Genomic DNA, 258,841 nt, shown 5'->3' with positions numbered 1-258,841 from the left:
TTTGGGTAAAGGAGGGGACTCTCTCAATCTCTCCTCTTGAAGCTGCTTTACTTTGTATACATAAATATTCACTGGGCCAGAGAGAGAGACTGACGTGTTAACCCACTGGTTAGGGCACTTCTCCTGGGCTGCGGGAAGAGTCAAGTTCAAGTCATGGCACCAATGAATACAACTAGAAAATCATGTCAGAGCAGAGTTTTAAAGTTCTTTTTGTTAGCATATTACAGTAAATCATTACAAGAGCAATACTCACAATAAAACCTTTCAGTATATTCTTACCTTCTGAAGGCTCTGCTTCAGAACTCTCTTGTTGTTCCTCTTCAGCTTTTTTGATAGAGAGCAATTTCACTACAAGTTTAAATAACAAATAGGTTTGAGTACAATAAGCTCTTTTAAAGGTATGAAGTTACTATAGGAATGGACACTTGAAAAAATTCCAACATCTAACTATAGGTTTTTGCCAACCTATTCTTACTGATTCTTTATTCCCATTTGTAGTTTTGGCAGCCACGTAACAGAAGACAGTGTTACTCATGCCCCTGGTCTGAATGGGGTGGGACGGAGGGACAACGTGGCTTTTAGTTGAGATCATCTTTAATGTTTCCCCAGTATCAGCTGGTGGGGATGCTGATTTGTTTGTTTGTTTGTTTGTTTGTTTGTTTGTTTTTGGGGGGGGGCGGTGTATATCACTGGTCCATCACCCTTTGCATGAAGTAGCTCAGGCTGCAGAAGCACTGTGTCACTACAGGCCAGCACAAATTCTCATTAACTTCAGTGGTTCATGATTAGATTGTAAAAGAATGTACTAAAGAAACAATTTGGTTACAAAATCTTTCCAATTTTGATAGTGTGCACATACTGTCTTGTGTGTTGACAAGAAATTATTGTACAAATAAATGAGAACATTACATGTAACATAAAACAGAGAGTAGTTTCCTAGCAGCAATGTTTGTTTTGTGAGACATGAATAAAGAAAGTTTGAAATAAAGTTTAGTTTGAAACTAGCACTATTCCAACTTTTTATCCCAAAAATAAAATGTAAAAGTAACAACATGTTCTGGCTCCACAAAGTTCTCTTACAGTCCTATAATTAAATATTGATCAAGCGTGTGGATTCCGAAAGGTAAATGTACTGGATTTAAATTCCTTTTAAGCATCAGCCACCAACAGCGCTGATCTCCAGATTAGCAGGAAAGAGGAATCTTCTGAATTTCCCAGTTAAATGAATGGGAAACCTGTGAGATCCCATTGCTTTTCTCTTCTCTCCACAAGTCACACTGTACCACAAATGATTTCTGTATTCTTGCCTTTGAAACAAAATATTGTACTAAAAAACAGAATGGCAATAGAATCCCTTCCCTTCCATCCACACAGCCCAAGAATACGTTAATAGTTTGAGGCTACATTAGGATTTCTTGCTTTAACATCCATCCATCCATCTATCAGGTACATACATCACTGTCATGTCAGTGGTATCTGAGTGTCATGCAAGGAAATAAACTTTTTTTTCATTACTGCATGGTTCTATCATCCCTCCTGCCCCATTACTCCTAAAGTGCTTAAAAATTATTCAAGTCCCTGCATGTAGGGTTCTTAAATGGTGACTTCGGCTACTTACAGTACTCCCGTAAATTCTGCATACTGTTCTTCAGCATTAACACATCTTTGGACACAGGCGGATTTGTAGAAATGTCTAAATAAATTTTTAAAAATCAGTTAAATTCTTATTTTTGACATATAAGGCCACATTTTCAAAGGACAGCATAATGCATGTAACTCTGAAAAACACAACCTCCCACTTGCGAATTTGGTTAATGTATATCTAGCTACCAAGTTGTGCATGCAACTATCTGATTTATGGATGCAAGTGTGCATTTGTTGAGGCACAATAGGTGTATCGTTTTTGGGTGCAGCCACGGTACTTTCTTTTGGAAATTTGGTTTTTACTGTTTTTTAACAGCCTACAGTACAATTAAATTGTATGTTTTAAAGATTCAAATTTATAATTCTCCTTCTTTGCTTAGCCTTCTTTAGCCTTTGTAATCAGTTTTGTTCCATTCTATGGTACAGATATTAATTTAATAGCAGAGATTTTAATTATGGTAGTTTTGCTGAGAGACCTATTAAGTGCTGCATGATTTATTTAAAAAAATTACAGGAAGAACTAGTTTAAAGGAAATTTATATACATCTATACAGTTCTTTGTCCACTGCATTACAAATTCATGTATTTAAAATGTTTTTAGGGTTAGAGCAATGCTACCTTATCTAAGCCACGATAGTACTAATTTAGTCAATGCTTAAATTTTACTAGCAGTAGGACAGGTACCCCAGGGATAAGGAAAAGACTGGAGAACTGATGTAGAAGGCTTATTTCCCCCTCTGTTGGGTGTTTACTAGTTCTTTGAAAGCCTGACAAATGAGAGAGACTCTCGGGATCTCCCTGAGGGAAAGTGAGTCTATGAGCATCCTAGAGTGGAGTGTGTTTGGTTCCTTTGGAAGCGACTTCAGTTCATTCCGGATTGAAATGTTGGCCATTTGTTGTCTGTCTGCATTATCATTTTGATTAAAGGTAGTTTTTCCCCTGACCGTGCTTTGCTGCACATCTTCTCTTCAGCTAGTGTTGTGGCCACTCTCCTGCCATGATTCACGCACATAATGACTGATTGTTTGGTACCTCAGGCTGAGACGTAATGTGTTGCATTCTTTCATGTATCTTTCGTATAATAGTGATGCAAACATTCTATTTCCATCCTATGCATAAGAACTAGGAATACTGCACCACCGTGGAACTACAGATTTCTGTTGCTAGAATATAACTCATAATATATGTATTTTTATATAGTCCTAATTTGCAAAGGGATCCACAGTGAAGACTTCTATGCCTATATAGCATCCCATTCAGCAGGACTCTGAGGGTGAGTTCTTTTGCATGCTAGAAGATTATAGAGAACAAAGGGTTATTGATTATGAACATAAATTTACTTGGAACAATTCATATGATATAAAAAAAGGGAGAATTTCACTATAGGAGAACATTTTTAAAGCTGCAATTTGTGGATGATTGTACTGACATTGCTGGTATATTTCTGCTGTTAGATCTATATTTTGGGGTCTTAAAACTTTACTTCACCTGTTTCTAAAAAGATCTCATGGTCCTCAGGACTTTGTGCAACGTAGTTATTATCAACTTTCTCCTCCTCCTCCTCCTCCAAGTCATTGACAGGTAAGTTATGGTAGTCTAGAAAAATGGGGCAAATTAGTTGTCAAAACTGTGATTATTTTTCTCACTATATTTGCTGACAATTAGAGACATGCTGTGAATTTTATTTGCAGCGACAAATGGATCTAAAAACAATACAATTCCATGGGCTCTAAAAATGCTGACAGTCTTTCTTTGGCAAAGATTGATGGTCAGAACATAAATTGTATATATTTTAAATCCTGCATATTTTTCTGCACCCAGGGTGTAAAATATTGATACTTAGAAATTGCATCCTGTAGTCCAGAGAAACTCAGGTGCAAGCTTCCTACTTCATTGGCAACTCCTCTGGGCACAACATGCTGCTCAGAGCATTTCTCAGTTTGATCAAGGAGTGGCTTTCATGCTGCTTGGCACAAGGAATGCTGTATAGAAAGTACAGAATAATCTGTACCCCTTTCAATCTTTCCAAGTAGGAGGGAGAGGGATAGGGATCATAGAGGGAAAATCTCTCAACCATCCTCTTACCTACCAGAAGCCATTTATTTTTACTGGTATAAACTAGTCTTGTCCCAGCATTTCTAAAGGACTTCTTACCATATGGTATTTAGGTGCAGAAGAGCTTGTAAATCGTATTACTTGTGGCCTCCACTTTGCGCCAGCCCCGCCCCCCAGGTAAATCATTTAATGGTACAGAACTGTCATCATGGTTCCTACTCAACCCCCCTCCTTCCAGCTGCTCCAGCAGGAGACATGTCCAAGGCATACCTACACCATAGCAATCCATGGCTGCTTGAAATGGTCCTTAGGGACTCTTGACAGCTAGTGCAGTATAGAACAGCCAGATTCATAGAATATCAGGGCTGGAAGGGACCTCAGGAGCTCATCTAGTCCAACCCCCTGCTCTAAGCAGGACCAATCCCCAGACAGATTTTTGCCCCAGATTCCTAAATGGCCCTCTCAAGAATTGAACTCACAAGCCTGGGTTTAGCAGGCCAATGTTCAAACCACTGAGCTATCCCTCTGATCTGCACTGGAAAAATAGCCAACCCAGTAGCAGAGGACTGCAAAGGTAACCTAAACCCACCTTTTGCTCCCTCCACTTTGGTGATGAACTGAGCATAATTTGGGAAAACTAGAGAATTGACCTGTGTCACATTTGCATCCTGCTACCCTAACTATGTTGAAATTTGCCTTGAGCACAGGAAGGACTTGAATCAATACATAGCACACATACAAAACACTCTACATAGAGACATTAAACTTGCAAGAGCATTTGAAGGATGTTTCAGCTGACAAATTGCAGGCTGGATGACACAGTCATAGTGCCAGTGGAAACCCAGCTTGAAAACAGAAGCCTGGAACCACACAAGAACAAAATCAAGAAATGATGCAGAGAAGCTAGGTAACCTTTCTATGACTTACCTAATATGACTGATTCCATATGTTAAGCCCAGAACAAGAAGTAACATCTGAAAATGACAGGTGGAATGCAATTCTGAGGTTCTTCCTTCACTTTTAGGTTTAAAATATAAGAACCAGATTTTTTACCCTCAAGAATCTATGGTTTTGAATGAGATTGTGTAACAATCATGTAACATCAAAATTATAGGAAATTGTGAAAGTAAATTCATGGAAGTCAAGACAGCTGAATTATCAATTTTGTCAATTTTTTAAAAGACCTGCAGCTCTGACCTGTCAGCTCAGTGTCTGTTTGGTTTTAGCACATTCTGATTGGTTAAGTGCTGAAGAAGCAAACAAGTTGGTAAAAGTACACCGGACCCTCGCTAGAATGCAGGATTTGGGATCCATGCACGGGACCGCGTTAAAATGAAGTGTAATTAAAGTAATTAAATTTGGGATCCATGGCCGTGACCACATTATATGCGAATCTGTGCTAGATAGACACGCATTCTAGCGAGGGTCTGGTGTATATCAGTATCTAAGGGCAGATACAAAAGGCCTACTGTAGGGCCAACGATTTAGTAGATTAGGGACTCAATTATTTTCTTTATATTTTACTTATAGAATTGCATGCTTTTCAGATTGGACAATGTGTATATCTTGTGAAGTGAATAATATGATATGGGTTTAGTATTTCCTTTAGTAAATCGTACGTCAGATTTTTGGATAGTTTCAGAGTTTTGTTTTATTTTTCTGGGACAAGTTATTTTTTCAGGCTGGGGAAAATCACACCAACCTTGCCATCCAATAGTGCAGGAAAAGTGGTCGTACATTGATATTACAGTTAACATAGAGCAAACAAAAGAAAATATTACTTCATGCAGTGTGTAGTCAGCCAATGGAAATGACTGCTCCAGGGGATTATCAGGTCAATTACTGTGTCTGGATTTTTAAAAAGTTGGATAACTTTATGTTAAAGAATAATTCTTATAATTATGCATGGTCAGAGAAGGGTCTTCCAACCTCATGCTTCAGAGCATAAGAGAATTGTTGCCAGGGTCACGAAGAAATTATTCCCTTGTGTTCAGCGTTACATGGCAGATTAAGTGCAATAAAAATTCAATCACCTTCCTCTGAAGCAGCAGGGATTGGCATCACCCCAGCAAAGTACTGATAGATGCTTATTCAGTATGGCAGATCCAAAGTTCCTAAGGACCAAATTCTGTTGTTTGTGTCATGAAAAGAGTAGTGGAGTGGAGAGCAGGGAGGTTCAGGGGCAGGCCTTGTACCATACATATCAACTCAACAGACCCTTTGTGGTCTGCTCAGCATAGTCTGCCCTTTCTTATCCCATGACTGAGCTTTAGCAGCAGCATTCTGACTAGGTTCTGCAGAGGTGCAAAAGTGGGATGTTGGAGATGCTCTGCACACTTCCTTTCTACCCTCCAGCAACCCAAGGGATCACTAAGCAGAATTGAGTTGTATATTTTCAAGCAGACACTCTAAAAGTGCCACCGAGGGGAACAGATTCCTTAAGATTTCTGGAGGAAAAAAAAACTATAGTAGTTTAAACAAAAACAACAAACAATCAGCTCCTGCCCCCCCAACAGGTTAAGGGAAAAATGCATTCAGTCTATTCCTAGAAGTAACAATAGACTTCCTTAACTATTCTCACCATATAGAGGTTTTGATGAGATCATACCTTTAGAAGAGGAAATTAGCTTTTTGGTAGTCCCTGCAGAAATAAGCAGAGATAAAAAAAGGAAAAGTATGGGATTCATAGGGAAAACTATCGTGCGTCTAAAGTCATTAGCCTGGATCTGTCTCACAGTTTCCTCTTACAGTCATCAGTGTCACATTCCAAAGTAGATCATTGTGATGTCACCATCGCTTTTAGAACCAGCACAGACCAATCAGAGAAGAATATGCATCTGAATTTCTGGAAAGAGATATCACAGATAACTTTTGAGATTTTTAAAATGACACTTAATCTTTGAATAATGTGTTTGTTTTTTAATGTTAGAAATGGAACTGTCTTTGGGCAGATAAGAAGAAATAAACTTTTCTCTGAAAAAGTTTCCTCAGTGATTAATTACATTACAGCTTCTTTTATTTTAAAAAAGCCCTGTGGGGCAGAGACCCAGCTAGTGCACATTTTCATACCTCTTTAGGCCATGAGAAGATGTGTCCCCATCTTACAATCAATGCAAATTTAAATATTAAATATATTTCACTAGACTGCATGCTTTATAGTGATACAGGTTCAAAAAACACAGCATCTGAATGAAAACAAAGATGACTCAAACTTATTAGTCTCTGATGCATCAGAATGTAACCCTCTTAGTTAAAAAAAAAGTTTCTATACAAGGTGTATTAAATATCAACATGGGCCAATTGTTACTACAGGTCTATTTTATTCTAAGGTAAAACACTGCTATCTCAGATACCAATGTATAATAATTGTTGGCCCAAAGTGCCCATTTAATGGTCAGCACTGTAGATCCTCTTTAATTTTAAAATATCTCTTAAAGACTAAGAAAACCTAGAGTGTGAGAAGTATAACAGATAGAGAACAGAGATAAAAAAGGAGAAATTAGAGGGTGGAAGATGTGTCACTGAATCTTAGGAACCAAAGGAAACACAAATGCACAATATATTTGATTGTAGTGCTTTTCCTCTGTGCTTATCACATTGCAACTGCTGATCTCCATTATCATAATGATATTGTTATTTACAATACACAGACCAGTACTGTATTACAAATAAATTGTAAAGAAATGAAAGGGCCCCCTCGTATGGATATGATGGGAAACAGTAATTTTGCCTTTAGTTAAAGTAAAATAGTAAGTATGAGTTGAGTACTGGTGGTTGAATGTCTTTGAGTGCACCAAAGGTATCCATTGTTAGCTTACTAATTCCCGCTCTGTTGTGGGTTATTGCTATGCTAATGCACACCTTGAAGTGACTTATTGCTATGTTAAAGGACACTCAGTGGTGGGTTATTGCTACATTAATGCACACTGTGGAGTGGCTTTTTAGTATGCTAGTTTTGTATGTCTAAGTATGGGATCTATATAAATTCTGTTTCAAAATTAGTTTATTAAACAAGAGATATGCACCCATGGGAGTCTCTTCTCCCAGTGAAATATATTTCGTAGGGTGGATAGACATGTAGATCTGACTCATGGAGCTATGCCTGCATATGAGGAGAGGTACAAAAAACAAACCCTGCACAAACAAAACAGGATTCTGATGACATGGTAACTACATTAATGGCATTCTGTTGATTTGTGATGTCATTAGAATTTGTAAACAGAACCTTATTCACAGGGTGTTTTTCAGTCTTTGCCTGTTACACGATTTAGTTAAAAAAAACAAGATTCTTTTTTTAACATAGAAAAATGTCTTTTTTTTTTTGTCTGTTTAAGTTTTGGAAAAAAAAATGTTTTGGAAATAAAATCATACCAGAAGACATTTATTTACAGTTTCATTCAAGAGAGTTCTAGAACTCTTTTGATGGTGGAATTATGACATCTATGGTTATTCAGCCAATCTTCATAGGAGTTAGCTTTAATTCATTTGCATGCTATAAAATGTAAAGCTTATATTGACCTTTAAACAGAAGAGAAGATTGTGCCAGGAATCTCAGCCCAATACCTGCACCTGGTTCCTAGGGAGCGATTCTGTTTCAGGAACTGACTCTAATCAGACACCAAGGCAAAAGGCCAACTCTCTAGCTGCTCACAGAGCTCCACATCAAGGACCCATGCCTCTACACAGAAAGTAACATATCAAAATACCTATGTAACCCTTCTGCCCCTCTGAGTTGGCAGCAACAAGGGCCGGGTTCAGTATCCAGGGGTTCCGTTTCAATAACACAATGCATAACCGGCTCGAGCCCCCACCCAGTGACCTGGGAAAATCTTACACACACCCCTAGGTGCCTCAAAGAGGCGATGCTTCCCCTCTCGCAAGCACAGAGTCTCAGTGTAGCAGAAAAGGTTTAATTACATGAGATAAACAACAAGCACTAAATTGGGAAAACACCTCAACTAGAGTTCCTAGACCAAACCGTGAGCAAAGACCCACCCCAGGGAATTGGGCTGTGTCCTTTTCCCCGGGCTCTTGAGTCCAGCAACCCCCAAATCACCCACAGTCTCAAAAGTCCCACAATCCAAAAGTCTCTGTCCTGGGTCAGTGCAGCCCCAAAGTTCGAGAGTCTATCTGCAGAGGTCCCTCCCCACAGCCTGGATAGAAAGGGGCACCTTACGTGGTCTGGGGCCAACTGCCCTGCCTCTCCGTGGGTTCTGCTTCTGCCTTCTCCACGAACTGCTCCGCTTTACCAGCCACTCCACTCTGCTCCTCCAGCCATCCTCACAAACTGCTCCGCTCCACCAGCTGCTCTGCTCCACCAGCTGTCCCGTGAGCTGCTCCAGTTGTCCCTGAAAACTGCTCGGCTCCACTCACTCTGTGGGCCGCTCCACCCCGTCCCACAGCTACTCTGCTCTGCTCCACCAGCTGTCCCGTGATCCGCTCCAGCCGTCCCCACAAACTGCTCCATTCCGCCAGCTGCTCTGTTCTGCAGTATAGCTTCAGGCTCCCCCACTAGTTAGCACAGTACTTAGTGCTCTCAGCTCAGTAATTTCATCTCTTTAGTGATTTCAACTCTTAGTGATCTCAGCTCATAGTAGGGAAGCCCCAATGCTAGTGCACCATTAGCCCAAAGTGAGTTCAGCTCAGTAACCTGTATCAAGATTCTTAAGGGAATAAAAAATCAACTCTGACATTCCACACTGGAGAGAGGAGTGGGTGGAACTGGTGCTTCTGGCTCCACAAGGAGACTGCACCACCAGGCACAGATACCTGTCCCCAGCCTCTCTCAATTCACTGGGTTTTGGAACCCATGTCCCTTGTCTAGCAAGTACCACCCAACTGAGGTTGAGTCATTTCTGTCACATAGCAGTCCCACAGCTCGGCAGCCTGGGATGGGGTAGGCATGCCTATGCAAATACACTCTCTGAAATTCTTTCCACCAGATGTCAGGGTAGAGCTCATCCTGACTCTGCTTACATCTAACACCACCACAGCATCTTCCCAAGACTGAATATTTGCTTTCACGTTAAAAGGAACTCTGTAACAGTGACACATAGTGACACCTGCCTAATATTATTGAATATGGACATTGCCATAGTCCCTAAAGATCAACCAGGATGGAGCCCCATCCGGAAATGTAGTAAATAGCAGTGATTTTCTGATTGTATTGCTTATATAGGGCCAGATTGTGGCCTGGCTTGCTTACCCATGGATGGGACAAAAGGAGTGTAGGTTGTTTCCTTGTTCCTTGCACCAGCTGCCAGGATCATGGGTATTAGCACAGGAAGGAGAGCAACTTACACACGAAGAACACCATAGACCATGTGCAGGGTATTTGTCCCTCAGAGCAAGGGGATACTCAGAAGGCAGACTGTGATTCTCAGTGTCAGATGCAGGCTCAGAGTCACAATCAGTCTTTACATCTGCTCCAGGGGCAGTACAACAATGTGTAGCAGCTGAGTCCAGAGATGGGTCAAAAACCTGGATGTAAACAGCCATTGTGTTTGAAATACAAATCGGGATCTAATTCTGGCAAATGGCCCTTAGCTTTTTAATGGACTAAACCAAACCCCAGATTAGAACAGCTCTAACTTCAGAGTATTTGAAACTGGGTTTGAGTTTTGCAGCTTGAAAATACATTTCTCTATCTAAATAGTCTACTTATTTCTGCTTTCCTGAACCTCATCTATAGCAGGTTTATCATCTCATAGCATATTCATTAACTATCTTGCAATGTATCTGCAGTGGACTTATTTTAATTGTCTTGTCATTAATTATGTGTCTCATTTTGCCATAAATCATTGATCTCCCCCGCCCCCACCCCCTTTTCAGGAAATAATTAGTTTGCCCGCTCTTCTAATGAATAGGCATCCATGAAAGATGGACCCTAATGAGATCTATCATGCTCATTTTTCTGTTATGGAATTTGGACATTCTGCATATTACAATTATTCTACATTTATTTTATTTAGGGCTAACTCTTCTCCCCTGGACCAAGCCCCTGAGTGAATGGGTTTGCATAGCAGTATTCCATGGGAATAGCATTCTCCCTCAATCCAGATCATTCTGGATGGCAGCCTCAAAGCTGCAGTACCTACCACATTTGCTGTTCCTCTCCCCGGGGTGTGTCTTTGACAAGAAGATCTGTGTGGTTGTAGAGCTACCAATCACACCCACAGCCCTCTCCTAACCTGTTCTACAGCACCTCTCCATTCTGCAGCAAATGGAGCCCTTGGGGTGCCCAGGTGATATGGAATAATGAAGTTTGTTTTAGGGTGGTAACAATGAATATAGATGGAAAATGACAACCAGTCTGAAAGGGAGAAATAACCCAAGGAATCTCATAGAGTAAATGTAGACATTTCTCCCCAGAAACCTTTGTCGCTGGCTCACTTTTCCTGTCAAGCAGGAAAATGTGCACATATATTTAATCTACCAGCCACAATTCACTCGTACTAGGAAACAAGCATATTGTGGAAGAGTGACTGCCAAACATCTTCACAACCAGTCTTGCCAACTCAGACCATTTAATAAGGATTCTCATGATAGTCTGATGTTTTTGTAAAGCTCCAGCTCTTGGAATTGTGTGATTCTTTGAGATTCTTACCTTTACTTAAAAAAATGGAACTTTCTCGCCCTCGTGCTTGCAGAGAGACCTAAAGGCTCAACAAACAAACCAACCAACCCCAGAATGTATTACTTTTTAATAATCTCATGATTTTTAAGCCAATATAATGATTTTGGTTGACATGCCTCAAGATATTTGAATATTTGGGTTTGGCAATATTGAGCAACTCACCTTAGAGACTGCACAGATGGGGAAATGTGCAGGAAACCTGAAGACTACTAAGAAAGTGTTGTAAGCCAGTCTTAGTGCCCAGAAAATACTCAATAATTCCCAGAGGGGGCAATGAGACAATAGATTGCAGTCCCTATCCGGTCCATCCTTTGTCCCAACTCCAATGGAGAAACCAAAGCTGCACTGGAAGTTCCAAAGGACAGTCAGTATCAGTGCCCAAGCAAATGTACCAATGACCTTAAGAATTACCAATATTGATGTGTTAGATGTAAACATTAAAATAAAAGTCACAAACAAAAAAATTTACTATTTGCTATTAAAGGAGCACTAAGACGCTGCAATACAGTTTCAGTTTGATTGATGGCTTTCACCTGCCACCTTTCATCAATGTTAACAGGAATAAACCTGAAACTTTGAACGCCAATATAATATTTTTGCCTTGAAACTGGAAAGATAGACAGCAATTCCTTAGCACATTTTCCAAAAAGTCCATCCAGTGAGATTTGTAGTTGGCTGTTCAGCGTAGGTTTACTTTAAAATGAAAGCAGATCAGTTTGGGTTTTGCTAACTAGGAAATGGTTCATTAACTTCTGAGCTAGTAAATTTACACTCAGATCATATTGACATCTACCCTGACTTAACAAAAAGCGAGCGAGGGCTCAGGAAGGCCTACCTAATTTTCTTTCCATGTCATCAGAGCAGATTGTTAACCAGCGGTTGCAAAGTGCTGTGGCTAACCAAAATAAAAGCGTAGTTTAAGTTATGTTTCTATTGTAATCATTTCTACTGTAAAAATATCAAGTTATTTTGATAGCATTTTCACTGCTAACACCACAAATGTTTGCAAAATATTTCAAAGTTGTTTCCATTTTGCAGCTTTCAAACTGGGGCCTATCTTCAAACTTATGTGGAAATTTTCTGTCTACATTTTTATCAAAATGTCATCAAAATAGTTAATGATTTATGAAAATTAATAACATTTTGAAAACAGCTGATCTATTTTGAACCCTAGAAAACTACAATCTACCTCAAAATTTCATTTTTTAGGGTGATTTTTAATTTGTTTTGACCAACTCCACTTGAATCTGTATGTGAATGAGCTGATGCTATTGACATTTACAAAAGCAATAAGAAGAGTGGAAAAAACTTCCACAGATATGAATTTGAATTCAAAAGTGAGTTTTGAGTCAACCATGATAACAATACTACAGTGTCACCAGACATATCCTTGACCTACAAAGGATCAATTTTTAAGACTGGTAATTGAGTCTCTGTACAATTTCTTCCTCAAACAACAATGTTAACTCATTTCTTCCCATGACATCACTGGAAATGGCTCACCTGCATGCTAATTTTTTTAATTTTAGAAAAAGGAAGCATCAATTATCTTATCACTCTATTAAAAAGAGAGTAAATATCAGAAACTGGGCTGGATCTGGTCATGCCTAATGGTCAGAGCCAGAATCAGGAGTCCAGGGTGGGATTGGAGTGAGACTGGAGCAGGACTAGGAGCAGGGCAGGGGCAAGAACAAGGCAGGAGCAGGCTAAGACCTGGGGAGTCTGTTGCCCCCATGAGGCAGGAGAGAGTTCCAAGCCCTGGAGCGACACTGAACAGACTGAGCTACTCGTCCCCTTGTGGGGCTTATATACCCGGATTGCGAATCACATGACCGGTTCCTGCCTTGTGGATTGGCAGGTGCCTAGCACAGGAGTCACTCACCACCAAACCAATGATACACTTTTGGTGGAGGGTTGTGGGAACTAATTGTATGAGCTCCCTAGCTCCTCATAAGCAGGTCGTTTGGGACCTGACCACATGGAACTGCCACTGAGTTGTTCTGTGGCCCATAATGCATCATCCTTGTGGAGTTCCTGCCTGACTGTTCCATCTGAATGCCAAGGTTTGCTTCCATCTGGAATGAGCCCCCTAGAAGATGCCATGGGGTCCCTGTGGATCCCTTAGGAATGTTTAGGAAGGCAGGGTCCTGTTCCCCCAGAGCACCACTCAGGCAGCACAGAGCCAGTAAAGCACATTGTCATGAACTCCTCTGGCTTCAGCTATGTTGGGACCACCCCACTAAAGGGATATTCCGTACTAGAGGGGCTTTGTGAAACTTTTGTGGGTAGGCTGTATGGCCCAGATCCTCTATTTCCATTGAAATAGAGTCCCCCTCCCTCTCCGATCCTAACCCCACTTATGGAATTTTCCTCTCTTAGCTATTTCCTGTGGAAGAAAGAGATCCAACCCAATGCATTACTTTTTTTCCAATCTCTGTTTACTTGGCTTTACATTTGGATATACATAGCAGGGATCATGGGTTTATCAGATGACATTTGTTTTCACTGCAATAAGTTTCCAGCATGTGCTTTTGTTTTATGTATCTCATACTCGTAAATGCTTTAGCATGACACAACAGTAACAGCTTTTACAATGAAAGAGCGATTTTCATTATGACTATTACATTCATGATGTGATATCCAGAGCTGCCTCTCTGTTGTCTGCAGGTTCATTCATTCCCGGAGGAATCTACATTTCATAGCCTGCCTATTTGGGCTCAGCCCAGGTTTTGGCTCACAATGAAGCTTTCCTTATAAGAGACTTCTTCTGGAAGGGCCCCAGTCAAAAGACTAGCATGCACCCTGTTGTGGATTTGACCGTAATCACAGTTAAATGGGCAGGCATTGCTGTGCAATCTGTAAAATAAATACACATAAACTGGCTACTGTGCACACAGTGGCAGCAGCTAATTTTGTAAGGACTTACAGTGTGTACCAGCAAATCTGTAGCAGAGCGCTTTTGGCAAAAAGCAGTCAGCTTGGCTCTTGATCTTTAGACATTCTGTACAATCAACTAAGGGTTCAATCATGTAAGGCACTGAGCACCCTCAATGGGAGTTGAGGATGCTCAGCTCCACACAGATGAACTTGTTTGAACTTGTCGCATCAGAGTCTATACAGGGGCTGGGCTTGCGCACATCAAGGAAATGTATTTCACTTCTTTCAGCTTTAAGTTGCCATTGTGACCTTGTCAGTAGTGTTGTTGTGCGTTGAACCCAGGATATTGGAGAGACATGGTGGGTCAGATAATATCTTTTATTGGACCAACTTCTGCTGGTTAGAGAGACAAGCTTTCGATCTACACAGAGCTCTTCTTCAGGTTTGGGAAAGATATTCAGAGTGTCACAACTAAAAACAAGTAGATAACATACATTGTAAGAAATTATTCAAGGTGAAGTGGGAAGTTAACATGTCTGCTGTCATAGGACAAAAATGTGGGATTAGCGGGTTACAGATTGTTGTAATAAAACATAAATCCAGTGCCTTTTAGAAATTCACTTTATTAGAGACCTTGATCAGCTATAACTCTTTCAGTCCTTACTGCATCCTTCACTTTCCCTGTAGACATCTGTACAAGTTTTAAAGCTGAAAAGCAAACTTGCTTAAATTAAATGTCTAAAATAAAATTTAGTATTACTAGCTTGAGGTCCAGGAAATGAGATACAGTCCATGTCTTCCAGAACACAGGGTCTTCTTCGAGATGTGTTGCTCATATTGATTCCAATTAGGTGTGTGCGTGCCATGTGCACGATCATGGGAAGATTTTTCCCCTAGCAACACTCGGTGGGTCGGCTGAGGCGCCCCCTGGAGTGGCGCCCTTATGGCTCCAGATATATGTCCCAGCTGACCCAGCGCCCTCTCAGTTCCTTCTTACCACCCATGACGGTCGTTGGAACTGTGGAGCGCGGCTTAGCTGATCTCCACTTCTCTAGCTTCTAGCTCATTTATAGTTGTAGATAGTTTTTATAGAGTAGTTGTTATTAGTTTCTAGTTGAAGTTAATAGTTGTTATTAGTGCTGTAATAGTAAATAGTAATAGTAATTGGGGGGTAAGGGGCTTCTCCCCTTCCCTCCCTCCCGGTACTTGGGCTCATGTCTAGGTCTCCGGGTTTCAAACCGTGCTCGGCCTGCCTTAAGCCGATGCCTACGGGAGACTCCCACGACTCTTGTTTGAAGTGCTAACTCAGTCTGAGTTACGTTGCTCTCACTTGGTGCAGTAGGTACTTTTGGGTAGCAGAAAGCCCTCTACTAGGTCCACGTATTTGGCCAAGTGGAAGCGTTTCTCCTGCTGGTGTGCTCTGAGCAATGCTGCCCCTCTGGAGGCGCCAGTACCTACCATTTTAGACTATTTCTTGCCCTTGAAACAGCAGGGCCTAGCAGTTTCATCCATCAGAGTACACCTAGCAGCAATTTTGACCTTCCTCCTGGGCACTCGGTCTTCTCCAATCCCATGGTCAGCAGGTTACTCAAGGGATTGGAACATCTTTACCCCCAAATTCAGCATCCGACCCCTATGTGGGACTTCCACTTGGTCCTATCGAGACTCATGGGTGTCCCGTTCAAGCTGATGGCCACTTGCTCGCTCCTGTACCTTTCCTGGAAAACAGATTTCCTAATCGCTATCACCTTGGCGAGATGTGTGTCAGAGCTTAGAGCCCTTACATCGGACCCACTGTATACGGTGTTTCATAAGGACAAGGTACAGCTGCGACCGCACTCTGCCTTCCTTCCTAAGGGGTGTCTGCCTTCCATGTCAACCAAGACATCTTCCTTCCGGTCTTCTATCCGAAGCCACATACTTCTCAACGAGAACAACAGCTGCACTCCCTAGATGTTCACAGGGCCCTCACCTTTCACATCGAACAAACGAAACCTTTTAGAATGACAATCCAGCTGTTCGTAGCTGTGGCAGACCGGATGAAGGGCCTCCTGGTTTCCACACAGTGCATCTTGTCCTGGATCACATCTTGCATTCACGCATGCTATGACTTGGCTGGTGTGCCAACTACGCACCTTACTGCCCACTCCACCCAGGCTCAAGCTTCCTCCTCCGCCTTCCTGGCTTATATACTCATACAGGAGATATGTAAGGCAGCAACCTGGTCATCGGTGCATACCTTTGCTTCTCACTACGCGATTGTCCAACAGTCAAAGGGTGGAGTGGCATTTGGCTCAGTGGTTCTCCACTCTGCAACGTCTCACTCCGACCCACCTAGGTAAGGGTTGGGAGTCACCTAATTGGAATGGATATGAGCAAGCACTTGAAGAAGAAAAAACAGTTACTCACCTTTGTAACTGTTGTTCTTTGAGATGTGTTGCTCATATCCATTCCAAATCTGTCCTCCTTCCCCACTGTCGGAGTAGCCAGCAAGAAGGAACTGAGGGGGCACGGGGTTGATTGGGGTATAAATCCGGTGCCTCAGCCGACCTGATTGTTGCTAGGGTAAAAATCTTCTGATGATCGTGCACGTGGCACGCATACACCTAATTGGAATGGATATGAGCAACACATCTTGAAGAACAACAGTTACAAAGGTGAGTAACTGTCTTTTTGCTGCAAACAAAGGAAAAATTAAGGACCTGATTCACCATTGCCTTGCATCCTGTGCAATCTTTCACATCAGTGCAAAGCTGGTGTAAAATGATCCTATAGCTGACTAGTAGTATCTCACACTCAGTTTTTAGTAGTATAAAGGACTCTGCAAGGGGAGAGAGAGTAGAGAATCAAACTCACTCCTACCTCAAATTTCACCAAGTGCTATTGCTGTACCTGATGTCCCCATTCTTTTGCTTCTCTGGACTTTAAGATGAGCCACAGTAATGACTCAAGTGTTCAACCCTGCAGGTTCATGTCAAATGGTCTCATGCACCACAAATGATGTTGATTTTTCTCAATGTTTGCAGATAAAGCATATTGAAAAGCCACAGTTCTTGGACTAGCTGTCTCATTGCTCTTCCCTGCTGGAATGAGATGTGCTGTGGGGGGAATCCCTGGATGAAGAGACCTATAGGTTGTGCTGCCTCTCTCTCCTGTGTGATCCTGTTCACGGGTGTGGGCTGAGCTCCGAGGCAGTCTCTTGGTGCACCTCCAGGATGCAGACTTCATAGATGCGGAAGGAGGTGAAGGCAGCAGCGACAATGGAAGAAGCGCCAACGATGTACCACCAGGTGAAGAGCCCAAAGGAGATCCCCTTCAGAATGCAGAGAAGGCCAAAAGAGAGCATGGCAATGAGGGACACAATATGTACACAAACAGAAGGGTCACCTGCTTTCTTGTGCATATCGATGGAGACAGTTCAGCTGGTCCCGAGAAGAAAGTCTGAATGAATCTGAAACCCAAAAGTGAGTCTGTCCTCTTTCCCTCACTTGTGTCTGCCATCAATAGACACACACAGCAATAGATACACTTTACTTTGTATAGAAATATAAAGTGAAAGAGGATGGTTCTTTGTAAACAGCTTGCTTGCTATTCTGGCACACACGTAGTTCTAGCTATATATAATAGCACACGGCTAAAGAGAATAAGATTAGATGGATTTTTAATCACTACTTGCAATTACAGTAAGTGGATGATAAACCTTAGCTTTTTATCCAGTTTCCCCACCCCCCGCTGCAGATTTACAGTTAATTCCCCCTGCCCCGTGCGTTTGCTGAGTGTCATTCGTGCACCGGGGCTTAGAAAGCACAAATCTTTTATTTGTAAAAGAACTAAGATCCCAAAGCTTTAGCAGAATATGGGCTCAATCCTGTACAGCAATTAAACATGGCCTGCAAATCTTTCACTTGAAGAGTGGGTGAAAGAAGAGCCTACTCCTCCCCACTAGTGGAAATGGTGCAGTTCCTCTTACAGAGCACCCTGGTCATTAGTGCACAGGTGAAAGCTGGAATAGAGGGTAGGGCCAAATCCTACAATAATCCACACTTATTGCAGGGTTGGGGAATATTCTTTCCCTCCATCTCTGCTGCCTGGCCACTTGTGCTGGCAGGGAGATAATAATTAGTATTTTTGGACCAGCTCTATTCATTCATCAGTTCCCAAAGGCTCAAGTCCTAAGAACCTTCACTTATAACACCCATTCTTTTGATTAACACTTGCCCTCGACCCCCCGATATTTCATTTAGAGCAGAAGAAACATGTTTAGTAGGGGTTAGGAAACACTTAAATATTAATTAGGCCAGAGAAAGCGTTAGACTGACTATAGCATAGTGATTAGGACACTTACCTGAGGGGTGGTTGATCCTCCTGAGGACAGAGGAGGGATTTGAAGATGGAAGGGCCAACTGAACCATTTGTCTCCCATATCCGTGGCTGAGTAACCTATCCACTTGACCTGAGATTCCCAAACTTTTTTTTTTTTTTTTTTGCTCAGTTGCCCTTCGGAGAGTCATGTCACATGCATGCCAGCTTCATAGGATCTGGGGTGCCAAGTACGCATCAGGGCCAAGAGGGGCTGTGCAGTACCCATGGGGAGTGTGGGGGGAACTCACCATGTGGCAGTTGAGGAAGCCTTCTGCTCCCTGCAGCGGTCGGGCAGTCTCGACTGCCTGTGCAGGAGAAGCAAACAGAGTGGTGCTGAAGGAGCGGGGTCAGGAGAGGAGCAGAAAGCTGCACCCCATAAGTATCGGACCCCTGCCAGACACAGCCCCTTCCCAACCCCGGCCCTTCGGCACAGTCCCATTTTCTTCCCCTCCATGAGCTGTCTGGCAAGGGCAGTGACTGGGGCTCCATGCCCTAAGGCGCTGAAGGGCTGGAATTAGGTGGGGACTCTGGAGATGTGGTCAGTACTCACAGGGTGCAGCCTCTAACTCCACTCGCAGAGTTCCCAAGAATATCCTCCCTAGGGAGGCGGGTAACTGCTCAGTGGTAGCTGTGGCTAGGAGGGGGGAGAGTAAGGTTGGGAGCCTGATCCCTACACCAAGACTGCCTGCACAGAGCCCTATCCACTTCCCCTGCTGGACAGCGCCTGCTCCTTACCCCAGCCATTCAGTAGGGCCCTGTCAGATTCTTGCACTCCCCTCCAACAACCTCCTTGTGGGGATACACCTCAGTGTGGAAACCTCTGCACTAGGATAAAGATTATAAGGGAGGTCCTCCCACCCTTGTTTTGTGTGAACTTGCCTGAGGGCCCCAAGCTGGTAATTGTGGCCGGAGCCCACCTGCTGGACCGGGTCCCTGCCCCTGCACACAGCTTGGCTGTGCACCTATCTTTCCTGGTTTGTGAATTATTCTGGGGATTAGGCAAGAGACAGGCATCCAGACACCTAGCAACGCGCATTCTCAGACAGGAGATAGGCACCTGCAGCGTGCATGCCGAGGGAAAACAGTGGTGTCAAAGTGAGCTTAGGAACCTATCACGTTAGGTGACAGTCGAGCAGGAGTTTTGTAGCTCACAATGGTACCTAAAAATGGGACTTAAGCACCAGTGCACCTTTGTGGATTCCATCCTAGGCCTGTGCATCACTGAAATCCCACTTCAGGATTTCACTGTTCGGAACCACAGGAGCAGATCCTCAGCTGGTGTTAACTATCACAGCTCCATTTGCAGCTGTGACCATTTACCTCAGCTGAGACTTTGCCCCAAGTGAGTAAGGTTTCTATTCAGGTGCAAAACCTATGATTCCCTTTTCTTAAAAATTTCAAGATCAAATAATTTAAATAGAGACGATTTTCTAAAGGAAGCACAAAGCACAGACTCCTCTCCACTACGAATCAAAAAAGGAAATGCACTTTTACGCAAGCCAGCAATCCAAACATTTCAGTTTATTTCTAAGCCCCGTACATTACTGCAGGAAGTTTGGAAGTGTATAATAACCTGCTTCATTAATTCAGCTCTTGGGAGACAGCATTTGATTTTCCCTAATCATGTGAAAACCCAGGATGTATTCTCTTGCTCTCAAACCAGATTGCTCCAGTTTGCTATGCCCACTTTCTACATCGGATTGTGCAGTATAAGTGATGCAGAGGGTACCTAATATTGATATACAAAGGGATTTTCCTCCATTTGTATTGATAAATACAGTGCAGAGAATTTCCACTGCAATGTAAGTCACCCATGAAATGTACCTATGTTTACAGGGTGTAAATCTCAACTGTGGACATGGCTCCATTTGCAGCAGCTAAGGACCTGTTCCTTGATGTTTATCCTTCGTGGTACCATACTCCTCTAACATATCTACCTCCATTTGTTGCTCTGGATTGACTGCGTGCTTGTCTAGTGGTTATGTGCAGAATTGCTTTTTGTGGCTCCAGTATTGAGCAGGTTTCCTTCTGCTACGGACATTGCTACAATGGAATCTTTAGACGCAGAAGTATAATTTACCTTTTCAAACTGTATCCGTCGGCAGCAGTTCTCAACCTTTTTCTTTCTGAGGCCCGTGCAACAGGCTATAATAATTCCACAGCCCACCTGTGCCACAACAATTGTTTTTCTATATATCCTGTAGATTAAAAGCTGGGGCTGGTATTAGGGGGTGGCAAGCAGGGGGCCCTGTGAAGGTAAATTGTTCAGGCTTCGGCTTCAGTCCTGGGCAGCGGGGCCCAGGCTTCGGTTTTCTGCCCTGTGCTTCAGCGAGTTTAACAATGGCCCTGCTCTGTGGATTATTTTGGCAGACAACCTGAAACTTGTTCATGACTATTCTTCACTATCCATTCAGCTAATGGTCCTTAATCAAAGTACAATATAAGGGCTAATGTTATAGAGGGAAACTTCTGTTACAATGGTTTGGTTTGGTTTTCAGAATCAATCTTGTCTATATTTCTTAACATGCAAGTAGCTGTTTCCCCCACCCCTCTACATCTTTCTGTCTTTTTTCATTCAAATCCAGGGTCAATCTTTTTCATTTTACTCAAATGATGAGTCCCACCCAAGTCAATGCTTGAGTGACTAAAGCGAGCAGGATTTGCAGCCTGATCTTGTAAAACTGTAGTCACACAAGGCAAAATGGCCCAGCTCACGTTAACAGAAGGGAGCAAATAAGTATAAGCCATCTGCTTATCTGGCTACCCAAACCATGAGTAGCTGTGAGCAATGCGGGAACTGGGCACAGCCTGCGCAGTATCGCCCAACGCACCAGCAGGCATAGCTTTTCTGGCACTTCAAGGGAAGTATGATGGGTGCGGTATAAAAAAAAAAGCCTAGGAGACTTCTCCAAAGCAGCAGGGAGACTGAGGCACAATCCTCAAAGATACTTATTTAGGTGCCTAACTCTCATTGAAATCAATGGGAATTAAGTACCTAACTACTTTTGAGGATCTGGTCCCCTTCCACTGGGCAGATCACAAAGTGACAATACAATCCATAATCCTGTGGGACTACTTGCTTGAGTAAGGCCTACTGTTCAGCTCCTACTGCAGTCAATGAGAGGATGGCTATTGCTTTCAGTGGGAGAAGAATCCAACCCACTGTTGCAAGTGTTGTGTCAGTTCTCAGGGGCCTATATGCAGCGGGACTGACACTGTTATCTAACAGGTCTTTTCCATCTCTCATTCCTGTGATCCTGATGGATTGTATCTTGCAGTATGAAAATGATGTGTGCATTTCTTGCCAAAAAGAGTTACATACAAAACAATTATAGGCCACGTAAGCAGGGTTACGTATCTTTTATTTGTGATGTTTGAATTCCTCAGGTTCACAAACTAGGATTGATTTGACAAGTAGTCTTCCATTTTATCCTGTTTTTTGTTATATGACTTTAACAGTTAGTGTCTGTCTCGCTTTTCATACAGCTGAACCCTTCATTTAATCACAGACAGAACTAAAATAGTCTAAAAATTTCTTGGACATTGCTAAAAAAATTAACATGTTGAACAGTACTGGTGCATGGAAGGAAAAAAGGAAAAGTATATTCAAATAATTTGTTAGAAAAAAGCATTTCCCCTAAAAATTATGAAACAAAAAATTCTCTGTATCTATTTAGTGTGTGTGGGTTGGTCTATGCCGGGGGCGGGAGGGAATTGATCTAAGATATGCAACTTCAGCTACATGAACAGTGTAGCTGAAGTCGAAGTATCTTAGATCGATTTACCTCTCGTCTTCATGGCGCGGGATCGACGTCCGCGGCTCCTCCTGTCGATTCCGCTACTGCCGTTCGCGCTGGTGGAGTTCCGGAGTCGACAGGAGTGCGTTCGGGATCGATATATCACGTCTAGATGAGACGCGATATATCGATCCCCGAGAAATTGATCGCTACCCGCCAATACGGTGGGTAGTCTAAACGTACCCTGTGTGTGTGTGGTTGAACTACAAATGCACACACAGGCACACACACAAGCTCAGATAACAAATGTATTTCTTTCCAGGGAGAATATTCTGTTATAAAACTTTATTATAATATATCCATTTAAAAACAGGAAAATCTGTTACACAGAAAAGAAACAAATAATCTCCCCATTTCAAAGCTCTAACTTTGTTTGGCTAACTTCCAAATTCCATTGCCTGCCTCTCTCTTTCTCTCTCTCATTAAGAAACATAAAGATAAATTGGATCACGCTAAATTTACATTAATAAAACTACAAGGTATCATTAGTGATTCAGAGGCCAATCTTGGTTTATTTTGCCTTTGGAACCAGTAGGAAAATCCCATTCTTCCTTCTGATATATGCACTGCCCCATTACTGACAGCTTGCTAGTGCTGTGTGATACCTGCTCCATAATCCCATTCCTAAAGCACTGTATGTGGCAGCAGACATAGTCCTATGTTATACACATTAGATCCAATTCTGTAGTTCTTACTCACAGCCTTCACCTTCTTTTCCTTTATTGAGCGAATGAAAAGAACAAAAACCAAGCTCTTGGAGCTAAATGTTGTCAAACGGCAGGAATGGAGGCTGTTTGGTTTGGGGAGACATAGCTTGGAGGAGCTGGGGAAGAAATCCATGGCAGCAGCATCCTCCAAACCCAGAGGAATTTCCCCATATAGGATAATCATGACAATATGTGGGCACTGGGCCTTTGCATGAAGGTACTAGCTCTTTGTAAATCTCCGTGGGCTTACCCCACAGATCTTAAGGTATCCCCGGGTCAGGGCAGCCGCACGTCCCACATCGTGCAAGGCTTCCTGCCTACCGTGGGATAACTTGGAAGGAAACTCAGTTTCCCATATGCAGTTTCTTAGCCTTCCCATGGGAGCACATGATTTGGCTCTTAGCTGTCACTAAGGCAAAACTCTCACTGAAGGTCAATAGGACTTTTCCCGGAGTAAGAACCAAGGGAGGACCCTTTGCATTTGGCCCCATTGTCATTATATGTGTCAAAAAAGTAGTGCATGTATTACACCTAAAAGAAAAGCCCTTCCCAAAATTCCTCATCACTGTGTGTTTTGGGGTGTTTTGGTAACACAGCAGCATCCCAAATCCTGGCATAAAGCTAGCAATACGCTTGACCAACAAAAGCCGGTTTCTCTTGTTGGATTCCCCTGAAACTGTCTGTTATCTTTAGCGTTAAGATAAGGTAAACACTGGAATAAAGGTTGATCCTTTTTTAGAAGGCAAGAAACAGAAGACACAACAGCTAAAACCTGGTTCAAGTATTTAGGGAGTTAATGGCAAAAGAACAGAAGCACACATATTTGAAGTTGAGCCCAGAAGACCGTTAAGAATTCTGCCGATCAGTGAAGTCTAGTGGGTGGACTTCCCCCTTAGGTTAAGTGGATTAGTTAGATTTACATCCACTGAAGTTTTAGCTACTCTCTTGTTAAGTATGCCGATAAGTCTGTGTAAAACAGGGCCTGTGATTAACAACTGAAATAAGATTATATTTATCTCTGACACTGGGTGGATTATCAAGGGTGAAATTAGAATCTCCTGGACTAATGTTTACAGCACCCTGACTCTGCTCTCTAATGCAGGGATTAATTTAAAACTCGTAAGTCTGACAATACTCCACACTCCACCCTTTGCTACTGTTGGGCTGTTAAACGTCACAACAGAGATGAGGAGGGAGGAAAATGAGCCATGCCACATTGTTTGAGGTACCCAGGCTAGTGCTGAATTAAACACTTATACTATCTGCAGAAAGATATAAAGGACTTTTGCTGGGAAATAATCCGCCAAGTCAAACCTCAGAAATGACAGGTACACCTCTACCCTGATATAACGTGACCTGATGTAACACAAATTTGGATATAATGTGGTTAAAGCAGTGCTCTGGGGGGCAAGGGGAAGGGCTGAGCACTCTGGCGGATCAAAGGAAGTTCAAAATAACAATTTCACCTATAATGCGGTAAGAGTTTTCGGCTCCCGAGGACAGCGTTACATCGGGTTAGAGGTGTACATCCAAAATGGTTGTGCAGTAACATACATTTCATTATTTCCTAGCATTGTTAGCTTTAGAGATGAAGATTTGAATGGATTTTTTGTAATAACAAACTTACTTGGGCTGCTGTGAGATGCCCATTTCATAATTGCGCTTTGGGCCAAAATGTGCTTAGCTTTGCGCATGAGAACAAAGAGAAGGGAACTGAAAGAGCCGTTCCTTACCTCTTGTATCCCTGTACAGGGGTCAGGCACGATCCGGTCCTGGTGTTCCCTCAGCACAAGGATAAGATTAAGGATAGTATAAGCAGCAGCAGAACTGTGCCCAAACAGAATGGGCCAAGTGTGGGTCTATGTCTGCATCCCTTTTCTACATGGGCCAGTGTAGGCGGCAAGCACGCACTACATCTTTCAATGGCTGGTGCTGCTCCTGTTTTGCAATGGACTCTCCTAGTGCCACCCAATAGGAATTCTGGCTGAGACAGCCATGATGTCTCTAGGGTCTCTCTCTGCTGCAGAATCTATAACAGTCATTAGGGAGAGCACAATAGTTATTAAACTGAACTGGGACCTAATTTAAAAACAAAACAAAACAAAATTAAAAAACAGTTTTTCAAATTCAGTGACATTATCACAATCACAAAAAAAGTTAATCAAAACAACAGGGAACAAATTCCTGCACATTTTAGAATTGCACTATGTTAATTAGACCCAGACAGTATATAGTAAGTGGCTTTAGTGAAAGGTAGAATAAAAATGACTTTGTAGATTAAATATTAGGCTTTTCAATATTATCTAGTCACGGTTTGATTTTTTACCTAAAGATTCCACAGATTCACATCTTCTTTATATAAACTTTCATTGCATATGGCAAAGCTGTGGAATATTGGTAGGGAACCGTCATTTGTCTTAACCCTTCGAAATGCTAGAAATTAACAATACAGGATATGCCACACCAGACCAGTAGTTCTGTCTCTGACAGTGGCTAGAATTAGATGCCTCAGAGGAAGGTACAAGAAATCATGTGATGGATAATTATTAATATTCTCTCTAAACATATAACTATTTTTTTAAACAATCCTCCTAAGCTCTTGGCCTCAGTGATATCTTGTGGCAATGAGTTCCACAATTATGCAGTGGGTAAGCACCAGCCAAATGAATGTCAAGAAGATCACGTGTAACATAGTCCCTGTAGTGCATTCAAAAGGTAGCTTGATTGCAAAAGAGCAGTGAAAGAGGAAACAGTACTTTAGTTCAATTTAACAAACTGAAAGTTGAACATTTCTTGAAGGCAAAGGTTAACGCTATTTGCATAATTCTAAAGATATGGAAAACCTTCCAACGTAGCAACACTGAATTGTCATAGATCAAACCCTTTGTCCCTGCATAGGATCATTGACTTCTGCACCTCTGCTGCAGAGCCTATTAAATCAAGCAGGGGAATAAGATATTATCATTATGTGCAACAATATGAGCTCAGATGTTTGTTGTTATTCTTTAGTGTCTGCTACGTTTCAGTCTATCATATATCATCACTAGTACTCCATCACTGGATACTCTATGAAGTTTGCTTCCAATACTACCTCAGAAGAAGCAGAGACTGTTAAAATCACTTTGGTAAAAATAGATGCTTAGGGGCAGCAGGAATCAGCACATGATCTGAAAGAATCATCTTCATTATTGAACAAAAGGTCCATGCTCAATTCCTCAGAAGGCACAGAATATATGGGACTATTCTGTATATTTTCAACTTGTTAAAATGTGTCTCTAGAGACCTTCTCTCAGTAAATACTATTACAAATATTTCCAATGGGCTCATCACCCTGGCACCAGGCACACTGTACAGAAGTTAATGAGTTTACGATGAATACCTTAGGCCAGATGTTGAGATCACTGATTTAAATTAGACTGTATACTGGGAACTTGACTATATCTTTGTAGTGTGGAAGACAGCCCGTCTTACTAGACACTATTTACAGACAATGCAGTCATGCATTATGGTTTTGACCTCACCTTCTCCCTAATAGTCTTCGTTAATTTACAACCCCTTTCCCCCGCAAACGGAATATCCTCACCTTGGAAAGAACAAGGTGGAGAAGAAAAAGAAATAGGACAGAGATAAAATTACATGCAAGCACCAAACCTCTGTGGTCACCAGTACATAGGGCATTTCATTCAACTCTAATTACCACCACCCTTCTTTGTACATATTCCGGGGCAGACTGTGCAGTCAGTCACACTGGTGTAAGACCCAAGGCGACGCCACTGAAATCACTGACATTACTCTGGGTTTACACTGATGTAGCTGAGATCAGAATCTGGCCCATCGTCACCTGACTGAGAGTTGAACCAAGACAACAAGCAATGTACACACTGCCAAATCTGCTGAGGAAATCAGCTGTGTTCCTATGGACGTTGAGGCTCAGTGGCATTTTGGAATATTTACCCACAAACCTTAGGTGGCATCTAAAGTCCTATGCAGATACGGAAGGCTCCATCTGAAAATCTTGCTGAAGTTCCAGAATTCTTAATATTGTGCTGAACTTGGAAAACAAAAAACACAAAATCAAAGTATACAAAATCTTTTCAACTAACAATACAGGTTCATTTCAAAATTACAAATACGCAGGCCAGCCTAAAAACCTGAGTTCCAGTAAAGCCTGAACAGCAGGAACATGGAATGTCATTGTGACTGAAGAATTCCTCCTCAATAATTCAGGAACCAGAAAAAAATTCCAAGACAATTCTTTCTCACTTGGTAATCCACATCATTCAGAGGAGGCTCCTAGCAGCATCTTCAGGGTTAAGAGCACATATAATGTTGAGAAGCATCTGTGAACATAACCATCTGTCCTTGACTTTCCCACCCCTGGGAATTAACAGGCAGGTTCAGCCCAGGAGGTCTCTCATGACCTCTAGCTTTGCAATAAGGAGGAAACTGGATTTCTCTTCTGTTCAACAGGTGGCTCTTTAGTGACACATTCTGGTTGTCATCTCTTTCTGTAAAACAAAAGAAGGAATTAAAAATCAAAAGGTCGCTGGTTTTACGATATGCTCACAGCTTCTGCACATTTATTATATGCACATTTCACCACACCAGAAACAGCCATGTAGCTTCATATGTCACGTGTCTGTGCTATTCTTTGTTATCTTCAAGGACAGTGCACGTAATTGGCTATTAGCATAAAATATTTTATCATTTCTGACATCTTTAATACTATCTTAATTCCCTAACTATGCCAGCTAAATGGCACTATGTCCTACATAAAGAAGATAAATCACCTGCAAAAGTCCTCTTCAGCTATCACGCTGGAAGCATTTTAAATTAATGTAAGAAATGGGATTCCAATTTGTCACTGAATTTGAAGGCAAGAGGAATAGTTTGGATTCAGAACTGGATCTGGGAAATTTCCCAAACTCCAGCAGTGTTCTGATGAGGGATTTGGTTCAGTCCATTATAGAGGTGGATCCAAGCCATGAAGTTTGGATCTGGACTTTAATGGTATTCTGGTACATGGCTGTGGTGTGGAAATACCTCTAATTATATTCCATATATCAGAAGAAGAATATTTTACATTTAGATGGCACCTTTCCTCCTGAAGGACCACAGAGCATCAGTCCTATCCTGCAAACTCTTGTTACCAGGTATAGCTATTACTTCTACGAATAGTCTCATTGATTTCAACATACTAACATCTATGCAGTGTGCTGCAAGGACACTGATTATAGTGGGGTTACTACTCAGGACAGTAAGTACTAAGTAATGTTTGCAAGGTGCGGCTCTACCTAGTGAAATGCAGCCAGGTGGAGGATGGCAGTCAACTGATATAACAAAGTACAGTGAGAGGAAAATTATGGTGAAAGAGGAACTATTACCCACTAAATTTGCTGCAGGATCTTCAGCGTCAATACAGAGCACACAGGATCTCAGATTATAAGGTTGCATCCAAAAAAAATTCCACATGTAATCACAGATATTTTTTATACAGCTAAATCATAGTACATACATTAATAAACGAACTGTATGGTCCTCAACTAATCTACCTCTGAAATATCCAGGACTGAGCTAACACTACTTAGATTTGAACTCGAATGGCCAGAGAAGTGGCCAGTGCTCCAAAGCTGAGGCTCATATCACTAGCTATCCACACTGGCCAGCAGTTTTTAATGACTCACAATATGATTGGATTATACATATGTAACCAGGGATCTAAGTGTTCATGTGTGCTAAAGTATGCTGATTACTTCCCAAAATAAAGGGTTTCTTGGCAATCCTGTAACTGAAAATTCGTCTTGTACTTTATAGCTCATTCCTTCAGGATGCTTCTTTGTTCTGTAGCACTGCACAGATTTTATGCCTTCTACATCTGTAATCGGCTTCTACATCAGCTTGTTTTGGAATTTCTATAATATCCGATATGTTGCTCTGAATCAAAATGTTGGATGATAAAAGTAACAGTACAGAAGCTGGTCCAATAAAAGATATTACCTCACCCATCTTTTGTCTCTAATATCCTTGGACTGACACAGCTACAACTACACTGCATAAAATATGGAATGCTGTCATTCAAGGCTGCTTAAAAGCAAATCGTAACAAGCAGAGAGTAAGAATGGAGTCAGCTGTTTTGCTATCGATATTAGAGGTGGTTAAAAAAACAGGATGCATGATTCATGAGTATCTTAATGAAAAAAACTGCAATTTTTCAACTCTCTCTAATCCACGGGTTTTTCCTCCAGAACAATGAAAACTAAGAAGCCACATTCAATACAATTCACTACACAGCTGTTTGCTTTCTCACACACAAGTGTGATCCCTGTAATCTTACTACCTTGGAAGGTCAACAGAAATTTCTACCAGCAAACACACAAACAATCATAAGTAATTTACAGCATATTAATATTATGCTCTCCTGCTGCACATTGTTTCCTGAAAGAACAGATTTTAGGGCCTGAGGGGAATTCTGCAACATCAGGATTTTTTTTATTTATTTATTTTAAGGGATCACAAAGCACCAATTTTTGGTGGGGACAGTCAAAAGTCGTTGAAAATACAGATCAGCTTTGCTAACTCTCAGAAGTCTACTAGAAAGAGCCATCAGTTCACAAAACTTGATTTTTCCAGACAACGCTGTTAAAATAATGAATGGACATTCAAGTGGCTCAGTGCTGCTACAGGCCCTTCCAGGCCACTTTGCATTCTGAGTCATCTCCACTGAGTGGAGCCAAACACACTGATATTAAACTAGCAGAGTAAATTCTAGAACTTAGTTTTTCCAATTGTACATCATCCTCCTTTGAAAATCTTTCACATTCAGAAATTCACCCACATGCACTGAGTCAAAACAGACCAACGAACAACTTCTTAGCATCTTACTGCTGCAACATCAATGTCTTCATGCTGGCTTCAGCCAGCCCTGCTGGTGTTTCCCCCGTTAGCAAACTGTTGATGCTTCTTGAAGCAGTGTTAATAGCTGCAGATGCTTAATTTATGTATTTGGAGCCTAGATACCATAGCGATGGGCTCTCTGTAAGCCTGATACATGGACAGGCAGACAGACACCCCTCCTTCTGCCACTACTTCCACACAGCTACTAGAAGAGTCAGCCAACAGTCTACCTTTTTTAGGAAGACAAGAAAGTAGTTTTGCAGAAGCAGAGAAGTGGTGTCAGTAAATCTGCCAATTTTGCAGGATCAGAGGGCGGCAAACTCTTCCCGCCCAGCTCAGTAATGAGCAGAAAGAGCAACAATTTGAAACACAAACTTCCTGTTCCCTACTCAAGAAAAACCAGAGCTCAGATACCATAGCGAGAGGATCATTAGGAACAGCTCAACAGGCAGCAAGGGGACCCTATGAGATATGGAATTTATGCACAGTGCATCTACTGAAGGTTTTTAAAACACTCTCCATAGTAATGCCTGAAATGTAGCATTTGCAAAGCACAACTGTGAATGCGTCATCTCTAAAGTATTCATGGAGTGTAAGCCTGCATTACGAGGTCTCAGGTTTTTGCTGAGGCAGAATTTTTTCTCTATGTTAATGAAAAAAATATCTCATCTTGTATCATAAAATATGTAGGGTTTTGTCTGGCTGCATAATTCGTTTCATGGTCCCATCCATCCTGTGCCTTTCCTCCATCCTCCACTTGGCTGTGTTGCTGCAAGCTGCTCTGCAGTTCCATCCTTGCTTCACACTCCTATTTAAATGGTCTCTTGTTCCAACACCTGTTTGGCTTTGGTGTTGGAAATGTTTGTGGGAGTCAGAGATTCAGAAAACGACACTCAGGCTGACAATATCACCATTGCTGAAGCAGAGAAGAAGCTGTTTCTAAATGGATACACACTGTTCCCAGGAAGTTAACAACAGAGAAATGTTCAAAGAGACAAGCAGGGCTAAATTCCATCCTATGCATAGGTACAGGTTCTATTGACTTCAACTGACCTCGGAGTGATAGCAACAAATTGAAAATACAAATTATTTTCTTTAGATGGGGTGAGTGTGAACTTTTGTGTGTCTGTCTGTCTGTCTGCACGTGAGAAAAAGGAGGAACCTTATTTCCTATTTCTAGTTGTTTCCCTTAAGGGAAATTTACAATAGGGAAGAAAAATAACCAGGAAATGGTTTCTACAATAGCAATAGAAATTATTCTGAAGGTGGCAAAATATGTTCTCCTCAGTCACGTTTTTGATGGGGGTGTTTTTTGGGAGGAAGGGCTGCACAAAAGGAATGTGACTAGAGATGACTTCTTGTAGGAGCAATGTGGAGTATTCCATTATAAAATGTGGAAACAATTAAAGCCTTTTGTTTTTCGTGCTTTCCACAGTAGTCAGCTTTTTCTTGTCAAATTCACAGCACTGTCTTCAAAAAAGCAAAATGATTATCCTTCCTTCAACTATTTTAACACAGTGGTTTTAAATCTTTATTCATTTATGGACACCTACAAAATTTCAAATGGCAGTGCAGATGCCTTCGGAAATCTTAGACAGAGTGTGCGAACCACAGGCTGAAAGCCACAGTCCTATGAAAATGACAACCTTTTGCAGACTCCTTAGACATAGATTGTGGATTCCCAGGGGTCCATGGACCACAGATTAAAAACCACCATTTTAACACAACAAACTGTCTCATCAACTCTGGTAGGCACTAAGAAATATAAAGCCAAAGCCCGGTTCCATTTAGGTCAATGCAAAAATCCCATCTAAGTGCACGAGATTATGCCTCTGTAATCTCAATGATGCATGGAAAATTTACAAAATGATAATTGAGATTTTAGCTCAATCTGGATACTTGATGGAGGCATAGATCTATGTTTCTGTCTTAGAACGAAGCTAACGGGAAACTAGGCTAAGTGTCAGGGATGATTAAAAAAAGATGGCAAATGCTATAAAATCTCACAGGAAAAACAATTAAAAAATAATCCCCTTCAGAAACACTGGGAATCCTGCAGAGATTCAAATCCTCATTCACTCCCCCTGTAATTTCACAATCATGTCAGACCCAGGGTGTCTACTGACAAGCACCAGCACAGAGGTGGCTTGGCCACGTTTTCCCCTTACATGATGCTACAGCTGCTGGTTAAATCATGGGGGCAAACTGCTCCTCTTCACAATCCTTTGATAACTGCCCTGGCTCTGGAAAGGACAGTAAGAGACAACTATGGCTCCCCCAACTATAGGAGTGCTACTGAGGGAAGGGAGGAAAGGGCACAGGAAAAAATGGTGACTCACTTCATAACTGTTGTTCTTTGAGATGTGTTCTTCATGTCCATTCCAATCAGGCGTGTGCGCATGTATGTGTACGGTAGCCAGATTTTCCCATAGCAGTGTCCGTTGGGTCAGTCTGGGTGCCTGGAGTCGTGCTCAATATGGAGCTCTGTCAACCCACCACCCACTCAGATCCTTCTTGCTGGCTACTCCGACTGGAATGGATATGAATAACATCTTGAAGAACAGTTACAAGATGGCGAGTAACCGTTTTTCTTCTTCGAGTGATTGTTCATGTCCATTCCAATCAGGTGACTCACAAGCCCAAGTTCAGGAGGTGGGGTTGGAGTCATCCACTGATTGGAGCATCGCTTTGGCTTGCTAGGTGATTGCATAGTGCATTGCAAAAGTGTGGATGGAGGACCATGTTGCCACCCTGCAGTTTTCCTGGGTGAGAACCTGAGTCAGAGACGCTGTTGATGAAGCCTGTGCCTGGTGGCATGCGCAGTGATCAAAGGAACAGGCACCTCTGCCAGGTTGTAGCACTCCTGGATGCAGCACGTGATCCACAACGAAATCCATTGAGAAGAGACAGGAAGACCTTTCATTCTGTCTGCTACGAATAACTGGACTGAGTTTCAGAATGGTTTCATTCTCTTGACGTAGAAGGTTAGCACGCTGCAGACATCCAGAGAGTGCAGCCTCTACTCCCTGCCGCTGGAGTGTTGGCGAACAGGTCTGTCTGGGAAAAAACCCACTAATGGAAGACTGAGTTTATGACATCCAGGTGACGGAACCACTTGGCGCCGTGGTACGACCTGCTAAGATGGTCCGCCAACTTGTTCTGCATCCCAGGGAGGTATGATGCTTGCAGGTGTATTGCGTGCTCTTCACAGAAGTCCCATAGCATGAGGGCTTCCTAACACAGGGGAGAGGAGCGTGCACCCCTGTTTGTTGATATACAACATCGCCTTGGTGTTGTCTGTCAGGACTGATACACATCTCTCTGCTAGGTGGGCTTGGAAAGTTTGGCATGCCAAGCGCACCGCTCTCAGTTCTTTGACATTGATGTGTAGAGCGAGATCCACCTGAGGCCTTGTGTTCTGAGGTCTCCCAAATGTGGCCCCCCAGTCCAAGTCTGACGCGTCTGTCACTAGTGAGAGGGATGACTGGGGGCTGGTGAAAGGGACCATTGCACATAATACCTGTGGGTCAAGCCTCCACAGAAGGGAGTTGAGTATCAGGTGAGGCAGGATTACAATCCTGTGCAAACTGTCCTCGGCTGGCCGATATACTGATGCCAGCCACACTGACACCAGCCATGACTGAAGAGGTCAAAGTCTGTACCACATAGGTTCGAGCTACCACGTGTCCTAGAAGTTTCAGGTAGTTCCATGCTGAGGTGGTGGGGAACTGTCAGAGACCTCAAATAATGTTGCCCAGGGCGCGAAATCTCGCTTCAGGAAGGAATGCCCTGGTCTGTGTTGAGTACAGTACCGCCCCTAAAAATTCTATCCTCTGAGCCAGGGACAGCGTTGATTTCCCCTCATTCAGTAGCAGGCCCAGTTCGCCGAAAGAAGCTCTTATGAAGGCAACCTGCATCTTTATTTCAGTCCTGGACTGGCCCTTCATCAGCCAGTCATCAAGGTACGGGAACACCTGTACCTGCTCTTGCGCAGGACTGCGGCCATGACTGCCATGCACTTCGTGAATACTTGAGGTGCCAGTGACAGGCTGAACAGGAGGACTGCGAACTGGCAGTGGGTGTTGTTTACCACAAACCTGAGGTAGTATCTATGGAACTGAGTTATTATGTGAAAGTATGCGTCCTTCAAGTCGAGGACGGCATACGAATCTCCTGGATCCACTGAAGGGATCATGGAGGCTAAAGAGACCACACGGAAACTGAGCTTCTTCATGAACTTGTTGAGTTCTTGCAGGTCCAGGATGGGCCTTAGCTCACCTTTGGCTTTTGGTAATAGGAAAAGCAAGAATAAACACCATTGCCCTTCTGCTCCTAAGGAACATCTTCCACTGCCCCTAGCGAAAGGGGTGAGTACACCTCCTGAATAAGGAGTTTCTTGTGAGAGGGGTCCCTGAAGAGCGACAGAGAAAGGGGGTGGAAGGGCGGGAAGGCACATAATTGGACAATTATTCCCTCTCTATCGCACAGCGCACCCAGTGATCCGAAGTAATATGGGACCAAGCACGGTAGAAAAGGGACAGTTGGGACAAAAAGGTTAAGGCAGGATAGATCCAGTTTTTGTTCTGCTGCGCCATCCTCAACTGCACCTTCAAAAGGCCTGTTTTGGGCCAAAAGGTGGCCTGGATTGGCCAGAGCCCTGGTCTGATGATGGGTATGACCTTTTCCTGCCACTCCTGTTCCTTCTCTGGGAACCATCCTGACAGTTCTGCTGGTAGAAGCGCAGGGGAGGTTATGGTCTAAAATGCTTCCACCACGTAGCGGGAATATAGGGCCCAATGATTTGACAGTGGCTTTTGAGTCCTCTAGGCTATGCAGCCTTTTGTCTGTTTTCTCAGAAAAGAGAGCCCAACCCTCGAATGAGAGATTCAGAATAGTCTGTTGGACTTCACACAGCAGGCCTGAGACCTGGAGCCAGGGCTATGCCCATATTATCATGAAGGTAGCCGCATCCACTCCATCCAGTGTGGCTTGTAGCAAAGCTCACAAAATGAGGTTCCTCTCCTTCACCAGAGCCAAAAACTCATTGCGGGAGTCCTGAGGCATCAGCACCGCAAAATTCACCACTGCACCGCATATGTTGTAGCAGTACCTGCTGATTAGAGATGTGGAGCTGCAATCCGCCAGTTGAATCAAGGCCGGCTCCGGGTTTTTTGCTGCCCCAGAGGTGCTATTTTTAATATGACTGTGCCCTTTTAAAGCTCCTCAGCATTTCATGTATTTGGAGGAATAAAATCCCTGCAGATTTGTCTAAAGTTTCCCACTGATTCCTACTGCCTCTAGTTTATCTTTATTAGACTGGGAAATTGTAACTCTCGCTTTTATCATGTCTTAATGATTGCCTTTGAAGCAGATGTATTTATTTTTTAACGATTTGTGAAACGTGGATTCATTTTAAAGGACAAGTTCCACAGCAGTCTGCTATTCAAATGTTAATGAAGCAAGCTTTAAGGCAGGACCTATTTAGTATGCTCCCCACAAGAAACTGAAACATACATTTATGCACCCACAAGAAAGAGACAAATTGCGTCACAGCTTAATACAATTTAGCTCAGCAGTTTGTCCAAAACATTATCAAAATCACAACCTGTACCACCCAAAACCTGGCCTGGTTTAATTAGACAAAGGAGATCATCAACAGGAACATTCTTGATGTTTCCTGTCCTTACCATTACATATTTGGACACTGAGCAATCTAATCATCTGATGCGCTAACAACAATCAATAAAATATGTAAGCAGAAGATGACAATTTTGAAAACTCTGGCACCATTCTGTGGCTCGGGCCTGGCCTTTTCTGTTCATCACAGCTGAGAGTAAAATTTGTCAGCCACACAAGTCCTAGAATGCTAATTTTTCTTTATTTTTTACATGAGATGGAGAAAATTTGTAACTGTTAAATTCTCTGGTCACTTTGACAACATGTAAAATAAAATACTGGTCAATATGACTAGTGCTCACAAAAGATGAGCTCTATCTGAAAAAGATTTTTAAGGAGATTCTTCCAAAAAGAAGAACAGCGGAGTAAACAGCAAGGAGTCTGGTACTAGAACATACATGAATGAAAAAGCAAAATTTACACATAAAAACACCTAGTCATTTATATTCTCTTGGGTTGTATTTCAGACTAACAATATTCTATTCTTCCACTTCTGTATTATATTAGGACTTATATCCATTATATGCAACAGGCATTAAGAGGAACACTTTTGAGAGGTCAGTATTGTAAGCTTGCATAGTAACATTATAGCATATGGGCCTGACTCTTAACAAATTACAAGTGCAAAAGTGGACGTCTAATTTATATGCCCAATTGCAGTCAAATAACCATTATTAGCCAGTTGCACACACAATTAAAATATTTGCATGCCAGAGTACTATGATTATGTATGCAAATTAGGTGTGTAATAGTACATTCAAATACATAGCAAATTTGTTCTAAAAAGAAGTGATAGGTCTTTAGTGGACCAATCTGAAATGATCAGCCTGTGAATGGTGCATTCCATCCAGCAGAGGTACCCAATTTTGTGGGAGGGTAGACAAAGATATATTAGAGAAGGGCCAAGGAATCAAGATTTCAGTTTTTCAAAAATAACTAGCAGGGTGTTGGGTTGGCATACCCCTAACTAGGGCACTTCAGATTCTGTTTCCTTTTTATCTGAATGACCAAAATTTGATTCATTAGGGAAGGAGGTAGAGAAAAGTTTCCAGTTTCTTGAACAGATTTTAGAGTTTGAAGTTGTTGACTGTAAATTATTGGTCATCATTCATCACCATCATCATGTTCCCATTACATCTGTGGCAGCTAGGGCAGTGATGAAGCTCCTCCACTCCTGTCTGTTTCTACCAAATCTTTCAATGGTTCCTCAACTGTGCCCCTGGTTTTTCAGCTCGACTTCCACAGCTCTTTGCCATGTTGTTTTTGGGTGGCCTTGTTTTCGCTTGCCTTCAGGGGTCCAACTTATTGCTACTCTGGTGATGGAATCAATTTCCATCTGAAGCACATGGCCAATCCATCGCCAATGCCTCCTAGCAATGATGGTGCTCATATCCTCTTGGCTGACTGTGTCAACAGATCTTGGTTTGAGATTGTTCTGGGCCAAAAGGTACAGAGGATATTTCTGAGGCAGGTTATGGAATGAAGACAGTTTGTACATATCATTTATCATCATTAAGCACCAACGATGTACTTGGACCCATACAACCCCAAAATACAGGCTGTCTCTCCCCAAACAGCTTACAGGCTAAACAAAGCAGAGAGAGTACAGGACACAGTGGAAAGTCCAGAAGAGGGAATGAAGAGGATGTTTTAAAACCAGTATGTTAATGTTATTGTTGACTCACTTCTTGTGGGCAGAGCAGGAGGAATGAGTGAGGGAGGATCTAAGTGAGGACATGGAGATACCATGGTGATGGTTTTATAAAATCAAAATATACAGAGAGAGGGGATAGGATAGATAAAAAGAATTTGGATAATGAGAACATGGTGGCTTGAGTGAAATGAAGTGGTTTTCTCGTCCTGCAGGCCAGATTCTCCTACTGCTGCACTGGCAGTGCAATAATATTTCAGTTTTTTTGATCTCTCAGTCTATTGTTCTTGAGATGACCATCCCTGGTATATATGCAGTACCATTACTTCACAGTGGGATGCAGTACAATAAAAGAGAAACAATGGACTGGGGAAGGTACAAATTCTTGTTTCAGCACAAACTTCAATAAGAATGCCAAAGATGATCAAAAAAGCTATGCATTATAAATGGATTTATATTTTAAGCTAAGTTCTAAAATTCCCCAGGATGACAATCTCGTTTAATCATTGGTTTTAACCAATATACCTTTCAGTTCAATGTAGCTGGACAAATGTAACTAACTTCACTGGCTGGGACTGCTCTTTTTTTAAAACAAAAACAAAACATCCCCAAAAAGCTTGCTGGTGCAAATTTCAGATGGGACTAATAACAGATCAACGGAGGAGATATATTTTTAGGATTTCTGAATAGGAGCAGTCTGTCAGTAAGCTGCATGATGAATAAACATTTTCTGTTACATAGATAAACACAGAGCAAAACGGCCAATTGTTCTGTGAAAGGATGAACTGTTTGCTGTAAACTGGATAGTAACAGTAGCTGCCTGTCGCTCAGGCTCAGCGACAACAATGTTGTGTGATATAAAAGCAGAGTGGTTCTTGCTATGCACTGCTGCAGTCTGGGGATCACGCTTGTCATGCCATGGGTAAGCCAACAATGGGCGAAGAGATATCCTAGTGTTTAATGTGCATTGTTTGCCCAGAATACCTCTCTAATTAATACTCCCTAACAAACAGGGGCTGGCATCAAAAGTGCAGCTGAACAGACAAAGACACATGGAGAAATACTGACTCAGTATCATGAATCCTGATCATGACTTCACTGGGCTGCCGGTTCCCTCAATACATTGTTTAACTGGCATATGCAAAACCTGCAAATACAAACATAAAACCCAATGCGAACACAGACGTCCATTTCTACAGCGTTTGGGGAAAGAACTACACTTTATGTGGGGTTGGGTTTTTTAGTGTAAGGAAGATGTTGGCCTGACAGCACTGGAAACTGAAATACTCTGCCCACAGAACAAGTTATGGCATGAACAGCAGCAACTCCTGTTTCCTGTCTAGGAGCTGCAACCGCTCTGGAGGACTTGGAGAGAATATCTCTTCAGTTCCCCTGCCTGTTCAAATCTCTGGTTGCTCCTCCGAAAAGTCTACCAATTAATGCTAATTAACATGCATCAGACAAAGCGCCCTTTACAAAGGAATACACAATAGTGCATGATGTTATATTAGCGTTATTTGAGAAATGATCATGTACTTCAAAAACAGTGAGGCTAGACTTCACTCTAAGTTATACCTGTGTAAATCTAAAAGTAATGACATTGACTACAAAAGAAATACTCTGCATTCACATCAGTGGAAATATGAATAAAATCTGGCCCTGTATCATCACACACAAGGGACGGAGATAAGGCCAAGTTACTCAGTCTGAACTGTGGAACTTCCTGACATAAAAATGCGCAACTATAGGTGCTGGGTGTGCTACTGCACCCCTGGCTTGAAGTGGTTTCCATTATATAGATGGTTTACACTTTGGTTCAGTGGCTCTCAGCACCCCCACTATAAAAATTGTTCCAGCACCCTATGTGCAACTGTGGAACGTTAATGCTGCAAGTTTTTTGATGTAATATATAGCATTGCTTACTGTAAATCAACAGGACATACAGATATTCTGATTAGGTTAATGTAATAAAAAGCCATCACCTTACTCTTTGGTTTGTCTACTCAAATGCTTAGACTTGTATTCAGTAAATAGAATTTTCTATAGAAAAATGTAAAACCATTCTCTTTCAGCAATTTTAGATGCTTATTTTTAATTGCATCAACAGTTAAGTGAAAACTTATTGGAGCCCCTGTCTGTTTTGAAATCAATGGTAGTTTTAATACTGAATATAATGGAGAAGATAAGGACATTTTATATTTGATCACTGGGGGACAAATTTAGTCCTGGCATGAGATGGTACCAACGCCATTGGATTCATTCCATTAATACAATTCCACTGATTCTATGGAGTAGCAATCGCTGACACTAAGGCTGAATGTGTCGCTGTATCTTTTAATGAGAAACTGTTTTTAATACATATGGTAAGCAGACATTTAGAAACTATCATGCGTTAATTTGCTTCATCTATGTCCCATTTTATTACTTTTTGTTCTCATAAAACAAAATACTTGTAAGAAATGACTTCTGGGAGAAAGCACTGATTTCCTGAGGGAGGAGGAGAAGCAGAAGCCACATCAGGAGGAAAAGTCAAGCAGAGAGCCAAAGTCTGTTATCACTTACACCAATGCAAATCAAGAGTAACTCCAATGATGCCAGTGAAGTTACATCAGTGTAAGAGATCAGAATCAGACCCATAGTTTGTAAGGCACTTTAGGATCTTTCATGGGCTAGACTACCCTAAAAAGACATTGTTGCTATAGTTATATTGGCACAGTTACACTGGTAGAGCCCCCTATCCTGCAGCTTATGTCGGCATAAAGAGATCTTTTGCCTGCTTAGTTAAAGCAATTCCCTGAACAACATAAGCTCAAGGACACTTTTGCCAATATACCTCTAGAGGGTTTTGCTGGTATAGCTATGTTGGATAAAGGGTGCAGTTTTTTTTCACACCCGAGTGACACAGTCATGTCACCAAACATTGTAGCATAGTCCTGTCCTGTATGAAAAGCATTATGTCAAACATTGCTATGCTTATTAAAACACAAGAATACGCACATTGAAATATACTGCTACCTATGGCCAATAGGTTGCCAGCACCAGTATAGGTATGTTTACATTTCAATATAATTTTATCTAGATTTGAATATAAGCTCATGTGTGTGCTGGGATTTCCCAGCTCCTAGCACATGATGGGAGAATCAGAGATAGCAAGAGAGGAAAAATCACTTTGTTCATCGCCATCCATCACTCCCATGAACCTCTAATGCAGGGATCAGCAACCTTTGGCACGTGGCCCCCCAGGGTAAGCCCCCTGGCAGGCCAGGCCGGTTTGTTTACCTGCCGCTTCCACAGGTTTGGCCGATCACGGCTCCCACTGGCCAGGGTTTGAAGCTCCAGGCCAATGGGGCCTGTAGGAAGCCGCAGCCAGCACATCCCTCGGCCCGTGCCGCTTCCCACAGCCCCCATTGGCCTGGAGCTGCAAACCCTGGCCAGTGGGAGCTGTGATCAGCTGACCCTGCAGACACCGCAGGTAAACAAACCGGCCTGGCCCGCCAGGGAGCTTACCCTCACGGGCCACGTGCCAAAGGTTGCCGATCCCTGCTCTAGTGTAACTTGTAATGCAGGAACTCAAGGGAGAGCTGGATCTGCACACAGCTCTATGACATTGTGCCAATGGAAAGCCTGAGTAGTTTTGCTCAGGTAACCTGAACCTTTAGATTAAAACGCTGGTTTCAAAGTACACTGGGTACCCAATCCAAGCATATTTTCTCACCCTCTCTGTGACCTTGCACAGGGTTCCACAGCAAGGAGACTGGATATATTTCTTCATTAATCTCTCCTCTTAATGAGATATAATGTAACTGCATGTTAATCAGTAATGTTCAGTAACCAGAAAGTGTACTTTTAAAAACCCTTCTGCCTTTGTGATCCTTGTTCCTTCAGATGAACTCCACCATATTCTGAAGCTAAATTTAGCCTTAAACTCCCACCATATAAAACAAATTCCTTTAAAAATGCTCATAAGTCTAAGGAGCAGGAGACAGCCCTGCCTGTAAGTTGCAGGCCAGCTCAATGCACTGAGTTAAAAAAAACAAGAACACTGCAGTGCATCAAGGACTGTGCTCAGAAGTCACGGTTTTTCAGGAACAGATTGTATTGCAATCCCAAGTCACTGTTATCCAACAAAACGCAACGTACTGGGAACAGACTTTCAAAGCTCACAGCATCTACATCTGACAGCTAGAAAGTGACTGAACTGACACTCTTACTATAGCTCACCATTTTAAGGTGTACTTACCACGTGCAACTCCCACTGTCCTCCAAGGGAAAAAATCTTGAGATACAAGGCTGCCATTAGATATAATTCTTGTAGGCAGCCATCTAGAGCACTCTTTTTTTTTCAGGAGACCCTGCTCCAGCCACACCAATCCCCAGACAGGAGAGTTTTCAGGAGCACAAGTGAGAAGCTCTCCAGCCAACACAGCGCTGTCCACACTGACGCTTATATCCGTGTACCTTATGTCGCTCGGGGGATGATTTATACACACCCGAGTGACAAAAGTTTTGCCAACATAAGCTGTAGTATAGACGTAGTCTAAGATGTTTATACATTTCAATTTGATACTGGTGGGAAGCACCTAAACTGGCTAGAAAGCAAATCCAAAAAGGCCTTGCTAAAAGGCCAATAGTTCTTTGTATTTTTTTTGGATGTCAACAGAGCTAACTTAAGCTGAAGGCTCAAGTGCAGTGTGCCCGTTTCAGGGTCTCCTCTGTGGAGGAAGAGGGGATAACCATCGCACAACCACCACTACGGAATTTTGCACTTTTACAGTACCTTCCATTCAAGGATCACAAAACATTTTGCAAGTATACATGAATTTAGCCTCATAACCCACCCCCCCCCCCGAAAAGCTGGTATTATTATATTGGTTTTATAGATGAGGAACTGATGATAGAGATGTTAATTGGCTTCCCCAATGTCACACAGGAAATCTGTGGCAACAGAGTGCAATTCATTCAACAAGATTGGGCTTGAACTACAAGACCATGAATGACTCAAATTAACGTCGGTAAGTCACTCTAAAGATGTAACACACTATACAGTTACCTATTGGTTATTACGAATGGCTGCAGGAAAAGAGAACAAGCATCAGGAATGAGGCATTAGACATGCAGCAGGGCTGCTCAGTACATCGCAATCTCTCTGGAGACCCGTTAGAATTTATTCCAAGAATCAAATTTAAATTTCAAAATATTTACAGCAACGTCTCAGGGCGTCCTGCTTATCAGCTGTTCTGAAGGGCACGTTTTCAAAGACTTTCTCTATGATCCGCCCTTGCCTGCAGTTCTAGCAAGTGAGTCAGCTCTCCCTTTTGCCACATGGGACAAAGGACTTTCTTCAAAGAACTTTTAGAACTCTGTCAAAATAACCAGGTGTCAGGGGTGGAGGGGAATGAGCCACTAATCAGCAGGGCTTAAAAATACAGCCCCCATATTTTGGTTGATTCAAGGAGCTAATCAGGTAACTGCCTAAAGGAAATCATCTATGTACAATCCCAGTGTGCTCTTTGATTTTACAACTGCTGTACTGGGATTTAAAAGTCAGATAAGCCCCATTTAAAAAGCCAGCATCCTGCCTCCAGGCTAGTCTTCGTCAGCTTTATTATTATTAATCCAGTACCAGCATTTGGAGTTGTTTCCCTTTTTCAAAAATACTTTGATTCATCGGCCAGCTTTTGGTTTATAGAGCGCATGGCAATCAGTTTATTTAATCAGAGCTTGGCCCATTTTCTAATTTAGTGGGATAATTTTGGCTCATTTCCTGCAACGGTGAACTTGCTGGGGCACAGCTCATCATTAGCGGTTGCATTAATGTTTGAGATGATTTGTCATGTCTGTGTTCACTTTGGCAATCAGTTCCCTCCTCTCTGCCCAGAAGAAGAGGAAGATACAGACATATGTTTTTATGCATTTCCATGCTGTGGTCTAGGCTGACGGTTGCCAAGAAGATTCTGGAAGCAAGGCGGCGAGAGCAGGTGGGGCTCCGTCAGCCTGCTGACATGGTACTTCCTGATGCAGGTCAGGGACATAACCTCTTTGAAGCTGCTGAATTCCATCAGAATTCTAAACAGAATTTCCATTCCCAGGAACAGATTGCTGGAATGCAAGAGGATTCGCACACAATGGACATATCACCAGCTGGATTACGTTCCTCGCTCTGCAACTGACTCACTCTGGACTTGGGCAAGCTCCTTCGTCACTCTGGCCAAATTCAGGAATAAGGGGGTTAACAACTGAAACCATCTTTACTCTTTCTGTATTCTGGGGCCAGCACAGACCTCAAGGCTGCTCTAATTTGTGGAGCAGTGCTCTCCAAACACGCTCTGGTCTACTTCTCATATCTCCTGCCTCTGACATGTCCCCCATGCTGGGCACAGAGATGGGGGGTGAGGTAGAGCTGCTTTAGCATCTCTATGCCAGTGGGAAAGCCTCTTTTCTGTAGCCGTATCCTCAAGGGCCTCTCTTCATCCCTTTAAGGCCCCTTTATGCTGCCAGTGTGGTGTAAAGGGGCTACAGTGCAACAGAGAATCATCTCCTCTGTGCTTAAGTTTTCCCATCTGTAACATTGGCATAACAGGTACCTACAACAAAGGGATATTGTGGATTAATTAATATCAAAAAAGGAAATTTCTTAACTGGTCATTCCTTTCTGGGGACCATTGGGAAACTCTCGTCTCCTTTGTCTCACTCCACATTTCCTGCTCCAGTCAAGATAAACACATCACCCTTCCTCCACACACACACAGAGGCATCTGCTTTACACACAAATACACACAAAGGCGTCTACTTTTTGCACATGTGCATGCAGGCACACAGAGAGAAAGACACCGAGGCAAACGTCTGCCTTTTTCACACACAGGGATGCATTTCTGGTCAGCCTTGCTCATAATGTGCATTTAACCATTAAAAAAGCAGAACAGTGCCAAGACTTCATTAATAACTTGTAGGATACAGAATTGCAACTTCAGACTTGTGGAGAACCCTGGCTCCATCCATTCTAAACGTGCCCCTGGGCCCAGTGCTAACGTTTGCACAGAGAACCTTTTCCAAATTGAACCTTCCCTCTCCTCTCTAAGATGTTTTTAAACCTTTAGGAAACAGTGAAAGTATTTCCCATTTTTGGAATCTAATCTTTGGAGACAATAAGTTAAACATTGATCTATCTAAAGCCAAGTTTCCTAAGTCAAGGGAAGTGTCTGGTTTTGTTGCGCTATTAATTGTCTGAATCTCTGACTGAAAGTGAAAAAATCCAAGTGCAGCACACTCACTACTTTCACCAACACCTACATCATTATTACAAAGGAAATCCTAGTTTACTGTTATACAGGTCACCTCCACCTCTCCTCCCTCACACTGCACTCTATTCTTACTACCTCCCCAATTGTAAATGCTGCAGTAGAGGGAATTGGCCTATTGACACAGGCACGAGTTCATTTATTTAAATGGTCTGTCTTGAAACACAGATATTTCATTTCTAGCAGAAATCAGCTGTGACAGGTTTGGAAAAGGCTCAGTTAAGGGAAAGAAAAAGGAGAATTCTCCACAGCGTTAGGCTGTAGATTCCCACTTACCAAAGGCTCTAGCTCCTTGCGGTCTATCAGGTTGAGCTCTGTTACAAAATAATAAAAGTGCTTGTAACAGGTATTGACGTGGGCCTCAGCTCCCATGATGATGATGCGGTCGAAGTGATGAATGTAGACGTGAACGAATACCCGGAACAGCCTGCACAGGATCTTCTTGCAGATCTGAAGGAAGTTCTTTGGAAAGGGAACACCTGTGAACACAGAAGGGAGGATAATTGCTTTAGATTAGATCACTGCTTTCTGAAAGGGAGTTCTGCAGATTCAGACATAGGCTCCAATCCAGCAAAGCCCTTATGCCTAGAGAACTGTGCACACACAAAATTTGTATCCGCATCCGATCCGCAAACATGGTCTGTGGATATACAGCGGATATCCGCAGATTTGCAGGGCTCTAGATATAAAATTTGGATCCTCATCCATCCGCGATTCGCAAACATGGTCCATGGATATCTGCATCTGCGGATCCAGAGTGGTTATCTGCAGATTTGCAGGGCTCTATTTATGCCTTTGCTTATCTTTTTACCTACGGTACTGTGATTACTCACTGTAGCGGGGTGGCCCCCCGCTCCTGCCCAGAGGGGTTAAAACAGACCTGGAGAGGGCTACAGCTGGGAAAAGAAAGGCTGATCGGGGAAGCAGCCACGGGTGAGGCCACACCCCAATTAGGCCACTGCTAGCCCTAAAAGAGGGCTGAGGGCCAGAGGCTGAGAAGATTCTCTCTCTAACCTTTTGAGAGAGAATGACCTGGCTGCCTGGGAAGCTGAGAAGGTCATCTAGGGTGGAACAGTGCTGAGGAAGGGCAGAGGGAGCTGGGGAGCTCCAGCCTAGCAAAGCCCCAGGATGCAGGCAGAGTTAAGGGCCCACAACAGTACTAGGGCAGCCCAGATATAGGCAGAGGCAGCTGGTCCAACCCCCCTTGCCGATGATGAGTGGTCTACAGACTGCCGTCTGCCCCAGGGAGTGGGGGCTAAATGGAGACGGGCAGTAGCCACTGAGGCAAGGTGGGGAAAGGGGGTTCCCCTGGGAAGGGAGACCCAGACAGAGGGGGTACTGCAGCGGGCAGAACCCCTGGGCAAAGGGTACTGTGGTCTGGGGGAGACATGGGGGCCAGCGGCAGTCGAGACATCAGCCGGCAGAGGGTGCTCCGGAGCTGGAAAAGAGTTAATTCCCTGGACAACCAGAAGGAGGCGTGTGCCGGTGAGTCATCATCCTGCCACACTCATGTTTAAAAGTGATCATGAGCTTAAGTGCTTTGCTGGATCAAGATCATAGGCACTGGTACTGGTCCCACAGACAAAAATGAGGGCTTGGCCATTTACTTTAAGGGGGGCAGAGCCAGACTCCTAACATCCACAAGTATGAATCTGATTCCCAAGTGTACCATCTTGCTTAGGGCTTGGCTACACTTGCGAGTTACAGTGCAATGAAGGAGCCCTGGGCGCACTAGCTCACTCTCCGTCCACACTGGCGATGCACACAGAGCACTCTGACTCCACGGCTACAGTGCTGCTGGTATTCCACGTTGGCGAGTAGAACAATATTTGCTGCGCCCCAGCATCAGTGTGAACGAGGCGTTGCATTACTGTGTTCGGATCAGCCTCTGGAAACGTCCCATAATCCCCGTAAGTCAAGTGGCCACTCTTGTCATTGTTTTGGATATACCTTTTGAAAGCTCCATTTCTGACAGCTGGCTGCTTATCTGCTCTGAGACAAAGCAACCATTACAGTGCAATGCTGAAAGAGAGAAAGAGAGAGAGAGAGAGAGAGAGGGGCGGGGGGGGGGACAGGAGGAGTCTGCTGCTATCTGAACTTACAAGACAGCACGCTGACAGGCTCTCAGCTCCCCAAAAACCCACTCTCCCTCCCCCCACATACACACAACACACTCCCTATCACACTTCACTCCACCCCCATTTGAAAAGCACGTTGCAGCCACTTGCATGCTGGGATAGCTACCACAATGCACTGCTCCACGTGGCCATTGCAAGAGCTGCTAATGTGGCCACACCAGTGCGCTGTCAGCTGTCAGTGTGGACAGATTGCAGCGCTTTCCCTGCTGTGCGCTACGAAGGCTGGTTTAACTCAAAGCGCTCTACATCTGCAAGTGTAGCCATGCCCTTACATAAATCACTTTCACCTCCAGGACTATGGTTCCTTGTGCTACGAGATACACATGATGAGGTTGGTTCCCGGGGATGGATCTTATTGACTGTGTTACCACCTTTATACAAGTCTAAGGTGGAAGAGACTGCTCCAGTCACTTTTTAACCTTCATCCCTATTCTATGCACCTTTTACAATTGTTATTTTAATAGAATGTCTCCTACAAATTTGGGGCCGCTATCCCAGCGTCCCATGCACCATAATGAATAGGTGCACTCTCCAAAGTAAGCATTGCTGCTGCTGCTACTGGCAAGGGAACTGCCACACATCCACAACACAGCACTGAAGAGCACTTCAAAATTCTCTTAAACGAAACCTGATCTTGCAAAGTGCTCTGTATCTTCAATTGTCATTGGACTTCTGTAAAAGTTGAAGGCCTTCAGCTCTTCACAGGATCAGATCTTTAATGAGCAGATGTAGAGATAATACAATATATCAGCACCCCATCTAAAATTCTGACCTAGAGCCAGCTTTGCGAAGTGTTTTAGTGTGACCTTTATCACACAGTCACTTTGCATGGCTTTGTGCGCCCTCCTGATTTTTGCTTGGATAATGGGGTTTGATCAGATTCAACAGCAAAAGTTACATTCACCGTGTTTTGCAGAGATATCACCCACTGTCCAGGTTCAATCCAAACTTGGCCTGGGCTCATTTGAAATTTGATACAGGTTCCCTCTAAAGGTTCACAAATGCCTGACCAAGTTTCAAGTTCAGAATGAAAGTCAACACCAGGTGAACGGTCACCTGGGCTTGTCTTACCAACAACACTATTTACCTCCCTCTCCTCCACAATCCTCTATCTGACACACAGCCCAAATTCAATCCTTCCTTTTCTGGCATTTTGTAGTAAAAAATAAAATAAAATAATTTATTTAAACAGTTGGACACTGGAGAAGATTACTTTCTTAATGCAAGTGAAAGGATATTGGAGGCAAAGGAAGCACAAAGGCATTGGATTAAATTGTTGAACTATGGATATTAAAAAGCAGAACAAAAAGATGACAGTGGAACTTCTGAGCTAGCTACTACTTGCTGAAGAAAATGAAAAAAGGGGGATTTTTGGATGAGCTAACTGGCCTCAATTCAACTCCAAACTGAGCCAGGGCTCAGTGCTGTGTGAGAATGGGAGTGCCAGAAAGATTCTTTCTGTTAACCTGGAGTTCAGAGTCCCAGGGCTCCCGATTATGTCCCAAAAATATGCCAAGTTATGCAAACGGCTCTCAAGCATTCCAGCCATGCAGTTCAAGCTCCTTTGGTTCTATCCTTGCACGGATACACACAAAACCCATAAACAATTATCTGGGGATATAAAGGTCAAGTATATCAGAGGCTCTCGGATACCACGGTGATGGGTGCAGCATAAAAATCAAGATAGTTTTATTTTATACCTCCTCTCACTTGTCCATACTCCCTCATTTTTCTGTTGCTGTTTGCTGGCACTGAGAAAGGCTTGATCTGAAAAGCTCCCACTAACTTCAGAGAGGCTTTGTAAGAACTTCAGAGCCTGATTTACTGAAATATAGAGTAAGAGCACTGCTTCTTTCTTTCTTTTTACTTTGAAAAGAGTTATTTTCTTCTTTGCAAAAACAGCCTCATCTCTCCTTATCTCTACAGGTTTTATCCGAAACAGGACACGACTTCACATTTTGCACAAAGTTATTTTTATCTTGTAGCCAGGCTGGGTGAGTGCACCCACACCTGACCCTTAGATTATTTAATAAAGTAAAGGGAGTGATACCCCCCCTTTCTAGTGGCTGGTCTTCAGGCTTTTCCAAATTGTGACCTAATGTTACAACAACAAAAATTTCAGTACACTTTGCCCATCTAATCATAAAGACTACAGGATAACAGCCTAGTTCTACTACCAGCTAATGAGATAAGTGGTACCTCAGATTAGTGTGTGACACATCCTTTACCAATGGGTGGTCAGCTAGAGGATAGCAGCCTATTACTCCCACCAACGAATGGTCTGTTAGTTCACATGGCAGAGGTATGTGCTGTTGTGAGGAAAAGCCTGGGTTCAAACATTGCTGGTGTCACCCAAGGGGGGTTGTAATACAATTTCTCTTCACAAGACCAAATGTAGCCAGAGTGAGAGAGGGTGAATAGACGTCCTGAGCTGAACGGGAAGGGGTTCAGTTTTAAAAATGCAGAGACTAGACCTTCTGACTCTTCTCCCTGTTTCAACATATGCAGAACTCCCAAAGGGCCTGCAGAATGTCAACTCTAAAAGTCTACACAGTCCTATGTCTACATAGGGAAAAGAGCCACCCTCAATACGGTCTGAAATTTTTGTTTTTGAGGAAGCCAGCAGTACATTTCAGACTTGTTACATCGATGTGTAAGGTTCCTTAATGATTAACACCTGCCACATGACATGGAATGAAAATAAATCCCCATTCCAGTGAAGGCTTCTGGGATCCTAATGGTATGTTCGCAATTATCAAAAATGTCTGTTTCTGGGTTTGTTGTTTTGTTTTCATTCTAGTTCTATCTGGGAGAGTTTGGCGAGTCCCTTGGTGATTGTGCACAGAAATAACACTGGATATGTGAAAATTCTTCCACAAGTCGTGGAAATCATTCATTCATTCTCAATACTTCACTTAAAAAGTACATATGGGAAAAGAAAACAGACGCCCCTTGGCAAAGAGACTGAGAACATGCCATTTCAAAACTAAAGCTCAGCTTTGTAATAAGGAGCAAGGAATAATATTCCCCTTCCCCTCCTTCCCTCTCCTCAGCCCTAAACAAGAGTCTTGTGAAAGATGCCCTAAGCTATTGCTCCTGGAAACTCTTCTGCAAAGCATCAATCCTTCCAAGCAAATGTTTCACGTTAACCGTGTGTTACTCAAGGAAGCGTCTGCCCCAAGTGCCAAGGAAAACAACCCCAGTGTTGCAGGACTTTGTTCCTCCCCAAAATAAGCTGACAGCTGCAAGTGGTTAGAGATAAACCAGGCTACTATGTACTTGAATCCTTCTGGATGTTGCCCTCCTGCCTGTTATCACTGCAGCTGGGCCAGAACAAAGAAAAACAGACTAATCTGTGATCAATAATTATAATTTATTATTATTTTTACAGGAATGCCATTAGCAGGCAGATGAAAATGCTGCTGCTCTCAAGTTACATCTGATATGCCTTCAATGAATGAAATGACTAGTTGGGCTACTGTGTACTCCTGTACTCTAATGATGCTCAGATACCACACTGATGGGCTACACAAACAAAAGTACATTAGACAGATGGATTTTGTTCTCCTGTCTCAGATAGAACAAAAAGACCAGAACTCCATTAAATGAAACCTGTCTATATCCAACCAGCCAGCATCTTCCCTATATAGCTACCTTGTTTGGTTTTACAGTAGATTTGAAGGCTACTCTGCCACCACAAGTCAGGAAGAGGATGATGTACTTTTCTTTCACTTGTTCAACTAGCTTAACAACAATCTAGCCAGAGGAGGTGTCTTCTGGGTAAGACCTAAAAACACAAATCCCACTGAGGTCAGTGGAATCAGGCCTTAAATCCTCTCGGCTGTGTGCGCGCTCTGAAGATTCCCTGGCTGTTTTCCTAAGCAAATTTAACCTGGTGTCCTTGGCCAAGATTTCACCTTCTCCCAGTTGTGCTCTGTGCCAGTTGGTTGCTGCCCTCTCAAATGAGAGCTGGCCACATTTCAATGATACTGTATGTATATAGGGAGGGATCTTCAAAAGCTTGCAGCAAGGGAAGGCAGGGTCGTAGATGAGCCTATAGCCACTGTGGAAGCAGAAAAACTGAAGAGAACTTGAGAAGGAAGGAGTACTTGTGGCACCTTAGGCCTGGTCTACACTACGCTCTTAAACCGATTTTAACAGTGTTAAATCGATTTAACACTGCACCCGTCCACACTACACTGCTCTTTATATCGATTTAAAGGGCTCTTTAAATCGATTTCTGTACTCCTACAAAACGAGAGGAGTAACGCTAAAATCGATATTACTATATCAGATTAGGGTTAGTATGGACGCAAATCGACGTTATTGGCCTCATTATTTTACAGTAGCTACCCACAGTGCACTGCTCCAGAAATCGGCGCTAGCCTCGGACCATGGACGCACACCACCGAATTAATGTGCCTAGTGTGGACGCGCACAATCGACTTTATAATATCTGTTTTATAAAATCAGTTTAAGCTAATTCGAATTTATCCTGTAGTGTAGACGTAGCCTTAGAGACTAACAAATTTATTTGGGCATAAGCTTTCGCAGGCTACAGCCCACTTCATCGGATGCATGTATGCATGGCATGCATCCAATGAAGTGGGCTGTAGCCCACGAAAGCTTATGCTCAAATAAATTTGTTAGTCTCTAAGGTGCCACAAGTACTCCTGTTATTTTTGTGGATATAGACTAACACAACTGCTACTCTGAAACTTGAGAAGGAAGAGCATTTCCAGGCTACCAGTGACTGACAGGTCTGGTTCTGTCCCCAAGCTGTAAACAGGCTTAAGTACCCATTGTAATGGATCTGTGGACCTTGGCATGGTGAAGGCACTGGGTGTGATGAAAAGGAAGGACAGAGCCATGTATCCAGGACACTGAAAATCATAACACTTTAGCCCCCACAAGCAGCCTCTGGATGCATATTAACTAAGCAGGGTGACATGATGGAATTCTGTGGCACTCTGCATTTGAGGCCTTTACATAGCATTAATATATTATCCCTCTTATTCCCAAAATATTTCTCTCTCTCTCTCTCTCTCTCTCTCTCTCTCTCTCACACACACACACACACCCCTCTACACCTGAATCACTCACTACTGAAATGCAGCTACCTTGGGGGAGGAATGCAGCAACCATTTAGCAGCACCCAACTTAAGAGTTTAGCGCATGAAGAGAACACCATCTTCAGATGAACCTGCAGAGGGAATTTAGGTAAGCAGAAAGTAACTGCCTCACGGAGGTCTTTGGGCAAGACATCAAGATTAACGTCCCCCACTGCATGAGGAGTCATAGGTTCATTAAATAACTTTGTCCTCAAAATGCTTGTCCTGGCACTGCCTCGACGTTCCTCTGTGTTTGTATCCTTCGTCAGCAGAGTCTTTATTTCTGTTAGTAACACTCAGTATATTTAGAAACACACATTGTGGTTTTCTGTTTATTGCATATGCAGACTAGAAAATGAAGCCATTTCAACAGCCCTTTTTTACAATTAAAAAAAAAGCATATCATAATTTTAAAATGACAGATGTTTCTTTTCATAAACCTGTCTCTTCCCTGGTACTACACTGAGATTTGTGATGGCACAACTGTCAGTATGAATTCGAATGCTCCAGACTGGGAGAGTGATACAAGGTAAAAGCTCAGAAGTAGCAGTCTGTGGGGGGAGGGAGTAGGGAAGGCTTACCTCGGGCCCTGTCGTGATACCAGATTGTGCTAACTACTCTGGGACAGCATACTGTTGAAACAATGGATGGAGGGATATGTCTTTGGGAAGCCATTCCCCTCCTCTCATTTTTATCTGTCAGAAACAGTCCCTGAAGAATTCACCACTCTGATACACACTGTCAAAGACAGCTGGTGGATATAAAATGTGTCCAACACAGAAACCTCTAGTGTTTATAAGACAGTCATAACAGGGAGTGAATCTATAATCTTCATCCACAGGGTGGCTGGGGCCAGTGCCCAAACATGAATTCACTCAGTCAGCAGCCTCTTGGAACTGGTCTCATTTTGGGAAAAGTAAAGGGAGGGGAAATGATCAGACAGAAGACACAAGTCTCACGTGCCCTCTTGAACTGTCCTGTCTCGCTCCCAACATGTGACTGGAGAAGTACACTCACACAAGAGGCTTTGTGTTTGGGGACACTTCAGAGTGCAGAATTTTCACCACAGAACTCGAGCTACTAAGGCAGGGGTACCCAAACTTCCATGACATCAAGAGATGCTGTGGGAACTCACCTGTTAGTACTCGGATACCATAGTGACGAGCACAATGCAGACAAACCACATAAGGAGGGAAAGGGCTACACTTCTGCATATATATATTTTAAAAAGCTGCACACACGCACGTACGTAGTCTTAACATTTGTTTGTACTTATATCTGCCTTAAAGGAAGAAAAGAAATTGCTTGAGTTTCCCAGTGTTAAAAACACACTGTTGATCAGCTATTTTCATCCTGCAGTTGGAGGAAAGGGGCCCGTGAGCCACATCTGGCCTCTGAGTGGCGCTTTCAGAAGGCAAATCTATTGTGATGCCAACTTATTTGAATGTAAAAAAACCAAACACTTTAAAATGCATACAGAGAAGAGCAAACCTCAGCGGGCCAGGATGGATTTGCAGTAAAAGGGGATTAACCCTCTTAAAGATACAGTAGACTAATATTTAGCCTTTTAATGTGTTTACATCATTTATCTAGCCTGGGTGTTTCTAGGGCAGCCATCACCACAATATTTACATACCAAACAGAAAATTAAGGGTATACCTATAGTACAAAGAAAAAACAACCACACCAAGTCTCAGAACCCAAGTCAGCTGACTTGAGCTCTGCACTGCAGGGCTAAAAAAAATAGATGTTTCCACTCGGGTTCCGAGACCTGTCGCCCTTGCTGGGTTTCACGGCATGGGCTCCAGCCCAAACGTCTTCTGCACTGCTGTTTTTAGCCTCGTAATCCGAGCCCTGCAAGCCCGACTCAGTTATCCCTGGCTCTGAGACTTGATGCTGTGGGTTGTTCTTTGCAGTGTAGATATACCTGAAGAGTCACTTTAGTAATATTTGTTAAGCCAGGGGGTCTCAACCTTTTTCTTTCAGAGCCCCTCCCCCCGCAAATGCTATAAAAACCCCCTGGTCCACCTGCGTCACCACAATTGGTTTTCTGCATATAAAAGCCAGGGCCGGCATTAGGGGGTAGAAAGCAGGGCAATTGCCTGGGGGCCCCATGCCACAGTGGGCCCCTGCAAAGCTACGTTGTTCAGGCTTCAATTTCAGCCCCAGGTGGCAGAGTTTGGGGCCCCAGCTTCAACTCTGCACAGTGGAGTTCTGACTTTCTGCTCTGGGCTCCAGTGAGTCTAACACTGGCCCTGCTTGGTGGATCCCCTTGCAAACCTGCTCACAGCCCCCTCAAGAAGCCCCGGACCCCTGGTTGAGAACTGCTGTGTTAAGTGATGACAATGTGTTTGGCCATGTACAAGACAGAGGACAGTCTGTTCACCTATAATCTAAAGAAGACACACTGTTGCCATAGCACTTGGAAGCCAAGAGAAGGGAATAATTAAGATTTTTTTTCACCAATATTATTATTCTATTAACTATCTGCTTGTGAGTATCAAAGATGAAAGGGCCAGCTGGTCAGCACAGCACTACTGAAATCTACAGGCATGAGGTGAGGATCTGGCTCTTTGTCTTCGGGGAGAGGGTTGGGCCAAAACTGGGAACCAACAGTCAAGAAAGAATCCTGCACTGTCCATATGTTGTTTCTTTCTCTCCCACGAAGGCCAGAAAGGGACCATTCTGTTCATCTAGTCCAACCTCCTCCATAATTCAAAGTATTGCATTTCACCCAAGGATTTCTGCATCAAGCACATAACTTGAGACAATAAACATGTGCCACAGGTCCAGCACTGACAGGCCTAGGGCTAGATGAGTTACATCAGTCATTAAACCCCTAAGTATTGCTGGGTGGACAGCCTTAGGCTAAATCACACCGCCTGCCTAAGATCAGCTACTGTTACTTGTTTCCATCCAGTGTCCCCACTCTTCAGTCTTCCTCACTGCACACAGGTTTTGCTTCTATTTTTCTGTTTGCATTCTTGTCTCCCCCAGGAAAGAGTTCCACCCTCCAAGCAGAATGCTTTGGGTCCCTTCCCCTCTGAGATTTTCACCGTGGGCACCACCACTAGACATTACATCATTAGTCCTGTTACATCATTAGATGTAAACATCCTAGGCTTTGCTAATTAGAGCACCATACATACTAAAACTACATGCCATATGAACCTATACTGAGCCTATTAAGTGGGCATAAACAAGCTCCACATCGGAGAATGGTGAGATCTTCTCATGTTTGGTATGAATCATCACTTTGCACAGTGGGACATTTTCCACATGTAGAAGGACTTTTTGTTTTGTATATAGGCTTTTTAAAAAAATGACAATTATGTAACTTTTTTATGGTGCCCTGAGCAGTTTCTCTTCATCTGATCTGTGCAGGTCACGTTCAACTCAGTCAAACCCCAGGTCCCCTAAAGGCAGCAGAATATATCCTGTTATATCGATCCCGGCCTTAAAGCACACAACCCCAGCCAACTACTCTAGCCATCATCTTTCATTTTATTTTCTGCCAATATTCCTACATTTAAGCAGAATTCTCTCAGTTCAGTTCATTTCTATCCTTGTTTACACAGATCTGTCTTATCCCTTAGGGTCCTGCTTGACATCTGTGACTGAGTAAGAACACTAGATGTCTAGCGGCTTGTTCTATCTACTTCACAGTACAGTATAGCACCACCACCGCGGAAACGTGGTAATAGCTATACAAAGAAAGCTGGCCACTTATATAGATGGGGTCCATATGTGAAACCCTCCTATATCAGAGGGATATTAAACCCCCAAGTCTCCAAGGCCATATATAGAACGACAAGCCAAATGTAAACACTGGCACGACTCAACAGGTCCACATTTTGTATTTATTACCCATTAAAGTACTAGATCCACGTGGCAAAAGGCAGCTCCAGTGCTGTTCTGCTTGTCAGATTATGCTGCGCTTGCACTGCTAATGACCCACTGGAATAATGATTTCTAAAGAGCAGCACTAAACGTCAATAATGCATGTGGGCTGTGTTATTTTTCATATCACAGAAAGGATTAAAATATGCTCCTGCTATAGGATTATTTTTGCTTTGCTCAGTTACATTCTATCTATCCACCCATTATCATCCCCCAAGAGTGGAAATAGCGAACGTTTTTATTAAGGCAGTTGAAAAAAGTTGTCTAGTTTCCTCCTAAATTGTGCGTGAACCTGTGTAGCCTTGGCTGCATTGATGAGCTTACTGTTCACTGGTCTCCGTCTCGTTCCCAGGGGACCTGGGTTCACAGCAGGAAAATCTACTATCACAAGTGGCAGTCTAAGCAGAGGCCAGAGAACGAATGAGCATGGAGACTGATCTTCCCTCTCATTTCTGGAGGTGTTCTCTCCAGACGAGGAGTAAGGCAGGTGCAGTGGGGAGACAGTTTCAGGGCTATACGGCCAATTCCTTTCACCAGCACTAAATTTGTACACAGTTTGTTTGCAAAATTAACTGCCCCTGGACATACTTCTCATGGCATCACAAGAGACATGCCTATGTCTCCGACAGCAATAGCATGCCAGTGGGACTCCACTGCCTATCAGGTGATGGAGAATGCTGCTATCACAAGCATAGGTGTGTTACTGAATATCAAGGTCTGGCCTGTTCTCTGAATATACCAATATGTCCTGCTTTTCAAAGGGTAGATCTAGAAGAGATTCTCTGTCTGATGACACTGGGAGAAATTCCCACCACACACTGATACTAGAAAATTATTTCTGAATTTCTGAAATTTCAAAATAATTACTAGACAGAGCTAAAAACTCCTAAAACAATAAAAATCTCTACATATTTGGCAAAAGATATTTGATAAAAAAACAATGTATCCTTTGAAAGTTTCCACTATTTGTAAAACAAGCTAAATAATTTTTTTAAATATAATTAACATTAATTATTACAGTTTCCAAAAGCCAGTGATGTACCGCTGGGACATACAGGCTTTTCTTGTTAGGCTACTACAGCTGATACAAAATGGGTGAAAAGTAAGCAGGACAAAGTTATAGACCATCTTGCTCACGAAGGGTGCACTACAACTTCCTGAGAGAAAAGGGCGGAGCTCTTGGGATTTACAGGAGTTTGGGAAGCATTTTCCTTTATTTAAATTAAGGAAACATCTGGTATAATGCAGATGCTATTGCCATCGATTTCAAAGGGAACCACACCAGAGCAGTATTGTCTGCATTATTTTATCAATTAAGGGTATGTCTACACTGCAATAAAAGACCACAGCATTGAGTCTCAGAGCCCGGGTCAACTGAGTCAGCTTGCGGGGCTTGGGCTGTGGGACAAAACATAGCAGTGTAGACATGCGGGCTCAGGCTGGAGGCTGGGCTCTGAAACCCAGTAAGGACGGGGAGGGGGCTGTCTTAGAGCCTGGGTTCCAGTCCAAGCCTAAACATTTACACCGCAACTTTATAGCCCCCGAGCCTGAGCCCTGGGAGCTCAAGTCAGCTGACCCAGGCTCTGAGACTCTGTGCTTTATCATCCCCCGGTAGACACACTCAATGTGTCATCTCTAACAGAGGTGGAGGGGGACATATGACAAATCAGAGGAAGTAGCAGAGTACGCGCATGGAAGGAGAACTACTCACTACACAAGCTCCAAGGCATCTGCATGTTATTTTAGGCTTCTTTTTTGTAGCTACTCTGCAATTCTTGTAGCTGTGAGAGTTGGGAGGTAACAACTGTAATCAGTTTGTCAGAATCTGCTATGTGTATTATGGGGGTATTATGCATTAGCTATTAGCTGCAGGATATTGCCTTTAATGAACCAATGATCTGATCTAGTAAATCCTTTGTTCATATGTAACTTATTCAGGGAGAGATCAACTAAAGCAAACCATAAGTTAAAGACTGCACAGAAAAGTTAATGATTCATACAAATCTTTTCCCCTGTCCCCTCCCGTCCCATTCTCCCCTGGACAGTTTGCTGCAAAAGCAAATATTCTTAACAGTTTATTTGGGATTACTTCTCACTGCAGTTATGCAGGAGGTACAGATCTGTCATTGGAAACAGTGTTTCATTTATTTTTCTAAAGCCATCTCAGGCCTAGGGGTTGACAGTGACCTCTGCCATTGTTTTTACAATGTATCAGATGCTCTCTGACATCTTTTATCAGCTCTTTGTGGTACCTAATGAAGTCTTAAAAAGCTGTTTGTCATGATAGACTAAAGGAACTTCCAGAATGATCACTCACCATGGATGTAGCAGCCATGGGACCTTCAGAGAGAAAGCCAAATTGGACTGTGGCGATCACCTTAGAAAAGTCATGCTAGGTTTGAATTCGACCCAACCAATGTTCTCTGATGCTTTCCTCTATCAAACCCACGTGAGTGCATGCCTCCAGTATGCAGAAAGTAAGAAAAGGGAGGTGATGTACTGATGTATTGTGTTGAAGAGGTCCCTAATTTTGAATCCATCGTCCTATTGCAGTGCAAATGGCAATATTTAGATACATGAAAAAGGGAAGACAAGAGGCCATGTGTTATCAAATTTTCACTGTGGACTAATGCACAGGAGAAATTTCTAGTATGCGTAAACAGTATATTGGATATTCGAGTGTTTGGCTTATCTTGACTTCTATGTGGAGTATTCTGATCAATTTCATTTTCCAAAGCAGTGGCATCTTTGGCTACTACTAATGGGACAGAAAGCACCTTTAATTTTGATATACTGTGTGCAGTATTTGCTACATGCAGATTTTTAATTATGGTCATAAAAGACAATGAAGACATTTCATTGCAGGGTAATGGAGATGCTTTTAGATACATTCTGTCGGGAAGCAACTCTACCAACTTTCACATGAAATATTTTTCTTGCATTTTACGGCAGCAATACGAAAGAATCAGACAAGCTGTATGCAGAGGTTTTCTCCTCCAGAAATATCCATATGGTGATTATTTTATTTATGGGCATGCTGTAAGAGTGGATTCATCAGTCTTCTACAATGCTCTGTGTTGCAGATAGAATTCATAAGGAATGCTGTATTTACTTTCACGGGATATTTTCTTTTTTGCCCTCCAAGGCTGATCCTACTTATAGGTGCTGCTGTCACAGGGTGCTGTAATATTAAGGATAAACTGTAATTAATGAGAATTAATTAAGTAGCATGAGCTCTCCACTCCCTCATGGAGCAATGTGGCTCAAAGCCATAAATCAGCAGGAGAAGAATTACTACTGCAGCCCAGCTCAATTACACCTAAATACATTAGATGGCCATGGAGCTATGATCAGTCACCTTTCCCTCTGACTCAGTTCTATGAATTATTACATTATGTTACTTACTCACGTCTCATCTTTGCTGCATAGTAAATTTTATGATCTGCCATATTACTCTCTACATAGATATGATTTTTCTCATAGATTTTTTCCAGGTCTCTGGTTTACCATGGAAAAAGTAGAAAACCCTTAGCAACAAATTGCTATTTACTAATGAGATTTTTAAAAAAAAAAAAAAAGATGTACTTATCTTGCCAATGTAACTTCATAGAATGACATGTTATAGCCCATCATAGCCTGGCGGTGTGCACATACACAATCAAACCTTGCTTATCAGAAGACAACTATAAAAATAATTTGAGGTCTGGAAAATATGAGAGACTTAAGGAGCTCAACCAATTTAGCCTATGAAAGAGAAGATGCGGCAGGGAGCGGAGCTGCAGTTGGGGCCAGGAGCAGAGCCATGGCAGAGCGGGCTGGGGCTGCAGCTGGGGGGGGCTGTGGCTGGGTGGGGGGCTGAGCGGAGCTGGGGGCTGGGTGGCACTCCGCTCCCCACCCTCCCGTGGAGGTGGGCCAGGGCTCCACCCAACCCTGACCATTCCTCTATGCCCCACTATGGGGGCATGCCCCACAGTTTGGGGATCACTAATCTGTAATAGATACATAGGAAGAAGATATTTTACATTCTTGGATCCTTTAATCTAGGCTGCATCTAATACAAGAGCCATAACCCAGTTGGAAATAAGATGAAAATTCTTGCCAGTTAGGGTAATGCATCGCTGGAAAAAGCTTATCAAGGAAAGTGGTAAACTCATCATCACTTGGTATCTTTTCAAATTGCTGTTGGATGCCTTTCTGGAAGATCTGCTCGAGTTCAGCCCTACATTACTAAACTTGATAGTGGTCACTTACATGGCAAGGAAAAACACTCCAGACACACTGGGCAAGAGTCTCTAGCCTGTGCCATGCAGGAGGTTGGACTGGAGTGGTCCTTTTAGGCGTAAAAATGTAAGAATTGTTGTTATCCCATTAGCTCTTGAGATATTGTAGAACACACATAACCTGTGATTAAGAAGGAGTTGTAAGATGGGTGAAAACAGCTCTCTTTACCTTACCTGCAGAGACAGGAAGAAAATGGGTGAGAGAAAATGATGATCGTGGCATCTTCTGGCTTCTGAGCTTATCCCAGATCCCATTTATCTGAATTACTTTCACATTCCCTATCACAATCACATGAACAAACTTTGACTTATATGTGAGGTGTGTATTCAATTTTACAGTCTGAAGTGTGTCTCAATGTTTTAGGGGGAAAAGGCTGGAGGAGGGGAGAGGAATCAGGTGCAAAAGGGTATATATACATAGCTTGTCATACAGGAGTTGAAAATCAATCAAGACGACGCCTTAGCTGACGGGGAGCTGACTGGACAATCGTGTTCTACTTTATTTACTTCATTAACAAGGTTTACTTCCAACAATCTTATGCTCAAAATAGAGCGTGTCTGAGTGATTTCCTTTGAGGGCCTTGTTAAAACTCTGCCACCAAACTGAAGGGACGGTTGAGGTGACCTTCGCAACTTTAGTCTTTTCCCTACCTTTGTAGATACGGCTCAATCATCTCTACCCCCAGGGCCCATCAAAACGCTTCCTGAGAGGATTGGATTGCATCCAACCACTGCTGTACCAAAAAACAGAAAATTCTTGTTCTGTCTATGAGGTCTTTACTCTTGTTTAAAATTACAGAAATGGAGTACTGCACCATACTGTCAATATGCTCAGAAACCAAAGTAAACTTCTCTGGCAGACACACAGTTTAATAACTATTATCCTCTTGCTTGGTTATGAGGAAGAGGTTTCATTTAAATAGTTCCCCACTCTTCCAGACATTCATGCCCCTAGAATGTGGGGTTTAATCAGACATTAAAGGAAAATGATTTTGCTGGGAACCCCTTGTTAAATAGGTGAACATTGCTTCCCCAAAGTGAACGGCAGGGCAAGAATAAAGGGAAGATGGCAAAGTCCTGATCCTAAGTCCACTGAAATAATTGGAAAGATTCCCATTGACTTCAACATGCTTCAGATCAAGCTCTTGCATGTTTTCATGACACTTTACCAGAAATCCATTATTTGTGGGGAAAAGGCCAAAGAATCGTTTGAGCAGTTGAGAAGCGTCACCGCTTTCCAAATTATCTTCCCAAATAATGGGTGACATTAATAGACTTTCACAGTCTCAGTGTCTCTTGGGCCTGTCCCAGATGGAGAGAAACAATAATATCAGAGGAAACAAGTAGGTACCTGCACCATTACATGACTGCAGATGTGCTCAAAGCCAGGCAAAACATTCTGCTCTCTCTGAGATGCACTTAGCTGGTAATTAACAATTAGTACCTAGATTCTTACACCAGCCAAAATCCATTCTGTGACACTAATACTGGCAATTTCATTTAGATTCGTAATTTCACAAAAGCAATTAAAAATACAGGTCACAGAACAGGAAAAAGGAGATATCACTACAGATGAAATTAAATGTTCCCAACATTTGATTTTTACTCTTAGGATAGGTTGATTTTCAGTGAGCAATTATGAAATATGTCCGAATAGTTTTAGTAACTGATTCAGTATCATAGATCAGGTGTCCCCCTTGTGGTGGGTCTAGCTCCAATAACTCCTTTAGTTTCTCTGTTGAGTTGGATAGAATCTTACTTGTGCAAACATAACATCTTAGATCTACCTGGGCAGTTTCTCAGGAACGATCAAAAGGCATGTTGCAAATGACAGAGGAATCAATTCACTCTCCCCTGAAATGCAACCACTTCTTGAAGTGGAAGAGACAGCTTGTAAGCCGGTCGTGTCGGGGCTCGCCCCTCTCAGGCACGGCGGGGAGCCAGGGCGCCTCCTAGCACACTGCAGTCCGGGTAGGCTTAGCCCCTCCGCAGGTGTTGAGGGGGTACAGGATCTGCAAACAAGGTAGAGCCCCGGCCCTGTAGCCGGGGTCGGGGCTCTCAAAGTAAATAAGCCCCAGCCCTTGGACAGGGCGGGGCAGTAACAGTTCAAGCTCAGGCCTCTAGCAGGAGCTGAGCAAACACAGTATCAGCCCAGGCCCTTGGACAGGCCGGGCAGTAATAGTTCAAGCTCAGACCTCTAGCCGGGGCTGAGCAAACACAGTATCAGCCCAGGCCCTTGGCAGGGCGGGGCAGTAGCAGTTCAAGCTCAGACCTCTAGCGGGGCTGAGCAAACACAGTATCAGCCCAGGCCCTTGGCAGGGCGGGGCACCAAACACAAGTCTAGTTCGCTCTGGCCCTCTGGATCAGGGCAGAGAAGTGGCAATAGGCGGGAAGAGGGGGAGTCTGCCACCCAGTTACGGGTGGCAGGGGGAACGCAGGCCCTTCCACTCCACTGCGTTCCAGCCCGGGGCCCTAGCAGCGGTCAAGACCCGCTGCGGTCAGTGGGGATCCTGGCTGCAATACACTGACATGGGTTCGGGCTCTTCCGGAGCCAAACCAGGGTCGGCTACCCCCGGGCCACTTTCAACCTCCCCCTCTCTGGGTACCTGGTCCTTGCCAGCGTCGTCTGGGGGGTCCCAGACAATAGGTTCCTCCGGGTACTGGTCGTGGGGAAGCTCAGGCCACTCCTCGGGGCATTGGGTACACGGCAGGTCAGGCCGACGTTCCTCCGGGTACAGGATCTGAGGCAAGTCCAGCCAGCGCTCCTCTGGGTAGTGGGCGCGGGGCAGGTCCGGCCCGGCGGGAGCCCGGGTACCAGCGTCTGTCCTCTCCGGCAGCCTGCGCCCAACTGAGCGCTGGGGCCGGGCTTTTATACTTCCTGTTCCGCCCCTTGACTTCTGGGGGGCGGGGACAGGTAGTGTTGGCTCAGACATTTCTAGCACCATCCACAACATTGAGAAAACACCATTGCAAACGTACAGGGGTTTCCAAGTGGACCTACTTAAACCTCAAGAACTAAGGGCCTGATCCAAAGCACAGTGAAGTCAATGGAAAGACTTTGGATCGTGCTAAAATACTAAGAGACAAAACGTAGGAGCTAAATAAGGTGATGGACTAGCAGGTGAAAAATGATCTGAAGTGTGAAGTGCGTATTTCTTGCTGAGATCACTCAGTTCTGTTTTCAGTTCTGATAGCTATCGAAAATCACCTTCAGATTTGTAAGCTTTCCCTACTGACGCCTTACCATCTTAGGCTAAGTCAATATAGGGCACTGAAAGCGATGTAAGAGTGCCCACTCAAAGGTGTGGTGACAATTTTGATACATTGGTGTGATATATGTCTAGAAGGAAAGCCTCTAACTTGCATTACTAAAGGCTCCTGAAAGTCAACAAAAGCTTTGAAATGGATTTAATTGGAAGCCGGCCCTGAAAGTCATCAAGCAACAGAGCATCATCTTTATTGTCATGGGTTAAAATATAATGGCTCTGAGTGGAATTTCTTTATTTTAAAATCTCAAGAAAAAGGACAATTGCAACTAATTTTCAATGTTGTATTAGCCTGACCTTAACCAATGATTTTTACCAGATAAATAACCCTACACTATATTTAAGGATCGCTCAAGGAAGGGGTAGCCCAGCTGAGTTAGGTGATCCACAGGTCAAGTGAATTTCAAAAACAGCAAACAATATATGTAAATAAATACAATTATAATTATCAAAACCAAGTTACCTGCCTGTAGCACCCAATTAGCATGGAATTTTGAGCCCTAGAGCCGAATCAAGCCCTGAAAGAAATGGAGAGGTCCCTGCTCAACCCAAGGTAAAAAAATTCATCCTTAAACTACTTTTAATACTAGATGTGAAAATGGAAATGCTTCTTTTCTGCCTTTCCTTCAGCTCCCTACCCAGCAACAAGCAAAAGACTTTTGAAGTATCACCTGGATTATCTAACAAAGGCACAAAATGTCTACAGTATGTGGAATGCGCCTGGTGCTGAAAAGTCATCAATAGCACATCTCAGTGGAAAATTCCTCCATAATAATAAGCAGAATAATTTCTGGCTTCCACAAAAACATAAATACCATTTAATTGCCTGGGGACCTTCGAATTCCTGAGAGCCTTGATTGCTGCTTTCAAGTAGAAATTTCTTGGCCTGTGCTAAATGGAGGTAGCTCAGCAGCATCCAAACCCAGGTCATGTCATCACAAGTTATTTTAATTATTAAGAAAAAAATATTTCTGTATGGCAACAGTTATGTAAGAGATTCAGTTGCTTGATGCCTCTCCACTCAAGTTCTCACAAAACCCTCTTAGAAACCTGTATTGTAATTCCTATCAAACATGGCAGATCTCAAGGGAAAAGAAAGGCAGGGAGGTGCTTTTAAACTTAGTCTTAATCTAAAAGCTATCATGAGTCTACAAGTGATTGGTTTTTTCTAAAAGCCCCAGCTCCTGGAGCCATGAGATTAAAGGAAAAACTCAGTTTTCATTAAAAATAAAAAACGAAGTGAAGTTTCTAGCCCTCATGGCTGCAGGTGTAACCCACACACCTCCCGGGTGTGGTGCTACATCCCATCTAGGGGCACTGAGACCACTTAGAGAGATTAATGAGTCTACTATCAGCTATATGGCTTTTGGCTCATGCACTCAGCTCCAGAAGCCCCAGATTCGATCCCAACAACCGGTGACCGGGGTCTGTTGGTGTTACAGACAGATAAGCTTGAAAATGTGAACTCCACGGACTCAAAGAGCAGAAGACAAGTAAAAAGAGCCCAGCGTTTAAAAAAAAAAAATCTCACAGTTTTGGGGGCCCGACTCACAGTTTTTGAAAGGTGACAGTACTGTAAACCCTCACTATAACGCAGTGGGCAAAGAACAACCGTTTAAAACGTAAACCAATTCTAAAGAGAGAAACCTGCTCTCACTTGGTGACTGGAGTCAGAGGTGACTAGACCCAACCAGGTGTCCCCCCAAATCCTTAATGGTGGGAGGCAGTACTGGAGTAGCTTGGATTTTTCCCCTTACCCTCACAACCACATGCATTCACTAGGCTGGCAGCTTTTTTTCTTCACTTTTAACTAACATTGGTATCATGTCAAAAAGAGCAGGGCAGGTTGAAAAGTTCCCTTTGAAACTTCTCAATGGAAAATTAGGTTTTTGACTAAACAGAAATTTTGAGGTAAAATGTCTGATTTTCCTCAGGATACTTTTGGTCAGCATAATCAAAGGGTTGTTTTGTTGTTGTTTGGTGTTTTGGTTTGGTTTTTGCTTTTTCAGCACAATTGTTTTTGATGAACCTTCAAAATTTGAGGCTGAAAATCTGATTTAATATTTGCCATAATTTTCTGGGGGGGGTGGGGTGGAAATCCAGTAAGCTCTAGATAGACAAAGTACACCTCTACCCTGATATAACGCTGTCCTCGGGAGCCAAAACATCTTACTGTGTTATAGCTGAAACCGCATTATATTGAACTTGCTTTGATCCTCCGGAGTGCGCAGTCTTCTCAGAGCGCTGTTTACCGCGTTATATCTGAATTCGTGTTATATCGGATCACGTTATATCGGGGTAGGGGTGCAGCTGTATTTTTTTCTTTATGTTTCTATTATGTAACACAAGTTGAAGATAGAAACATTCAGAGTAGAAAATAAGATGTACATTTCTAACAGTGAGGGTGACTAACCACTGGAACCATTTAGCAAAGGTTGTTGTGGATTCTCCATCAGCAACAATTTTTAAGTCAAGATTGGATGTTTTGCTAAAAGATCTGCTGTAGGAATTATTGGGGAGAAGCCTGTGTTAGACAGGAGGTCAGACTAGATGATCACAGTGGTCCCTTTGGGCCTTGGAACGTAAGAATCGATGAATTTTTGTTATACAATACAGGCAAGTCTGATCTTAGGTGGGTTATCACGTAAAGCAAAAACCGCATATAGTTGAAATTATATCCCCAAGCCCTTTAAACACCACCCGCAGCCCTGGCAGCCAGGCGGGGGGGTGTGTGCATTTAAAGGGCTCCACCGGGCTCCCTGCTTCCCTTTAAATGCCGCCCCCTGGCCCGGACGCTGGAGCCACGGGCAGGGTTTAAAGGGCTCCACCGGGCTTCTCGCCATGGCAGGAAGACTGGCGGAGCCCTTTAAATGCCCCTCCCCCCCTGGCCCCACTGCTGGAGCTGCGGGCGGGATTTAAAGGGCTCTGCCGGGCTTCCCACCACAGCAGGGAGCCCGGTGGAGCCCTTTAAATGCCCCCCCGGCCCGGCCGCCGGAGCTGCAGGCAGGATTTAAAGGGCTCCACTGGGCTCCCCACCTCCCTTTAAATGCCCTCCCAGCCCGGTCGCTGGAGCTGCGGGCAGGATTTAAAGGGCTCCGCCGGGCTTCTCGCCACGGTGGGAAACCCGGAGGAGCCCTTTAAATCTCGCCCGCAGCTTTGGCAGCTGGGCTGGGGCTGGCATTTAAAGGGCCCGGAGCTCCACGGTGGCTGGAGCCTCGGGCCCTTTAGTTCGCCACAGGGGCTACTAGCCACCTCTGCAGCTGGGAGCCTCCTGGGTGATTTAAAGGCCCTGGGACTCCCAGTCACCTTTAAATCTTGAGGCCTCCCGCCCCCCCACTCCGGCCACACGCGTAAAGTTAAAATTATGCATGTTAAATGCGTGTAAGTTGCGAGAGACCTGTACAAATAGAAGGATTTGAGTAACTAAAATCACTGCTAGAAAAGAAATGTCAATTTAGTGCCAAAGTTTCAAAAGGCTACCCACACGTAGGGGACAGGTTTTCAGGGGCGTCCATTTCCTACTTTTCAAAGGTAGGACGCTGTTGAAAACCTGACCCTTCATTCCCAAGAGCAAGCAAATATAAGAAAATCCTCATAAAGATTACTTTGCCACAACAAGACAAGATGCCTTTCTGCACAAACCACAGCCTCCCCCTGCTCATTTCCAGATATAACTTGCTAAAATCTTCATTACAGGATAACTACAAACTAGGGGCTTTTACCCTATTTCTCTTCGAAATGTTCTCAGTTTAACCTGCCAGAATACATTAGATCTCCTGGACAATAAAGACCCCAACCTGACACACATTTCCTCTAGCCAAACACCATGGAAATAATGCCTAATGAGGTGTAATGTGCTACAAATGTGTTTTCAAAGGAGAACTCTACCGAAGATGCAAGATGTAGAAAGACTCCACAACACACACGCCCATGATATGCTCTCGTCTTCCTGTTTGAGAGCTATAAGCAACAGCAGCTGTAGTTCTGTTTGCAAAAGTAAAGGACAAAGCGGGGCTGTTCGAAAAGAGTGATTTCAATAATCATTTAGATTTTTGCATCAAGAAATTTCATCAAGTCATTCGCCCTCTGATCAAAAGCCTATCTCCCTTTGTAACAAGGTTGAAAAATAACCCACTATTACAACACTCTAGCAGTAACACATCTACGTGAATAATACAGTCTCATCAGACAGGTAAATGTCCTCCAGACATTCTAGTTGAAGAAAGTGAGCTGAATTCAGCCTACGTTAACTCTATTGCCTTCAATGGACTTGTGACCGCTTACCACCTCAGGGCTAAAATCAGGCTAGTGTTTTTCTCTTTGAATAAAATAACAATGGTTCTATTCTGTAACCCTTACTCATGATGGTGAGCACTTATTCACACAAAGGTCACAACTACTCATGTATGTGCTCACCTTTAACACTTGTGCAAGCTTTCACTAGCAGTGTAAAGTCTGCACAAACATTTCACAATAACTGAATCTTCGCAAAACTGCCATGCGATAGTTAAATAGGTGTTATTATATCCATCTTAAAGATGAAGAAGTTGAAGTAGAGGTGAAAAAACCTGTGCAGAGATATAGAACAGAGGTTGAATTAGAAATTGGGTAGTGGGGGGATGGAGCAGGGGTGCATATTGGGCCATGATGTTTCAGTGCCCATCCAGTATTTCCAACTCTCACAATTTTATCTGGAATCTTGTGATATTTGGTGTTTTTCTTGAAAAGCCCCAGCCTCGGGAGTCATGTGATTCTGAAAATTTCAGCTTTTTTTTTAAAGTAAGGTTCTAAATCTCATAATTGTAGATCAGAGCTTGAAAACGTGAACCAGAAACCAGAAGACCCCAGAAAGAACCCAAATGTCAGTTTTTAAAAGCTAATTATTTTTAAGCCAATCTCATGATTTTGAACAGTTAGAGCAGGGGTAGACAACCTATGACACAGGTGCCGAAGGCGGCATGCGAGCTGATTTTCAGTGGCACTCACACTGCCTGGGTCCTGGCCACCGGTCTGAGGGGCTTTGCACTTTAATTTAATTTTAAATGAAGCTTCTTAAACATTTTAAAAACCTTATTTACTTTACATACAACAATAATTTAGTTCTATATTATAGACTTAGAGAAAGAGACCTTCTAAAAATGTTAAAATGTATTACTGGCACGCGAAACCTTCAATCAAAGTGAATAAATGAAGATTTGGCACACAATTTTGAAAGGTTGTCCACTCCTGAGTTAGAGAGTACTGCCATATTGCCAATTCTCTTGCTGTTGGTAGCACACATTTTGGGGGTTGTTCCTATTACAGATTTATGGTGACTGAAGACACTTTTTATGCTGTGCTTCCAGGTGCATATAAAGTGCAAAATCATTGTAAGGTATCAGTCCTCCTATGTTGTGTTTATTCCTCTGTGGAATCTTTGGGATCATCCATTTTCAAAAAATTTGCTACATTTTTACCGAGAGAGCCTGCAGGTCATCCGTAATCCTCACTGAAGTGTTCACAATGCTCCAAGCTCAGAAGCGTGGCTTTTGCTGTGAGGGATGTCTCTTCACACCCAGTAAAAGAGAAGAACGAATGTAAAAAAGCCCATGCTGTTGGAGATGATGAACCGTGTGTATAGTCTGCAACACTTTCTCTTCCTTCCTAGCAGGAAACTTTGGATTAAAATGAAAACTGCACCAATCCCTGAACCGTGAGACATCCATGGCACCTTGCCAATCTCACGGATCTGTCTACAGCACAGATGTTTTTCAGGCTGTCCTGCTCCTGTCCGTCACTACACTGCCCTGTTCAAAGGGTTAGTCCTGTTATCACCTCGTTGAGCCTGGGCTTGGTGTAGGGTAGGCAATGTCCAGAGCTGCAAGACCTAATGTGTTTTTAAGATCCTGGGCATGAGTCATAGGCCTCATGTGCTCTTGAGTCACCTATTGCACAGGACTATGTCCAGGCATGTCTCTGGGCTTACCTTCAGTTTTTTCCCTGTGCCCCCTCCCCTGTGACAGAGGGAGCCTATCAGGATTACTGGCGGGAAACTGCCCAAGTTTGCCTTTAAAACCAGACATTTTTGAAACACACCTCAGAAAGGTTCCTGCATTGCTGCCTGGTCTGATCAGCCAGGGGTTCTGGGGGGTCCTTTCTCCGCTCTCGTTTTATTTTTGAGCGTACCCCTGTTTTTTGAATGCCCCCCCCCCCCACGAAGAACAAATTGCTACCTGAGAGATCTCCTGATTATTGAGACTGTACCAAGCCCTCCTTGCCTCTTCTGATGTTGCTGCTGCTTCTGCCTTTGCTGCTGCCTTGGGGACTGGTAAGAATCCCTCTGTAAAACTTTCTATACTTTTATTTTATTATTTTAGCTGCTGGCTCTATTTCCCCAGCACACAGACTCAAGCTAAATCTTGGTCTGTGTCTTAAAACCTCTCAAACTCCAGGGCTCTTTGCCGCTAAAAATAAGTTTGTGCCACTGCTAAGCTCTGCTCCTGTGGGCTTTGCCTTGGGGCTCTCTGCTTTCAGCTGTATCCACCGCTGTAGCCACCATCCCTTGGCTTCCTTGGGAGCTGGGTCCTGGACACATACCACTCTGCCCTCTGTAACCTCCCCATAGCATAAGGTGCGCCATAGGTCTTGTTTTTTTCAGTTTAATAAGTCATAGTTTGTTAAGATTGTAGAGCTTGTAAGTTTCAACTGCCTTGTTATAGTTTACTGTTTTGTTGCTCCGTATAGTTGCTTGTTATAGCTTTGCTTAGAATTGTGATATTTGTTGTTTTGCCTAGTCGTTGGTTAAGATAGATAAGGTTTTTTGCTGCTTAAATTCGCCTTCCTGCTGTCCCGATCTCTCCCTGAACTTTCCCGTGTCTGTTTTTCCCCCGCTCCAATCTCCCCCTCTGTGTGCTCCTCCGTGTCTCCCTGTTATAACCCTTTGCTGCTTTTCCCCCGCATCTGCACTCTCTCCGAACTTCCCAAACCCCTTGCTGCTCCCCCCCCCGCGTCTGCATCACCCTCCGAACTCCCCAAACCCCTTGCTGCTTCTCCCCCTGTGAAACTTCCCAAACCCTTTGCTGTTTTTTTTACCTTTGTTTTTGGTGTCCGCTTGTTGCTTAAACCTCTCTCTAGCCCTTCTTTACACTTCTCTGCTGCCCCTCCCCTACCGAAGATCACCATCACACTGCTCCGTTGTCCTTGCCCTGCAGGGCTTGAGTCTCTCGCTGCTTCCAGCCGCTCGTCTGCATACCACTAATCACTCACTCCCCCCGCTCCTGTTTCTTGACCCAGCCTTTATATTGATATTGTATTGTTGTACTGTAACTCACATTTTACTTGTAATTATAACACCCCATTGGTTGCCTCCACTTTTCTGATATACTTTGTATTTACATTGATGCCACTGTGTTACATTGTGTATCTAGCTATTAACTCATATAGAAGCTACCATTTTATTTTGCATTTCTTTTGGGTACGCTTTGCATTTCCACACTGTATCTAGAGTTGCTTATTGACTGTACTGTATCTCATTGTGATGAACCCCACTTGCTGTAGCCCACTATTAGAACTCCCTACACTGTTCAATAAGAAGAACCCCCCCATCGTTGTCTATTGTAAACACCCTATACACCCCATCCCATCGTATTTCATTATTAAATTCCCACCACTTCCTTTTTTTTCCTTTAATAAAGAAATTAATTGGAACCCCAGCTGTGTGGTAATTGCTCCCCAAGATCCCATATACCTGCAGGCAGGGACATGGCGTCACGAGCAGGATCTTGGGGTAACAATTACTGCCCTCCCTGTCCCTGGAAAGAGGCCAAGACCTCTGGGACAGAGGAAGATCAGACCAACCACCTACAATACCACTTGCTGCAAAGTAAACAGCAGCCTGAGGCCCTAGAATGGGTCTGTACTATTGGCAAAGGCCAGAGCTCCAGGGTGTATACCACCCACCTGGGGCTCACTGATGTGGGGTGCCTCTTAACCTGCCACCCCACATTCAGGGCCAGCCCTGCTGATTCCAGCCTCCGGCCAGTCTGCACTAAGGCAGGAGAGCCAGCCGCAGATTCAGATCCCACCCGCCTCTGGAGAGAGGTGGGAAGGGTTGTGAAAGCCTGCAGGGGGGCTCCATCTAAGCTCGCCCCTGAACCTCGAATTTTGCAGGGGTCCCCCACCCACCAGATATTAACAGAACTGGTGCAGAAGCTGGATGAAATTCGAAAGCCCAAGAAACTGTGGCATGACATATATAAGCCCCAAAAGGTAGCCACAGTTACCTATGAGATCCTGGCTCAGGCCCTTGATAAACTTACTGTTTTCCATGGGGCCCTAATGACCTCGGCCAAGGAGGCCACTAGCCAGCCTAGCCAGGAGGGACCACCACTGACCCCCTAGCCTGCTCAGTCCCAATAATCCCCTGAAAAACCACCCCCATATACCCACCCAGAGGCCTCATCTCCCCTCAAGAAAACCCCACTATACCCAGCCCTACCTTCAGCCCCTCTAGAGGCCCAAGCCCATGAACCTGCACCCACTGTCACCTCTGGTGAAGCCCTGCCGGTATCCATCAGTCGTATAAAGATTGATAACCAGGGCAACACCACACAGGTGATAGAACTCCGACCCCGCTCAAAAGCAGAGATGAAGGAGTTCATCTCGGACACCGCTAGGGGGGCCAATGAGCCACCACTACTGTGGCTAGGCCGCCTGGCTCTGGAAAACGGACAAGAGCTAGTGGATAGAGAAGAGGGCATAGTATTAGCCAGGACCAGTAGCTGGTCCAGGGGTCTCTCAGGGAGCCTGGTAATATCTAACACTGCATGGCCCCTGACCACCCCAGCACTGGCCTTCCTCCATTTACAGCACTCCCTTCAAGGGATCCAAGTCCCCAGAGGAAGCGTCAAGGACATCTCTTCCCTCAGATGTGCCATCGCAGGGGGGTCCATCATGCTGTGGTCCCCTACCCAACACCCTCTTGGGCTTACTCAGGCCCAGATTAACCAGGTCAATGCCTTCAGACATGTTATTGACCCCACCGAGATACCCATAGACGAAGCTGCCATTGACTTAGCCATGGATAGCAGTACCACCCCTGACACTGGGGCAGTTCTGTGGCTAAGGGGGTATGCTAGGCGCCCCATTGGGCGACTCTATGAAGCCCTCGAGAAAATAAGATGGCCTCAGCCCAAGCTCTACCCATCAGTCCACCCCCACACATCAGTCCACCCCCACCACATGCCAGTCCACACCCCCCACATGCCAGTTCACAACCCAGGCCCCAGTACTCACAGCATTCATTTACAGAACGCAAAATTTTTGGGTTCTTATTGTACAAGGGCCTCACTAAGGAGGTTGTACGTAAGCTCAATAGTGAGCAGCAAAGAGCCTTGGCCATAGCTCTGGGATGGGAAGAGAGCCCAGAACCTTCCCAGCCAAAAAACGGGTAATGGCCGGGTGCTTGGCGGCGGCCAGCACCCGGCAAGAGGACCCCCGCCCCTATTATCCGCTAGTTTTTTACAAGGGTCTCGTCATCCCCTTTTTGCTGGACACGGGGGCACAGGTGTCCATTGTTCCTCCTCACGTCCCTCACACCCCCACAGGACACACCATTTATGTGCAAGGCCTCAACAGCACAGAACCCCATGCAGAAGTAAAGCCACACACCAGTAACATTTTGGGCCCTAGTGCGACCCATGCCACTCCTTGGGGTTCAGGAGCTACGGCGTTTTAAACTGGCCGAAGCCGTGCTCGATGCACTACCAGTCACCCTATCGGGTGCCAGTGCCCCCCATGAACCTGAACTTCTCAACCCCACACCCTGGAAATACAGACCCATACCCACAGCCCCAGAAGGTCAACCACACATTGCCCAGCTCATTGAAACACTGCTTAATGACAACAAGATTCGGCATGTGTCAGCGAGCAAATACTTGTCCAGTGCATGGGGAATCCCAAAACCACACAAAACCAATGAGTATAGGATGGTTATAGATTATCGCGCCGCTAACGAACACATACGATCAGTAGCATTCGCCGCCAAATGGGATATCCCCACTATAGAACGCATCCTACTGGACGACACTAACCAATGGGCCTGTACAATAGACCTAAAAGATATGTTTTATCAGATCCCCCTCTATGACCCCAAGGGATTGTTAAACTTCGCTTACCAGGGAGCCCAGTACCAATGGCAAGCGTGTTCCAAGGGTACAAAAACTCACCTGCCTGTGCCAGTGAGGCCCTAACCCGCACATTAGAGAAGGTACCATCCCTCCCCAACATTCATGTTGTCTATTACGTGGACGACATTCTTATAACTGGCACCACACCAACTGAAGTACAAAAGGTCACTGAACAGGTTTAGGCCGCTTTATCCACCGATGGGTGGAACCTCAGTTTGCCTAAAAGTGTCCTCACTGCTACTTCTACCTTTCAGTTTTTAGGTTTTACTGTAGAAAAGGAACAGCTACGCCACTTAACTTACCACCCACTCAGCAATTCTTTCCCCTTGGGGGTAGCTCCCCCCAGACGTGAAGTGCAGCATGTGTTAGGTGTAATTAACTATCACAGACAGTTTCTCCCTGCTGCTTTGTTGCCACAACTATCTGTTTTGCAGTGATATGCCAGGAACATTAAAACCCCTTGGACACCAGAGGCCGAGCAGGCGGCGTCTTCCCTGGCTGCCTGTTTGGGCTCTGGGCCCACCTTGGCTTGATGGAATCCCACCAACCCTACTGAGATTACCCTCGCTGTGTCCTCAGACCATGTGGCCGTAACTGTGTCCCAAGAGGACCTCCCCGTCCACAATCAGGCCCGGAAGCTGTCAGGACCCGAATATCGTTATGGGCCTGTGGGCATTGCCATGCTTGCTGTCCAGTGTGCTCTCCCATGGGGTAAATCTGCCAGAGGCACTCTAAAGGGGCTTCATGTGGAGCTTCTCCCATACCTCACCTTCACCCCAGCTCCCCAGTTCCAGGAAGCCCCTGCTACCTGGGAGCGACTCGTTTACCAGGCCCAAGAGGTATTTGGACATTGGGCCCTCAAGTCCTCCTCCACTGCAGCTCCCACTGAGCCGGGGGCTATTGCCCAACTGAGTGCCTATGCCCCTTGGAATGTATCTGATGGGGGCACATCGCCTTCTCCCCGAGCAGGAATGCTGTGTGCTACCTGTAACACCCTCAAAGTTAAACCCTTAGATTTTTCCAGCTCAGCTCAGAAGGCCGAAGCAGAAGGCGTCCTGTTGGCAGCCTCTCACATTGTGGCAGCCCACCCGAAAACATGCATGGTCCTGGGAGTGGACTCAAGCTACCGCGTGTCCATCCTGATGGGAGAAGGACGGCCCACCGCTCATGAAGAAATATGGGCACAGATTACTCAACTGGCAGCACAGTCCAAGCTGCCATGGTTTGTTACTCATTGTCCTTCACACAGGTCTGACAGTAACCCTCTTCATTCCAGCCTGGATCTACAACTCCGAGAATATAAGTGTAACACATCCCAGGATAACATTATCTCTTGCAGTGGTCCCTTCATCACCTGGCTTCATAAAGAGTGGGGGCACCTGCCTGCCCGTGCCCTACATCAGCTGTTGACTAACCGAGGGAGACGAACATCGAGCAGTGCACCCAAGCTGTCCAAGGGTGTCTGAGCTGCCAACAGGCACGAGTCACTAAGAAGCCTGTCTATGCTCATGGTGCTTATAGCCCTGAGCACTTTAGCCCAGGTAAAACCTGGCAGATGGACCTCATTGGCCCCCTCCCGGGGGCCAAACAGTATCCAAAGGGACTTGTAATAGTTGACCTAGGGTCTCGTCAGTTAATGTGTTCTCCCCTCAGGCGATCTACTGCACCAGCTGTTTCTGTAGCCCTTATCCAGGTAATTGCTGCTTGGGGGGCACCCGAAGAGATCCAGACCGATGGAGGGCCACCGTTCACCAGTAAAGCTATAGACCAGATGGTGTCCCAGTGGGGGGTGCGTCTTCACACCCACCTGCCATATCACCCCCAAAGCAATGAAGTAATGGAGAGACGGATCGGAATGCTGAAGACCCAAATTCGGGCCATACTTGGCACCCCTGATTACAAGGGGTGGGACCAGGTGCTGCCTCAAGCCCTCATTTCCCTTAATACAGCATACAGCCGATGGCCAGAGATCGCTCCTAAACCGCGGGAACCTTGGAAACCTGCCTATAGTATTTCTCAGCCAGTGTGGGTCTCTATTCCCAATGCCCAGGGAACCTGCACTCCACTAGCAGCCACCATCATCACACCTGGCCGGTTCCCTAACACCTATCATATTCAAATAGATGGACGGGGCAAGCCTGACCTGGTCCACCACAACTGGCTTAGTGTTCGGTCATAACAGGCCCTAGATGGGCCACTTTTCTTTTATGTCTCCATAGGAATCAGTCGCCATGATTGCCGCCCCGCCTCGAGAAAACCCCCTGGTTGCCTGGTTGAGAGCCTACGCCCTACAGGAGGTCCTCATCGGGAACCTGTCAGATGTCCCCCCATCACACGATTGCGTTGCCTTTACAAGACCAAAGGCCTCAGACTGGGTTCATCGGCCTCTGTTCACGTGCAACACCACCAGCGACGACCGAAGACCCTATTCATTTGCCCCTGTTGCGGTGACAGGACCACTCCCAGCAGCCCCCTGCATCGTGTTCTTTGGCTTCTCCAATCCCACTCCGTTGGGGCAGTATCCCAATTGCACCCAATGGTTCATAGGACCTCGGCCTAACTCCAACCCCAAGAAAGGAAGCTCAAGATACCGCAATGAGTTCACCAGGTTTATTAATCATCTTTCAACAAGTAGAGTGTTTAACCCCACCCAATACTTATCCACAGCTCAGACCCATGTAGAACTGAGACAGGTCAGAGCTGCCCACCTACTATGGATGGAGGTCGATACACCACCCGGCCAGAAATCCCCCCAGCGAAGCTCCATCCATGACCAGTTTTTACCCTCTTCCCCAGGACAAGTGTGGCTCTGTGGGAACAACATTGCCCGGACTGCTCTACCCGCATTCCCAAAGGGGGTATGTGCCATCGGGCAACTCGTCATAAAGGGAGGAGGGCTCTTTCACCACCGTCGCCCCTTCTTCTCCTCACCACGCAAACGACGAACAGCCACCGCATGGGAGCGAGTCAAGTCAGCCACCGAGATGGTCATAGGAGGGTACATACAGTTTAACTTTACAGCAAATCCGTGGACTGTCGCTTGGTCTGGAGGCCCTCACCAACATCACAGCAGAAGGACTTTGTCGAACCAGCGACGCCCTCACTATCCTAGCCAACTACGCCGAGCAGAACCGTCTTCTGATCCAAACCATCCTACAGAAGGACTTTTGTGTCGCCTTGGAGGACCTCGATCCTCGCTGTAAAGGACAATGTTGCCTGCGCCTTCAGCCTGGGTGGAACAACGTCTCAGCCGTGGCTGACCAACTATCCTCCCTCGCCGTCCAGATGCGTGAAGAACGTAAGCAGTGGGATTGGTGGCAAGCTCAGTGGTCCAGCTGGGGGCTGGGGACCTGGGCTCAGTCCCTCAAGCAGTGGCTTATTACTGTGGCTATTGTTCTTGTGGCCTTTCTGTTGGGGATAGCAGTGGTCAAGCAGCTAATTCATAAGGTTGTGTCAGCCCTGCCTTTGCAGGTGAGGTATTCCTCCATCCCCTTGGACAGCAGCAAACCACCACCTCCATACTATGAAGACGACAACTTGTAAAACCTTTTTTTTCCTTTTTTTTTTTTTTTGGTCTTTGCATGGGACATCCCCCTCACAGCCCGTTCAGGTAGGCCAGGGGGGCATGTCTGTTACAGCTATCCCCTATTCCATTTTGTTTCTTACAGCTGTCCCCAGACTCCATTTTGTTTTCTGTTCTCCTGTGGCCGCCCTTCCCTGGCTGTTAAGTTGTTTACCAGGGCCACTGCCCTTCTCAAAGGGAGGGCCCCTTAAGTTGTTTAACAAGAGCCGTTGCCCTTCTCAAAGGGATGGCCAATTGTGCTGCGTGCTAAGTGGGACCACTGCCCTGTTCAAAGGGTTAGTCCTGTTATCACCTCGTTGAGCCTGGGCTTGGTGTAGGGTAGGCAATGTCCAGAGCTGCAAGACCTAATGTGTTTTTAAGATCCTGGGCATAAGTCATAGGCCTCATGTGCTCTTGAGTCACCTATTGCACAGGACTATGTCCAGGCATTTCTCTGGGCTTACCTTCAGTTTTTTCCCTGTGCCCCCTCCCCTGTGACAGAGGGAGCCTATCAGGATTACTGGCGGGAACCTGCCCAAGTTTGCCTTTAAAACCAGACATTTTTGAAACACACCTCAGAAAGGTTCCTGCATTGCTGCGTGGTCTAATCAGTCAGGGGTTCTGGGGGGTCCTTTCTCCGCTCTCATTTTTGAGCGTACCCCCGTTTTTTGAACGCCCCCCCCCCACGAAGAACGAATTGCTACCTGAGAGATCTCCTGATTATTGAGACTGTACTGAGCCCTCCTTGCCTCTTCTGATGTTGCTGCTGCTTCTGCCTTTGCTGCTGCCTTGGGGACTGGTAAGAATCCCTCTGTAAAACTTTCTATACTTTTATTTTATTATTTTAGCTGCTGGCTCTGTTTCCCCAGCACACAGACTCAAGCTAAACCTTGGTCTGTGTCTTAAAACCTCTCAAACTCCAGGGGTCTTTGCCGCTAAAAATAAGTTTGTGCTGCTGCTAAGCTCTGCTCCTGTGGGCTTTGCCTTGGGGCTCTCTGCTTTCAGCTGTATCCACCGCTGTAGCCACCATCTTCCTTGGGAGCTGGGTCCTGGACAAATACCACTCTGCCCTCTGTAACCTCCCCATAGCATAAGGTGCACCATAGGTCTTGTTTTTTTTCAGTTTAATAAGTCATAGTTTGTTAAGATTGTAGAGCTTGTAAGTTTCAACTGCCTTGTTATAGTTTACTGTTTTGTTGCTCCGTATAGTTGCTTGTTATAGCTTTGCTTAGAATTGTGATATTTGTTGTTTTGCCTAGTCGTTGGTTAAGATAGATAAGGTTTTTTGCTGCTTAAATTCGCCTTCCTGCTGTCCCGATCTCTCCCTGAACTTTCCCGTGTCTGTTTTTTCCCCCGCTCCAATCTCCCCCTCTGTGTGCTCCTCCGTGTCTCCCTGTTATAACCCTTTGCTGCTTTTCCCCCGCATCTGCACTCCCTCCGAACTTCCCGACTCCTTGCTGCCCCCCCCCCCCCGGCGTCTGCATCACCCTCCGAACTTCCCAAACCCCTTGCTGCTTCTCCCCCTGTGAAACTTCCCAAACCCTTTGCTGTTTTTTTTAACCTTTGTTTTTGGTGTCCGCTTGTTGCTTAAACCTCTCTCTAGCCCTTCTTTACACTTCTCTGCTGCCCCTCCCCTACCGAAGATCACCATCACACTGCTCCGTTGTCCTTGCCCTGCAGGGCTTCAGAGTCTCTCGCTGCTTCCAGCCGCTCGTCTGCATACCACTAATCACTCACTCCCCCCCTCCTGTTTCTTGACCCAGCCTTTATATTGATATTGTATTGTTGTACTGTAACTCACATTTTACCTGTAATTATAACACCCCATTGGTTGCCTCCACTTTTCTGATATACTTTGTATTTACATTGATGCCACTGTGTTACATTGTGTATCTAGCTATTAACTCATATAGAAGTTACCATTTTATTTTGCATTTCTTTTGGGTACGCTTTGCATTTCCACACTGTATCTAGAGTTGCTTATTGACTGTACTGTATCCCATTGTGCTGAACCCCACTTGCTATAGCCCACTATTAGAACTCCCTACACTGTTCAATAAGAAGAACCCCCCCATCGTTGTCTATTGTAAACACCCTATACACCCCATCCCATCGTATTTCATTATTAAATTCCCACCACTTCCTTTTTTTTCCTTTAATAAAGAAATTAATTGGAACAGGCAGGGACATACATGAGGCACCTCCAAACGCAGGTTAGAATTATATATATATATATATATATATATATGTTTAAAAAAAACCCCACAATAACAACTGAGGGCAAATGCACAGCCTGGTTATTCAATACACAAATCTTCCCTTGCCAAAACACATAACCAAACACAAGCTTACAAAAGCAGTTGTCCTTTCTGAACAGCTCAAGTAATAATCACCTTCTACTATTCTTGAGGTGTCCTAGTTGAAGTCATACACCTAAAAGATTTTCCTTAATTTTACTGACAAAAAAATTCTGCATTTCAGGAAAGGTTTAATATCTTACCTATTAATTGAGTTTTTCTGCCATTCTGAGCTAAATTTTGAACCTTAAGTTGCTCTGGCCATACCGTAATTCCACGCCCTTACCCATAAGAACCTACTCAGCTTAGGTCCCCATTCAGCAAAGCACTTAAACATGTGCTTAACTCCACTCATTTCGGGCAAAACATTTAAGCATGTCCTTAAGTCCCACTGACATTAATAGAATGCTTAAAGGCCTGATTAAAATCTCTCTGAAGTCAACAGAGAAATTTCCACTGACTTCAGTGGGTTTTGATTTGGATCTTGTTCTGAACAGGGATGGATTTCAGCATATGCTTAACTTCAAGCACATGCTTCTGTGCTTTGCAGAATCAGAGGTTTAGCTCCTGCTTACCTCTCTGCTTTTGCTTTTCATTTTCCTCCTCAATGTTTTTTGCTCTGCTCTCTTTGATTCCTTCTCATGCTCTCACTTCCAGACCTTATGTCACATGGCCCTGGCACCTGGAACTCCCTTACTGACCTGCTCTGCCATTCTGTCTTCTTTCAAGTTGGCCCTTCTCCCATGAAGCCCACTCCTCCATTTTTCTTAAAGAAGAACGTTAGGGGCACTTTGTCACTAAAATGTCATTTTGTTTGATGTTGGACCGACAGTATTGACAGGTCTCATAATTTTATCATAAGTCATGCAATATTTGATGTTTTTGAGAATCTCTGCTTTCTTCTCTTTTTTTTTTTAAAGTAATTTTTTTGCCTTTTATAGTTAATAAGCAAAGCCTACAAATGTGAACACTAAAGGATCAAAAACCAGAAGGCAAATAAAAACATCCCATTTCTTGTTTCTCACAGTTCTGGGGCCCGACTCATGCTTTCTGAATGCTTGGAATTGGCAATACTGCTAACTAACTTAATAAAACTAACCCTAGAATCTTCCTGACCTGCAAGGGCCCTGAATCAAACTGTTATCGCTACACATCTTGAATTTGTTAATGCTGTCTAAAGCATGAATATTTTTTAATTTCTATTAAAGTCAAGTGACCACAGAAAGTCTCTGTTTTTAGGGCAACCTGCTTAAATGAATGAACACTGCTCCAGACTGGAAGTAGGAAAATGAGGTGGCTCTAATAAAGCATTCGGGAAAAGAACAATGGAATTCTGGTTCAGAACTTGCCTAAGACAAACAGACTGAACATCCTGCTAGATTGTCTAACGGCCTAGCTAGAGATTGATCTGGGTGGCATTCAATCTGCGAGGAGGCTGCATCCATTTGGGATGTGTCATGAGGAGGAGGAGGAGGAAGAGCTAGGAATGGGATAAGCAGTTTCAAAAAATTAAGACTCATTGAGAGATTTTGTTTAAAAAGCTTCCACCAAGCCATTGTAGAATGTTGGTTCCAGTACTCCAGAAAGCACCTGTGGGAAACCTCTTTCTCCTACCCTAGAAAGATGAAGCCAGAGTTTCTCTAGTGATTACATTACAATGTAATAAGAGGAGGAAAAAGGTTGCATCACACACCATGGCTGCAGACCAGACTGCCTAGCACCTCCTCAGGGTGTCCCGGAAAGTGTCTGAACATCAAAAGAGAACGACCTTGCTCTCTTCATCAGTCAAAAATAGTCTAATAAAACCCAACACCTGGTTTAATACTTCCAGTGAGGCAAGTGACTCAAAAAGTTTTCAGAGTAAAGCTTCAATGCTTCTCTTCTGTGGTTGTCAGATTGCCTCCTGCAGAACAGGCGGAACAACTAGCCATGCAATGTCTGTCATATAGCTACCTCCCTTATCTACTGCAGAACTATGAAGTATCTTAAAAGATCTCAGTGCACAACAACTGGAGACCAGCATAAGCCAAGCAGGACCTGGTCCAGTGTTGCTGACATATCTCACCAGGGTGTTGTAGGGAACTGTTAGCTGTCTGGGCAATTCTTTGCAGATATAAAATAAGCACTAACTACTGTCATCACCTACATTAGAGAGAGAGAGAGAGAAAATGGCCAATATATGGTCAGGATTAGTCATTACACCAATCCCTTGAGAGGTATAATAATAGGTTTCCTAACACAGTGGAGAGCTCTCAGCTTGAAGCTCATGACCAAAATTCTCTTCTCTGAATCTTTTCTAGAAATGAGACACATCCTGTCCTCAGGACTTGCTGAGAGATTTAAGAGATTTTCTTAGCCTGCATCTCTTTGGTTCCATAGCTTTGCAACACTAGCCTTTGAATTTGCTTGACTGCATCCATCTGACTCCACAGAGGTTGAAAATCAAGAGGACAATTTTATAGGAGGGATCCTTCACCGTCAGGGGCAAGAGGTGTAAGGGTGAAAGCACTATGCTTTGGAATACGATTCATTTGCTCTGGACTCCTCAATGGTCCTATTAAAAAAGGGGACTATAAATTCAGGAGGTAAATCAATACAATGAGTTCAAGGCCAGGAAAGAGAGGCATGACATCAAATATCCCTCAGGCAAACCTTCCAGAGAAAGAGGGGTGAATGTGCAGCAGGAGCAAAATGACCCCAAGAGGGACTAGGCACAATCTGGCTATTTTCTGCCCTTCCAAACCCCCTCTATTGGCCATAAAAATAACCATGTCATCAGGAAAAATTATTCTGGAGATGGTCAGATGGCAATCAGATGTCTGAGTTGGGAGACAAAAAGAGTTGGAGACAAAGCATGAAAAAATTCAGTTAATACAGTATCTGTATTCAGAAAATTCAGTATCTGCATAGCTACAAGAGCAGTACAGGAGAGAATATGGGCCTGATTTTCCATTGCAATGCACCATGTGCAGTCATTTGTACCTGTGCAAATATATAAAAATCAGGGCCCTTTAAAAAGTTGTCACAACTGGGCACCCAAAAACTGTAGCACCCAAATCACGAATCACTTTGAAAATCTTGGCCCAAATGATTACAGTACAGAGATTTTAAAAGCTACAATAGATACAATACAATACAAAAGTTAAGCCCTTGATTTTCTCTGAGGTTAAAGCTAAAGACAATTTCTCAATGTTTGTGTCTTTGCACTCTAATTTACTTAGGAGGAAAAAATCAAAAATACTAAAACAAACAAAAAGATATGCACTGTTCAAGACAAAGTAGACACCTGGAAACGAGAATTTGGAACTCTTTATGCTTGTCTCTCTGGTGGTAATAATCCTGTTGGTATGTGGCAGTAAACTGATTTCAAATGTGGTAAGCAGATGGAAAGCTTTAAAGGTATCTTTAAATATCTTCAGATGATTTTACAGTTGATGTTTGTCCCTGGTAGGGGAGGGGAAGTAGCTCATTAAAGACCCAGCGCTAAAAAGAAGAAACATCTGCTGAAGCCAACAGAGGTCTGTAGGCAAGAGTTCAGCAGCTGGAGTCTGCAGCTAATAATCTTTACGTTCTTAGTCTGTCTTCAGTCACTGGGAATCACTACGGAGAGTTTAAAAGAAAGCAGTGCCCCTTGGCTTAGCAGAGTATCCTGGAAAATCATATGGAAAGATCAACTTGCCTCTCAGTGCATATAAACTGACAAATAAGTTACAAATAAAATATTTCAGTCAGAGAATGGGATTTGTAACAGGATATAGAGCACTGTGCCTCTGATTTGCTGGTTTAAAACTGCTCCAGGTGAACGTGAATGCTTGTCAACTCTCAAAAACAAAAATGTGTGCAAGACAGAGCCCTAAGAGAATTTGGAGCTGATCAAGAAAAGAGCTGACTCCACAGCCAAAAGCTGGAAACATTTTTCCATTTAACTTTTAAGGATAAAATACCATTGAACTAAAAATACTTGCTGTAGACTAATTTTCAACATATCTATCTCTATGAAAAAAAATCAGCAAAAAATAATCAGTGGACTTGATCTCCATTGCCCTGCATTTTGTGTAGTCACTTACACCAGTGCAAAGTAATTTAAACTACCATTATTCTGATTAAGCAGCATTTGATACCATTTTCCACTGGTGTAAATGACTACACAGGGCTGCGTGCAACAGAGAAACTGACACATGATTTCTGGCAAAAGGGAAGCAGCAGAACGCCCCAACAGAGGGAGGCTGAGAACATGAAAATAATTTATAGAGCATGTGTAGTTGGCCTCTTTTGTACTAAAATATAAAATGCTACAGAATGAATTTCTGGGTCCTGGACTCTGCTCAAACCCCATCGATTTAAATTAAAATGGACCTTACTGTTGCTGTCAGCTAGTGCTAATGGCGAAGAACTATTGGCTTCAGTGATTTGTGATCTGTTGTCCCTGTTGCATTACATGGTTACTGAGCATTGAACTATCAGGAACTTAGTTACATCAAGATACATTTAATTTGTCTTCATCCTGTCTTTCTCTCTCTCTGTTTGCAAGACATGGGCCTATCAGTTGAGATACATTTCTCTTCCCCTTAAAGAATATGAAAAGGAATAGAACTAATTGTACACTGGAGGGATTTTATAGATCCTTATACTCTTCGCTACATCTTATGTGAGATCCTGGCATCCTAATCTTCACCACTGTCATATAATTAGGATATGTTTGGTACAAAGTATGTCTTGTGAGGTATCATTCTAAAAGCCTTGATCTGCTAGACAGTAATATCTCATTGGATAGTATGTGCTATCGTTGTATGTGACGTTATGAAGTTTGGCTATGTATGTGTTACTGAAACATGTTGTGAGGCTGAAAACACCCACAAGCAGCATTTCAGGTACAACAGTAAAGGCCAAACAATGTTAATGGCTTACTGAGGAAATGCACACAAGTACAAGGATTACCCCAGGGACTGTGTACAATAGAAACCTCTCAGAGATAGCACTACTCAATGGGAATGGATTGACCCAGTTCACAACAAAAGAGCTTTCCTGCAAGTGGGGAGAAAATATAAAAGGGGGACAATGACATCATGATGGTACCTCACTCTCCCTACAACAACACACCTGGAAACACCTGAGGGGCAAGGACTGAACTGGGAGAAGTGATGGTCCTAGGCTAGAGGGATTTTTAGCCTGTGTATGAAAATCTGGGAAAGCCAAGGCAACTTGTGCCTTAAGAATCTGCCAGCCTATATATCTCTCAGGGTGAGAACTTGCTAATTCATATCCTACCATATAGCGTGTTAAGATCAGTTTGCAGTTTTGTTTATTTACTAAGGTAATCTGCTTGGATCTGTTTGCTATCGCTATAATCACTTCAAATCTATCCTTTTGTAGTTAATAAACTTGTTTTTGTTTTGTCTAAAACCAGTGTGGGAATCATACTTGGGGCAGAAAGCTGTTGCATAGCTTCCTCCACATTGAGGAAGTGGGTGAATTTCATGAGCTCATGCTGTACAGTTCTTTGTGCAGTGCAAGATGGTACAATTTTGAGTTTACACTCCAGAGCGGAGCGCGAGCCTTAGCAACTCGGAGGTGCCTTAGCTGAGCCTTCCCATGCAAAGCTGACCTCAGCATGTGTGTGTGAAGCTGCAGCTGGGTCTGTATATATGCTGGTGAAAGAGCAGGCTTGGACAGCTTGGCAACGTATCAGACCACCACAGTGTAAAAGGGAGTCCAGGCTGGTGGGTCCGGTGGACTCAGAGGTACCCCAGTTCCAAATAGTACCCAGGGGGAACCCAGCACAGTACTCTGCCAATGATTCACATGGAAGTGCTTCCTAACAATGCTCATAGCCTTTCTGCTTCACTATCCAGTACATCTCGAATGAAAATTAATAATATTCTAGAAGACTTAATTCCAATACAGCGGTTGTGCCATGTAGCGACCCTGGTTTTTAACTGTACAGTGTCATTAGCAGGCTAGTTTGCCAGGTGAGATTACACTGTTCTACTGGCAAAATAAATCAATAAAGAGAAGTAACTATAATCACAGTAGTGACTATAATACTAGCTTTAAGTGAAGGTATCATAGGACTCAGTCCTGCAAGGTGCAGACTCTGGCCCTGATCCAACAGAACACTTAAGCCTGTGCTTCATTTTGCGCACACAAGTACTTTGCTGGATTAGGGCCAGAATGCTCAACACTTAGCAGGATCAAGCCCATTGCCCCTAATGAAAATGTTTTCACCCTGCCCTGGTGCTGGCAGAAAGGCATTGTCCGCTATCCTTTGTGACACAGAAACCAGTGACCCTGCTACATATTAACTGGGGAGGTTGTTCACCATATCTGCTCAAATGTTTTTAAAAACATATTTCTTTTCTTTTCAGAACTAGACCCTGGAGACAATTCTGGGCATGGGAGCTAGTGCTGGCTCAGCAAAGATGGATACAGGTGCATGAGCAGGCTGAGTGAGAAAACACACACAGTGCACATATTTCTACTGCAGAGACTCAGTCTGTACAGCAGGAATGGAAGCAGGTTCAAGGCATGGGGGGCTGGGCTTATGGCCTACTCTGAAGCAGCAGAGGGAGCTGATTAGAAGAAGGGGTAAAATATCTTCTCATGGGCAAAGATAAGGTGGGAGGTATAGCCTCTCACCCATGCAGGTGCCACCCATCCCAGGGCATGGTAGGAATCATTAGGCTAACACACAGCTAAAATCAGGGGCCTTACCAGAATAAGAGACATAGCCTCAAAAAGAAGCAAGCAAACAAAAGTGTAGACCCAAATGCTAACCTCAGACCTGTGCATAACCCTCACCATGAGCTCAGGGAGAGCTGTGCCTGACCAAGGACATAATTTGACTCTTGGACTGTACAGTTTCTTTAAGGCCGTTACAGCTATCGGAAAATGAAGATGGAAGTCAATTGACACTAGGGACTTTTTGAAAGGCTCAGAAAGTGAGTCCCTACTCAGTCCTCTTAGGCCAACAACATGGCAAGTAGTGGAGACATAGGGGCATTTCCACAATACAGCACAAGATTTTTAGAAATGTAGCTAAGCTAAAGAACCACTTTGAAAGTGTACCCCAAACACCACAATGTGGGACAAGGGAGATCCTACCCTGGGGAAAAAATAACACCACACTGCAATCTCTGATACAGGAATACTAACTAGATCACTAACTGCACAAATAACCTCAACAGCAGCTCCTCTCTCTGGCACTGAGAGCATTACCAAGGAGCCATAAGGTCTATTACAGCGCTTAAAATGGCCCCCAGGGCTGCTCTAATTTATGGCAGCTTCCCCAGGGCTGCCTACAACCCAGAATGCTCAGCAGAGCTGAGTGATGCAGCTAATCTCTCTTCCTCTGACACAGTCTCTCGTAAGACAGAGTCTGCAAGGGGGCAGTGTAGTGCCACTTTTGTCGGCCTTACACAACTCATGCACTGGGGAAATTCTCCCTGGTCTTCTGCATCTCATTGCCCAAGTGTCACAGAGGCGGGGAGTGCGGGGGCACAAGACCAGCCACTCTTTTTGAGCCATATATGTATGCTGTCCTAATTGCTCCTGGCACTTTGCTTCCATATTCTGAGATTCTTGCAAGAACAGAAATCATTATTAGCTCACCCTTCTCTTTCACCTTTCCCCAAATTATGATACATGGAATACTTATTTTTAGGGGAGATTTTTGAAAGTGCCCAAGGGGTTTATGTGCTCTAGCCCCCACAGAAATTCAGTGGGTCCTGCACTCTTAAATTCTCCCCCCTCATATTTCTTTATTCCAACTAAGAAGCCCATGTGACTCTGATAATAAATAGCAAATATAGATGAGAGAAAATACAAGCAACAAAATCCAAATGGAATGAATACCTCTTTTGTAAATAACCCCTGCGGGAACTCTGGGTGTAAATCAAAGACTGCGTAAACACTTGAAAAGAAGTATCATTCTCACCCATGTTAGCTTTGATAATGGAAGGACAGAGATTTTTGTTTTTGTTTTAGAAACAGAACTGGTAAGACACATATTAATAAAAAGGAACGAAGGGAAGTTTTGTCTCTGTTAACAGCTGAGATCCCATAATAGGAGGCATGCTAGGATCAGCTCAGGCAGATGACAGGCGAGATAACAAGTAAATCCTTCATTTCAGCCGAAGGCTACATTCCACAGGAAGATTTTTTCTGCCTGAACATTTATGTCATCACTTATTTCACTGTAAGGGTTCCCAACTCTTGTGCAGGACAGCTGCTTCTTCAAAGCGAAGTCCCAAGCGCTCCGTGACCCAACTGCCTGCACAAGGCATGGAACCTGCAAAGCCAGAGTCTTAAGGTGCTGCTGCTGCCAAATATTTTACTTTACACAAGTGACTGATTTTTTGGTGTCAACAAGCTGCAATTTATTTGTTTTCAGTTCTCCTCTCAGAAAACAATTACATGGGCTGCACAGTTCTCTTCGGGGTTGTCTCCGCCAGAGATTTTGGTCATGCTGAAACTCAGAATGGGGAATGAGTGTGGAACATTTACGTTAGAATTTACAAATGTGTTACTTACCCTGAGTTATGGGCGGTCTATTAGCTTGAGTTACAGCATGACCAAAAACTCTAACGTAGCCTGTTTATTGCAACCCCTCCATGTGTTTCACCCCCTGGAAATGATAGGCGCTGTTACCTTGAGAGCCTTAAAAGCTCCACTAGTCAAAGTGAGCCAATTTATGAAGAACGGAAAGGGCCTGAATCTCCTCTCATTATGCTGGTTTTGCACCCATAACATGCCACTTACGTCAATGAAGTTTGCTTTTTACTTACAGTCCTGTAAAGGAGAGCAGAACTGGGCACAAAGCCTTGAAATTGTTGTCGTTCAGTTGAAGAAGAAAAGAGGAACTGACTTGTCCCAAATAGGAAGCTGTCCATTTCAAATCGGTTCCAGTCTAGTGTGCTATGTCTCACTGCCTCCAACAGCCTCCTTCCTCACAAACATTATTTACAGAGAACCACCTGGGTAGAGACACTCATTGCGAAATAAATAAATAAATCAGATGAAACTAAACCAGCTGAAAACTGAGATTCCTAAAACACTAAGAGCGTTTTGTCAGGGTAAGGAAGCAGCATGCTCTAGCAGAGAGAACATGGGACTACAAGGCAAGAGACCTGAGAGCTATTCTGTATTTCCAACCCCAAAAGCATTCAAAAATCATGAATCTGGCACCAAATGTCGTGAGAAGTATATGAGAGTGTTTGGGGTTTTGTTTTGTTTTGTTTTTAAATAATACACCTGGGGTTCTTTTTATTTATCTTCAGTTTTCTCTCTGCAACCAGGGTTAGAAACTTATAGTTTTATTTTAAATAAAAGTTGAGACCCTCATGTATTCACGCAGCTCCAGGAGCTGGGGCTTTAAAAAAATACCAAACATTACCTGCCCCTGGAAATTTCCACCATATGCATCCGACAAAGTGGGTATTCACCCACAAAAGCTCATGCTCCAAAACATCTGTTAGTCTATAAGGTGCCACAAGACTCTTTGCTGCTTTTACAAACATTATGAGGTTTGGTAACCATTTATTCCTGGCTCTGCCACTGACTTACTGTGTGACTGTGAGCAATGGCTTAGGCCCGTATTTCCAAGGGAGGTTGGATACTCAAAATTAAGGCAGAGAATTTTAGCCTTATAAATTATCTACGTCTCCAATTCCCTATTTGTGACACAAAGATAATCATACTTACCTTCATTTACTTTGAGAATTGCAGTTAAAAAAAACCCCTATATGACTTCAGTTTACGTATAGAGACAGCCTGGTATGTAACTAATTTTAAAGCGTATAAATTTTAAATTGCCTTATTATTCTAATGCCTAAAAATTTGCTGACACTTTGTAAAAGGCCTGACATCATCCAGGCATGTGGTTTGGATCGTCCTCAACTGCTATGCATTATAGCTTCAAGCTTTATAGATTTGCCTATTACTGGGCAAATTTCATTGTGTTAAAGCTTATTAGGATTGACAGTATATGAAAATTATTTCCCATTATTACACTAAACTAACATTGGTATACACGTTTTATGGTAAACTATATATTATAGTATCTGGACTCAGGTGATCATCTGGCTATTGAAAGAGGACATTTTTCCCTTACCGACATTACAGTTTGGCATTTAAAGAAAGTAAGATGCCCTTTTAAAAAAAAACTCATCTATTGTCAAACGTTAGATTTCTCTCATCCTGCGTGTTTCTGACTTCGTATGTCAGTGCATAGGTAGAACGCAGATTCTAGTTCTTGTCTCATATTGTTGCCTGTGCTTCTCCATTGTGTTGGCTGGTGGGTTTCAGTCACAGCTGCCCAAGCACAAAAGCGCTCCCAGGAGTTGTGTCAGTTCAAAGATGCTTACAAACACAACCATGTGCAACCAGAACGCAAGGGAACAGTCAGCCAAATCCCAGCCTTAGTTACACCTGTGCAACTCCATTGCAGTCACTGGGTTTTGCACAGATGTAATCAAGGACAGAACGTGTCACCTCCTGTGCTCTCTCTTTGGGACACAGAGTTGTGAAGGTGAGAAGTAGTTCAAGGGGCTGTGTGTATTTGTCATGGTCATATTTTCTATAGGGCCCAAGTCATACAGTAACAAGAGACACAAAAGGTTTGTGTTCAGCAGTGAACTGAAGAAATATGGCACACAAGCATCAAAGGAAAAACAACCCTTTTGCTTATCACCAGTCATCTATCTCCACGGGGCTGCTCCATATGGTGGACATTTTTAAGAGGCATTTGCATCACTGCTTTCAAAGGCTGACAGCCAGCTGTGCTAAACAGCACCCCATATGAAGACTACGGTGTCGTGAGCTGCAGGACGTTAATGAAGACAGATGGGAGAAGCTTTTCCCAGAGGTTGGCCTTCTTATTCAGCAGACGGTGCTGTCCAGTAAAGACTTCATTCTCATCAAGAGACAGAACAGGAAGGTGGTGAGAGAAAGGAATTAATGGGCAGGGAGTCCCTGAACAGAGGGCTAATGTTTATTTATCGTTGGGTTTTACGCTGCTGCCCAATGGTGAGTGCTGCACAGTACCTGAGCACCTTCTACAAAAAACCAATAGCAGTAGAATTTAGGAAGACAGTCACTTGGACATAACAGTCAGTGATTTACCAGGACGACGGAGTGAATGGGAAGCAGAAGCAGAACTTAGCGAGCATAATGCATATGAGATGGCAAGCCTGATTATACGGCAATATGAAACCACTGAAATCAGTGGAGTCAGCGTTCATGTCGCACTCTCAGTCAGTATGCAGACAGGTCCGGGGCAGCTAATGATCCAACCAGCAGAACAAATTTGGTGATGAATCCTGGTCACGTTCCACCTGAGGCATGTTGCGCATATGCTAAGAAGAATGGAGTCACACCCATTGTAAAACTAGTATAACAGAGAGGAGTATCAGGCTTTAACGTCATAAAAACTTAGGGCCAGCTCCACAACTGGTGTGCATTGATACAGCTCCATTAACTTCGAAGGGGCTACTTACACCCAGGCCTGGTCTACACTACGCGTTTAAACCGACTTTAGCAGCGTTAAACCGATTTAATGCTGCACCCGTCCACACAACAAGGCCCTTTATATTGATATAAAGGGCTCTTTAAACTGGTTTCTGTACTCCTCCCCGACGAGAGGAGTAGCGCTGAAATCGGTATTACCATATCGGATTAGGGTTAGTGTGGCCGCAAATCGACGGTATTGGCCTCCGGGCGGTATCCCACAGTGCACCACTGTGACCGCTCCGGACAGCAATCTGAACTCGGAGGCACTGGCCAGGTAGACAGGAAAAGCCCCGCGAACTTTTGAATTTCATTTCCTGTTTGGCCAGCGTGGAGAGCTCACCAGCACAGGTGACCACGCAGAGCTCAGCAGCACAGGTAACAATGCAGTCTCCTGAGAATCGAAAAAGAGCTCCAGCATGGACCGCACGGGAGGTACTGGATCTGATCGCTATATGGGGAGAGGATTCTGTGCTAACAGAACTCCGTTCCAAAAGACAAAATGAAAAAACATTTGAAAAAATTTCCAAGGCTATGATGGAGAAAGGCCACACTAGGGACTCAGTGCAGTGCAGAGTGAAAGTTAAGGAGCTCAGACAAGCCTACCAGAAAACCAAAGAAGCAAACGGAAGGTCCGGGGCAGGGCCGAAAACATGCCGCTTCTACGCTGAGCTGCATGCAATTCTAGGGGGGTCAGCCACCACTACCCCACCCCGTCAGTGGATTCCGAGGTGGGGGTGGTAATCTCAGCCATGGCTGAGGATTCTGCAGACGGGGAAGATGAGGAGGAGGAAGAGGAGGACGAGCTTGTAGAGAACACACAGCACTCCGTTCTCCCCAACAGCCAGGAGCTTTTTCTCACCCAGACAGAATTACCCTCCCAGCCCTCCCAAGCCAGTAGCCCAGACAATGAAGCCATGGAAGCGACCTCTGGTGAATGTACCTTTGTAAATATAAAACATGGTTTAAAAGCAAGCATTTTTTAAATGATTGATTTGCCCTGAGGACTTGGGATGCATTTGCAGCCAGTACAGTTATTGGAAAAGTTTGTTAACATGTCTGGGGATGGAGCGGAAATCCTCCAGGGACATCTCCATGAAGCTCTCCTGGAGGTACTCCAAAAGCCTTTGCAGAAGGTTTCTGGGCAAGGCAGCCTTATTCCATCCACCATGGTAGGACACTTGACCACGCCACGCATGTAGCAAGTAATCTGGTATCATTGCATGACAAAGCCTAGCTGCGTATGGTCCCGGTGATTGCTGGCATTCAAGCAACACCTGTTCTTTATCTCACTGTGTTATCCTCAGGAGAGTGATATCATTCATGGTAACCTGGTTGAAATTCAGGAATTTAATTAAGGGGACAGAGATGGCCATTCCTACTGGCCTGTTTGCCTGTTGCTTAAAATAAATCCTTCCTTGCAGGTAGCCAAGCAGGGGGAAGGGAGGGGAGGTAATGGCGCTGAGCTTTTTCGCATTTGGCTAGCAGGGATCTTCCCTGCTACCAGCCACGCGGTGGGGGAAGGGGTAAAGCGATCATCCCAGAGGATTGGATGGGGGGGTGGTTTCTGCTGCTGCATGTTAACAGGAAAGAAGCAGCACTGAACGGGCTTTGTTTGGTATTTGGGAAAGGAGGGCACTGTGTATATGAAGGCTGCAGAAGCCGAAAGACAATGGCTTACCATGGCCGCATGCAAGCTGAATTCTGCTGCCTGGACCTGCGTCTGTGAGATCTCTAACACCAGAGCCGCAGGCACTCAATATTAAGATGCAAAATGCGACCTTGTAGTGAAATCACATGTGCTATGTAAGGTGAATAGTGTTGTTCACTATGAAAGAATATAACCATTGTTCTGTAAAATGCATCTTTTTAAATGCTTCTCTCCTTTTTTTACATCCCTCATGCAGCTGCAAATTTTTCAAGCCTCCCTACTCCATTCCAAAGGCTATCTCAGATAAGGAGGAGGAAAAAAAAGATGCGAGATGAAATGTTCTCGGAAATCATGGAAGTAACCCGCAATGAAAGAGCTCATCTGAATGAGTAGAAGTACATGGTATTAAATTACAGGAAAGATGCCAGTGAACGTGAGGACAGGAGAGACCAACGTGAGGATAGGAGGGACCAATGTGAGAAGAGGAGAGACGCTCGAGATGAGAGGTGGCAGCAGGAAGATCAGAGGTGGTGGCAGGAAGATCAGCGGTGGCGGGATGCAACTCTGGGGCTGCTGCGTGATCAAACTGACATCCTCCGACATCTGGTGGAGCTTCAGGAATAGCAGCAGTGTCACAGAGTGCTGCTGCAGCCCCTGTGTAACCACCCTCACCACTCACCATGTTCCATATCTTCCTCAACCAGACGTGTAAGAACGCGTGGGGGAAGGCTTCGTGCACCCGCCCACTCCACCCCCGTGGACAGCCCAACCAAAAGGCTGTCATTACTTTGAAATATTTTTAGTGGCCTTTTCCTTCCCTCCTATCCTCCTCCCAAACCATACCCGGGATACCTTGTCAGTTCTCTCTCTCTTTTTATAATGACTTTTTAATAAAGAATACATGATTTTTAAACGATAGTGACTTTATTTCCTTAAGCAAGCTGTAATTGAAGGGGGAGGGTGGGTTGCTTACAGGGAATGAATCAATCAAGGGGCGCGTTCATCAAGGGGAAACAAACACAACAGTCACACCATACCCTGGCCCGTGATGAAACTTGTTTTCAAAGCTTCTCTGATGCGCACCGCTTCGTGGTGTGCTCTTCTAATTGCCCTGGTGTCTGGCTGCGCGTAATCAGCGGCTGGGTGATTTGCCTCAGCCTCCCACCCCGCCATAAAGGTCTCCCCCTTACTCTCACAGAGATTGTGGAGCACACAGCAAGCAGCAATAACAATGGGGACATTGGTTTGGCTGAGGTCTGAACGAGTCAGTAATGTGCGCCAGCACGCCTTTAAACGGCCAAATGCACATTCTACCACCATTCTGCACTTGCTCAGCCTGTAGTTGAACAGCTGCTGACTACTGTCCAGGCTGCCTGTGTATGGCTTCATGAGCCATGGCATCAAGGGGTAGGCTGGGTCCCCCAGGATAACTACAGGCATTTCAACATCCCCAACTGTTATTTTCTGGTCTGGGAAGTAATCCCCTTGCTGCAGCCATTTAAACAGAGTAGTGTTCCTGAAGACGCGAGCGTCATGAACCCTTCCTGGCCATCCCACGTGGATGTTGGTGAAACGTCCCTTGTGTCATAAATAGATAGCTAAGGGTTAATGTTCTTTTACCTGTAGAGGGGTAACACCAGTAACCTGAAACACCTGAACAGAGGACCAATCAGGAAACAAGACTTTTTCAAATCTGGGTGGAGGGAAGTTTTGGGTGTGAGTTCTTTGTTCTTTGTCTTGTGTCTGTGCCCTCTCGGCTCTGAGGGTGATTTTTCTATCTCCAGGCTTTCTAATCTTCTGTTTCCAAGTTGTAAGTACAAGGATAGTAAGACAATAGGTTTATATTGTTTTTTTGTATTTACATGTTTGTAGTTGCTGGAATGTGTTAAATTGTATTCTTTTGGATAAGGCTGTTTATTCATTTTTTTTTCCTTTAAGCAATTGACTCTGTATATTGTCACCTTAATACAGAGACTATATTTTATGTCCTTTTTCATTCTTTTTATATAAAGCTTTCTTTTTAAGACCTGTTGGAGTTTTTCTTTAGTGAGGACTCCAGGGAATTGAGTCTGCAGCTCACCAGGGAATTGGTGGGAGGAAGAAGTCAGGGGGAAAATCTCTTTGTGTTAGATTTACTAAGCCTGACTTTGCATACCCTCAGGGTAAGGGGGAAGAGAGATTAGCTCTCTCGGTACTTGTGTTTCCAGGACTTGAAACAGGGAGGGTAGAATCCCTTTGTTTAGATTCACAGAGCTTGCTTCTGTATATCTCTCCAGGAACCCAGGGAGGGAACACCTGGAGGGGAGGAGGGGGAAGGGAAATGGTTTATTCCCCTTTGTTGTGAGACTCAAGGAACCTGAGTCTTGGGGTCCCCCAGGGAAGGTTTTGGGCAGTGAGCTAGGCACTGTATAATTCCTGGCTGGTGGCAGCAATTACCAGGTCCAAGCTGGTAACTGAGCTCGGAGGTTTTCATGCTAACACCCATATTTTGGACGCTAAGGTCCAGATCTGGGTAGAAATGTTATGACACCTTGTGATCCACCAGTGCTTGCAGCACCATTGAAAAGTACCCCTTGCGGTTTATGTACTGGGTGCCCTGGTGCTCCGGTGCCAAGATAGGGATATGGGTTCCATCTATTGCCCCCCCCCCCCACAGTTAGGGAATCCCATTGCAGCAAAGCCATTCACTATGACCTGCACGTTTCCCAGTCACAACCTTTCATAGCAGCAGCTTAATAATTGCTTTGGCTGCTGCTACGAAATTGATTCCCGACTGACCGGTAGCTGTCTGGCGTTGCAAGCTTCCAGAGGGCTATTGCCACTCGCTTCTCCACTGTGAGGGCTGCTCTCATCTTGGCATTATGGCGTTTCAGGGCAGGGGTAAGCAAGGTACAAAGTTCCATGAAAATGCCCTTACACATGCGAAAGTTTCGCAGCCACTACGAATCATCCCAAACCTGCAAAACTATGCAGTCCCACCAATCTGTGCTTGTTTCCCGGGCCCAAAATCGGCGTTCAATGGCTAGAACCTGCCCCATTACCAGCAGGATCTGCAAAGCGCAGGGGCCCACGGTTTGAGAGAATTCTGTGTCCATGTCCTCATCACTCTCGTAGCCGCACTGCCGTAGCCGCCTCCTCCTCGCCTCGCTTTGCAGGTCTTGGTTCAGCATAGACTGCACGAGAATGTGCGAGGTGTTTACAATGTCCACAATTGCGGTCTTGATCTGAGCAGGGTCCATGCTTGCTGTGCTATGGCGTTTGCACAGTTCACCCAGGAAAAAAGGCGCGAAACAGTTGTCTGCTGCTTTCACGGAGGGAGGGGTGAGGCTGTACCCAGAACCACCCACGACAATGTTTTTTGCCCCATCAGGCACTGGGATCTCAATCCAGAATTCCAAGGGGCAGGGGAGACTGCGGGAACTATGGGATAGCTACAGGATAGCTATCACAGTGCAACGCTCTGGAAATCGATGCTAGTCTCGGTACATGGACGCACACCGCTGAATTAATGTGCTTAGTGTGGCCACGTGCACTCGACTTTATACAATCTATTTTACAAAACCAGTTTATGTAAAATCGGAATAATCTCGTAGTGTAGACATACCCCCACTGAGGATCTGACGGCTGGATGTTAGAGATGGACTGGACCTAGTAAGGGTTAGTTAGTCCTCCCTGGAAACACAGGCAGGCTCTCTCTCTCTATATATATATAATCTAGTTGCTATGTTAGTTTTAAACACCTTTCAAGATGGTGCTTATACCCTTCCACAGCACAGCCTAATAGGGGGTTGGTTCATCATTAGGAAGTTTTTCCTGATATCTACCCACATTTCCCTCTTTCATCCTATCACAATTCTAATCACCGCAAACAATTAATTTCTCTTTGTGATGTTCAGGCCCTTCAGACAGTGATTCTGTTCCATCCCCATAGCTGTCATTCAGCCACACATGACAATATTTCAGCCATCAAACACTGGCAAAAAGCTAGTGGCCAGCTTTAAAAATGTTTAATTGTTTGGGCTGATATCAAATTGTAAATGTGAGATAACTAATTTCCCCATCTCCCGGCGGCAGCTCAATGTTCCAAAAGTGATCTTGGAAAAAGCCAGGAATGTAATGCTTCTATAACCCATAACCACAATGTTTGCTCCAGGGAGATGAGCAGAGGGCACACTGGCTGCAGGAAGTACAAATGTCTTTTAAAAAGTTTTCTTTTTCCCCTATAAAAGGTCAAAGAAGCCAAGAAATTCCCATTAAATCATACAAAACAACGACAGTCAAGAAACACGAGAACATATGGATGGGAAGGAGATCACTAAACACACAGTCCAACCAACGTCCTTTTCACTCTGTACAGCACACACCATCATCTCGGGTACTCCAATATGATTGTCATGGGCACAAGGAAAGAATCAAAGCAGAACCGAATGGGGGGGTTGCGGGGAGGGTGTCATGTGCTGGATTTCTCTAAGGACAAAAGTAAATATTATTGAAAAGGAATTATGTTGACAAGGAAGAATGATGGTCTTGTGGTCAATGAACTGGGATTCAGGAGAACTGGATCAATTCCTCTACCACAAACTCCCTGTATGATCATGGGTGTCTTAATCTCTTTACCTTGGCTCCCTGTCCGTAAAATGAAGATGACAAAATTTCCTTTATCCTACACTTTTTCTGCCTCATCTGTTTAGATTGTTAGTTCCTCACGTCAGGGATCCTTACTAAGTGTGTGTACATCAACTGGGCCTTGATTTCCATTGTGGCTTCCAGGTCCCCACTGTTATACAAATGATAAATAAATAATCATATACTGAAATCCTCTGAAAAACGGCCAGATCTTATATTTACACTGATGCAGCCCATTGCTTTACCTATTATTCTGACTTGCTATCAAGATATCTGGTGAGAACTCACAGAATATTCAAGTGCCCAGAGCAAGGGCTGTGAAGTTACACCCCATATTCTTCATAGAAATATGGTTTTGATATGAATATGGCATAACTAAGATGTACTTTATGCAAGATGGCTCAGGTAAGGTATCACTGGAAAGGTTGTGATTTACTGAATGTGATTATCCCATTTGTACACATGTATCACTTCTGTATCTGAAGTTAGAAATATTGACTATGTAACAATTACAACTGTGTGTGTATTTGGGAGACACTCACTAGACAAGAGACCATCAGCTTTGATAGGCCATTAGGAAGAAACATTAAGACTTTAAAGATACTAATCTCTCGCCTTCCTGAGAGGGGTCCTGGGACATATCTGTGACACTACTAGGTCAGGTGGTCCTGTCACCTGGTACTCAACACTATCTTGGACTTCTAGTAATTTTCCATTAAAAGGAAGGGGAGGTCAAGACTGGGAAACAAAACATTCCCACCTCATGTAAATCTTATTTAAAGCTGGGGAGTAAGGCAAACAGGACTCTCTCCTCCATTGCCTACCCAAGAAGACAGACTGCTGAAAATACCTGAAGAGACAAAGGAACTAACCTGAGTGGAAAGGCAGGGATGAGTCCAGATTGAGACAGGGGGCCAGTCTGTAAGAAGAGAAAACTGGAACCTTTAGGTACAGAAACTCTGCAACTTGCCTAAAACAACATTTAGGGTGAAAAATTACTTCTTGAAACCAGTCTCTTTAAGGTCTTAAGCTTAGTATGCGTGTTTTGTTTTATTTGTTTAGTGATCTGCTTTGTTCTGTTTGCTATCCCTTATAATCACTTAAAATTTACCTTTTATAGTTGTTAAACTTATTTCTTGTTTATAACATAACCCAGTTTGTGCAATTTAAACTGCGGGGGCAGGAAGGGAAGAAGTTGTGCATATCTCTTCACACTGAGGGAGAGGGCAAATTTTTATGAGCTTGCACTGTGCAGATCTTTCTATCGAGCGCAAGACAATATTATCTTGGATGTATTTTCCAGAGGGAAGCTGCACTTGAGTGCTAGGCAACTTCCTCGCTGAACCTTCCCATAGAGAGCTGTTTGAAGCCTTTGTGTGATTCTACAGGTGGTGCTCCCTACCTGGGTGTGCATGCCGCCAGAGGCCGGAGAGCCCGATTCAGCAAAACAGGGGAATGGAGCCCAGGTTAGTGGAGCAGGCAGGCTCAGTGGAATCCCAGTACATCAGGTGACACCCCCGAAGGTGGGTCCAACCCATCACAGAGACATAGAAATCAATGAGAATTTAAAACAACAGAAGTCAGAGATGTGAAAGACCTAGCAGGTCTAGTCCAGGCAGCTATTCTATCAGGATTGTTCCTGTCAGTATATTTTTTTCATGCTGCTTCGTTCATTCTAGTTTATCGTGGCAAAGGGTGATAAATGGTGTGTATTGAGAGTAACACAAAAAACAAATAACGCCCTCTCTCCCCCACCAAGCTTTATCAAGGGAATGAAAAGCACAAAAATCAAGGGCTTCTCAATTTCTTAGGTTGAGATTATTTCCCCTGGAAACTGAAAATTGACTGACCATGAGACTGGAAGGTGTTAGTCCCCTTTGCACTGCAAAAACGCCATCCAGTCACTCACATTTGGTTGCTGCTGTGTTGGGAAACTGGAAAAGTCAGATTGGAAGAGGTTGGTGAGTGGGTGAGGGGCAGGGGGACAGAAAAGGAGCTAATATCAAGTATTTCACTGCAACATGTGAAAGGCTCCTAAATCCTACCTTTGCCCTCTATTCCATACATGCTGCTTTTTTCTCTAGAGTGGGTGGAAAGGTATTTCATCCTGACAAAACTGAAGACAAAATATCACTACAATGCTCTAGCCTGCCCTAAAGATCTCTGGCGACATTTCAAAATCAAAATAATATGTTTTCCAGCAGAAATGTTTGAGTTTGGGGTAAAAAACTCAAAAGATTTATATTTTACAGTGGTCAGTTTTTCAACAAACAGCAAAATAATGATAATTTCCCACAGAAAGCAGATACTTTTAGTGAAAAAATTAATTCAACCAAAAACCTAATTTTCTATTGAAAAACAGTTTTGATAGACAATTTTCAGCCAGTCCAATAGTACAGTATTATACTTAATGTATATAGTGTTTTCCATGTTTGGAGCTAAGACACATTACAAATATTCATAAATTGAGCATCAGGGGACTCCATGAATTACGTAAGTATAATTATGCCCATTTTACAGATGAGTGCATTTGTGATCTCTGTATAAAGCAACACAAGCTTTCATCTTTATTAGTTTCTGGTTTGTGTGCTGAATTATCCAGTGTTGTCACTGATTTTATCATGAGTTTTACTACATTTGCTATTTTTCTTAATGCCCCAGCTGCTAGAATAAGATTATTCTGCGAAAATCTTAAACTTTCGTTTAAAAGTAAGCTTCTAGCCCTCACAGTTTCAGTGAAAACCATGGACCCTGAAGGAAAATAAAAAGAATCCAGATTTATTATTTATTACATCTCATGGTTTTTAAGCCACTCTTCTGATTTTTTAGGGCCTGACCCATGATTTTTGATTGCTTGCGGTTAGCAATTCTGATTAGCTCATACATAATAACTAGCAATATTTTGCCTGTGTTATGACCTTGGTTATATTGACCAAGAGAGATCTGCTCTGTTTATAGAACGGACAGACATTCAATGGGACCAAGCCTTTGGGGGAAAGTAAACTTTCCAAATCACCAAGATGGAAAGCATCAAACTGTCCATTTAAAGAAAAAAAAAAAACACCTTGCCTTGCCCCTTTCCCACAGGAGAGGAGGTACTACACTACTATACCCTAACAATGGGTTTGAGGCTGGCAACCTACCTACACTGAGGCAGAAGACAGAGCACTCAGGACTCCGTTACTGCCATGGTCCCTCCCTTTCATTCAGGCTTGGACTAGCAGCTAAAACCTGGAATAGGGATCAACTACCACACAGAAGGCAGCATGAATGTCAGAGTGAGGAGAGGGCTGGTGACTGACTGGTTCTCAGTCAGATTTGGGAAGGGGTCTCTCCTAGTATCGGGATGTCATAAGATATTAGAGACATCTTGAGGAGTCTCATCAGGCTCAGGAGAGGAGCTAGGAGCAGGGCTCCTAATGGGATGGGGTAGAAAGCAGTGAATTGAGTCAGCCATATTGACTTGGTTCTCATCCCTAAACGTAGAATCCTAAAAGCTGAATATCTATTCAACTTGAGAACTGTAAGTGTTACGCATTCACGTGGCCAGATGATTTGCAAGCACCAGCATCGTATGGTTTAATGACTAACAACACTCAGGGTATCTCTACATCTAAAATTTTGCAGCGCTGGTTGTTACAGCTGTATTAGTACAGCTGTATAGGGCCAGCGCTGCAGAGTGGCCACACTTACAGCAACCAGCGCTGCAAGTGGTGTTAGATGTGGCCATACTGCAGCGCTGTTGGGCGGCTTCAAGGGGGGTTCGGGGAACGCGAGAGCAAACCGGGGAAGGAGACCAGCTTTGCCGCGGTTTGCTCTCGCGTTCCCCGAACCACCCTGAAAACCGCAGGGAAGGAGACCTGCTTGTTCGGGGAACGCGAGAGCAAACGGGGAAGGAGACCAGCTTCGCCGCGGTTTGCTCTCGCGTTCCCCGAACCACCCTGCAAACCGCAGGGAAGGAGACCTGCTTGTTCGGGGAACGCGAGAGCAAAGCGGGGAAGGAGACCAGCTTTGCCGTGGTTTGCTCTCGCGTTCCCCGAACCACCCTGCAAACCGCAGGGAAGGAGACCTGCTTGCTCGGGGTTCGGGGAACGCGAGAGCAAACCGGGGAAGGAGACCAGCTTGATTACCAGAGGCTTCCTCAGGTATGCTGGAATACCTGCTTATTCCACGGAGGTCAAGAAAAGCGCTGGTAAGTGTCTACACTTGATTACCAGCACTGGATCACCAGCGCTGGATCCTCTACACCCGAGACAAAACGGGAGTACGGCCAGCGCTGCAAACAGGGAGTTGCAGCGCTGGTGATGCCCTGCAGATGTGTACACCTCCTAAGTTGCAGCGCTGTAACCCCCTCACCAGCGCTGCAACTTTGTGATGTAGACAAGCCCTCAGAATCCAAACAGCCACTCAGCTGTAACAGCACTGAAATCCCCCTTTACACTGTTCAGCCATCACAGCACTTTCTTTTCATCAGCCCCAAGGTGTGTAAAGATAAATTCCTTCTCCTTTTCTGGAGTAAACAGCCAAAGCTATATTCAGACAGCAGACACGAGACGGCAGTAACTGGTCTGCTCAGCACTGGAGTACTGGGACCAGTTTTGGGCACCACACTTTAAGAAAGATGTGAACAAATTGGAGAGAATCCAGAAGAGAGCAACAAAAGTAATAATAGGTTTAGAAAACATGACCTCAGAGGAAAGGTTGAAAGAACTGCGCATGTTTAAATACTACAGCATGCAGGGTACTGTGATTGACAAAGCATAACTTTTAAACAGTCATTTTGAGATTTCTGAACTGATTGTTTTACCCTCACTGGCAACATACAATGAAAATGCGTATTTCAATCATTACAGGTGATAAATATTTACACACATGACCCAGCTTATTTAGTGGAGTGTTCCTCACTCTAATGCTGCTTTCTCTGACATGCTGCTGGTGAACACAAGCTGTTTGTTAATTTGACTTCATGAGCAACAAAAACCTGGATTAACTGGGTGACATTTAATGGTCTGTAATATACAGAAGGTCATAGTAGATGATCTAAGGGTCTCTTCTGGCTTTAAACTCGATGTATGAGAAACCAGAAGTCAATCAGCTAGACCCAGACAGGGCAGTTACAGGCAGAAAACCTCATTTTAGGGCTCTATTTGTCTCTCAAGTCCACATCTCTGTATTCCAGCCTATTTTCAGCTATCTGTATGCCCAGTATCAAAGCTCTCAGTGATAAACAGGTCGAGGCTCCAATAAGAAGGGTTGGGATAGTTTCCCCCTTATTTCAGCATTTGCCAGATGGCTCTGTGCTTTGTGTGTTGCTGAACAAGAACAGCAGTGGATGGTCAGTTAAAAGCTAATGAAAATAACTTGTCTGCCACAGAGTTTGTATTGTTTTTGTTCTAACTACTGGCATCTACGAAACCTCCGATATCTGGTTCCCACTTACAATTGGTACTTAGAAACAGCAACTTGTCACTTGAGACAAGTGCCTATTAAAATTACATAGGCATAGGTAAAAGTGATCCCAATGCACAAGGCGACAGCAGGCAATTAGGATCAGCAACAGACCACACACTTTCCTGCCGCCATCTCATGTATCGCATTAGTCTCTCCAAATGTCTTTTCTTCTTAATAAATTTGAGTGCAAGATTGTTCCCCTGCGTACCAGAAACCTGTGGGTCCAAATCTGATCATCTTTTAGGCTTCTGAATGGTGTTTTAATTTTGATCTCCATCAAATAATATCCAACCTGGCACAGCATACCCTAACAAGAGGGAATCTGACATCAACACATGGATATTAGGCCAAAGTCTGTTCTCAGTTACACTGATTTTTTTTAGGAAGTGGCAGTGGCATTACTCTAGATTTATATCTGTGTAACACAGAAGAATCTGATCCACTAATTTTAGGAAGGTTTAATATGTGATATGCTGTTAATTATTATGCCTAATAGTTCATTTATCAGAGTGTCACATCTGAACCCAGAATTTTTGCAGATGAAAGGAGTATTCTCCAATTGATCTGTGGCTGAATTTAGGGTTCCATGCTGAGCATTTAACACATTCTTAATGAAGTCAATGGGAGTTACACATGCTTTCCACTTCCCGGGATCAGGCCTCTCCCATTCATCAGGGGCTGACAAGAAGTGACCTGAGCCCAGTGCAGAGCAGGCAGGCTCTGGTGTGAACTGTCTTAAATGCTGTAGCATTGCCCATGAATTTCAGTTCAGACCTGCAATACCTTTGGCTGTTCCAGTGCTGGGCATCTGTCGAACAGAGACTGCCTTCTGTGATGCACAGTGCTAAGCTGTGCAGTAGTTCTGACACATGAAAACAAGGCACCACACACTCGTTTTCATTTGTGCACCATTCTTCAGGGGCCAAAGGCCGCCTAGGTGTCATTAAATGCAAAAAGTTAGTGCATTCGGCCTCATGCTCTCCACTTTAGTTACTGGCTAATACATCTAGCACGGGAAATACAATCTCATAGAACAGCAACTATAGCTAGAACAACCACTGACCTCTGCAGAGCAGAAGACAACTGATAGTGACAGAGTACATCTCTGGCATACAAGAGTTATTCCTGTGAAATGGCTGTCACAAAGGACATGTTCTTCATTTTTTCTTTTGCTGTGTTCCCCAAACAGTGTTCCCTTAACCTAACTCGTTGTTTAATATAAAACACACAACAAGGTTATGCTTTTACATTTGGGTCTGCAACTCAACTGCGTATCTAGGAGAAAAATGCAGGCAACATGGTTCCTGCAGTACTTCGTACCTACCGGTACATCAGTTAAGCTATTAGACTTGTCACACACACTCGGAAATTTCCAAAGTGGTGTTTCGCAATTGAATTGCACTGGTCCTTATCTTCAAGCCAGGGCGCAGTATATCTAAAAGATCGCCTAAAGCTCTAGGATGAACACTGAAAACAGTAACTCCACTCATCAGGCACAATGGAATTTTCTAGCACTGAGATAAAGCACCAGGATGTGCAGGAGACAGAGCTTTCTTGGCGGGTTAGTCTGAGACTATGGAACTCCCACAGGAACTAAGGACCCACCATCACAAAGCTCACTACCTTCCACTCCAAGTGCAAGACACACTCCTTCAAGCGGTCTTCTCCAATATAAACGCACAGCATCGTACAGGCGAGTCTCATCTTATGCTGGCGTTACGTTCTGCTGTCAGCACATAAAGCAAAAATCACTTATAGTCAAAATTAGATTGAGCGTAATGGCGGGTGGAATCGCCAACACTACAGGTACAGTATTTAAATAGTTATTTTTCTCTTTGTTTTTGCCAACCGCGCAAAGCTGAATTTGCGCACATTAAATGGGCGTAAGATGAGACTTGCCTGTATACAATGAACAACATTCTACCAAACTAAAAGACTACATTGCACACACAATTCTCCCCAAGGGAAGAGGATTAAAGAACAAGCCGCATGTGACAGATGTTAGTCACATCACTCAATGCACTACCAGAAGATGCTCAGATACACTGGGAATTATGATGATATAAGAACCTATACAGGATAATTCTCTGCAGCACCGAGGAATCCAAGAGTAGTGTGAACTAATGTTTTAAACTATCTGAGTATGTGGTCCCTGTTTTTTTTTGTTTCTTTTTTTTTTTTTAAGCATAAGGGATCACACATGGCTTTTATTATCAGAAGTGGTGTTTAACCAGTTATTTTTAAAGCACATACTTGAATTAAGTCCAAAAATGTCTATAAAGACATGAGGGTTGCCTTAAAGTAAGCCAATAATGACTTTTGTCTGTTTGATTTCTAATTCTACCATTTGTTTGCAAACAAATAAAAATAAAAAACCAGGTCCAAGTTCAGACCTGGGGTAGCCGGAGCAACTGCGGTGTAAACAGGTGCAATGAAGTTATATCTACTTACAAAGCTTTGGAATTTCATCTGTAGTGCATATGACAGAGTCAGCCATGCAGCTCCATAGGGAAGACTGTATTGAGATTTGCACCAAACATGGATTAAAATTCCTTTATTCCTTAATGATTAAATTGTATTCTATTATTAATGCATGACTGTAGCATCTGAAGGCCCAGTTATGATCAGGACCCCACTGGGATAGGTTCTGCACAACACACAAAGACATACATGGTCACTGCTCTCAAAAGCATGTATCCTAATGTAACACACTAAATAACTCCTCCGAGCACAACTGAATTTTCCGCAATATTTGTATGGCAAAATATTCACTAACTTTTGCAGAGCAAACATGGGAAAATGAACCCTGGTTGAAAATTTTCTCTGCGAGTTTCACTTTCTTCAGGTCTTTCCTGCTAAACAGCCAGAGACACACCAAATCCAAAATGTCACAGACATTTGAAGTCTCATAACATCTCAGACACAAGCCACTTTTCAAAGGTTTCACACAAAGAGATATTCCCCTGATTCATAATAATGTCATTTAGCCCTGCAGGAGAAAGTCACTCACAGATGCTTCAGCTCACTAGCAAACTTGCTCTCCATTCTAATAGATAACCAACCCCCATGTAAGCATCCAGTTCCTCACACTCAAAACAGACCATGTGAACTCCAGCACCATGTACATACAATACACTGCTGACTTTACCCCTGCTGTACAAATGTCTCAATGCAATAGATCCTAATCTAGGTGAGTTTGGAGTTCAGGTTGTGAGTATGATTGTGAGCCCTCCATATGACCAGTCCTAGTTAATGCAAGAGACATCTGACCTTACATGCTCAGGACCCACTAGAATGGAACAGCTGAACTGGCAAGCTCAAAAGTGAGACCTATGTATGCAGGAGACAAAGCCCACAAATCTGCGTCTCGCTCCCAGGTGAGATCAGAGCACAAGTCTCAGCCCCTTTGGAATGAAATATCAAACCCACTTATTGGCCCTAAACCTGAGCTTTCCTTCATTAACCTCACCCCGATTAACAAAAAATCCCTGTGGCATGGAGAAAAGCTGAAAGCTTTTTAGGTTCATTTTAATAAACTCTCTCAGATACCATGGTGATGGCCATGATATAAAGGAACTAAGCAGATGGGGAGCCAATCTTGTAATATACACTCTCCAGTTGAGAAACAATTCCACCCTCATGATGGTGGAAGGATTCCCTTGTGAAATAAGGTTTAACAGTTGTTTTCTGCTGCAGACTCTTGTCAACAGAGGACTGAGACAAGGTGTAATTTACATGTTTGAACTGGAAGCAGACTTTGTCCTCCGTTAAGCTGCACACATGGCAACAAGCCAGCGGCATTCACTGGGGAAGAGGACTCTGGTGAACCACAAAGCCTTTTGTCAATGCAGAGCTTGCGCTTGGAAAAGGTTCTCCTCATTTAGACCATTAGGTCTTACACACTATACCACTAAAATGTGCTTATTTGAGGTTTACTGCATTTGTACTTATGGCGGGGGTGCGTGGGAACATGAGATCTTTTGATTCCTAATTTTAGGCAACATGGTCGTTTTCCAATCTGCTCTACGCAAGCGGAGGGCGCGGGGGGGGGGGGTGCGGGCCTCAGAGACAGCACAGACAAGGAATTGATCTATACAGAGGTACTATTCCTTCCTTCCTTCCACTTTACTCCAACACACTGCCCCTCAACAATAGCAAATAACTGCCCTTGAGCCCAAATCAGCTCATCCGTGGACTGCAGCAGGCACTGCTGCTGATGGCTTGTTAATGGTCACGATTTAAGAAGTGGGAAGCAGAGTCTGATTTTCAAATTTCAGCTTGAGTGTATAGGGCTGGCAGTTCGAAAACATACCTTAGAAATGGGACAAAGCTGCTATGAATGCCACTGAGAGAGAATAAATCTGGGACTCACAATGCCATTGTGAGAAAGCTCCAATGATGATGATATTGGCACTTTAAAGTATTGAGAGCTCCTCCAAAGGAACGATTGAGCGTCCAAGTGACAATTTCTGTTCTCAGTAACTCCACAGCAGTCCGACTGAAGTCAGAATTACACTGGTCTACATGAGAGCAACAGTTGGCCAAAGCTGTCCTGTTTCTGACCTTGTACCTGTACACTAGCTAGTCGCTTAAAACTCACAATATCCGATTCCTACAGAACATCCAATGTGTTCTGAACTGCACTGTTTCCACACTGGATACTTACAAACTCAAAATTAGCCAGTGTTTTGAGTCTTGGCATTAGCTACTAACTAAAAGAGCAGTGCAATCGCTTGTGATTAAAATGGCATGACAGATGAGATGGGTGATAGTAAGGCGCCGTGGTGATCACTATTACTCCAAAGAAATTAAGAGAGATTGGGCCTGGAGCTCGTCTAGACTACTTCTATGCTTTGGTCCTTATTCTTTCATAGGCACAGAGCCTGAGGTAGTTAATGCATGTTATGTAACACTTAAAAACAAGGACCCAAATTGCTCCCAGGAACAATCAGCTACATAAGATAGGCGCTGAAGTGGTGAAAAGGCCAGGCTTTTAATTATCTTGTCAACTGCATTGTTCATTATCCAGAGGGGGCTAGTGGGATGCTTCTTAGCCCGCTGGAGGAGGTGGCAACTGTCTTTTTTTTTTTTTTTTTTTTTTTTTTAAGTTTGCGAGTTAGCTTATCTTTATGCAGAGACATCTGAACAACAGGAACAAAAAAACGGGTGGTGGAGACTTTGACATGTAACCTAGGTCGGCAGGGCCTCAAAACCTTCCTTGAGAGCAGAAATGTTCTGCAATTGTCACACACACATCCACTTACGAGCGTAGGAACGGAATCCAGTGGACGTTGTGGACCCAGCTTGATGACCTGGACTTTGCTGACGACCTTGCGCTCCTTTCGCACAGTAAACAGCAGATGCAAGAGAAGACCAACGTAGTGGCAGCCACGTCATCACAGGTTGGCCTCAACATTCACAAGGACAAGACCAAGATCCTTAGGATTAACTCCACTAACAATGACCCAGTCACACTGAAAGGAAGCCCCCTGGAAGAAGTGCAGTCCTTCAGCTACCTAGGTAGCATCATCGACCAGCAGGGTGGCACAGACGCAGACATCAAAGTAAGGATTGGTAAGGCAAGAGCAGCCTTCTTACAGCTCAAGAACATCTGGAGCTCCAGAGAGCTGTCTTTGGCAATAAAAATTCGACTGTTGAACTCCAATGTGAAATCAGTCCTACTGCATGGAGCTGAAACCTGGAGGACAACCAAAACAACCATCAGGAAAATCCAGACCTTTATTAATAGCTGCCTCAGAAGGATTCTCCAGATCCGTTGGCCAGACACCATCAGTAACATCCACCTCTTGGAGAGGACCTGTCAACTCCCAGCAGAGGAAGAAATCAGAAGGAGAAGGTGGGGTTGGATAGGACATACACTACGTAAGCAGCCAACTAACATCATCAGACAGGCACTGCGGTGGAACCCTCAAGACAAGCGGAAAAGAGGCCGTCCAAGAAACACCTGGTGACGTGACCTTCAGGCTGATAGCAAAAAAATGGGCTATACCTGGAACCAGTTAGAGCGAATGGCCCAGGATAGAGGACTCTGGAGATCTTTGGTTGGCAGCCCATACCCCAATTGGGGTGACGGGCATGAGTGTGTGAGTGTGTCACACACACACAAACTTGATGTGGTCTGATGACTGGAGAGATGCAATGACCACATACCTGTCCGTGCCCTGTTGATTTAATCACTCATGCAGGGCAAAGAGTGCAGAAGCAATCTCCCTCTTTTAACCTCTCTCACTTCCCAAACAGAGAAGGAGAAACCTATGCTTTCCCAGACCAGAGAGTTAGGATACTCTGCTGCGATATAGAACTGGCTTCCCCTAGCAGTCCACCAAAGTCCAGGGCACAGCTGTTTACTCAGGCCATTAATTAATAACCAGTACCAGGATAGGGTGAGAGCCTACAAGACACGGGCATACAATATGTTTTATGTCTTTCGTTTTAGTTTATCCTTTATAGCCAAATGGAAATTGTTAAATTAATAAATTCTATTATTTAAAGAAGCCAATTCTTCCTTATTGGAAAATCCCATGTAATTTAATAGGGATTAAACCGATAAGGTATTAATGAAATTTAACAGGACTAAAGCTCTTAAAGCTCTCTCACTCAACCCTGAGGCACATGGAAAGAATCCTGGGATAAGCTAACATCTCAAACAAGCAACTGATTGCCAGCCCGACAAAATACCTTTCAGGCTTCAGCCTACCCTGGAAACAATGGTCCATATTGAACCCTTTCAGAACATTGCATGGCAGATGCTGTCATCTCATACACCCCTGGAAGATGAGAGATAACCCACAATATGACTGTGGACACCACCAGGAAACTGTGAACTACACCATAAATGAGTGTTTGCTTTGATTGTTTGCCAGTGGTGTCAGATTTACACCAAGCCTCTTCTGAAGCTATTTATAGGATCACTAATTTGGACTTGGTTATTTGAATGCTGCTAATCCCCTCTCTTGAGATCCTAAAGAAGAAAAGAACTGGGTTCTATAGAAATTACCCTTAAAACCAGTCAAATTTAATCGAGAATTAAATCCTTGGTATTTTGTTTTTGTATGATTCAACAGTAGGGTTACAATTCTCTATTAAACTGTATAGAACAGCCGCAAAACAAAGATTTTTATATTAATTCTATAGGATTTTCCCCAAAAGTTGTTACTGGAGCTGATCATGTGGGTCATTACTCTTTTTAACATTACCCAACAGCCTTAACATCATTGTCACTTCCATAACAACAAATGTGCTGTACCAAAGGCCAAAAAAAGGGTATGTGCAAGTGAGAGTGCAGGGATTATGGTGGGAAGAAGATCAAAGGGTGAGGAGGAAATGGACTATGAAACAAAGTTCTTCTTTAAACCAAATCCAACCTTGGCATAAACAGATGAGGAGCTAAAGCACAAGGGACTTTAACTTATACTCTCTTGTTAACTGCTTTCCTGCTCATTTGGAAAAGACTCATATTGCTACTGAAAAAGTAATCAACAATTGTAACTATTCTACAGACTTTTGGAACCATTCTATGTGACTTAATAGAGAATCACATCCCTGTCTTAAAATGCTCCTCAGCGATCCCTCGAGGTCGAGGACGATTCCTTTCACAGGTTTTATTTTTCATGGGTCCTTTGGTGACGGAGGAGTCCGATCCTTGAGCCACAGGCTCATTGGCACATGCTGCAGGTGGTGGTGGAAGACAGGGTTGGGCTGTGGTTGCTGCGTGACAACGGTCTTTCCTTTCTTTCCTGGCATTTTTCTGCAACCAGGGCAAGGCAATTTTCCTCAATAGTGGTGTCATAAACATATAGTTAAGGGTTAATGTCTCTTTTACCTGTAAAGGGTTAAGAAGCTCAGTAAACCTGGCTGACACCTGACCAGAGGACCAATGGGGGGACAAGATACTTTCAAATCTTGGTGGAGGGAAGTCTTTGTGCTCTTTGTTTTGGGGGTTGTTCGCTCTTGGGACTAAGAGGGACAAGACGTCAATCCAGGTTCTCCAAACCTTTCTGAATCAGTCTCTCATGTTTCAAACTTGTAAGTAATAGCCAGGCAAGGCGTGTTAGTCTTATTCTTGTTTTCTCAACTTGTAAATGTTCCTTTTTGCTGAGAGCATTTTACCTCTGTTTGCTGTAACTTTCAACCTAAGGCTGAATCTGATTACCCTGTAAAGTATTTTCCATCCTGATTTTACAGAGATGATTTTTACCTTTCTTTCTTTAATTAAAAGCTTTCTTTTTAAGAACTTGATTGATTTTTTCCTTGTTTTAGAATCCAAGGGGATTGGATCTGGACTCACCAGGAATTGGGGGGGGAATAGAGGGAGGGGAATGGTTAAATTCTCCTTGTGTTAAGATCCAAGGGGTTGATCGGTGTTCACCAGGAACTTGGTGAAAAAGCCTCTCAAGGCTGCCCAAGGAGGGGAAGGTTTTGAGGGGACAGGAAGTGATCCAGACACTGAAATTTCTGGATGGTGGCAGTGTTACCAGATCTAAGCTAATAATTAAGCTTAGAAGTGTCCATGCAGGTCCCCACATCTGTACCCTAAAGTTCAGAGTGGGAGAGGATCCTTGAGAAGTGGACAAGTCTTCACCAGTTATCCTTATCCTAAGCTGCTGTCTCCCAGTGTCTGGTGTTAATGCCACATCTCTTGATGTTTATCCTGAGAGTGTCTTTAAAGCGTTTCTTTTGGCCTCCCTATTTCCCTTCTCCTTTGGTGAGTTGGGTGCACAGAAGTTGTTTTGGTAGGCGTACATCAGGCATGCACACACAGTGCACGCTCCACCTCAGTTAGTGCTGGATAATCAGGGCCTCAACACTGTAGATGTTGGCCTCTCTAAGGACACTGACACTAGTGCAACAACTCTCCCACTTTATGTTGAGGATCTTCTGAAGAAAGAGCTGATGCTGGCATTCTAGGTTTTTCAGGAGTTTTCTGTGGGTTACTCAAGTCTCACAGCCACAGAGGAGAGTTGGGATTACCACTACTTTATAAACTAAAAGTCTAGTGTGTTCTGATGTTGTGATGGTTGAACACCCACCTGGCGAGACAGTCTGCCAGAAGCAAGGCTGGAACTGCGGATTCTGTGCTGAATCTCAACATCTATGTCTGCCCTCTGTGAGAGACGGCAGCCAAGATAGGCAAAGTATTCTACATTTTCCAGTTCTTCTTTATGAATGTAGATCTTCCTTGCTGGGTCTCATGATTGACCAGGCACAGGCTGGTGGAGAACTTTCGTTTTGCCGATGTTCAGAGTTAGCCCTAGGCTTTCGTAAGCTTCAGAGAAGCAATTAAGGGCTATTTGAAGATGCTCCTTTGAGTGTTCAACTACAGCATTAATCATCTGCATACCAGAGTTCGGTTATTGTTGCCAATATTATTTTAATTCTGGCACGGAGATGAGAAAGGTTGAAGAGGTTGCCATCAATTCGATATTGGATGCCAATGCCCTGTGGTAGAAGGTATTGGGTTAATGTTTTCATAGATGCTAAAAAAATGGACAAAAGGGTGCGTGCCAGTATACAACCTTTTTTTATGCCAGTTCGGATGACAAAGGGCTCAGAGGTAGACACTGTCATAAACAGATAGTTACGGGTTAATGTCTCTTTTACCTGTAAAGGGTTACAGGCAATGAACCTGGACCACCTGACCAGAGGACCAATCAGAAGACAAGATACTTTCAAATCTCGGTGGAGGGAAGTCTTTGTTTGTGCGTTTTCTTTGGCTGTTGTTCTCTCTGGGTTCTGAGAGGAACCAGACACGTAAGCCGAGTCCTCCAATCTTTCTGAAAAAATCTCTTCTGTTCTAATTTTTGTAAGTACCAGGAAAAAGGTGAGTTTAGTCTTTTGATTGTTTTCTGTATTTGCAAATGTGTATTTTGCTGGAAGTATTTTAAATTGTATTTTGCTGGGGGGAGGCTCCTCTCTAGTGTCTATAAGCTGAAAGACCCTATAACATTTACCATCTAAATTACAGTGACAACTTTTACTTTTTTTCTTTCTTTTATTAAAAGTTTTTTCTTTTTAAGACCTGATTGATTTTTCCCCCTTGTTGAGGCTCAAGGGAATTGAGTCTGTACTCACCAGGGAATTGGTGGGAGACAGGGAGAGAGAAGGGAGGGGGGGAGGAAGGTGGAATCCCTTTGTTTTAGATTCACGGAGCTTGAATCTGTATTACCTCTTGGGGAGGGGGAAAGAGGAGGGGGCAAGGTGCACTCCTCTCTGTTTTTAGATTCAAGGAGTTGAATCACAGTGATCTTCCAGGGTAACTAAGGGAGGGAAAGCCTGGAAGAGGCAATGGTGGGGGAAAGGGTTTACTTTCCTTGTGTAAGATCCAGGGGGTCTGGGTCTTGGGGTCCTCTGGGAAGGTTTTGGGGGGACCAGAGTGTACCAGGCACTGTAGGTCTTGGTTGGTGGCAGCGCTACAAGATCTAAGCTGGTAATTAAACTTAGGGGGATTCATGCTGGTACCCCATCTTTTGGACGCTAAGGTTCAGAGTCGGTGATTTATACCATGACATGGTGTGCAGCGTTGGGATCAGAATCCAAAAGCCAGTGAGTTAAAAGCAAAAGCCAGTAAGATTATTATTTTTCTTTTTTCTCTGCTAGCTGCTTATAAACAGAGAGAAGGGGGGGGGGGAGGTTAAAACTACAGCCAGAACAATTTTTTTTTCTTTTCTCCTTTCTGGTTGTGCAGAGAGACTGCCTGAAGGCAAAGACATTAAGTTTAACTAGGGTCTTTTGTTAAACAAAAGAACTCCAACTGTGAGTCAGCTACACCAACAAAACACATTTGCAAATGAAAGGGTTTTTTCTTTTTTTCTAACTCAACGGGAAAAACTAGTTAGGAAGTGTTAAAAAGTCTGTTGCCAAGCAACCCTGAGCTGCAGCATTTCAGGTACTGAGCAGCAGGGAGCAACCAGCACAAGAACAGACACACTGCACAGGATGGAGGCAGTCATCTGGTCCTGGAGGAGTCTTACAATGGTGATAAATTTGCTTGGGCAGCCAAACTTTGACATGATTTTCAACAGAGCCTCACAGCTGACAGAGTTGAGGCTTTGGTAAGATCAAAAGAGGCCATATACAACTCCTGGCGTTGGTTAAAAAGAAACTATACAAACCCTACTGAATGTCTGTTAGGATCCCTGGTTTCACCCATATGACATTCTACAGAACTTTTCCCATAGGATACTATACCACTCCCTCACCTCTCAGGCCTGATTGATGCCAGGATCTGGAAAGTGTTAGCTACCATGCATTAACGCTCTCGTGTACACAGGGTAGTGTACCTTTTAAGATGTGTTAAACTGATCAAGTGAAAGCCTAGGGAGGAGCCTCAGTTTTAACACGGCATTGGCTACAATAGGCTGTTAATATGTGTTAGCTAACACCTTCCAAACTCTAGTTTAGACAAGGCCTCAAGCATAAGTAACTTTGCACTTCCACTGAATGCCAAATTGGTGCTCCTTTAGTTCTTATCCAGTTTCTCATCAATTTATACCCAATGTGTAACTTACAGCACCACTTAAATAACTTATCAGTGCTGGAACTATGATGCAGAAGTTCTTGCCTCCCAGCCCGTGTTCAATCTACCAGAACTTACCGTCTCTCATATGGAATTCTGATTTCAAGTTATGTGCTTGATGCAAAGTCACTTGGTGAAGTTCTCTGGGTTTTGTTATGCAGGAAGTCAGACAAGATGATAACTGTCCCTTCTGGCCTTAAAAATCTATGAAACTGAATATTTTTTTCAGTGACTCTTCGAAGAGAAACATTTCTCCATCAAAATCTAAATGAAAAATAATTATGCCCAATGTAAGGCTCCACCGGGTGGGGGAGAACCACCATTGGTAATTTAATTCAATTTGTGCAGGAGTTGGGGCACACAATGTGCACATCATCAAACTGCTGTTAGATTACCTAGTTTCCCTCCCAGCACTGTCTACACACAGCATATTGTAATTAATTGCTCTCAAAGATGAAAACTGCAACTCACCAAAAACTGCAATTGTTCCCAGGATCTACTATTTCCTGATCCTCAAATATAAAAATGTTCACCATGCCTTTTACCTGCTGACCAAAGATCATACAGAGGGGAGGGGGAAAAAGAAAAAAAACTGGATGGTCCAAGAGATACATAAGAGGGTATGGAGTCTTTGGTTGCTAAGTCATCAATCTGAATCCAGCATGGGTAGACAGTCACTGAAAGTTGGTGCCACACAATGGTTTTTGAGGGCCTACAAGATGAGCTGGTCTCTACTGGAGAGAAGTGCAGTAGTGATAGGCTTCAGCAGCCAAACCTCAGCTGAAAATTATATCCTGGGTTATCTACCAACTAACCTGGGTTTAACTCTCACAAAGACCGGTTCTTCAGGGCTGCAATCAGCCAAGCACGAGTTTACCAAAAGGAAAGAACAGGCTTATGTCCAGAATAGAGCAGCGGTATTCAGACATGTCTGACTTATTGCCATAAAGAGCAATGACACGAAGTCTACAAAACTTAAACCCCATTTCTAGATACAGTTGCATATAAAAAAAATTAATAATAAAAAAGTTGAGATGGTTCAAAACAGCCATTCCACCAAACCTTTTCTCATTTTCCCTCCACCGACTTCCCACCCTCCCTGCCTCTCCCTATTCATGTCCGTAGTCTCCTATTTTATTACTGTTATTCCCCCCCAACATTTTATGTTCATGTTGTCTGGCTTTGTGTTGCTTGGCCTTGCAGCTCTGACAAGTCATAAAATTGCATAATTCTAGAATTCCGCTGGCAGTCCCATGCAACGTGTGGTATTTGGAAACACATACAAGCTGGAAACCATTTAGCTTTTTGTACTTTTCACTGTCTGGTTTTTTTTTTTAAATTAGGAAAATCAAAAAATTACCAAAAAAATAAAAAACACCATCAAAACCAGTGTTGATGACCTTAACACAGTAGCCTTGAGTGGGCCCAGAGACTGAACTCTCTGTCACACTACAGATATAAATCCTATAGGCAAGGATTGAGGCATATGATCAGGGGAATGCAAGGAGCTTGAAATTTGTGGCTATATAATTTCAGTCTCTAGCAAAGCGGGGGAGCTGCAGTGCTTGTAGTCACTCGGCGGCGGTCCGGGTCTTCATCAGCATTTCGGTGGCAGGGGGCCCTTCAGTCGCTCTGCATCTTCAGCAGCACTGAAGGGCCCCCCGCCACCGAAATGCCGCCAAAGACCCGGAGCGACTGAAGGGCCTCTCGCTGCCGAAATGCTGCCAAAGACCCGGAGCGACTGAAGGGCCCCTCAGCGCCGAAATGCCACCGAAGACCCGGATCACCGCCGGGCCAGGGCTCGCGGGGCCCCTGAGGGGCCCAGGGCAAATTGCCTCCCCCCTCCCCCCCCCCCGGGCAACCCTGGGTCTCTAGAACTGTTAGCCTCGGACATGCTATAATCTCACTTCACAAAAATTCAAAAAAACTGAGAACAGGGGGGGAAAATTAAGGAAACTGCTCTTCACAGCAAGAGGCTATCACCACAAGAGACCTTTTAAGGCTTCACACTGTCAGAAGGATGTGTGCCTTATCTTCAGCCAAGTGGTTTTGTTAGCCACTCAGCACTCTGCTATCAGCACCTCCATTCCCATAGCAGGTCCTGCTCTCATCATCCAGTCATTCCTGTGTGTTAGCAACAGCAGATGCTAGCAGGAGGGAGGGAGGGAGAGAGAGAGAGAGAGACTGTGAGATCAGCAAATGAATGGCTAAGAATGACTGCAGAAAGCACAAAAGGAAATGGTCATAGACCACAGGAAACACACAGACTGACCCTAATGGGGGCCCAGGGATGAGAGTAAATATATACAGATGTCTGTGTTATAAATCAGTAACAATCTCATTTTAACTCACCCAGTTCCTAGTTACAGTTTCTTTAACCACAAAGGAAAGGAAAACACCCAAAACCGATACAAAAAGTAATCCAACAGGACAGGCCCTCCTGAAATTATTTTTCAACTCCTTCAAGTAGCTCTTCAGTAAAATCTGTGTTTAATAGCAATTATGGAAATCCTACTCTAAATAGTCTGCATGATGTATATAAAATTAAAGAGGGTGTTATTTAATAGGATTAGTTTTGGAAATGTGTACAGTTTTTATGGATTGCCATTACAAATCCCTCTCTGGATTCCCTTAGGTAAATTCACTTGCTAATGGAAACGGCAGCTCAAATCCTGTACAAAGGACACATGTTTTTTAAAGGAATGGGGGACTGTGCACTGCAGAGATGCACAGCTGTAAATTAATCCCTCCATTAACAGCCAGACTTTTACGATGCAAAGTTTATTTTTGCAGACCCTTTTCTCCCTCCTTTTTATGATCACAGAGGTAGCTGCAGCGTAAAGACAGCTTAAAAAGAAGTATAACAATGCTCGCTGTGCTTTAAAACTACTGCAGTAGCAACAATAGTGCATGGCACAGATAAACCTCTTTTGCTCAGATGTCCATTTGTAATCAATTTCAGTTGCTTCAAGGAATGAGCATTTAGAATTCCACTGTGATTAATTTTTCAGAATGAAAATAAGGAGAATCGAGATAATAGAAAAGAGAACACGCACAGGGGGCTGCGACTCAGACACAGCAACCAGGGCCAGATTTAGGGGCAGGCGATCCGCCTGGAGTGCTGTAAGGTATTCAAAAGTTTAACAAATAGAAGGGGGAGGCGCCAAACACACTCCTTGCCTGGGGCACAATTTGGTCCAGGGCCAGCTCCGGTAGCAACCATGGCACAGCAATGTCCCAAAGATTCTGTCTCATACAGTGAGGACAGTGAAAGGCAGAACATGGATGGAATGTGCCAGCTAAGCACAGCTATTATTCCAAGAGCTTTCCAAGCAATACATTAATTGTTGGGTGGCAATGATCTCCATTTTCCATATGTAGAAACTGAGGCACAGAAAAGTTTCCCAAAGTTTCCCAAGGAGTCACTAACTGATCTTGGAATGGAACCCAAAAGTTCTGATGCCTGAGCATCAGCTCTAACCTCTAAGGCAAAACTGACTCACATGGCAACACTTAGGTCCAAACTTTCACTGGGCTATGAACCTGGGGTCCCTAACTTGGGATGCGTAGGGCCTGATTTGCAGAGGTGGCAAGCATCTGTAACTCTTGTCCAAGTCAACTGATGCTCTGCATTTCTAAATGTCAGCACCTAAGTTCACTCACGTTGGGCATCCAAAATCTAAACCTTAACAACCAATCCAAATCATAAACTACTGCCTGCAGTCAACACTGCATGGTACTTATGTACAGATGTACTCAGAGCAGGAAATATGTCTGGTAAACTAAGAAAAAGGCATTATTATTCAATAATGCTTCAGTAGGGTATCCATAAAATCTCTTCCTGAAGTGCCTATGTCTCAGAGGTGTGTAACCATGTGTAAAAGCAGAAAAGAGTCAATTGTGTGAATGAGTGATGGAAATTAGTCTGTGAATTGGCACTGTGCTCTTTATAACTCACCCCACAAGTGATCTGCCTTCCTGGCCAAATTATCAAGATCCAGGTGGCATGGAGCTGCTCCACCATTACCTGAAATTCCGTGCCCAGTGCTATGGGGCAAGAAGCAGGTCAGGTCCCCCAGCTCACGTTACTGATGAAAGGTCTAGGCTGCACAAGCACAGTGATGTCAGCCTCATTTCACCATCCTTACTTCTGACAAACATCGACCAGTCCTGACCTACCCTCTCTTTCCTCACCTCCCAGTGGTGTGGAAGGGCTACCTACTGCTATCGCTCCCTTCTCCCTCTGATCACCACTGCCTCCTGCCCTCTACCTTTCACACTTGGCCAAAGTGCAGACCCACCAGAGGAGCAGCAGCACGTGTTAAATCCTCATTGAGTTTCACCATCCCACTCTGTCAATAGTGAAGCAAACAGGTCCATTTTGTGCTGTGCTCCCATGATGCCACTAGGACCGAGAGAGAGACTGAGCACTGGCCAATCCCACTTATATCAGAGCTGTGCTCGGCACCTCAGACTTTCAGAGCGATACAACGGGCAGCAGCCTCTTTCCCCTCCCAGATCTCTCTCTTCACCTGATGCAATACACAAACAGGAGACGGCTGCTGGGAGGAGGAAGCTGGCAGAGGGGTATTATGGATCCCCTTGTTTTGTTTGACTTTCATTTCGGAATGGACTGAAAATGACAGGACTTGGCACTTTCCCACAGAGCTCTGAGAGGTTCACTCTGGACTAGGCAGTGGGGAATCCACCTCCTAGACACCAGCTAACTGCTTTTATTAACAAAGAGGCTTTGGGAATTTAACAACAAAGTAGACAAGGATAACAAGATGATTCCTCTCATTGGACTAACAAATAATTCATTATTCACAAGCTTTCAGGACAAAATTTTCCTCCAGTCACCTCTTCCAAAGAAGGAGATTATTAGAGCTGAAAGCTGGGGTATTATAGATTTGTTGTTGGTTCAATAAAGCTGTCAACATGTTATCTGCCTCTCCCAAAGCAACAGAATTGACCATAAATATTTTCTGCACATATAAAAAAATGTCACTGATATTACCAAAGGGAAGTGAAACACTGCGACAGGCCATCACACAACCACAGTACAACAAAGCCCACATACATTTCAGTGACAGTTCAAAGGAGACCTGGAGAAATCAAAACCACTTCCGGCTGCCCATAAAATGAGGCACAGCTTCCTTTGAAACCTGCCTTCTTCCTGCTGTGCGATGAACTCGAGGAGTTTAGGTTACAGCCTGTAACCACCACCTTTCATACTGATGTGCAACGAGAGGAAAGGAATAAGGACAAGTCTCTGGAACACAAACCCACAACAAGTCTGCCCACCCACATGATGATCAGAGCTGGGCAGTAGGCAATCCAAAGGTCAGCAGAGCTTACTGATATTTGCAATCTCGCTGCATGTTCTCACCTCCTAACAAACCCTTCTAAACTATGCCAGCCTGAATAATCTTCTAACCACTTGATGTCAGTATCACCCTCCCGTTGCTACTCTACTTCAATCAAGCCAGATCTTTTCTGAACCTCACGCTGATAAACACAATCTTCCCTCATCCCTTAGGATAATCACACAGCTTTGAGATTTGCAACAAGTTAGAAATAATAAAAAGAAATTGTTAAATCAAAAACTCCTCTAAAGTGCAGTTCTACCTTGAAAAGTGACTAAGGAAAAATGTAGCATCCACAGTGAGCAGCAGCAGTCGCCGTCATAAAGACTTGGGCACAGACACGATTTGGAATTTTTTGCTTCCAGAGAGTAGTTGCTTGCTTTTCCCTCTCTTCTTCTTTTCATGGGGGATAGAAGAGGGGGCAAAGGGACCATGGATAACAGTCCACACTGTGATCCTGATTCTCCACTGTCTTGCACTGTGCACAGCCATTTCCACCTTAGCGAAGTGGATGTAAAATGCCACGATCAGTATTCTGATTAGGTAGCTTTTAATGCTCACTTTGTATAGGTGTCAATGGCTACTTAAGGTGCAAGGGAGGGAAGGTTCAGATAGGTTACTAGGGTATTGCTGCCTTTGCTGTTGCCACCCCTAAATAATTAAGCTAAGTGGCTTACCAGGGATGAGTGGCTAGGCGGAAAAGATTTTAAATATTTTTTTTTTAAAAAGCAAGCTAACTTCATCTTTTGACATGCTACTCCTGTGGAATGCCTGACACCTCCTCAGCAGCACTCCAGTGTCTAACACTCTGAATTCAAGAGCCATTACTATTAGGAAAAGAAATGGAGCATTCCAGGCACACAGAGTGAAATACGGTTTGTGGTTCTAGGCTTTGCTTGGACTCACCCACACTAGTAGGGAATATGTCCTCATTGTTGATTTGCACCTCGATCCAGTCCATGAGAAGGTTCATATACTGGGGTGCTGGCAGTGCAGTGGGCTTCTTGTACTTCAAGTCATCCTGCCACCGGTACTCATACTTAGGGCCCCCAGACATCACCGGGCAGGTCCTCTCTGTGCAGAACTCACAGATAGTTCCATAGATCAGGTTGATCCTGTTGAAAAAGTCAACCACGTGAACTGCCACCCAATCATTTAGGTCTTCTCCATTGGGAAGCTGCACAGCTGCTTTCAGGTCCACTCCTGAGTTCAGCGAGGCCTGTGCTCGTTTATGGAGCTCAAACCTCTGGGTCCCAGGTTCAAATTTGCGTTTGGGACGGAAGGTCTTGTCCTTATTAAAAACTTGCTTGAGGGCTATGGACATGTCTGGTAATTTTCTGCCCTCTAGCAACTGGTGAAGATTTAACGTATATATCCAAAGCGAAGACTTTCCTGTCGCAGGTCCCACTCTCGTCACACAAATTGTTGTTAATGTCTATGCAGTCCACCAGTTCTTCCTCTTGAAAGCCCAGAAGACCTCATGTTCCTAAAGACATGGAAAGGTATGTTAGTGTTAAGCCCAGTTCTGGCCTTATCAATTTGCTACTGTTTTATCATCACACTCACAACCACGAGAAACATATTTTTAGGGAGCTGAAAAGCAAATTTCCAAAAGAGATCACCCAAAATTTTCAAAAGTGACCAGGTATTTTGAGTGCCTCCATTTTTTAGTGCCCATTGTGAGAACCCTTAAAAGGGTCTGATCTTCAGCATGCCCTAAATACCCGGCCACTTTAAAATGTCTCAAGTTGAGCACCCAAATCCTGAGGCCCTCAAAATCACTAGTCACCTGCAAAAGGGGAACAAAACATGTCATTTATAATACATTCTCAGGCTCTTATTGCATCCATAATTTGGGAACATCCCTTTTAGTTGCGCTTAATTTTACAGTGATCAAGTCTCCTTTATTTATAAATGTAACCAAGAGTCATACTGCATCTCAGCTGTGGTGTCTAATTGTTCATAAACAACACACAGTATTGATACAATATCTTAATTATAAATCCACACTCTCCTTTCTGTGTTTATAGATTACAAGTATGTTTTTCCAGTATTTGCTGAACTCTGTATTTTTAATTAGTTAACCTAATCATTGTACATATACTATAGGATTTAATGGGATGAAATCTATACAACTGTATAGAAATAATTCTTAAAATGTGTAGAATAAATAGAGAATAACATCCTTTATATTGCTCCTTTGAACTCTTCTGTGTAACTCTACAGCAGTCTTAATTTTCTATTAAATTCTATAGTGTGGTTTAAAAAAAATAATCTATGAAAAGATTGTCACTTTCTAGAAAATTCTATAGGACTTCTCCACAAGGGAATGCTACACATATTGGTCCCCAACAGTTTGTGGTGTGTTTTCTGAATAGGTCTGACAGGACACCATTTATGGTTTTCATAGTTAGTCTGTCTGAGGGAGAAATTATTCCTTCCATAACTGTGTTCTGTGTATGTGTGCCCAGGGATTATCATCATAAGTAAATGAAGCATACTAACAGCTGATGTGGTGGTTAGTGGCTAGTTTAATGGGAGTTTTTCTTGAGAAACAACTAAGGGCTTTACGACTAAATCTCTAGAGAGGGGGCACTTCATGCAGAGTGTTATTCAAATACAATAAAAGGTTTCAAATATGCATAGAACTATAAAAATCTAGTACCATTAACTTCTATTGAATTTTCTTTAGGGGATTATGCTGCTCCACTGTTTTCCTCAAGACATAGACACAAACACACACAAAAATTCTGCTAGACCACACGTGCAAAGCACTAAATCTACATTCTTCTGAAAATTACCTCCCAGGCTTTTGCCAACTGGGTAGGAGGAGAAAGGAAATACCCTCCCCCAACTTTCTAACAACACAAGATACCAACACAGACCTCGACAGACAGTAACGTGGTATGCGAGGCATCCTCTCCATAATAGAACATTTATACCCATAAAGAAAACAAAAATAGTCAGAGATTGGCATCCTGCCAATTTGTCAGCAAGAGCATCTAAGCAACACTGGCACACCCCTGTGCTGCTGCTGGCACATCCTTGCACTGCAGGGGGACAGGGGACCACAAACAGGGCCGTCTGAGAGGGCGTTTTTGGGAGGGAGTCCTAATATAATCCCTATGGTTAGGAACGGCCACATCGCCAGTGCCAACACTGCTCCTGTCTCCTCCACCTGTATCCAGACAGACAGCCTGACCATGGATGCCTCTACCCAGATCTTGGTGTGGATTTGTGGAGTTTGTGGTCAGGCAGGCTGGGGGGACCATCCAGTGTGAAAGGTGCCTGCTGGTGGAATCTCTCAGGAAGCAGGTGGGAGAGCTACAGGAGGAGGTGGCTAGGCTGAGGAGCATCCGTGCCCACGAGGAATTCCTTGAGAACATTCATATGGAGACATCCAAGGCTGAGGGAGCTATCCAGCTAGAGAGGACTGCTGTTAAACTACTAGGAGAGGAGGATCTCTCTCAGTCACAGGGAGGACACTGGTTGCTGGTTACTCCTGGCAGCAGGCAGTGCTCCACCCCTATTCCCAACCCACCCACCATGGTGATGGAAAACTGATATGTTGCCCTGGCAACGAGCAATGAAGAATTATTCCCAAAAGTGGATGAGGAGAAGCCATGTACCCCCAAGGCTGGGAGGATCACAGCCACCACTCCCACAAGTGACTACAGGGCTCTGGGAGTAAGGGTGAGGGAGCTGGGAGCGCAGGTGGTGTTCTCTTCAATCCTATCAGTCAAGGGTAGAGGCCCAGGCAGAGACAGATGCATCCTGGAGGTGAATGCCTGGCTGCAAAGATGATGTCGCCAGGAGGGTTTCAGCTTCCTTGACCATAGGATGCTGTTTCAGGAAGAAGGACTGCTAAACAGAGATGGTGTCCACCTATTGAGGAAAGGGAAAAGCATATTTGGATATTAACCTAGCGAGGAGGGCTCTAAACCAGGTTTGAAGGGGGCAGGTGACCAAAGCCCACAGATAAGTCAAAAACATGGAGATTTGGGAGAAGGGTTGGAATTTGGGAGGAGCATGGGCTGTTATAGCAGGAATAAAGGAGAGAAGACAGAACTGGGGGAGGAAATCAAATCAGTATCTTGTATACAGTATCACACTGTTGACTCATGGACCACAAGCTTAATATGAGTCAACAGTGTGATACTGTTGCAAAAAAAGCAAACGTGATTCTGGGATGCATTAACAGGTGTGTTGTAAACAAGACACGAGAAGTCATTCTTCCGCTCTACTCTGTGCTGGTTAGGCCTCAACTGGAGTATTGTGTCCAGTTCTGGGCACCGCATTTCAAGAAAGATGTGGAGAAATTGAAGAGGGTCCAGAGAAGAGCAACAAGAATGATTAAAGGTCTTGAGAACATGACCTATGAAGGAAGGCTGAAGGAACTGGGTTTGTTTAGTTTGGAAAAGAGAAGACTGAGAGGGGACATGATAGCAGTTTTCAGGTATCTAAAAGGGTGTCATCAGGAGGAGGGAGAAAACTTGTTCACCTTAGCCTCCAATGATAGAACAAGAAGCAATGGGCTTAAACTGCAGCAAGGGAGATTTAGGTTGGACATTAGGAAAAAGTTCCTAACTGTCAGGGTAGTTAAACACTGGAATAGATTGCCTAGGGAAGTTGTGGAATCTCCATCTCTGGAGATATTTAAGAGTAGGTTAGATAAATGTCTATTAGGGATGGTCTAGACAGTATTTGGTCCTGCCATGAGGGCAGGGGATTGGACTCGATGACCTCTCGAGGTCCCTTCCAGTCCTAGAGTCTATGAGTCTATACAGACATCTTAATGTGAGAAGTATGGGGAATAAGCAGGAAGAACTTGAAATGCTAGTAAATAAACAACTATGGCATAGTTGGCGTCACAGACTTGGTGGGATAATACCCATGACTGGAATATTGATATAGAAGGGTACAGCTTGCTCAGGAAGGCTAGGCAGGGAAAAAAGGGAGTAGGTGTTGCCTTATATATTAAAAATGTATATACTTGGACTGAGGTTAAGATGGAAATAGGAGACAGACTTGTTAAAAGTCTCTGGGTAAGGATAAAAAACAATGGTGATGTCATGGTAGTGGGCTACTGCAGACCACCAACCACGAAGAAGAGGTGGATAAGGCTTTTTTTTTTTTAACAACTAACAAAATCATCCAAAGCACAGGACTTGGTGGTGATGGCAGACTTCAACTACTCAGCCATCTGTTGGGAAAATAACACACCAGCGCACAAATTATCCAACAAGTTCTTGGAATATATTGGAGACAATTTTTTATTTCAGAAGGTGGAGAAAGCTACTAGGGGAGAGGTTGTTCTAGATTTGATTTTGACAAATAGGGAGGAAATGGTTGAGAATTTGAAAGTGGAAGACAGCTTGGGTGAAAGAGATCATGAAATGATACAGTTCACAATTCTAAGGAATGGTAGGAGGGCGAACAGCAAAATAAAGACAATGGATATCAAGAAGGCAGATTTTAGCAAACTCAGGGAGTTGGTAATAAGATCCCATGGGAAGCAAGTCTAGAGGGAAAAACAATTGAAGACAGTTGGCAGTTTTTCAAAGAGACATTATTAAGGACACAAGAGCGAACTATCCCACTGCGTTGGAAAGTCAGGAAGTAAGGCAAGAGGCCACCCTGGCTAAATCAGGAGATCTTCAATAATCTAAAAATCAAAAAAGAGTCCTACAGAAAGTGGAAACTAGATCAAATTACAAAGGATGAATATAAACAAATAACACAACTATGTAGGGACAAAATTAGAAAGGCCAAGGCACAAAACGAGATCAAACTAGCTAGAGATGTAAAGAGTAACAAGAAAACATTCTACAAATATATTAGAAGCATGAGGAAGATCAAGGACAGGGTAGGCCCATTAACTCAATGAGGAGGGAAAAATTACAGAAAATGTGGAAATGGCAGAGGTGTTTAATGACGACTTTGTTTTGGTTTTCACCAAGAAGATTGGTGGTGATTCGACATCTAACATAGTGAAGGCCAGTGAAAATGAGGTAGGATCAGAGGCTAAAATAAGGAAAGAACAAGTTAAAAATTACTTAGACAAATTAGATGTCTTCTGCTGAAATGCATCCTAGAATATTCAAGAAGCTGACCGAGGAGATATCTGAGCCATTAGTGATTATCTCTGAAAAGTCAGGGAAGATGGGAGAGATTCCAGTAGACTGGAAAAGGGCAAATATAGTGCCCATCTATTAAAAGGGAAATAAGGACAATCCGGGGAATTACAGACCAGTCATCTTAACTTCTGTACCCGGAAAGATAATGGAGCAAATTAAGCAATCGATTTGCAAACATCTAGAAGATAATAAGGTGATAAGTAACAATCAGCATGGATTTGTCAAGAACAAATCTTGTCAAACCAACCTGATAGCTTTCTTTGACAAGGTAACAAACCTTGTGGATAAGGGGGACGCGGCAGACGTGGTATATCATATATCTTGACTTTCGTAAAACTTTTGATACTGTCTCGCATGGCCATCTCATAAACAAACTAGGAAAATGCAACCTAGATGGAGCTACTATAAGGTGGATATTAAACTGGTTGGAAACCACTCCCAGAGAGTAGTTATAAATGGTTCACAGTCATGCTGGAAGAGCATAATGAGTGGGGTTCTGTTCAATATCTTCATCAATGATTTAGATAATGGTATAGAGAGTACACTTATAAAGTTTGCAGACGATACCAAGCTTGATGGGGTTGCAAGTGTTTTGGAGCATAGGATTAAAACTCAAAATGATCTGGACAAACTGGAGAAATAGTCTGAAGTAAATAGGATGAAATTCAATAAGGACAAATGCAAAGTGCTCCACTTAGGAAGGAACAATCAGTTGCACGCATACAAAATAGGAAATCACTGCATAGGAAAGAGTACTCTGGAGAGGGATCTGGGGGGGGTCACAGTGGATCACAAGCTAAATATTGCGTAATGCTATTGCAAAAAAAGCAAACATCATTCTGGGATGTATTATCAGGAGTATTGTAAGCAAGACATGAGAAGTAATTCTTCCACTCTACTCCACACTGATTAGGCCTCAACTGGAGTATTGTGTCCAGTTCTGGGAGCCACATTTCAGGAAAGATATGGACAAATTGCAGAAAGTCCAGAGAAGAGCAACAAAAATTACTAAAAGTCTAGAAAACATGAATTATGAGGGAAGATTGAAAAAAGTTTAGTCTGAAAAAGAGAAGACAGAGGGAACATGATAACAGTTTTCAAGTACATAAAAGGTTGTTACAAAGAGGAAGAAGAATAGTTCTTCATAACCTCTGAGGATAGGAGAAGCAGAAATGGGCTTAAACTGCAGCAAGGGTGGTTTAGGTTGGACATTAGGAAAAACTTCCTGTCAGGGTGGTTAAGCACTGGAATAAATTGCCTAGGAAGATCATGGAATCTCCATCACTGGAGATTTTTAAGAGCAGGTTAGACAAACACCTGTCAGGAATAGTCTAGATAATACTTAGTCCTGCAGGGGACTGGACTAGAGGACTTCTGGAGGCCCCTTCCAGTCCTAAGAGCCTATGATACATGGATCATGGGTTGACAGACAGTTTCCCAGTGGCATCCAAGTCAGTGGAGAGTGATGGATAAAACTGTCCAGGTTTCATGCTCAACACACTTCTTGAAGCGATGTTAAATCAAGACCCAGATAAGCCTCCAGGCAGGATAAGGAAAAAAGAAAGCTAAATGCAACTGGCTTTGTAACTCTTTAGCTAAGGACAAAGCTATGGAAGTTTAGAAAACAGCTTCCCAAGAGAGTTTAATGATGCTAAGCCACATCAGCTGCAGCTCACCCATGCTAAGCAGCATTGGGCTGTGTCGATATTTGGATGGGAGACTCTCAAGGAAGAGTCAAGTGCTGTGGGAAGTTGCATTAATAATTCATTTGATGACATGCTCCCCTCTGAGCCAGCACTGAGCCAGTATCCCAGCACAAAGTTAGGGAGTGACGTGCTACCAGATGTGCGCCAACTTTTGGGTGAAAAGCAAAATCAAGGTTACAACCACTTCAAGGAGCCCATTGTGCTTTCTGCAAGAGTAGATGTGCTAAACCCTGGCGTCCTAGCTCATTCCAACTCAGGTTATTATATTACACCCACATAAACGCCCAGGGCATTTCCATTCCAATATTCAGTTTTCCTTTCTGATCTGTTACATACACTACTAAGCAACTACTCATATTTAAAATGCTTTACAAACCTCAGGCCTGGTCCTGATCTCACTCACAGCAATAGGAGTTTGGCCACTGACTTCAACAAGAGCAGGATGAGGCTCTTGATCTATTTAAAATACAGGCTGAAAAAATCAGGCTGGGACATGAGCTGAGATAATTCTCAACGGGCTTATATTTCTATGAGAGACATTAGAGGAATTTTTCTGACGACACCTTTGTATTCCATGTAGTAAAACAGGTGCACAAGTAGCAAAATCAGTGAATTTACATTGGTGTAAAACTGGTGTAGCGGAGTGGAGAAAAAGGTCCAAATTATTCAGCATTGACAGAAAGAAAATTCATCTGTACCTGTCATCTCTGATCTTCGGAAGTCTTCTATATATCAAGAGCTACAGTTAAATTCTGCCCTTGGAAATGCATTTCTGATTCCCACTAAGCCAAACTCCACTCCAACTTACACAACTCCCACTAAACTCAATGGGCCAAACTCTGCCCTCAGATACACGCATGCTGCAGGAGGAAACTGTATATGAATAGCTAAAGGCAGTATTTAAACATGCGAGAGATGCCTGCACATGTCCAAAGCGCAGAATTTAGTGCTCAGTATTATGTGATATAAACCCAGGTGGTTCTTCATTCATCTCCCTGCCCCTTGATTCAATGTTAAAAAGTATAACTATTCACTGCCTTTGCAAGGCCAGACTCCGCATGTCAGATTCGTGGTCCATGTTCAGCGAAAGGTGATTTTGATCTCTGCTAAATGTGACTGAAGCAAGGAATGTGCAAAAGGCAGAAAACGCTATTTTCACTAAAAAGACTCATTTTCTCTCTTTTTTCCTCCCTCATGTGGAAGTGCATGGGAAAGAGCATCATCTGACTTCCACGGGATCTGTGGTGACCCAACTCATCTGAGATAATTCTGTGAGCCCTGCCTGCTGTGGGTTTCTGCCAGCTTATTAAACAGCCTCTTGACCCAAACAGCAGCACAGAAAGGAGAGCGTTTTCCTCTTGTGAAACAGCCAGCTTTCCCAGTTTTGTTACATTCCCTTTCCCCTCGTTAAAGCAACCAACTCCATTCGGTTTCCAGAATTTAACTTTTTTAAACTGAGTGCTCATGAAAGGCAAAACCTTAACAGCCCAGGAGAATGAAGCTTTCATATTGTTTACAGGCAAGGAAGGAGCAGTGTAAGCCACCCCACACTGCTTGCCAGGTTGCCTCAACTCCAGCCTGTAGGGATGGTCCCATGGATGAGTGGATAGTTTAGGCTGGGATTTCCAAAGGAGTCTATGGAGTGAGGCACCCAACTTGCAATGGAAGTCAATGGGATTTATGGAGACGTGCAACACTTTTAGGTTTAATTTGAAAATCCCAGCCAGAGTCTCTAGGCTCAGTCCAAGCCTAAAAACCTCCAGTGTCACTGCTCAGACTGCCATCAAAGGCTGCTAGTAGGGGTGGGGGTTAGGAGTGAGGTACAACATGAAATTGGAGTGAGACCACCAAGCCATTTCACACAGGCTACCCAACAGCCATTAAATGGCAACATATTTCAGCCACTATTGAACTACACTGGTACTTCGTGATGGCAGGTTCAACATCCCCTCTACAGTGTTGGGAATACAAACAAAATAAAAACTTGTTGGTGCTTCAGAATCTGACACTATAAACAAAGGGAAACAAACCCCTCAGTCTAATTTCCGGCAGCTTGAAGCACAAAAAGTAACATTAAAAAAAATTTTAAAGTCCTATTCCCAGCTGGTGTAAATCAGTCTGGCTCTGTTTACTGTTAATAGTGCAAGGCCAGTTTCCATCTGCTGAGGAGGAGTTCTCAGTTTTAATAGTCTGAAGTATTATTGGTAACAGATTACGTAAGCCATTTTGAGCCTGGCTTTCCTCTCGCTTATACCATTGTAACTGCATTGATGTCACTGTTACTCCCAATTTACATTAGTGTCAGCAGCAGCAGAACCGGGTCTATTATTTTTAAGAGCAATATCCTTTGAAAGAGATGCATCTCAGTTACCATCAGCTACCCAAGGGGTAGATTTGGATCTGAGGAATAATTCAGTTCAGTGAACTCCCCTTGCATGTTGACAAAGTGTTATCGGTGATGACACTAACTCTATTAGTGTTTGATAAGCATATGCTGAGATCTCACGAAGAAGAGGTGGGATCCCTACCAGCTTCACCAGTGGCACTATGGAAACAGAGGCTGCTCTCACTGCATCTACCACTCAAATATGGGATTTGGACAAACTCTGAAGCAGCTTTTAGTGAGAATATCAGACGGATAAAGGTCACAAAGGAGTATAAAACACTTCTTAACCACCCAGTCACCACAAAGAAATCCATGTACAAACATATTGTCTGAGTGACTAAGGACAAAAACATATCATGCCATTTGTGTAAACACTGTTAATTAAAATTGTACAATTCGACTGAGTTGTAATTGCAGTCAATAAAAAGAGGATACATTGTGCTTATGAATACACATAGTGTTTATACACATACCTTTCCTACAATGATGTCACAACACACTACAATCATTCACTAAGCCTCATCACGCCCCTGTGAGGCAGCCCAGTATTATCCCCATTTGACTGAGGAAGGAATTAGAGCAGGGCAAAGTGACTTGTCTAGCCTCTGTCACACAGTGAGCCTCCACTGGCACCAGAGTTGGCAATATACTCGAAAATTTCTCATCGCCAGCCCTAACGCTCTCCTCTGCTGTTCCAAACGCCATTCTCTGTCTTGAGTACTCTACTGGCCTGATTCAAAGCCCAAGGAAGCCAACAGAAATACATGTTGACCTTAAGGGGCTTTGGATCAAGTACTTTATACACCTTTCAAGTTCGGCCTCCTGCCTCCCTATCTGTTCAAGGAGCTACATTCATCCCTGGCGTAATTCCAGGATGTAATGGAGTTAAAGCAGGAAAGAATTTGGCCCACGAGTGTGTGTGTAAGTGCACATTTATAGCATCACCAGATTCCTATTTGCAAACCACAAGGTTTCACAAGCTAAAATGCATTCTCTGTTTGAAACATCTAAATGCAGCAAACCTATCAAATAAGAAAAACAAAGCGCTGTCCTGAATACATTTTTCCTGGTTATACAAGGGGGGAGGGGAGGGAGAGGTTGTCTCAGCAGCTAAAGACTAAAACATATCATGCCATTTATTTATATACTTTTAAGTAAAATTGTGCAATTTGAATTACACTCAAAAAACGACACACGTATCTATATCAGTGTAACGACATCACAGGGAACGAGACTCAACACAGGGAAAATTCCTGACTCATCTATAGTGTAGATCAGGCAACAGAGATTCATACAGCAGACATGGTTGTGCCTGTATTAAACTGTGTAGGTAACAAGAATCACAAAGGAAATCCTAATCCATTGGCAAAAGGGCCCTAAAATTGGCACACAAATATGTGTGGAGATCAATCATGCATGCAGGTTCTGACCAGCAACATCCCCTCTCTTCCTCCCCACCCACGTCAGACACACACACCCCTTCCACCCAGATTATTTGAGCTCCTGGCAACAACAGTAAAAGGTACAACATTGCCACTGCCAGACTAGGCATACATACAAATGCACAGACCGCACCTCTGGCCCCTCTACATGTCTTGTGGGGAGAGGGTTTGGGAGCAGGCAGATTCAAATGTTTTTTATTTTATGCTCCTCCACAATTTGTGTGACTACTTGGCAGCCAGTATATGCCTATACATAAAATATAAACACTGGAAGATTAATCCATCCAGTGAAAGAAAGCTGTCTGCGGTTTCAGGGCCAGATTCTGCAGGCATTTCCCATAGTATAAATCCCACTGAAGCCAGCGGAGTTCAGATTTGGTTCAAAGTTATTTTCATTAAGGGATTACAGGGTTTTTTTCACCCTGCATTTTTCCCTTCCTTCATAGCTGTTGGAAGGCTAACTTTAAATCCTTACATGACAACAAAAAAATCAACACTTCATCAAAGTGCTGACTGGAAATAAGCTTTTCCAAATGTTTAGAAGCGTTTGCCATGTAAACCAAAATCAGATTTGGAAGCAATAATGTGCATTCAATTCGATTTGTGCAAGGAAAAAAATGGGAAAATTGACTTTACTGACTTATCCCATTAGTTGCACGTTGTAGAATCATGCCCAGTGTAAGAGACCACAAGAACCCTCCCACAAAAAATATTTGATAATCTGTTGATCTGTGGAGAATTAAATTAATTCATATAAATGACACAAGATTTGAGTCTGCTCTTATTTAGACCAGTATAAAATCAGGAGACCAGTGATAGAAGATCCAAAATAGGGCCACAATATGTAGAACAAAATACTAAGGAATGTACAAGGAACTCCAGTATTTTATCTACTATGGACCCAATCCTGCAAATACCCACATGATTAACTTTACTTATGTGAGTAATCCCATTGACTAAAGTTACTCAAAGGTGTTTGTAAAATCAGGTCCTCAGTCCTGTAGCCCACCAGATCCACTACTAACCCATGCACAATGGGAGCAGCAGGGTTTCAAAAATGACATGCAAAACCCTGATACAAAAGCCTAATTAGCCTACACTCCCTGTGGATTACTGAAGAAACAAGGGGGAAAACACTACATAAATCCAAGGCAAATAATGACCAAATACAAATATACAGTATTAAGAAATTGGATGTGACTGGAGTATAGCTAGAAAACATCAGGTAAGCAAGATACGGCCCAACAAAGAGACAATAAATTCATTTATTCTGACTGTAAACTCTCTAGAGTAGAAGGGGCCATCTTTTTGTTTTGCCTTTGTACAGCACCTAGCACAACAGAGCTGAGGAAGCGTTGTTCTAAGTCCCTGGTGTAGCAGGAAGTTTGCTGCTGTCGTCATCATGAACAGGTTGGATTATGAACAGGAGGCTGCCAGGCAATTCTCCAAAACCAATTCTGCTGGCCACCATCCTCCGATCCTACTGAGGAGAACCAAAAGAAACTACACCATCTGTTCAACAACTCTTCGCTACAGCACAAGAAAAAATCTGCACAGACGCACTCTTAGAGCCCCAATCAGAGGTATTCTGTCTGCTACCCAAGATGCATAAACCTGGAAATCCTGGATGCCCCATCAGCTCAGGCATTGGCACTTTTACAGCAGGATTATCTGGCTATTTGGACTCTCCTCAGACCATATGCTACCAGCGCTCCCAGCTATCTTCGAGACACCACCAACTTCCTGAGGAAACTATAACTCATTGGTGTTCTTCCTGAAAACACCATCCTGGCCACCATGGATGTAGAAGCTCTTTACACCAATATTCCACATGAGGATTGACTACAAACTGTTAGGAACAGTATCTCTGATGAGGCCATGGCACACCTGGTGGCTAAGCTTTGTAACTTTGTCCACACCCACAACCATTTCAGATTAAGGGACAATGTATACCTTCAAGTCAGTGTCACTACTATGGGTACCTGCATGGCCCCACAGTATGCCAACACTTTTATGGCTGACTTAGAACAATGCTTCCTCAGCTTTTGCCCCCTAGCATCCCTTCTCTACTTGCACTATATTCATGATGTCTTCATCATATGGACCCACGGGAAGGAGGCCCTTAAAGAATTCCACTTGGAACTATTTCCACCCCACCAACCACCTCAGCCTGGACCAGTCCGCAAAAAGGATCCACTTCTTGGACACTACAGTGCAAATAAGTGATGGTCACATAACCACTACCCTATACTGGAAACCTCCTGACCACTATAGTTACCCACATGCCTCCAGCTTCCATCTAGGACACATCACACGATTCATTGTCTACAGACAAGCCCTAAGATACAACCGCATTTACTCAGACAGAGACAAACACCTACAAGATCTTTATCAAGCATTCTTAAAACTACAATACCCACCTGGGGAAGTGAGGAAACAGATTGACAGAGTGAGACGGATACCCAGAAATCACCTACTAACAGGACAGGCCCAATGAGGAAAACAACAGAACACCACTGTCCGTCACGTATAGCCCCCACCTAAAACCTCTCCAGCACACCATCAGCGATCTACAACCTATCCTGGAAAACGATCCCTCACTCTCACAGACCTTGGGAGACAGGCCAGTCTTCCCTTACAGACAACCCCCCATCCTGAAGCAAATACTCACCAGCAACTACACACCACACCACAGAAACACTGAGCCAGGAACCAATCCCTGCAACAAAACCCATGCCTACTTTGCCCCATATCTACTCTAGCGACATCGGAGGACCCACCCACTTCAGACACACCATCAAGGGCTCATTCACCTGCACATCTACTAATATGATATATTCCATCATGTGCCAGCAATGCCCCTCTGCTATGTACACTGGCAAACCGGACAGTCTCTACGTAAAAGAATAAATGGACACAAATCAGACATCAGGAACAGTAACATACAAAAGCCAGCAGGAGAACACTTCAATCTCCCTGGATATTCTATAATAGTAGCCATCCTTCAACAAACAAACTTCAAAAATAGACTTCAAAGAGAAACTGCAGAGCTACAATCCATTTGCAAACTTAACACCATTAATTTGGGCTTGAATAGGGACTGGGGGTGGCTGGCTCACTACAAAAGCAATTTTCCCTCTCTTGGTGTTGACACCTTCTCCTCAATTACTGGGAGTGGACCACAGCCACCCTGACTGAATTGGCCTTGTCATCACTGGTTCTCCCTTCTCTTTATGTGCCAGTATATTTATGCCTGTATCTGTAATTTTCACAAAATTAGATAATTCTGACATCTACCATGGAGGAGGCCATATAAATAGATGGGTTAAATTAAAGTTCAGTCCTTGCCCCTATGTGTTTTCACAACCTAATGTCCCGACGCTGCAAAGATTCATACACATGGTTAAATGAATGCATATGAGTAGCACCATTTGAGTTTATTGGGATTACTTGCATAGCTGTGTAGAGACGGTTAACAAATGCTGAATTTTTAATAACACCCACAACAGATCACATCATGAAGCCTATAATTTCTCACTGTCCTATTAAGCATTGCAATTTTGCTATCTATTGTGTCCTTTCCACCTCTCTCTCTCTCCATACTCTCTTTGGGCATTTAATGGTCTCAATTGTAATTAATCCAGTAGCAGCTGCAGTTATTAGAACATGCCCTCATAGTAGAGGAACAGTATACGCTTTCAGTTACCAAGCCCTTGTGACCCGGCACCTCCTTCCACTGCTAATAAAATATGGCTATTATGGTGGCGTGTGCATGGTTTGGGAAGCTGTTCTTATGAACACTGCTTTTATAAGTTGTTAATGTTTTTATACTTGATTTGATGCTTGGGCTTGGTTACTGCGGTATGAATGGAAATGGAACTGACTTGCCATCCCAGAATTCTACCAAGTATCTCTACAGATGTAGTTCTCACTACAATAATTTTTGATTCTCAAGTGTTTACCATTACACAGAATTTGGAATTTGCAGTAACTGTTTAAAAGGAAACATGAAGGGCTGTTATATTCCTGCCTTTCACCCTTTAAACAATGGGAGGGCAGGGCAGGTGAAAGGAGAGAAAGGAAATTCACAAACAGCTTTGAAATTAACAGGTAATAGAATAACTATATACATGGGTTTCCACCAAATATATTTACTTCCTTCAAGTTTGATTTGTTCCCTTCTCAATATAGACTCAAAACTGGCTCTGGATCACGGGTGCAGCTTACTGGGCTGGACTGCATCCTGGGACTGCTGGAAAGTGCACACCAGCATGAACTGCCCCTGCTCCAATGGCCAGCATGGAAGGGGCTGGTGCCACAGCCTGCCTGCCCCATTATAAAGAATGTTGTAATATTTAACACTTGTATAGTGTTTTTCATTAATAGGGGAGCAAGTATCTTTAACCTCATGTCACAGATGGGAAGACTAAGGAACAGATTTCCCTAAAATCACTGAGAGTCAGTAGCAGAGATAACAGAACCCAGGTCTCCTGAGTCCCAGCTTGCAGCCTTATGTGCTCAGTGACAGATGCCCTTCCACTTTGAGATATATAGCACCTATCAGAATTTGACAAGCCCAGTTTGGGAGTGCAGGACCAAGAATGTGGTTTCTACTTACAGAGGTGGGAGATGAGTTCTGCCGGTCCCTATTAAGCACCTATGCAGGGCTTGCCAAATCTAGTGCGAAAATTTCTAGTTCCTTACAAGATTAATAAGTATGAAAGAAAACGAACAATTACCTATAAATATCAGCAATAACACAAGCTAAGTCAAAAACCTTGTGATTTTCCTCTGCTTATGGCTTAAAAATGTTAATTAACCTGGTAACTGAGGTTTCCACATATGTGCATCAGAGATCATAATACTTAACTCTCTTAGTAAAACAGTGCAAAATCCACAGATGCAAGGCGCAATGTAAGTGCAGAGGATAATTACTGTTATTCCAAACTTTCTGATGCTTGCGTATTACTATTCAGTGAAACACAGTGTGGACCACTGCAGGACTCGATGTGGTGACTTTAATTGTAATCTACATCTCCTAATGGATGCCACACTGTCAGTACTGGCAGAAATCTTGTTTCCAAGGGTTTGGACAGAAATATTCAAAATGATACGTGGCAGCATCGGCTGTATCACAAAGAATGTCAGACTCGGACCAAAGAGAACCTACTGCAAGATGCATATGTTTCAGAATTCCAAGGCAGAATTTATCTTTCTAAATGGAATAGCTGTCTGGTATTTAAGGCCCTAGACTAGAACCCAGGATATCTGGGTCCAGATTCTGGATTTGCCAAAGACGCCTCTTATGTCACAATGTCTCCGTGCCTCTTCCCCTCCTGTAAAAATCAGGTAATGTTACTTCCTATGTCCATCCTATTTACATTATAAACTCTTCCCAGAATGGACTGTCTCTTACTATGTTTACGTACAGTGCCTAACACAATGGGCTCGTGATCTTAGTTGGAGCTTCTAAATGTTGCTAAATACAACAAAGTAATATACTTGATCCCTAGAGTGAGCACCCATGCTAATACTGTACTTCATGGCCAGCTGCTTGCTTACAGCTTTTACAGGGACAGCCCCTAGTCAGCGGTGAGGTCAAAGGGACTGACTGGTCATGTGCCCCGTACTTTCAACAATCAGTGAAATGAAGTGCCACAGTGTCTGTGGAAAGAACTCACTTCAGAACTTGCTCTTCCCACGCAGAGCTAAACATTCCAACCTTAGCACCGAAGAGATTTTCCTCCAAAAACCTCTCTGATCACCGCCCTGTAATTTCATCATGTTCAGCCTTATCATTTGGTTGAAATGACCTAGTATTATGCAGCAGGAAAACAGCGAGTAAGTTAAATATATACCCCCTTAAATAAGGATAGCATAGCACCTGAACTTTGTTAGTCACCTACATTCTAAGAGCCTAAAATCAATATACCAAGTCTTGTTGGATCCATCTGCAGGACCACACTTGTTAACACAGCTTTCAAGAGCATTTGCTGTACCTGAAATCTGATCAGAGACTACAGATCCCCATCCCAGCACATGCGCCCACACACCAATAAAACCTACAACCTCTCCCTCCCAACAAAACGTCTACAAATGTCTTCCATTTCCTGCACTTACGTTCCCATCCAATCATACTGAACACAATCACCACAGGAAAAAAGGTGGAAACCCTGGTCAACCCCCTCCCATTCACAATCTCACACAGCCTCACCTTCCCTCCCATTTGGTCACATTACTGTTGTACCTACAATGAATGAATACTTATAGAAGTCACACCGAAAATGTAATAAATATGTTCAGCTGTCCTTTAGAGTAATTTAGCAGCTGGAAAGCAGGAAGATGAGCCAGCACCATTTGACCAGTCAGCTCTCCAGCAGGCTTCCCAGACCATGGTTCTGGGACCTCTGCACTAGAAAATACACTGTGGGAAATAACTCTGCATTGACATTCTTCCCCCTCCAAACTCAAGGGGAAGTCCATAATTCTATTTGATATTTGGATTGAATAATTAAGGTTGCTTAACGAGCTTTCAAAGGCTCTTCTCCAGTTTTGTACATTGTTTAATCACTATACTACTTAACACAGCAAGGGTAAGTAAAGAGGCGCCTTGCCCCACAAGCACCAGCATCAATCTGAGAACAGTTTCATGTGTCTCTGTAAAGCAGTTTGCACAGGTGGCTCCAAACCTTTCTAGCCACTTAGAACAGAGGATTTGCCATACTACAGCCAAAGGGGCAGATGCTTACCTGAGATAAACTGGCACAGCTCCACTGACTTCAAGCTGAGAATCTGCCCCAGCAATGCCCAGTACCTGATGATTCAGAAGGAAGGGAATAAAAAATCCATTACGTACATGACTCTGAAAAACTGATCCAGAAGGAAGGTTAGCTGGGTTCTTTTCTGTCCTTGTGGTAAACAGCTTATGTCTTGAAGCATAATATCTGATTACCTTTTGTGGTCTTTGTGGTCAGAGCTGCCAGCCGCCAGGGTAAGTGCAGATAATAAACACTTAGGAGGGTGCTATTTCACTGAAGCCAGTTTGAACAGCTCCCTCTTAACAGAGGAGATGAATTTAGTCCTTGCTAAAAAGCAGTTGCTTGTTTTAACGTAGAACCTTAACTGTGAATCTGACACAATTTAAGAGTAGGAGTTTTAATGATGGCTAAACCCTCGCCCCACAGAACTAGTTTGTGTTGCAAATTTCCCACACCATAATTTCACTAGCTCCCACACAATCCCTGACCAAGAACAGAAACTCACGGCTTCCTATTTAAGCTCATGTGTATGTGCACATGCAAGTGCTGTATAACTCTACAGGTGGTTTTCTATTTGTTCCAGGATTAATATCTTCCTCCAGAGTAACAGTGACAGACAGGCACAAACGATGATCCGGAAAATGTGAATTCAGTAGCTCTGACAACAGTCCAGTTTGGAAAGTGCATATTGCCTAGTGGAAAAAAGGAGTAACTTCAATTCCAGTAGTTAGGGTTGCCAACCCTCCAAGAGTGGCCTGGAGTCTCCAGGAATTAAAGATTGCTTTTTAATTGAACATTATGTCATGTGATGATACCTTCAGGAATGTGTCTAACTAAAATTGGCAACCCTGCCAGTAGCATCCACATGGGCCCTGATACAGCAAAGTGCTTAAGCACGTGTGTAACTAAGAACATGAGAAGTCTGACTCGACTTTTGGTAGCCAGTGGAACTCCTCATGTGCTTAAAGTAGGGCTATCATGCGAGTTTAAAAAATTGTGATTAATCGTGCTGTTAAACAACAATAGAAAACCATTTATTTTATTCCCTCAGACAGAGACAAACACCTACAAGATCTTTATCAAGCATTCTTAAAACTACAATCCCCACCCGGGGAAGTGAGGAACACATGACAGAGCGAGACGGGTACCCAGAAATCACCTACTACAGGACAGGCCCAAGGAGGAAAATAACAGAACACCACTGGCCATCACATACAGCCCCCACCTAAAACCTCTCCAGCACATTATCAATGATCTACAACCTATCCTGGAATGGAAAATGATCCCCCACTCTCATAGACCTTGGGAGGCAGGCCAGTCCTCGCTTACAGACATACCAGCAACCTGAAGAGAATACTCACCAGCAACTACACCCCACAGAAACACGAACCTAGAAACCAATCCCTGTAGCAAACCTCGTTGCCTATTCTGTCCCCATATCTACTCCAGCAACACCATCAGAAGACCCAACCACTTCAGACACACCATCAAGGGCTCATTCACCTGCACATCTATTAATGTGATATATGCCACCATGTGCCAGCAATGCCCCTCTGCCATATACATTGGCCAAACCGGACAGTCAATATGTAAAAGAATAAATGGACACAAATCGGACATCAGGAATATTTTAAATATTTTTGGATGTTTATTACATTTTCAAATATATTAATTTCAATTACAACACAATGCAAAGTGTACAGTGCTCACTTTATATTTATTTTTATTACAAATATTTGCACTGTAAAAAACAAAAAATTTCTTCAATTCACTGCAAACAAGTACTGTAGTGCAATCGCTTTATGATAAAGTTGAACTTACAAATGTAGAATTATGTAAAAAAAAATCTGCATTTAAAAATAAAACAATGTAAAACTTTAGAGCCTACAAGTCTACTCAGTACTACTTCTTGGTCAGCCAATCACTCAGGCAAACAAGATTGGTTACAATTTTCAGGAGATAATGCTACCTGCTTCTTGTTTACAATGTCACCTGAAAGTGCGAACAAGCGTTCACATGGTACTGTTGTAGCTGGCATTGCAAGATATTTACATGCCAGATGCGCTAAAGATTCATATGTCCCTTCATGCTTCAACCACCAATCCAGAGGACATGCTTTCATGCCGATGATGGATTCTGCTTGATAACAATCCAAAGCAGTGAGGACAGACGCATGTTCATTTTCATTGTCTGAGTCAGATGTCACCAGCAGAGATTGATTTTCTTTTTTGGTGGTTTGGGTTCTGTAGTTTCTGCATCAGAGAGTGTTATTCTTTTAAGATTTCTAGAAGCATGCTCCACACCTTGTCCATCTCAGATTCTGGAAAGCACTTCAGATTCTTAAATCTTGGGTCCAGTGCTGTAGCTATTTTTAAATCTCACATCAGTACCTTCTTTGCGTTTTGTCAAATCTGCTGTGAAAGTGTTCTTAAAATGAACATGCGCTGGGTCATCATCCGAGACTGCTATAACATGAAATATATACAGAAAAAAAGTAAAACAGGGAAGGAGACATACTGTACTAGTTGGGGGAAGAATTATAACAAATTTAATTAACACTTTTTTTTTTAAACGAGCACTATCAGCATGGAAGCATGTTCTCTGGAATGATGGCCAAAGCATGAAGGGGCATACGAATGTTTAGCATATCTGACATATAAATACCTTGCAATGCTGGCTACAAAAGTGCCATGGCCATGCGAATACCTGTTCTTACTTTCAGGTGATATTGTAAATAAGAAGCAGGCAGCATTATCTCCCGTCAATGTAAACAAACTTGTTTGTCTTAGCAATTGGCAGAATAAAAAGTAGGACTGTGTGGACTTGTAGGTGCTAAAGTTTTACACATTTTTTTTGAGTGCAGTTATGTAACCAAAAATATCTGCATTTGTAAGTTATACTTTCACAATAAAAAGAGATTACACTTCAGTACTTGTATAAGGTGAATTGAAAAATACTATTTCTTTTATCATTTTTTACAGTGCAAATATTTGTAATATAAACAATAATATAAAGTGAGCACTGTGCACTTTGCATTCTGTGTTGTAATTGAAATCAATATTGAAAAGATAGGAAAACATCCAAAAATATTTAACAAATTTCAATGGGTATTCTTTTACTATAAGTGCGATTAATCGCAATTAATTTTTTTAATCATGATTAATTTTTTTTTAGTTAATCTTATGAGTTGACTGCAATTAATTGACAGCCCTAGTTTAAAATTTAAAAAGTACTTTGTTAGCTCAAAGCCCTAGGGCTTTTCCATTATGAATCCTATTTTTCAAGAATTCTAACTCTGCCAGGAGGAGTCGCTTCAGGCACGACCTTAACAGAGAAATCTATCTGCTCAGGTTTGTTGTTTTTTGGTTTTTTTTTAAAGAAATCTTTTGGTTACTTTTTATTTTTGTTTTGAATCCTATAAATTAACAGTAGGTCATGGATGCTTGTTTAAACTTCTCTAAACAGCTCTGTTCTCCAAATTTTCAAGGTTATAATTGTCCTTGATATAATAAGCTGCCTCCTTTTGCCATATTAAAAAATAACACTCAAATTGTACTATTTGAAAATCAGACAGTTCAGTGCCTGCAAATGAACTTTAATGTCTTTACCGCTATATATAGGAATATTGCAATGGCTCCATACTACGAGCTGATGCAAAGAAAACCTGACATATTCATGGCCCTGATCCCACAAGCACTGAAACATGGGAATAACGTTATATGCACTAGTAGTAGATAAGTATCTGTTTTACTGTTGGCTTCTTTGTTCTGAAAGTGTCTGACATCCCTAGGGATGTACTTTCATGCTGTCTTCCATACCACTGAGACAAATACTCCATAATGCTCATGTGTCAGAGCAATACTACAGATTATGTCTAATTAATGGCCGTTGACACCATGTGTCACCCTTGGATAAAGTCTCTGCCTGAGAATCTCAACTATGCATCCCATTGAATCTACAATGCAAGGCAAAATTCTGGAACTACGCTGTGCTATATCCCCCTTTTGTTCTGCTCCTTTCTTCATTTCAAATGTTTTATTATCCTTTTTCTTTTCCCTTCCCTATTCACAGACAAAGTCCAGGAGATGGCACAAGTCTTTGTGAAGGCCATGAAAGCAGCAGCCACCTAAGCAAAGGTTTCTGGCTAGATCCTAGGCCTGGTCTACACTATGGCATTAGATCAACATATGCCGCGTTAGGTCGAATTTATAACTGTGCGTATCTACACTGCTGAGCCCTTTCCACCGATTTAAAGGACTTGTAAAATTGACACCTGTATTCCACCTCGGCAAGAGTAGCAGCGTTAGAGTCAACCTTGCCGAGTCAAATTGGGGTAGTGCAGACACAACGCTGTGTAATTCAACGGGTTCGGCCTCTAGAAGGTGTCCCAGAGTGCTCCAATCCAACCGCTCTGGACAGCACTTTTAACCCCACAAGAAAAGTCTCGGGAATTTTTGAGTTTCATTTCCTGTTTGAGCAGTGGGGAGAGCTCACTACGGCTGCTTGTGGAGCATATAGGAGACAGTGGAACTGGCTGCTGTGTGGGGAGACGAGTCTGTGCAGGCAGAGCTCTGAACCAGCAGAAGAAATGCTGACATCTGTGCCAAAATCACACAGGGCACGGGGGACAAAGGCTACACCTCCAGGGACACAAAGCAGTGCCGGGTGAAAATAAAAGAGATCAGACAAGTGTACCAGAAGACAAGGGAGGCAAACAGTCGCTCTGGCTCTGAACTACAAACATGCCACTTCTATGAGCAGCTGCATGCGATTCTAGGCGGGGTCCCTACCAGTACCCTGACACTCTCCATGGGTGCCTCCCAGGGGCCCCAGGTGGCCACGGGCAACAACGAGGAGGACACTGTTGATGAGGAAGAGGAGGAGGAGGAGGAGAATGAACAGCAGAGAACTGGAGGATCCATTCTCCCCAACAGCTAGGACCTTTTCCTAACTCTGAAGCCAATCCCCTCCCAGGACCTACTGTTGCAGGACTGTGATGGCGGGGAAGGCACCTCTGGTGAATGCACACTTGTAATAACACTTGTGGTTAATGTTTAATCTGAGGTAAATAACTAGGATACAGTGGAGGCCAGTCCAGCTACACAAACGGTGCTTCCCGGAAAAGCCTGTTTATGTGGCAAGAGTTTCCTCAGCAAAAAATGTCCCCGGGTGTGCCCTGACATCGCCTACCCTTTCTTGTGTTGCCCAGCGCTCAGCTGTGTGTTGTACCTTACTGGTAGGCGTTTCTTTTAAAAGACAAAATGTGGCCATGTACCTCAGGGAATGTATTTACTGCTGTGAGGCATTTCATTCATTGCAAGAGTTAACCTTTTGTTTTCAACAATGTATATTTATCCCTGCAGCTGCAACCCGGCCTGTGGGTGCTTCCTCCACACCAGCACAAAGGCTGTCCCAGATTAGAAGGCAAAAAAAGTGGACAAGGGAAGACTTGATGCGTTCCCCCGAGACTGACGAGGTCCAGCTGAATGCATGGAGGCTTCCACTGTCGCAGTGCATGCGCACCAAGAGGGCAGGAAAGCATGCAGGGGACAAAAGCATAATACGCAAAAATTGTTGCGGCTTACGGGGGAGCAAACAGACATTTGAGGGGTCTGGCTGAGGTGCAGGAAAGGCAGCTATACCTTAGAGTTCCCCTGCACCCAATAACGAACCAGCTGCCCTCCTCATCAAGTTCCATGTCCTCCTCTCCCAGTTGTCCTAGAATACCGGGGCAGGTGAGGAAGCTCCATTATCCCTTGAACTCGACTCCAGGGGATGCTTCATGGAGCAGAAGGCTCTCATTCCCACAGCTCTGACTGCTAGACAGTGCAACTGTAGTAAGCTGTGTGTCCTTATTTCTTTCCCTCACCCCCCGTGTTATCAGGCCCTTAGACCTGTCTCTGTTCAGCGTTCGTTAGCATAATAGAAATGCATGAATTGAGGACAAGAGGCTCTTTATTCACTGTGCACACTGTGGTTGGTAGGGATTTAGTTTACAGGGCAGTACATGCAAAAAAGGGCCAGCTTGGTAAGGAACAACACACAACTGTCACATCAATGTTGGATCATTCGTGAAACTGGTTTTCAAAGCCTCTCGGAGACGCAGTGCGCCTCGATGTGCTCTTTTTATTGCCCTGGTGTCCAGCTGCTCAAAATGGGCTGCCAAGCAATCTGCCTCAACCCCCTACCCCACCAGAAACTTTCCTCCCTTACTTTCACAGACATTATGGAGCACACAGCAAGCAGCAACAACAAGAATATTTCTTTCACTGAGGTCTAACCTAGTGAGTAAACTGCGCCAGCGCCCCTTTAAACATCCAAAGGCACATTCTAGCACCATTCTGCACTGGCTCAGCCTATGGTTGAACTCTTCTTTACTGCTGTCCAGACTGCCTGTGTACAGCTTCATAAGCCACGGGAGCCAGAGGTAGGCTGGGTCTCCAAGGATAACTATTGGCATTTCAACATCATCAATGGTAATTTTCCAATCTGGGAAGAAAGTTCCTTCTTGCAGCTTTCTGAAGAGACCGGAGTCCCTAAAGATGCAAGCATCATTCACCTTTCCCGACAATCCCATATTGATGTCAGTGAAACGGCCCTTGTGATCCACTAGCACTTGCAACACCATTGAGACATGCCCCTTGCAGTTTATGTACTCTTTGGCAAAGTCATCTGGCGCCAAGATAGGGATGTGCGTTCCGTCTATTGCCCCACCACAGTTAGGGAACCCCATCGCAGCAAAGCCATCCACTATGTCCTGCACGTTTCCCAGAGTCACTACCCTTCTTACTAGAAATGAATAGATTGTCCTGGCTACTTGGATCACAGCAGCCCCCATGGTAGATTTACCCACTCCAAACTGATTCCTGACTGACCGACCGGTAGCAATCTGGCGTTGCAAGCTTCCACAGGGCTATCACCACTTGCTCTTCAACTGTCAGAGCAGGTCTCATTTTAGTACTTATGTGCTTCAGGGCTGGGGAAAGCAATTCGCGAAGTTCCATGAAAGTGGCCTTATGCATTCAAAAGTTATGCAACCACTGCTCCTCATCCCATAACTGCATAACTGTGCGGTCCCACCAGTTTGTATTTGTTTCCTGGGCCCAGAAGTGGCATTCCAGTGTGTCAACAAGCCTAGCTGCCACTGCCAGCATGTACAAATTGCTCCATCCCATGACTTCCAGCATTCCTATTTGTGTGGAATCGCAATCTTCCGCATGGTGGCTCTGGCTAGGCTCTGCAAATTATGCAGGACGATGCGTGAGGTGGTTGTGACACTCACAACAACAGTGTACAGCTGAGCAGGGTCCAGGCTTGCCATGCTATGGCATCCACACGAGTAACCCAGGCTTACGCGCAAAAATGATTGTTTGCCGTTGCTTTCAGGAAGGGACGGTGGAAGGGAGGGAGAAGGCAAGTGCATCATGGGCAGATCTGCAATAAAATGTAACCTGACAACATTCCTTTCTTTCTTATCAGGTGCATGTAGATCCAGTTATTGTGTTTGCATGTATGTGCATGAACATGTGTACGAGAGAGAAAAGTATTCATAGTGAAAATTTGTTACGATAATGGGACAACATATTACCATGCATGTTATATAGTCCTCAAAGGCCAACTTTTACTCCTTTACCCACTTTGGGGCTGATTCTAGGCTCACTTACTCTGGTACAAATCAAGATTAACTTCAGTGAAGTCAACAACGTCACACTAATGTGGATATGCAGTGAAATCAGAAACAAGTCCACTGAGCAAAGCCTTATTCTTTCCATAGCCCCAATGAAAACAATGTTAGTAACGACGGCAGAATCTGGCCCTGACTTACTACCATGAGGAGGTTTCTATATATCTGAATTTAGAGCATATCATGGTACAATGATAGCTAAGAGAAGGAGAAGTAAAAGATCTAAGGGGAAAAACAGCAAGCACAAAGAGATTAAAACCATCTACTCTACAACTATAATTGAATAACCTTATATCTTAATGAAATCAGGAGTTTCCAGACTTTGGAAAGTGTCATTACTGTTCTATTCCTTTCAGTAGCTACTTTTTCTCTCCCAAATGTACTAACTGCTATTTTTTCCTGGGCTGCACACACTGAAAACAGAAGTGACAAACAAATTGACAGCTCTGAAAATCAACCATGAAATGTCAGCACTCTGCCAATGGAAAATATGCAATAACAAATATTCAGATATATTCATATTAAAACTTTTTTTTAATCACTAGATTCGACTTTGGAGGCCAAATTCTGTACATAATTCCCTTAGGGACTAATCCAAAATCCATCAACTTCAATGGGCTTTCAATCAGGCCAATGCTGAAAAGTCTTATAGAATGTAATAAGGATTAAACCTATAGGTTCTATGGAAATGTAACAGCGTTCTACAACATTTACTAAAAGCTACAGAGTTCTCCAGTAAAGAATGAGAGCCTTTCTAAAGTATTTTGAAACAGCCTGTAGAAATCTATAGCAGGGATCTAATTCTCCATTTAGTTCTATGGGCTACTCCAAAAGGCATTTAGAAAAGTGGATCTGCTTCCATTAAATTTTATAAGGCTTTCCCATAAGGGGGTTACACATCTGTGCAATCTCATTGTTTTTAATAGGAGTGTAACTGCGCGCAGAACATGGCTCTCTGTGACTTGTTTACACATATCAATTCAATACTTGCTTCCATGGTACACAACATAGGAAAGATATCAGTGCCAGGTACTAGGGAATAAGGAATAACCCTACCTTGCTTTTTTTATTTATCACGTCCCTTGGCTAGTAGAATTGTTAGCATCACTCCACTTGGAACTTCATTTTTCCATTAGCAAGCAGATGTTATGTTCACCCAAATGGCACAGAAAACTGTGTTTCAAGCATTTAATTTGTCATCTGTTTAAATCTTCACGCAGACTTGGCTACCAGGACACTATCAGATGACAACATCAATACTGAATGAAAGCATTATTCGCTGCAGCTAGTGTTCTCATCAGAAACATCAGGCCTTGCTGAGATAGAGGACACTTCTCTCAAATCATTTGATTACCCTTTCTCTCTCAGTGTCACACTCCGAACTGATCATTGTTATTCTTAGACAGATTCCGATGGCACCCATCACGACAAGAGTATGTGAGGGTCACTTAGCTAAGATCAGACAATACTTTGCAAATTGGGGCTCACTAGGCCTAACGATCAGCAGTGTTGAACACCCACAATCGCAAGGGAAGTCAGTGGGAGCTGTACCGTGCCCCTCCAATTTAGATTGTAAATTCCCGGGGGCAGGGACTTTGTCTAAGTACAATACTGTCTCAGTTATACCTCTCCTGAGGCTAAAACATACGGAAGGGAGGAGGGAGAAATAGAGGCATCTACAACACAACATAATGAAGTCAAGTCAATTAGAAATGCAGGTGTTAGGCATCTCCGAAAACTACGCCCATTGTGTTTCTTACTCAATACTTTGATATCTCTCTCTCACACCCACACGCCCCTTTAAGAATAATTTTGTCAGCTATTGATAGCACAAAGAACCCTACAAATTCACACTCTGGCATTCTCAGCAGAGTCCAAGTGGACTGGTTAGTGCTCTGCCTTCCTTGAGGTGGGTGAGCGATGAAGCACATGGCTAAGGGGAATTAGTTTCCCAGACTTAAGCTTCCATTGCAGTCAAATTAAGACCTTTCATTTTCAAAACCAAAGTAATGATCCCTTTTGCTGTAATAAAATAAGCTTATTTTCACTTACGCCTGAGCTCCAAACAGAGCTCCTATGTCCAAATTCAGAGGTTCAGAATTTGCAGAATGACGAGCAGTCTCCTTCCATTTCATACCTTTATATGTTGTCACAGCTAGGTTCACTCAGGGTACGTCCAGACTACCTGCCAGATCGGCGGGTAGCGATCGATTCCCAAACATGCTCCCGTCGACTCTGGAACTCCACCAGGGCGAGCAGCAGTAGCGGAGTCGACGGGGAAAGCCGCAGCAATCGATCCTGCACCGTGAGGACGGAAGGTAAGTCGAAATAAGATAGCATCAATTTCAGCTACACTATTCTCATAGCTGAAGTTGCATATCTTACATTGACCTCCCCCTGCCCCCAGCATAGACCAGGCCTCAGGTTTACAGAGCTGTAGTCCATGATTGGTAACTGTGCAACAGATATCACTGTTACTCACTAGGTGATAGTGATACCGGTTTTGCTTCTAGTGGAAGGTAAATAGTAGGAACATCTATTTGTATTGCCTTTACCAAGGGGAAAGAGAGGAGTAGGTTCCGCACGATGCCATGCATGAAACACAACGGAACACTAAAGAACTCTTCTGCAGGAGGACAGAAAAGGGTAAATTTTCGAAGGGGCTTCCATTTTTCCAGGACTGTGCTCACAATTCTTCAGCTTCAAGTTTCTGTGCATGTAACTCTCTACACTTAAGTTTTTGTACAACCAAAAACTCAGAATTGGGCATTCAGTAGTTTTTTTGTGCACAGCTCTGAATTTCTCCATACACAGAGACATAGGACCAGACCCTCAGGTTCAGCTGAGCTTTAAGTAGTACTGAAACCCATTGTGTTGGAGGAGGAGAATCAAAGATGGCTTAAAGACACCTTTTTACACCTAACTCTCCTCACCTACCCCAATCCTGGGAGAGCTGGGGATTGGTGTAACCTCCAGAACAATTTAAAGGAGCCTTCAGGATGCTTTAACTTACTCAATCTGCAACTGTCCCCAACAAACCATTACAGAAATAGGGATTGTTGGAGTGCAAAGTCCTACACAAGGAGAATCCTTAGTTGACCTGTTAAGGAAACTCTCTGCCCCTTTTGCATGGCATGGGAATGGCACAAAGGGGAGACCAACGATCTGGCCCTTAGTTAGGAGAAATTGTAGGTGTGATTTTTAATAGGCCTCTGACAAAAATTTGCCTCCAAAAGATAATTTGTTCTGTTTTCCATAAAATACATTAAAAAAAAATAAGATGGTTGACTCTAGACATGAGATGCTTATGAAAGGTAGCTTTCACACTGGATAAATATTCTGAACTATTGCATATTCTTTCAGTTAGTTACACTAATCTAATCAACCAACACTGCCCTGTCTAAGCAGAAGCTTATCTCAGATCATTTAAAATGGTACAGATGGTAGCTGGCTTTAATACTAATGCCTGATAGCATTAGTGCAGTGATATAAACACAGCATTTGTACCATAATTAAAACACACAGCTGTATAAGTGACCAAGTCATTACAAATAACATGACAAATTATAATGCCTATCAACTTAGATTACTGCACTAACTAACGATACAACCTCACACCAATAGTGGCTAATGGCACTATGCTATAAATTCAATAATTACATCAACAAAATTTAAAACTCAGCTACTTCACATTTCTAGATGAATATGGTCAGAATTTAGACCTATAGCAAATATAAAGAATCACACACATAAAACCACACAAATGAACAAGCAAACCTTCTCAGCAGCAATAAACTCTACGTACAGACACTGTAACTGGGTCACACGTTCAGATTTGGATCTTAATGCTAAAGATGGTACAAAGATTTTTTTTCTGCCCTCTTAGCATTGACTATGGAGAGAGACACCTTGGTCAAGATCTTCAAAAGCGAGTAGTGATTTTTGGGTGCTGGGTGGCCCACTTAAGGCACTTTAGAGGTACCTGATTTTCATACATTATTGAGCACCCACTCTATGAAAATCAGGTCCCTTGAAGTTGTTTATTCCGGAACCACTACCTTTTGAAACCTTAGCCCTTGCTGTCAGTCTCACCCAGCAAAATAAGGCTAATCACCACAGTATGCATGTGGATGACCCAAAAAGGTCCCATGCCATAGTCAGGTTCATAAAGATGTGGAACTGATTTTGTTGGGTTCATTCAGTCCCTTTCCTCATCATCAGGATGAAGTGCACTGCAGTGTTAAGAGCCAGGTAGTCAGGACCCTTGGTGTTTATTCCAAGCTCTGCCACTGACTGACTGCGAGACCTTGGGCAAGTCCCTTTGCTGCTCTGTACTTAAGTATTATTATGCTTCATTTAGAGTTGGATAAACTGATTTGCATTTAAGGTGAGGCTTAATTAATTTACCCATGCAAAGTGCTTTGAGATCCTGAGATGCAAGTACTTTTAGAAATGAATATTTACTATATTTTCAAATACTGTATGGAGGGGTGACACATAGGGTTCAATAGAAAATTAATACATTTTCTACAGAAAATACTAAAAACCTACAGAACTGAATAGGAATTATATCATTACTACAGGTTTCATGAACCATTTTATAGGATTATCCAGCAGGCATACAATTCTCTATTAAATTCTATAGAATAGCCCAAAAAGCTTCCAGAAATATTGTCAGTTTCTATTAAATTTCATTGGATGTCTCCATAAAAGGGAGGTCTCATGATGTAAAGAACACCTGTCTGCACTCAGACAGACATATAATGCTGGCATTTGATGTCTTACTCTCCCTTTCTCAGTCATTTAACTCACCATAAGTACACTGCAATTCGGTTGGTTCAACAGAGCAAGATATAAACGAACAACCCACCAGAGAAATGAAGTGCTGGCCTTTGTTAGTGGAGACATTGGCTGTGCAGCAGAATGCTAGGCCCCTGCCAGTATCAGAATACTGATTATTATACTAATTGCCAGAAGCAGCGGTAAGGCCTTTGTAGCAGCCTTAGCATAACAGGAGAAGAGGTGAGTGACCAGTGAGAGGGAGTGACCGGTGAGAGGAGAGTGGACGGAGTGATCAGAGAGGATGGAGTGACCACGAGAATTGAGCATGATGCTGCCACACCCTGTTTTGCTTCTTACAAACTGCTGAAGTTTGCAGTTTTGGAAAAACAGGAAATATATCTATATTTGACTTCTGGTGTGTGTATGTGTGTCGGGGCCCATAGACTGCAGACTCTGCAAAAACACATCTGGATAACTAATGGCATGAAACTTCTTGCTCAACAAACTGGTTGCTCAGCCATTACTGGTGACTGACAAGCTATGTGACATTTTGAGCATAAAAGGGGAAAGAGGTCTGCGTGATTTGGATTTGACCTTCTGGCCATCTCTTGGAATCCCCAGCAACAGGCGGGTAGCTGGCCACTTGCATTTGGCATTTGGCCACTCAAGACCCCTTCAGACTGTGGGTAGCTATGGTTTGGGGGCGCTCTGCATATTTGTGTGTGCTTGAGATCTAATAAAATAGTAAATTTGGATGAAAGCATGTTGGGTTTGTCCCAATATTAAGTCAGACAGATCTGCTGTGTCCCCCTTTGATTTGTTCCTGACACCGCGTTGCAAAGAGTACAGTTACCCCAAGTTTTCGGTTAAGAGAACCCTGGGTAACAGCCAACCCTGGGTAACGGTCTTCAAAATTTTCAAACCCCGATATCTAAAGTTAAGCTCTTAAATCCATATTTTGGTGTCTAAATAAAAGTGGCCTGGCTCTGAACGGTGTGGAATATCCATAACTCCAGTTCAGTTGGAGCTGATAGGTACTTAGCAATTCTGAAAACCAGGCCACTTATATCGAGGTTCCTAAATATGAATCTGGAAACTGAACCTCCGGCACCATGCTATGAAAATGTTGGTGTCACCGAAAGAATTGGACAAACACAACTTTCCTCTGCTCCCCTACACCAGCCATCAACATGGTATGCCCATGCCGCCATTCCTTCCCCAGGAAAACTGCCCACCAAAATAAACTAGTGTATAACACAACTAAGGACTCTGGGTTTGGGCCCTAAGTGTACAATTCTCCATCTTCCCCATCCCACTACAAAGGGCATATTCGTCAGACCTGTATACTCAGCTACTCCAAACCATCCCATCCTATCTTTTTTTTTTTTCTAATTTCATTTTCTGCTCCTGGTCTGGCATGTTGCCAATAGGAAACTTGACCTGGCATTAAAAGGCTGAATTTAATGTCTCTGCCGGGTAGCAGACGAAATTCACATCTGAGTTGTAAAATTCAGACTTCACAGCTGGGATCCTGATCCAAAGACATCTGTTGCCTATTCCCAAACCGGCATATGCAGCCTTTTGTGCTATGTAGTAATTAACACCTATAACATATCCAACTCTTTTCCAGAAACCCTCAAGCCCAGCAAACATGACTGTCACCATCTTTTATCCTAGCCAGACTGCTAAATGGAGAACAAGATTATGCCAGAGTGAGGAAAACAAAAGCTGGATTGGTCTCCTTCCATCACAGAGCACTAGTACTGCTGTCTCTCTAGTCTAGGCCATTATTATGTGGTGAAGTCAGTCCTGTTGCCAAGTGAATTTCCTGTTTCAAGGGATGATCTATTCAGAAGATAATCTTCTTATGACGGCCTTGTTACTGGATATCCTCTTTGCCGAGTAATCTCATCAACAATCCTATGCAGATTTTGCAACCTTTGAGCATGATGCAGCAGAAAACACCCACTGACTTCCAGGCTGCATCAGCCATGGGATGCTTGCTCTGTGCTCGCCAATCTGTTCAGGGAAGGAGAGCCCAGGTATATGAGCATTCAACCTCAAATGCTCCATTTTACTGCTCAGGATTGTATCATTAGTCACAGGCCTAACAATGATTTTGAACTGGCAATTCAGCCAAAAAAACCAGCTGGCACCTGCACTAGGTAGATTAAAATTAAAAAGCAGAACTTCATGACACCCTGAGGAGTGATACTACAGAGTGCCAAAAGTAGCATGTAGGATCTGCTACCAAAAATACTTCCTTGTAATAGGGTGCAGGTTCCCCAGCTGCATGGCCCGGAAGGTCAGCAGAATTCCCATGGAGTTGCAGCTGTAAAGGCTTCTTTCTGCTAATTCCCTCTGCCTTCAGAATCTAGATGGATTTAAATCATAAATCCCATATACAGTCCTCTGTGTACTGCAGTCACATTTTCCAGTGGACCCCCTACTCTTCCTTGTTTCCAGAGGCAACAGGCCTCAGTCGATTTCTCAACCTGACAGTTCCCTCCACGAACCATTAACAATTTACAACAGTCTGGCTCTCTGATAGGTTCAATCTAATAGCAGGTGTCTGATTACAAAAACTTTTGACACTACCCATGACAAAAAATCCTAAATATTCTCCTGGCATTGATAACTAAGGAACCGTTACCCATTTCTGCCCCAATGGATGCATACTGCCTTTGAAATCAAATACAATTAATGATCCTGAAGTAGCCAGTATCTTACCAATACAAAGCACTAGAAGATAACTGATAGAAAACAATCTTGCATTTGCAGGCAGAACAACCTATATGACCTCTCTCTATACCTCTATGATTGCATAAATGCCAGTAAGGAAATCAAGTTTCTTGGGGTGGAGTGGGGGATTTTCATCTTCCTTCCCCTTGGCTTTGATGCTGTAGCAGTTTACAAAGAAAAATCAGACTTAACAGGCATACATATACCAGACAGACACTGTCTAATAATTGCCATGAGATAGGGAGATGGATGGTCAAGAGAGGGAAACCCAAGATTTGAACAGATGGGAGAGGAAAGCTTGGACAAATGGAAGAGAATGAAGGGAAAAGCTTTGCATTGTTTCTAATTTCCCACCCACTTCCGTCTCCCAGCCACCCCTACACACACATTCGCATCCCTTGGCAGCTCTGTGATTAATGCAGAAAATTGTGGTTCTCACTCACTCAGGATGCTGGAGAATAACAGGCTCCTGTTTTTAATATCTGTACCACATATGATTAATAACTGCTTAAGCACTCCAAAAAATTCTTACTGCTTTTCACATCAATCACAGAGCAGTTGTTACTTTCCCCCAACCCAATGTGGTGCAAGAAAATTGTTTGACTGGTTTTCATAATCCTCTCAACAGCGGAGCAGTCAGTGCTCTGTTCTAGTGAGAGATTATCTGGAGCCAAGGTCTCTGGGTCTGGTCATAAAATGCGGCTTCTTATAGTGGAGAGACTACTGAGAGTAAAGCAATGACACCTCTCTTGCTGAGAACACATATGGGAAAGCAGCTCGCTTGCATTTGGCTCAAAGAAGTCAGCTGAAGGGCAGAACCTAAATGAGAAGGAAATTCCCCCAAATTAAAAATTATTTCCAGTCTCTTATTAATAGAAATGTTGTGTATTACTCATATCTCATAGTGATTGTAAGGAATTTAATTGTGCACAGCAAAATATCATAGAGCTACTCTGCTCAAGAGCTGTGGCTCTACTCACATACCCCCACCCCCTTCCAGTACTTCAGAGATTGGATGAAGGACACAATTAAGTCCCAGCCATAATAAGAATGCCATGCATGAGGAACTCAGATCTGGAAGTTGGGAGACACCCCTCCACGCCTACCCAGTGCTAGGGAAGAGCTAGTGTGTCATATAATTATTATTATTTATTTGCTAGGCATCAGCAGTTGCCCTACCCATCCCATAGAACACTCTAATTAAGATGCTGCTTAGACTACAGCAAAAATAACTCATCATACAAATTATGCCCCCAATACAAAGTTCCCGAATAAAAGAAACCAAACATGGAGAGGGAGAGGAGCTAGGAAACCTGCAATGGGATTCTCACTCCACAGATAATGCCAATTATTCTGTAATTACAAGGACACGGCAATAGGAATCAAGCCATGGAGGTACCACTTCAAACACAAGCCTAGCCCTGGAGTGCAACAGAGGTTTAAGCTTAATGTAACTTTAAAAACCAGCTATTGTATTACCTTGCCTGAGAAATGATGGCCTCACAGACCCTGAGCGAGAGGGAGCAGAGTCTGAAAGGGCTGCTGTCAGGCATCAGCAAATCCTTCTCTTTATTCATGGAGGGATGATCAAGTCAGGAGAAGCCCCCGTTTGCTTGTCATGCTTTGCTTAGCAGTTCTCACACTGCCCTGCCCACAGCTAACCTGCGCAAGTTCCCTGGAGACCCAGAAACTGATGTGCACTCCTCAGGGAGAAACCACTTCAGCTCTCAATGGAGAGATTAGTGAGAGATGGTGGGGCAAGATGTGGGTGTGGGGTGTGTGGAGAAATATATACTTTGTCGTCTCTCTCCCATAGATTGGGGTGGGTCTGTCTCCCTGGTCTCAGAGGGTACGTCTGTACTACCCGCCGGATCGGCGGGTAGTGTTTGATGTATCAGGGATCGATTTACCGCGTCTCGTCTGGATGTGATAAATCAATCCGCGAATCAATGCCCGTACTCCACCTTGGCAGGAGGAGTAAGGGGAGTCAACGGGGGAGCTGCGGCAGTTGACTCGCCGCCGTGATGACGGCCAGGTAAGTCGAACTAAGATACTTCGACTTCAGTCCCTTCCCCCCCCCCCAGCTAGTGTAGCCCAGGGCAAAGTGTTGCAGTGCTAGACTGAAGAGGCAATGACACTCCTTAGAGTTAGCCCTATAAATGACAATTTAAGTCCTTATATCTCAAACTGAGAACCAATCAAGAAGATCTGGGAGGACCTGAAAGGATTACGCTACCCCCACACTCATTATATCAAAAGTAAACTCTATTGAAGTTAATGGAGTTACACCAGCATGAAATTAACCTGAGAGGAGAAATGATTATCAGCAGGTAAATATGCCCAGTGGTCTGTGATGGGATGTTAGATGGGATGGGATCTGAGTTACTACAGAGAATTCTTTCTTGGGTGCTGGCTGGTGAGTCTTGCCCACATGCTCAGGGTTTAGCTGATAGCCATATTTGGGATCAGGAAGGTATATTCCCGCAGGGCAGATTGGCAGAGGCCCTGGAACTTTTTTGCCTTCCTCTGCAGCGTGGGGCATGGGTCACTTGCTGGAGGATTCTCTGCAGCTTGAGGTCTTCAAACCACAATTTGAGGACTTCAATAACTCAGACACAGGTTAGGGGGTTTGTTACAGGAGTGGATGGGTGAGATTCTATGACCTGCATTGTGCAGGAGGTCAGACTAGATGATCATAATGGTCCCTTCTGACCTTAAAGTCTATGGATCTATGAGAATCAGGTCCCCAGTCTGCGTGCAAATCTAACAGCAACCTCACTGGCAGTTCTACATCCAGAACAAGGACAGGCTGTGGCTTCAAACACCTTCACTGGCAGCAACAATGGGAAGCTAAAACGTTCTGAAGAGTTGGTGCTGAAACAGATCTGTTCTGATGACGCTGTGGCATTTATTGACCAAACTGCTTTTCCTTTCACTTCATAATTCTCATAAACACAAACAATGCAGTCACCTCCCACTTCGCATGACCCAGACTAACACAGACAGGCTCTCTGTCCCACCCAGTGAGTGACTATACCATGTATAACAGTTTATGAGTCTGCTACTGCCTCCCACAGTTCTGAACTAGTCCTTTAGCTCTGACATGCTTTCAGTTCCAAAGGTGCCAGTTTCAATCTCTGCAGAAGACCCAGCCAGCAATAAAGACATAATAACCAAGTGCACTAGTGTGGACTGATGCTCCTAGGACTTAGTTACTTTTACAAACCAACTACTTGTCTAGCATGAAGCGTGAGAAAAAATAATCAACGCTAACTGCACTTGTCAAAAGAAATGTAAAGGATATACTATAACTAGGGCCCTACTAAATTCATGGTCATGAAAAACGTGTCACGGACCATGAAATCTGGTCTCCTTCCCTGTGAAATCTGGTCTTGTGTGTGCTTTTATCCTATACTACACAGATTTCACAGGGAAGACCAGCGTTTCTCAAATACGGAGTCCTGACCCAAAATGAAGTTGATGGAGGGGTCGCAGAGTTATTTTAGGGGGGGTTGCGGTATTGCCACCCTTACTTCTGTGCTGCCTCCTTCAGAGCTGGGTGACCGGAGAGTGGCAGCTGTTGGCCGGGTAGCGCAGAAGTAAGAGTGGCAATACCATACCATGCCACCCTTACTTCTCACTGCTGCCTTCAGAGCGGGGCGACCGGAGAGTGGCAGCTGTTGACTGAGGGCCCAGCTCTGCAGACAGCAGCGCAGAAGTTAAGATGGCAATACTATATCATGCCATCTTTACTTCTGTGCTGCTACTGGCGGTGGTCTTGCTTTCAGAGCTGGGCTCCCGCCAGCAGACGTCGCTCTCCAACTGCCCCGTTCTGAAGGCAGCACCGCTGCCAGCAGCAGCACAGAAGTAATGGTAGCAGTACTGCAACCCACCCCCCCAAATAACTTTGTGACCCCTCCACAAGTCCTTATTGGGTCAGGACCCCTACAATTACAACACAGTGAAATTTCAGGTTTAAATAACTGAAATCATTAAGTAATATATACTATATACTTTTGCATGGCATCTGTGACAGAAAGGATAATTTTTTTAATTGGCTGATTTAAAAGCAACTGTAATCTGCACTGGATTTCTCATCATTAATTCTAATTAATAAGGTTCTGTTGTAACTCCCTAAAGAAAGCATCAATGACATTCAACAGCATTTTGGGGAACAGCAAGACGTGTAATTATTAGGGTGGGGAAGCAACCGACTTTGATTTTTCTGGGATTTCTGCTTACTGCATTCACTGCTCAACATTCTGAAGAGCAGCCTCTGATATGTATCAGTACGATCGGTGGTGGTTTAAATACTAGATTCACTGAATGTAACTGTCAGGTCATTAGCAAAGCCCATTTTTCTTCCCTGACAGTGCTTGGAGATGCGTCACTGTGGTGTGTCTTCAGAGCTCACACGAGAAGAGCTGTGTTGGCCTTTCCCCACTGGCAATTGTCTCAGCCCGCGGCCCAATCAGCACACAGCTGCGGCCCATGTAGATGTACAGGTATTGTATATCGTGTGTAGACATGGCCCATATAACACAGAGAGCTGCATATGCAGCCCACGGTGGTAAATAGGTTGAGAACCACTGGTCTACTGAGATCAGTCACTGTCTGACTCAGTTGCCTGGGCAGGCAGATGAAAATGAAAACTCTTGGAACTGTGACAGCAGCTTGCTACTTAAATGCCTGAAAAGAATTTCCTTTCCTTGGTGATAATTCAAACCTATTTTCAGTGAGACTGCACCAGCCCTATGTTACGCCCAAGGGCCAAACTTAGAAAGTGCTGCTCATTCCAGGCCTGATCCAAAACTCACAGACATCAGTGGAAAGCCTGTGATTGGAGCACTGGGCTTTGGTTCAGGCTCAGACTCTTTTGCGGAGAATCAAGCACACCAGGATGAAGAAATTTACAGCAGAGCGGCATGTTTTGGCAGCCCACCAATGACGCACCGCAGCCCACTTGTTTGCCTGATGTACAGGTTTCCAGCTACAACAATATTTTGCCATATTTCTTTCTCTACCATGGGATTTAAAGCTGGCAGCATTGTAGGCTTTGAAACAAACTTCATGAAAAGCTGGTCTGCAGCCCTGTTTTGGCACATCCACAGCTACTTGGTTCACTCACAGTACAAAATATTGCTAAGTTGCATGGAAGCCTGCTCTGCTGACTCTGCTACATTAAAAACTGTGATGAGCCATTTCAAAATAAATCCTCAGAGCTGAAAGCTTGGGCTGCTCACTGACTTCACTGCGATGGAAAAGGTACTTGCTCCATGAATTCCTCCCTGTTTCAAAAGAGTTTCCTCTCATGGATTCCAACAAAAACAATTGAGATCCAGCTCCTCAGGAACAAAGATCTACAAATGGCTCAGGAAACACTGGTCTACAATTTTTGAGAAGTCGTCTGCTTCAGAGATAAAATGTGATATTTATTATGTATTTTGATGTGCTGAATTCAAATATGACAATTAAAACAACTGATTGGCTACTGTTTCTAAGATATTTAAGTTTTTACATTTTATGTCTATGGATATTGTGTAGATAGTAGAGTTTTAATTATAAATTGTAAACTTAGGTCTTTTCATGTGTTTATGGTTGCTTTACATGATAATATTTCACCTGTCCTGTTTACGTAACACTTTAAAAATCAGCAAAAGGGTTATATAAATAAAATTTGTTATGAAACAAAAGGCAAAAAACTATTATGTACATAGTTTAGTCCTATTCAGTGTCTACTCGGCGCTTCTTGGCTTGTCTCTTGTATTCATCTCTTGTCACTGTCCAGCAATAGTCTGCAAGCATTGATGGGCTCCATTTGCCCTGATAGCCTGCCAGGAGATTCCACTGCTGTAGTCTGGAGCCCAACACCTCTGCCTTACTCTTGGGTAGCTCCAAATCCCTGACAAGGTCATTCAGTTCACCTTGTCGTATGAAATGTGGTTCAGAGGAGGAGGACGGGAGAAAATGGGGGTCCTGTGACATTGATGGTTCAGGACCAGAAGTTTCATCCTCTTCCTCTTCCGACTCAAGTGAGAATGATTCTGGTGCATCAGGAACCGGTAGTCCTTCTCCGTGGGGTACTGGGCGTATAGCTGATGGAATGTCTGGATCATGCACAGTCCACTTTTTCTTCTTTGACACACCTTTCCCAACTGGAGGCACTATGTGGAAGTAACAATTGCTAGTATGATCTGTTGGATCTCTCCAAATCAGTGGCACTGCAAAAGGCATAGATTTCCTTTTCCTGTTCAACCACTGGCGAAGATTTGTTGCACAAGTGTTGCTGCATATGTGTGGGGCCCACCTCTTGTCCTGATCTCCAATTTTGCAGCCAAAATCAAGCTGATAGGCTTTCTTAACCATAGTGGTTATACTGCACTTTTGTGATGCAAAAGTCACTTTCCCACAAACATAGCAGAAGTTATCTGCACTGTTCACACAAGTACGGGGCATCTCTGCTCACTTTGGCTACACAGAAATGTGTCCCTTTGCAAAATCAAACACTGACAAATAAGAGAGCACGACATCGTATGATTTCTAGAGCTGATATAGGGCAATTTGTTCAGCAGAGTGATGTAAGCTTCGTTATGATTGCATCATCCATGACTTCTAGGAATAACATGATGCAATTCATATCATGTATAACACAATACCAGCTTCAGATTGCATCATTCATTGTTTTGCCTAAAAAGCAAGTACTGTCCAAACCCAGTCATAGATTTATTCCTAGATCCAGTCAAAGATGTATTTTAGTCATTTCTGGTTTAAACTGAGATCCCTTCCCTTTATAACTCACTTATCCTCCGCCATTCCCAAGTCAAGGGTCGTTTATACTGACCCAATAGCATATCTTGAAATCTAGAGCCAATCAACAATTTTAAGCATCATTTTCGTTCTCAGTAACCCAGAATTAGTAAAGTTGGACTACATTTATTTCAGAAGCATTTTGGCTGTAGAGCAGTGAAATCAGAGGGTGGCTAGATTGGTGTCTCTCTAGGATAGCACTGCTCTACCCCCACACAAATGAGTTGCAAAGTGGGGAGGCAAGTCCCAAATCAGCATGCTGGATCCCTGATTCTATTTCTATGCCAATCACATACATCACGTATTGGCCAACAGTGCTAGAATCAAGGCAGGGTTGGGCCCTGTGTACGTGAGCATGAGCCAATTTAGTGCTAGTCCAAGATGCCAGAATGGTAGACTCAGACTGCAGTCCTTTTTTATGCATACAGCAAGCCAGGGCCAGATCCTAATCTGGGGTGAATCACATAAGAATAATAACGTCAATAGAGCTATGTTGATTTGCACCAGGTGAGGATCTGGCCCACAAGATGGACAGCAAAGGGACATGTTATCTCTTGCCACTGTGAATCATCCTTCAGCGTGTGGCACCCCCAAGCAAGAAAGGAATAATGTATCCATGCCCATTCAATCTTTGGCCTTTTAGCCAAAATTATTAACCAAGTTACCTACTAGTAGTGCTGGTGGAAGCTGTTTATGCAATGTGGACACCTGTCCAGTGGAAATTGGCCTGATAAACTTGGAGCCACAGCACCAGATCCTCAGCTGGTATAAATGGGTGTAACTCCATCTAGTGCCTCAAGCTGATGGTACCACCCATAATGATTAAGTCAAACTAAGCAAAAATGGACTCCCTCCTCACCTTATGTCCTATTTGCTCACACATACCTAGCTCTTGCAGCAGTACTGGGACAACAGTATTGTATATTTACTCACTGACAAAGACATCCCATATAGCATTTGCCACTAACTTCTTAGTTATACGTGGAATTAATTACTAGTGACAATTTTTAAATTTAATTTAGCTAGCTGATTCAGACTTGAAGTCATTTCAGCTGAGCAACAACATGTCACTAAACTTAGCAGCCTCCTCCTCTTTCTCCAACCATGATGGCCAACTCTTTTCTAATCCAAACCCATTCTCATATTAAAACTGCAGGGGCTTGTCAGCAGTACACATTTTTTCTCAATAAAACAACCCCACTGCACCACAGAGGTGCTGTACACATATATTTTTGATAACTCAGGACTATATTGAGTATTATACATTACATATTACAAGATAACAATAGTAACAACATAAATTGCTTTAATATTATATATAACATAGGATATAAATATATATTAACCTTATTCTATCTTCTATTATTACAGGACATAATAATATAGGACATAACAATACTAATATTATATTGCTTTGTAGGTAACTGGCCCCCATCTCTGTAAGAGAGGTACTATAGCTCACACTCAACAGGCTGCAATCTCAGCCCCAGCCAGTAAGATTTCTCTAAACATGCAAACAAGGAACGATTCTGTCTTTAAGAGGAAAAGGAGCAGGATTTCTACTTTATTGCTCTTCTTTCTTAAATAAGTTTTGCTCAGTCCTACATTCTGCAGTAAATCAAAAGCCCATCCACTGGCAATTAAGAGCCGTGGTGGAGGATGTACTACCACCACTCTACAATATCTCAAATGTTCTGAAGGTGAGATTCATAGATTCCAAGGCCAGTAGGGACCATCGCAACCATTGAATCTGACCTTTTGTATAACACACCACAGAACCCAAAATACCAAGTTTCCTGCCTCCTGGTTTGGTATCTCCTATGAATGAAGCACACAGGGACGAAGAGACATGTTCAAGGCCAGAGAGTCACTGCTAGAGCTAAGAATGTAAGCCAGGAGGCTCAACTCCCTGCTCTAATCGCTAGTCCATATTTCCCGCACATTAAGGACCCCTATAGGACACCAGCAGGGTTTGAAACTTCGACCTTCAGGCTTTTATCCCTAAATATACAGAAGTTACCAAAGTCCTATTAAAATATTCAACACTTTCGCAAGGGAAGTAGTGGACACCCCATTGTTTGACTGGGCAAAGATCTAAAAAATATAAATTTAGAGAACACTTCTACACTGGCTGGGGATAGATAAGGTTATTGAGTGGTGTTTTCCCTCTCTAGCTTATTTGATCCTGTTATTCAAGTCCACAGGTCTTCCACCCCTTAGAGAAAAAAGACACACAACAAAGTTGCTTGTTTATGGGAACGGAGAGTCACTTGGTATGCAAAGTAATTACAAGAGATTACATTTCTCTTGCAGAATCTATGAGGACATCATGATTTTGCACCTGCTAGGGGATAATTTAACCATATAGGTACACGATGTTAATAAGGCTAGACTCTTCCTACCCCCACTCCCACCAAGGAAAGATCAAAGAAGACTAAAATGAAGATATCACTAATTGGTGCAAATAGGAAAGCATCTGGAACCTTATACTCCCAGTCTAAATCTCCACCACCAACTTTCTGCTGAGTGCTAATTTTACTGGCTGCTAAGATGACCACTTTAAAGACAGAGCAATAATGTTAGCCCAACTATTTATAACAACTGATTTATGACGTGTTTAACAGATATTATGGTAACTGAAACCAACGGCAGTCTAAGGCACAGCAGCAGAGTGGTCCACAGACACGTATATCTGCAAGGAGATTTCTGGGGACCAGCACAATCCTGTTTTTAAGTGCAACCATTTTAATGCCCCAGGTTTCTTGATATCTTGTTATTTTCACAATCATTAATTCTCCTCCTAGTGGAGACTTTGTATCCCCTGTTTCCAGAGAGGCCAATTTCCTGCCAATTTGGAGGCCTACTCTATATTAAGGCCAAGGTAGGTGAGGTCAGAAGCCATGACATCCCTCCAGCACCTGTCAGGCCATCCAAGAGGTCTTCTCTATCCAGATTTTGTTGGCACAAATGCATAAATCTGGCAAGCTGGCATGGACTCTGGCATATGGAGCAGATGGCCTTCTTGCTCAAAGGGTCTGGCCAATATCAATGAATTTGACCCCTGTGCCCACCAGGTCAGTCCTGCTGGCAGGGTGGACCAACATCCACCCACTCCTCATGCACCTACTCAGGGGATTGTGGGAAAGAGAAGGTTGACAGATAAAACACACAAAACAGTTGTTAATAAAACCAAACTGAAATGCTTTTTGGAATTCAAACAAATATCAACAGGGTATTTTGTCTCTTCTTTTTGTGCCGTCTATTGAGACCTTATTATTTCCCCTCTGTAGATACTCCATGCTTTAGATTAAATCTTGATAATCCCTCCAATTTTTTCTTTGACTGAATGGACCCCACTCCCAACAATGCTTATATACAAAGGAGACAGGTGCCTTATAAAATACTTACAGGTTTTATATTGCAACCACTGGCCTTCATCTGAGAGGAAATGAAGAGAACTGCATGCAGAGTCCAACAATGTTACCGCTTAACTAACCACAAGGGGTTCAACCTGTTGAGAGGCACAAGACATTCCAACAATCAAAAGCATTTCTTTTTTGATGAACAGTGTAGAACCAGGCTTGATAAAGTTTATCAGTCCTGAAAGCATTTCAGTCAGACTGCAATATCCAGAATCCTATCATTCTGATTATCCATCTCAAGAAACACTCCACTTCAGAGATGAATGCTCTGTACCATTTGAAAACTGGGATCCCAAGCTTTCAGAAAGTATAAAATCTCATTTTTAGCTCTAATAACTCTTGAGACAGTGGCTACTAAATTCATGTCATAACAGAAACCAGGGAAAGAGTCAAGAATGAGAATGATGTGAATTTATGGGCCAGTATCGGACAGTTTGCCAAGGCTATGAATGACTATGAAAAAAATAGCACTCATCTATCCAAAGATACAGTCTAAAGCATTTATTTGTAGTCCTGGTAATCCATAAAATATCAGATCTTAAAACCATCACTATTTCCCCAAACTAATCACGATTTTTCGGCCACCAGTTCGGGAATTAATATAGCAAATTTCAGCCCTCTGACCAGCATAATTCTAAGACATCACCTCCATCTAACAATATCAAAGTGAAAAACCAGTTGAACTTCATGATATCCTGACCACGTGAGATAGTGATGAAATTATTATTATGCCCATTTTAGAGAAGAGTGACTGAGACAGACAGACATTAAATGGTGTGCCCTTAGTCACCATCAAGATGTCGTCGGCTTTGGGCTTAGAACCCACATTTCGGGACGCCTAGTCCCCAGGTCTAACCACAAGACACCTCTGTCTCCACAGTTTTCAGACCTTGCAGTTTGTCTCCCACTAGTGAAGACTGAACCCTTGACCTATGCAACATTACCACTCCCAGAGACCCTGGGAATAAAACGGCTGGTCCAAGACCAGTTCCTAGACATCCTACATGGAAGCACATACTGCTAGTCCACCGCAACAGCAGAAGGGGATTTGGTATTCCTCCTTCAGTGTGAAACCAACATAATGAGGGGAATAGGTCTTTTTGTTCCTCTATTTGTTGTTTAAAAAGAATCTGATCTAAAATGTGAGATCTTTTTTTTAAAAGTCTCATTCTCTCTCATTTTATGGCAAACAAGTTCTTTTATGGAACATGAGTCACTTGCCAAACTCCAGGGAGCTTTTTCAGAGGTGAAACATTAATGTGGGACTGGATTTATTATTTTTAAAAAGATCACAGAGAGTCACAGTTTCTAATTTGATCAGTGGAGTCTGTGACACTACACCCCATATTTTTCATAGAGAAATTGTTATATGATATGATTATGACAGTTATGATGTACTTTGTGCAAGATAAGGCATGTGAGATGTCATTGAAAAGGTTATAATTTATTGAATATGATTATCCTACTTGTATGCACGTATCATTCTGGTATCTGAAGTTAGGAATATTGTCTATGCATCTATTACAAACGTGTTTACACCTGGGGAATGCCCACTAGCCAGAATGCAATCAGTTTAGATGGCTAACTGGGAAGGGCCATCAGGGAAAACAATACATCTTAGAAGATGCTAATCTCCCATTGAGGCGCCTTCCTGAGGATGCTACAAGCAGTCTTCAAGTCATAGTTGGTATGGCCCTACAGAGACATGTGATCAAGTCACCTGGTACTGGACTCCATCTTAGAATACTACTGTTTTTCCACTGACCGGGCATGGGAATCAAACTGGGAGATAAAGGGTTCCTGCCCTATGCCAAAGCTTTTTAAGGCAGGTGAGTGACATCATCATGGTTCTTCTTCTCTGGCTCCCCGCCCAAGATGACAACTTAAACACATCTGATAAACAAGGACTAAACTGGGGGAGAAGGGTTGAACCTCGGTTAGAGAAATGTCTAGCCTGTAAAAGGAATACTTGGAGTTTTAAGCTTCAAGCAAGGGCAGCTTGCGTTCAAGAATCTCTGCAATCTGCCTAAAACAACAGTTAGGGGGAAAACTTGTTACACATATTCAATTTCTTTAGTATATTAAGCTTAGATTGTGTTTCTGTTGTATTTGCTAGGTAATCTGCTTTGATCTGTTTGCTATCCCTCATAATCACTTAAAATCTCTCTTTGGTAGTTAATAAACTTATTTTGTTTTGTCTAAAATCAGTGTGTGAAAATCATAACTAGGGGGCAACAAGCTGTTGCATCTCCCTCTCCACATTGAGGGAGGAGGCGAATTTCATGAGCTTATGCTGTACAGTTCCCTGTGCAGCACAAGGTGGTATAATTTTGGGTTTACCCTTCAGATGAGGGGTATGCCTGAGAAGCTGGTAAGTACCTTAGCTATTTAGCTTTCCTGGTCAGAAAGCCTGTTTGCATGTTACTACAGCTGGGTGTGTCCCTCCAGTGTGAATGCTGGTGGAAAAACAAACTTGGAAAGCTTAGCAATTTGTCACAGCAGTACAGTGTGAGAAGGAGCCCAGGCTGGTGAGTCAGGTGGGCTTAGGGATACCCCAGTTCCAGGTGGCACCCTGGGAGGAACCCGTCAGAGTCATTTTCCCTCAGTCCCCTGGTGCAAGTACTTACACATATGCAGTCACAGCAGATGTGTAGCTAACACCAGGTTAGTGAAAGGTCAGTGTGTAGAGACTAGCCTCTACCTAGACACTTTACTTTAGAAGAGAAATCACTGAAGGAGAAATGTGTCAGGAAGCGCTCTCTCTTCCTCTGTGTTTTCAAGAGAGGAGAGTTTAAAATCAAAACCATTCTCTTGGGTAAAGTAGATTTCTACGGGTGTGTGCACAATGCCTAGGGACTCAGTGGGGCACTGATCTCAAATCAGAGCAACTGCAACAAATAAATCCAAATACAAATGCAAAAATATGTATTTTAATAAACACTTATGGAAAATTGTAATAGTTCACCTGCTCCTAACAGAGCTAAATATTGTTATTTTTATTATTACTGCTTGTTCCTCACTTGAAATCTTGTGTTGCTCCCCTCTATATATACACACACACACACACACACACCCCACAGTAATTTCTAGATCAACTAGAAGGTCATCATAAACTTTTCAGAACAAAGATTTTGGGCCTGATTCTGTTCTCCAACTGGTATAAATAGATGAGAGGAGACTCAAACCTCAAGGAGATTTTAAAGGAGAAGGGAGAGCATTTGTTCCATGAGCATAATTGAGACAGATTTTCCTCTTACACTTCTTTTACACACGTGAAATTAAACTGAAATCAGTGAATTAATTCCTCATTTACAGACACGAGACAGCAAAATCAGTCTCAATTATTCCTAGCTATAAAGGCCCTGATTTACTACTGCGTGACTCCAGTTTTACACCGTTGTCACCCCACTGAAATCATTGGGGTTGTAGTGGGGTAGAAATGTAGCAACGGCGCTGAATCAGGCCCAAGTTTACCATGGGATGATTCAACTGTTTTGTTTGTTTTTAAAAGATTAAGGAGCTGATCCTCATCTGTTATAAATTGACACAACCACTCCACTAATTGCAATGGAGCTATGCAGATTTACACCAGATGAGAATCTAACCCAGAGAGTTCCATTACAGTTATTGAGCCAAATCAAAGTCCAGATATTAGCAGGCACTTGTTCACTGAACAGCGTTCTACCTGCTTATGCTAGGGCTGAATCTGGTCCCTCTATAGCGTGACTGAAACTTTACAATGAAGTCCTGTAACATTTTGTGTTAAAGCTCTTGCACTAGATTCTGATTTATGTTGCACTGGTGTGAAGTCTGCATACTTCCATGGAGTTACACTGCCTTTACACCAAGGTAACCAAGATTGTACTCACTTCAATACTCTGTACAAATTGAATCAGCCCAGCATACTTAGCTAAACTCTCTCACCATATGCTCCTAGCCATGTATGAAGATCTGAATCAGCTGGTTACTTTATCTGCCCCAATTATAATCTTGTGTCAATGAGAGTCAGAGTTTTCTGCCACTATGCCCCCTCAACTATAACAAGGGGCATGCTACCCCCATTCATATTGCTCCCTTCAAAGGAGAGTAAATAAATATATTTGCTGCTGCTCTGAACTGTGCTTAACTACTGATAAATGTTCAGTGTTTCATCAGATTGGCCCCTGTGACCATTTTGGGAAGGATGCTAGGTCAGTGGACTCAGCTGCTGTCCCTCTAAGATAAACTTCAGTTACTTTTTATTACTTAAAAAGTTCAGATTGACATTCCCATCAGTTTAACACTGCCTAGTCGCCATAGCAATAATAAGGCAGCTTCCTCGCAGTTTGAAGAAAAATTGTAACAAGTCTTTCGAGCTTCAGAGGTGCAGCACGACAGCATGTTTGGCCAGTACCACACTGTCTACTAAGCAGCTTTTGAATAATGGTTACTGTCTTTAGACAATAAAGCTGTCACCATCACCACTGAGGTACTGTAGCCATCAGTAGCCCCTGATTTATGGCTTAGGGTTAGTTGTAATAGGCTGCAATTTGTCTTTGGGGAATTTTAATCTACTAGTGGAGAAAAACACCTAAATCTTTGTTCTCTAGTTTCACTGCGGCATTTTGATTATTCCAGCTTTAAAGACCCTGCATATCTTAACAACAGGTGAGAAAAAGAGAGGGACTAAGGTGAGCCAGTGTCCAAACCTCATCCTTCACCTGCAGGACACTAACAGTGTGCTGCATAATAAATAAGAATGCTCAAAGCCCAGCTCTTAGGCTTTTCATCAGTGGATCTCAAAGCACTTTACAAAGGAGGTCGATATCATTAGTCCCATTTTACAAAGGGAGAAACTGACACACAGAGAGGTGAGGTGTCTTGTAGGCCTGGAGCAGAACCCAGGTCTCTTGAGCCCCAGTCCAATGTGCTGTACACTTTTCCATTGCCTTCATATGACCACCTCCTTATGGAGGAGCACCAGAATCAGCAGCAGCAACAACAGGTAGACCAGATTGGCCACAGGAGCTTTAAGTACTGTAATCATCAGGCTCCTGATAGCTAGATGACTAAGCCAACCCATTGCTACCTGAAGAACAGCCTATTTTCCCCCGCCTAAAACCTTTAGTAAGAATAAACGGCCCTTTCCAAAATTAAACCTACACTTGGTCACTTTTCATTTCCAAGAGTGTTAGTGTGTTTCTTTTGCTGCTTAATTCAAGCAGTTGCTTACCCAAGGATTTTGACATTTCTTTTAAAGTACTTCTGCTGTGAAAGCTGATTTCCCCACACTCCTGTAGCATTCTGTTCTCCAAACCACAATACGACTTATTCTCCAGTTCACCAGCACTGCCAAGAGGAAGATTGTAAAAGCAGCAAAGAGTCCTGAGGCACCTTATAGACTAACAGATGTTTTGGAGCATGAGCTTTCGTGGGTGAATACATCCAACAAAGTGGGTATTCACCCACAAAAGCTCATGCTCCAAAACGTCTGTTAGTCTATAAGGTGCCACAGGATTCTTTGCTGCTTTTACAGATCCAGACTAACACGGCTACCCCTCCGATACAAGATAAAGACTATGGGAGCAAGTGCCAGTTCCACTAGCAAGCGAGGGTTTTGGTTTTGAGTCATGACTTAGTGCATCACAGAATTTTACTGAGATGCAAAAATGGAAAGAATACTGCATGATGCTAGATCTGAGTCTCCATTCAATGGCAGAGAGCTATTTCAGGATAACACAATTCAGAGATTCCTGCAGAGGGCAACTGTCCGGGGGATAACCTGAAACAACTACTACTATAAAAGATGTATCTTTGTGTGTTCTGATTGTTACAAGAACACAAGCTATATTACATAATATATATTTTACTGGAGGAACTAGATGGGAAAGGGAATTGATAATGGGCTACAGAGCCACCATTAAACCACAGATTACCTGTTCAAATTTAACCCAGGTCAGTAGTGGCTGAAAAAGTTATCATAGCATTTCCATGGCATCTTGCCAGGGTTCAGTGACCAACATGCAGCAAGTTGATCGTGATTTTCGTTTAGTTTCTAGCAGATGATCACTAGCACCAGCTACCTTTTTCAGCAGTTTCCGGGCACCTACCAAACATTAGAATCTCGCCCCTTTGAGGCACAGTGACAGTGTAAGAAAACTCACACCAATGCTACCGTGTGTTGAGGATGAAGGATTTCCCCCATTCAAACTACACTTACCAAACAAAACAAAACAAAACAAAACAACCACACAGACAAAAAAAAGAGGAAGGCTGCCTATTATGAGTAACAAATGATAATTGTCTCACTCCTAATCCAGACCACAAAGCTGTCTTCCTTAAACACTAACACTTTTCCCCACAGTTGCCAGAGGCCAGATACTGTAATCAGCACTACACGTCTTGAGTTGCAGTGTCTCATCTGTATCTTCACAATCTCATAACTCTAGTATATTGTTAATCACCTGCCCCATATAAGTTGGCAAAGTGATGGGGAGGGGAAGGGGTGAAATATTAGTGAGGTCATTTATGGCTCATGTCCAATCATAGTAAGTAGGGTTTATGTATAAACACAAAAAGGTTTTCAAACACAGGGAAGTAAAAATTCTATGAAATGGAAAATATTAGTGTTTGTATTTTTATACAGAAATGTAAACAATAATAAACACTTTAAAGTATACAGTCATTCACAATTAGCTCTTTAAGACAGACTCTATCTAACCGTTTCCTTGAGCCAAGTCTGCAACATGAAGTCAAGTTTGGAGAAATCGGGTGCAGCAGTCTTCGCATACATACAATTTCCAGAAAGATTTGCCTAGTACATGCAATTATATGCATCAGATGCAGAAAGCCAAGCATACCCCCAAAATAACACACACTCCTAAATACATGCATCCAATGTGAAACAAATGCAGAAATGGTCAACAACACTGTTAGCAATGAGTAGCTATTCATTTTGCCATGTTGCATTCGATTCTAAAATCTGCTATCACGAGACACTGTCCACAGCTTTTCTTCGGCTTTTTTTAAATAGCCCCAAAATTTTAAATCTGAATATTTGTTAACTAGCAATGTGTTAAGAGATATTCATACCTCTTTTGTACCATGCAGGTCAAGATTTATTTGTTCATGCTAGTATTCTTGTTGTTTATACAAGCTCTGGCAATGTGCTCAGCGTTGTACAATACACTAAAAATAGACAGTTCCTGCCCCAAAGTGCATACAGCCCGCTAAAAGCCAGCCACACAGAGAAAGATAAGATGTACTAGGAAATACAGAGGTGAAGGAACCATCTCTTAAAAGATCAGGACTACTTATGTATAGGCACATACATCATGTTAATACTGATTTACTAACGGCAATTACTTAAGAACTAGTTCCAAGGACAAAATTATAAATGATGCTTTAGTCTGTTCTTAGCCATGATATCTTTTGTAATCAATAGATCTGGAAATGGATGTTAATCACTGAACAGTATGTTGACTGTAACAAAAGTATTTTAAGCAAATCAAACCACTCCATACTCAGACAGAGCTTCCATTGAGATCAGTGGGAGTTTTATCAGAGTAACAAGCATCAGGCCCAGGGCCGATGCAAGGACATTTCACGCCCTAGGCGAAACTTCCACCTTGCGCCCTTCCCCGTCCCTGAGCCCCTGCCCTGAGGAGCACCCCCTCACCCTGCGGCAGCTCCTCACCCTCCGCCCTGAGGCACCCCCGCCGCCCCAGCTCACCGCTGCTCCACCTCCACCCCAAGCATGGCGTTGCTGCTTCACTTCTCTCACCTCCCAGGCTTGCAGCACCAATCAGCTTAGATGCCGCAAGCCTGGGAGTCGGGAGAAGTGAAGCAGCGATGGTATGGTTGGGGAGGAGGCAGGGCAGGGGTGAGGAGTTTCCCTGCGTGCTGCCCCCCTCTCCACTTGCTGCAGGCAGCCCTCCCCGCACTCCCCTGCCCCAGCTCCCTCCGCCTAAATGCCGACAGCGACCAGGGCAGCCGAAGATCCAGCCGCTGCGGTCGCTGCGGAAGAAAATGCTGCCCCCCAAATCCTAGCACCCGAGGCGACCACCTAGGTCACCTAAATGGTTGCACCGGCCCAGATCAGGCCACATGGGCAGAGGCAAGCTAAGATGATATGGTGCAGCAAGTTCTGCTCTACTGCCTTAGTGCCTGGCATTCAGCATCTCTGTGTGTAACAAAGATCCAAGAATAGCTTGAGAATATAGACAAGAAATTATCCCCCTTATCTTTCTCCAAGGTATATAAGGGTTGAGACAGTAGGAGTGTAAGAGAAGCTACAAACCAGTTGTTGAAAACTCCCAGAGCTGGAGCCTTCAGAGACAGAAGTTCAAATATACACCGAGTCTGCCGAGAGGCTAAAGGACCCCACAAGAATCTCCTGAAACTCATGATCATATGCCATCCTACCAAGCAGCTCTGTCATCACTGCTCATCTTTCCAACGGACTGGAATGAAAACAGGGATAGTACCTCAAGCCGTGTTACAAACCAAGCCCTGCCATTACACTCATTACAGGCCCAAACTTGAGACACTGACTTGTCAAAACAAAGCTAGAGAAAGGCAGGTCCTCACCTGGTGTGAATTGGTGGAACTACATGAATGTCCATGAATTGAAAAATCCGGCCCAGAAGATTACTTCCTGCTGTAGTTTTATTTTCTCTTTTGGCACAAGCTCACTCTAATATCATGTACAATCACAATAATCAGTGGTACAGCTGGTCAGAATTTTTTTCACTGAAACACTTTTAAATTATAATTCTTTTGAAAAAATCATTTTTTTTTATTTTTGGTTTTCAGGAAACTGCAATAAATATTTTAGTTTCTATCACAAATTTTCATGGTAAAAAAACCCATGTCCCAATGAGCTTTCATAGGAGCCCAGATATTGGAGAATTAGGTAACTCACATGTAAAATATTTTTATTTTCCTCTTCTCATTTTTTAGTGAAGAAACGACACGACCCCTGGCTGAAATCTATTTGGGGGGGGGGTTGTTTTTTTTACTGGGGGAGTTGTTTGTGTCAAAGGGTTTACAATTTTTTTTTCAAAATTGTATAGTCTTTTTTAATTGAAAATGCTAAAATTATTATTGAAAGTTTATTTACTAAAAACTTGATTTTCAGTAAATACTTAGGTAATATTTTTTTTAAAAAAATCTATTAAAATATTTCCAAATTCCACCCCCAAATGAAAATTGTTGACAAATTTTCATGAATAATTTTGTTTTCAAAAATGGTCCATTTTCAACAAAAAATTATATGTGAAAAATTTTAAACCCACAGGATCCCAACTTGCCTGCTAATACTCATGTTTATTTCCAATTGAAACAAACAGGAGTGGCACATGTACATTTCTGGGCATGAGAACACACACGGTACATTTATTTGATTTGCCCTAAATTGTTAATTACAGGGGAGCATTCCAGGAGCTCAATCTTGGGATGAACTAGACCCTAGGGAACAGACCTGACAGTCAATTAAATGTTCATTTTTCTCCTTGCCCTCCATTCAGTTTCAACAGCATTCAGTTAAATGAGATCCCGGAATGCTCCCCTGTAGCTAACACCTATAAATTCCCATAGCTGGTAATCAAACTTCGTGGAGACTAATCAATAAGCTGCCTCATCTGGTTAACCATCTGTGCTTTACTAAAGTTTCGGTTAACTTCGGCCCAGTGATTTTCGGTGCCAATAAACAGAGACCTGATCAAAAACTTTTAATATGTTTAGTGTAAAAAACAGACAAGTTTGAAAAGGAACAGTTCAGCCCGAGAGCTATAAAAATTTGCTATATTAGAAAGAAAAAGCCATTCACATGGCCAAGTTAAGACAGTGTTAAGTGTAAAAGTCTAATCCAGCCTTCCCTGTGCACCCAGAACACTCACTGATTTCAGCAGTGCAGCATTAGGCACTTGGAACCCATATGAAGAATAATTAAAGCCAGACTCTGTGACCCAAAGAAACTGGCGTAAGGGCTCTGAATGGCAGATTGAAGATTTCTCTCACTTTCAGAACATCAAGGCAGCCCGAAAATTTGTAGTAGGCTGATCCTGCCTCGGTTCATGCCAATGGAGTTTCACCATTAACTGCTATAGAGGAATGTGAGTGTGCAGCAAAGGGAAGAAAAACATTAGATTAATGCTTCAATTACCACTTGGAAGCAAGGTCAAAGTTGAGGGAGGGACAAAAAGAAAAACACAACCACCACTCCGAGCAAGAAACCACTGATGACCTGGGAGCAGACGGTACAGAAAAATGCTTTACTCCAAGCGTCCCAGGGAAAGGAGAAGAGGATGGGACATGTTTGGAATCTGATCAGTCCGTTATAGGATAGTGTCTATTATCTGTCCACAGTATATTACTTAATATCATACTTTTTAACAGGGGGAAAAGGTGGTGATAAAAGTGCCAGACAATTAATTCATTAACCAGAAGCCTCAAAGGCATTAAAAAGTGAGAAAACCACAACTCTCCGAATATGATTAATACAACTGTCTCATGCAGAATAAATAAATTTAGAGTCATGGAAGAGCAACAATGGAGTACACAAAAGACATTTAACAAAACTCTATCCTGGCTTACAGGTTCTGCACAAAGACAAGGAGAGACAGACTGACAACTTCATCGTCATGATCATCTGGGCTCAAAGCCGTTTCTTGCAAATTTCTCTTGTACTGGTGTTTTCTATCAAACTCTTATCCTCCACCAAAATCTCATCTCCAGACTGTCACTTCCTACAAGCCAAAATGAACCAGAGCGACTTATACCTCCTGTGCAGAATGGGTGGGCAATTTCCTCTGCAGTGTCTAAATGAAAGGACAGACTTTAGGTTCCCCATGGCCATTCTCAAACCTAGAGAGAAGGTGAATATCGTGGTGACAATCCATAAGATCTTGCATGAGACTTTCAATTTATTTAGCAAGAATCTTCACGCTGCCTGGAATACTAGATGCACAGAGACATTCCAAAATTGATTTCATTGGCAAATCGAGCAGCTGGACACACGTCTGGGTGCAGAGATGCAGAAGGCAACAGACAACTCAGGAAATGACGTCCTACAGAGCACTCTGAACATGAAGAAATATTTCCAAAGAATCAAAGATTTCCTAAAGAGAAGCACTACACCAACTGTTCCCGGGAAAGAGTTCAAGTGGAAATGAGAAAAGTCTGTTTATTGACCATCTCATTAAAAGAAAAAAAAACCTTAGACATTAAAGGTAATTTCCCCCCCCCTCCCCGCCTTGGATAGAAAGTAGCAATTTCCCGCTTAAAAAAAATATATAAAAGGTTTAGGGGCAGATTTTCAAAAATATCATGCCCCTATACCTGGGGCTAGCTTTCCAAGAGTTCAGCTTCTATTTCAGCAGCTAAAATGAAAAGGCCAGAATTTCAAAAGCACTCAGCATGCAGCAGTTCGTACTGCTCTCAGTGAGAGCTGAGCTCTTTTGAAAATTTGGCCCTAACACATTTATCCTAAAAATAGGTGGAGAGTTTTTAGAGTGCTCCTGTATTCTCTCCCGGAGCTGGGAAAATGTTAGACCCAGTGAAATGGACATAAATCAACTGTTTTATGGCTTTTAGTTAATTATTGTTGCCTTTTATCATTACATTGATTTTGGTCTTTTCAGAAATATAGGGATTTCTTCATTAATAAAAAAAGAAGTCTCGGGGCACACATGCCTGAGTCAAGAAGACAATATACCTTCCTAAAGCTCTGATATCGGTTACCAAGATCTTAGCTATGTCACATAAGATGATCTGACACTGTACCAGAATTTCTTAAAGTGATTGATTAAGAAGGGCACAACATATTCAAATTAAGGGTATATCTTCACTGCCCACCGGATTGGTGGGTAGCAATTGACCCAGCGGGGACCAATTTACCATGTCTAGTCTAGACACGATAAATCAACCCCCAAGCTCTCTCTCATCGACTCCTGTACTCCAGCACTGCGAGAGGCACAAGCAGAGTCGACAGGGGAGTGGCAGCAGTCGACTCATCGCGGTGAAGACACCACGGTAAGTCGATCTAAGTACATCGACTTCAGCTATGTTATTCCTGTGGCTGAAGTTGCATAACGTAGATCGATCCCTCCTTTCTACCCCCACCCCCAGTGTAAACCAGGGCTAAGAAAAGCTCAAGAGCGTTGCCTAGCAGAGGTTTTGACCTAGAAGGTTAGTTTCCAGCTACGATCATCTACTTTCAAATGCACCTGTCACTGTAATCTCTAGGGTTGTTTTTTCCCTATTTACTATGGCACATTCAACAATTGGTACAGATTTTTGGATGCAATGGTTTACACCAATACAGAACATTAAGAAGGAAGTTTTTATTTTTATTGTCAAGTTTACAAATAAAGACAATGGCAGTTTTAAATAGTTCATACATTGGCACTAATGTAATCAAAATTCTCCCACCCCCCCCATTTTTTTTTTTTACATAGATCAAACAAAATGACAGTCTTCAAACATCCATCATCTTATTTACCATTCAAGAGACCTCAGAGCACATCCACTGTATTCAAGTAAGGACTACACATGGCTTTTAGATTTGCTCAATTTTTTCCTCTCTGACTATATAATAAAAGATCTCTAAATATGCACAGATCTGAAAGAAAATTAAAATCAGGACAGAATTTTAGAATTTCCATGAATTTACAGAACCTGGAGGGAAAAAAAATCTAAAATCTTTTGCCAGTCAGGTTCAGAAGTGCTGTTATTATTTCACACCTGTGCAGAGTTATTGAGATTTTCAAAGCAGTGCAGGGGTTTATTCACTCATTTTCCCTTCACCTTAATGAAAAACATGCACTGCTTTGAAAAAAAAATATTTCAATCTTTAATTCTGGATAGAGAATGCCTGTTAAGATGTGTGTCGCTTCTGTGCACTGGATTATGCCTGCCTAGGTGTGACAAAATGGCAGTGAGGAACCACATCTTAAAAGCAGCAAGATCAAAGGAAAATTCAATATTACATGCACTGCAGATTAAAACCTTTCCAGATTAAAATGATTAATTAAAAAGAAAAAACAATTTGACTACTGTTAAACAGCTCTATAGCCTTAAAACAGCAAAGTACTTAAACCCATGAGCAATCTCATGAGACTTACTGAACTGAAACCATGTGCCTGAGGTTTCCCCGTGTGTATTGTACCATACAAGATATATGCAGGTCGTTTCTATATATTTAGATATATGCTGGACATATCTAAACCTCTGTCTTAGACTTTATGCTGGACTCATTATTTTCATACGCTTAGACTTTATGCTGGACATATATCTGTACTTAGACTATGCAGGACATCTGTATTTTTGCCTCAGAAAAGTAGGCAATACGCAAAGGATTTTGTAGAAACGGCAGGGTACAACCCTGCCGAATTTACTTAGGTAGAACCCATACTGAATCAATGGGTACGTTGGCTGCGCATGGACTGCACCACTGGGACCACAGACTCTGGTTAGAGACTGTTAGATTAGATTTACTAATTTGGAGAAATTCTTCTGTGAGATTTAAAGCAGCTCTGCCTGCTAGTCTGTTTTCTCTCCAAGTGTGTCTTGTCTTTGTTGGGTCACTGTACACAAGAACAACAACATCGCTTGCCTCACAACCTAAGTCGTGCAGAACGCAATGCCATCCACAGCCTCAGAAACCACCCTGACATTATCATCAAAGAGGCTGATAAAGGAGGTACCGTTGTCATCATGAACAGGTCTGACTACCAAAAGGAGGCAGCCAGACAACTCTCCAATACCAAATTCTACAGGCCACTTCCCTCAGATCCCACTGAGGAATACACTAAGAAACTACAGCATCTACTCAGGACACTCCCTACACTAACACCAGAAGAAATCAACATACCCCTAGAGCCCCGACCAGGGTTATTCTATCTACTACCCAAGATCCACAAACCCGGAAATCCTGGACGCCCCATCATCTCGGGCATTGGCACTCTCACTGAAGGACTGTCTGGATATATGGACTCTCTACTCAGACCCTATGCCACCAGCACTCCCAGCTATCTCCGTGACACCACTGATTTCCTGAGGAAACTACAATGCATTGGTGACCTCCCAGAAAACATCCATGGTGGCTAGGATGGTGTAGAGGCTCTCTACACAAACGTCCCACACACAGATGGAATACAAGCTGTCAGGAACACTATCCCTGATGATGCCACAGCACAACTGGCTGCTGAGCTCTGTGCCTTTATACTTACACACAACTATTTCAAATTTGATGACAATATATATCTCCAGATCAGTGGCACTGCTATGGGCAGCCGCATGGCCCCACAATATGCCAATATCTTTATGGCCAACCTGGAACAACGCTTCCTCAGCTCTCGTCCACTCACGCCCCTTCTCTTCCTACGCTACATTGATGACATTTTCATCATCTGGATCCATGGGAAGGAGACTCTGGAAAAATTCCACCACGATTTCAACAGCTTCCACCACACCATCAACCTCAGCCTGGATCAATCTACACGGGAGGTACACTTTCTTGACACGGTGCAAATAAGTGATGGTCACATTAACACTACCCTATATCGAAAACCTACCGACCACTATGCCTATCTTCATGCCTCCAGCTTCCATCCCAGGCACATCACACGATCCATTGTCTACAGCCAAGCACTGAGGTACAACCGCATCTGCTCTAACCCCTCAGACAGAGACCAACACCTACAAAATCTTCACCAAGCATTCTCAAAACCACAATACCCGCACGAGGAAATAAGGAAACAGATCAACAGAGCCAGACGTGTACCCAGAAGCCTCCTACTGCAAGACAAACCCAAGAAAGAAACCAACAGGACTCCACTGGCCATCACATACAGTCCCCAGCTGAAACCCCTCCAACGCATCATCAGGGATCTACAACCCATCCTGGACAATGATCCCACACTTTCACAGGCCTTGGGTGGCAGGCCAGTCCTTGCCCACAGACAACCTGCCAACCTGAAACATATTCTCACCAGTAACTGCACACCACACCATAATAACTCTAGCTCAGGAACCAATCCATGCAACAAACCTCGATGCCAACTCTGCCCACATATCTACACCAGCGACACCATCACAGGACCTAACCAGATCAGCCACACCATCACTGGTTCATTCACCTGCACATCCACCAATGTAATATACGCCATCATATGCCAGCAATGCCCCTCTGCTATGTACATCGGCCAAACTGGACAGTCTCTACGGAAAAGGATAAATGGACATAAATCAGACATTAGGAATGGCAATATACAAAAACCTGTAGGAGAGCACTTCAACCTCCCTGGCCACACTATAGCAGACCTTAAGGTGGCCATCCTGCAGCAAAAAAACTTCAGGACCAGACTTCAAAGAGAAACTGCTGAGCTTCAGTTCATCTGCAAATTTGATACCATCAGCTCAGGATTGAACAAAGACGGTGAATGGCTTGCCAATTACAGAACCAGTTTCTCCTCTCTTGGTTTTCACACCTCAACTGCTAGAACAGGGCCTCATCCTCCCTGATTGAACTGACCTAGTTATCTCTAGCTTGCTTGCTAGCATATATATATATACCTGCCCCTGGAAATTTCCATTACATGCTTCTGAGGAAGTGGGTATTCACCCACGAAAGCTCATGCTCCAAAACGTCTGTTAGTCTATAAGGTGCCACAGGATCCTTTGCTGCTTTCACAGATCCAGACTAACACGGCTACCCCTCTGATACTGTACACAAGATATAGCTCTCCTTCTGGCAATGAGACTCAGAAGCCAAGTTAGGTTTACATTGGCACAAGAACTAAGAGTTTAGCAACACTAGAGGTTGTTCCTGTTGAGTTAATGGATTGTCAGGTGTCTTGAGGTAGCTATGAGTTCATAAAGGCTGGCGTGTCCTGAAACAAATGTTTGTGAAATGTCCACGTCAGCCTTTACAAACATGTTGGCTACCTTGAGTTATAAGGTAAAAAAACAATAGTGTAGACAAGACCCATGTTAAAGATCTCCTCTCTGAAACTCAGAGTTCATCCGCAATGGGGGCTTTACAGGCAGCTATCCATTCCTATGGAGAGGGTTTGATTGCCTGAGATAGTGGAGTGTGTGGTGACTTCTCTTATTTGAGGTTACACAATGTAACTCTTCAACTTTTATTTTTAAAGCAGCACTTGCAACTTAAATATCACATACTAGTAAAAGTGTTTAATGCCACTGTTAAAAACAACATCTAAACATTACCATAATCAGAGCCACAAAAATATTTCTGTTTATTAAGGGGTTTGTTTCCTTTGTGTATTTGACAGCTGTGAGTGCTGACCGTTTCATTGATTCCTCCTTCAGTCATTTCCCCTTGTTGCTTGTGTGGCTTTTTCCACCTAGCAACATGAAAAGAACATTTATTTTAAAAAAAGGGAACTTTTGAATTCAAAACCACAATTGGTCAGGGGATTCCAGCAGCTGAAACATCTTTTAACTCATTTTTTCCCCAAAAAACTGACATTTCCAGATGACAGTATCCCTTTGACAATGACATTGCCTGTGCATTTTGCTGGATTATTGGATCAGAAAGACAGAAGGAAAGAATACAACAAGGTATTTTTGTGAGGAAAAAGTTATACATCTGGATTATTCACTATTAACATTTAGACCATTCTGTATCAGGTCAATAATGACAAACGTTAATTTAATTCTTTTGTTATTTCAAAGTGATCCAGGTATTGCATGAGATGGTGCAGATGGACTGCAACTTTCTCAGTATTTAGCGTTCGCGCTACCCTTATATCTGCTTATATTCATTCCAATATGTCACAGACCTCATTAGGACTTGCCTACCTTCACTTGTTTGTGAACACAACAAAACAAGTTAATAAAAGGTTTTACTTTTTTTTAAAAACCTATTACAGCAGAGAGGGACATCTTTTAAGGCAAGAGGGGACCATTATGACCAGCTCATCTAACCTCCTGCTTTAACCAGTCCATAGAATTTCACTCACTGATTCCAGCATTAAGACCAATAACTTGTGGTTGAGCTTGAGCAAATCTTTTAGAAAGGCATCCAGTCCTCATTTTAAAACTTTTAGGTGATGAAGAACCCACTACCTCTCTACGTAAATTATTCCAATAGTTAATTACCCCCGTTAAAAATGTGCAGCTTATTCCTAGTCTGAATTTCAGTTTCTAGCCATTGGATCCTGTTCTTCCTTTGTCTGTTCAATTAAAGTCCTCTGCTACCAAGAGGCCGAGTTCTGCCCTGCGCTATAATTATACTGGTGATTTTTACCAAGGTGTGACTAGGTTAGAGATGTATCTGAGAACTATTTGAAGCATGCTGTTTATTGCTCCCCTTGGCCTGCTTTCATAATCCTGAGCTAAAATGACCCACGTTGTGCACCCTGAGTGTAAAGGACACCTCCCAGCACCAGCTGATTCTTTATGCCCCACTCAGAGGAAAGGCAGGTGGTCACCAGGGATGGGCAGCTGTGAATTGCAGTCAGGACTTCACAGGAGCCATGCCAGCAGAGGCTGCTCGTAGCATGGCAGCTGTCCTATCCCTCTCCCCACCTAGCACTGGTTACTTCTACAGGCTCCTTGTACTGCACATCATCTACACCAGCAGTCTCACTTCAGTCTCTCTGTGCCTGGGGCTCTATTAATACTAATAGATGCTACTACAGGCTTAGTTATTAACCAGAGCAGTGCACAGGAACAGCAGCACCTGTGTTCAAGCGTCATTTAAAAGTGAGTAAAATTACCTTAAAATTCAAGAACCAACTTAAGCAGCATTTGTGAATTATGAATTAAACTGAGAAATTGAAATGACTGTACCGTGCTTTTCACAATGGAGCCCTGATCTTGGGTGCTACCCGAATACAAACAATCATTATCTGATTAGGAACATTTTCCAGTTGGTTTATAATCAAAACTGATGATTGAACCTGCTCTCTGCACTGGGCCACAGAATTTAGGATTAAATGCTGATTATTCCTCTCTCTCAGCTAGCGATCCAGACTCCAAAAGGCCTGCGCCTCTGGCTCGTCACACTAAGATTCATAAGGAAGATTTTAAATCCCTCATTCCATCACTCAGTAAAAATCATTCTTCCTGAGAGATCATTTAAAACATCACTTGGAGAAGGAGTCAGTCTCCAAATGAGTAAGACTTGGCAGGTTGTGTGGACTAAGCTGAAGCAGTAAACTCAGCCCTGGTAGTTAAATATTGTGCAACTTCAAGATGTAAGGAGTTGTGCCTGAAAGCTGCCAAGAAGGGGTGACAAGTAGGTCACAAATCCCCAGGCTTTGGCTCTGGGACTCCCTTCCTCTTAGTCAGTGTCAGCACGAAAGCATCAAGAGCAGCTATAATAGGAGCTCACTCATTTGAGATTCCCGCCTTGCAATTTCAGAGCAATCCATGGAGAGAGGGCTGGGAGAAAACCACCAACCAGTGTGAAGCAGGGAGGGGGAAAAAACCTGATCACTTTGCCAGCTATCCTCCTCCTGGCTCTCTTATTCCACTGCGTCTTCCTGTAAATCTTCCCCTGGAGTGGAACCAGACACTCCCCTTTTTGCACATGGCTGGAACAACAGGATCAGATGCACACACTTGTTGACCAATTTTCAACTTCATTCGCTTTCAGAGGCATCCATCAAACTCACACGAGCAATGTACCCAGTTGATTCCCCAACCCCCAATCTCCTGAAGGCAGTAAAGTGGCAGCCACTTCCCCTAAGGGAAGCCAAGCAAACTCCCCACAGGCGTTGAAGGAAGGAGTCATGATCCTTCACCAACACAAAAGAGCTGCCCTGCTGAGCAGCACAGCAAGAAAAACTCCCGTGGCATCCAGGGAGCAGAAAAACAGCTTTGCCACTGGCTTATCACCCTCAGTATAATTTACTATTATACCTTGGCTTCCAAGGACAGACAATTAGTTATTTCGCTTTTGCTATTTCAAACCTTTTGCTCCCAATCTCCAGCGCAGCCTCCCAGCCTGGCCCTGATTCAAACAATGGGCAAACAAAAGCCCATTCATTGTTTTGTTCTTGTGGGTCCCCCCCCCCTTTTTACTACGAATGCCAGAGACTTTAAAGGACACCCAGACCTTGCTTGGATAAGGGTAAAGATTTGCCGTTTAATAGTTTCGCTAGCTATGGCTGCTGGAGAGAAAGGAAAAAACATCAAAGGAAAGGAGCAAAGCGATTTAAAAAGAAAAATTCTCTTTCGCTGCATTGAAGGGAGGGGCTGCGAATCCAGATGTTTGACAGTTGTTGCCCAGCGGCTGGAGCAGCCTTTCTTGTCACCCCTCACCCCAAGAGAAATCAGGATTTAGTTGGAATGGAGCTGTCGGGGGGGGGGCCTCTTTAAATACAGGGTGGGGCTAAAGAAATCAAGCGAAATCTCCACGTTACTTTTCTCTTTTACACACAAGAAACTCTCCCCCCCTCCCCAAGGCAGCAGGACCAGAAGCCAGTCAGTGCATTACTGCCCACACTTCAGCAGCACGCGGCTTGTATCGCCCACCCCATCCTCAGCTCCGGCCCCGCAGGAACAGCAAAGCAGCTGGGGGCAGCGACGATCCCGGCTTTTCAAGAAAGCGCGTTTCGTCCATCACGCAGCAGGGCCGTTTCGGGAGGGAAGTTAGGAAGGAGGAGAGGGACTAGGAGCCGTAAAGCTGCCCCCGGGACTGGACACCCCATTGCACACTCGGCGGAACTACCTTTGTCAAGTTCTGCCACATTATTGCACAGCAATTCGCTGGGGGTGGGGGGAAGTTACCTTCAAACCCTGAGCCCCGCTGCCTCCTCGCTCTCCAAGGCTTCTTCCTCCTGGGGTGCAGGGAGGGGAGCAGAGATCCCGGCTCCCACCCACGCGCCGCGCCGCGCCGGCCCCCGGGAAAGCCCCACATGCACCGAGCCGCAATATCAACACACGCCCGGGACCTGCGGCGCCTGGGACGGGCAGACACCTCCTGGCGGTCACCGCGGGGCGCTGCAGCCCCTGCACAGCTGGCCCCGGCTCGGGGGACCGTCGCCAAAGTTTTCAGACTGCGCGAAAAGGAAGCGGGGATGAAGAGCGGGAGCGGGGGGCTGGGGCGTGGCTCTCACGCTGACCAGGGGGGCGCTGAAAGCGGAAGCTATGTACTGTACTGGGTGGTTCGAGGTGCTGCAGCACCCTTACTTCCAGCACAGACACCTCTGGGAACAGAGTCACCCTCCTGGCGCCAACCAGGGGTCCAGCTGTTCCAGGGAAAGTGCAAAGAGACACTCCATAAGGCAGTTAGTTAGGGGAGCACCTGACTCACTAGAAAACCTGAATTAGCACAACTGGATCAGTGGAGAGATCACAGCCTCAGAGAGCAGACCCAGACACACAGCAACTCCCTCTCACATGCGCCCCAGTCCTTCTAGTGCCGGAGATTTACAGGGAGGAGGATTGATCCTTCTTGATCAGGGCCAGACCTCAGTGATCTCAATTGCAAGGTTGGCTATTATGCACGTACAGCTCCCCCCTACTTGCACTTCTAACCACGCAGGCATCTGTGATCATCCCAATACCTAGTTGTTGACCAAATGAGTCTTTCTCCTTTCCACAATAATTTCATTAATCTAGAGTTTACGGCCTATCAGCTTTCTTTTACAACTTCTTTCGTTTTTACTTTTTCCACCTTCCTCCTAGCACAAAGAACCGCCCACACTGGGGCATGCAGGGAAGGACTTTTGGCATGGAACAAAGCATTTTCTACTTGGTATCTCACCACTCAGCTGCAATGCAAGCAAGGTCAGTTTTTTGAAAAAAACCTTTATATTAATTAACAAGGCTTACTAAGAAATTTATCTGCAGGGGGAGTCTTAGGTATCAAACACATGACTTCTGTGAAACTGTAATTAAAGATGTAACAGGCAGCAGAAAACCTCTAACCTTGGAAGTCTTCGACAGCAGCCCTTTACAGAGACCAAGCTTTGGGCTCGCTTACATGCACAAATTGTACTATTTTAACCATATTAGATCAACCTCCTCTACTGAGGATGTTTTTATACCAGTATAAAGGTGTTCCAACCACACTAGCTTGTTCCTATCAATCTTATTTCAGTTCTATTTGACTCAAATTAAAACAAGTGGTTCAGTTCAAATCATTTTGTTGGAAACAAAAACCTGGAAAATTCCATACTGTATAGAAAATGGCTTTCAAAAAAAGACCTTTTTTTTTTTTTGGTCAAAAACACTCTTCAACCAGCTCTGGAAGGTGTTAGAGTGACTGCCATTGGGAATGCCTTATTTATGCACAGAACATATGTAGCACAGGCAGGAGCAGACAAGCATCCCTAACTTTTCCTCTGGGGCACTTCATTTCCCCACTTGGGAGAAATCACTGCTGAGAGAGATCGCCATACAGGCTTTGGTTTCCCTGCTAAAGCAACCATCAATAGAACTAATGGTTATTGTAATTTTAGTACTGGGTCACTCGTCCATTAGAAACTGTGCTGAGAGTATTAATTGCTATCCTGTAGGTGTCCAAACAGATGTTAATGGTAAAAACTTCCAATCTCCACCAGCATTATCCTGGTTTAAACCACTAATTTAGGCACCTTTGAAAATTTTAGCTATAGAGACTGTGTATCTCAACATCAATCTCTTGATTCAATCAGCACCTTCTTTTACTCTGGTTATTATATTCTCAGTTCATACAAGGTGTCATCTCTCCATGTGCAGAATTGCCACTAAAGCCAATAGGTGTGCATGCAGCAAGTTGCAGGATCAGGTTCGTTAATCAATACAACAGAAATCATGCATGCACAAAATTTACAAACTAAGAGTTTACTGGAGTTGTTTTGTTTTTGAGAAAACTATTTCCTCAGGTATTTGAAGACAGACAAAGGTTTAAGGAATTATTGGGAGACACCCATGCCAGAAGTCACCTGTATATTGGCTTGCCCAAAATACAGCATTACAAAAATCAGATCCTAGAGTAGTTTTCAACAATCATTATAAAAAAAAATTGAACCCCCTACTCAGGCACCTGCATATTACCCATGTTATCCAAGGCCAGTTCAAAAACCCTTGTCACCTAGACACAACAATGAAGAATGATCTAAAATTCATCAGGTTAGATTGATAGATAGAAACAATCATGAAAACCATGTTATGATCTGAAAATTTGCTAGAGCAGATGGAGCCTTTGAACACAACATTGTCTGCTTTGTACTTCACAGTCATTAAACTATATCAAGAAACTGATATCAATACATTATTTTTGGTATCAGATGGGAGCCCAGAGAACACAGGCTGTAGACACAGTTCATCTCCAAATTCAATCCATGACGACTTTGTTCTTGTGGTAGTAATCACAAATAGCTGCTGGTGGTGAGCATCTCTCCGTTCACTTCACACTCTTTCAAAGTGTCTTACAACACTTCAAGGAGATCTCACTTTCTGAGGTAGAAGGAGTATATGTATCATAGCTTTCTACTGACCATAATAGACCTGCAGATCTTACCTGCTCTGATTTAACAATGCCCTGGACTGTCTGGGCTAATAGAGCTGCTCTTTTAGCTCATGCAAGAGAGGCCAGAGTCAAAGATCACAGTGTCAAGTTCATTTACTTCTGTGAAGTTACATCAGAGATTGCTGTATTATACTCCCTGTTCTGTATGTATGGGGTTAGCTATGACATGTGTCTGTGGTCCAGGGTGTGGGTGTCTCTCTCTCTCCACCTTAAAATTGCATTTTAAAATACGGAGCTGCAATGATTGATTGGAATCTCGTATTGGTGTTTTGTCAATAGTAGTTCATGGGGAAACGGAATGTCGTTCACGGCAGCATTGAATCAATGGAAATCACTGTTCAGTTCCCAGTGGGGAAAGGTACTGCAAGTAATTCCTCCTTTGAAAACCAAATTCTGAGTTTGCTTTTTTTCCAGCTGTCTCCAGTAAATGGCACATCCTGATATGGGAAGGGACTGTGTGAAAGATAATTTTGCAAGATGTGCTAATGATCCTTCCTTGCTTAGGCTGATAGTCTCAGTACCACCACCACCAAAGAGACATAGAACACCATCAGCACCACAAGGATAGCCATGTTTTGTCATGCAGTTCCTTACCCATCACTTGAGGTGCCAAATTAGGGGTGCAAAAGTCTAGGCAAACACGATGTTCTTCCAGACTCTGCCCTCTCCAGTCTGCCTAGGCAGCAACAACACACCACGAAACACCGGGAAACCAAACCTCTGATGGGCTGTACTGACACAGAGCCATTTCCAGCAGGCCATGTGACAAATTGTGGGCATGATCCAGAGCCAACAGAAGTCAATGGAAAGGCTCCCATTAACTTCAGTGGATTTGGGATCAAGGTCCAAGACTGGCTTCCTTTGGTACTATAACCTGTAGTGAAGGACAGGGAAAGGGGTGTTTCTCGGGCTATATATCTGCAGAATGAAACTTACGATTGGAGAGCATAGGGCAAAGTCTACTACAGATAAGCAAAACTGAAAGGAGCTCATTTTAGTCTAATGACAGGACTTAGTGAGTTCAGCTAGCCTTCTCTGGGTGAAATGACATTTTCAGCTAGCTCTCTTTGAACCATATTGTCATGTTTGTTTATTATATTCCATTAATATCTGTTGCTATAAACAACTTGCTAAGGATTAACAACCACACACAGTCCAATATCCCAAGCACACCTATTGTAGTAGGTAGGCTAAAGGAGGAATATGCTTTTGACTTGAGTTGGTGACAATATGGCAATCTAATCTAAGAAGCCTCAGAAACAATGGCTAAACTATGGAGTAGGAAAATCATGCTCATGCATCTTGTAACCTCTGCTGTAGCAAAACTGGGTTTTATTAGCCTTTGACCCACCACTGTGGACAGGGTCCAACGAATTTGTGGTCTAACCTAGGTACAGGAGACTAGGGCATGGTTCTAGTGCCCCATCTTCCAGCAAATCATGCTTTAGCCATAACCAAGTTTAAAAAAAGTACCTAAGTTTTAAAATCTTGACACTTGCTTATGTGCCTAAAATTGCACATACTTGGACAGTCTTTTAAAAAAATGGACTTAAGCCCAGTTTACACAAAATTGCAGTGGTTTAATTAAAATCAGATTATAAATTGATTTAGTTAAATTGGGATAAATCCCTGTGAGTCCCAATTTTTTCAGATCTATGGAAGTCTTGTGGTGTGCCAAGCCCTCTAAATGCTTCACATAGAATTAAGGGGAAAAAAAAAAAAAAAGGAAAAAAGATACATGTATACCTAAAGTCTCAGCTGGGGTGCTACTAATGTGTCTGATTGTATTTAAAAAAAACAAATGGCACACTCCTCAAGCAAACACTACAATGAAATCAACAGAATTTGCTTATAATCTCACTTGGTCTGACCTGGTTTAGATTCACAATGTTAGCAGCTGTTGGCCTGATGTCCTTATATCACCAGCTAGGCTCCTGCTCCTGTGTCTAACTCACACACTGGGATCTCACCACGGTGTAAATCAGGAGCAATTCCACATAAATCAACAGCGTGGTCTATGCCACTATAATTGAAATCATGTTTGGTTCCATTGATTGCTTCATCTTTGCTTTGGGTAATGCAGGCGTTCCTCCCTTACCTCTTTGTACCACTAGGGATAGTATTAATGAAGTGATGCAGGTCAAAAACAACTCCCCAAAATAGAGGGGACATTGCTAATTGCAGTGTCTCTTGCGATGGAGAAGAGACGGGGCTTGAGAGTAGTTAGCACAAGGGGAGTCTGCTGGACATACACAGACCCAGTAGCACCCTGTATTACTCAAGTGGAGGACCACAGCCAACAGTGTTACCACACACAGCCTGCCTAAATCCTGGCCCAGGTGAGCTGTGCACAGAATGGATTGCTGACTACCAATACCAAATTGTTTAAAGAACAGCAGGAAATACTCTCTTGCTGTGAAAGGCCACATTATGGCTGCTCGGCACAGCTGTGCTGGGAAAGGAGAGGTCACAGGGACGCCTTTCCCACTCTGCCTTGGAGCACATATGCCAATGGCAACCATAATTTGGATATCAAAGGTGGGGGAAGGTCAGCCAGTACTGGCAGCACCATTCCACAGCCCAGAGGTGTGGGAGAGGTGGTGAGGGCTCCTCCATCAGTTTGCAGTTCCAGGGCAGCAGTGGGCAGAGTCCAAGTGACACCTACAGAATAGGAATATCAAATGCTGCAGGTAAGCATGCTCCCGCCTCATGACAGGAAGCTTCATGGGCTTGATTCTGTTTTTGCTCAAGAATTAGGCAAGGTATAAGACTTCCACCTTGGAATGATGCCTCCTGAATCTAGTCTCTCTCTAGTATTTCTAATGCCTCTGTCACTTTGGTAGCTAAGCGCCGATATTGTCAACCTCAAGCATTCAAGAATCATGAGATAGGCCCCTCTCTCCCCAAAACATGAGTAATCATAAAAGTGAGATTTTGGGGGCATCTTTTTCTTTGGTTTCTGAACCTCTAGGTCATATTTGCTTCATGTTTTCAAACATTTCTTGGTAGCCAGGAGTGCCAGAAACTTACCTTTTTACAAGTAAAAGCTGTGATTCTCATGCAACGTCTTCCATTCCTCAGCTGGGGTTTTAAGAAAAACACCAACTATCACAGGACTCAGAGTCGGCAATGCTGCAACCCCTTATCCTGGAGCTTCCCTCCCATCAATCCCATCCAATAGCTATTTTTTAAAATAGCCACTTGATCACCCAGGTGGTTCTGGAAAACAGCCATTTTTGCAATGGTGTGAACATGCCTGGTGGAAGGCTGGTTTGTGCTGAAACACCGTCTCTGTGCCCAGTGCTGCTTCCAATCAACGGCCACCAGGTGTTAACAACTTTTGGTCACTCTTGATCTGGGCTGAGCTATGGTGGCTGTTTCCTAACAAGATGCTGTGGCCGTGGCACATGTAATTCAGGTCATTATTCATTAAGCCCAACGCAACACCTAGTAACTGAGTATCTGCATTTAGGTTCTTGAAGAATGTGGTATTTGTAGTCAGGTTCCCAGATATCCAGCAGTAGCCATACATAGCTGCTCCTTCCCGCTGCCACCAGACATTTTATGAGTGCGAACCTGTCTCTCCTTCCCCACCCCCACCAGGCCCAATAATACCTCAGTGTCACAGTTGTATTCCTTCATGCCCCTCCTGTCAGTTCCAAGCCTCATACGCACAAAGGAAAGGGCTTCTCCCCTCCCATCTATCCCAATAACCAGTCTCATTTCTCCCATTAATCCACACTCTTGTCCTCCTGTTTCCTCTCTGGTAGCCGTTCTTCTCTCCCTCCCATTTGTGCCTTTCCTTTCCTGGCTACTCTCACCACCACCTCCACTTTGGGGAAAAGCAGTTCACATCTCTCCCTCCCCACTGTTTTTTCAGGGGAAGGAAACGGTGATCCCCATCCCAAGAGAATGAGCACATCACTCTCCTCCAATCAGCCCCTCCAAATGGACAGCTACAGGTAAAGGAGTAGGGGAGAGGTTATTCAGCCAAAACAAACTTCTTTTTGTGGAGGGAGACCCTTATTGCTCCTTTCCTGCTCCCTTTATTTATGGTTTTCCTTGGCTGTGTTAAGTCTAATTTAGGCCCAGATCCTTATTTGCATCTCTTGAGTAGATCGCGTATCTATGCAGAGTCCCATTGAAGACGGGGACAGGAACAGGGGTAGACCATAGTGGATCCTTCCTGTTGCAGGGATGGAATCTTCGATGGTAAGTTCCTTGGAGCCGGGATCATCATCTTGTCTACAAGAAGTGACCTGGGCACCTATGAAGCTTTACAAGTAATAGCAGCCCTGCCCTGGATCTGCCTGGATAACTTCAATATCCTATGAAATGGATCAAGCATTCCAATGGTTGTTGGAGGTTGTTGTTTGGTTTGGGGTTTTTTTGGTACAGGAAACTTAATTTTGTACTTGTACCGTTACCTTTCATTTAATAGTTATACAGAACAATATTTGTAACTCTCTTATATTCTTGTAGCAACATAACTTTCAGTGTTTCTAAATCATGTAGGTTTGCAGAAAAAAAGTGACAATGTCATATTACTTATGGCAAAAACACTAGCAATCTTAAGGATTACGTTTTATGTAGTTCAGTCTAGCAAAGAGTCAGGTTACTATCTCTGATATCACAAAATCAATTCTTAACAAAGAAGTCAATGATGCTTTTCACAAATGACATTTCTGTTATGTGGAACTGGCATTTACATTTCCTTTTATCACCAGTGGTTGCTGGATCAAGACTGTAATGTATTATTTGTTTAATGTCAACCCTAAGTTCTCTACAGCACCAAAGAAAGTAAGGCAGAGTCTCTGACCCAAGATAATTACACTGGAAGATCCTGCAGCGCTCAGCTCAACATAATAGTCCTTATTCTCACAAACAGTCCCTTTGACATTTTCTTACACATGAATGATACTCTGCAGAGTTGCATCGTAGGTGATAACAGTAGCACTTGGGGTATATCTACACTGCAAAACAAAAACATGACAAGAAGAAAAAGCAGCACAGTGCAGCAGCAAGTCTCAGAGTGTAGCTCTACCGACTCAGGCTTGAGCTATGGTGCTGAAAAGTGCCATGTAGACTCAGACGGAATGTCTACATGGCTATTTTTAGCACTGTAGTGTGACCCCAAGTATGTAGACCTGCGCTTCGAGACTCTCTGCCATGGGTTTATTTTTGCAGTGTAGACATATCCTTAGAGGCATCAACTTAGATCAGGGCCCCATGGTGATAGGCACTGTACAAACACACAATGAGAGACGGTCCCTGCTCTGAAGCACTTACAATCTAAACAGGCAACAAAGTGTAGGAGAAAGGGTACATTATTATTCCCATTTAACAAATAGGAAACTGACCCAGATTAAGCAACTTGGCTAAATTGCACAGGAAATCTATGGCGCATCTGAGAATGGAGTCCAGCTCTCTCAAGTCCCAGTCCAGGGCCTCAACCAGCCCTTCTCTGCGTTATGACAAAGTCTTAATAAAAAGACAGTTTTACAAAAATAATTAAAAATATAAAGGGCCTGATCTTGCCTAAGATGATAAAGCAGCAAAGATTCCTGTGGCACCTTATAGACTAACAGACGTATTGGAGCATGAGCTTTCGTGGTGAATACCCACTTCGTCAGATGCATGTCAGTTGATTAAGATGACAGTTACACTTCACATTTTGTTATTTGTACTGTAAATATACCTAGCATATTTTTGGGTGCTGTAAAAATAATAATCACTAAACAGCTTTGATACGCTATAATTTTCAGGGGAAAACAACCAAGCGCAAATATCCAAAACATTTTTTTAAGGCATACTGATTTGTTAAAAAATAGGTCAAACCTTTAAACTGTCAACATTAGGCACAAGTATTGCAGCAGTTAATTCTGCTCTCAGTCACACTAAAGATTTATCCCAGCTTATTCTCTCATACCAATGTAAATTAGATGTCACTCCCTGGAAGTCAATAGTGTTATACCAGTGTAAGACCGGTACAAGTGAGTGGCACTTTTAAATCCAGATTTCTGTTTGGTCACAGAGAGCAGAATCTGCCTCTCTTGTTTACAGCTTTACTTTTTTTTTTTAATTAAAAAAAAGACACTAAAATTTGGACAACTTCCATCTTACTTACAGTGGTGACAACCAATAGCCACGCTGGTGATGTGGAAGGCAGTTTATCCTAGCTTTGTCATTCTTATCACATCCTTCCAGAGCATCTAATACTGCCTAGCAGAAGCTTGACCAGCTCCTTAGTAGTGGCTGCCTCTCCAATCAGAGCTCGCTGAACACAAATTTGTTGTGAGTAAGGATGTAAGAAGGGAAATAGAAGATGAGAGAATTATGAATAAATTATACATAATTGAACTGCCCTGCCATAGTTTTCTTAGACCTACAGTCTTCATGTTGTTGTTAGCCAGAGATTATGATGATCCTATAAAAAGCCTATTTTCTAGTTCAGTGGCTCAGAAAGACAGTTTTTCTCTCTGCTGATTCCCCAGATAATTGCAGCTGCCTGTTGAGAGGTTCATTACCATCAGATGGCTGGTATTTAGCGAGGGCTTCATTGGCCCCTCCATGGTGTGTGATGCAGCTGGAGCGTGTTTCATTGCACCTTTGTAGCCTGCCTTTATTCTAGGGTTTATATGCTTTTCTCAATTACAGATCCTGGGCTGTAAATTAGGTGAAGGGAAAAAACAACCCTAACCGAATTGATCTCGGACCATCAATGCTAACTTACAGTTAGGATACTCTGATCAAGTTTGTTGTTGTTGACACTAGAATACCCATTTTTATGGCTTGTGTACTGTATCCAAACTAGAAAAGCGACTAAACAACATCCAAGGACCCACTGTGCTCTTAACTACGCTACTAGTAATAAGAAGTAACTCCACTGAAATTACATGAGTGTAAAAGCAGAGGCTGCAACTACTTACAGTACCAAATATGCTCATTTCACAGTTATCTTATCTTTCCTCCTTCAACATCTGGTCATCTCCCCACCTTGTGTGTCTAGGCCACCTTGTCCAGCCACTACGAACAATAACACTGCTCTACAGCCAAAATGCTTCTGAAATAAATCTAGTCCAACTTTACTAATTCTGGGTCACTGAGAATGAAAATGATGCTTAAAATTGTTGATTGGCTCTAGATTTCAAGATATGCTATTGGGTCAGTATATACAACCCTTGACTTGGGAATGGCGGAGGATAAGTGAGTTATAAAGGGAAGGGATCTCAGTTTAAACCAGAAATGACTAAAATACATCTTTGACTGGATCTAGGAATAAATCTATGACTGGGTTTGGACAGTACTTGCTTTTTAGGCAAAACAATGAATGATGCAATCTGAAGCTGGTATTGCGTTATACATGATATGAATTGCATCATGTTATTCCTAGAAGTCATGGATGATGCAATCATAACAAAGCTTACATCACTCTGCTGAACAAATTGCCCTATATCAGCTCTAGAAATCATACGGTGTCATGCTCTCTTATTTGTCAGTGTTTGATTTTGCAAAGGGACACATTTCTGTGTAGCCAAAGTGAGCAGAGATGCCCCGTACTTGTGTGAACAGTGCAGATAACTTCTGCTATGTTTGTGGTGAAGTGACTTTTGCATCACAAAAGCGCAGTATAACCACTATGGTTAAGAAAGCCTATCATCTTTATTTTGGCTGCAAAATTGGAGATCAGGACAAGAGGTGGGCCCCACACATATGCTGCAACACCTGTGCAACAAATCTTGGCCCGTGGTTGAATAGGAAAAGGAAATCTATGCCTTTTGCAGTGCCACTGATTTGGATAGAGCCAACAGATCATACCAGCAATTGTTACTTCTGCATGGTGCCTCCAGTTGGGAAAGGTGTGTCAAAGAAGAAAAAGTGGTCTGTGCATTATCCAAACATTCCATCAGCTATACACCCAGTACCGCACGGAGAAGGACTGCCGGTTCCTGATGCACCAGAATCACTCTCACTTGAGTCAGACGAGGAAGAGGATGAAACTTCTGGTCCTGAACCATCAATGTCACAGGACCCACATTTTCTCCCATCCTCCTCCTCTGAACCACACCTCCTAACACAAGGTGAACTGAATGACCTTGTCAGGGATTTGGAACTACCCAAGAGTAAGGCAGAGCTGTTGGGCTCCAGACTACAGCAGTGGAATCTCCTGGCAGGTTATCAGGGCAAATGGAGCCCACCAATGCTTGCAGACTATTGTTGGACAGTGACAAGAGATGCTCCATTTAATGAATACAAGAGACAAGCCAAGAAGCGCCGAGTAGACACTGAATAGGACTAAACTATGTACATAATAGTTTTTTGCCTTTTGTTTCATAATAAATTGTGTTTATATAACCCTTTTGCTGATTTTTAAAGTCTTTCATAAACAGGACAGGTGAAATATTATCATGTAAAGCAACCATAAAGACATGAAAAGACCTAGGTTTACAATTTATGATTAAAACTCTACTATCTACACAATATCCATAGACATAAAATGTAAAAATTTAAATATCTCAGAAACAGTTGCCAATCAGTTGTTTAAATTGTCATATTTGAATTCAGCACATCAAAATACATAATAAATAGCACATTTTATCTCTGAAGCAGACGACTTCTCAAAAATTGTAGACCAGTGTAATTAGTTACATTTGAGGAAGTAAGCAGCACAGTGACTGCAAGGGAAAGGCTAGTGTGTCACTGATATAATACTATTCCTTCGTTCCCTACCTTTTGTGGAGAAAATGACTTGTTACTGTACTAGGAATAGCTCCCTAGAAACCCTGCTGTGAGCCTGTAATCAGTCTTTTGGTTTAGGAGAATACCTAAAGCGGCACCTAAATTCTGTCAAACACACTGGGCCAAATTTTTGCTCTCAGTTACATTAGCATAAATCTAGAGCAACTCCACTGGCAGCAAACTATCCAACGAGAGGAGAATTCAGTGGCCTGTGTCCATTTGGACTTATGATATTGTTTGTTTTCGCTGGGTTGGGAAGGCAAACAGTGAAATCACCACACTACTGTTTCCTCTAAATCAAGCACTGCTCAGGGCCATCTCTCTGGAGTAACAGCAATGTGTGCACAGCACTCTTTCTGACACAGAACTTTTTTCTCTTCTCATAATGCACAGTCTCTGTAAAGCTATTTCAAACCAACATGTGGGCCCCATATCCTTATTGTATTATAGTCAACAAAGCTTTCCTTCCTTTTATTTGTGCTGTCTGGAGAGCCAGCTGAATTTCTGTTAGGCATTTAAACCACAGCCACTTATTCTGAGTAGCACGTGCAGGACAGAAAAGCCCATTGACAAAAGCCAACGTTCCTCAGCAATGGGACTGTTTAAATAATCACGATCATCAACAAACAATTGTCAGTGCAATTCTAAAAATTTCTTATTAGAACCAAGTGGCAAAATTCTTCATCCCACGACTGGGATTAATTTTACAGCAACCTATCACAAGGGCGGTGTGGCAGATCTGCAAAGCACACAGTGATCCTGAGTCTTTAAAAACCACAGTTATAAAGGGGAAGGATCCCCTCCACAGTAGTCAGTGAAACTGTCCTCAAACCCTGAGTAAGCAGGCAGGATATACTCACACTGCAGATAGTCCAAACTTGTCCCCTTTCTGGAGTTTGACATCAGCTTAAAGCTTTCTCCCCACATGTGGGAGTTCCTTGGGCCTCTTCTGATCTAGTTCTATAGATCTCTTTGCTTCAACTTGATCCTCCAGCACCTCTCAACTCCTCACAAGCTAAGATCCTCCCACTATCCTGAGTCAGCAGTAATTCCTCTGCCTCTAACACAAGGTTCTAACATCTGCACAAAGGGCTGGAACCTCCCATTAGCTGCAGAGAAGAGTGGCCTAGCAGAGGACCTGTATTACCATGCAAGGTCCTAAAAACTGCCCCTTTGTGACCCTTGCTAATAGCACCTGCACTGAATAATGGTTGTTATTAAACACATTTTCAACCACACTGTGGATGGGGAGTTTATGAAATATTTCCATGACTGGCAGTGTATCATCATACAAAGACCAGAAAACCCAGCATCTCTAACTCATTTGTTATGCTGGCATCCAGTTTTGAGCCCTGAAAACATATAAACACACACGTTGGTTTAGTGAAAAAAGATTCAGCATTTTTTAAAAATATATGATTTCATGCTATTCATTAAAAGAATCAGCTACTTTTTTCTGAATCCACCTTTACTGAAGATAATTTTGGTAGATGCAAAAAGGCCCTTAGAAAACTAGAAAACACTATGAACCAAATTCATCCACGTTGTACCTCCATGGAGTTATCTAACTACACACCACTTGCATGCACAGAGTATACAGAAAATCTACACCATCTCTTGGATCTAAATAATACTGTATTTAGAATATACTCAATGTGAGCACACATAATTTTATCCAAACACACACTCACTGCAGCTATTCTTGCCAGCAAGTTAAAGAAGTATGGGCTGGATGATTGGACTATAACGTGGATAGAAAGCTGGCTAAATCATCGGGCTCAACGGGTATTGATCAATGGCTCCATGTCTAGTTGGCAGCCGGTATCAAGCGGAGTGCCCCAAGGGTCGGTCCTGGGGCTAGTTTTGTTCAATATCTTCATTAATGATCTGGAGGATGGCATGGATTGCACCCTCAGCAAGTTTGCAATGACACTAAACTGAGAAGAGTGGTAGATATGCTGGAGGGTAGCGATAGGATACAGAGGGACTAGATGATCTCCTGATGTCCCTTCCAACCCTGATATTCTATGATTCTATGGTTTTATAAAATATACATACATATTTTTGTTTGCACTTTACGTTATTTATTGAGTGGTAATGCCGCGCTCTGCACTTTACAGGATATGGAGTAAGACACAGTCCATGCCCCAAAAGATCTTGCATATGTGTATTCATATTGCTTCAGATGCAGATTTGGCTACATTTAGAATCACAGAATATCAGGGTTGGAAGAGACCTCAGGAGGTCACCTAGTCCCACCCCCTGCTCAAGGCAGGACCAATCCCCAGCTAAATCATCCCAGCCAGGGCTTTGCCAAGCTGGGCCTTAAAAACCTCTAAGGAAGGAGATTCCACCATCTCCCTAGGTAACCCATTCCAGTGCTTCACCACCCTCCGAAGGAAACGCTATTTCACAATACCCACCCTAGACCTCCCCTACTGCAACTTTAGGCTATTGCTCTTTGTTCTGAGACCTATCCAGTCTCTTCAAAATCAGACTCCTACCATCCACTCTTCTTGGGGCTACATCTTGAAACCTTTCAGAACCTGAAGTTATTTTGGAATCCGGCAGGCCACTTATTAAATGGAGCTTTATTCTGAGAGCACATTACTCTGATCCTCAGACAGCTGCTCTGGCTGCCTGTGGGCTTCTGGGGAGACTTCAAGGCCTTTAAAGCTCTACACAGTCTGGGTTGTTTTATCGTCGGCAGAGGCACTTGAGCTGGTGCAGCCTCTGCATAGAAGAGAAGCAGGTGGCAAGGATCTTGACTCTCAAATGTGTTTCATCCCTGTGGTCATCACAACTCAGATTTTTTCAGCCTTTCAGACACGCGGCAAAGTTAATCTTTTAAATCTGGCATTTGAGAGAGGGCTGGTGGAAGGTTGGATGGGGTTAGTTGTTAACGGAGTATAATTAATTTGTGGGGCTGGAATGGATTATGAGTGTATGGACAGCTGGTAGTGGATATAAGTGACGGTTATATAGGTTTTTTTTAATTCTGGTTGTCAGTTTCAGCTATTGGAAGTTGTGGTCAGAGCTTAGGATGGTGTTTCTAGCACATATGTCTTAGAAACTGAAATAAACAATAACTAAAATATGTTCTGAAAAACTTTTCTTTGTGTTCAAGAAATCCAGAAAACCAGAAGGTTACAGTTTAAACCAGCCAGATCTGAAACGGTAGAACAGAGACCTGAGAAGCAGGGGCAGCTCAGCTTTTGGGGAATCTGAGCTATTCCCCTATTAAAAAAAAGAAAAAAAAGAAAAAAGAGTTAAAATAAATGTACCTTCCTTCCAGTCCCATGTGCCACTTGCAGCCCTCAGTGTAACAAATCCATCCTTCATGTGGGGAAGCTACCCTGCAGTCCAAGAATGCATAGCCTACATCCCACAAGGAGTTACCAACTCAGCTGAAGTGGGAGGTGCCCAAGCTGCACTGAATACCTGGCAGCCAGAGCAGAGGACTGACGTTATAAACTAAGGACCATTCCTGTGAGGTGTTACATAGTCTCAACTTCAGTGGAGGCTGATGAGGCTCAGCAGAATGACAGAGATGCTCAGCACTGCACAGGAACGAGCCCTTCATTCTTAGAATATCAGGAGCTAGGGTTGTTCCAGTTTTCCACTGTCACCTGCTGAAATACCTGGAATCAGATACCAGGGCAGGAATATTTTCCCTCTAAGTGCTCACTGTTTTACTGAATGCACAGATAGGAACACCCAGAATGCACAATCAGCCTTTTATTTTTTAAACACACAAGCTCTGAGTCCTACCATTTTTGCAAGGACATTTTCACGTTAGCCAGCTGAAGAAAAAAGTCCCATTCTGCCTTCAGATGCACACGCATGGCTCCTGCTGAAATGAAGTGAGCCACAATTAGGCCAGCAGGCTTACTGTTTGCAAGGTGACTGTCAGTTGATCGAAGGGTGTCAAGATCTCACCTGAGTATTCATAGCTAGGACCTGACATTCTCAATCTGCCTCCCTGAATTCTCTCATTCCAGAGCAGAGGACTTTTAAAAACTATTATGTTACTGAGCTAAAAATAGCTCTTCTGTAATCCATGGCAAAGTCAAGTTTGTGATTCAATTTAGTTATTCCATAACGAGCAAGTAGCAGTGCAACTCTTTGAACTCCCTGAAATACATGAAGGACAAACTGATTCATCACAAGAGATTATACTGTGAGTTCCAACTGGCAAAATATCAAACATGAATGATTAATGTGAATGATATTGAGCTAGCCTAGTCATTCCAAAGCCTAATTCACGGATGTTTTGTGCTCATATCGTTGGTTTGAAAAGTATCCTTTCTTTTCAAATTGTAGGGGGACGGAAGGGCGCAAGCATGAACGGGGCTTATCTACCCATCTAAGTTGCTCCAGCTGAACTTAAATCTGTTTTAAAACCAATTTAGTTAAATCAGTGCTAAACCCTGTATAAGGGTGACTTGTACTTATGAATATTACATCTTAGTGTAAACTTGTTCCTAATCAATTTCAGCTAAACCGCTTTAAGCCAGGCATATATGTATTTATGGGTGCCCATACAGCCTTTTGCACCAGTTTAAGTAGATTGATTTTAAATCACACTTGGTGCAACTTTGCATGTAGACAAGCCTGAAGTCCTTTTGTATATTGATTATGATTCTATCATAGAATCATAGATTATTAGGGTTGGAAGGGACCTCAGGAGATCATCTAGTCCAACCCCCTGCTCAAAGCAGGACCAATCCCCAAATGGCCCCCTCAAGGATTGAACTCACAACCTTGGGTTTAGCAGGCCAATGCTCAAACCACTGAGCTTCCTCACCCAAGGAGCTAAAAATGTAATATATATTTAACTCGAATGTTACTATGTTTGAATGTTATGGTCCAATTCTGATCTCACTTTCACCGGTGTAATTTGGAATATTACTCCACTGAAGTCAAAGAGTCAGATTCTGATATCAGCTTCACTGATGTATTTCTGGAGTAACTCAAATGATGCCAAATGTTTTTCCTTTCTGAGATTTTAAATGGTCATTAAAAAAAATAAATCCTGATCTCAGGTGAAAGCAGAGCTGGAGAAGTCTGAGCTCTAGGGCATGGTTTAGAAAGATTAAATAAAAAGGGAGTCCTCTTAGGAAAGCCACCAAGAAAGGAACATGAGACATCGCACTGGAAAGGTCATCAAGGCTAGGCCCCTGCAAAGGCAGGGAACCCGCTCTCATAGATATTATACACATATTTCCATATCTATGAAAGAGAAGAACAATTAAAGCATCTCCTTCTTTGTGTGTGTGGGTGGGTAGGAGGGAGTAACAGCCTATGTAAAGAGCTGAAACTGGAATATTGGGCTCACTCTTACCTTTTGTTCCCCGTCCATTTAGGCAGTCCCTTGTTCGGCACTGTGACTGTAAGCTGTTCGGGGCTGAGCCTGCCTCTTTGTTATCTGTCTGTACGGTGCCTACCACAACAGGGCTAGGGCTTCCAGGCACTGCTGCAATACCAATAACAATGAGTAGTGGCCACGGAGGAGTATGGTGTGATAGACACACTGATAGACACACGCTGTTCTGATTATCAGCTTGTCCCTGCAAAGTGCTGAGTGCTTCCTTCTAGCTACTGAGCTCCCTCTACTCCCACTGAAGTCAATGGGAACTGGGGACCACTTCCTAGCAGGACTGGGCCCTGTGTGCATCTCGGAGTGAGATGGCAAATACGTTCTGCTGCATTTTGATTTTAATTTTTGACCGTTAAGCACCTGTCTTATTCAGCAGGGATTGTCCATGCAGCCTAAATGACCTTCAGATAAGCAGTACAATGCGCTGTATCACTCTGCCTGGCGTACCTGACTGCATCTCATACAGCTTCATTTTCACATTGTGCAGGAAAGGGAAAGACTAAAGCAGAAAACTTAGCTCGCAAATGTAGTGTCCTTTTACATCTTGCACTAGAGACCTCCTTTCCCATTTTCCTGCCATCACTGATTGTAGAGTACCCGTAAAGTAAAAGTGAGACTGTTGCTACATGTATTTACCTCCTAGACACAACCTAGACACAAATAGGGCCCAGTTCCATTAGGTATTGTGAGCCCTCAATGCCAAGTGACTTCATGGGAGTCAAGTGAGCTCATTATTTAGAATGAGGCGTGCAACATGATGATGATAAAACATTCTCAGATAGTAGTCTCCAAATCTCTCTACGTATTATAGATGTCTGCGTTTCCAATCACACTGATGTATACTGTTATAAACTGGGTAAAACCTTGAGTTAAAACTTTGTTCTAACTGATGTGTGAATGTGCCCTTCTCTTAAAATAGTTGGAAGAAACTAGCGGGGTGTGTGAAAGTGAGAGAGATCTACTGGCTATTGTAACCAGGTGTGTGTGGAGAAAACACACAAAAAGTGAGAAGAGACAAAAACAGAGAGACTACAAAGGCAAAAAAAGCCAAACAGTAGCCTCCGAGTACAGTATGAATTGGGAAAAAAAGCTAGAGATAAAGCTTTTGGGTCTGTTGGCTAAAAAAGGTTGGGGCATTAAGCTAAACCCCCCCAACTCCTTTTGTTCTGAGTTCCTTCTCTGCATTCAGAGAAGCAGAACTTTGTACATTCCTTGTAAATAAACAAGAGTGCATCAAAAAATAGCAGCCTCCATCAATTCTCCTTCCAACTGGAACATTCCCAGGGCCCTGAAATTTGACTGGCTCCTTGGGTTGAAAAGGAGCAAAAATGTTAATTCCAAATTCTTCCTTGTCTTCCCCACAACCTGAAGCAAACACTCACCAGCAACTATACTCCACACCACAGAAAACACTAACCCAGGAACTAATCCCTCTAACAAATCCCATTGCCTACTCTGTCCCCATATCTACTCTAGCGACACCATCAGAGGACCCAACCACATGAGCCATACTATCAGGGGCTCATTCACCTGCCCATCTACTAATGTGATATATTCTATCATGTGCCAGCAATGCCCCTCTGCCATGTACATTGGCCAAACCAGACAGATAATCTCTACGTAAAAGAATAAATGGACACAAATCAGACATCAGGAACGGTAACATACAAAAGCCAGTAGGAGAACACTTCAATCTCCCTGGACATTCTCTAACCGATTTAAAAGTAGCCATCCTTCAACAAAAAAACTTCAAAAATAGACTTCAAAGAGAAACTGCAGAGCTACAATTCATTTCGAAACTTAACACCATTAATTTGGACTTGAATAGAGACTGGGAGTGGCTGACTCACTACAAAAGCAATTTTCCCTCTTGGTATTGACACCTCCTCCTCAATTACTGGGAGTGGACCACATCCACCCTGACTGAATTGGCCTTGTCATCACTGGTTCTCCACTTGTAAGATAACTAACTCCCTTCTCTTATGTGCCAGTATATCTATGCCCGTATGTATAATTTTCACTCCATGCATCAGAAGAAGTGGGATTTTTACCCACGAAAGCTTATGCCCAAATAAATCTGTTAGTCTTTAAGGTGCCACCAGATTCCTCTTTTTTCCCCCTTGTCTTTGTGTATATTCTGTGTAGCATGGTGGTTTTTTTGTTTGTTTGTTTTTTTAATTCTTTCACTAATAGGTTCTGACCATAGAATATTGACATTTTCCAATTATATCTGTAAATTTCCCCTAATGCCAATCTCACATCTTTTTCTCGAGGAGGTTTAGGTAGAGAACATTCTTTGTTCACAAGTAGGCCCCCGAGTGGTCTTGACTCCCATACAGGTGCCCAAGCCTATCAGGTTATCATTTGGACTCGGGTTGGGCACTTAAGAGGCAGCTTTTTTGAGGCATTGTGTCTGTGGAACCACTCAACCCAGGATATCTTGACCAGAGTAAGTCTATCCATTCAACAGCTAGCTAGATTCCCATATTGTTTTTCATCCTTGGTATCCAAGCACTTTCCAAGTAAAAAGACATAGCAATGAATAATATCCATTGACCACAGAGGCAGACACCAGAAACCTGCCTAAGAACTGTTTCCCCCTCTTATATTCAGAACTATAATAAGGAAAGAACAAATGAGATCTACACAGGTTGCAGTTTGTGTTATTTTTCATCAAAGAAAACATTCCAAGTACATTTTCAGGCATGTGTTACTATATAATATTTTTACATGCATTAAATAATTTTCATAAATTATACAAATTATCTTGTTCCATCAGCAATGATTTGAGCAAACCTGCTCTATGATCACTTTTTCTTATCTAGTGCCAAAACCACAGTAAACTTCACAAATCAGAAATGGGCACAGAAGCAACATGTCTATCATTCAATAACAGAGCAAGTCCCCCTGGACATTTCAACGCTAGAACAAGTCAGGTTATCACAAGTGTAATATTCTTACCTAAAGTCAAGGAAAAAACAAAATACGTTCCTTCCAGTCTAATCCTTACAAACTCTGATCCCTGAGCAGGCTATCCCAGGGACAAATGCATCAGCATTAACATGAAATGGCTTTTGGAAAGTAATTCTTTTTTTTTTTTTAAATCCAGGCAGTTGAAGTATCATTCCAAATGGCAATCTCCAAAACTGAATTCCACTGTATACTTTTACACACTGATCTCTTGACTGGCACTCGTTTTGCAAATACTTTGGAGATATTGCATTGAGCCTCAAATCTGTTTCCAGGTGTCCTACTGAAAAACAGTACTATGGCAACTTCCCAACAATGCAATTAACGTGTAACATGCTGCTTAGTTTTTGTGTTAAATGCTTTGCCAGGAAATAAAATGCAACCAGTTATGGACACCAAAGGAGGAGGAAGAAACTGAATATTTTAAACACACAACTGATGCTACATATGGGGTGATCGAAGTTTGAATTCTGAACGTGCTGCTTGTTCCAGGGCTGGGTGCATCGTAAAGGCAGCACACGGCGCTCCTTGGGGGATGGGGGGGAAGAGGAAGAGACCCTCATGTTGCTCTCTGATGCCCTCCCTCACCCTGGCTGACTCAGGAGCAACATTAACCCGTAGGACTCGGGCCCTCTGTGTTATGCACTTGAATGCTGTTTTCAGTACCTCTACACTTCTCTCACACCTCATAATGGAAGCATCCTCCATATTTCCTTCTTTCCCTTCCCAGCAACAGGACAAGGCCCCTCCATCATAGCTACACCTCCTGGCCTCCCACTGCACACTCCTCTGTAGTGAGAGCAAGTCATTTCACTATCAGAGATTTCACCATATAGAACTACAACACTTTTACTCCAACAGCTGCATGCTTTCCGATCATGGGAGTAAATCAGAGTCAGCAGCCAGTTAGGCACCCAGTGTTGATTCTGAACTCAAACTTTGGGGCCAAATTCCCTGGTGGAGTAAGTTGGCTCTTCTGACTTCATTGGTATTTTGTACACTAACTCTAGCAGAGAATGAAATTCTTGTTTTTTGTGGCTCATTATTTCGTTGGCACAAATTTGCTCCTTCCTCTTTCTATATTGTTTGGCCAACTGTGCGTTACTGAACGGCCAGCCCACTGAAATACATATTAGGCTGACTGTGACTGTGCAAACCCCAGCTGTTTGTTAAAATGCCTTTAGGAGTTTCTCACATAATCAACGGTGATGTCGTCTGACTGAGCCCCTTTACTCACTCCTTCAGCATCAGCCAAAGCCTGGGAGCTTGGGCAGTAGCCTGAGGTGATGTCCCCAAGAGGCCTGCCTGTGATGTTTTTTCAGCCACTGAATGTCTGGGTGCTGGTCCCTGGTAAAACAAAGCACACAGGACTGGAACTTGAGCTGGGTGGAAGCCCACGTGTGTCTATATGGTTGTTTTCTTTTATACATTCATCCTATTTAAGTTGGACTGCTCCTCCTGCCCACAGCTTTGCTAGCCTTCTCCTCAATCAAAAAAGGGGGGGAAAAGGTTTTCCATAAATTGTTTTTAACTTGTTTCCAACTCTGTCTCTACCCTCGACTATCCTGCTCTCTCTAAGGCAGCATTTTTAGCATTCATCATAGGGACCCAAATAGAGCTCTCCCAGCTGAGGAGAATTTAAATATGAGTAAGTTAAATTTGAGCAGTCTACTGACTACAAAGCTATATGACATGCTGCGTCCTCCTTTGGCTCTATGTTCTTGTAGGGTTTTGTTCCCCTCTACTGGCTGGTCTACGTAAAAAAAATTATGAGATTATTGCTAGCTCCAGCTAACAAAAGTAAGCATATGATGAAGGGTTAGAGGCTTATGCTTTTGGTGATGAAGTCTAGAATTCAAATCTCACTGTCAGCCCAAATAGATTCAGTTATATTATGACAAATATTGTCCTAATTTGGACTAATACTGAGGTTTATAGGCTTTTTAGTCCACCCCAAGGGGGAGATTGTAGCATAGGCTTGGTTTTTACTGAAAAGCAGTTACTCAGTTTAAACTGACTTTGAGATTATTTCAGTGTTCAGGACACACTGTTGCAACCATCAAAACAGCATATTTTACCTTGTGCAACTACTCTAAATTAGTAACAAAAATGGATACATCTCAAAAGGGTTTTTCAACCACCCATTAATGCCATCATGTCTTTAGAAGCTGTTACTAGCGTTGGTATGTGCCAAAAAACACATGGGGAATAGGAAAAAAAAACACTGAGGGAGGGAAGACTGATTTGGAGAAGTGATTTAGAGCAAAGGATTTACTAGCTGTGCAAGACTGGATGAAGGGCAATTCATATGGAATCATGGCGCTGACCAGGTGACTCTGTGGCAGGTAGTGGTGCAACTGAATCAGGAGTAATGATCCCTGGTTAGCAAACAGGGAGTGCAGCCTCAGTCGTCCCCAGCCCAGCTTTATTGTCCTGCCAGTTGTCTGATCTTTTCAGGGCATGATACAATTACCAATGGGGGCAAACGTATACATATGTATCTGTATGGCAGCATGTGCACTGCAAGCCAGATCTTTGTTCATTTCAGTTTGGAAGTAGATCTCCTAGGTTCAGATTGGTTTCTCTTTGGATTCTCAGCTCTTGGATTTGGCAGTACTGTCAGTCAGCTGGGGACTCTGATGTGTTGCTGTTCTATGGGCATCTCCCCCGCTCACCTTCCAGTGTGTGGTGTGATAGACCCAGGCCAGGTGGGAACAGCAGAGTAGTAGAAGGGAGATATACTGGCCAGTGGATAAGCAGTTTTCTGTTCCCTGAGTGACCAGAGCAGGGGCTGCTCCAGGCTAATGAGAACACCTGACTCCAAATAACCTGCTAAGAGTCAGGTGAGGCTGTTAAGCACCTGACTCTAATTAAGGCCCCTCTGATGCTATAAAAGGGCTCACTCCAGTCAGGCCAGGGGGAGCCAGAGGAGAGGAAGTGTGTGAGTGCAAGGAACTAGGAGCAAGAGACGTGCAAGAAGCTGAGAGTGAAAAGGCATACTACTGGAGGACTGAGAAGTACAAGCGTTATCAGACATCAGGAGGAAGGTCCGGTGGTGAGGACAAAGAAAGTGTTGGGAGGAGGCCATGGGGAAGTAGCCCAGGGAGTTGTTGCTGTCATGCAGCTGTTACAGGAGGCACCATAGACAGCTGCAATCCACAGGGCCCTGGGCTGGAACCTGGAGTAGAGGGCGGGCCCGGATTCCCCCCAAACCTCCCAACTCTGATCAAACACAGGAGGAACTGACCTGGACTGTGGCTTCTACCAGAGGGGAAGGTCTTTGGGTTGTTTCCTGACCCACAGGGTGAATCTGTGAGGCGAGCAAATCCGCCAACAAGCGCAGGACCCACCAAGGTAGAGGAGGAACTTTGTCACAGTGGATGCATCACATAACACTGATTGGCAGACTCACTTTATTACCCATTTCTGATACTGCTGTCTGTCTATGGAATCGTTTGTTCAATTACTAAAGAGGAGCCTCCTCCACTGAGAAATAGGGTAACTGTTTAAGCACAAAGCCACACTATATACGTATCCAGGAAAGAAAGAAAAAAAACATTCTGAGATGACTGTAAAAGATCCTGATATTTCTGAGCACTTACCCCTCCAAGCGAAGACCGTAGAAGTTGCTCAGCACCTTCGGAAGTCGGGCCTCCATTTAATCCTTTGATGTTAGAAATGGTCATCAGATTTGTGGGAGATACACCTTCTCACTCCTGGCTCTGAAAAGATAAAAACGAAACCTCCTCTTTTAGGTCTTCTGCACCAAAGAGATTTGAAATGCTAAATGCTAAAAATACCTTCTAGCATGTAAGTGTGTTCCCATGTCAGCAAAGAAAAAAAAATCTACCTTTTGCACTGGACAAGCTCACAAAAGTTGTCTTCAACAGTATATGAACCAGATGGGGCTTTTTGTGGTTTTGCTGTGATTATAAATTACAGTGCTGTTTATAATAAGGTTTTCATTTTTCTTCAATCATATGGGAGTTTTAAAAACTCTAAATAGTCAGCATTCCGCAGTCTCTGCCCACAAGCAAGTGTGAGACGGCTCGAAGACTCCTCAACTTGTTTGCATTGCAATATGTTTCTAATGAAAAACCAAGCTTCTTAAATGTGGAGACATCACAAATACAGGACTTCTTCATACGAGCGTTGTGTAAGATGAAACAGAGATTGAAATCACAGGGCTGTACAGAAATGTAATAGGGTTCTATTCTGCTAGAATCCTGTAGAAATTTTTTTAAAAAGTATGAGATCCTCTCTATAGAGTATTTGAACCATCCTATAGAATTCTATAGCTAGGATTCTATATAAAATGGGCAAAGTTAGCTGAATTATGTAATTCCTTATTGGCCAACTTTTTATTTGACTATTGTAAGGCCCTTATCCAAACCCCATTTAAAGTCAATAGTCATATTTCCACTGACTTCAATAAGCTTTGCATCAGGCCATATATGCTTATAAGCATTTGCATGCCTTGGCATAGTTAGTGAAATCTAGTTACAGTAAAGAACATGCAGAAAAGAATGGTCCATGCCATGCTTCTTCCCAGCTTTTTAAATACAGTGGATGATGAAGCAATTTTCGACTAGAAATAAAAAACAGCACAAGTCCTGTGATTAGCACTGAAAGCAATCACCCAACGTAGATGCATCTAAACAAATTTCCATCACTTCAGAGAAAACGATCCTAATCTTAACCAGATGTGGAAAAATGAAAAGGAATGTAAAAAATATAATCTGTTTCAAAATGTTTATTTCATTTCCCCCTCACACACACACACAGAGCTTTTTTTTTTTAAAGTGTGAAGTCAAAGCACATAAATGATAAGACTTTTTCTAACCAGAGGCCCAAGATCTCTAAATATTTGTGCTTCCCCCCACCAGACTTCGACTGATATTTTCTCCCCCTTCTCTTTCCCAATTCTTCTTGAGAAGTCCTCCTTCCACTCAATCTTTGCTTTTATCATCACCCCCATATGTTATTCCCTCAGTATTGCCTTTCTTCCATTATCCTCAGGTGTCTTTCTCTATTACCTAGCCAGACCCATTCATTTGTAAGCTGCCACTAAAAGACTCATAAGACAACCATGCACTCACTTGTCCTAATCAAACTCATGCCCTCACCAAACCCACACACCCATGGAACCCATGTGCCCAGTCACTAATTTCCTTCTTGCACGTATCTTCCTCTCTGAGACGCAGCCATTTATCACTCACTAGCTATCCCGCCACGTCCTGTTCACTGGGCTTCCCAATACACCCACCAATTTTCTCCTCCACCCGACCAGGCAGGCACCGGTCTCCCACATACATGTGCATGTGTACCATGAACATCACTGCCACCCCCCCCAACTACTGCAGCTCTCTGGCCATTCCTCTCCCACAAAGCTGGGCTCTTTGGATGCTCCTAACCCTCACATGTGTGCCTTTCAACCTTCCCTACTTAGGAAGATTTTCAGGTCTAGCCATGCAATAAGTTGCAACCTTTCATGGGTTGTTCTCACACCAATCCTTTGTTTGCAATAGCAGAGTGAACACTGTTGTGCTGTCCTTTAAATGTGCCTGTCCGTCCACTGCAGTTAACACAATTGCTTTTGCTGTGTCAGAGTGCTGGGTTTTTTCCAGTTGTTCTCAGAACATTTTATGAATTCTCTTTGCATTACACATATTGGAATCCCATCAGCTATTTCTTGATTGGTTCAGCAAGAAACATTCAGTGGATTGCAGCAGAATTGTTTCCAGTAGGCATGGTACGCAAAGAAAAAGGTCTTCTCTATGAACAAAGCAAAAGCAAATGGAAGAGCACAGAGTGGTATTTAAACCTCTGGCATGTCAAATTATTTAAAAGCCTCCTTTTCACAGTCCAAAGAATTGACCTTTCATTGCCTAGCAGAATAATACTAACTTTTGTTCCAATTACGAGGGTTTTTTTTCTTGTTTGGCTTAAAACAAAAATATTTTTAATCTTTGCATAATAAGGCTATTTGGATTTGAGATCAGAGTCTTCAAACAAAAAAAAAAAAAAAAAAAAGAGAGCACTATTCTTCTTCTATATAAGCTTCTGAAAGGGCACACAAAGAAATAATTTCTCCATGAGAAAGCAAGTATTTAAGATTATTGAGCCAGCCAGAGCATTGTGCAATGCTTGGTTACAGCACTGATCTGCACCATAGTTATAACCTAAAACAAATCCTTAGTCAGTAGTTGGTGAATTGTGTTTGGACCCTGCCATCTCCCCTGATCCGCATGCTGGGCTGGGACTGGGAGCAAAGGACTCCAAAGTCCTAATACAGCCCCTAAAATCATCTCTCTCTCTCCGAGGTGTTGAGCAAGTCACAGTCTGTCTGCTTCTGTAAAATGCAGATAACAGTGTTGAACTTAATTTTCACTTAGATTTTTTTTCAAATGTGAAAAATAAAATCTACAGCAATAAATTCCCAACATGTTTTACATGTTCAATAATTTAGTCTAAAAACGGACACGTGAATATGCAAGGAACAACGAACAAAGATAAAATAAGCAAGACTGTAATCTAGGGGTGGGCAAACTTTTTGGCCTGAGGGCCACACCAGGGAATAGAAATAGTATGGCAGGCCACAAATGCTCACAAAATTGGGGTTGGGGTGCAGGACGGGCTGTGGGCTCTGGGGTGGAGCTGGGGATGAGAGGTTTGGAGTGAGGGGGGTGCTCTGGGCTGAGATTGAGGGGTTTGAAGAGTGGGAGGGGGATCAGGGCTCGGGCAGGGGGTTGGGGCATGGGGAGAGGCTCTGGGGGTGCAGGCTACAAGCGGTGTTTACCTCAAGTTGCTCCTAAAAGCAGTGGCATTTTCCTTCTCTGGCCCTCAACTCAGTGCCCCGGGCAGAGCAGAACCAAGCCGAGTGGTCTGACCCCCGACCCAGTGCCCCAATCAGAGCGCTGGAGCATGGCTAAGCCGCGTGGTCAGGCCCCCAACCCGGAGCAGGGTCGAGCCGCACGGTGCAGCTCGCGGGCCAGCTTTGAACGGCTTGCAGGCTAGATCCGGCCCGTAGGTCATAGTTTGCTGACCCCTGCTGTAATCAGTACGAGTCTTTCTAGTGTGTTTCAAGGATTAATTGTTGCAGTTCCCACAGCTTGCTGAAGTGGGCTCAATTCTTGGCCTTAAAGATGAAGTGTCAGATCTTCAGCTGGTGTAAATCAGCACAGAGTTATTGACAACATGACTGCAATGGTGCTACACTAATTCACACCAGCTCAGAATCTGGCCCAACAGTGCTTTAAATTCTAAAATTTAAAAACATGGTTGTTGCCAGCACAATCTCACTGCAGTGTGGATAAAGCTTTAGCTGACTATTCTAACACCTCTTTATTTTACAGTATTTGTGGCTCCCTGTAATTTCTCCATGCTGGAAATCAGCCAGGACAACTGGATTAGCAATGTTTAGTTTTGCAATTTCTGACAAAATGCAAGAAAGTTATGCTACCATGCTTCATAAACCTGTGACCTGAAAACCAACAAACCACGGCAATACAGTCAGACGACAAGCATACCAAACTCATGTAGGAGTACTGGACTTTGTAATGCACAGTTCACCACCAAAATATCCATGCAGTTTAAAAAATGCAAGTACAGACACTGCACCACCACTGTAAATCAGAAAGCAAATAAGTGAATGCAATTTGTAGTGAATATTTAAAGCCACTTCTGCAGATTTGACATTAGCTTCTGCTAATGAGCATGATATTGCTTTTGATGCCAATGTTTTCCTGGAACAAATACATTGGATCCTCATTTTGTCACATCCATACAACTAGTCAGACAAACCACGTTTCCTTAAACACATGACAATGAAATAGCATGTTTGTTCACACAGACACAAAGAGACCCATTGAGATATGGCAGATAGATGGGTTGAGAACATTGAAAAAAAAAATCCACTGAAAGAAGGCTTGACCAGTTCTGGGAAAAATATATTTTGAAAGTGAACTGTGATTTTTAATTGCAAAAACTGACTGGGAAAATTATTTCCCCATATTGCATCATAAGGGATGCCACTGTTAGCCATTTCTCTATCTTCCCCGTGTCTCAGATCAACATGCAGAAACAGTTTTATCTGTATATAGATCAACCCAAATAACATTTCTAAATGTAAATACTTGGACAGAAATCAGATACTACAGTCGCCAGGGCTGTACCTACCTAGATAGAAAACCACAGGACGTAGTTTTTTTTTCTTGAGCATGAAAGATACCTGGGTGAAATGTAGGTCAGTAGAACAAAGTGGCTTCTAATGAGTATTATGCATTAGTAAGACACTTTAACAAATGGCTTCTTATTAACTAGCACCAGCTCTTCAAGAGTCAACATCAAATGGAGTCACAGGAAGCTTTAAAGTAATTGAAGTGTAAGGTCCAGACAATCATGTCGTTAGCCTTCACCATCATATCAGACTAACATCATGACAAACACAGACCAGTGCAATGTCAAACTGTCATATCAGTTATTCTGCAACTTTCTGCCATTCAACTTGGAATAATATTGCCTCCTTCTGTCCTCTCTTCTGACGAACAGAAGAAGCTTGAGTACATTCAGTCAGCCCATAGGACCCCACAGTCCATCCATAGGAGGGCACAACAGAACATTGTTCCCTATTGGCAGGACCCTCTATTCTTTGGCTGTATAAGAAGCCTATGTAGTCATCTGGAGCTGAAGAATTGCGCTTCCGAATCTAAAATTGTATTTTAAAAAGCCTGTTTCCAAGGCCCATGGTAGTGGAGGTAAGCAGCCTGAAAAATTCAGAACTGCCACATTCATCTGAACAGGTGTGAATACTCACATGGTTTAAATGTCATTTTAAAATGTCACTGCTGATCTTTTTTAGCAGAAATATCCAAGTAATGTACATCTCCCACAATCCTAAATTGCTCCTGTCCATGTGCCCCAAGCTCCAAATATATCTCACATAGCGGCCAAAACCCAGTTTTGTGTTGTCTGCAAGGTTTTGACAATTGGAAGCATAGACACTATGTAAAATAATTTGTACTTAATTAAAAACAATGGGGCCCTACTCTTTAATGTCATGGAGTTAAAATTCAGCAAGCAGAAAAGACAAACTGCTGAGAAGCAAGAACACTAACAACTGTAAACAATTAATAAGCTAATATGGTTAATGCCCGCCCAGTAGAACAATGCTAACCCTCCCTTCACAACCCACTGGATGTCTGTTTGTATAGAAGTTTGGTTATTAATGAGAGTCTCCAGGTTGGAGAGCTCTTTTTTGATGTTTTCCTGTTTGCTGTATAGGATGCTGATCAGGTGGTTCCTCAGTTTTTTTTGATAGAGTATGGCATAATCTCTCGCTGTGGTCTGTGTAGTATGTAGATAGCAGTGGATTTTTTACCTTTAGTCCATTTGGTATGATGTCCATCTGTTTGCATTTGGAAAGGAAGATGATATCTGTCTGTATTTGTGCAAGTTTCTTCATGAGGTTGATGGATTTCCACTCCATACGGCTAAATGCAGTGCCTTGCATGGTGTCAAGTATCAGAGGGGTAGCCGTGTTAGTCTGGATCGGTAAAAGCAGCAAAGAATCCTGTGTCTTCATGAGGTTGATGGATTTCTTTGCTGCTTTTACAGATCTAGACTAACACGGCTACCCCTCTTGATACTTGACACTGGATGTCTGTAAGCACTCACTCCTCCCCTCCCCACCCTGCCTCCTTCCCTCACAAGGTAGTCATAGATGTTTGATGCAATTAGAATGACCTCTATATGTATGCAGTTCTTATTTTTAATCTTTGTTCAAGGTTCTCTCTTGACTTGTAACAGTCTGTCTCTCTATGTACAAACAAATTAATGTATATAACTGGCCACTATAGCACCGTATTTTCGAAGCTGCTTGTCAGTCTTCCCAATACTGTAAATAATCCCCCTTCAGTATTGTCTGTGCTTGCCTGATTTTTGGGGAAAAGAATCTTTTTGCCTAATGTTACTAAGTGTTATTTTTCATTTTTACATAATTAAAAAGTCAGATTTTTTTAAATGTAAATGAAGCTGGCATGGAATTAAAGTCCAGCTGATGGCGTTTTGTCTATAGTACATTTTCTAACATTTTATCCAGTCTAGTTTTGTATGTGCCAAGTGATGAAGTTTCTGCCACTTCTTTGAGATTATTTCATAGCCTTACAAAACTCAAGACAGGATAATTTTCATAATATTTATTCAATTTAAGGACTCTTCTCTAATTTCATCCAGTTACTCCTAGTTATATCTCTGTGCTCCACCTGTGACACACGTTACCTCCATTCTTCATACAGCTATCTGTAATTTAATGCCCTCCTGCTCTCCCCCAGTCTTCTGTCTAACCAAGGTGTATAGCTTTACTCCATAAATTAATCCTTCTAGGGCTTATAATAATTCATTTTTGACATTCTCTGTTACTCAATGTTATCCAGGTAGTAAAGTGCCTAGAAGTTGATAAAAGCAGCAAAGAATCCTGTGGCACCTTATAGACTAACAGACATTTTGGAGCATGAGCTTTCGTGGGTGACAAAGTGGGTATTCACCCACGAAAGTTCATGCTCCAAAACGTCTGTTAGTCTATAAGGTGCCACAGGATTCTTTGCTGCTTTTACAGATCCAGACTAACACAGCTACCCCTCTGATACTAGAAGTTGATAGGATAAGACCAGACCGTACAGAGACTATTAAATCTCCATGATGTCATTACAATGCTTATATGGCCCCAAGTTGCAGTGACCTTACCTTGCTGGTATATTTCAATCATGTGTCATGTCTAATTTGCTGTCCAGTATTATTCTCAAGTCTTTTTCGGCATTACTGCTTTGCAGATTTTTCTCCCGTTGAATATACAAGTCTTCCAACTCTATTAACTTGCCCTTCCATTTTTCCAAGACATTGTTATTGTCTACCCAGCTTGCTAATGCCTCTAGGTTTCATCATATTATTGCTCTGCCTATCCTGATGGATGTTTAAACCTTCCTCGATTCAGTGCATCTGCAAATGTAATTTGTGTTCAACTTTATCCTGCCATCCTGACCAATAATGAAGATGGTACATAAAATGGGAGCTGCAATATACCACTACACACTCCTTGTTTCCTTGGGACAGAGATTTGGCTCTTTTACAACCCTTTCTGCTGAGCAGTAATTGTTCTTCCTCTATGTGTTTAGAAACTCTCTTTCTAGGGTAGTTCCATTATATTAGCAGGGATTGAAGCCAGATTTACTCAGCGGTAATGGCCAGGATTATGCTTTTCTTTTCCATCCACTTTTGAAGATTCAAGGAAACTGAACAGATTTCTACTTCTGGTACCCCCCCTATCCCTCACATGCATGTGACTTTTCATAAATATTAGCAACAGTTCAATAAATGAGTAGGTGAATGCTCTCATCTTTTAGGACAAATACGTGGACTGAAATGTATAAATTCCACCACCCCATTCACTTACTGTTTAAGAAACTGGACTTTACACTTGAAGGAAATAAAGGACAACTACATGACAAATATAAAACAGTCTAACAAAGTACCCCAGAATGTTCTATTTGAGGTACAAAAATAACTATCCATTGTCTGCTCCTTAGCACATTTAATGCTGAAATACAGGACAAAGGACAAATCAGTATTGACATATATATTAGGCATTAAAGCGAGATTTCTCTCAAAGTAAGGCTTTACCAAATTCACAATCATGGAATCTCATCTCCCCTGTGAAATCTGGCTAGTGTAAGGGAGGAGCAGGTCTGCGATCTCTTACCGTGAGCCCAACTCCACATGCTCATCCCAGCCAGGCTGGGGAGGAATGGGACTTCCTCTTCCCCTGCAGGGGCCACTCCTAGGGCCAGATCAAATCCATCTCTGGGAACCTCTCCCAGCTGCTGGCTGGGAGCCCAGCTCTGATGACAGCACTGCTGCCAGCAGTAGCACAGAAGTAAGGATAGCAATACTGCAATACCCCTACAGTAGCCTTGTGACCCCTCCAATGGCCCCTTTTGGGTCAGGATCCCTACAGTTACAACACTGTGAAATTTCAGATTCAAATATCTGAAATCATTACAATTTTTAAAATCCTCTGACCACGAAATTGACCAAAATGGACTGTGAATTTGGTAGGGCCCTAAACACAAACACCCCCCAAACATTGGCTAAGTATTTGAGTTATGCTTTCACTCTTGGTCTTAAGCTTGGATTCTTCTTCTCAAAAAAATCTTACACTCCTTGTGCTGGAAATGAAACGGTTGTGGTGTCAACAACAGCACCCACTCCACAGGATGTTGTGCTTTAACCATGACAGCATATCCTACTGGTGGGCTGGGGACAGAAACAAGATTGGTAAGAGCGTACATACAGGACTGAAGTCATTGTGGTGCCCTGCTAAGCAGTAGCAATCCTAGATAAATGTGTGATGGAGAATGCAACTTTTTGTAACATCAAAACATGGGGTGCTTTGCTGTCAGTCTTGCTGCAAGCAGGGTGAGAAGAGAGACAGAAAGACCCCAAAGCAGTGGATATCAGTTGGGCAAAAACAGCAGGACGACTTAATAGCAGATGAATGCCATCCTCTTAACCACCACTCTCTACCCCGCCCAGAGAAATCAGTAAGAAGTGTTGCGATTTTTCTGAATCCATGAGAAGCACGTCAACAGGTAATACAGGACCTTGTAGAAAGGTGTGATAGTGGCTTACCAGGGATATGACTGAGCTGCCAGTATTCCCTAATATACATAACCCAAGTTTTCAGACCTGAAAACGAGATTTTCAAAACCAGGGATCTAGCTTTAGGCTCCTAAATCTATATTCAGGCAAGTAAGTGGCAAGTACTGAGAACCAAATAGCTCACACTAATGTCAGCTAGAGGTTGATCAGGCCCCAGTACAAGAAGGGAAATTTAAATTAAGTAGTTTTCCACTGGATTTGGAATTTTAGAAGACTAACATTTTTCAACAGTTACCACAGCCATCCTTTATTTGCTCACAAAGACACTCGAAAGGGTTGGTTAAGAGTTTAACTCCCTTTATCATTCCAGCTGAAGACCCTGCCTTTGGAAGAGTACAAATAATATTTTCTTTCATGAAAAAGGGTCTTTCCCCCATTTTTAAAAGGGCAACTGATTACATAATTCACTCCGTCTTGAACACAGAAGTATAGTTCTTCAGCAGAAGCTCCAGAAGGACAAATAAAATCCACACGCAGTTTACTAAAAGGCCTCCCTTCTACCACATAATAAATTTGACAGCACAGCATGCAAATGCATTAATAATTTATTCACTGTACAGTCCGCATCCATGACAATAGTGCAACAAAACTAGCATTTGAATGAGTTCTAGCAGTTAGCTGTTTCAAAGTGAAAATGCACAAAAATGTTTTCAGTAAACAATAGAGCTTTGCTGTTAGTAGTGTCAGTATTAAGTTTTCAAATCTTTATCACGCTACAATAATTAATTCCAGCACTGTGTCTAAAGTCAATTGAACTTTAGCACCTTATCACATTTCTGAAATGTTATGTCATCTACTTTTAGTTCTTAATGCCATCTGAGAAGCCAAGCAATACAGATAGTTTATGAATTATGCCATTTTTAATAGGCAAACTGATTAAAAATATATGAAGATAAATTGGTGACACATTAAAATGATCTCTGTATCATTGGGTTAAGTCAGCATAATTCTAACAACAGTTTTCCTGATGAGACGCTGGTAGAAGGAAGCCCAACAGCATGAGACATTTTGCAGGGACTCTACAAAAGTGTATTATGTTTTTATTTTTAAGATGGTCTTGAAATTTTTTTTTAAAAGATCAACTTTAATTTGTGAGATTATGCATGTAATAAGGTAACTATGCATGCACACAGCAAGTAATAGTCATTCACGTGTATAATCTTATTTTCATATGAAACTGTAGTAACTGCACATATGTATAAAGTACACAATGACATACCTTACTTTTTTTTCTTATTAGAAGTCCTAAATATTAGACTGTAAAATATATTTTCCTATAAGAAAATGACAATCACATTATGGACATTAGCTATTTGACAGTATCCCTTTTAACATCAGAAGAGAGGATATTTTAGAAAAATCCATTATTCTGAAGTGTTGTGTCTTATGTCTCAACTAAAGAAACTGAGTTAGAAACTGAGTAGTTCACAGAGCAAACCCATCCTATAAAAAAAAGTTATAACAAGGGCATAAGTACTAAAGCAACAATGACTTTGCCTAGATTCCCAGTTACCAACATAGTTCTTTGGCAAGGAATCTCTCATCATGGAATATCAATACCACACTACATTTACAGAAGAAAGGAAAGGGTAGAAGACAGATAGATAGCAGCACACAATGCAGATGCATCACTTAGCATAGTACACCATGTAGCATGTTGGCAAAACCTGAAAAGCATCTGGGGAATCTGAAAACTACATTCAACAACTCAGATTATTCAAGTAAGAAATGTTGTGAAAGCAGGTAAAGTACATTTCCTGACTTCCTGAAGTTCTTTATCTTCGCTATGCAAAGCAAAACAAGTGGACTGAGAGGTGAGTGTGTTGGCGTGGAAGAGGAAGATTAGCATCTCACTGAACCGGAGTCTGTTTTTCCATCAACACTATTAACTTCTATTAGTTAACAGCCACATCAATTCCTGAATGAAGTTATGCTGAACATATGACAAAGGTAACATGAAAAGAAAGTGTCTATGAAGTTTGGCTATATCCCAGGGGTTATTTCCAAAAGAACAAAGGTACAGGTGGTCTAGTGTTTTAATGTGGCCTTTGTTTTTTATTCATAAAAAAAAATAGGAGCAGATTATAAAAAGAAAGGTTGGCAATGGCTATGCAAGTGTAAAACCTAATTTTCCTGTTTTGTTTTCTGAAAGAGCTCAATTACGTTGGGTCATTAAGCACGGAAATGCATGATGGTTCAACATAGTCAGTGACAGAAAATCCTGGTTGGCACTTATACACACAAAACAGCTTTAAAAATGACTCCGTTTTAAAAGCAGCATTCTTCAGATCAGTTTGGCTTTACAATCCACTAAAAGGCAGCACTCTGCCTCCCAAGGATAATGCTGTACAGTTCTCTTTCATCTTTTTTTTTGTTTGTTTTTTTTAAATATTCTTTTAAATGCATCACATAAAGTAGCAAAAAAAAACTTTCTAGTGAGGTTGGAATGGGGAGCAGGGAAGGTGTTTTTCCTCCCATAGCCCCACACATAGGAAACAAGAAAGTGTTAAAACTGTCCTTCCAGTTTCTATTTCACAAAAGGCAGTGCCCTCCATAATGGACAGGACAAGTAGTATGGTTTTCCATGACAACACTGGGAAATACTGATAACAAGATAAGGAGGGACACAAAACTGACGAGAAATGGTGGGGAAGCTGTATGATCTCTCTAAAGAGTCAATACGAAAGCCTCCCTTTAAATCAGTTTAACCCAGAACTGTGGCAAAGTTTACAAAACAAACCCAAAATATCATAAAAACGACTGCAATATTTACTTTCGCTTTCATTGTAAACAACAAAAAAGGCTCGTTTGAAGTGTGCTTCCCTAACTGAAGTGACTTTCCCTCTAATACTCCCTCCCCATTTTGACTGGATTGTAGTGTAACTTGCTTTCAGTCACTGCATTAGAGTGCAAGACTGTGCTGATCAAAAAGGGGAAAATGGTGTTTACATTACTAGCTTTCTTTCAGCAGCATACAGGATCTTTAAAATGTCATTAGTACATCACGTTCTTGTACACTAGTGTAGAAGGGTCTCCCAAAGATAAAGGAATGTAGGCCAGGTTTGATCTTCTCAGCTAAAGCCATTATTATGTTAAGATCGCCCTCTGCTGTTAAGTCAAGGTCTATTTTTAAGCTACGGAGAGACTTAAAAGGCTTTTTTCCTTTCTGCCTGCAAGAGTAAAGAGAAAAACTGTTACAACATAGGAAGATTTCTCAGTGAACAAGAAATTCCCACCCCCTCCCTTCTATTATCTTTTTTACTTACGTATCATCCTCTATGTACTTTATAAGAGTTAAGGCTTTTCTATGAAGGACGAGCAGAAACTGGGCAAGGAAAGTACTCCTCAGAGACAAGCCAGGTTTCAAATGAAAGACCTGTTAAAAATTACAGTAGAAAACTAAATTACATGCAACTCAAGTTTCATTCCAGGAATGTGGAAAACTAGAACACTGAACTAACATATTTAACAGTTCCTAATTATGCTAAAGGAAATGTATAATCATGAAAGGATACATTTTAGACTCTATTCGGACAGATGTGATAAGTTAAGCTGTTCTGCCATTCTATTAAGACAACTCATGTTTTTGCTCTTTTTTTACATTACTTGAAATGGAGCAGACTTGAGTGATTATACAATGCGGCAAGTTCAAGCAGTATTATACATCAATAGGGGGTGTGCCTCGTTCTTCACAACTGTGTCTAGTATTTTCAGTGTTATATTAGTACTGCAAATTAAGCTTGCAGTGTTTAATGGTCATCTATTTGTATTACACAGTTACATATGCAGTGTTGTTGTAGCTGTGTTGGTCCCACCTTGTTTCTATTACACAGTCAGACATTTTAAACTGAGACCAATTTCTAACTCTACACCTGGTTGGGTAACAATCCCATGCTGAAAGGTACTGTTCTAGGCTGAGTGCACCTGGGATTCTAGCTCCTCCCCGCCCCATATTTTCACCCCCCAAAAGTCACTGTAGTTATTTCTGGACGCAGTCCCTCCTGTAAAGTACTTTCCAGGAAAAGACCACAGCTCAACAAAACTGGCATGCTGCACTGTGCATACTCCGTATTATATTACTTTTTGATTATTATAGTCATAGAATGACAGCTATTTTATAGGAACCTGTAATTAGCAGGTCATTACGTTTCTGCACATGTTCAGAGGAATCTCTCTTGTACTACTATTGTTGTGCTTTCAAATAATGCAGGGAAGGATCTATTTGTGTTAAAATATTTGTTATATGAGAGTAGAGAATTGTTTTTCATCTTTTGCTCATTCTAAGAGAACAGCTGTTACCTGCTCCAGGAAGGCTTTTACTAATGTATCACGATGCAGGACATCCTGAAAAACATTCCTGTGAAGAGACAACAAAGAAAGCATGACATAATGTGATAAGGAGGCACTAAATATATTATATTGGTGCCTGGTAATAACATTATAGTTAAGGGTCTGACAGAATTTAAAACAAATTAAAAAAAAAAGTCAGTTTTAGTGAATTATGATATGGGTTTTATTTTAAAAAAAAAGTTACTTTGGAATATGAAACCGAACTTTTTCAGCCCAGATGCACTAACAAGAACCAGGTAAGCCAATGTCACCTACAAATGTACTTAGCTATACAGCATATTTATTTATTATTATTCAACCATATCAGATTGAATGGGATGTTATCAGGAATTTCATTGGTATGGAGTGCTAATGAAATACTGAGCAACAGGTACTACTTCTGAAGTGTTTTTAACCTCTTAAAACCCATTCCCCAAGAAGAAAACACGGGCTGTTTATCCTGATTGAGGAAAGCATTTGCTGAATAAAACAGAACTGTATTTTATATGAAAAGGTCTGACAAAATGCAACTACACTGTTATGCTGTCCTAAGCAATATAATTTTGAACGTAAGGATAGTACATACAAATCAGGAGTGAAGGTTTCATCTGTATGGATAGTGATATCCTGAGCCATCTCTTCATCTGAATTGGCTCTCCAAAATGCTGCCAGCTCGGACCTCATGTATCGCCGCTGGTTATAGATATGCTCATGGCAAGGGGGCATCTGCTTCACTGTGTTGACATCCACATCTATGTGTGTAGTAGGATATGGAGCATACATTACTTGACGGAAGGGCAACACAAAGCTTCCAGTTGCATCCTGTTACAGCAAAAAAGAGTTAGAGAAGTCTCCCAGTTACAAAAAAATACAGGTATTTGAAACAACGTTAAAGCACCAGTCTTAAGTTTAAAACAGCATGTTTAAATGCATTTTATTTTAGGGGTCTGTGTGTTTATAATTCTAGTTAAACCCTGTTGTAAAACAGGATGGTTGTTTAAAGTAACAGCATACACATAAAATATCAATTTTTTTGGAGGAGGTGTTGGAAAATAGTGATGTGCACATCACTGCATTGTTTCATGACAGTCCTGTTACTGGTAACACCCTTCCAGTTCTCATGCTGCATGATGCTTGACATTAAAGTGAGTTACAAAGCCGTATTCACAGTCATGAATGCAGCTTTAAGTGAGCAAATATGCTACCAAGTGAATTGAACAGAGGTCAGGAGAGAATACCATATAACATTATACAATATTTGTCATGGAGGAAGCATGACAGCATTTAACTTTAGCCTTCTGAATTTGAGAAGTTTGAGCATGCACAAGTTTTTTTCCTTAAAAATATTTTCAGTGAAGGGAACATTATTTATCTTCACTCCTTGTAGGAAAGCTTTAGAAATTCTCTCAACACGTAAGTAGATAGTGCACATACTCAGCATTTGAAGTTAGGAACCCTCCACCCAAGTGCACACTTGCTATTGAGAACAAAGAACTACTTAGTTTACCTAGTTAGGAGGCAAACAGGTTGAGCTTTTATTTGGTTTTGATGAAAGGCATTTCCCCCCCCCCAATGATATTGGTACTGCTAGGTAAATACAATAAACATTAAATGTAAAAATGTGGCTCCCTCAGGTCCCTACTCCTCTCCAACAGAAGTCAGAGTGGGCAGGCAGGGGCAGAACACTGGCTCCATCTTCCTAATGTGCTGGCCAGCACAGGTTCCACAATCTGTCCCTCAACTTCATATCATTTAGCTATAGTTTATCATCATCTGTCAAATTCAGTCTGAAAGCTCCTCGGAACAGGGGCCTTGTAATATTACTTGCCTATGAAGCACCATCCACTCCTACAGCCCTTCATAAATATTTTGAAACTATTTTTCATAGTATGCTGGAGTGCTGGAGACTAACATTCCTTTCTCTGAGTCTGATTTAGCTAGCATATGCAAATTTTAAACTCTTGCCTGTATGGGTCTAGGATCCCACCAAAGTAGTAAATCTATAGATTTATTCCCAAAGTGAAGGAACAATGACAGAAACTATTCCTAAAGGGAACAGACAGTACAGAGGAAAAATTTGCTTGAAATCTGTGCATCCCTACAAACAGCTTTAAGACATGGAATATAGGTAATAATTTATTATTGTATTACCATATCACCTAGGAGCTCTAGTCGTAGCCAAGGATCTCATTGTGCTATGAACTGTACAAACATCAAAGAAAAAAGGACAGTCCCTGCCTCACAATGCTCACACTCTAACTACAAGACAAGATGCAACAGATGGATACAGACATATAGGAGAGAAATCATGGTTATAATATTGGCATCAGGAATCAACAAGTGAAGAGGACAAACTTTTTAAGACAACAATATATTTAGGTATTTTCAAGTTAAGATGATTATATTAAGAAACTGTAGGTTTCTGGATACTGGAGAAAAGAATTTAGAAAAAAAAAAAATCAAAAGTCACAATAAAATTGCCTTACCTTGAGCAATCCTTGTACAAAGAGTCCTGATTCATATTTGAAGGAAGATTCATTTCTACAGAGTCTGGAACACTTCCGTTCTGATGGAGTAAGAAACAGACACAGTGTCCTCACTATCTGCAATACAAAAAGTTTGTAAAAAATAGGCAGATGTATAGTAAAGAAAGTATTGATCTTAGAACACAATTCAGCACAGATTTCAAATAAGTGATTATCCAAGAAGTTCACCACACATTAGAAAAAAGAATGCTACAATTATGTCAAATAGTTACATACCGACATCTAAAAGTAGAGGTATTAAAATTAAACCACACTCAGACTATATATTAAATGAAAATAACAGAATATTAAATGGAACACCTAAGGTAGCATAGTTTAATTGCTTAGAATCAAGAAACACAGAAGTTTAGGTTACCACGGCAACATCAGCTTTGGCCATGTTGTACATCCAGTAGAATTTTTATGATATGCTTTAATAAGTGTTCTAAATGCTCTTACTCAGATGTGAAAAAGCATGGTCCATGCTGCACAGAACATACAGTGGAAATAGATAATGAGCAGCTGAATGACATGATGAAATAGAGTAGCAAATCAATTATTTGAGTTGTTCAGCAAATGTTTTGCTCAAAAGATGCTCTTGCTGTAGGAACTTTGACAGCTAATACTTATGTCAGAAAATGCAAAAACCTGCTTTAATGATGCAGTGATAGGTGTTTTTGCATTTTCAGAAAAACTAATAAAAATCATGAAATCAGACTTCCTGAATGCATAAGTATATGTTTATTTTAAGCACTCCGTCTAGCTGCACCATTAACAGAAACATAGTTCAAGGAGAGAGTATTTAGAAGCGCTGCTGTGGTTGTTACACAATATGCTCTTAACCTGTTTTCAGACATGCATTTCCCCAGCTTCTATTCTTTTTAAAAAAATACTGTGTATGCACAGCATGCAATTAAGATGCCCATAATTTTTTCCACTAATTCAGACTTCTTTTGCCACAATAATGCACATTTCATGATATATGTACATTCTCCTGCTTCTACAACCCCAAATTATTGCAGAATAGCCCTGTTCAGCAGCTTTTGTCTGAGAACTCAGTCATTTTATTTCTTCCTCTGTTTAATCTACTTCTCATTTCCTAACAAGGAAATTGTTGATCTGATCAGAGATGCTCTAAGTATTAAGCGCAAAAAAAAAGAAGAGCAACAGCTCTTTACTAATTAGTTATTTTAAGTATCGTGTTTAGAATACATACATATTTTATCTGAACAATGTACATAGCGATTATTATTTAATATTGCAGTAGTGCCTAGGACTCCCAGTCATGGAGCAGGACCCTATTGTGCTAGGCACTGTACAAACTAATAAGATGACTATACCAGCCCCAAAGCTTACTATAACCATGTCCTCTTGTTGTAAGCATATTATATTAATATTAGTGGGTATTACACACACCCACTTAAGCGATTGACTCCCAGAACAAAACAAAAAAAAAGTCTTAAAATGAAGGAAAGTTCAATCTTGTAAAATAAACTGGAACTCAATAAGAGGCACACCATTAATTCAAAGCATAATCAAATAAAAGGATTGCATATGGGTTTCTTACTTATAAATGGAGTTCTCTGAATATATTGTCTTTACAGAGCCTCACTGCAGTGTCATGCCATAGTTTCATGAGACAAACAGCAGCAGTAGTAGTAGTAAATATTTACATTACTGCCAAACCCAGAGGCCCCAATACAGATTGAAACCTGTACAGACACACAAAAGACAACCCCGGCTCTAATAGCAGTGTACAGGTAGCAGTCATTAATGGCAAACATGCCCCACACCTAAAATGTTCTAGGATTACATGTTACTATAAAGTCCTTCTCTCCATTCCTTCTCAGTTCCTCTGACTTAAAGGTGCATATTAAAGGCCTCATTTTGGCGGTAGGACAGAGAGGCAATTCATCTGGAAAATTCAATTTACTGATAAAGATAGCTTTATTTTCTCCATCAAGAGTTGTCTCTGCAATTCTCACTGTAGGAGATTAACTAGCAGTATTCACACTACAGGGGGTGGACTGAAGAATGGCTTAATTAAATGGGAATTAAAGGACAGTCCTTCTGACCCAAGCATCTGATGTATCCCAGAAGAATGTAAGAATAATGTTTTGTCAAAGTGTGAGTTCAACTCCCAGCATCAACCTGCTATTTTAAGAGACACCTTTCTAATAAAAAACACAAGGCGAGTAAATTAATATCTTTTATTGGATCAACTTCTGTTAGTGAACATGACAAGCTTTCGAGCTACACGAAATTCGCCTTCCAGTCTGGATGCCTCTGTGTAGCTCAAAAGCCTGTCTCTTTCACCAACAGAAGTTGGTCCAATAAATGGTATGTCAATCCCCTTCCCTCTCTAATATCCTGGGACCAACACTGCCACATCATCATGCCAATAACCTTTCTAACAGGGACTCTCAATACATGTAAAACTGGCACATCTGCATAACTGTAACCAATTTGTACATACAAACCCATTCAGAAAGCCTCAGAGTTAAAAGGGCTTCCTCCATTTCATTTTTCCAAACACAGCTGAGCAGGTTTTCTAAAAGTATTATTCTTTTAAATATGTAGATATGCAGGGTGGATTTGATTAAATCACAATTTAAATCAGTAGTCAGGAAGACTCGATTTAATCATGGTTTTCTACATAAAAGTGCTTTCTTGTTGGTTGTTATAACCTTGATACACATTCTTCACAATTCAGACATAGATGTAGGTTTCATTTTTAGAAGGTACACACAATACATTTTTAAACAATGATTTATTTTTATAGCTATGTCAGAAAATGAATGGGTGTTTGGTTATTTAATTTACCGAAGGTAATTGAAGCAGATATTTATGATGTCATTGGGAGATGAACTATCTCCAATTCAACAGGTTAATCATTAGTATTTGGAGGATTTTCTTGCCATGCTGTATTAGAAGGAGAACATCACCAGACAGACATTTAAATTGTTTTATTTAACTAAAACAACAACGTTACGTATTCTGGATTTTTTTCTTCAACAGCAAACATATAATATTTAAAAAAAACAAGCATATGTCCCTCACTTCTCATATTTATCTCCAGACTTCTTCTCCTTGTCCAGATCTACTATGCCCCCAACAATTTTCTATTCACTGAACTTTCTGAAACTTTGCACTTTTAGAGAGAGGTAAGGGATTGACTCCGTGTGCACAAATTTGCAGAGAGACAACAAAGTTAAGGTCTGTTATTTCTCACCTCTATATATTATTTATTTAATAACGTTTTTGCTGTTAACAAGCATGTTACCTCTGGAGACACAGATCCAGTGTGAGAAACTTAAAACTAAGCATCTCTGATGGCATCTTCTAGACTGAGCACTGAGTCCCATTGGGTAGATAGAAATATTAACCTAAATAATCTATACAGAAGCCTGTGAACCCCATAAAATTGTGTCCCTAATCATTGAACTATTAGAACTTATTTACAAAATCTTTCTTAAACATTACATGAATATATTGTCTCATACTATAGAATCAGAATTTATAATTCCTATTCCATGATGAGATATCTTTGAATTATTATATATCTCAATTAAAATTAATCTTTAGATCGGTTTTTCCTCAAAAAGCATTTTATCAAAAAAAATCCAATTGAAATAAAACAAATCCGATTTTTTAATTTAAAAAAAAATCATGGATTTTTATCCACCCTGTAGTTGTATAATCACCTGACAAGTTAGTAGGCTTAGGAAAAAACAGTTACTTACTGTAACTATCGTTCTTCTAGATGTGGTGCAGACATGTATTCCATTTAGGTGCGCATGTGCTCAGCCCACCAGAACTGGATAAATGTGCCTAGCACTACTTATAGAGAGGAGGTATTGGCGCCTCGTGGCTGTAGCCCCTCCCCTGGGCTACATGAGGTGGTACTGCCCCAACCCTCCCTTGGTTCCTTTGCACCTGTCTTTTTTTCAGAAAGTGGTAGGTGTGGGGAGAAGGCAGTTTGCCACAGGAGTCTGCAACCAGTTATTCTTCTGATTAATGGTAGCACCACTGAGATGGCTGTCTTCAGAGAGAAAGCGTAAAGAGCATTATCCTGATATTCCTGGCCTTCTGCCTTAGTCCTCTTCCATTAAAAAGGCATTCAGCCAATGCTTCCTATACTTTCTGATCATGGAGGTGTAGGTAGCATTAAGCAAGCATCCTTTTGATAAGTTAGTTCCATAGACACTCCAGACAGCAAACATGACAGTCTACCAAAGGACATCTTGCTATTGCAGGACTCAAGTTTTGTAAGTCTGCACCTGCACTTTGGATACTTCTTGTCTCCACTGAAACCCAGAACCTAACTGAGTTTACTGACCAAGTCACTAACAGAATTCAGTTAGTCCTGTTTTATTTTTTACATTAAATTATTTGAAATGTGTCATTTATTTATGATTAAGGCTATGAGGATCATGGGGAAACTGCAGCACAAAACAGAAGTGCAAGAAGAAATCAAAGAACTGAGGGTGGGGACCTAGAAAATTTGCATCTTACATATGCATGAGTGACTCAAAATAGTTTGGGCGCATTAGATATTGTGTAAAGGCAATTTATGATCCAGAATTACAGCAAGTTTTACTCTGCAGTTGGGTATTCAATATGATAAAATTATGCATAGATTCATTTATTTAGATAAAATCCATTGCAATAGCTGAAGAGCTAAATGTTAATCCAGAAGCCAACAGTTTATGCATATGGCTAATAAAAAACATCTAATCCTAAAACTATAGCCTCATTTTCCATAATTTCATATACACAATAAAATAAATTAGTTGTTAAGAATTGTCAGAATACAAATAATAAATTATTTTTCATACTCAATTGCCAACCAATCATATAAATAAAAAAGTTCAATAGTAATACAGTGCTGGTCCCTCCACATCAAATATATTTCAGGGAAATATAAAATGTAACTGAATAATATTTTACTTCTCATTAATTGCCATTTTTACATTACTGCAGATAATCTTCTGACAATCCAAATACAATAATCACAATCCAATTTTAAGAATTATAAAATGCATTTACCTTATTAACTTTCTCTGCACTGCTACCTACAACCACAGAGCAACCACAAGTCTGCAGGTGTGAACTGATGGCACTGCAAATTAAAATGAAATACAGCTGAATAAATACAACAGACTACTCCAAAACAAGTGCTTCAACATAATTCTGTATGCGGAAATGAAAATCAAAACAAAAAAGAAGCAGGCTTCAAACAGACTTTTCTTTACTTACATTACTAAACCTTTGGATTTTCATAACATCTAGATTTTAGTACGATTCATTTAAGTAATAGCAATCTGATTTTTTAATTACTACTATGAAGCCATCCTGGCTGAACTGAATTAAGTTACTGGAAGGCTAACTCAATTATGGGTTTAGTGTTGAAGAGTATAAGGTAATTTATTTAGATAAGCAAAAGTAAAACTATACCTTCAAATAAAGGGAACTTGAATTATTCTGTGATTAAACAGCTTTCATTTGTAAAAGAATTTAGACACGACAGTAAGGTTCCGAGTCTTGCTTTTTTCAATTACTAAACATATCATGGCTTTGATCCCACAAGCATCTGTTACCACATATCTCAATACAAAAAATCAACAACAAAAAAAAAAAAAACACCACTTCAGGATCTAAGGTAGTACACAACATTGAAGAGTTCTTTGTATGTATGAATATACTTCTGCAGTTGCATTTTGGAGTTCCACAAGGATGCATGACTGCTTAACTTACACGGTCAGAATTATTATAGTCACTTTATCAAGTCCAATTTTTATTCAATGAACAAAAAAAATCAATATATATACAGAAGACATGATAAGTTTAAAATTTTAATCTGGCAAAAGCCAGGAAGCTCCTCTATTTCTTAAGGGCATAACTGAGTAATGCAGCACAAGATGCTCAGCAGAACAGACTATTTACAAAGTGTTGGTCTGATGCATACACCATTTGGTTACTGAATCAGTTAAAATGCAGTTATTCAGTAATGAAAATATACAGTGAACAAGTGCTATTCTCTGAACCTATTTCTTAATCAAAAACAAAAGAGTGAGGTACAGGAGCCACACTAATAGAATGATGCATTATTACAGGACCAATTTTTCTTGATGTGTCTTGGTGGAAATCAATTCACCTACAATAAACCATGTAGTGATATGCACTCAATGTGAAATTGTGCTCTGTAAAATCATGACTGGTGTGGAGAAAGTAAATAAGAAAGTGTTATTTACTCCTTCTCATAACACAAGAACTAGGGGGTCACCAAATGAAATTAATAGGCAGCAGATTTGAAACAAACAAAAGCAAGTATTTCTTCACGCAATGCACAGTCAACCTGTGGAACTCTTTGCCAGAGGATGTTGTGAAGGCCAAGACTATAAAAGGGTTAAAAAAAAAAACTAGATAAATTAATGGAGGATGGGTCTATCAATGGCTATTAGCCAGGATGGGCAGGGATGATGTCCCAAACCTATGTTTGCCAGAAGCTGGGAATGGGTGACAGGGGATGGATCACTTGGTGATAACCTGTTCTGTTCACTCCCTCTGAGGCACCTGGCATTGGCCACTATCGGAAGACGAGACACTGGGCTAGATGGACCTTTGTCTGACTCAGTATGGCCATTCTTATATTTTTCTAAAAGATAACTTGCCTCAAGATTGAAAACCTAAATAAATCCTTGCAACAAAGTGCTTTATGAACACTAAATGCTACGAAACTGCTAGGTATTATGAACACAGTCAATATTTTATTTGTGTAGTACTGTGGGTGTTTGGTGCTGTACAACACAGTGACAGTTCTATGAGCTACGGACTATCTAAATTCACCAGGCAATATACAGAGATGTTTTGAGAAATGACAGAAGATCAATAAAAGCAGCAAAGAGTCCTGTGGCACCTTATAGACTAACAGACATATTGGAGCTTGAGCTTTCGTGGGTGAATACCCACTTTGTCGGATGCATCCGACGAAGTGGGTATTCACCCACGAAAGTTCATGCTCCAGTACATTTGTTAGTCTATAAGATGCCACAGGACTCTTTGCTGCTTTTACAGATTCAGACTAACACGGCTACCCCTCTGACAGAAGATCAATAAACGCCCCCATTAAAGATGGGAGTGTGTTATGTGATTTCCTAACATAAGAGACATTTGTGTACTGATTTACTAATGGTTAACTATTTTTATGTTAAAGAAAATGGAAGAATTAAATGTTCTGACTACAGAAGAATGTGCATGATGTTTATGGATTTGTCATTCTTTACCTGTGACTTTAACCCATGACTTTTCCTAAACTTCTTGTGATATAACCACTACTTGACTTATTATGTTAAGAAACTCAAAACTCTTTGTCTATGTCCCCCCCTTTATACTTTTAACAGTTTCCATGCTCCTATGCCATTTTCAAAGTAATATAACCCTTATTAATTAATGCTTTATCTAAGCATGTCATTCCAGTGATAATGAGCAGCTGTCCTATACTCATGCCAAAATGGGTTGACAGAGATCAGCATGCAAATTTTAAGAGCGATCAATCCACGACCATTCATTTAAAAAGGAAACAATCTTAATGATATCGCTTAGGCAGACATATAAAGAAGCGATACGAGCACTAACGTCTCCTCACCCCAAATTAACCCTTAACCACCAATACAACTAGACTTTGCAGAAGTGGATTTGTAAAAAATTATTTTGACATATACTGATGTTTATTTTTAACCATTTTTTCTATTTAAATTTTCACACTGGTGGGAAATTATGGGGAGAGGGGTTTCAGACAACAATTATTTAATGACAAATGATACTGAGATTCAAAAAGTTAAGAGCTTTGTTACTGCTAAAACACAAATTGTCAACATTTCATGTCAAAATATACAAAACAAATATTAACTCCAAGCTCTTAAGCAGCATTTTTCTTATTTGATAATCAAAACTTACAGATAGACAATGATGGACACATTTTTTTGTTGCTTTGTGCATATCTGGAGAAATCAACATTTACCAATAGAAATCTAATCCTTCTAAGCCTAAAAACAACCAATTAAGAGACATTGGCATAATTTACTTTTAAAGTGGTTTCATAACAGCATAAAACAGAGAGCAAGACCGTACTTGAGGAGAAAACCTTCATGGCAACTGTCCCCAATGTCATCATCATTTAACACTGTGTCACTTATCTGGAGTGCAAAGGAACAGAAAGAAAGGTTAGATGAAGTGGTATAACAAGCCACATTAAAAACATTTTATTTTGGATTTTTAATGATATGTGGTGATAGCTTAAGTGAATTCTAGATAATCTCAGTTTCACAATTGTGAGGAATCAAGCATGTTTAAGACTCACAAAAATACAGCTCTTCCTGTTTTAAGCCATTAACCTCTGAAGGTGGTCAACAGATATTAAGAGACAGAAAAGAGTAATTATATTGTCTAATTCATTTCTTCCCAGCTGAACCACCACTGATATCAGTCCCAACAGTATATTTTTAGTGCTTCAATCAAAATATTTTAAACTGGCCCAAGTAATGGTGTTTCCTCTCCTGTCCAGGGAAGGGTTAGTCCACATTCTAATAGATCTCACCATTAAAACTCTTTTCCCAATATTAATTTTATTTGATGACATCCTTTCCTTTCCCTTTTTAAAAAGCTTAATACAGTTGACAGCCAATTTTGCTAAGTGTTGATCAAAAATTATTGCTACTACTCAGATATTTTTGAGAAATTGCTATTAGCAAAAATACCATTTAGGAGAGTTTCCTGTGCCAAACAATTAAAGAGCATAATGACTTATAATATCAATGATTTATATTGCCAAAGGCAGCATTAATAAGAGTGGCATAGTTGCTTCCTTTTCAAAATGCAGCAAACATAAGGACTTACATTTATATCTTCTGGAACACTGTGTGATTTCATAGATGAAAGAAGTTCCATTACAGGAATAACTTCTCCTGTCAGCATGGGAATGATGCTTTGGCCCTGTGCAATATATAACATGTTGTGAAATAAAAGCATAACATGCAGTATAGAAAGCTACTAATAACAGAAATTGTTAACACTAAAGACAGAACAATTTTAGCTTTTTTATTTTTTGGTGGGGAAGGTGGCAAGACCACAAGACTAGAAGGGAGCAGGAAACTGATACATATGTTTTTCAGTTTTGCTCATCAAAAATAGCTAACTGGAAACAAGCAGCTGACCCAGTAACAAGAATGTTTATAATTAGTTTCAAGGCTTTTTTTCTAAATACCCAATCAATTTGGCTTGGCTTGGACAGGGTAGATCTAGAGGTAGGTGACTGTATCATAGTGCATTAGATATAATTATCAGTAAGTATTATATTTCAAAAAGTACATGTTTTAAGAGACAAAGAGACAAACAGATACAGGTTCATTAGCTAGATTAGCATCAGAATCAAATGATAATTTCTCTGATCTTATACTTTGCAACAAGCTCTCGAGTTGTGCTTTCACATGTATTGCTTCAGAAACCAAACTCTCTTTGTAATCTCAGCCATGAAGTCTATAATGACTTCTCTTCTGGACAGTTACAAGATAGTAGTTACCAAGCATCAGTTCTCCGCTAATGACCTAGCAAAAACCTACCCATGAGAAAACAAGGGTAGAAGAGTATAAATATAAGGAAGCTGCTATCTTTGGAGAACATCATGTTCGAGTAAGTGGCCTCCCCATTTCTGAAAGGAAATATTCTTCACAGATTTCCACTTTACCCATTAAGCGATGGGATATAATTTCCTTCAATTTGGTCAGAGCTTCCACCATCTTATCTTCACAAAGACTGCCTCCTGTGCATGGCAGCTCACTCTGCTAGTCCAAAAATATCTTCCTGGATCCCAAAATTAAACAGCAGTACCGACTTCTACAGTTCCAGTAATAGCTTTCTGATGGTATGCCATATGCATCAGTCAGTTATTCTTACCTGATCCTCCATTCTCTCCGTGTTTTCCAAGACAATCTTCTGGAAATGTTCTTGCCTCTCCTGAGCAAGAGAAGCAGTTAATTTTCAAACAAGTTATAAAAGCTCCAGTATTTGGCTATACAATTATGCACCCATCAGTCAACTGTTAAATTTTCTTCTCTGTAGAGTCACACTTCTTTGATTCACATTTTGATGTTCAAGTCATTTTCCTTTATAGAGTTATTTTGTGGCAAATACTACTCCTCCACCCCCCATCACCTGTCCTCCCCATAAACCTCTAACTTGCGGGGGTGGGGAGAGGAAACTGGAATAAAACAAAAATATCCTTCACTCTCTGATCACGAAAATATCAGATGGATCTGTCTCAGGGAAAATAAAGATGCTGAATTCACCTATGCTGATTTTTACTTATTTTTTTCACTGTAAAAGGAGTAGGTTGTTCCAGCTTAACAAAACACGGGAAAAATGCAATCTTCAAGAAGAGGAAACTTATTTGTGTTTGGGTAGGGGACTTGTTCCATATCTTGAGATACTGGCAGATCTTCAATACATTAACTGTTCTAGAACTAAATATTGCAGACATCCATGGAAACATCAAGGTACTTCACCACAGGACACACAAGATGTCACACCAAAAATTCAGCCAGAACTCTGGTCAAGTCATCAGAACCTCAGTAGTGAATATGATGATGAATGTAATCATTTACAACAATTCAGCATAATATGCTATGAAAACTTGGCTCTAATGAATGGCACAGTCAGAACAACATTATAGGCAATGAATATTCTGCATGCTCCAGAGATGTCTTCTTATAGAAGCTGAAGTGTTGCCACATCTTTTGCAGGTTTACTCATTAATTTCCTGTGACTGAGATACTCAAGGCTGATCAACTGCAGAACAGAAAGCTTACATACCTCCTCAGAACAGATGAGGAAAGAAACAAGTTAGAGTAGATTTTCTCCTGCCAATGATAAAACCTAAATGAATCTGAAACAAGTGCCTGTGAAAAACAACATTGGTGCTATATAGATCCCTTAAAGGCACTTCCCCTCCTGGACTTAGGCTTCAATGAGAAATGACTTCCTTGACAAACAAGATTCTTGGTTTTAAAAAAATTTCAATCTTCATGTAGTTGAAACTGAACTAATTACTAGAATCCCTTTTCTCTTTTGAAATACAGCTGCTAGGAATTATTGGACAAACACATAAAACTTCAAATATCTAGCTTTCACAAAGCTAAACAAGAGTTTAGACCTATTTAGAATGACTTCTAAACAGTTGCTTGTCTGTCTATGTCCAGCATTCTAAACATTGCTCTGCATACATCTGAATCTAAGTGGATATGCGAATGCAGGATGCTATTTCAAATTCGTAGCGAGTTTCTCTCTCCTAATACAATCTGGTTGGAACTGCTGACCATCATATGACAAAACTCTTGAAAACCTGGAAACTAAGGTATCCGGTAGGAATACCTACATATACTGGTGGCATCAATTAAGGCAAGACTTCAAGACATTTGTTTTCCATTTTAACTTGGCATGTTGGGTTAATTGATAACTGATGCAGAAATCTGCCCTTCTTCCAAGAGACATAGTATTACACATTTTCCCATTTTAATAATTAATATTTAAATTTTATATTATTATGCCCAGAAACTGTCAGACACTTATCTAAAATGTATACAATGCTATATTTGTAATCTACATTTTTAGAGCATCTATCACTGAGGTGTCTCTATTGCGGGCAAGGACTGAGCTGGGATAGAGATAACGTATGTAGAAGGGTTCATAACTGCTCAAGAAAAAAAAACAACCAGATAAATAACTTTCTTGCAGAGCTTGGCACTCTGCCACTGAGCCTGTCTGTTCCAAGAACAGCTGGTGGAAAAATAAATAAATAAAATCAAAGATCTCACAACTAGTTTTTTGGGGTTGACAGAACATTTTCTGCAGGTTCCAATGCAGCTACAACTCCATGATTTCATCATGAAAATCTTTAAATCTGTACATCAGGAAACAAATATATGACTGCTTCCAAAAATGAAGCATCATGTTGAGTTTGATCATTTTGCCTCAAAAAGGTCAAAGCGTAGAACACTACAAAATGAAGAAAAGATCTGTCCACAAGCACAAGACCATGATAAACATAACTAACCTATGGTTATTACAGAATTAACTGCTAAACAACATATCTGGAGTTTTAGGAGATAGGACTGAGCAAGAAATATTTGTGACATTGCCCTCATCTAGAGAAAATGAGAGTTTAAATACCTATTGTTCTTTTGTAAAGTATGACAAAAATATCAAGACTAGACATGCTGGAAGACAAGTTTCCACAGGGTTATCCTATGGAATCAATAAATTGAGTACTCAGAGAAAATGGGAATTAGGAGATAAATTACTTGAGTCTCCTACTTCAAAAATAGAATCAAATAATTTTTTAAGAGGTGCTCTTTTATAAAAAAGAAGATTTTTTTTTAATTGTCTAGGTCCTAGTACACAAGGTAAAACTAGAATTTCCCCCCCATCAGACAGACACTTTAAAACAACGTCAAAGCTTACCACTTTTTCAAGCAAAATTATAAGATGTTTATCAGCTATGAAGCATTGGGATTCTCTTACACAACAGAATTATACTGAAACAACTTTTACTGTATGAAGATAAAGCAGCTTTTTCTTTTTTTTTCTAAAGCATTCAGTCTGCAAATAAGCTTTTACAGCAAGACTGGAACTGAGTTATGTAATCCTTGAACACAATTTGATTAATAAAATTGCCTTTGGGATTCCAAATGAACTGTACTTGTACTAAGTGGGAACTTGGGTCTTGAATTCTTGATTTTTGTTATGAAAGTGCGTTTTTTTTCATTTCCCTTTTCATTTCTGTTAGTTTTATCCAATGTTCCCATTTTATTCTAAAAGTTCATATTATCTTGTCATTTTAAGTACTTACGTTAGTTATCAGTATGTCTCAAAAACCCTGTGTGCAGGATGCTAATACTCTGTATATGGATTCAGCTTACTCAGCTTTTCGTGTTTTGGGGTCAAACACACTAATAGCATCTTTCCAAAAGGTGTTGAGGACGTACAGATCCAAGTACCTTTAAAGGCTCATATACATTCTCTTAGCTGGTGCTTCAGTGCAGCATAAGGAAATTACACAGGGCTCTTTGTGCCCACAGTGTTTTATTTTATAATAATAAAAACACCACAATTTTTATAAGCACGGGGAGGTAAAAAATGTTTCCATAGAAGGCTAGTGTTAACAGAATAGAACTGTAGGGGACCTCAGGCAAGTCATTACCAGCCCTGATAGGAGTCGCATGCACTCAGGAGCAGGCCCTGAATTTGGTAGCTTTAGGATCAATTTTTAACATACAACTCCAGCAGTTGTACTGAGGTAGAGATTTTATTTATAGATCTAAGAGAATTTGTTTCTTGGATTGTTATGTAATGTGACTCAGGGAGATAGTTGCCTTTACAAAGCATATACCTATTTTCTATACAATGCAAGTTCTCTGCGTTGATTAAAGGTCTTACCAGGTTTTTAACATTTGGTTGCAATGAAGAACAAACCTACCTTATGCATCCATATTCTTCCTTTCCTTATAATATGCGTTAACCTATCAACACACACTCTGTGAAGAGGAAGATAGAAGCCAAGTTCACTTTGTGGAAGTATAATTGATAGTCCATATGTACTTCTGTCCCCATTCCAGTTTCCATCAAAGATTAATGACACAATAATTACTCCTTTTTCTGCCAAGACAAAAAACTTCACATCTATTGCTCCACTCTCTGCATTCCTAAGTATTTCCCCATTCAATGTGTGATTTGCAAGAAAAGTTATTTCTCCATCACTGAGAAGCATCTGTTCTGTCTTTGGGGCCCAGATGTGTCTGACTCTAGGTCCAAGAATATTGTCCCAGTAGGCAAAAGTAGCAGCTAGTAATGGTGAGTCCCCATTCAAGGAGATCTCTGTCTTGGCAACAGCAGGAGAAGGAGGTGGACAAAGAGCTGACATGACTGCTTCTTAACTGTCACATCCTAGAGATTTTTTCCATCACCTAGAAAAAAAGTTTTAAAAGAGGAAAGAGATTAGTTATTTGTTTGCCCCTTTGCTTCTTCACTAAACAGATGACAGACAAGTTTTGATTTCTACCTTACGCATTTGGAAATCTATTCTAATCTCTGTGTATGGATGAAGTCTACAAGCACACTTTTGACTTAAGTATGGTATGTAACAGATTTGTTACATACCAGTGGGATAATAAAATAAATCCTGTGTTTGAATTTAAAGACCTAATTGTTGATTAAGGCTTTCAATTCCCTATATGAATACACTAAAACCAATCAGTATACATCACATATGAAGCTACAGCTAATTTTTGAGAAATTACATATATCTTTAATAGTTTCATGAAACTCACAAATCAAGTTTATGTGCCAGACACTTAATTTACAGTGTTTATTTCTAATTAAAAAGCTGTAAATCTTGACCATTTTATTTGTAAATGATATCTAGATACCATGACGACAAACAGACAATTTATAAATGCTATTTAATAAATACAGGTACCACATACTATTATTAACTAATAGACTCGGTATAATCTTGGAATATGTTGTCTTCCTGCCCCACACACAAACAAAAGTTAAAATCACTATTGATTTAGTGAGGAGCCACATCTTCCCCATATGAGTAAGAAAGGTCCTTTCTGAGCAGAAACCTAACACTCAACCACTAAAGCATCTCTCTTGAATAAGTTACATAGTTATCTACATCTTGCAATTTCTGCACATAAGCATCAATTGCTACTGCTGTTTATAATGTACAGCTGAAGAAATTTCTTCCACAAAAGTCAGATTGTTTTATTCATCTCTGCAAAAAATATTATAAGTGCTTATACACTTAAAAAATAGCACATTTGCTTAAGTATTTTCTGGTCCTACACTGAGAACCATGCAGGCAGATCTATGAGTCCTTGCAGTTTTCAGAGCATGACTGGAGCTTAAAAGAAGAAAAACATTCATTTACCAAGTTCAATTTCTTAAGACAGAATACATAGCGTGACAACAGATGCACTTCTTATGTACTGGCTAGACACTATTGCCTCACCCCTAAAAGTGTCAAACTGTACATGCCTCAAAATGTAAATAATTTTAGGAAATACAGACTTGTTCATAATTAGATAACATATACATTTGGGGTGTGCAACAGATAAAGCATATATTAAACTGCAACATTCCGCATAGAGCCTGCAGGAAAGACACTAGCATATTCCAAAGAGAAAACTGAAGACTCTGAAGTTTAAGGTTGCTTGCCACAGAACTTGAATTGCGATTGAGAGGAAACAGATGTTTTATAAACTGTAATCAAACAAGCTTCAAAACATGTCTGAAGCTGGTAAATCAGGGTATACTTCACAGATATGTTGGACGTGCAGAGTTCAACACAATGAGGAACAACATATTAAAAAAAAATAGTGAGTCAGAAAAAAATCCCTCACAATGGAGAAACAACGAGTCCCTGTGGCACCTTAGAGACTAACAAATTTACCTGGGCGTAAGCTTTCGTGGGCTAAAAGCTTATGCCCAAACAAATTTGTTAGTCTCTAAGGTGCCACAAGGACTCCTGGTTGTTTTTGCTGATACAGACTAACACGGCTACCACTCTGAAACCTGTCACAATGGAAAAGAACTCAAGATAGCAGGATATTAGCAGTACTAAAGGAATATTGACAGTACCAACCCTAGGCACTTATTAAATTACTATTGACATTTTTTCTTTCTTAAAGCACAAGACCCTGAGTTATCCGGGTGCTGACTACTGACTCTTTCAAACAGCTCTAGTGCTTTCTGGTTTTAGTGACATGCAAATTTCAGAACATTTTTCTTCTTCATCCTACCATCTACAATCAGATTCATTTTATTTAAAATATAACACTTGGGTGGCTTATCATCATTACACCTGGCTGAAAAAAGAAACTTTTTTTTGTGAAAAGGTTTGATCAGCTCTAGTTGTAATATTTTTGCACTAAGCGCTATATTAAACAAAAAATGAACTTATCCCAAGTGTTTGTCTCTTCCTCCTACCCTATGTTTGTCTACATCTGAAATGCTACAGCAGCACCACTGTAGTCCTTCAGTTACTCCTGAGGGCGTTCTGCACCAAAAAGTTAAAAATTGTGCAAATTTTATTTATCAAATAAATTTGGAAACTCTAGCATGGCACTAGGGAGCACAGACCACTGGCTGTACAGGGGTGGGAGATCACTGTGAAGCTCCCCACAGGGCACAGACTCAGCAGTGAGGCTGTACCCAACCCTGTCACAGCGCAAGGACTGGGCCTGTCCCAGAAACACCCCAGGGCCCTGCCCCTCCGTGCCAGGTACACCAGGTGTGGACAGGGAGGCTCAACAAGGCAGGATCCAAGCGTGGAGGTAATCGAGGTGTGGGGTCAGAGGATTCTGCGTGGGGCAATCTGGATGCGGGCAGCTCAGTGCAGGATCCAGGTACAGGGGGCGATCTGGATGCACAGGGGCTTGCTGAGGAGGTTCTGGATGCAACAGTAATGGGATTCTGCAGGGGTGTCCAGATGCAGCTGGTTGGGACTTGGTAGGGTGGGGGAATCTGGGTGGCTTGTCTAGGTGGTTCAGGTGCAGGGGGAAGACTCGTAGGTTGGGTTTCTGAATGCGGGGGGAGGGGTGATGCTTGGCAGAAGGGTCTGCATATGAAGGGGTCTGGATGCACAGGAGTTGGATGAATGGGGGAGCAGCTCCCTGAACAGGGGGGATCCATCCCCCTAGAGCTGAGAAGCAATGGGTGCAGGAAGTCGGGGTGGAGTGGGAGGTGAGTTTGCAGAGCTTCCTTCAGCTGGGGGGAAAATCTGGGGGGTGGATCTGACTTAGCCCCAGATGCTGTGCAAGGGAAGAGGAAGTTCTGTCCTCCCCAGGCCTAGCAGCTGAGCCCAGTGCAGAGTAGGAGCCACCAGCCGGGTCTTCCTCTATCCCTCCTCTTGCTCCCCAGTGATTTACCTTTCTACCAGCTGCCTCGGGCCTCTGAAACATACTGCTGGGTAGAGTCACATGACTGCTCTTGTGGCTTCCCTGTCAGAAAGTCATTTTTCTGCAGGGAAGCAAAGTAATCTGCAGTAGAACATAAATTCTGTGGATGCACAGTGGTGCAGAATTCCCCCAGGTGTAATTCAGTGTATAATACCTATGCCAAAGGGAGAGATTCTCCCATTGGTGTGGATAATCCTCTTCCCTAAGAAGATATGTGAAAAATCCACACCCTGATGGACACAGTTAAGCCAATTTAATTTTCTAGTGTAGGCCTCTTTCTGTATTTGAGAGTCTCTTCCTCTTTGTTTCCACTGTCTATCTTCATTTATTCTGCAACAGTAATTCCATCTCTCCATTCCACTCCCTTTTCCTGTGTTGTGTGCACTTTGCCTTTCAAGCTCTCCCTCTAGTTTTCCCCCCAAAAATCTTTCTTTTCTTATAACCTCAATCTCTTCATTTTCTAACAGTGCACTGACTTAAATAATGATTAAAATCAGTTATTTAAATTGATTATTTAAATAAAAGCAATCTTAATTCATTTTTGTGCTTGTATGTTATTTCTTTAGGAAAATTACTATTTATTCTCACAGGCTAGTAACTATTAAGCTATGCTGATTAAAAACTAAAAATAGCCTTTACACTAAACTTGGTGATTCTTAATGTTAACCAGGATACACTGTATTTATACACATTTTAAGTTATTTAAGTTATAACTTACATTTATTCATATTCTTTTATACATTATTTTGTTAGAAAATGGTGTATGCCTTTTTTACTTGATTAAATTCTAATGGAAATTCAAATACATAAGCATTTAAAACTAACATTTACTAAACAAAGGAATTATAAGCTGCTGTTGGTGAACTGAATTGATTGTTTCTGATCATCATGTCCTCCAGGATTTTAGAACTATTAGATCTCATCCTTATTACACAATTTTTATTCATAGACTGGAAAACAAGTTTTCTTGCTTCTTCAACTCACAATTGGTTTCTTAATAAACTAGTCACTGAACTAGCTGAATGAACTGAAGAAAATACTGTACCAGCAGAAGAGGCTACTGCTGTCAAAAAACTGGCAAGTGACTTTTGTCAGTTCTGTGGCTTGACTTTCTTTATCACAGCAGCAAACACATACTGCTTAATATTTTTTGTATTTCATTTAAATTTGAATAGACTGTAACAAAGCTTAGGCCTTAACATAGGTTGTCAATCTCAAATTTAACTTTAAATTAAATAGAATTTAGATTTAACTAAAAACCAGGTTTTTTCAAGGAGCGACGCTACTGAGTTATCCAGCCTCTCCATTCTAACAGGTCATTTTGACTGGAGTGAAATCTGCAAAGCTCAAGCAAATGCTTACCCAGCAAGGAGAAGAAAGACACCACAGCACAAAAGGAGGAAGAGGTGTGAAAGCTGTTACTGCACAGCCTGAGACAGATCCCTCCTTACCTCAGTGTCAAGGCCACAGAGACATGAAAACATAAGCTACCAAAAGCAATGACACACACTTGACTGGAGAAAGAGGCTACTAACTACCCCAGGGCGGTGGGTAATGACCACAGGTGGGCAACAGAGCCATGCCACCATCCACCTCTTGTGTGTCCCCTTTCACCGCTGGAGCTCAATGCACTTCGCGAGGGAGGTCGCTATCACCACCCCTACTTCCGAGATGGAGAAACTGAGGCACGGGCGGCTGAAGTGAGGTGCACAAGGTCACCCGCCAGGCTAGTGGCCGAGCCAGGGACAGATCCCAGGTCTCCCGGGCCCCAGTCCAGGGCTTGGTCCACCGGGCCCACACTGCCCCCCTGTAACTCTCCTTCGCTCAGCCTCCCCCTCCCGCCCGGCTCTCGGGTGCAGCCCCAGCCGCGCGATGTCCACGGCCCCCCAGGAGGCTCCCTCTGTCCCTGACGGCAACGGCCACAACGTCCCCCTCAACCCCAGCGGGGGGAGGGGGTGGACTGGCCCCAGTTATCCGCCCGCCCAGCCCCCAGCCTCACCTGCGCAGCCGCGCTCCCCTCAGGCGCGCGCCGGAACCACCACACTGTACGGACAAACAAGCCACGCTCGCCGCCGGCCTCAGGCAAAGCCCCTCGCGCATGCGCCTCTGCACCCCGCGGCCCCGTCTGTCTCGCTGGCGCCCCCGCGCCGGCAGCCGTGGCGCGCGAGGCGGAGAGAGAAGCCACTGCGTGCACGGAGCGTGCTGCTGTTGGCGCTGCCCCGCTGCAATATACGCGTGCGGAGAGGGCTGTGGCTGCAAGGTCATGGGGGGAGGTTACTGTTTAGCAGTGATTTTTGCAACCCTTCAGCTTTCATCCCCTGCCCACCATAAAAAACATGTTTGTTAGCTCATAATTCATTAAAAAGAACGGGTACTTTTTACTTGCCTCCTGGATTGTAGCTTTAGGGGTCAGGTCACGTTTTCAAGCTTTTCTCTCTATGCCTTTTTCTTTTTTAAAAATGAAGACCCCATGTAATTCCATGTGCAGCACCTCACGCGAGCGGCTTGTTTTAGGTCTTTATGCCCTACACTGACACAAACACAATAACAGAGTCAATACCAAGCATTCAAAACTCATAAATGCCTTAAAAGCAATTTTTTATTGGATGTATCCGTTTTGACCTATGAAGATTAAGGACTCCAAGCATCCATAACCATGAAGGATAGACACTTTCTTTTCAAGTATCAGATGATAGTCCCTTGTAATCATATAACTCCAGCAGCTGAATCTGTAAAAAAACAAAAAATGCACACCAAATATTACAAGACTTGGCAATAGGGAAAACCCGACAACTCACCACCTTATTTGGCAACACTATGTTGCACTCCATGGCCTGAATATTTTACGGTCACTCTAACCAGACAAGACAAACAGTCCCATTTTACAAATGAGACACAGAGTGGTTACAGCTTTACTGCTGAAAACTGCCCAGGAGTCTGGACATATAGTAAAAACAAAGAGGAGTCCTTGTGACCCCTTAGAGACTTAACAAATTTATTTGGGCATAAGCTTTCATGAGCTAGAACCCACTTCATCGAATGTATGAAGTGAAAAATACAGGAGCAGCTATAAGTACATGAAAGGATGGGGGTTGCTTTACCAAGTGTGAGGTCAGAATAACGAGATAAAAATCAATCAATTAACAGCAGGATAGTTGACAAGAAGGTGTGAGTAACAGTAGCAGGAAATTAGTATTGGGGAAGTTAAGTTTAGGTTAATTAGGTTTTGTAATGACCCAATCACTCTCAGTCTTTATTCAGGCCTGAGCCGATGGGATCCGGTTTGCAAATTAATTCTAGTTCTACAGATTCATGGAGTCTGTTTTTGAAGGTTTTTTTGTTGAAGAATTGCCAATTTTAGATCCGTTATTGAGTGACCAGAGAGATTGAAGTTTTCTCCTACTGCTTTTTGAATGTTATGGTTCCTGATGTCAGATTTGCATCCATTAATTTTTTTGCATAGAGACTGTCCACTTTGGCCAAAGTACATGGCAGAGGGGCACTGCTGGCACGTGATAGCATATATCACATTGGTAGATGTGCAGGTGAACGAGCCCTTTATGGTGTGGCTTAGTGAAATTCTTTGTGGGGTCCTGGCTTAAGTGACTTGCCAATGTGCACAAATGAAATTTAAGGCAAAAGCACGGAACTGAATTTCATTCTCCTACTGCAAGCACAAAATCATCCTTCCTCTCAAAATTCCTTTAAAATTGAAGAATAAAATGTTAGTTTCATAAAGACTGAATACACTACGGTGTCATGCAACTTTTTGCCGTGCCATGGCAAGAAGCAAATCTCTAAACATACTCTTGCACCACGCCTGTGCTTTTGTTACAATATAGCCCTTGTTTAGTTTGTTTTTAGTAGTTGACATGTTTTTTATTTTTTATAAAATATTACTCAGAAAAGTCTATATACATTTTTATTTTATATCAATTATGTATATTTATTGGATTATGCTATTGTTCTGTAAACGGTAAAATTTCAATTTAAAAAAATCACTCAAATGCGTACAACTGTTCTTTGAACAGTGGAACAAGTCGCAAAACTAGCTTGTAGTGATAAAAGCTGTTGACATTTAAATTGTCAGGCTAAAAACCAGGCATCAAACTCAAAGCTAACAAACAGGCTCAGCAATTTTGACTACAGTGCACTTGCGATGCTTACATCAGGACTACATTTGACCTTATATATATTTTTAAAATTCGCTAGGCTAGTTATTAACATCCTAAATTATTAAAACTGAAAGGATGATTGTTTATTTGTTCTTTATGCAGTTTATTGTTTACATTTCACTCCTTTTGGACAGCAAAAGTAGATTGGGTAAACCCTACTTCTGATGTGTGAGCCAAACAGTAAGCTCTGTAGGTTGAGTCGCTACGTGACCTTGGGCAAGTAATTTAACAGCTCTGTGCCTCAGTTTTTCCATCAGTAAAAGGGGAGCCTGCTTTGAAAGCTATGAATGAAAATTATATAAGTGTTAAGCCTTAGTATTAAAATAAGTAGACATTTTTTCTCTTAATATATAGTGCTGTTTAGTTGCCATGTTGAGGTATCTGCAAGGGCGATTCATTTCTCTGGCAGCAACTTTGCCCTTTGCCTTTTTGTTTTTCTATCAACTCTTTGGGTTTTCTTCATGCAGCCAACAAAATAGGAATCCCATTTTACATGATTTTAAAAGATTAAAGATACACATGCAGGTGCATTTTGCAGAAACAGTAGAGAAGTGGTGAGTGACAGATTGCTATGTAAGCAGATATTTTTTCAAGCCGAAAATACAGCTGGTGGCAAAGCTTAACTCTGCATTTCTATGTCAAAGTTAATTATAATGAGTATAAAAGAAAGCAAAAAGGAGGAGGTTGTTCAGTTCAGGCTATGGGCCAGGGCTTAAGCAAACAACCAAACGAAACACCCTTTTAAAAACATTTGCAATGTCTCTCCTGAATAATGTCATTTTTAAATAAAGGGAGGTTTGGGGGAATGGAAAAGAGACTGAATAATATTTACTAGAACTTCGCTGTGAGGACTGGTGGAAAAGCAGGCATTTTCATTATCTTGTTTTTCCATTTATGGTGTGAGATAGGGGTGAATATACTAAGTGATTTGTCCTGGTAAAATAAAAATGGATTTCTCCTTTTTTCCCCTCAGGTCCCATACCCTGGGCCATATTCATCCCACATGTAATTCTATTGAAGTCAGTAATGAAAATGGATATGAATTCAGGGATGAATTTGCCCCAATATGCTCACTATCACCGCAGTGGAGATAGAATTCTGTATTGTTAATAGGCTGAATAAAGAAAGAAAACTTCTGCTTGAAGTTTAAGATTAAAATTTTGGAAATTAAAAGGAAATTAAAAGCAGTACACTACGACCTACAGCAATATGTTGTGGGGTAAATTGTTTACCCAGCATGAATGTGAAGTGGTCAGATTGTCTATGGTGACATGAAAGATTACTAGTAAAGCATTAATTCCATACCCCAAATTTTGCCCTTAGCTTCTTAATATGCACATCTATGTTCTCAAAGATTGTGCCACAGTGATTTTCTTTGGTTTCCAATACTGCCTTACATTGCAGACCACTCCCCAACTCCTCTCAGTGGCACAATTACTGGAGCTGATTGACAAAATTGCCATTACCAGAGTAATGAGCCAGCAAGTCCATCAACCCTGTATTTCAGTGGTTCTCAAACTTTTGTGCTGGTGACCCCTTTCACACAGCAAGCCTCTGTGTGCGACCCCCCCTTTTAAATTAAAAACACTTCGTTACATATTTAACACCATTATAAATGCTGGAAGCAGAGTGGGGTTTGGGGTGGAGGCTGACAGCTTGCGACCCCACCCAGTGTAATAATCTTGTGACCCCCTGAGGGGTCATGACCCCCAGTTTGAGAACCCCTGCTGTATTTCCCACTTTTAATTGAGAGATGAGATACACTAGTTGAAGAGCCCTGGAAACTGAATCCCTCTATTTCCCAAAAAGATATCACAGGCAGCAACAGCATATGTTTCCCACAGTGCCCTCACAAGTGGGGTTTAGACCGAGAGCAGTTTAGAGTTACGCACTTATGACAATTTGGAAAAGAAGTGCCTCTATCACTGATGCCAGTCATCAATCACAATGGTATTGTCACAAATGGAAAGATGAAGATAAAACAAAGAAACTGGAAGGGTGTTAAAGTTGCTGAACATATATATATTATTTTTAATGAGGAAAGAGCAAAGGCGAGGTGAACAGAGTGCTCATTGTAGGTCTCAGAGGTGTGATTTCTCAGATCTCAGCAAGACAGTAACTGCTAAGGTAAGCACCAAAGTCATCCTAACAGCTAACTAAGCAAACTTCAATAGCAAGGATGCAGAATCAGCATCACTTATTTCTATAGTATTCATCATCACTTTGAAAGAGCTTTGAAGAGTTACAAAACTATATATGTTGATGAATCATTCCTCCTACAACTGAAAGGAACCACCTTTGGTGTTTTTAAACAGCACCTAGTAACCCTATATGGTCATTTAGGACAACAAGTGAAGGAGGAAAGCTTACTTAAGCAGTGAAGGAAGATTAGGAAAGCAGAATGTAATTGCCTCAAAGAGAAATTGGCTAGGAAATGTAGAGAGACACACCACACTAATTTAAAAGCAAAACAACAGCAACAAACACCAGGGGATTTTTTTTAAATACACAAGGGATGTTAAATCAAGGTTCTGATATCAATAGTTTGAACAGAATTTGGCCCATTTTATACAGAGATCACTTCACTCATTATTGAAATGCAGTCACCTCCAGCATGGAGGCATTTAACAGCACTCAGCAATACTATACAACAGCATCTTAGGATAAGAATTAAAGATAAAAGACAGGTACTGTATCCAACTGAAAATGAAAGCAGGGCTGAATTTGGGTCAGCAGAATGTAAGGACCCAACTTGTAAACTGGGAATAAAGAACATGTTATTAAAAGAGATACAAAATCCTTATTGGCCACCATGGTCAGGAACTCTATTGTATATCTTGGGAAAGCCACCATCCCCATCAGAAAACTGGTTCACAAAAGAAGCAAGATACTAGCAAAATTCAATTATATATGTAACATATGTAACAGCACATGTATGCACAAAACTGATGCTCTTCAGTAGAGATTGCCAAACATATAGCAATAACTTGTGTCCATCAGCCATGCCACTGTTTTGGGGTTTCTCCATATTTGGGGTTTCTCAAATTCAAAAAATATCAGTTAGAATCACGTGACTTATTTGATTTACAAAAGCAAGCAAACAAAAATGACCATTGTAACCTAGTGTAACATTTCTAACTAGAGGACATGTGGATAAGATTTTCAAATTGAAAGACTCTCTAAAACACCACTCTCAATGAAATCAAGGATTTTAACCTTCATTATAAATTAAGACTGATGGGAAACAGTGCATGTTTCTGCTTAAGTGATAGCAGAACTTCCTCTTTGTTGGTAATTTCATATAAGACCTTGTTTGTTTCTTGTTCAGACTCACTTCCTCTATTGAGTTTTACTTCTCTTAACGAGAGAGGACCTAGTGATTTACTGGTGACTGATGATGTGTTGGGAAACATGTTAATTTGATTAGCTGTAGATGATAGGATGGCACAGTTGCATATTTTTTCCATATGTTGTACGTATGTTCATTACATACGGCACCATGCAGAGAAAAAAAACATTTTCAAGAGGCAGCTAGTTTCCAGCAGTATTTACCTATCTCACAATGCAAGGATTCAGATTTTACCATTCCTACATTTTCCACTATGCATCCACTGCAAGCAGGAGTTAATTACATGGAGGAACTCTGTTCCTTCCTCCATGGTGATGAGACCCTTGCCTGCTGTGCAGATGTTTCATTACTACTACATGGGAGAGGTGGGATTTGAAAGCCCATTCAGGGAATCTCCACCCCTTCAAACTGCAGAATCCAGGTCTGATGAGACTTCTTCTGCAACCTCATGTAATTGGGCTTGAGGATGCTCCATTTGCTGTGATCTCAAAGAACAGAAGCCCAGCCTTATAGCTGCCATGGAGTGGCTTCACTGACACTGGAGCTTGGGAGAGGCACTTTTGAAAATGTTGGTCTCAATGTTTACTTACCATTACTTGCATGTGTATCACTGGCAATGCTAGAAAAGAATATTTGGATTTGATGAAGGTAGGATAGGAAAGCCAATAAAAACATTCACAATGGTATTTAAAAATCTGAGAGTGCCTCATGTCAATACTAGCAAGATGTGATTCTCATAGTGTTTGGAGGTTTTGAGTTTTTTAGTGTCAACAGCCCAAAGTTCATACATGCTTATTCAAACTTTATCAAAGCTTTTGAAATTTCCAAATTGTGCTTGTAATCTCCTTGCTCAATTATAGTTATATTCAGATGTCTAAAGCATATGGTGCTCCAGCATTTCCAATTCTTGCTTCTTCCAATTCGACAAATAATTGAGACACCTTTCTCAAAAAACCCTTCCTCTTCAGTATTTCCAGTTTAGTGTCATAACTTTCATCATACCATTTACTGCTGAACAGATTACAGTTTTGGTTTTTAAAACTCTTTGTCCCTTTGTTGACCGGCCCCTTCTTAACATTTTTAGCTGCTGTGCGTACTTGGTATTGCTGAGGGAAATAAGCACTTTCTTGCAGAACTGTTCTCACAACTTGCAAAACTCTTTCAAATCATATGTTGACAGGCTAAAATCACTGAATGACTGATTAAGTTACATATTACATAAGATAGTCAGAAAATGGGTGTAAGTGGTAAAGCAGCATAACTTGCATTGCTCTGGGGTTGGTAGCTATGCAAAAGAGGTGTAGCAGGAAAAACATTTAAGGGTGCAAGATAAGGAAAGTACAAGATAAGAGCCTCTCCCCTCCCCCAACACATTAACTGACACTATTTTCAACATTGCTGGGGTCAGATTCAACACCAGTAGAAGCAGGAGCATTTTTCAGTCTTAACCAATGGAAACAAATCATAGAATATCAAAGTTGGAAGGGACCTCAGGACGTTATCTTGTCCAACCCCCTGAATCACTATACTTAAGAGCTTGGCGATTTTTCTTAAAGATCACAGGTTATTCATATTTCCCCATGAACACAGTTGTCCAGGGCTGAGCTTTGGAGCCAGAACAGTGGCTATAGGCTCCTTGATTTTTATGAGGACTTCAGATCACTTTGCAGCTGGAGTTGGAGGAATGGAATCGAGACCACCCTAGAGAGAAAACTAGGCTGCCCAAAGCTCTCTCCCAAACAACTGCCTGCACCTTACTTGGTTCCAATACAGAATAACTAGGATTATCTCTGGGCAGGAGAAGCAACTCAGTGTGAAAGGCAGCAGAGGCTAGTGGACTAAACATGGGGCGGGGGAGAAAATCAAGGTGGCACCAGCTTCTCTGCCATAGTTTCCCCATCTGTAACACTAGGGTAATATTACTGATCTACAAGACGACGACTGTTGTGATGAGGAAGCAGTGAATGGTTTTAGCATCCTATGCCTCCCCACGGCAGAGGGCCTAATGGGCCAGAAGCTTACTTGGAAAATTTTCAAATGCAGAACATTTTTGAAAAGATTGGCAATGATGCACAAATCCCAGCTCAAGGAACTCAGCTCTACTTCTTCATCAGGAAAGTTGTGGAGTCTGGGAGGAAAAGGATGGGAACCTAAACTTCCTCCCCTCAGCACATACACTTTTTATTTAAAATGACTGTTAGTTTAGGGCGTATCCTAAAGAATCATCTGGCTAGCCCCTCGTGCTCAAACCAACTCCGAGCACAGTAGTATAGTCACAGTGAATGGAAAATCCAGTTACATTTATCAGGGGAGTGGCAGACAGCCTCAAAATACAAGGACTGTGGCTGCTCAAGACTTCTGCTTTGTTGCTTTAACCCTTTACATTATTTTAAGATATGAAAAATGAGGAAAAAAGTCAAAGGTGAGTTCCCAGAGAAGCACATTTTAACCACAGATGATGAAAAAATAGACTGTGGCATTTCAGGTTGATTATCATCTCAAACTAGATTCCTTTTGCCCTGTGCTTTGTCAAATGCATTTATAAGTTAAACAGGCTCATCATTATTAGGAACCCCCATAGCATAGAAAGATTTTGCTATGCATATATTTTCCCTTTTCACATGGCTGAGGCTTTCATCTCTGATTCCATGTCATTTGTATACCTGTTCAATTCTTTTACTGAAATGTGAAACTTTTTGCAAGTAGATACCTTACTTTGGCATACATTAGATTTTATTATTTCCACAGTAAGATCCCATTTGCTATTCACCTATAATTTGAGTGTATCAACATGTTCTCATTATTACAGTCAATGTAATTAGTGTACAAGGTAATGTGGTCAGTGCACACTTCGCACAGGAGGAATGTATGTATGAATTAATGGTTTGTGATGAATAGATCCATTTCCTGAGTACAATGTCCGGAATTAAGAGATTATGAGGTTGTTGTACATGAGACTCTTACACACATGCAGTACAGAGCAAGCTTGCTAGAAGGTTAAAATACCAGAATGGCAATATGTTTTAGCCTCACTGAAAGGCTACCACATAAGAAAATGGGATATTCCACTTTCCTTCAAAAAGAGAGTTGAAAGTTTCACAGAGACCACAGATCAATCAAAATAAGAATTATTGTGTTACAGGAAAATCACAGCATAATAATCATCTCCTTTGACATTGAATTACATGTAAGTGTAACATACTGCAGGGAATTATTGTCTAGTCTTTGGCTGCCCTGTTAGCACAGCATGAATGATATTACAGTCTTAACTCTTAATTTGCTAAAGTTTGTGGGTTTAAAGATGTTAGTGTTAAATTCTGACCTAATTTGCAACCCATTGGACTTGAGTATTGTTGCGAGGGACCAATCTGAGGATAGACTTATGCTCTTCATTGTTAGGGTGACCGGACAGCAAGTATGAAAAATCGGGACATCTGGTCACCCTATTCATTGTTGTATTTGAACAGAGACCCCTGTGCTGGTGATAAGGGCCACATAAGTATATAGATATCAGTAAGACAATGTTAACCTTGCTCTTGACATCAGTGGGAGCAGGATTAGACTATTAGGAGTGAAAACCTGGCCACATTGTCAATGGTAAAACTCCCATTGACTTCAATGGGGCTAAGATTTCAATTGGAGGTACTGGGGTTTTCATTCCCTGTCTGTCTGGGAGGTTTTTTGTATATAAGGACTAGACGACAATAAAATAGTCATGATGAATGCAATACAGCAAGATGCTGAGCACTTCGTACAAGGTGATTAGACCCTTCAGCTCCCATTGACTACACCACTCACAGGACTGAGTCCTCAAAAGTGTTGACAAGAATGAGTGCAACAGTCTATAAATTAACTCTGGTATAAATACTGTCTAGAGTTGGACAGGCTTTTTAAAGCATATTATTTACTTGGCTTTGGTATTGATAGTCAATTTATTATAGGCAGCAGATGTAGTGACACCTATAATTAAGATTGTCTGATACTTTCCATGATAAGATCCTGTTTTCAGCTGCTTATAATTTTGCCATTTGATCTGAAGTTTTCTATGCCAGGTGTCTGCATTTTTTGTGGACAGTGGAGTAAAAATGATTTAGCCTGTTCTAAGCATAAGTTTCAGAAAAAAAGTTTTGCTGATATTGGAAAAATTCTTATACCTGTTTCATTGAGAAGCTCTAGCACCTCCTTGCTTTGGAGCAGGCACTTGAAATTTGCGAAAGAATTTGCTCTGGCATCAGGGATATGTGTTTTTTACATCCCTGTGAATATCTGCCCCTCAGGAGCCCCTAAAAATCTGAGTTTGCACATGCTCAGCAGAGATTTGTTAGAATTGTGCAACTAAATTCTCAGATTACTGAATGAAGCAGGGGTCCTGTGGAAAAAGAAAGATAATACATATTCACAGCAAGCCTAATTTGCATTGTATAGGCAACTTTAATTCATTTCCTAACTTTTGAGTTCTTGACTCTGTGAACTTAATGTTCTTGCAACATTTGTATGTGTGTAGGCAGTGCTGAACGGCAGATGGAATTTATTGTAAAGCTGGGTTAGTTATAAATCTAAATAAATGAAAAACTTCTTAAGAGTTACAGGGAACCAAAGCCTAAAAACCAAAACATGGAGTCTTATTACCAACTAAGGCAGATATTGACATAATATTTGTTGGCAGTCGTTTTGATTTTCGGATAAAAACTTAGTATGAGGGCAGTAAGGATGCATAAGCTGCTCTTGGTTAGGTATACAACAAGACATTTTAAACCAAATCTTTAGTTGGATTGCATTGAAGCCAATGCAACACGCCCAGCTGAAGATTTGTCCTTTTGCCTCTCATTTAAGATCTCATAACTCTAGGAAAAGGCAACGGCTAACCCTTCCATCTCACAAGTATTTAAAGCAATTCCCAGATCAGTTATCATAGTGCCTTTGGTGCTGCTATACTTGCAACACATAATCCGTCACAATAAAATACTTTTAAGGAACCTTAATGGGAGCCAGTGTTCTCTGTCTGAATTTGCACTGGCTGGACCATGATCAAAGTCATGGAGTTAATGAACACTGAATGCTCCAGCTCAGCAGATGGATTTTCTTTCTTGTCGCATAGTCCCCAGCCATTCAGTGCTCCATATAAGGATTCCTTTGCGCTCATTAGGCAACTTCTAGACAGCACTTGAGTCATGCCCCAATGCTGCTTAATGTCATTTTGGCCTTTTTTTTGGGAAGCTCGAATGGTACTTCCGGTATTTGCATTCCAGCACTACTGTTTTTAGGACTGGAGCACTGCTTGTGGATACTAGCAATGTATGTTATTTTACTTTGCCAAAAGTACTGTGGTATCCCAGACACAATGTGCTGAAGGGGTAGCACACAAGTCTCTTAATTGCTTCGCTGTTTTCATGAGCTTCCAGATTTGGATCAGTGGCAGAATAAAGAGTTTATGGATAGTTTGAAAAACATTTTCAAATACTGTAGATCCTCAAGTACTAAAATTTCCTTGCCCTCTCCTATTGTGCCCCCAAAATCATTATGGTTATTTCACTATGACTCTAATTCTAGCTGCACTTGGTCACACCAAGCAATTATAGAGCAAGAAGAATGATAGTTGCTCAGTACCACTACAGTTGCCAAGAATCATATCCTTTCTGTATGGAAAAGTGCTAGAACTCTGGATACAACTCAACTATATAATGGTCTTTTGGAAACAGCCAAATGTGAGAGCATGTCTTTCATTAGAGTGAATAAACTCCACCTATAAACACATCTAGCAAGATCTTTAAGTTTATGTGGACTACTCATACTGCACTGTAACCTTTTATTAACAACAGTGCAGCTTGGATGCCTTTAAAACAATTACAGATACTGGCTTCTGTCCTAGATGTACTAGAGCCAACTGCTGCAGTGCTACTCAGGCAAAACATCCACTGAAGTTTGAGCCTAAAGTGAAAGCTAAACCTAAAGCTCCGGTCATTTTGCTGTAGCTGTTTGTTCTCCATGTGATCAGTCTTGTTCCCATAGAAGTCTATAGCAAAAGCTCCCCTTGATTTGAATGAGAGCAGTATTGGGCCCCATATGCAATAAGAAACTTCCCACTATAGCTGTCAGGAGCGAGTTTTCCTTTGAATGAAACCTTGGGCCTGATTCTCCATTGCCCTGCAACTTGTACAGTCATTTACCCCATTACAAAAAGTGTGTAAAGTGCTACCATGTTGATTGGGTAGCATTTCACACCCATTTGCCTTGATCTAAATAACTGCACAAGGTGCATGGTAACAGAGAATCCTGGCCCTTGTCTAGGACATGCTGCCTTGCTTTCATATTTATTGTTTGTCTAGGTCTGTCAGATACTATTCCTTCTTTGTGCTTCAATTCCATGTGTCCATATATCAGAGGAGGTCTGTGTGGCTAGAAAAATAAGGGAAAAAAATTAATTGAAATTGTGTTTCTGACTAACTAACTGTGGAGACGCCACAAAGAGTAGGTTTACGTCTGATGGAAGCTACTGTTTTATACATTTTGGCTTGTGCATTTTCTGTTAAGGAGTCCATAAAGGTAGAAATAACATTCCTGTGTTATATCAAGGTTTATTCTGCATTCCTTGATTGTATAATTCACTTATAATAATATCGTCATTGTCATATGGATGTAAACAATACCTTGTTTATGTTCAGTGTTCTGCATAACTATTCATGCTACTCTGTTTCTACCAGTGACTCAGTTAATATGTATCAAACATTTAAAAATTAAAAATGAATACATCTCTGTACAGATGTAATGCTCATGTGACTTTATGATATCGCCTCACTTATAATATCACATCATTGCTGAATGCAGGGCTGAATTTGATATGTGGAGAATTTTCCTAACTTTTCTTAGACAGAAATTTAGAGTATTATCTGGATACCAATTATAGAATTTTTTTGGTGAAACAAACACACAAACCGAGACGTGCTTAGATATAGATACTATAGAGAAAATATATACTGCATTGGCATTTGCTGTCAAAAACAAGATAAACGGAAACTAGGAACTAGTTTTTTCCATTTTGTTTTCTATACACAAGGGAGAAGAATTAAGACTGAAAAATAGGGCTTTAACACTCTTCATTCAGGCAAAAACCCTCTTGAATTCTAAAGGAGCTTTTTCTGAGCAAGGTGTGTTAAATAATGCCCAAAATATTGGCATAAATTTAAACCAGACATGGATCAACAACAAAACTGGTAATTAGACAGAATGGATCCCTGAGTAATCTTCTTTTGCCCTGGAGGACAGTGATATGTCTGTTTCTCTACAGTAAATGTCTCAGGAAGTTACTGAATATTTTGTCTCTCTAGTTTCAAGTAAATCCAAGTAGAATTCCATATATCCTTGCTGATTAGAGTTTAATTTATAGTTTCCTAAGTAGCTGGCAAACTATACAGAGCAGAGGAATAGAAGTGTGTAGTATTATAAAAATAGTTTTCATAGGAGGAACACAAGAAATCTAGGTTCTGATGATGAGTGTGGATGGGTTTCACAGTCACTCATTAAAAAGCCTAAAATACTAGATGGGACTTTGAACTCTAGTCCAACTGATTTTCTTTGTAAACACACTATCACTATTGTCAGGAAATCCAAGGAATTTATTAATACCACTGCACAAGCAGCAGACTTATTGGAAGCAAGGATTAAAAGGGTATGATTGTCATCTGTTATTCTAAACCAAATTCAGACATCAAACAAGATCAGAAACTACCCTTCAAAGATTTTTTGGGGGGGGAGCGTAGGTGGGGTAAAAACATAAAACCTATTTATCTGTTCTCATGCAGAGATGTACATAACCTGTCAGTCAACATGGATTAAACAAACAGTGGACTTCTCCCTTGTCCTATTCTTACAATGCCCTCTGAAGAAAGACTGAACAACATAAGGCTAAATCCTGCAACTAGAAAAGGGGAACAATCCATTTGCCCCCATGGCCACAGCACATTCAGCATCTAGAACCAAGCAAGGCAACATGGTAGATCATCCCTATGCCACCAAATGCATGAGCACTTCCAGTAGGTCAAATCTTCCCTAGCTGCTTGGAGGCTCTATTTTCTGATATGTTTTGCCTATGTAGCCTGTGAAGCACTACCACCACCACCAGCTTGGATCTCAGTTAATACTTGCTAATGTTTTTGTTTGTTGATCAGATGCCACATGAATTTACATGCTGAAGTACTTAATACAGTAAAGACTTCAACATCTCTGACAATAGTTCACAGCTGAGCCAACTCCTTGAAACCCTCCAATGTCATTACAGAAAGTGCACGTACGTTTTAACAGCTGCCGTTCATTTGAAATTTCTAACAGGAATAAGGCTTTTTTGGAAGAAATGTAGCTGGTTTAGTTTAATATCCTCTTTCTTGCACGGTTGGCAGGTGCCATGAACTCAGGACATAAGCCACTGCGGTGCATTGTGAAGAGATTCTTATAATCTACCATATAATAGGTGAAATTCTACTGCCATTTGACTTGAGATAAACTACAGAGCCATCAGCAAAATGGGTTCAAAAAGCTCTCAAATTTTCCCGTGGAGTGGTGCTGATTTTTTTAAACATTAATGTTGGTATGTACTGGCACAGTTGTCTGCAGAACCAACGGAGAGTCCACAGATGCAATGATCATGGAAGCTAAACTACTCTTCACCCCGAGAGATGATTCTTCCCGACCTGGTCCAGGTCAGGGTTGAGGCACTCTAGCGCCACACTATGTGGGAGCCTGTCCTGCTGGTGCTCATGCTGAGCCTCTTTTGTAAGTAAATAGAAGGGATTGACTTCCAGGGTTATCAGTCGAGTATCTTTCATCAGCTATAAAAATCAAACAAAGCAAACAAACCACTCCCACCATATTGGTTGGTTTCATATGTCTGAAATGGAATATATTCTTACAGAGGTTTAAATGAGTTGATCCAGAGAATCCAACAATTTCTGCAGCATAGACAATGTAGAAAGCTTCATCAATGAAGATGTTAAATTATTCTTCCCCCCTTTTTAATTTATAGGGTGGACATAGACAGACAGACAAAATGTTACTTGTCCAGAAACTTTTTTCCCTAAAACTCAAAGAAACCCCCCTGACTATTCAGTTATTCCAGCAAGAATGCTAAATACTCCACCACCAGTGGATTTCGTGTGGTGGATACTAGTTGTCTGTCTAAACTGAGCTCACCAGCTCATTTTACACAGGCTAGTAAACAGCCGTTTGCTGTTGCGGACTTCTTCACTCTACTAATGTAGATCAGATTCATAACTGAGATATGAAAGACCCATTACCAATCTCCTTGGCTATCCATTCTCTCTGAATGTTCTTTTTATAAACACTTTATACAAAAATTTCAACAGGTACATCATTAGTACAGTCTTTCTCCTTTTCAGTGGTTATGCAAGACTTGTCTGGGGATGTGTGTGAGAGAGGCGAGGACAACATTTTGTTTGTAAAGCAGCCAGTAAGAAAATGCTGAAGATGCAGACACCATATTGTATCATCTAAGCACAGCTATTTTGTAGCTACTTCAGTTCCCTCTTTCCTCAGAGCTGCATTAAATGTGAGGGGTGGGAAGCAGAAAGTTTTAGCTCATAAGGTGTGGTCCTGAGAGCCTTCACTCCCATTGGTACTCAGCACCTCACTCTGCATCTCAGAGGATCAGGCCACAGTCTACAAAAGCATGGCAATTCTTAGCAAAATAACCATTCACTTGTGTTCACAATAGCTAAGTGTGTTCCTAGCAGTACTTTATCTACCAGTGCACATGAGTGATGGGATTTTCAAAGAGCACTAAGAAAATTCCCCCCAAAAGTTAATGGGAGTTGAGGACTGAAAAAAGTTTTCTTAATTTCCTTTTACCCATTAATTTTTTTAAAGGCTGTAAATCCAGTGTTACTAATCTCCCACCTCCATTGTATGTCCTCTCTAAAGAGCATTCCCTTTATCTTTTGCCCATAGAGATAGCATGTAAATAAATAGAAGGTTGCTGTAACTGAACCATCATCTAATCAGGGTGGGACAAATTCCACCCATATATCTGTCTAAAGCGGGGTAGGCAACCTATGTCATGCATGCCAAAGGTGGCACACTAGCTGATTTTCAGTGGCACTCACACTGCCCAGGTCCTGGCCTCCGGTCCTGGGGGCTCTGCATTTTAATTTCATTTTAAATGAAGCTTCTTAGACATTTAAAAAACCTTATTTACTTTACATACAACAATAGTTTAGTTATATCTTATAGACTTATAGAAAGAGACCTTCTAAAAATATTAAAATGTATTACCGGCATGCAAAACCTTAAATTAGAGTAAATAAATGAAGACTCGACACACCACTTCTGAAAGGTTGCCAACCCCTAGTCTACAGCATCTGGGTCACATCTCCACCACTCTGATGTCAGCAGGATATAACCTTTTACAGAACCATTCCAATCCCACAACTAATTCTGTAACTGTGAGCCTTCTCTGTTTTGGTTCCTGTGCTTTACAGTTTTAAAATATGTTCATCCTAAACAGTGTTCAAGGATGCACTCAGCATTCAGGCCTCCGTGTGGTCTAGTCATTAAAGCGAGACAAAGTGCCTTCTTTTATAAGCCTTGGTTATATGTGTATGGAGAAAAGTGCCAGATTAGTAATACTGGATTCACAGCCTTTAAGAAAATGAATGGGTAAAAGGAAATTAAGATAAAACTTTTTCCCCCCGAAAAGTCAATGAGAGTTGGGCACTGAATTTCCTTAATGCCCTTTGAAAATCCCATCACTCATGTATAAATAGCCTTTGAGGACAAAGTCACCCAATTAATATGCAATTATAGTTAGTGTGTGCACAAGTTAGACAACATCTGCAGTTTTTTGTTGTTTTTTTTAAATCAGTCCTTCAATATCCAAAGCCAAACTCCAATATGCAGTTTTTTACATTGCAGACGTGCTCGTGACTCAGATGTCAAAAACATTTTTCCTTCCCACTTCAAACCTAAAAAAATAACCAGTACCTGAGCATCTGGAAACTTCCTATCATGAAGCCTACAATTCACTATTTAAATTACTTGGAATAATTTAGGCTTTAATTGTAGTTAGTTTTAAAATATGAATGTTACTGTCCTGGTGCCATCTGAAAGATCTATAATTAAGTACCCTGGGTAGCTAATTATGCAAGACACACTCAGAATTAGTAACATCTGAAGCTAAAACATCACCTCAAGTGAAATAGGTAACTTTAATCTACTTGCATATTAGTGTTATGCAAAAACACACAGATGCCTAATAGAGCTTCATAACACAAGGCAATAGAGACATAACCAACGCAGGGTGGCAGTTAAAAAAAAAGTTTTTCAAAAAGGCTAAGCGAAGGTATTTTAAAATTTGATCTGATTAGAGGTACAGAGAGTATACAGAAGTTCCTGGGATTATTAGTCTCCCAGGTATCACGAGAGAAAGGTAGGAGATCGGTACAAGTTCTATTCAAACTCCTTGAAGCAAAGGGTGATTAATGAAAACAACAGTTCATTTGGAATCGCAGTAACCAAAATATAACAGATGCCCAAGTAAGAACACTAATGAGGAGATTTAAAAATGTACAAAGGGCAGTTCGGTGCTCAACTCAGACTGAAAAGTCCCTTTGTAAATATCCTCCAAAAGCCTCCAGAAAAATTAATCCAGCTAATCATTATTTCCAGGAACTCTGCCTGATGGGGCCCTGTGGTGCTTACATTGCTTAATGGAATAGGAAGGGGTTGGGGGGGGGGAACCTGCTAAAATAAAAGTTTAAAAAAATAAAAATAAAAATGATGAATTTGTGCCACAAAATAATTTTGTTAAACAAACACAGGTTACCAATTTATAGAAGCTATAGGGAAACT

The 258,841-nt window shown here is 42.4% G+C and overlaps 2 protein-coding genes across 8 annotated transcripts; both read right to left on the bottom strand.

Moving 5' to 3' along the window:
* Positions 1 to 24,522: 24,522 nt before the first annotated feature.
* Positions 24,523 to 183,170, bottom strand: MOB3B (MOB kinase activator 3B). 4 transcript variants are annotated; one of them, XM_030567647.1, is made up of 5 exons: positions 183,059 to 183,170; positions 163,302 to 163,404; positions 120,356 to 120,935; positions 44,874 to 45,076; positions 24,523 to 27,586 (listed from the first exon to the last, which is right to left on the bottom strand). In XM_030567647.1, exons 3-5 carry the CDS (start codon positions 120,771 to 120,773, stop codon positions 27,557 to 27,559), a joined length of 651 nt encoding a protein of 216 aa, XP_030423507.1. In that variant the 5' UTR covers positions 120,774 to 120,935; positions 163,302 to 163,404; positions 183,059 to 183,170; the 3' UTR covers positions 24,523 to 27,556. The 4 variants fall into 4 exon arrangements, with proteins under 4 accessions (XP_030423507.1, XP_030423508.1, XP_030423510.1 ...); XM_030567648.1 differs by lacking the exon at positions 163,302 to 163,404; XM_030567650.1 differs by lacking the exons at positions 163,302 to 163,404; positions 183,059 to 183,170 and adding an exon at positions 147,700 to 147,750.
* Positions 183,171 to 216,118: 32,948 nt separating this feature from the next.
* C9orf72 (C9orf72-SMCR8 complex subunit) lies at positions 216,119 to 241,563 on the bottom strand. Of its 4 annotated transcripts, none has more exons than XM_030567095.1 (11): positions 241,461 to 241,563; positions 235,975 to 236,461; positions 232,398 to 232,457; positions 231,342 to 231,437; positions 230,577 to 230,641; positions 227,493 to 227,565; positions 222,405 to 222,521; positions 220,505 to 220,740; positions 219,889 to 219,946; positions 218,856 to 218,965; positions 216,119 to 218,759 (listed from the first exon to the last, which is right to left on the bottom strand). In XM_030567095.1, exons 2-11 carry the CDS (start codon positions 236,416 to 236,418, stop codon positions 218,573 to 218,575), a joined length of 1,446 nt encoding a protein of 481 aa, XP_030422955.1. In that variant the 5' UTR covers positions 236,419 to 236,461; positions 241,461 to 241,563; the 3' UTR covers positions 216,119 to 218,572. The 4 variants fall into 4 exon arrangements, with proteins under 4 accessions (XP_030422955.1, XP_030422956.1, XP_030422957.1 ...); XM_030567096.1 differs by lacking the exon at positions 241,461 to 241,563 and adding an exon at positions 240,913 to 241,293; XM_030567097.1 differs by lacking the exon at positions 241,461 to 241,563 and adding an exon at positions 240,824 to 240,903.
* Positions 241,564 to 258,841: the final 17,278 nt, after the last annotated feature.

This window comes from Gopherus evgoodei, chromosome 6, assembly GCF_007399415.2.
Source record: "Gopherus evgoodei ecotype Sinaloan lineage chromosome 6, rGopEvg1_v1.p, whole genome shotgun sequence".
NCBI classification, from domain to species: Eukaryota; Metazoa; Chordata; order Testudines; family Testudinidae; genus Gopherus; species Gopherus evgoodei.
Note: the sequence above shows the minus strand (reverse complement) of the source record. Positions and strands in the feature narration are given on the sequence as shown.

Bases quoted from the DNA above. Each gene is read 5' to 3' on its own strand.
- MOB3B (XM_030567647.1), bottom strand. From the start codon at position 120,773: ATGTCCATAGCCCTCAAGCAAGTTTTTAATAAGGACAAGACCTTCCGT. The intron at 45,077-120,355 runs GTGAGTCCAAGC...CTGTGTTCACAG, and splicing joins CATATTCCCTACTAGTGTGG to GTGTTCCCTTTCCAAAGAAC. The intron at 27,587-44,873 runs GTAAGTGGGAAT...TTTGTTTTACAG, and splicing joins GCAAGGAGCTAGAGCCTTTG to AAAGAGATGACAACCAGAAT.
- C9orf72 (XM_030567095.1), bottom strand. From the start codon at position 236,418: ATGTCAGCTCTTTGTCCACCTCCTTCTCCTGCTGTTGCCAAGACAGAG. The intron at 219,947-220,504 runs GTATGTACTATC...GTCTCTTCACAG, and splicing joins GAAACCTTCACTCCTGATTT to GAATGTTTTTCAGGATGTCC. The intron at 218,760-218,855 runs GTAAGTAAAAAA...TTACTCTTGCAG, and splicing joins AAGTACATAGAGGATGATAC to GCAGAAAGGAAAAAAGCCTT.